Source organism: Canis lupus, chromosome 24 (genome assembly GCF_003254725.2).
Source record: "Canis lupus dingo isolate Sandy chromosome 24, ASM325472v2, whole genome shotgun sequence".
Classification (NCBI taxonomy): Eukaryota; Metazoa; Chordata; class Mammalia; order Carnivora; family Canidae; genus Canis; species Canis lupus.
The window spans coordinates 22727698-22958061 of NC_064266.1; the positions used below are offsets into that span (position 1 = coordinate 22727698).

Here is a 230364-nt window from a genome sequence, read left to right on the forward strand (position 1 = left end):
TGGGTAGAGCCTCCTTCGATTTTTTTTTTTTTTTTTTTTTTTGCCTCCTTCGATTTTAATTCTTCTTCTGGCTTCCATAGACTGTTTTGTTTCAGCAAATGTTATTAATGTCACTTAACAAACATTCACTCGGGATGCCTGGGTGGCTCCGTGGTTGAGCCTCTGACTTTGGCTCAGGTTATGATCCTGGGGTCCTGGGATAGAGTCCCACATCAGGGTCCCCACAGGGACCCTGCTTCTCCCTCTGCCTATGTCTCTGCCTCTCTCTGTGTGTCTCTCATGAATAAATAAAATCTTTAAAAACAAAACAACATTCACTCTGTGCACGCTCTGTTCCTGGACCTATCCTGGGTGCTTGAGGACACAGGATGGGCATGCCAAATGGACAGGAACCAGGAAAGCACCTCTGTGTAGGGGTAGGTCTCCACATGCTATCCCTCACCCCCTCCCAACTGGAAAGCATATAATGGGCCCCTTCTATCACCCTAGTGCAGCTCTTTCTACCCACAGGTCCTGTCCCCATGGTTTAATAAAACCACCTTTTTGCACCAAAGACATCTCAAGAATTCTCTCTTGGCCATCAACCTAGAACCCTAGTGTCTTTTCCTACATCATCCACCAAGTCTAGGGTCTGCCTATCTGGATTAAGAGCCAGGATTCCAAATTCCTGTTGCCTTGCTTGAAATTTTTCTTGTGCCACTCACTATGTGACCCTGGGCAGCTGACCCTGTTTTCTGAGCCTCAATTGCATCATCTGTAAAATGGGGATAGTTGCAGTACCTAGAGGATCCAAGTGACATTTATTCTTTTTAAAGTTTTATTTATTTAAGTAATCTCTACATCCCATGTGAGGCTTGAACTCATGACCCCAAGATCAAGAGTTGCATGTTCTTCTCATTGAGCTGACCAGGTGCCCCCAGAGTGACATTTAAAAGTGACCAAAATTTTTCCTTCCTCTGCCTGTGTCTCTGCCTCTCTCTGTGTGTCTCTCATGAATAAATAAATAAATCTTTAAAAGTGACCACCCAAAAATTTTTTTAAGATTTTATTTATTTAGGGCAGCCCCGGTGGCACAGCGGTTTAGCGCTGCCTACAGCCCAGGGCATGATCTGGAGACCCTGGATCGAGTCCCACGTCAGGCTCTCTTCATGAGAGCCTGCTTCTCCCTCTGCCTGTGTCTCTGCCTCTCTCTCTCTCTCTCTGCATCTCTATGAATAAATAAATAAAATCTTTAAAAAAAAAAGATTTTATTCATTTATTCATGAGACACACAGAGACACAGGCAGAGGGATAAGCAGGCTCCATGCAGGGAGCCCGATGCAGGACTCGATCCCAGGACTCCAGGATCACTCCCTGAGCTAAAGGCAGACACATAACCACTGAGCCACCCAGGTGTCCCTAAAGGTGACAAAAAAAAATTTTTAAATAGGGGAAACCTGAGTGGTTGGGTTGAGCCTCTGACTTTGGCTCAGGTCATGATCCCAGGGTCCTGGGATCGAGCCCCACATCAGACTCCCTGTTCATCAGGGAGCCTGCTACTCCCTCTGCCTCTGCCTGCTGCTCCTCCTCCTCGTGTTCATGCTCTTTCTCTGTTTCTCTCTCCTTCTATCTCTCAAATAAATAAAATAATAAAAAAAATTTTTAAAAGAAATATAAGTGACAATGCACAAGCAAATGCACGTAGTAAGTGCTCAATAAATTTGAAATCAAAAAAGTGCTAGCCTCCGGTAAAGTTATTTCTCATCTGAGCAGACTTTACTGCTCACTCAGGTCACCAACTACCCTCTTCAGGTATACCAAAGCAGGCTGGTATCAGAGAGGAAGCACAACCCCAGTATCTGAAGATTGGCTCTGTGGGGACTTGGACATCTAGCCTTTAGGTTCTTCAGTTTCCTATCTAAAAATACTGATTCATAGTTGTCCCTACCTGTGAGGTTCTCCAAGGTGAAATGAAGGCCATACCTAGAAAGCGCTTAGCGGTGTCCTACTAAGTGAGTACACAGCATAGATTCACTGTTTCTTATTTCTTTTTTTTTCTTTTTTTTTTTTTTACTGTTTCTAGTACCATTCTATTTTCCACATGCACTCTGTCATCATTTCTTACAGAGTCAACCTCCTAAAGCCTCTCAAAGCAGTCTTCATGCTCCATTTCCAGACCTGGTCCTGCCTATCATCCCACATCTCTACTCTGGGCTTCTTCAGACACCAGTTGCCAGGCCCCATCTCAGAGCCTGGGATCCAGCAGGTCTGTAAGCTCCTGGGCGATGAAGACGCTGTGGTGCAAGTCACACATTGACCTTCTGCTTCTTCTTCTTCTTTTTTTTTTTTTTTTTTTTTTGACACCTTCCGCTTCTAAGCTCTTCCCAGCCTCTCTCACTCAGGGGTCTTCTTCTTCTTCTTCTTTGTTTTTTTTTTTTTTTTTTAGATTTTATTTATTTTATTCATAAGAGACACAGAAAGAGAGGCAGAGACATAGGCAGAGGAGAAGCAGTCTCCATGCAGGGAAACTGATGATGCAGGACTCGATCCCAGGACCCCGGGATCATGCCTTGGGCCTAAGGCAGATGCTCAACCACTGAGCCACCCAGGTGCCCAGGGGTCTTGCGTCTTACCCTTCTCTAGGCAAGGGGCTCAGAACTGGAGTGACTGGGGCAGGAGATCACTCAGAGTCAGAGGCCACAGGTTATCTGCGAGGGTAATTTTAGGGCCTAAAAATCCCACACGCACCCCTCCCTGTACCTCTCCCAAACCCCACTTCAGCATACACACATGCACACACACACACACACACCCCAAAAGAGCAGTGCTGGGAGCTCCCCTCTACTCACTCACTACAGGAGTCCCAAGCTGTGGAGTGTGGAAGGAGCTCCCCCAGGGCCCAGAATCTACCACCCTCATGCTGCATCCAGAACAATCCTTCATCCTTTTCTCACAGATGTTTCACTCACCCCCCTCTCTGCTCTGAAATTCCCTCAAAAGCATTCACTAGTAATTTTTCCAAATCACAGTAATTACCTTATTACTTTGATATTAATAGACTTCACTTGGCATCAAGGAGCCAGTTGGAACATGCTTGGACCCATTGCGTGGGGAGGGATTCCTAGAGGCAGACTGGCATGAAGGCTGGCCTGGCTGCAACTCCATGTCTAGCCTCTGTTAACCTCCCTCCCCGTCTGCCTTCCTGCCTTCATGCCCCTGCCCAGGTAAGAGAATCCTGGAACCAGACTCCTGAGAAACAGTGGAGGTCAAATCATCCCCTCTCCAGACGCCTAGAGTCACCCAGCAAAATAGAGACAGCACCCAGAAGGGACACCCAGGGCAGCCTTTCCCCCTCCTCCCCTTTGCTGCACCCCAAGACAGATCTGAATTGGAGACCCTCCAAACCCTAGCCCTCATAAGGGAGTCAAAAATGACTCCTTGCCTCACAATAGTAACTAGTACTGATTGAGTATGGTCCATAAGTTCTCCAGGTGAAAACTGACTTAACCCTGGCAGACAGCCTCTCCTCTGTTGTCCTGCCTGTCACTCCTTTGCAGTGTACTCAATAAACATCTATCTCCTTTAAAAAAAATTTTTTTTACTTAATCCTTACAGCCCCCTATAACTGTTGTCATTTAACCCATTTTACAGATAAGGAAACAGAGTCCTGGTCAAGAAGAAGGTTACAGAGACACCTGGGTGGCTCAGTGGTTGAGTGTCTGCCTTTGGCTCAGGGCATAATCCAGAAGTCCCAGGATAGAGTCCTGCATCGGGCTCCCTGTGAAGAACCTGCTTCTCCCTCTGCCTATGTCTCTGCTTCTCTCTCTATGTGTCTCTCATGAATAAATAAATAAAATCTTAAAAAAAAAAAAAAAGGAAGAAGAAGATTATACATTGTAACTTGGAGAGTCCTCAAGGGATATCCCAGGCCTGAACTACTCAACTACTGATGCCCTAGGATCCTCCTCTCCTCATTCCGAGGCCTTTTTTGTCTCTAGCAGTGCCAGCACCCTCTTTCTGGGTCCCAGGATAATAATGAGATGTAGCTCATATGTACTGGGAGCTAACTCCATACCAGATGCTTTCCAGGAATTATCTTACTTCTCCCTCAGGACTGTTTCCTGTGATAAAGATTTAATTAGCTCCATTTCAGATGAGAGCTTAGGTGATCCCAAGAACTCACTCTCAGTAACAGATCTGGAATGAATTCAGGTGGGCCTAACTCCCAAATCTATTCTTCCAACCTCGAGACTTGGCAAGTGCCCTCTTCTGTAGGCTTCAGTTCTTCCATTATAATAATCACAGGGACCACTGATGAGGGCTCACTGAGTGCCAGGCACCAGTTTGCCACAATCCCTATCTGGCCCATTGCACTTGATCTTATTAGTACATTTGAATCTGTGACTAGTCATAACCACTGGGAAACACTGCCTTGGTCATACCTGCCCACTCTCAGGTGGATGAGTGGGGTTCCAAGTCCAAGGCTCTCCAGGGACATTGCTTGGGAAATTTCCTCCATAAATGGGATGGGGGAAGGGATCTTCTAGGCAGAAAGGCTGCCCAGGGCAAGGCAGGCCAAGGCTGAGAGTGACTGGCAGTCAGACTAGCCCAGCCACGCCAGTCAGGGTGGGGGGAGCAGTACAGAGGATCCTTTGTCAGGCCAGAAGCTGCAAGGCGGCCCCATCCCTACCATCTGGCTCCAGCTCCAGCCCAGTGATGCATGATGGGGAAACAGGGGTGAGGGTGCTGGGGGCTACCCACCTGCTCTGCCTCCTGGGATAAGCCAACCCAAGACCTCCCAGGCCCATCTGGCCAACATATCCCCAAGCCCTAACCACCCCCGGGGACTCCTTTCGACAGGCTGAAATTGGCCGGGAGTGTGGCCAGCCTGTCAGGGTCACAGGTCATCGTTAATCTGCCAGAACAAGGGAAGGCAGGCGGGTGGGCAGGCAGCCGGTGTGGGCAAAGCCCTGGCAGTTCCTGCCGTCTGTTCTGGTGGCTGTGGAGAAGGATTTTCCTCTTTTGGGAGTCAGGGAGATGGGCCGGAAAGAATACAGGACTCTAGGAAACTTGCAGATGCACACATCTTGCTACCTAACGATTGCACTTCTGTGTGGGGACCCCAGAGAAGCTCTCACAAAGTGTAATTGCAGCAATAGGTGTGATAGCAAAATACTGGCAATAATCTAAATGCCCATCAATAGGGAACTGGATAAATATAAGAACGTAGGGATGCCTGGGTGGCTCAGTGGTTGAGCATCTGCCTTCGGCTCTGGGCCTGATCCTGGTCCGGGGATGGAGTTCACCATTGGGCTCCCTGCGAGGAGCCTGTCTCTCCCTGTGTCTTTCTCTCTGCCTCTCTCTGTGTGTCTCTCATGAATAAACAAATGAATAAAATCTTTTATATATATATATAAAAGAACCTAGACAACTGTCCTCAATGTTACTCAGCTACTGGGCCTGAGAAATGAGGCCCCCCCCCATGTCAACATGACTCAACTGTCCGATCCAGGGAATTCTTGCCTGGAAAGAAAGGACTGGAAACCAATAAATAACTTCACTATTTGCCCCAGGAAATTCTTGCAAATCAATTTGAGAAGTTTGTTCACTGTGGCAAATACCTCTCTTTGACAATAAACAAATGAATTGTAGTCTATTTATACTGTGGAAAAGTCTACAGCAAGTAAAGGGAATGGACTCAAAATGGATGGATCTTGAAAATATAAGGTAAAGTGGAAAAAATCAAGTTGCAAAAATATGTGGGAAAAATATGATGACATATGTGACTTTTTTTTAAAGATTTTATTTATTTATTCATGAGAGGCACAGACAGAGACACACACACAGGCAGAGAGAGAAGCAGGCTCCACACAGGGAGCCTGATGCGGGACTCAATCCCAGCACTCCGGGATCACGCCCTGGGAGGGAGGCAGACGCTCAACCACTGAGCCACCCAGGAGTCTCCATATGTGACATTTTTTAAAACACACAAATAATGTTGTTTATGACTTTAGTGCAACAGAAGCACACTCGTATAAAAACAAGTCCAAGTATAAAAACATGTATGTGATGTATGGAAACCCAAAATCTGAAGCGTTTATGGAAACCATCAAACTTTCTGATGGGGAGGCAGATAGAGCAGTTGGGTGAAGAAGGAATAAACAAAGCTTTCAACTGAAGCTATAATGTTTTATCATTTTTGTTGAAAAAAAAAACAAAAAAGATTTGAAGTAACATGATTAAAATGGTAGTACAGTTTTTGATTATTTGGGGAAATAGGTACCCAGTTTTTTTTTAATTTCCTAAATTTTTTTAAAGATTTTTTATTTATTTATTCATGATAGACATAGAGAGAGGCAGAGACACAGGCAGAGGGAGAAGCAGGCCTCATGCTGGGAGCCTCATGCTGGGACTCCAGGATCATGCCCTGGGCCAAAGGCAGGCACTAAACCCCTGAGCCAACCAGGGATCCCCAAAATTGTTTTTTTTATTTCCTTTTTTTGTTTTTAAATAATCCCTATGCCCAACATGGGGCTCAAACTCATGACCCCAAAATCAAGAGTCACCAACTGAGTCAACTAGGCGCTCCCGTGTTCTTACCTTTAGTTCTTTTTTTTTTTTTAAGATTTTATTTATTTATTCATGAGAGACAATAAGAGAGAGAGAGACAGAGACACAGGCAGAGGGAGAAGCAGGCTCCATGCAAGGAGTCCGATGTGGGACTCGATCCCAGATCCCAGGATCACGCCCTGAGCCAAAGGCAGACACTCAACTGCTGAGCCACCCAGGAGTCCCGCTTTAGTTCTTTTGAATATAGACCCAAAAGTGAAATTGCTAGCTCATATAATTCTATATTTTTTTAAAAAATTCTATATTTAAATTTTCAAGAAATTGCCATACCATTTTCCGTAGCACCATTTTACATTCCCATTAGCAGTGCTCAAGGGTTTCAATTTCACATCCTCACCAACTCTTGTCTCTTTTTGGGGGGGTAACATCTGACCTAATGGGTGTGTGAAGAGGACTTTCAATTTTTTTTTTAATTTTATTTATTTATTCATGAAAGACAGAGAAGCAGAAACATAGGCAGAAGGAGAAGCAGGTTTTCTGCAGGGAACCTGATGTGGAACTCGATCCCAGGACCCCAGAATCACGACCTGAGCCAAAGGCCAAAGGCAGGCATTCAACTACTGAGCCACCCAGGCATCTCAATGGGCTTTAAAAGTTTTAAGATTTATTTATTTATTACACAGAGAGAGAGCTCACACATGTGCAAGTGAGGGAGGGGGTAGGGTGGACAGAGGAAGAGAGAGAATCTCAAGCAGATTCCCCTCTGAGCTTAGGGCTGGATCCCACACCCATAAGAAGACAGGCCAGAGTCAAGGACCTGCAGGAGTCAGAGGTTCAATGGCCTAACCAATGGGACTGAGCCACGCAGGTGCCCCCGGGCTTTTTTTTTTTTTTTCTTTAATGCAAATACCTTAATGTAAATAATCTTGTAGGCTTTTCTTTTCTTTTCTTTTCTTTTTTTTTTTTTAAAGATTTTATTTATTTATTGACGAGAGACACAGAGAGACAGAAAGGCAGAGACACAGGCAGAGGAGGAAGCAGGCTCCATGCAGGGAGCCCAACATGGGAGTCGATCCCAGGTCTCTAGGATCACACCCTGGGCTGAAGGCGGCACCAAACCACTGAGCCACCCAGGGATCCCCTAGGCTTTTCTTTTTTTTTTTTTTTTTTTTTTTTTTTTTCCCTAGGCTTTTCTGTATTAAAAAAGAAGAAGAAGGAAAAAAAAACAAAAAACAAAAAACAGGGATGCCCGGGTGGCTCAGCAGTTGAGTGTCTGCTTTTGGCTCAGGATGTGATCCTGGGATCCTGGGATCTAGTTCCACATCAGGCTCCTTGTATGGAGCCTGCTTCTCCCTCTGCCTATGTTTCTGCCCCTCTCTCTCTATAAAAACATTTCCAGAGCTAAAGGAAGAAGGGCAGGTCAGACTCAAGTCCACAATCCAGGAGTTAGGCCTGTGTGGCATTGGACAAGTCGCTTCATCTGTCTGAGCCCTCAGTTTCGCCACCCAAGGAAAGGAAGAGTTACCTCATTCGCAGAATTAAGGAAGTAACAATTATTCAGATGTTTGTACAAAGAAAAAAAATTGGTCAGAAGGTCAATTTGTCAGCCTACTAAGATTTGGGAAGCAGACTATGGGTGAAGAAAATTGGGAAGTCCACTAACCCTCTACTGAGGACCAGGCATTTTCAATTTTTTTTTTTTTTTTTTTTTTTGGCATTTTCAATTTTTAAAGCCCTCTCCATTATTAAAAAAAAAAAAAAAAAAGGAAGTGGAGCCTCAGAGGTTCTGGGGACCTGCTCATACTCACACCAGGCAGAGATGGGATCTGACCCCAGAGCTGAAACTCTAAGCCCCACTGCTTTGCATATGACCTTTTCCTGATCTTAATATTTCAATAGATTAGGGTTGCAGATCAGAAAGTCTGAGTAACTCGATGATAACAATAATTAATATTTAGTATCTGCCATGTGCCAGGCACCATGCTACACTCAGGGTCCTCATACCCTAGTAAGGATGTATGCTTCTTGCTCACTGATTGTGAAATGGAGTCTTAGAAAAGTCAGGAGTTTTGCCCAAAGTAATGAAGCTAATAATGCAGGCCAAATATTGGTGTTTGGTCTGTGTGGCTGCAGGGTTGGAACTCGCTATCTAAGTATAGAAGACACTATAATTTGAAACCTGAAAAAAAAAAAAAAAAAGAAACCTGAACACACTAGGACTATGCCACCAGTGCACATTCTTGGCCCCCTTTGCCTCCCAGGGAATAAAGAAATTCCTCAGACCACTTTTCTGCTGTCCCTCCTTGTGTACCTTTCTCCTCCCCAGGCATGGGCACAGCCTATGAGACTTCCCATGAAACTTTGAGGTTGGCCTGCCACAGGTCCTTGGGCACCATGGTGGGGAACCTGTAGTGATTTCACAGCATCTCTGAACTTGATCAGCAGCACCTTCTTCCCAGGCTGCAGATGCTTCTACAGCTGTGTGATCTTCATTTTGGTCTCCTGGGACCCCAAAGCCTCCTCCCAGGCCCAGTCAGCCCCAAGCCAGGTAGATCCTTGCTCAGGTACCAGGTACTTGACTCTTGCTTGTGCATCCCCAAAAGAGCCAAGTCAGCTCACACATATACACGTTACCAAGAGGTGGCCCTGGAGGAGAGTTGGTGGGGAGATGGGTGTAACTGGTGAAAAGGATTAAAAGTGCACATATCATATCATATCATGATGAGCACTGAATAATGTATAGAATTGTTGAAACAGGGGTGCTTGGGTGGCTCAGTCAGTTAGGCGTCTGCCTTTGGCTCAAGTCATGGTCCCAGGGTCCTGGGATGGAGCCCCATCTAGCCTCCCTGCCTGGCGGGGGGAACGGGGGGAACTTCTCCCTCTCCCCCCTGCTTTTGCTATCTCTCAAATAAATAAAAGTTCTTCAAAAACTTCCCTGGTGGCGCAGCAGTTTGGCGCAGCCTGCAGCCTGGGGTGTGATCCCGGGGTCCTGGGATCAAGTCCCACGTCGGGCTTCCTGCATGGAGCCTGCTTCTTCCTGTGCCTGTGTCTCTGCCTCTCTCTCTCTCTCTCTCTGAATAAATAAATAAATCTTAAAAAAAGAAAAACTATATTGTATACTTGAAACTAATATGACACTGTGTGTTAACTATACTGGATTTAAAATTAAAAAACCTTGGGACACCTGGGTGGCTCAGCAGTCGAGCGTCTGCCTTCTGCTTGGGATGTGATCCTGGATTCCCCGGATCAAGTCCTGCATCAGTCTACTGCATGGAGCCTGCTTCTCCTCCCTCTGCCTGTGTCTCTGCCTCTCTCTGTGTCTCTCATGAAAAATGAATAAACTCTTAAAAAATAAAATAAATGGGATCTCTGGGTGGCGCAGCGGTTCGGCGCCTGCCTTTGGCCCAGGGCGCGATCCTGGAGACCCGGAATCGAATCCCACGTCGGGCTCCCGGTGCATGGAGCCTGCTTCTCCCTCTGCCTGTGTTTCTGCCTCTCTCTCTCTCTCTCTCTCTGTGTGACTATCATAAATAAATAAAAATTTTAAAAATTAAAAAATAAATAAAATAAATGATAAAAATAAATAAAATTAAAAAAAAAAAAAAAAAAAGAATGGACACACCTGGCTGGCTCAGTCCATAGAAAATGTGACTCTTGATCTTGGGGTTATAAATTCAAGCTCCATGTTGAGTGTAGATGTGATTTAAAAATAAAATTTTGTTTTTAAGATTTTATTTTTATTTGAGAGAGAGAGAGGGAGGGAGTATGAACAGGGGGAGGAGAGGCAGAGGGACAAGCAGACTCCCTGCAAAGTGGGGAGCCCAACGTGTGACTCTATCCCAGGACCCTGAGATCACAATCTGGGCCAAAGTCAGATGCTTAACTGACTGAGCCACCCAGGCGCCCCTTAAATATAAAATCCTACATGTTGGCAAATCGAACTCCAATAAAAAAATATACAAAAATTTAAAAGAGGTGACCTTGGGTCATCCTCACCTCCAGATTCCCGGCACTTACTCCTGTGCTCTGCCCTTTTATCATCATCTCTTTCCAGTAATCAGCTTAGACTTCAGGCCTTCATAGAGGGGAACAGAAACCAGTTTAGGCTTTAGAATCAGGCCTCAGGCCACAGACTAGTTTTTAAAGACAGGGGAGGGGCACCTGGCTGGCTCAGTTGGTAGAACATGCAACTCGATCTCAAGAGTTGTAAATTCCATGGAACACCTGGATGGCTCAGCTTTGACTCAGGGCATGGTCCCAGTTTGGGGATCAAGTCCCACACTGGGCTTCTTGTGAGGAACCTGCTTCTCCCTCTGCCTATATCTCTGCCTCTTTCTGTGTGTCTCATGAATAAATAAAATCTTAAAAAAAAAAAAGTTGCAAGTTCCAGCCCCACATTGGGTGTGGAGCCTACTTAAAAATAAACAAATATGGGGATCCCTGGGTGGCTCAGTGGTTTAGCGCCTGCCTTTGGCTCAGGGCGTGATCCTGGAGACCCGGGATCAAGTCCCACATCAGGCTCCCGGCATGGAGCCTGCTTCTGTCTCTGCCTCTCTCTCTCTCTCTCTGTCTCTCATGAACAAATAAATAAAATCTTAAAAAAATAAAAATAAATAAATATTTTTAAAATGAAAATTAAAAGATAAAGGCAAGGAAAAGAGGCCTGGGCTAGAATAATTGTGAATAATTATTATCATCATAGTTACACTAATTACTGTACCAAAAGAGCAACAACAGCAATTGCTGACCTTGAGAGCTTATCAGTATGCTAAACACACATTTTCTCATTTAATCATTTCATTTTCTTAAGAATGCTATAAAATTGCTTTCTTTCCATTTTGAAAAAGGGAAAACCAAGCTCAGAGGGGTTAAGGAACTTGCTTGAGGTCACACAGCTGCCAAGTGGTAGAACCCAAAGAGTGAAGAGACCTGGTAACCTAGATCTTACCCTGCCTGATGCTTCCTGAGGGACTCTGGGAAAGTTAAACACTTTTAGAGCTTCAGTTTGCATAGACGCAGAGGGGAGGAAAAGACGGAGGATAGAATAAGAGCCAAGAAGCACGGAGCTGAGGTTATGAAGGCCAGGACACGAGCTATGTTTCCACAGTGTCAGCTTTATTCAATCATAAAGCAAGATTAACGTAATTATAAAGCAGGTTTAGGATTCCAAAGTCAATGACATTTCACTATGCATTTAACTTGGCCTCATACACATGACACAAAACAAAGCACAATACAAAGTCATGCAACGAATGTGATACAACAAGGTTAAGACATTAACAAATCAAACCCAAAGTCAGTCTGTGAACTTGAGATGAAGACTTGGTCCTGGGTCAGCTCTCGGCGCCTACTGCTCATTATGTTCAGGCAGTGGAGGATCTCTGTTATGTTCAGAGATCACTCAGGCCTCGGGCAGTTACCTTTCTAATGTGGTCTGACGTGGAAGAGTCAGTGTCTGGAAAGTGTGACAGTTTGCTGCAGAAATCCACCCTTTTTAAAGGAATCTGATCAGTGTTTAGCTCTTCCAGACATCTTCTGGTTCTAGTGATTATCACTTCTCGGTTCTTCCAGACTCTCTTGGCTCTGTTAGTTATCAGTTCTGTGGGCTGCCAGCATGTTCTGGTTCTAGCGATATCTATTCTCAGCTCATCGCCCTTGGCTGCCTTCCTTATTTATTACGTCACTCCGTGGTATGAGTGACTGCTTGACATGAGTGACTCCATCTTGCTTTCTGTAAGCAACACAGTTTGTTATGCAGTGAAACCAGTCTCCTAAGGACTGTAAGTAAAATCTAATTAAGCCTATGAGGTAGGAATTTAGTCTCATTTCACAGATGAGGACTGGGTGGTATAGAGAGGTTAAGTGACAGCCAGTACCACACACTTTGTGGATACAGATTTACATCCAAATCTATTAAACAAAACAAAACAAAACAAAAAAAACAAATCTATTAAACTCCAAAGCATTCACATTGTGACTGTTACCCCAGAGGTTAGTCAGTCAGGAAATTCCTGATCCAAAACCAAAGGTCTTGAGTGCTATGTGAGGTTTGGACTTTTTCCTCTCTGGATCTGCACTAACCAATACAACAGCCATCAGCCACATGTAGTTATTTATAATTGCACTTAACAGTTCAGTTCCCCTGTCATATTAACCACATTTCAACTGCTCAATAGCCACATGTAGGTAATGACTACTGTACTAGACAAGCAGATATAGAATGTCTCCATCAGGGGCACCTGGGTGGCTCAGTTTGTTAAGAGTCTGCCTTCAGCTCAGATCATGATCCTGGGGTCCTGGGATGGAGCTCTGCACTGGGCTCCCTACTCAGCAGGAGAGTCTGCTTCTCCTTCTGCCCCTGCCCCTCCCCACCGTTCATGCTCTTTCTGTCTCTTTCATTTTTAAAAAAATATTTTATTAAAAAAATAAAAATAAATAAAAAATATTTTATTTATTTATTCATGAGAGACACAGAGAGAGAGGCAGAGACATAGGCAGAGGGAGAAGCAGGCTCCCTGCAAGGAGCTTGATGTGGGATTCGATCCCAGGACCCCAGATCACACCCTGAGCCAAAGGCAGGCCCTCAATCACTGAGCCACTCAGGCATCCCTTTGTCTCTCTCTCAAAAACCAAAACCAAAAAACCCACAGCATTTCCATCATCTCAGAGACTTCTGTTGTCAAGTGCTGATGGAGATGTGGGGGAGGCAAGACACTGAAGCATCGAAGCAACAGAAATAGGAGAAGCGGGGCAGGTATTTAGGTTGGAACCATCATTCATTTGGAGTCTGGGGAGGAGAGAGGTGGGTACCTGTCGAGTTAAAGTAAACAAGTTATGGTAAAAAGACAGAACCCAGATGGCAGGTGGGGGCAGGGAAGTGGAGGCCTGAGGGAGCAGGGAGGCGTGCCCAAGAGTTCAGCCTTCTGCTTCCCACAGACCTAGAATCCCCTACTTGCCACTTGCCTTATGGCTTTGGGCCACGTGTACATGCAACTTTTCTGAGCTTCAGTTCCTTCAACCAGAAAGTGGAAATAATAAAAGTACCAGCTGCACAAGGCTTGTTGTGAGTTTTAGAGGGATAATGTGGATAAAGTGAGCTTCTCCTACCATCTGTGATAAGGGAACAGTTTACGGTTTCTTTTTTCTTCTTTTCAATTTACTGTTTCCAATCCATTGTGGGCTGATACTTTTTTTGTAAAACACATTGGAAAAAGAGTCACGTGCCTGGATGTCATAGCAATGTCAAACTATCATAAAAGTTCCTTTTTAAAAAAAATTTTATTTATTTATTTATGAGAGACACAGAGAGAGAGGCAGAGACACAGGGAGAGGGAGAAGCAGTCTCCATGCAGGGAGCCCAATGTGGGACTCAATCCTGGGACTCCAGGATCACACTCTGGGCTGAAGACTGCACTAAACTGCTGAGCCACCTGGGCTGCCCTGAAGTTCCTAAACACTCTTCATTCCTTATTAAAAAAAAAAATTTTTTTTAAAGATTTTATTTCTTTATTCATGAGAGACATAGAGAGAAAGGGAGGCAGAGACATAGGCAGAGGGAGAAGCAGTTTCCCTGTAGGGAGCCTGATGTGGGACTTGATCCCGGGACTCCAGGATAATGCCCTGAGCCAAAGGCAGACACTCAACCGCTGAGCCACCCAAGTGTCCCTCTTCATTTCTTACATATTTTGTGGTGACAGTTTTATTTTATTTTATTTTATTTTATTTTTTTTTTTTTGTTTTTTTTTTTGTTTTTTTTTTTTGTGGTGACAGTTTTAGACTAACACTATCCAGGAGCCACACTTTGAGTAGCAATCATTATAGATGACTTAGTTTCATGGCTGACACAGCCAAGGGCAGCCATTCCTATTATTAATAATGATATTGATGGGGGTGCCTGGGTGGCTCTGTCAGCTAAGCAGCTGCCTTTGGCTCAGGTCATTTTCCCAAGGTCCTGGACTCCCTGCTCAGCCTGGAGCCTGCTTCTCCCTCTCCCCATCGCGCCCCCCCCCCCCACCTCATGTTCTCTCTATCTCTCCCTCTCTCAAATAAATAAATAAAATCTTTTAAAAAATTATATTGATGGAGAAATGAATAATAAATGTGGGGGATGGGAGAAGCAGTCAGGCCATACCATATTATAGTTAATATTCATAAGGGCAAGAGGTAGGACAGGCCCAGATAGTCAGAGTCCTCTCACTCAATGCAGTAGGAAGAGAGCTATATAGGCCATAGGCCTGTTTGGAAGCAGACATGGAATTGGGGCCTGACTAGCCCAAATGTGCTTTATCATTTTTTTTTTTTTTTTTAAGATTTATTCACCTATCTGAGAGAGAGAAGCTGGGGGAGGGGGAAGGCAGAGGGAGGAGACAAGCAGAGTGCCAGATGCAGGGCTCAATCCTAGGACCCTGAGTGGAGACCAAGAATCATCAGATGCTTAACCTACTGGGCCACCATGTATATTATTTTTACCAGTTTCTCTTCTCCTGAAACTCTGGTGTCATGGCTCAAAGGTAGGGAAACAGATCCTTCTGCAACGGTTTGTCTTATCATTTGAATGGCTGGGTAGGGGGCAGGTTCCAGCTCCAAACCTCTCTACCCTCCTGCCATAGGACTCTTGTACATGCTATTTGTATTTTCCTCCTGGGCATTATTCCTGCCTTCACCTGGTTAACTCCCACTGATCACTGAGAGTTTTGCTCCGTAGCTGCTTTCACATGTTTCCTGATTTTTAAGGAAGCCTAACAGCCAATGTGGGGCTTGAACTCAGGACCTCCAGCTCATGAGTCACATTCTCTATTGACTAAGCCAGCCAGGTGCCCCAGGGAGGGTTCCTGATTGATTAGAATTTCATGGCTTCAGAGTTCTATTAGTTAGAATTTCACAACCAGAGAATACTATTGATTAGAATTTTATGGCACCAGAGAAGTATTGATTAGCATCCCATGGCCCCAGAATTCTATTACTTAGAAATTCATGACTTGAGAATGCTATTGATTCAAATTTTATGGTGTCTTAGCATTCCATCAATGCATACTTCCCTCCAGACCAATCCTCAGCTCTATGCTCAAACTGTTACCTTCTCAGGGAGGTCTTCTCTTACCTCCCTATTTCAAAAGGTCTGTCTGCCACCTGCTCCTGTTTATTTTTCTCCATACCCAATACATTATATATTGCCTCCTGTACTAGAATGTAAGAAGCTCCACCAGGGCAGCAATTTGTTTCTGTCTTGTTCACTGCTGTATTGCCAAGGCCTATAACAGTGCCTTGCACACAGTAGATGTTCAATAAATATTTGCTCAATGTTTACAAATGAATCAATTACATAATGAATAAACTGTTGGAATTACTACATAAAGGTACCATGCAATCATTTTTGAGAGTGACTGCCAACTTAACCACCTACCTTCTGTGCCTGACTCAATTCAGCTCAGGATGGAGAGGGGAGTGTCTCTCCTCTCTCTAGCTGTGCTCCTCTCCCTAAGTCAGAGGTCTTATCTGAGTCAAGATCTAGGCTCTGAAGAGAGGAAAAGGAATTGAAATGGGGAAGTGAGTCTAAAAGGGGTACCTACAATCTGGAACCCTACTAACTTTTCAGATCTCGAATGTTACCATCATCTCTTCCAGGAATTTCTCCCTGATGACCAGATTAACTTCGTTCCCTTGTCAAATGTCCTCATACACCCTGTTCACAGCACTCTGTACTTTTAGAGATTTGCTTGGTGACTGTTGACATCCGTAGATATGGACCACATCTGCTTTGTCCCTTATGCCTAGACCAGTGCCTGCCACACAACAGGTGCTCCAGAGCTGTTTGTGGAATGAACAGAAGATACCATATCACACTCCTGTTGGTAGGATGGAAAGGGATATGTGAGGGTCAATAATAGCCGGAAAAAAAAAAATAGCCGAGGGTGAGAGAATGTCAGAGGAGGAGGACCCTCAGGGGACTATGAGTTTGGGTGCCCAGCCTCCCTCTGGAGCCAGGGAGAGGGTAGGATGGGCAAACCTTTCTTGTAAAGGGACAGATAGTAAAGCATTGGCTGCCCTATTGTTAGAGCAATTGATCATAGACAATATGTAAACAATAAAGTCCGCTGCGTTAAAAAAAAACCCTTCACTGGGATCCCTGGGTGGCACAGCGGTTTGGCGCCTGCCTTTGGCCCAGGGCGGGATCCTGGAGACCCGGGATCGAATCCCACGTCGGGCTTCCGGTGCATGGAGCCTGCTTCTCTCTCTGCCTGTGTCTCTGCCCCCCTCTCTCTCTCTCTCTGTGACTATCATGAATAAATAAGTAAAAAAAAAAAAAAACCCTTCACTTACAGACATAAAATTTGAATAGTATCACACGTCACAAACAATATTCTTACTTTGGTCTTCTCAGTAGTTAAAACGTGTAAACACTTCATAAACAGTACCAGTGAGGAAGGCAAGGTCTGTAATTTGCAAAACCCCCAAATAAAACTTTAAGTAGAAAGTAAGGGTGGGGGGCGCCTGTGTGGTTCAGTGGTTGAGCATCTGTCTTTGGCTCAGGTTCTGATCCCAGGATCGAGTCCCCGCATCAGGCTCCCCACAGGAAGCCTGCTTCTCCCTCTGCCTCTGTCTCTGCCTCTCTCTGTGTCTCTCATAAATAATCAAAATATTAAAAAAAAAAAAGAAAAAAAGAAAGGGTGGGAGACTAAGAAGAAAGGATGTTTTGTAAGTCATGTTACACTAGTGTCTTTTTTTTTTTTTTTTTTAGATTTTATTTATTTATTCATGAGAGACAAAGATTGAGAGAGAGGCACAGACACAGGCAGAGGGAGAAGCAGGTTCCATGCAGGGAGCCTGACGCGGGACTCGATCCTGGGTCTCCAGGATCACACCCTGGGCTGATGGCGGCACTAAACCGCTGAGCCACCCAGGCTGCCCCCCATGTTACACTAGTGTCTTAACCACTCTGAGCTTCAGGCTCCTCCTTTAGAAAGGGAGAGAATAAAAGTCCTTGGTTCCCTAGGTGGTCCTGAGGATGAACAGAAATAACACCTTCCATTCTAGACGGGTGGGCTGAGCTACTGGGCTACTAATGTTAATAATAATTATTATTATTATCACCAAGGGATCTGTGGGAAGAGCAAGTGCAAGGATGCTTGCAAAGCCCCCAGCAAAAAGTCTGGCGCTAAAGACTTCCATGGAAGCTCCCAACTTCCTGTCCCTCCCCAACTCTAGGTCACACAAGATAGACCTCCCCAGCATCCTGCACTGGCCTCTCAGGTCTCCTGCTCCCCAGGCCTTGTCCAAGACAGGGGAAGGTGTCCATGGCAGCTGGCCAGGGCACGGGAGAGGACCGGGTGTGGAGGGAGGAGGGTTCTGACCGGTCCCCCGCCCATTGTCTGAGCCAGCCAGTCCCGCCAGCCAGCTGATGTCCTGGGTCTCCGACACCAGCTGGCTGGCCCCACCCCCACCCCAATTCCCCCTCCTTGTCACTTGGCCTCCGCCCCCACCCACCCTCAGTCTAGAAAGATGCAGGGTGTGACCAGAGGATCTGAGCTTTGTCCCCCAAATTGTAGACTGATTTGCATTCCTTCAGCAATTTGCACACTCCATTCACTTGTAAAGAGCTAGAAGTTGCAAAGCCTGCAAGGGGTCTTTGGGTGTATTTTATCTGACTTGGTTTTGAAAATGTGATTTTGGGTGTTCCCTTTCAAACTTCAGCCTTTCCCGATTCTGGAACTGGGACCGGATGATTTGGCTACTCTGATCCTCAGTTTCTTCATCTGTAAAATGGGGACAATCACACCTTTCCTACAGAGTAGCAGTGGGGAGTAAATAAGAGAACGTATGCAATGTATCTGGCACAAAGTGTGTGTACAACGTATGCAATGTACCTGGCACAAGTGTATGCAAATGTTAACTTGCTATTACTTAACCATATCATCCTAATGTCCTCCAGAGCCAACTATTAAACCTGTACTGTCCAATAAGGCAATCACAAGTGGTTATTTAAATTGAAATTGGGGACGCCTGGGTAGCTCAGTGGTTGAGCGTGATTCTGGGGTTTCGGGATCGAGTCCCACATTGGGCTCCCTGCGAGGAGCCTCCTTGCTTCCGCCTCTGCCTGTGTCTCTGCCTCTCTGTGTCGCTCATGAATAAATAAATAAAATCTTAAAAAAAAAATAAATTGAAATTAAATTAAATTGGAACTTTACATCCCCAGTCACACCAGCCACACTTTGACTGCTCTATGTTCTGGTGGCTGTCGTACCTAGCAGCGCAGATACAGAACATTCTCATTACCAAAGAAAGTTGTATTAAGCTGTGCGGGTGCAAACCCTCTAATTCCCCAGAGCTTTTCTCCTTTTCCCAAATAAGGCTCTCCCTGTCGCAGTGTTTCTCCCCACCCCCTTCAAGGTAATGACCTCGGTGAGTGGGTGGGTGTTCTTTTGTTCTCTGCACCTGGGCTAGAGGGTGGAGAACAGGTGTGGAGCTGTGCCCTGGAGCACCGAGGGGGTGGGCGCAATCATCCGCTTTGTAAAGCAAACAGCTGCACCCAATTCTACTCCAGCCACCGGCAGGAGCCTCCTTGGGCCCGGATGCGGATGAGGGAGGGGAGACACTGGGAGTTCCAGGCCCTGTCCTCACCGCCTCTCATAGGCGGTTTAAGGTCACACAACGTGTCTGAGCCTGGGATGAGCAGTTTCCAGCACAGCTGACACCTGGAGAAGGTGCACCAGATGGGAGGCCCAGAGTGGAGGGGAGGAGAGGATTAGCAACCTCTCAATGCCAAGACTCAGCTGCACCAGGGCTGAAAGGCATAAATAGGTCACATTCAGGCTATTTCCAACAACAGCGTCCGCTGTGGTACTACCTCACTTTTGGAGTTTAACAACCACGGCAAGACATGCACACCTCCACGTGGCTGAGGACTGGCATCCCAAAGTTAACATCCTGGAAACGGAATCCTTGCTTTTCCCTCCAGGATATGTCTGTTCATTCTACAGCTGTCTCTACCTCAGGGGATGGCTGCCTCATCCTTCCAGTGGTCTGACCCAGAACCTTCGGATCGTCCTTTGCCCTTCTTTTTCCCATACCCTACAAAGGAGCCATCAACAACTCCTACTGGCCTCACCTTCAAAATATATCTTGAGGGGTGCCTGGTTGGCTTAGTAGGTGGAGCATGCAACTCTTGATTTCTTGACCTCAGAATTTGAGCCCCACGTTGGGTGTAGAGATTACTTAAAAATATATTTTTTAAAATCTTAAAATCAGGGGCACCTAGGTGTAGGTACAGTTGGTTAAGCATCTGCCTTCAGCTCAGATCATGATCTCAGGGTCCTGGGATCGAGCTCTGTCAGGCTCCCAGCTCAGTAGGGAGTCTGTTTCTCTCTCTCTCTCTCACTCTTTCTCTCAAATAAATAAAATCTTTTTTAAACATCTTAAAATTAATCAATTGATCTTGAATCCAACCCCTCCTCACCATGGGCCTGCTGTCATCTTGGTCTGAGTCACCATTGTCTCCCTCTCAGATTGCTGTGGCAGCTTTCCACCATTGCCTCGTATACTCTTCATCCTGGAGGAATGAAGATCATGTCACTCCTCTGCTCCAAACTGTTTAATGGCTGTGAAATTCACAAAGTCAATTTCCTTACTGTGGCCTACTGGGCCCCATTTATCTGGCCCTGACACATACTGGTGTCCTTTCTGTGCCATGCACACACCTGCCTCAGGCCCTTTGCTCTTGCTACCCTCCACCAGGAGCCACTCTTAACTCACACAGCTGCTAGCAACTTTCTTACCTTCTTTCTTCTTCTTCTTCTTCTTCTTCTTCTTCTTCTTCTTCTTCTTCTTCTTCTTCTTCTTCTTCTTCTTCTTCTTACCTTAAGGTCTTAAGAATGGAAATACTCTTTTCAGAGAAGATTTTCTTTTTTTCTTAATTTTATTTCTTTGAGAATGAGAGAACAGGAGCAGGGGGAGTGGGAGGGGCAGAGAAAAAGAGGGAGAAGCAGGCTCCCCACTGAGCAGGGAGCCAGCCATGGGGCTCTATCCCAGGACCCTGAGATCATGACCTGAGCTGAAGGCAGACACTTAACCAACTGAGCCACCCAGGAGCCCCAGAGAAGGCTTTGTCACCTTATATAAAACCGTACTCTTTGGGCCCCCATGCCTCTGTCTTGTTTTATTTCTCCTTAGAGCACCCATCACAGTATTTATTTACTTGCTCATGGTCAGTTCATTGTCTGCGTCCCCTCGCAAGAACAGGTGGCTCCATGGGTCAGGGATTTTGGCTATCTCGTGAACTGCTATGTCCCCAGTATTCACATAGTAGGTGCTCAGTAAAGGGAGGAAGCACAAGCCCTGTGCTAGGAACCACACTTAGGACCTAATATGGTTATCTCGCCTAATCCCCAAGGCCCCTATGGCAGGCACTGTTATTATCTGACTTTTCAGATGGAGAAAAGAGGCTTAGAGGCACCAACTGGCCCCAAATTAGTAATAGACTTAAAGTGTGTCTCTTGTACCACTCCCCCACATACAATCAGAATTGACAGTCAGGGAGCTGAAGGAGACTGAATTCTGAGCGCCCAAGGGCATTCAGTTGCATAAGCATGACGTCTGAGACCCTCTGCTCTATGAGTGGGCAACTCTCAATAGAGAGTCTTTCAGACCTTCTCAGAGGAGACTCTAAATCTCTGGATTTCACTTTTCTTTTAGTGTGGCTTGTGGCCAATTGTTTAAAGGGAGGAATAAAAAAGCAAATCAGAGCCCTCCAGGGAGTACTTGAAACCTTTCATATGCGTTCCCTTGCCTCAGGCTGTGTCATCCTTTCCCAGTCTCCAAGTGGCTGCCCTGCCTCCCCACCTAGCTGAAAAGAGTAGTATGGCTGAGGGTCTGAAAAGCTCTGTGCCAGGGAACGTACTGGGAGATCTAAGGGATATAAGACTTTGTAGGCCCTGCTGGGCAGTTTGAATTTTATTCTTAGCACATTGAGAAGTCTTGGAAGTATTTGTTTTCTCTTGTTTTTGTTTCTGATTTTTTTTTTAATTTTAACTATTCATGAGAGACACAGACAGAGGCAGAGACATAAGCAGAGGGAGAAGTAGGTTCCTTGAGGGGAGCCCCAGTGTGGGACTTGATCCCAGGATCCCAGGATCACGACCTGAGCCAAAAGCAGACACTCAATCACTGAGCCACCCAGGTGTCCCTAGTTCTGATTTTTGACTGAGGAAAAACATATAGAGCATCAATCATAAGTGTGAATTTCTCAAGCTGAACACACCTATGTTAAGGTGAGCACCCAGATCAGGAAGCAGAATTATCATCAGTGCCCAGAATCCCTCCTGGAGTGCCAGCCTAGTCACCATCCTCCCATCCTACAGCTCACCACTATCCCCATTTTTTAAAAAATTTATTTATTTATTTATTTATTTATTTATTTATTTATTTATTTATTTATTTATTCATGAGACACAGAGAGGCAGAGACATAGGCAGAGGGAGAAGCAGGCTCCATGCAGGGAGCCCGATGCGGAACTCAATCCTCAGACTGGAGGATCTGAGCCAAAGGCAGATGCTCAACCACTGAGCCAGGCGTCCAAATATCCCCATTTCTAATAGCACAGATAAGTGTTATCTATTTTTGAAATTTTGTATGTAAATAGAACCTCACAGTATATATACTTTTTTTGTGTCTGGTTTTTTTTTTTTTTTTTTTTTAATTTGAGAGAGAGAACAAGCAGGTGGAGCAGCAGGAAAGGGAAAGAAGCAGGCTCCCCAAAAACCAGGGAGCCCGATGTGGGGCTTGAACCCAGGACCCTGGGATCACGACCTGAGCCGAAGGCAGACCCTTAACTGACTGAGCCACCCAAGCATCCCTGTGTCTAGCTTCTTTAACTCAACATTATGTAAGATTCATTTCTATTGTCTGTATAGCAATAATTTTTTCACTATCCTTGCTATGTAGTATTCCATTATATGACTATATCACTATTTATTCTCCTGTTGTTGTTTTTTTAATTTATTTGATAGAAGGGGGTAAAGAGAAGCAGGGGCAGGGCAGAGGGACAGGGAGAAGCAGAATCCCTGCTGAGCAGGGAGCCCCACATGGACCTGGGGCTCGATCCCAGGACCCTGGGATCACGACCCAAGCCGAAGGCAGATGCCCAACCATCTAAGCCATCCAGGCGCCCCTATTCTCCTGTTGACAAACACTTGGGAACTTTCTTGTTTGGGCTCTTGTAAACAAAGCTCCTACACTTGTGTACATGTCTTCTTCTTTTTTTTAATTAATTAATTAATTAATTAGCTTATTTGTTTATTTATTTATGTATTTATTTATTTATGATAGACAGAGAGAGAGAGAGAGGCAGACACAGGAGGAGGGAGAAGCAGGCTCCGTGCCAGGAGCCCAACGTGGGACTCGATCCCGGGACTCCAGGATCGCACCCCGGGCCAAAGGTAGGCACTAAACCGCTGCTGCGCCACCCAGGGATCCCCTGTGTACATATCTTCTCATGCACATGTATTTTCTCATTCCTCTCCTGTATCTAGCTTGGAGTGAAAAAGCTGCATGACAGGACAGGCATAGCTTTGGCCTTCATAAATATAGTTTTCCTAAGTGGTTGTACCGCTTATACTCCCACCACCAGAGTATGAGAGTTCATGACGGTTTCAGGTACGGAGTGACACAATATGCACCCTAGTCCAACATCTATGGACTAGATGGCACTGTCTATGGCACCTTCTCATCAGACATCCTGGGCCCAAGGACCAATCATTAACAAGATCCCTGCCCCTGAGGAGTTCACAGTTTATCTGGAGGGTTTAAAACTGCTCCAGGGCACCGGGGTAGCTCAGTGATAGTCTGCCTTCAGCCCAGGGCATGACCCCGGGGATCCAGTCCCGCTTCGGACTCCCTGAATGGAGCCTTGTCCCTCTGCCCCTGTCTCTCTCTCTGTGTCTTTCATGAATAAATAAATAAAATTTTTACAAAACAAAAACTGTGCTCCAGTTGGAGTTCATGGGGTCTGTGTTCAGTACAAGGGACCCTATATTGTCTGGAGAGACTATGGGACCTAGAAAAATGAATGGATGTGGAAGAACATAACAACAGTCAGAGAGGACTTTAAGATTTATTTATCTCTAGGCCTAAAGAAGATCCAGGGATCAATGTGGGCAGAGGCCTGGAGGACAGCATTTGTTATCTGGAGAAGGGCAAATGTAGTGACCTACAGGTTTTCCAATCAGTCACTTAACCAGCTGTGTGTACTGGGACAAACCACTCCATCTTCGGGGGCCTCAGTCTTCTTATCCATGAAAAAGGATAATATGATAGCACTCAACATAGCAGGACTGTGAGCTATTGATTGAACTTTGCCCCCAGTACAGGCACGGAGGAAACATTCAATCAATGTAGTTCTTGTGAAGTATTTCTTTTTACTTTTTTTTTTTTTTAAGATTTTATTTATTTATTCATGAGAGACACAGAAAGGCAGAGACATAGAGAGTCCTTCCTGCGGGGAGCCTGATGCAGGATACCTGGACTCTGGGATCAAGACATGAGGACCGGGGATCCCTGGGTGGCGCAGCGGTTTGGCGCCTGCCTTTGGCCCAGGGCGCGATCCTGGAGACCCGGGATCGAATCCCACATCGGGCTCCCGGTGCATGGAGCCTGCTTCTCCCTCGGCCTATGTCTCTGCCTCTCTCTCTCTCTCTCTCTCTGTGACTATCATAAATAAATAAAAATTGAAAAAAAAAAAAAAAAAAAAAAACACATGAGGACCTGAGCTGAAGGCAGATGTCAACCACTGAGCCACCCAGGCGTCCTCTTCTTGTGCAGTATTTCTGTCTGACTGAAGAGGAATGCAGGGCAGGCAGAAGGTGAGGGTAAGTGAAACTACAGTGCATGAATATCATGCATTTGAATAGTTCCTGTCAGGCCAGGAGGAGCCAGTTAGGATTTAAAGGAGGCTGGAGGGATCCCTGGGTGGCTCAGTGGTTTAGCGCCTACCTTTGGCCCAGGGCGTGACCCTGGAGTCCTGAGGTCAAGTCCCACATCGGGCTCCCTGCATGGAACCTGCTTCTTCCTGTGCCTGTGTCTCTGCCTCCCTCTCTTTTTCTCTCTCTCTCTCTGTGTCTCTCATGAATAAATAAATAAATAAAATCTATTTAAAAAAAAGGAGGCTGGAGAATGGGCAGGGAAGCTAAATCAGGGGTGAGCTGTGGTCAGATCCTCCAGAGGACAGGTAGAAAAGGGGCAGGAAAACCAATTTGCAGAACTCTGCAATAAGCAGTGTGCATGTCTGCAGCCATGACATATTTGTAATAAAATATCTAAAGGGAGACCAAATAAATAAATAAATAAAGAGGATGATGAGAACATCAGCCTGGACATTGAAAGTGAGCATGAGGAGAAATGGATTCTGCAAAGTCAAAGGGATGAAGAACAGTATGGTAGTTGAGAGAAGCAAGCCTCTGTATCCTTGCCTGCAGAGCATGGGGTGCACTACTTTGGGGTGGCATCCCATTCTCCTCTCAGTCACTTCTGAGTCTCATGAATTTACTGACCCATCAGGGGGCAATACTGGCCAGTAGCAGTAGATCACATTTTCATCTATAAATGCAGGAGTGTTATACAGTGATTTTATTTATTTTTTATTTTTAAAGATTTTATTTATTTATTCATGATAGTCACAGAGAGAGAGAGAGGCAGAGACACAGGCAGAGGGAGAAGCAGGCTCCATGCACCGGGAGCCCGGTGTGGGATTCGATCCCGGGTCTCCAGGATCGCGCCCTGGGCCGAAGGCAGGCACCAAACCGCTGCGCCACCCAGGGATCCTATACAGTGATTTTAATAGCCATTGTTAGGGTGTTGTGAGATGAGCATGTACAACCACTATTGATGGAAATCAGATTGGGTAAAACTATAAATGTTGTTATTCTTTGATCCAATAATTCCATTCTGGAAAAAAATCTGTTTTTAGAATCAGAAAATAGGAAAGACTGATGCACAGTGATGTTCAATAAGGCATTATTTATGATAGAAAAAAAATAAAAAAGCAGCAGCCCTAATGATTACATGTATCAGATTCTACCAAAAAGTAGACTATTATGTGACCATCCACTGAAGTGACGTTGATGAGTAATTTTTATGACACAGAGAAATGCTATTATACACAGCATTTAATGGCAAAAAAAAGGGGGGGGGCAGGATGCAGAAATGCATTAAGAGCATGATCTCAATTAGGAACAAATACTCATGAAGAGAAAGAAATTGAGGCTATTGAGGAAAATAGTGAGAGCATTTATTTCTCAGTGTTAAGGACTAAGCGTGATTTTCATTTTCTTTCTAATCTTGTCATAGAGCACACGAACTCCTCACCATGAGTATTCTCACATTCCTCTCATGATCCTAAATAATACTGAAGTTTAATATAACTCAGCTTGTTCGCATTTCCCTCTGGGGGCTCTTGGACTCTTCAGCCTTCTATGGAGGAAAAAGTCTTGCTTACTAGAAAAGCCCCGGCCATGCCAAATAGTTCTCCAGTGCACAGAGAGGCTTTCTCAAGTGCCAGGGACATTTCAGGCTCCTGTTTATCCAACAAGGATCATATATCTTTAAATCGCTTCCCTTCACTGCCTGTCATCTGGCCAGACCTTGTGTTTATCATACATTAGCAGAAGGGGCATGGCCAGTGCAGATGGCAGGCAGCATGCACTTCTCCCTGCCACCCATCTTTATCCTCTTAGTCACTAGTTAAAGAAAAACAATCACTTGGTTTGGACAAGAAACAGCCAGGGCCATGAGCAATTTCCTCAGGTCCATCAAGTCTATAATTCCTTTAAAAAGTTGTGAGAGAATGTCAGAATTCTTTTTTATATTTTAATTAATTAATTATTATTTAAACTAATCTCTACACCTAACTGGGGCTTAAACTCATAACCCAGAGATCAAGACTCACATGCTTTACCAAATGAGCAGGCTAAGGTGCCCCAGGAATGTCAGAATTCAATTTTGTCACCTCAGACTAAGCTTCTGACTCAGGCAAATTATTTTTTGGTAAGTCTCTTAACCTCTCTGAGTCTCAGCTCCTTTGGCTGGAAAATGGAGCTGTTGCAAAGGCGCCTTTTAAATTCAGTTTATAAGGCACCCAGTCCTGACTCTGCCTCTTAAACGTTAGTGTCCCTGAGCCCCTAGGCCTTAGGAAACCAATCAACCACAGGCTGATGTGCTGTGACTCTGTTTCCAGAGGGCCTCTCTTCCCCACCTTCAATACACATACAACACACATCCTACCATTTCTTAAGAATGATGAAGAAATAGAAAAGGTAATGAACCTATGGAGACCAATTTATTTTCTCTATATCAGAAACCAAACAGAATTTGAGAAAGCTATAGGTGTGAAGCCAGGCCTACCTGTTCTTCAGCAAAAAAGTTTTATTTTAAAAAACAGTAGAATGTGGTATATCCAAGAAATGGAATACTACCTGCCAATAAAAAGGAAGGTAAACTATTGATGAATATAACACAGATGAATCTCAAAATCATTGTGCCAGATGGAAGAAGCCAGAAAAGAGAGTACATGCTATATGTATTCACATGCAATTCTAGAAAATGCGAACCAATGCATAGTGATGGAAAGTAGGATTGCCTGGGTGGCTTAGTTGGTTAAATGTCCCAACTCTTGATTTCCACTCAGGTCATGATCTCAGGGTTGTGAGATCAATCCCTGAATCAGGCTCCTGGCTCAGCATGGAGTCTTCTTGAAATTCTTTCTCTCTGTCCCCTGCCCCTTCCCCCATGTTTTCTCTATCTCTCTCTAAAATAAACAAATAAAATCTTAAAAAGAAAGGAAGGAAGGAAGATTGATCAATCAGTGGTTACCTGGGTTCAGATGCAGGTAGAAGGATGATTACAAAGGAACATGAAGAATCTTACAGGGGTGGAAATGTTCCTTATCTTGATAGTGGTGGTGATTTTACAGGTATATACAACTGTCAAAATTTATCAAATTGAGCCGTTTAAATTGATGTGGTTCATTATACGTAAGTGGTACGCCTCAATAAAGTTTTTAGTTTCTTTTTCTTTTTTTAAGTAAGTTCTACAACCAACCCGGGTCTGAATTCATGACTCTGAAGGATCATGAGTCACATGCTCTATGGACTGAACCAGTCAGGCATCCCTCAACAAAGTTGTTTGTTTGTTTTAGATTATTTATTTATTTATTCATTCATTCATTCATGAGAGACACACACATAGAAAGAGAGAGAGAGAGAGAGGCAGAGACACAGGCAGAGGGAGAAACAGGCTCCATGCAGGGAGCCTGACGCAGGACTCCATCCCAGGACTCCCAGATCCTGCCCTGCGCCAAAGGCAGTCACTAAACCACTGAGCCATCCAGGGATCCCCTTTTCTAAGTTTTTAAAAAAGCAATTTCAGTGTGATGCCTGGGTGGCTCAGGGATTGAGCATCTGCCTTTGGCTCAGGTTGTGATCCCAGGGTCCTGGGATTGAGTTCCACATCAGGCTCCCCTTGGGGAGCCTGCATCTACCTCTGCCTGTGTCTCTGCCTCCTCTCCATGTCTCTCAGGAATAAATAAATAAAATCTTTAAAAAAATCATCTAGGGATGCCTGGGTGGCTCAGTGGTTGAGCGTCAGCCTTTGGCTAAGGGCGTGATCCTGGAATCCCAGGATCGAATCCTGCATGGGGTTCCCCGCAGGAAGCCTACTATTCTCTCTGTTGGTGTCTCTGCCTCTCTCTGCGTCTCTCATGAATTAATAAATAAAATCTTTAAAAAAATCACTTAAAAAAGCAATTGGGGTGTGTGTACATGTGTGTGTATGTGCATTAGTGTGAGCATGTGCATGCCAGTCTGGTTCAATAGGTAGAGTAGGACTCTTGGGGTTGTGGGTTTGAGCCCTATAATGGGTGCAGAGATTACTAAAAATTAATAAATAAATACACTTAAAAATTATAAAAGCAGGGGAAAGTAGGATGGGGAGTGACCTCCTAATGAGCATGGGGTTTCTTTTTGGGGTAATAAAAATGTTCTAAAGTTAGATTCTGGTGCTGGTTGCACAACATTGTGACTATGATAAAAACTACCAAATTATACACTTTAAATGGGCAAATGTGTAGTATATGAGTCATATGTCAATAAAACTGTTAAACAAAAACCAATCGGGATCCCTGGGTGGCGCAGCGGTTTGGCGCCTGCCTTTGGCCCAGGGCGCGATCCTGGAGACCCGGGATCGAATCCCACATCGGGCTCCCGGTGCATGGAGCCTGCTTCTCCCTCTGCCTGTGTCTCTGCCTCTCTCTCTCTCTCTGTGACTATCATAAATAAATAAAAATTGAAAAAAATATATAAAAAAAAAACCATCACATAGCTACAGTAATAGAAGTCAGTATAGTAGTGGGCAATCTTTGGATGGGATATTGACAGGAAAGTGATACTAGAAAGCCTTTTAGGGTGGTAGAAAATGATATAAGTAGTAGTTATAGGCATTAACCTGAAACAATTCATTGAACCGTATGTATGAAATTCATGCATATTTGCCATATATATTCATTATACTTCAATTTTTCAATTTTTAAAAAAATTTACTTATTTTTAAAGATTTTTATTTATTTTTTTTAAATTTTTTTTTTTAATTTTTATTTATTTATGATAGACAGAGAGAGAGGCAGAGGGAGAAGCAGGCTCCATGCACCGGGAGCCCGACGTGGGATTCCATCCCGGGTCTCCAGGATCGCGCCCCGGGCCAGAGGCAGGCGCTAAACCGCTGCGCCACCCAGGGATCCCTAAAGATTTTTATATTTTTTTTTAAACAAGCTCTTTGCTTAACATGGGGTTCAAACTTTTGACTCAGAGATGAAGAGTTGTATACTCTACTGACTATGTTAGCCAGGCACCAATTTTTCACTTTTTTTTTTTTTTTAGGATTTTATTTATTTATTCATGAGAGACACACACACACACACATAGAGAGGCAGAAACACAGGCAGAGGGAGAAGCAGGCTCCATGTAGGGAGCCCGATGTGGGACTCGATCCTGGGTATCCAGGATCACGCCCTGGGCCAAAGGCAGGCACTAAACCACTGAGTCACTCAGGGATCCCAAACTTGGAACTTGTTAAAATGTTCAGTTCTTTGAATTTTGACAAATGCATACAATCATATAATCATCATGATAAACAGATATAGAACATTTCCATCAGCCCCAGAGTTTCCCTATACTCTTTTATAGTCATATTTTACCCCTACCATAAGTAACTGATGACACAGATCAATTTTCTGTTCCTATAGTCTGCCTTTAAAAAAAAAATCCCATGGGGTGCCTGTCTGGCTCAGTTGATTAAGTGTCTGACTTTTTCTTTTTAAATATTTTTAAATTTTTTATTTTTTTAAAAGATTTTTATTTATGTATTCATGAGAGACAGAGAGAGAGAGGCAGAGGCACAGGCAGAGAGAGAAGCAGGCTCCATGCAGGGAGCCCAATGCGGGACTTGGTCCCGGAACTCCAGGACCACACCCTGGGCCGAAGGCAGGCACTAAACTGCTGAGCCACCGGGCTGCCCTAAGTGTCTGACTCTTGATTTCTTTTTTTTTTTTTTTTATACAGATTCTTTTTTTTAAATTTTTATTTATTTATGATATTCACAGAGAGAGAAAGAGAGAGATGCAGAGACATAGGCAGAGGGAGAAGCAGGCTCCATGCACCGGGAGCCCGACGTGGGATTCGATCCCGGGTCTCCAGGATCGCGCCCTGGGCCAAAGGCAGGCGCCGAACCGCTGCGCCACCCAGGGATCCCCTGACTCTTGATTTCAACTCAGGTCATGTTCTCAGATGTCCTGAGGTAGAGCCCCATGTGAGGCTGCAGTCTGCTTGAGATTCTCTCCCTCCCCCTCTGCCTCTTTCCTCACTCACACTCTCTCTCAAATAAATAAATAAAATCTTTAAAAAAAATAAACATGCATGGGGTACTTGGCTGGCAGTCTGCTTGAGATTCTCTCCCTCTGCCTCTGCCCCTCCCCTGCTCTCTGGCACTCTCTCTCTCCCCTTTGAAATAAATGAATCAATCTTTACATTCCATGAGTGAAATCATAGAATATGTAAACTTTTGAGTCTGTCTTCTTTGTTTTGTTTTATCTTATTTATTTATCTTATTTTTTTGAGTAATCTCAACACACAATATGAGGCTCAAACTCACAACCCCAAGATCAACAGTCACATGATCTTCCAACTGAGCCAACTAGCTGCCTCAGGTCTGGCTTCTTTGAAATTTATCCATATTATTATGAGTATCAGAAATTTCTCCCTTTGGGGGAGCCTGGGTGGCTCGGTTGGTTAAGTGTCCAACTCTTGATTTCGGTTTCAGTTATGATCTCAGGGTCATGAGAATGGAGCCTAAGGCCTGGATTAGCAGGAAGTCTGCTTCTCTCCTTCACCCCCTGCTCACTCACATGCTTGTGCAATCTCTCTCTCTTAAATCAATAAATCTTTTTAAAAAAATTTGTTCCTTTCTATCACTAGTGTTCATTTGTATGATGAATATACCACAGTTTGTTATCCATTCACTGGTTGAGGGACATTTAGATTATTGACAGTTTTTTGGTAATTTTGAAGAAGACTGCTATAAAAGTCAGTACAGATTTTTGTGTAAAATGTTTTTATGGGTACCTGGCTGGTTCAGTCAGTAGAGCATGCAACTCTTGATCTCAGAGTTGTAAATTCATTAAATTCATGCCCCGTGTTGGGTGTATTTTATTTTTACTTAAAAACAAAATATTTGGGACACCTGGGTGGCTCAGCGGTTGAGTGTCTGCCTTCAGCTCAGGGCATGATCCCAGGATCCGGGACCGAGTCCCGCATCAGGCTCCTTGTGAGGAGACTGTTCTCCCTCTGCCTATGTCTCTGCCTCTCTCTCTCTCTCATGAATAAATAAACAAATCTTTAAAACAATAAACAAAAAGGGCAGCCCGGGTGGCTCAGCGGTTTAGCGCCGCCTTCAGCCTAGGGCGTGGTCCTGGAGACCCAGGATCGAGTCCCATGTCAGGCTTCCTGCATGGAACCTGCTTCTCCCTCTGCCTGTGTCTCTGCCTCTCTCTCTGTCTCTCATGAATAAATAAATAAAATCTTAAAAAAAAATAAAAATAATTAAAAAAAATAAAATTTAGGGATCCCTGGGTGGCGCAGCGGTTTGGCGCCTGCCTTTGGCCCAGGGTGCGATCTTGAAGACCCGGGATCGAATCCCACGTTGGGCTCCCGGTGCATGGAGCCTGCTTCTCTCTCTGCCTGTGTCTCTGCCTCTCTCTCTCTCTCTCTGTGTGACTATCATAAATAAACATTTATTAAAAATAAAATAAAATAAAATTTAAATTGAAAATTGAAAACAAACATAAGTTTTTAAACCAGCCTTGCATTCCCACGATAATTCCAATTTGACCATGGTGCACTATCAAATTTATTTTCAAATTCAATTTGTTAATATTTTCTTTAAGATTTTTGCTTGTTGGGATCCCTGGGTGGCGCAGCGGTTTGGCGCCTGCCTTTGGCCCAGGGCGCGATCCTGGAGACCCAGGATCGAATCCCACGTCAGGCTCCCGGTGCATGGAGCCTGCTTCTCCCTCTGCCTGTGTCTCTGCCTCTCTCTCTCTCTCTCTCTCTCTGTGACTATCCTAAATAAATAAATAAAATATTAAAAAAAAAAAAAAAGATTTTTGCTTGTTTATGTCTTCATGAGACATACTGGTCTCTAGTTTTCTTTTCTGGTAATATCTTAGTGTGGTGTTGCTATCAGGGTAATCTTGGCTTCATAAAATGAGTTGGAAATGTTTCCTCTTTAATTTTCTGGAAAAGACTGTGTAAAATTGATACTATTTCTTCTTAAATATTTGGTAGAATCAGCTAGTGAAGCTGTTTGGCTCTGAGGTTCTCTTGGCTAAAAGAGTTTTTTTTTTCTTAAAGACTTCTTTATTTGAGAGAAAGAAAGAGAGTGGGAGTGGGGAGACAGAAAGAGAGGGAGAGACAGAATCTCCAGAAGACTTCCTGATGAGCTGAGCAAGGAGCCCGTCACAGGGCTCCATCTCATGAGACCATGACCTGAGCCAAAATCAAGCGTTGAAATTTAACAGACTGAGCTACCTGGGCACCCCTTAGAATATCAACATTTTGAGTGAGTTTCAATAGATTGTGTCTTTTAAGAAATTGGTGACTCTTGGGACACTCCGGTGGCTCAGTGGTTAAGCTCCGCTTTCGGCTCAGGGTGTGATCCTGGAGTCCCAGGATTGAGTCCCGCATCAGGCTCCCTGAGGGAAGTATGCTTCTCTCTCTGCCTAGGTTTCTGCCTCTGTGTGTGTGTCTCTCTCTCATGAATAAATAAATAAAATCTTAAAAAAAAAAAAAGAAAAAGAAATTGGTGAATCTTATCTGAGTTATCAAATTTATAGGCATAAAATTGTTATTACCCTTTCACTATTGATAAAATCTGTAGTAATAGATTTCATTGTTTCATTGTTTTTTCTTTGTTTCTTTGTTTCTTTCTTTTTTTAAGATTTTATCTATTTGAGAGAGAGAGAAGGAGCAGCAGGGAGAGGGAGAAGTAGATTTCCTGCTGAGCAGGGAGCCCTCTGGAAGGCTCCATCCCAGGACCCTGGGATCATGACCTGAGCCAAAGGCAGAGGCTTGTCCAACTGAGCCACCCAGGTGCCCTTCCCTTTTTCATTCTTAATATCGATATATTGTGTTCTCTCTTTTTATTGTTAGTCTTTTTTTTTTAAACCAGAACGTTTATTGTGAATAATCATTGAAATCCTTAAGATGATCAACAGCTGCCCTCTTGGGCTTAGGTGTTGTTCCTTCATGGAATCCATGCCTAAATCTACAGTAGACAATTTTTAGGTGCCTCATTCAAACGGTCCCAATGGTATTTCGTCTTTTAGCCTTGGCACTTCAGTTATACTTTCTCTTTCCTTTGGCAGAGTAGCCACATTTGCCACAGGTGGACTTCTGAAGGTGGTAGGCCTGAGAGTCACAGGGCAGCACAATATGTGGTCTTATTGTGACACTTTCCAAATGATGACTATCCCCTTTGTCATCTTGTTTCCACGGCAGACTCCCTTATTGTTAGTCTTGTTGAAGGCTTAGCAATTTTGTCAATCTTTTCAAAGAACTAGAAACTTTTGCTTTCATTTTTTTTAAGATTTTATTTATTCATGAGAGACACACACACACACACAGAGAGAGAGAGAGAGAGAGAAAGAATGAGAGGCACAGACACAGACAAAGGGATAAACACGCTCTATGCAGGGAGCCCAACGTGGGACTCGATCCTGGGTCTCCAGGATCAGGCCCTGGGCTGAAGGTGGCACTAATCCGCTGAGCCACCCAGGCTGCCCTCATTATTATTTCTTATTGCCGGGTTGCCTTGAGTTTAATTTGCTTTCCTCTTCTAGTTTTCTAAAACAAAAGGTTAGATCATTGATTTGAGACCTTTCCTCTTGTGTAATATAAGCACATAATGTTATAAATCTCTCTCCAGGGGTACCTTGGTGGCTCAGTGGTGGAGTGTCTGCCTTTGGCTCAGGTCATGATCCTGGGGTCCTGGGATCTAGTCTAGTATCAGACTCCGTGCAGGGAGCCTGCCTTTCTTTCTGTGTGTCGCTCATGTATATATAAATAAAGTCTTTTCTTTAAATTTTTATTTATTATTTATGATAGTCACAGAGAGAGAGAGAGGCAGAGACATAGGCAGAGGGAGAAGCAGACTCCATGCACCGGGAGCCCAATGTGGGACTCGATCCCGGGTCTCCAGGATCGCGCCCTGGGCCAAAGGCAGGCACCAAACCGCTGCGCCACCCAGGGATCCCTAAATAAAGTCTTTAAAAAAAATAAATTTCCCTCTAAACATAGCTTGGGTTGTATCCCATAAGTTTTTGTTTAAAGATTTATTTATTTATTTGAGAGGGAGCAAGAGAGAATGTGAGTGTGGAGAGGAGGAGAGTGGAGATAGACCAGCAGATTCTGCACTGAGCATGGAGCCAACAGGGCTTGGCTGGATTCTATGACCTTAAGACTATGACCTGAGCTGAAATCAAGAGTTACCTAACTGACTGAGCCACACAGGAGTCCCTCTCTGATTCTTTTAAAGGTTCTTGTGATTATACTGGACCTACCTGGGTAATCCAGGATTATTTTCCCATCTCAGGGTCCTTAACTCAATCACATTTGTGAAGTCCCTTTTGCTTTGTAAGGTAACATATTCACAGGTTCCAGGAATAAGAATGTCCACATGATACTGCCTGCAGACTGGAACAATGTTGTGTTTTGTTTTGTTTTTAAGATTTTATTTCTTTTTTTTTTTTAAGATTTTATTTATTTATTCATGAGAGACATAGAGAAAGGCAGAGACATAGGCAGAGGGAGAAGCAGGCTCCCCTCAGAGAGCTTGATGTGGGACTTGATCCAGGGACTCCAGGATCACACCCTGAGCCAAAGGCAGATGCTCAACCACTGAGCCAGCCAGGCATCCCAATCCTCTTCTTTCCTAAATATACTTCTATGACCCCCAAGGGTATGTGATGGGAGGGGCCAAAAGGGAGACTAGAAAGACTATTATTTGCACTCCTATAGCCCCTTTAGTCTACATCTCCTTTAATATTTCCCTTATTTATTTAACAGATATTTATGGAATACCAACTCTGTCCCAGGCACTGGAGATACAATGGTGAAAACTAGAAAGCTTTTATGGAGCTCGTGGCCTACAGAGAAAGACAGATGGTAATCCAGAAATGGGGAAAATAAATGCCAAATGACAAGTAGGTCGTGTGCCACGAGAAGAGATGCATGACATTATAGGAGTGGATGTAAGGAGTTCTGACAAGTCTGGAGGGTGGAAGAGGGCTTCCCCGAGGAAGTACCAGATAAGCTGATACCTGAAGAATATATAGGAGTGAAGTGGGGGTGGTGGGGTGCTGGAAGGAGGACCATGGTTCCCAGAGTTGAGGCCAGAGCTCTGGTGTACATTGGGACTCAAGACGCTTGTGTGGCCTGCATGAGGGTGGTGGAGATGCAACCACAGAAGTAAGCCAGGTCTGACTAGGCAAGGCAGGGTAAGTGAGTCTTCTGGAAGAAGTAGAAAGCATTTTTCTTTTCCTCCACCTCCAGAGGACAGCCCACTTACCGTTCCAGGTCTGGGATCTTCTGGATAAGCAGGGTCTGTGAGTATGTTTCTAAGTCAGTTTCTTGCTTCAAATGATCTTGAGAACCACTGAGTTAGGGGCTAGTTTCTCACGAATATTTGATGAATGAATTCGTCCTTGTTGGGCTGAACATGGTGGCTAAACATTTTTGTGCAGCCTCTGGGCAACCAATTTACAGTACATGTTCTTGGGCTTTCTACCCTGCTTCCTTCTAGACTTAATTCAGCAAGTATTTCTTTCTTTCTCTTTTTTTAGTTTTTTGGTTTTTTTTAAAAAAGATTTTATTTATTCATGAGAGAGAGAGGCAGAGACACGGGCAGAGGGAGAAGCAGGCTCCATGCAGGGAGCCTGGTGGGGGGGACTGGATCCCAGGGCCTCCAGGACCATGCCCTGGGCTGAAGGCAGTGCTAAACCACTGAACCACCTGGGCTGCCCTTTTTTAAGGTTTTTAATTTATTATTATTATTCTTTTAAAGTTTATTTTTTATTTTGAAAGATCTTATTTATTTATCTTACAGCAAAAGACCAAGCATGCTAGAGCAGGAGGAAAGGCAGAAGGAGAAAGATAATCTCTTTTTTAAAAAATATTTTATTTTTATTTATTTATTTTAGGATTTTATTTAGTTATTCATGAGAGACACAGAGGGAAGGTAGAGAGACACACGCAGAGGGAAAAGCAGGCTCCATGCAGAGAGCTCCATGTGGGACTCCATCCAGGTACGCTGGGATCACGCCCTGAGCCGAAGGCAGATGCTCAACCACTGAGCTACCCAGGGGTCCCAACATTTTAATTTTTTAAAGATTTTATTTATTTATTATGGTGCATGAGAGAGAGAGAGAGAGAGAAGAAGCAGAAGTGCAGAGGCAGAAAGAGAGAAGCAGGCTCTCTGCTGACAGGGAGCCCAACGTGGGATTCATCCCCAAGACCCTGGGATCATGACTTGAGCCAAAGGCAGATGCTTAACCAACTGAGCCACCCAGGTGTCCCAAGAATTTATTTTTAAGAAATCTCTATGTTCAACATGAGGCTTGAACTCGACCTCAAGATCAAGAGTCACATGCTCACTAAGTCGGCCAAGTGTTCCTCAGCAAGCATTTCTTAAATGTCTATATCACAAAAATATTTAAAATGTTGCAGCTGGTGTGCCCAAGTGGTTCAGTTGGTTAAGTGTCTGCCTTTGGCTCAGGTCCTGATCCCGGGGTCCTGTGATCCAGCCCCACATCCCCGCTCTCAGCTCAGCAGGAAGTCTGCTTCTCCCTCTCCCTCTGCCTCTGCTCTTCAGCTCCTTCTCTCTCTCTCTCTCTCATAAGCTCCAATAAATAAATAAAACCTTAAAAATAAAACGTTGCAGTTATTATATCCCAGATAGCCAAGTGCTAAAAGAAGGCAAAGCAACAGGATTCAAATGGTAATGGAAGGGAGCCTGGGTGGCTCAGTGGTTGAGTCCTGATCCTGGGGTGCTGGGATTGAGTCCTGCATGGAACTCCCTGCAGCGATCCTACTTCTCTCTGCCTATGTCTCTGCCTCTCTCTGTGTGTCTCTCATGAATAAGTAAAATCTTAAAAAATTAAAAAAAAATTTAAGTAGACTCCACATACACAATATGGGGCTTGAACTCAGGACCCTATGATTAAGAGTCATATGCTTTGGGACACCTGGGTGGCTCAGCGGTTGAGCCTCTGTCTTTGGCCTGGGGCCTGATCCTGGGGTCAGGGATCAAGTCCTGCATTGGTCTCCTGCAGAGAGCCTGCTTTTCCCTCTGCCTGTGTCTCTGCCTCTCTCTCCATCTCTCTCATGAATGAATAAATAAAATCTTAAAAAAAAAAAAAGTCATATGCTCTACTGAGTCAGGCACCACAAAATGGAATTTTTTTGAGCACCTACTATGTTTTAGCAACTTCCAAGCTGGAAGGGTAGAGGCTAGGGGGGATAGTGAATAGGAATAGAAATTAGAAAAAAAAGAAAAAGGGCAACCCAGGTGGCTCGGCAGTTTAGCACCGCCTTCAGCCCAGGGCCTGATCCTGAAGACCCGGGATAGAGTCCCACATCGGGCTCCCTGAATGGAGTCTGCTTCTCCCTCTGCCTCTCTCGAATAAAGAAATAAAATCTTCAAAAAAAAAAAAAAAAAAAAAAGGGAAGTGCATATACAATAATTGCAACAATTAAAAAATGTAGCAGGAGGGTGCCTGGATGACTCAGTTGGTTGAATATCTGACTCTTGGTTTTGGCTCAGGTCAAGATCTCCAGGTCCTGAGACCAAACCCAGCATTGGGCTTAGCACTCAGCAGGGAGTCTGCTGGAGATTCTTTCCCCTCCTCTTCTGCCCTCTTCCCCGCCCCCACCATGCTAGAGGGTGCATGTGCCTTTTTCTTTTTCTTTAAATCTTTTTAAAGAAAATGTAGCAGGTATTGTGTTATTTATTTAATTATTATTATTTAAAAATATTTTATTTATTTTTTCACGAGAGACACAGAGAGACGGAGGCAGAGACACAAGCAGAGGGAGAAGCAGAGCATAGATGCAGGGAGCCTGAATGTGGGATTTGATCTGGGGACTCCAGGATCATGCCCTGGGCCGAAGGCAGGCACTAAACCTGTGAGCCATTCAGGGATCCCCTGTATTGTGTTTTTTATGCAACAATCCTGTGTGCTAGGTCCTATCATGAGCCATTTGCTAAGGCTCAGAGAGATGAAATGACTTGTCGAGGCTATATAGTTAGTAAATGTGAAGCCATGATGTATACCTAGCCCCGCTGGCTCTCGTGTGTGGGCTCTTGGATTTAACACTATTTTAGAGTGTACATAGTATGTAGGTGTTGAAAAATTATCCAATTATCCAAAACTTGGAAGTAAAGCAAAAGAATAGCTTCATGGAACTCCAATTTGCTTTTCCAGTTTTCAATATGTATTGGCAACCTTTTCTTATTACCAAACTACTTTGGTAGGTAGATCTACCTACTTTTCAAATGTTGCATATTATTTTCTACAGTTTATTTTACTAGTCATCCATGTAGGGCATTCAAGCCAATTTTGATGTTTGTTCTTTCACGATTTTGATGTATATTTCCTTCCTATGCATCTTTTTGTACACATGAGCAAATATTTCTTTGGGATAGAGACCCACAAGTGGAATTTCCAATCTAATGCATGACATATGGCAACTCATTGCCTGTTTTCCTGATTATGAGAGAGAGAGGTCAAGCATCTATTTTAATGTTTATTAGCCATACGGATTTTCTTTTCTGTGTATTGTGTATTTTGTTTTTTAAAAGATTTTATTTATTTATTCATGAGAGACACAGAGAGAGAGAGAGAGAGAGAGAGAGGCAGAGACACAGGCAGAGGGAAGAGCAGGCTCCATGCAGGAAGCCCCATGTGGGACTTGATCTTGGACTCCAGGACTATGTCCTGGGCCGAAGGCAGGCGCCAAACTGCTGAGCCACCCAGGGATCCCCTGTGTATTGTCTATTTATCACCTTTGTCCATTTTTTTTTTTTAGATTTAATTTATTTATTCATGAGAGACACAGAGAGAGGCAGAGACATAGGCAGAGGGAGAAGCAGGCTCCCCTCAGAGAGCCCGATGTGGGACTTGATCCCGGGACTCCAGGATCACACCCTGAGCTAAAGGCAGAAGCTCAACTGCTGAGCCACTGAGGCATCCTCATTTTTCTTTTTAAGTAATCTCTCTCTGCACCCAAGGTGAGAGCTCAAATTCAGGACCTCAAGATCAAGAGTTGCATGCTCTATTGGCTGAGCCAGCTAGGTGTCCCCATCCATTTTGTATTAAATTACCTTTCTTTTATTGGTTTACAAGAGTTTTTAAATTTATTTTGAATATTGATCCTTTGTTGGATACGTTGCAAATATTTTATCCCCATCTTTTGCTTATAAAAGAAAGCAAATTTATTATTTTTTAAAAAGATTTAATTTATTTATTCATGACAGACACACAGAGAGAGAGGCAGAGACACAGGCAGAGAAAGAAGCAGGCTCCCAATGTGGTGATCCCTGGACTCCAGGATCACGCCCTGGGCGGAAGGCAGACGCTCAACCGCTGAGACACCCAGGCGTCCCAGAGAAAGGAAATTTATTTATTTATTTTATTTTAATTTTTTTTGAGAAAGGAAATTTTTTTTTGAGAAAGGAAATTTAATAGAACTTTGTTTATGCCGTCTTAGTACAGTAATTCATTTTTTAAAAAAGATTTTATTTATTTATTCTTGAGAGACACAGAGAAAGAGAGAGAGGCAGAGACAGGCAGAGGGAGAAGCAGGCTCCCCTCCATGCAGGGAGCCTGATGTGGGACTTGATCCCTGGTCTCTAGGATCACACCCTGGGCTGAAGGCAGCGCTAAACCACTGAGCCACCAGGGCTGCCCTATGCTGTCTTAGTACATAGACGAGTTTGGAATTTTAAAAATTATTTATTTATTTATTTATAAAATAGTTTCCATGCACAATGTGGGGCTTGGACTCATCACCCTGAGATCAAGGGTCACATGCTCTCCTGACTGAACCATCGAGATGCCCTGGAGTTTGTAATTTTTAATCTCGTTTTAATTTTAATTCCTGTTTTTGAGTTTTGGGGAGGCAGAATAGTTCAGAGTATCTGGGTTCCAATCCCATCTCTGCTTTACGCTAACAGTAAGGAGGAGGCAAGTTGGTTGCTGGGAAAGGCCCTTCTGCATGTATAGCAAAGGGAAAATAATACCCTGTCTCCCTCATTGTGAGGATTAACTGGAAGAGTGTATGGTAATTGCGCCTGAAGATGATAAAGAGCTCAGTAATAGACATGATAGCTAATGGTTATTAATATCACGATGAGGGATCCTTGGGTGGCGCAGCAGTTTGGCGCCTGCCTTTGGCCCAGGGCGCGATCCTGGAGACCCGGGATCGAATCCCACATCGGGCTTCCGGTGCATGGAGCCTGCTTCTCCCTCTGCCTGTGTCTCTGCCTCTCTCTCTTTCTCTCTCTGTGACTATCATAAATAAATAAAAATTTAATATCACGATGACATTTTATTTTTTAAAGACTTATTTATTTATTTTATGATAGATACAGAGACACAGGCAGAGGGAGAAGCAGGCTCCATGCCGGGGGCCCGACGAGGGACTCGATCCGGGCACTCCAGGATCGCGCCCTGGGCCAAAGGCAGGCGCCAAACCGCTGAGGCACCCAGGGATCCCGATGACGACATTTTTAAACATTTGGAATAGGGTTGGCCAAAAAGGGGGAAGTGACTTACCCAACAACCTGCTCCGGGCGAGCAGGCCTTAACCTGAACTCAGGTGCCGCGCGGTCCCCTCCCCCCTGAGCCCCGCCTCCGAGGGCCCCGCCTCCGCCTCAGGGCCGGGCCCCTGCCCCGGCCACAGCCGGAAGCCCAGCGCCAGACGAGTGGGCCAGGCGCGTGACGGGCGCGCATGACACAGGAGGGGCGGGCCTGAGAAGCTGGGTGCTCTGGGATAGGGCCTCAGGTTCGCGCGGAAGGGGCGGGGCGGGTCAGGGGGCGGGGCTTAGCTGGAGGGGCCTTGGGGCCGGGCTTCCGCGTGCGTTGGTCCGGCGGCCGAGGGCGCGCGGCGGGGGCGTGCCCGGCGGGCGGGGCGGAGCCAGCCGGGGGGCGGGGCGGCGCGCGGCCTAACGGCGGCTGCGGCGGCGGCGCCTGTGCTGTGGCTGGCGAGCGTCGGGGCTTCAGGTCCCGCGGCGGCGCCCGTGAGGAACCCGGGCCGCGGGTGGAAGCGGGAGCCGCGCGGTGGAGGCGCTTGGCGATGGTGGGCGTCCCTGGAGCGGCCGCCTTCCAGCGTAAGCAGGGCGGGAAGGCGGGAGGCTGAGGGGGGCGTGTGAGGGGCCTTCTGCTCCACAAGCGCGAGCTCCCGAGAGGCCCCCGGCGCGAGGCGGAGTTGGGGAAACTGAGGCTCGAGGCAGGGCGGCGGATCCAAGGTCACGCGGCGGGCCGGGCCTTCCCGGGTGCGCGAGGCCGTCCGGGCGCTTCCTGCGTCTCCCCGAGGGCTCGGGGCTCGCGATGTGAGCTAAGCTGTGGGGACCGCGGCCTCGGAGCCCAGGCCCTGCCGGAGTCTGTCCGACTTACCGGCGGACAAGGATTGTTTTGTTCTCCCGGCGCTGGGGCCACTAAGTCCGACTCTGGGTAAGTATTACACACGCCCAATTTCAAGGGGTGTGTGGCGGATGGTGGAGGAGGCGAGGATGGCCTCTGAGGGGGCCTGTTGAGTGCGGGCTCAGGGATCAGACTGCCTGGGTTCACGTCTTGGCTCCCCCGCTGAGGGGATGTGACCTTGGGTCTTTCTGAGCCTCAGTTCTTTCTTCTGCAAAATGGGGGTGTGAAGAGTATTTCCACCCCTACAACCCACGCCAGGGTTCTTGGCTTTTGTGGGGCCAGTAGAACGCTTGGCCCAGGCTGGGACATACACAAGGGTGAAAACTGTTATTATTGTAATCGCTGATAAACCTTATCCAGGGTGAACCTCTCTCGGAAAAGCCCGAAATTGCGCTCTGGTTGTTAAACAGATGTTTTAAGATTTTGTCTTAGGTTGGTCCTGCTTTATGATGATCCACTTGTTTTTCTTACCTCCATTTCTCCATTCCAGCATTTGTCTAGTGTTCCTCCTAGAAATTTTGAGATCCTGGGGGGGGAGGGGTGGTATCTCTTAATAACAGTAAAATTTTAATTGTTTCTGGTTACAGTAGCAGTGATAGCATTTTTTTTTTTTTTGGTAGCATTTTTTGATCGGGCGTTTTGCATTCTATTCATGTAATATTTATTAAATCATTAAGTAAAAAGTACCATTCTCGGCCCTGGGAATATAGCAAAAAACTGAATATACCACACATAGTCTTTTGAGTTTGATCTGGGGAGAGGGAAGACAAGGCAAAAGAGGAAACAGGTAAGTCCATTTTGCCTGTTTTCTCTTCATTTAATCCTGGTGGTAGTATAAATAAGAGTTAAATATTTGAATATGCCTATTTTGCAGCAGATGAAATTGAGGAATGGAGGGAACCCTGTGATCTAGCCTCAGAGCCTTCAGTCTTTCATATAAAAGGGAGGCTTTATGCCTCCTCTCTTTGATACTCATTAAAAGTTGGATTACAGAAATGGAAAGTAGGTATGCAACGCCTCTTCATAGTCAGGCCTGCAGTTGCTGCTTTTGATAGTTTGATCCTTTCCTCTCGAAACTTAAAATGAGAGAGAGGCAGAGGTGACCCTTTAGGGTCTAAGATGCACCATCTCATAAAGTGAAAGGGCTTTGTGAACTTAAATTTTTTATGTCCATATCTGCTTTATGCAATTTTCAGTTTAAAATATACCCTCAAGTACAATTTTTGGCTCTATTATGTAACAAAGATTGATTGATTTTAGTGTTCCTAATAGAATTCTAGTTTACATTCTTAGCATGCTTAATACACTTTTTCTTTTAATCTGGAAGCATATAATAAATTGCATTAAAATATCGAGAGGATTTTTTCAGTGAGGTTTCCATGATACAGTTGGATTCAGCATTGACCATCTGCTAAGCACTAGGGCCTGTACTAATGTAGGGCTTACAAAGATGAATAAAGCAGGCACTTGCCTCTAAGAGCTTACCTATAGTCTTGATTGGCTAATGTGTTTAACTGAAGTGCTGGGCAGAGAATGAAGGAGCTCAGAGTCCTTGGGGGAAGTAGTCTAGAGCATTGGCTTCAAATGTTTTTACTGTTCTATCAGTAGATAGGGTTCAGTATGAACACATGTGAATGTTTTAAGTTGCAATTACAGTGCTAACTGTAGTCTATTTTATGTACATTTTATAACACGTGCAAAAATAGACATTTTGCAGAGGATGAGCTAAAACAAATATAAGTAGAAGTTCCAATATCGTCTTTTTACACCCTGGTGTGAATGATAACTATGCATCTTGAGGATGGGGACCATTGGTCTTGTAGTGGGACCTTCTCAACCCCTGAGGTCTGTTGAGATTTCACTTCTGGAGTTGTGCCTAGGTTGAAATCTTAGGGTCCAATCCTATTAGCTTTGAGACTTTGGGTACATTATTTAACCTTTCCGTGCACTTGATTTTCCTCATCTCTTAAAATTGAGTTGATGGGAGTTTCTGCTTCATTTGCAGTTTTGTGATGATTGATAATATATATGGTAATTATACGGTAATATATGTAGAGTACTTACACTGTGCTTGACCCACTATTTTGGATGCCGTTTATGGGTATGAGTAAGACTTAGGATTTCACAGTCTAGTAGGGGCCTTGGCACCTCTTTGTGGATAAAGTTCTTTAAGTGCTCGAAACAAAGTCTTTTGGGAATACATGGTAGGAATAACTAATTGTTCTTTAAGGTTCCAAGTAAGGTTTAGGTGAGGAGGTGACATTTGAACCAGGCCTAAGGAGGGGTTTTTTCCGGGAGGAGGAGAGGTAGACCTCTTTTGATACTGAGCGGATACTTGGATTCTTTTGAGGGTTTAGTGAGTAGTTATCCAGATCTGGACCTGCAGGGAACCCCATTAAAGCTTGTATACCTTGTTAATAGGATAACAGTGAGTTCTGGCTGGAGTTGTTACTGGTAGGGGCCAGATGGCAAGGAAGCCTATTCCAGAACTTTTCACAGCACCACAGCTCTTTTCTCTCTGATGACACTTACCTCATTCTGCCTTCTTAGTTATCTAAGAATATAAACTCCTAAATGTAAGTTCCTTAAGAGTTTTAGTATCTGCATTTTTGTGATCTTGCTTTGCCTAACAAGGTAAGTGGAAAGTCCATAAGCATGGAGAAAGGTATAGAAGTCATTGGACCTTCAAGAAATTCTAACAGTTACAAATAAAATGGTAAATGACCATACTTACTAGTGACAACTTGATTACAAATATGGTAGAAAAACAAAACAAAACAAATATGGTAGATAGGCCCTGTGCATTACTATTTAAAAGGGGTGAGAATTGTCATGTTCAGTAACACTTTCCTTATCTGGCATTTGACCAATAACATAAAAGAAGAGATGTGAAAGTATACCAGAAAGACTTCCTGGAGATTGAATTAGGTACCTTCCATTTGGTCTTCTCTCCACTTTTTTTTTTTTTAAGATTTTATTTATTTATTCATGAGAGAGAGAGGCAGAGACACAGGCAGACAGAGAAGCAGGCTCCATGCAAGGAGCCTGACGTAGGACTTGAACCTGGGAATCCAGGATCACACCTTGAGCCAAAGGCAGGCGCTCAACCGCTGAGCCACCCAGGCTTCCCTCTTCTCTCCATTTGTTGCCTGTTTTCTGCTCTGAGAGGCCAACTTACCTATAGGAACTACATCAAGAGCTTCCTTCCTGTCTGAGGTTAGGGAATTTTCATTTCCCTGATCCCTTCCTATGGATGTTGTCTCTAGTTGTGTATTTTATTTTATTTTATTTTATTTTATTTTATTTTTTTTTAAAGATTTTATTTATTTATTCATGATAGTCACAGAGAGAGAGAGAGAGAGAGGCAGAGACACAGGCAGAGGGAGAAGCAGGCTCCATGCACCGGGAGCCCGACGTGGGATCCGATCCCGGGTCTCCAGGATCGCGCCCTGGGCCAAAGGCAGGCGCCAAACCGCTGCGCCACCCAGGGATCCCTATTTTATTTTATTTTAATTAATTAATTAATTAATTTATTTATTTATTTATGGTTGTGTACTTTGAATGAAGATTGCTATTCCTCTAAAGGAGATCCACTCTAGGACTTGCTCCTTCTGGATTTGGAAAGTTTTTTTTATGTGCTTTGTCCTCTGGCTTAGTGTTCTCTCAAGTCTCAGGATACTACAACTATCCCTTGTGATAATCTACCTTTATAATCCTGTTTTTATTTTATTTTTTTTTTTTTTATTTTTTTTTTTTTTATTGGTGTTCAATTTACTAACATACAGAATAACACCCAGTGCCCGTCACCCATTCACTCCCACCCCCTGCCCTCCTCCCCTTCTACCACCCCTAGTTCGTTTCCCAGAGTTAGCAGTCTTTACGTTCTGTCTCCCTTTCTGATATTTCCCACACATTTCTTCTCCCTTCCCTTATTTTCCCTTTCACTATTATTTATATTCCCCAAATGAATGAGAACATATAATGTTTGTCCTTCTCCGACTGACTTACTTCACTCAGCATAATACCCTCCAGATAATCCTGTTTTTAAACCCTCCTTGGAAAAAAAACAACCCCTCCTTGAATTATCCTTACTCTGGAGTATGCTATCTTTCTTGCTGGGACCATGACTATGATTGAAGCTTGTATATTTTGTTAATAGCCTAACATCTCAAACTTTCACTCAGAGCTCACTCATCCTGTACATTCTTCAAACAAAGATACTTGTCTGAGCCCAATTTATAAACAGATTTTAAAGTTTATTTATGGGCAGCCCCAGTGGCGCAGTGGTTTAGAGCCGCCTGCAGCCCAGGGTATGATCCTGGGGACCCGGGATCGAGTCCCATGTCAGGCTCCCTGCTTGGTACCTGCTTTTCCCTCTGCCTGTGCCTCTGCCTCCCCAACCCCCCCCCCCCCCCCCCCCCCCGTCTCTCTCTGTCTCTCATGAATAAATAAATAAAATCTTAAAAAATAATAAAGTTTATTTATTTAACTTCTACACCCAACATGGGCCTCAAACTCATGACTTCCACTTCCAACTGAGCTGGCTAGCCACTCCCTTGTAAGCAGATTTTCTTTTCTTTTCTTTTCTTTCTTTCTTTCTTTCTTTCTTTCTTTCTTTCTTTCTTTCTTTCTTTCTTTTCTTTCTTTCTTTCTTTCAATTTTTACTTATTTATGATAGTCACAGAGAGAGAGAGAGAGAGGCAGAGACATAGGCAGAGGGAGAAGCAGGCTCCATGCACCGGGAGCCTGACGTGGGATTTGATCCCGGGTCTTCAGGATCACGCCCTGGGCCAAAGGCAGGCGCTAAACCGCTGCGCCACCCAGGGATCCCTTCCTTCTTTATTTATTAAAGATTTTTATTTATTATTTGAGAGGAGAGTATGCCTGCATGTGTACCCCAGTACAAGCAGGAGGAGTGGCAGAAGGAGAGGGAGAAGCAGACGCCTCCACCCCCCCCCACCCCCCCCCCCCCACTGAACACGGAGCCTGAGGCATGGCTCTGAGCTCATGACCTGAGCCAAAGGCAGATGCTAAACCAACGGAGCCACACAGGCACCCCTTGTAAGCAGATTTTTAAAAGCAACAAATCAGATGGAAAGGTGGAAGGCTACCCCAGGTGAGCATACTGACAGTGAGAGGGTCTTATCCTCTCCTGTGGTCCTTATCTATTATGCCACACTGATGCATTTAGTCATTTTCCTCCAAACTGTTGGATGAGGGAAAAAAAACCCCCCACAAGTTAGAAGCACCATAATCTATGACCACACAATTAAGACCAGTTAAATTGCAATTAGGAGCCTATTCAAAAAGGCAGAGATACATGAGACAGGTTGTTAATCATAATGGAAAAAGAAGAATTTGCAGGCAAATTTGGGTTTGAGCCCCAGTTCTGGGAAGTTTTTCAAGTTTTGAGACTTTGTTTAATCTATAAATGACAATTCTTGCCTAATAATGATAATAACTAATAGTGAATGCTTATTTTTTTATTTTAAAGATTTTATTTTATTCATGAGAGACACAGAGAGAGAGAGAGGCAGAGATACAGGCAGAGGGAGAAGCAGGCCCCATGCAGGGAGCCTGATGTGGGACTCAATCCTGGGTCTCCAGGATCATGCCCTGGGCCAAAGGTGGCGCTAAACCCCTGAGCCATCCAGGGATCCCCTGAATGTTTATTTTGGGACAGATATCATGCACTTACCTTTTGCCTTTTAATCCTCCAGTCTTTTAGGTGGGTGTATATCCTGATTTTACAAATTAGGTGACTGACTCAGAAGTTACAGAACTAATAAATGACCAAGCCCAGATTAAAAGTCTAGATCTTTCGGACAGCAGAGCTTGAGCTCTTAACATTATGATAGCTCTTATTTAAAATGTGTTAAAAAATAATAATAAAATAAAATGTGTTGACTGGGACAGCCTGGGTGGCATGCTGCCTTCAGCCCAAAGCGTGATCCTGGAGACCCCGGGGTCGAGTCCCATGTCGGGCTTCCTGCATGGAGCCTGCTCCTCCCTCTGCCTATGTCTCTGCCTCTCTCTCTCTCTGTCATGAATAAATAAATAAAATCTTTAAAAAAAAATAAAATAAAAAATAAAAAAATGTGTTGACTGGGGCATCTGGTTGGCTTGGTTAGTGGAGCATGCGATTCTTGATCTCAGAGTTGTAGGCTGGAGTCCCACGTTGGGTGTAGAGATTAATTAATTAGTTAATTTATTTTAATTTTTTTAGTTAATTTATTTTGGTAGAGAGTAATTAAAACAATTTTTTTGAAAGATTTATTTATTTATTCATGAGACAGAGAAGCAGAGACACAGGCAGAGAGAGAAGCAGGCTCCCCACTGGGAACCCCATGGGAGCTCATGTAGGACTCCATCCAGGATCCCAGGATCATGCCCTGAGCCAAAGGCAGCCGCTCAATCGCCCAGTTACCCAGGTGTCCCCGAAAAGATCATTTAAAAGATAGTATACAAGAAATGAATGCAGTACTAGGATCAAAATGAGTTAATTCACTAAATTCATACCTCTTCCAGGATAAAGAAAAAAATGAGAGGAAAGAGCTGTGGAAAAAAGATTTCTCACTTGCTAGTTTTATCCTCATTCCTTAAAGTATAGTTTTGAACCTAATAGTATAGAAAACAGTCACTGAATTATAAAGATTTACTTCAAATTTATGAAAGCTTGAAGGCTTAATGAGGGACAGTATCTCCCTGGTTATTGTTTTTGCTTTGGTAAGATTACCAAGAAGAGAGGCCTTATTATTATCCCTGTACTGACTGGCCCCATGTGCAATATGAGCTAGTATATGTACAAGTGACAGGTCCTGTCTCTGGGTTTTATTATGGCTGGTTAAGTAGCTTTTTGCCTTCATCTCTGGTTTCTGTCTCTAGCTCCTTGAAGGCCTTGAGGCTATCTGAAATTATAGAGGCTGGGGTACCATAAATTAAACTTGTGAAATGAGTCCATTGCAGATATGTCAAGTGAGCTGGACTTTTAAGTCCAGTCAAATTCTTTAAAAAGAGGGTCTTTGCTAGGTTTTCTGAAGGGTGTTTTTCATATATGTCATTTTATGTAATTCTTGGAACAACCTCGGGAGGGAGTTAGCATCTCTGTTTTACAGATGAGGAAGTAAGGCTCAGAGAACTTACATAAATTGCCCAAGGTCACACAGTTAAATCAGTAGCAGATGCACTATTCAAACTTAGTTCAATCCTCGTGTTGAGTTCACTCATTTTACATTGAGACTTGAGTCTAAAACCCACTGTTTTTTACTAACCCACTGTTCCTTTTTACTGACTGGAGGTTTTTAGACACGTATTCCTTGGATCCCCGTATTCCCTGAAGATACGTGATTTCCTGTCATCTATCTTCAGCAACTGTCTTGCCCTAACATCTTCTCTTATTAAAAAAAAGTCCTAGGAATTGGAATATCATCTAGAGAACACTACTATACTAGGTCTTGATATTGTTCTGAGGTATCCTGAATTAGCCTTAGAGATGAATTTTTTAAAAAAGGCAACAGGAATTCTCAGCATCCTTTACCAATTTATCCCATATGTTTCCTGATCTTAGCAGTGAAAACAGATGACGGCAGTGAACATCAAAAGCCCCAAAAATGTCCATATTAATTTTGCATGGCCCCATGAGGAGCTGTCAAATATGGATCATCCAACATAGTATATGGACTTACACAGTGAACCTTTAGTTTGGAATGTGGCTCTTTAAGATTTGGTTCTACTCTTCTATTTTGTATTGCCATAATTCAATGCAGAAATCAAAGTATAATTTAGAATAACCCAGAGCTAGGTATCCTTCTGTCTGGATTTATAGCTTTGGAGTTGGCTAGACCTTTCAATTAAATTAGCTGATGGCGACAAATATGTAATCTGACCTCCCCAGCAGCTCAACTGCAATGTTAATACCAGGCATAGCACAGCTCCCTTGACACACTACTTTGACCTTTTCCTCTCTTACAAATGTTTACCTTATTCCTTTGTTAACTTAGCCATCTCCATGCAGAGTTCATGCCTGCTTTTAATTTTTCAAAGACACATGAGAACAGACATTGGATGGCACAGATTTATTCACTTTTACCTTATATCCCTAGAACTACACTAATCATACAGTTTTCTGTAATTCCTATGTATTTTTTATTTTTATTTATTTATTTATTTTTAAATATAGCAGACAACTTTCTGCCCTGAAATGACTTAGAGTTATCTTTTTTTTTTAATTTTTATTTATTTATGATAGTCACAGAGAGAGAGAGAGAGAGAGAGAGAGAGAGAGAGAGAGAGAGGCAGAGACATAGGCAGAGGGAGAAGCAGGCTCCATGCACCGGGAGCCCGACGTGGGATTCGATCCCAGGTCTCCAGGATCGTGCCCTGAGCCAAAGGCAGGCGCTAAACCGCTGCACCACCCAGGGATCCCCTCCTATGTTTTTTTTTTTTTTTTCCCTCCTATGTATTTTTAAAGCTAGTTTTTACACTCTTCTTACCACTACCTGCTCCGTGCCTCTCCTCTCTATAAAATCTAAAATACTAGTGACATTTTTCTTTACCAAAAATGTGGCAAGGCTTTTTGGTCCTTAATATTGAGGAAGTGATTATATCTTTGATTTTATTTCCCTCTAGAGAATTGGAGCCAACCTTGAAGGGAGTAAAGGCAGGCATAAAGCAAGTCCTCTTTATGACTGAGAGTAAAGGTAGAGGTGGTTTAGGAGAAGGAAGTTCTAAGTGGTAAGGAGGTAGGGGAAGAGGTGTGATGTTGGTTTTAGTTTCTCCAGCATTCATTCTCCAGCCGCTTAGGGTCAGCAGCTCCAGTTTTTGTATGCTTCACCTTAATTTTCCCTTGGTTGGTTGGTCTGGATAAGTGGTTTTTGTTTCTTTTCTTTTTTTTTTTTTTTTTTTTTTAGATTTTATTCATTTATTCATGAGAGACACAGAGAAAAGCAGAGACATAGGCAAAGGGAGAGGGAGAAGCAGGCTCTCCTCAGGGAGCTGGATGTGGGACTTGATCCCTGAACTTCAGGATCACCCCAGCTAGCCAGGTGCCTCTCTGGCTAAGTGGTTTTATCTATACCCTTAACCTCTTCTTAAGTTTGCTACATGATACTATAAGGTGCTTTAGAAAAACACAAACATATACAAGGATGGTGATTTGCATTATAAAAAACTTTTTGTACTCTTTTTAAGTTTGTACTTTGCCACAATTTTATTTTATTTATTTATTTATTTTATTTTTTATTTTTTAAGATTTTATTTATTTATTCATGAGACACACACACACACACACACACACACACACAGAGAGGCAGAGACACAGGCAGAGGGAGAAGCAGGTTCCATGCAGGGAGCCCGACACAGGACTCAATCCCGGATCTCCAGGATAGCACCCTGGGCTGAAGGCAGCCCTAAACCGCTGAGCCACTGGGGCTGCCCCACAATTTTAAACTTAAGAAAAAGTTGCAAAACTGGGTCGCCTGGGTGGCTCAGCGATTGAGCACCTGCTTTCGGCCCAGAGCATGATCCTGGAGTTGGGGGATCCAGTCCTACATCAAGATTCCTGCATGGAGCCTCCTTCTCTCTCTGCCTATATCTCTGCCTCTCTCTGTCTGTCTCTTGTGAATAAATAAATAAAATCTTTGGAAAAAAAAAGAAAAAGTTGCAAGACTAGTATTAAAATTCCTGTTTGTTCTTTACCTTAATTCCTCAGATGTCAACACTTTACTATTTTTCTGTTTCTGTTTTTACTGTGTATTATTACTTTTCTTAACCCTTTTAGTGTAAGTTACAGCTGTGATAACTCTTTACCCTAAATAATATAATGTATATTTACTATAAACTAGGCCATTCTCTTATATAACCACAATATACTTATCAAAATCTAGAAATACTCTTGATATAATAGTATTATCTAATAATAGTATTTGAATTTTGCCATTTATCCCAATAATGTTATTTATAGGAAAAAAAATTTTTTTTCTAGTCTAGGATCCAATCCAGGATATATATCATATTTAGTTTTCTTGTCTCTATAGTCTCCTTCAATTTGGAAGAATCCTTTGGTCTTATCTTTTGTGACCTTGAGTCTTTTTAACAATGTAGGCCTTTTTTTTTTTTTTTTTTGGTAGAATGTCCCTCAATTTGAATTTGTTTTCCTTATGAATAAATTCAGATTTTACATATTGGCAGGAGTATCACAAAGGGAAATTAGATCCTTCTCAGTGCACCATATCAGGAGGCACATGATGTTCATTTGCCCAGGACTGTTGATGTTTGATCACTTGCTTAAGACATTGTCTGCTTGGTTTCTCCACTATAGAGTTAATATTTTTTCCTTTTTAATGAGTAAGAATTAATGTGGGAAGATACTGAATTTATATAAATATCTTGTTATCAAACTTTGCTTGGTTTCTCCACTATAGAGTTAATTTCCTTTTTAATGAGTAAGAATTAATGTGGGGGGGGGGAGATACTGAGTTTATATAAATATCTTGTTATCAAACTTTTGCCTACTAGTTTTAGCATCTATTTTGATAATGCTTGCCTGAGTCAATTTTTACTATGATATTTGGACTATGATTTTCTATTTCTATTAGTTCTTTATTTACTAGTTAATATTCTATTACAGAGCATTTCCTTAACCATATTTATTTACATATATTAATGTGGGTTCTTATTTTAGTAGGTTATAGTCTGTTATTTATTGTGTATGTTATTTATTTATTTATTTATTTATTTATTTATTTTTAAAGATTTTATTTATTCATAGAGAGAGAGAGAGAGAGAGAGGCGGATACAGGCAGAGGGAGAAGCAGGCTCCATGCAGGGAGCCTGACATGGAACTCGATCCCGGGTCAGCAGGATCACGCCCTGGGCCAAAGGCAGGTGCCAAACCTTCTCAGCCACCCAGGGAATCCCAGATTTATTTATTTTTATTTTATTTTTTTTTAAGATTTATTTATTATTATTTTTTAAGATTTTATTTATTCATGAGAGACAGAGAGAGAGAGGCAGAGACACATTCAGAGGGAGAGGCAGACTCCATGCAGGGAGCCTGACTCAGAACTCGATTCCGGGACCTCAGGATCAGGCCCTGGGCTGAAGGCAGGCACCAAAACAAACCTCTGAGCCACCCAGGGATCCCCCTTATTTATTATTTTTAAAACATTATTTGAGAGCTATCAAGCAAGCTAGCATGAGCTGGGGGAGGGGCATAGAGAGAGGGAGAAGCAGACTCCTCGCTGCTCACAGGGCCCCATGTGGGGCTCAATCGCAGGACCCTGAGATCATGACCTGAACTGAAGTCAGATGCTTAACCAACTGAGCCATCCAGTGCCCCTGCCACCCCTTTTCTCATATATTCATTCATTCATTATGAGAGACAGAGACTCAAGAGACCTAGGCAGAGGGGGAAGTGGCTCTCTGTGGTGAACCCGATGTGGGGCTTGATCCCAGGACCAGGACCCGAGCCAAAGGCAGAAGCTCAACCACTGAGCTACCCAGGTGCCCCCCCTTATTTTTCTTAATATTTATTATCTTCCCTTTCTACCTGAGCCTTGAAATCAGCCATTTCTCCAAGATGTTCTCATAATTCTTGTTAATGGAGATTATTTTGAAATTTTTTTTTAAATTTTTATTTATTTATGATAGTCACAGAGAGAGAGAGAGAGAGAGAGAGAGAGAGAGGCAGAGGGAGAAGCAGGCTCCATGCACCGGGAGCCCGACGTGGGATTTGATCCCGGGTCTCCAGGATCGCGCCCTGGGCCAAAGGCAGGCGCCAAACCGCTGCACCACCCAGGGATCCCTATTTTGAAATCAATATCTAGGTGTTGTGTGTGCTCATTGCTAAATCATTGCTTCTAGATTGTTTTAATGGACAGAGCTAGGAAATGGATACATATACATATATTTACATATACACACACATCTAACTTTTTTCTACTTGTATCTGTATATAATAGATACCATGAGTATACTAATGTTTCCACCCCAAAAGTTAATTTAGCCTTTCTCCTTTTTGTTTGTAAAACCCTTCCCTTGCCAAGGGGTAGTAAGCCTGACTCATATAATGCACAAATTACTTACTTCCTAGGGTACTCAGAAAATAGCTCCAGAATTGTTAATTTCTGGGGAATAGCAACTAAGTGGAATTCAGTTGGTAAACCTGTTTGTGTCTAGGTTGTATGTTGTCTTTAGTCTGTGAGGGTATGTGGTCAATGTATTGTGTTTAAAAGTTACTTTTTGTAGCTCAATCATTTAAATGCAATTCAACTTAAGAGAATGTGATGTATACTTTAAGGAACAAATTTATCATATAAAGCCAGACATGGGTGAAAAAACAACTCCTGTATGGTTTCATTGTTTTCTTGGTGCTTCTATCTTGGTAAAATTTCAAAAGAACTTGAAATTCTTAATTTCAGGGACACCTGGGTGGTGCAGTGGTTGAGCGTCTGCCTTTGGCTCAGGGTGTGATGATGAAGTTTTGGGATGGAGTCCCACATTGGGCTCCTGCAAGGATTCTGCTTTTCCCTCTGCCTATGTCTCTGCCTTCTAGGTCTCTCATGAATAAATAAAATCTTAAAAAGAAGGGCAGACATAGTTAAAAAAAAAAAAAAAAAGAAATTCTTAATTTCAAGTACATCTCAGTATTTTTGTTCACCTTTTGAGAGGACATTTGATTGACTCTCAGCCATTGAAGTTATCTTCCTTACTCCAGAAATAGTTTTTATTTCTTTCAGATGAATAGTTTTGTTTTTTGTAAATACTTTTATTTATTTATATATGTAGGTGGTAAGGCTTTTCTTTTTTTTTTAAGAGTGAGCATGTGCAAGCAAGGTTGGTGGGGTGGAGGGAGAGGAGTGAGACATGGAGCTCGATCTGGTGACATGAGCCAAAACCAGGAGTTGGATACTTGCCTAAATGAGCCATCCAGGTGCCCTTCAGATGAATAGCTTTCAAATTCTTTCTTTCTTTCTTTCTTTCTTTCTTTCTTTCTTTCTTTCTTTCTTTCTTTCTTTCTTTCTTTCTTTCCTTCCTTCCTTCCTTCCTTCCTTCCTTCCTTCCTTCCTTCCTTCCTTCCTTCCTTCCTTCCTTCCTTCTTCCTTCCTTTCTTTCTTTCTTTCTTTCTTTCTTTCTTTCTTTCTCAGACAATTTATTAAGAAAGGTTGATTTAAGCATCTGTGATTGGGATGCCTGGATGGCTCAGCGGTTGAGCGTCTGCCTTCAGCTCAGGGTGTGATCCTGGGATTCGGGATCAAGTCCCACATCTGGCTCCCTTCGAGGAGCCTGCTTCTCCCTCTGCCTGTGTCTCTGCCTCTCTCTCTTTGTCTCTCATAATAAATCTTTTTTAAAAAGTCTTAAAAAAAAAAGCATCTGTGATGGTGACTTCAACCTCAACTCCAGACTCAATTCTGATGGAGGTAGTCTGCTTAACAATCTCAGGACTGTGCAGATCAAGGAGTCACTTGTGGGTCCTCATCTGAAAATGATCCAGTCTTAGAACCTTCACCACAAGGAGTCTTTCTTGTAGTGATTCTCAGAGTCTTAGTAGGCGTCCATACTGGTCCTTTCACTTTGAGATTCTTTTCCTTTGCACCTCTCATCAGGTTAGCGCATACCTTTTCCAAAGATTTTACATGCGCTCCTGGTTAGAGTAATTCTAATTTGGTGAATCGCCACCTCTAGTTCCATGGGTGTCTTCCTGGTCTCTTTATTGTTTTTATTTATTTATTTTTAAAGGTCTTATTTATTCATGAGAGACCCAGAGAGAGAGGCAGAGACATAGACATAGGGAGAAGCAGGCCCCCCACAGGGAGCCCCATGCTGGATTTGATTCCAGGATTCTGAGATCACAACCTGAGCCGAAGGCAGGTGCTCAACCACTGAGCCACCCAGGTGTCCCTAAATAAATACAGCTTAAAAAAAAGAAGTGTAGTAAGTGAAGACATAAGTGTTTATCCCTAGGCTTCCTTTCATCTCCAGCTCAGAAGCAGTGTAACATTGGGCTGTTCATATTTGGATTTTGAGTTTGTTTCATCTGTAAAATAAGGACAGCCTTATCTTTGTCTACCGAGAAGAGAATTGACTGAGGGACTATAAAAGCACGTATAAAACCACCATGTGTTCTTACATGCATGATTTTATAATCTCCATTTTTAGTTGGTTCCATAGCTGTTCATGAAAGCCAAGTTTGCAGGAAAAATGATTGTATAGGAATAAAGAAGAAGGAATGTAATACGAGACTGAACAGTAAAGTGGCCAGTACTACTATAATACACACAAAGACAGAGGGTCCCCCTTTATTCATATTTACTTTGTTTTATGTGAGTAATACATGAATCTAGTTTTAAAATTAAGCAGTATAGATACAGCCCTTTCCTAGTCTAGGGGAAGCCATTTATTTAACCACTATATCGTGGTGCTCTTAGATAGATGCAGGGACTGTACTAAATGCCATGGGGCTGCCAAGGAGAGAAAGATTCAGTCCCTGTCCTCAGAGATCTTCAGCTTATATTTTCTTCTGTGTCCTAACACTTTGTCCAATGAAAGCCTTGAAAACTGGGTTTTAAGTAAATATGGATGGTAATGCCATCATTTTTCCCTGAAATGTTGATTCTGTTGGAGAGAGTTGTGTTGGGAAACAGTAAAGCAAAGATTCTAGCTCAATCAGTGGAGGTAGAGAATTTTTCAGGAAGAAAGTGGAATGCCAAAACATGCCTCAGCTGCTGAGCACCTAGCTACAGCTGTGGATATAACACTTGGCTTGCTGTGAACTTTCTATGAGTCTTTAAATAGTCCATGCTAGTTTTTTTTGTTGTTGTTGTTTTGTTTTTTTTTAAAGATTTTATTTATTTGAGAATGAGAGCATGAGCTGGCAGTGGGGGAAGGTCAGGAAGAGGGAGAAGCAGACTCTCAGCAGAGAGCCTGATGCAGGGCTTGATCCTGGAGTGCGACTTGAGCTGAATGCAGACCTTTAGTTAACTGAACCACCCACATTCCCCACCCACCCCATGCTAGTTTTGTGGCTGAGGAATGATGGAATGAGGAATGATGTGATAAATCAGTCTCCCTAAAAACCATAGTTATTAAATAGTAACTTGAGATCCTAAAATCAACTCCTGATTGTCCTATTTTTGTACATTATTTTAGTTTACTTGCCAGTTTGGTCTCTTGGTTCTCTTTACTCTGATAGTTGAGTTCAATAAATCATTTATTTGAAGAGTCTAATATTTATTTTCTCCTAGAAAGACAGACACAGTTAATGATACAAGAAGGTGGACCAGGGCCACCTAAGTGGCTCAGTCAGTTGGGCATCCAACTTGAGTCAGTTCAGTTGTTGATGTCTGGGTTGTGAGTTCAAGCTCTGAGTTGGGCTCCACACTGGGTGTGGAGCCTACTTTTTAAAAAAGGAGTAAATTATTACAGTAGCTAAAGGTCATTGATTTTCTAAGATACTCTTGATTTCTTTCTTTTTTTTTTTTTTTTAAGATTTTATTTATTTATTTAGGAGAGAGGCAGAGACACAGGCAGAGGGAGAATCAGGCTCCATGCAGGAAGCCTGATGTGGGAGTCGATCCTGAGACTCTGGGATCATGCTCTGAGCCAAAGGCAGATACTCAACCACTGAGCTACCCAGGCGTCCCAGTTTTTTCTTTTCCAACATCTTTTTAGAAAATTAATTTTTGGACTGGCAATGTATTTACATAATCCATTTATTTTTATTTATTTATTTTTTAAAAATTTTATTCATGAGAGACACATAGAGAGGGGCAGAGACACAGGGAGAGGGAGAAGCAGGCTCCATGTAGGAAGCCTGATGTGGGACTTGATCTCAGGACTCTGGAATCACGTCCAGAGCCAAAGGTGGATGCAAAACTGCTGAACCACCCAGGCATCCCTGCATTGTGTTTTATTGTATGGGTGCACCATACTTTTTTTCCCCTATAGTCCATTATGGATGGACATCTAGATGCCAGTCTTTCTGTTAGAAACAAAGCTGCATAATTTTGTTAAAAATGTCATTTCATAAATCTGTGGAATTAAATTCCTAGAAGTAGAATTGCCGGGGAGGGAGAATACACTTTGTGTAATTTTTTAAAAGATTTTATTTATTTGAGCGAGAGAGGGACCACAAGCAAGTATTAGCTGGGGGGGGGGAGGGGAGAGGCAGAGGGAGAAGCAGACTACCCACTGAGCAGAGAGCCCAATGCAGAACTGGATCCCAGGATGCTGGGATCATGACCTGAGCTGAAGGCAGCTGCTTAACTGAGCCACCCAGGGGCCCCTACACTTTGTATAATTTTGATAGATGTTACTACGTTAATCTCTGGAGATAGTATATCAGTTTTGTACTCTTACCAGCAAAGCATGCAACCCAAGTAAAGAAGGGGTAGGAGATGGGGGATGTTAAGATTGGATCAGGTTTGGAGGTACTAAAAGCAGTTATGTTACTGGAGTATAATGTACGAGGGGAAGAATGGCAGGAGATAAGATTAGAGAAGCAGGCAGGGGTCAGGGATTTATTTTTATGCTTGGACTTTATTCTATAGCTAATAGAAAAAGAAAGGAAGAGGGAATGACATAGTTAAGATTGTGTTCTAGAGTTTTCTGGTGGTCAAATGAAGATGGATTTTTTTTTTTTTTTTTTTTTTTATTCATGAGAGACACAGAGAGAGAGAGTGAGAGGCAGAGACACAGGCAGAAGGAGAAGCAGGCTCCATGCAGAGAACCCGATGTGGGACTTGATCCCGGAACTCCAGGACCATGCCCTGGGCCGAAGGCAGGCACTAAACAGCTGAGCAACCCAGGGATCCCTGAAGATGGATTTGAAGGGGCAAGACAGGAAGCAGCAACATAATTAGGTAAATGCAGTAGCCTTTTTGTCAGACCTTGCATCTCTATTTTGTGTGTGTGTGTGTGTGTGTGTGTGTGTTTAAGGATTTTATTTATTTATTCACGAGAGACACAGAGAGAGAGGCAGAGGCAAGACACAGGCAGAGGGAGAAGCAGGCTCCATTCAGGGAGCCCGATGCGGGACTCCATCCTGGGTCTCTAGGATCACGCCCTGGGCTGAAGGTAGACACTTAAACGCTGAGCCACAGGTATCCCACGATTTAGTGTTTGGAAAGGGATACATTATGCAAAGGGAGGCAGAGGAGATAAATTTAGAAGAGAAAGAAGGTATATCATTGAAGGTAGCAAGAAAGGCTTTGCTAAATATTCAGCTATATTTTGATGGATGAGTAGATCTTAGATTGGTAGATAGGAGAAATGGGATAAAGGAAATAATTTGAGGTTCTGAGAAGTGGAGTAAGCCAAGAGTAGGCAAACTTTCTATGAAGGGTCTAATAAAAATGTTGGCTTTGTGGGATACATGGTCTCTGTCATATGTCTTCCTCCATTTATTTATTTGTTTGTTTGTTTATTTATTTATTTATTTATAATTAAACAAAAAAAAAGATTTATTGATTTGAGAGAGAGCCCAGTGGCAGGGTTGGGGGATAAGGGAGAGGGAGAGGCAGACTCCCCATTGAGCAGGGAGCCCAATGTGGGGCTCCATCCCAGCACCCTGGGATCATGATTGGAGCGGAAGGCAGTCACTTAACTGACTGAGCCATCCAGGCGCCCCCTCCCCTCCCTTTTTTAATGTAAAAATTGTTAGCCACAGCCTTTACAGAAGCAGACTCTGGGCAGGGTTTGAAAGGGGTGAGGTGGGAGATGACTTCAGTTGCCAACTCTTAGAATAAGCAAAGGCATCCAAAGTGGAAGGTGCAAGATAAACTTAGTAAAACCAGGAGTGAAGGCAGTTTGAGGCAGAGCTATGGAAAACTTTGAATGTTAGGCTAAAAATTTGTCCCCAAGGTAGGGGCATTGAAGAGTCACCTGTATATTGACATTGATGGTGATGACATCTTGCCTGGTACTGTAAAATTACTATATTAACAGCTATAGAAAGTCTGGCTAGAGGGTTCCTGGGTGGCTCAGTTGACTAAGCATATGCTTTTGGCTCAGGTCATTGGTTCCATCAGGGTCCGGGGATTGAGCCCCATGTCAGGCTCCCTCTTCCTCTGTATGCACTTTTTCTCAAATAAATAAAACATTTTTTTCTTTTCAAATATTTTATTTATTTATTTGAGAGAGAGAGATGGTGAGAGAGAGCATGACCAGAAGGGAGGAGCAGAGGCAGAGGGAGAAGCGGACTTCCTGCTGAACAGGGAGCCTGACATGGGGTTCAACCTCAGGACCTCAGGACCATGACCCAAGCTGAAGGCAGATGCCTAACCAACTGAGCCACCCAAGCACCCCCCAGAATAAAATCTTTAAAGAAAAAAAATCTGAAAAAAAAAAAAAAAAAAAAGAAAAAAAATCTGACTGAGAGAATTGCCTTGTGTAGATGGTCACACTGCATGTTAGTGCTGCTGACATATTGCCATTACCATGAAATACTGAGGTGTAATCTACTCACTAGGATGTTGAGTGTTTCAGTGAGTGTTTAACTCAAAGAATCAAGGAGACATGCTTGGCTAGTTCAGTCGGTAGAGCATGTGATGCTTGATCTCAGGGCTGTGGTTCAAGCCCCACATTGAGGAGTAGAGATTCCTTTAAAAAAATGAAAAGAACCAAGGGAGTAGAAGAATAGGGTAGCTTATAGGTAGTTGCTCACAATTTTTTTTTTTTAAGATTTTATTTATTTATTCATGAAAGACACAGAGAGAGGCAGAGATACAGGCAGAGAGAGAATCAGGCTACAGGCAGATAGAGAATCCGGCTCCATGCAGGGAGCCTGATGTGGGACTCGATCCTGGGACTCCAGGATCAGCCCTGGGCCAAAGGCAGGCACTCAACTGCTGAGCCACCCAGGTGTCCCTTGCTCACAATTTTTTATTCTCCTAGTTTTGAAGAATTAGAAATAAGTATACAACAGTTCAGCTGATTGTTTCATTAAATAGCTTCCCCAGCTCTTAGCTTTCTGTGTTTTAAGCCTCTGGTTCTAGATGACTGGAAAACTGGTTTTCCTCTGGGGTGAGAGGATGGGTGGATTGGTGGTGTGTGATCAGATTTACCTTGGAGAGTGGGCACCTGGGTGGCTCAGTCAGTTGAATGTCTGCCTTTGGCTCAGGTCATGATCCCAGGGTCCTGGGATCGAGTACTGCATCGGGCTCCCTGTACAGCATGGAGCTTGCTTCTCCCTCTCCCTCTGCCATTCCCTCTGCTTGTGCTCTTTCTACTTCTGTGTGTCAGATATATAAATATAATCTTTCAATTAGCAATAATCGCGCCTCGGATAAATCTCATTGGCTATAAGCGCAAAGCTTAAATAAATAAAATCTTAAAAAAAAAAAAAAAGGATGCTTGGGTGGCTCAGCGGTTGAGTGTCTGCCTTCAGCTCAGGGCGTGATCCTGGGATCCAGGATCAAGTCCCGCATTGGGCTCCCTGCATGGAGCCTGCTTCTCCCTCTGCCTATGTCTCTGCCTCCCTCTGTGTCTCTCATAAATAAATACATAAATCTTAAAAAAAAAAAAAGGAATTACCTTGGTGAGTTATTAGAATATCAATGTGCCATCCATATTGTGATAAAATTCTGTGAGAGGATGTCTCATATGTTTTTGGAAATAGCCGCCCTGGTGACTCTCTACCATATCTTCCTGGTTAACAGCCATTGTTTTTTTTGTTTTTGTTTTTGTTTTTTTAACAGCCATTGTTTAAACAATTTCTGTCCTTTCTTTACTGCCAGCACCTACCAGTGCTGCTGGTAGGATTATACTCCTAGAAGACAATTTCTTTTCTAGCATGAAGGAAAAGTTGAGATGTAACTTGGTATCCCATAAAGACTTATGACTTATAGTGCATCTTTTGACAGCAAACATATCTAACTCATATTGTCAACTTGTTTTTCCTCAGAAACTCTGGCCTTATATTATTTTCAATTGTTGATAATAAGCTTTGTGCTTGTATTAATAGAAGTCAGCTTTCTTCTCATTTTTATGAAACTACCTTTTACCAGCACAAAAACACAGTGATTGAATACTCTGCCTCTGATTGAATAGTTGCCTGTGTCCTTGAACTCATTTTGAGCACCTGTTATGTCCACCTAGTGGACACACAGATATTTTGAGAAGGAATGCTCTAAATACAGGAAAGGCAAAAGAAAAGGATCTTTGAGGTCCTTCTCATTCCACAGTCTCTGGTTCCATGAATTAAGACAATAAATCTTCAGACCAGATAACATTGTACATGGTATCTAACAACCTTTAGCAATTGCTTATTTGTTTGTTTTGGTGGTTGCAAGTGAATAAGATAACTGCAGATTATAGGACATGCAAAGTTTGGAGACAGCAATTAAGTCAAATTTAGTTTATCAGGGCAGCCCCGGTGGCGCAGCGGTTTAGCGGTTTAGTGCCGCCTGCAGCCCGGGGTGTGATCCTGGAGACCCAGGATTGAGTCCCACATCGGGCTCCTTGCATGGAGCCTGCTTCTCCCTCTGCCTGCCTCTCTCTCTCTCTCTCTGTCTCTCTCTCTCTGTGGGTGTGTGTCTCTCATGAATAAATAAATAAAATCTTTAAAAAACAATGACTGATAAACTAAATTTTTTAAATATATGTTTATATTTAGAGAGAGGGGCAGAGATGTAGGCAGAATGAGAAGCAGGCTCCCTCTAGGGAGTCCGATGCAGTACTCCATCCCGGATCCTGGGATCACACCCTTAGCTGAAGACAGATGCTCAACAGCTCAGCCACTGAGCCACCCAGGCGTCCCTATCAGTCATCTTTTCAAATTAAGGCTATTGTTTCCATTTTTTAAAAAAGATTTTATTTATTCATGAGAGACATGCAGAGAGAGAGAGAGAGAGGCAGAGATACAGGCAGAGGGAGAGGCAGTTCCATGCAGGGAGCCTGATATGGGACTCGATCCGGGGTCTCTAGGATTGTGCCCTGGGCTGAAGGCAGTGTTAAACCGCTGAGCCACCCGGGCTGGGCTGCCCGATTGTTTCCATTTTTAAAACAATTGAAATTCTCCCTTTTTTTGAGGATTTTTTTTTTTTTTTAAGTAATCTCTTAGACCCAATATAGAGCTTGAACTCACAACCCTGAGATGAAGAGTTGCACACTCTACCCACTCAGTCAGCCAGGCACCCTCCAATTCCATAATTTTTAAAGCACATGGTTATGGCAGTGAAAGCTGTAATATGCAGTAATCAAAGCTTTTTTTATATTCATAACTACCAATTTGGAAGTAAGTGTGACAGGATTATTTGGGTGGTTGATAGGGACTTATAAAACCAAGAGGGGTTTGTTTGTTTGTTTGTTTGTTTTAAGATTTTATTTATTTATTCATGAGAGAGAGAGGCAGAGACACAGACAGAGGGAGAAGCAGGTTCCATGCAGGGAGCCTGATGTGGGGCTCCATCCCAGGACTCCAGGATCATGCCCTGGGCCAAAGGCAGGCACCAAGCCACTGAGCCACCCAGGAATCCCCAAGAAGGGTTTATTTAAACTTCTATCAAAAATAAGAAATTGGTATCTCATTAGGGCTTAATTGGTTGACTTCAGCTTTTGAGCTTGGAGGCTGCTGAAGAGTTAATTTATTATGTGAGGGTTTAGCCCAGTGTAGAGCACAAACTTGCTTTAGGAAAAGAATCTCTTTGTGTATTTATTTGCCAGATTAATCCTGTTTACATGTGAACCCTTTTCTTGATTCCAGGGAAAACAGACAATCTATGCCAATTAAATATTAGAACATGACAGATTGATTTTGATTCCACAGATTAAAGAGGAAAAGAAAGCTTCAGGTTTTATTAAATTTACCCTGGATGATATTTTAAAAAAGAAACTTTTGTGGAAAGATCTGTCAGTAACAGATGAATAAATTTTTCTTATTTAAATAGGTTCTTGTATCTAGGTAGACAGTATGGTATAGTGAGAAAGCAGCTTTGGATTGGTTTTCTTAGCACCTGGATTCTAGTTTATAGGTGACTAGAAGATGTAGCTTTATAATCCACTTAATCATGGATTATATTTTAAATGAAAATATTTTTTTAATAAAAAATCATTTTTGCTATGGCTACTGATGAAGGATGTTTAAAAGATAAATGGGGTGCGTGGGTGACTCACTTGGTTGAGCCTTCAACTCTTGATATCTGCTCAGTTTATGATCTCATGTGGTGGGATAGAGCCCTGGTGGGGCTCCATCCTCAGCAGGGAGTCTGCTTCTCTCTTTCTCCCTCTGTCCCTCCTCCAGCTTGCACTGCTCTCTATCAAAAGTAAATGAATAAATCTTAAAAAAAAAAAAATCATAGGGGCGCCTGGGTGGCTCAGTCAGTGAGATGTGTGCCTTTGGCTCGGGTCATGACCCCGGGGTTCTGGGATCAAGCCCCACATTGGGCTTCTGCTCAGCAAGGAGCCTGCTTCTCCCTCTCCCTCTGCCTGCCACTCCTCCTGCTTGTACTCGCTCTCTCTGTCAAATAAATACATAAAATCTTAAAAAAAGATTAGTGAAATATTAGTTGCAATAACTGTTTAGAAGATAGCTTGACAGTGTTTCTCTTTTCCTGTAATTTTTGTCTATGCAAATTTTGTATTAAAAACCCCATAAATCATAAAGGTACAGCTCAGTGAATTTTCAATGATCATACTTATGTAACACCTATCCAGATCAAGAAATAGAATGGTTTTTTTTTTTGTTTTTTGTTTTTTTTTTAAGAAATAGAATGTTAACAGCAGCTACTTCAGACCTACCTCTCACCCACAAGTTGTTGTTCCCTTCTTCCCCAGGGTAACCAATATCCTGACCTCTTCACTCTTCATTAGGTTTGTCTTTTTTTTTTCAAGGAACATTATATGTAAAAAGTCATATACTGTGTTTTCTTCTGTATCTGGCGGCTTTTGCTCAATGATAATATCACATGTTCTTGTGTCAGTAAGTCATTCTCATTGCCATATAGACTTCCATAGTAAAAATATACCACAGTTTATCCATTCTCTTGATGATGGATATTTTGGTTGTTTCCAATTTGGGGTTTTGAGGAATAATGCTTCAGGGAACATTCTTCTATGTCTAGGTATATGTATGTCTATGTCTAGGTATATGTATGTATGTTTTTCTGTTGGGTCAGTACCGAGCAGTGGAATTAGAGGGTCATTGATTGTGTATATGTTCAGCTTTAGTAGATTCTGCTAAAGAGGTTTCCAGAGTTGTTGTATCAGTTTATATTTGCACTAGCAGTCTGTGAGAATTCCATTTATTCTACATTCTTAACAGTCTTAACTTTTGCTGAGCCTCTACTTTGTACAAGGTCTGAGGGATGCAGTAGTGAACAAAATGAAACCCTCTCACAGATCTTGAAATTTAATGTGATTAGAAACATATTTTGAGAGAGCCTGGTGGCTCAGTGGTTGAGCATCTGCCTTTGGCTCAGGGCATGATCCTGGGATCTGGAATTGAGTCCCACTTCAGGCTCCCCGCAGGGAGCCTGCTTCTCCCTCTGCCTATGTCTCTGTGTCTCTCATGAATGAATGAATGAATGAATGAATGAATGAATGAATGAATGAATAAATAAATAAATAAAATAAAACAAAACATATTTTGTACACACTTGTTTAATATAGTTAGCACTAAAGTATTAAAAAGTACATTAGATAGAAGGTGATTGGGAGTGCTGTTAGAGTGGTTGAGGAAGACTTCTGATGAAGTGACATTTGGACAAAGATCTGAAGAAAGTAAACTAGCCTCTGAGAGAGGAGGAGTTCAGGCAAAGGGAATAAATAGCAAGTGTTAAAACCCTGAGGTGGAAGCATACTTGGTACATTCACAAAGCAGCAAGGAGGCTAGTAAGATTGGAACACATTGAGTAAGGGCAACAGCTCATCTCAGGGAGGTAAATAGGGCTAGACCATGGAGCACCTTAAGAGTTATAGAAAGGATTTTGGATTTTCTGAATGAGATGGGAAAGCTAAGTGACAGGTTTGGAAGGTTTGAGCTAAGTGACATTATCCTTTACCTTTTATTTTATTTATTATTATTTTTAAAAAGATTGTATTTATTCATGAGAGACACAGAGACAGAGATACAGAGGGAAAAGTAGGCTCCTTGCAGCAAGCCTGATGTGGGACTCTAACCCTGGATTTGGGATCACCCCCTGAGCTAAAGGCAGACCTCAACTGCTGAGCCACCCAGGCATCCCATCTCCTTTGCCTGTTTTTTTTTTTTTTTAAGATTTATTTATTTATTTATTTATGATAGACACACACACAGAGAGAGAGAGAGGCAGAGACACAGGAGGGAGAAGCAGGCTCCACGCCGGGAGCCCGACACTCCAGGATCACGCCCTGGGCCAAAGGCAGGCGCTAAACCACTGAGCCACCCAGGGATCCCTCTCCTTTGCCTTTTATTTATTTATTTTTTTTAAAGATTTTATTTATTTATCCATGAGAGACACAGAGAGGCAGAGACACAGGCAGAGGGAGAAGCAGGCTCCCCGCAGGGAGCGGGACCTGGTCACACCCTGGTCTGAAGGCAGGCGCTAAACCGCTGAGCCACCCGGGCTGCCCTCCTTTGCGTTTTATTTATTTATTTATTTTTTTTTAATTTTTTTTTATTTTTATTTATTTATGATAGTCACAGAGAGAGAGAGAGAGGCAGAGACACAGGCAGAGGGAGAAGCAGGCTCCATGCACTGGGAGCCCGATGTGGGATTCGATCCCGGGTCTCCAGGATCGCGCCCTGGGCCAAAGGCAGGCGCCAAACCGCTGCGCCACCCAGGGATCCCTTTTAATTTTTTTTTTTTTTATTTATTTATGATATCCTTTGCGTTTTAAAGAGATTACTCTGCTCTTGGGGAAAACATTCTTCTTGGGGCAAGAGTAGAAGCTGGAATGTGGATTAAATTAATGCTGTAGGACAAGAGAGAGGCGTTTGGTGGTTTGGACCAGAATGTTAACAGTGGAGATGAGGAGAAATAGTTGGATTCAGGATATTTTGAAGATACAGCTGATAGGATTTGCTTCAGTGGATTTTATATGAGCTGGAGGTTGTGTGTCAAGTATGACTCCAAGATTATTGGCTTAAGTTGCTAATTTACCGATTTAAAGAAGACTGGGGAGACATTAGGAACCCCAGATAAGTTTGAGATAGGATGGTGAACCAAGAATTTGATAGAGTACCTTTTGTATGTGAGATGTCTTTTATTTTTTAATTTAATTTTTAAAAAATACTTTATTTATTCATGAGAGAAAAAAGAGAGAGAGGCAGAGAGACACAGGCAGAGGGAGAAGCAGGCTCCATGCAGGAAGCCCGACGTGGGACTCGATCCTGGGTCTCCAAGATCACTCCCTGGGCTGAAGGCAGCCCTAAGCCACTGAGCCACCTGGGGTTCCCTCATTTGAATACTTGTAAAGCTCCTTATTTAGAATTTAGATTGTATAGATTTTTCTTTTTTTTGTGAGAGCTATTTGAGAAGGAAGTAAAATATAAGAATTAATTTATTGAGAAAGTTCCTGGGTACTTCTTTGAAAGATCTGTGACTGAAATTACTAGACTTTGTATAGATTTAGTCTCGCATAGTTTGTTACTGTTTGTAAAATGATCATTGCTGTAGTGACCTTAGAGATTCATTTTGACTTGTATATAGTATTTATACATAAATCGTGTATAAAGTATATAGTGAATACCTGAAGAAAGCTTTAAGCTTTTTACATTGTATTTTAAAGCATATTTGTGATACGTACATAATTTGAAAAATAATAGTTTATTTGAGGATTTCACATATATTTTTCAGTGCTCAAAACAGTCTGTGAGTTGAGTAGCATTACCACCTACACTTTATAGTTGAGGAAACAGGGCTGCATGGGTGATGAACTGACTGATTCAGGGCCTGTCTTCTGATAAGGTAGAAGAGACAAGACCTGAACCCAAGTCCTAACTCCACAGCAATATATAGACTAACTGTGTTAGCTACCATGTTCTGTTTCTCAGCCATGTTGAATGATTGATCATTTATTTTATAAGAGTATTCTGCTTTGACAGTAAAATTTTTGACAAGTATTTTACAAAAGTAATTCAAGACATTCTTAAAAAAAATTGTGACAAATATAGTGAAAAGTTAAAATTCCCTTTCACCTCATGACTGAAAGTTTGTATTTCCAGACTTTTTTTTTGATACCTTTACATACATCTGTAATACACAAATGAACAGTGTTTTTCATAAGTGGAATCATACTATACATAATATTTTGCAGCGTATTCATAATTTTTGGTCAGATGGAAAGTCCACAAAACTTCTCTTAGACCTTTGCTTTAAACAAGACCAGACACTTAACATTTTCAGTTGTTTTAAGTACCTTGGAACAGATTTTATGAACGGCAGCAACATTTAGTATTGATTTGTTCAATGTTAGTGAGGTGCCTTTAAAAGTGATCACACCTTTCATTTCAGAGGACTTTCCAAATGCTCTATAAAAAAGGCAGATATATGTTTGACTGCCTCATGAGGTTGCCAGGCACCATTCAGATATTTTTCCCTTTCTCAGAAAGTGCAAGGTTGTCCATTTTGGAGCAGTGGGCTCTTGCAGATCCACCTATATTACCTGTGATTGTTGGTGTAGGAGATGATGTTTCTCCATCTGTCTGCTAAGTAGAAAGAGCAATTAATGAGCCTGTAACTGGACAGAGCTGTACTGGAAATGAAAACAGGTCCCTTCTGCTATTGATGACCTAGAGGAAGAAAAGATTCCGGTGGACCAAACTCTCCAGACTTAAATTGCCAGTTTTCAGTTTTCAGTTCATTAATACTACAAAGATATTTTGGTGATTCCTCCCCCCTATCTTTGTAAACCGATACATATGACAGATGATGCATTTCGCTTTTGATATCTAACTTCATGATACATTTATCAAATGATAATCAAATTCCTATGCTGTGAATATTTTTCTCAGAAGGAAAAAGAAATCAAACTGCTTTTGTGGGATAAGTTCAACATTCATACAAGACCTGCTTTGAAAAAAAAAAAAAAAAAAAGACCTGCTTTGGGCCAGTCAGGGGACCAAGGAGACAAATTGGGGAGATAATGAAGTAGACTCTTGCGAGACAAAACAGACGAAACAGGAAATAAATTTGTATGTGTTTTCAGAATTCCAGAGTAATGAAACTGAATACTGTCAAGTAACTGGTAAATGTAGGCTTATATTAAAATAATGATTAATGAGGAGAAAATTGTGCATTTGTACACTTTGGTGTGTACCTCAAGCATCTGGGAAATTTGTTAAATATAATTTCTGGGATTTCACCTCCCAGAGATTTAAATACTAGAGATTGGGGTAGGGCCCAGGAATCTGCATTTCCTCAGGCTTCCTAAGTAGTTCTCTTATTATTTTTTCAAAAGATTGTATTTATTTATTCATGAGAGACAGAGAGAGAGGCAGAGACATAGAGGGAGAAGCAGGCTCCCTACAAGGAGCCCGATGTGGGACTTGATACCAGGATCCCAGGACCATGACCTGAGCCAAAGGCTCAACCACTGAGCCACCCAGGTGCCCCCCCTTTTTTAAATTTTTATTTATTTATGATAGTCACAGAGAGAGAAAGAGAGAGAGGCAGAGACATAGGCAGAGGGAGAAGCAGGCTCCATGCACCGGGAGCCTGATGTGGGATTCGATCCCGGGTCTCCAGGATCGCACTCTTAGCCAAAGGCAGGCGCCAAACCGCTGCGACACCCAGGGATCCCCCAGGTGCCCCCTTAAGTAGTTCTCTTAAAGGGTGGTCTAAAAACAACTTTGGGAACCATTGCCTTTTTGTCTAAATCTGACAAAAAGACCATCTGAATTTTTTTTTAAGATTTTATTTATTTATTCATGAGAGACAGAGAGAGAGAGCCAGAGATAGAGACACAGGCAGAGGGAGAAGCAGGCTCTCCACGGGGAGCCTGATGTAGGACTCAATCAAAGGACCCAGGGATCACGACCTGAGCCAAAGGCAGGTGCTCAACCACTAAGCCACCCAGGTACCAAGATCTAAATCTTGCTAGAGGAAGCATTATAGGGAAGAAAAACCTAATAGGACACTTTGTGGTAAATGATAAATGGAGATGTTTGAGAAAGTATTAGGGAGAGAGGCTAGTTAATGCTGAGTGTGGTAGGGAGGAGGAGGGATTGATGTTTTTTGTTTAAAGATTTTATTTATTTATTCATGAGAGACACACAGAGGCAGAGACACAGGCTGAGGGAGAAGCAGGCTATTTATTTATTCATGAGAGACACACAGAGGCAGAGACACAGGCTGAGGGAGAAGCAGGCTCCCTGCAGGGAGCCTAATGGTGGGACTCATTTGGGGATTGGGGACTCCAGGATCAAGCCCTGGGCCTAAGGGAGGCGTTCAACCACTGAGCCACCCAGGTGCCCTGGGGCTGATGTTGGATTTTATTTCTCACCCAGGGCACATAACTTGAATTTGATTGCTTTTTATATACCAGGTAATGCTGTGTTGTCTTTTTTGGTAACTAGGCTTTCATGTCCATAGTTTACAGTATTCTTGAGATATTCCTAATTTCCAGGATTTCACATCATTTTCTCCATAAGCCATCAAATACCCTAAAAAGTGTAACTTTGCAGCATTCAGACTAACTCATGGACTATGGCATGAAATCATTTTTAACCTCATGAGTGTTTTTTTTTTTTTTTGCCTAAGAGAAATGATCGTTTTTAGTTTACCAATATTGATGAATCTTCTTCAATGGGGAGAAAATATTTTTGATAGAAGTTGATTTAAGGTAAAAAAATTTCTCATTTGTAAAGTTTCTTAAGTATAAAACTAGGAAGAAAGTCTCATTTCTGACATGATTTTTATTTAGCACTATGTTCATTCAGCACATTTATTACACTGACACTACGATTCTTAATAAGAAGTACTGGCTGCTGGTGGTTGAGCTTGTTTTACTAGGATTATCTTACTATAAATGTTCTATATTAAAGAGTTTGGGAAGTGGTTAATGACAACCAAATTTGTAATCTAGGATTGCTACACTTTATAACAATTCTTTAAGATTATTATTTATTCATTTTTTAATTCTTTGACATTATTATAGTAACTTCTTTTTTTTTTTTTTTTTTTAAATTTTATTTATTTATGATAGTCACACAGAGAGAGAGACAGAGGCAGAGACACAGGCAGAGGGAGAAGCAGGCTCCATGCACCGGGAGCCTGACGTGGGATTCGATCCTGGGTCTCCAGGATCGCGCCCTGGGCCAAAGGCAGGCGCCAAACCGCTGCGCCACCCAGGGATCCCTATAGTAACTTCTTTAACATTGTAATATTTATGTTTGGGGATGAAAGGCATATTTAGCATCCTGTAGTTGGCCTTAATCTGGGCAATAAATGAAAATGCTGACTGGGGCTTGCCTGATATGCAGCTAGCATTGTTCTAACAAACTTCATGGAATGGATGTACAGAACCAGGTGTTTTATTTAAGCTGCAGCTGTACCATCTGTGGGAGCAGGTGGACAGATTTCTGTATCATCAGGAAAACACAGCTGGTAAGACTTAGGAGAAGAGCTAATTGATTGCTTTTCTTCAGCCACAGTTCTCCAGTCACATACACCTACACACAGCTTTTTTTTTTTTTTTTAACTTGCTTACAGGTGTTGACTCTGGTCAGGATAACAACAAAGGGACAAAAAAGGTGTACATTTGGCTGTTTGTGTGTTTATTGGATTACCACTGAAGATAATTTAAAATTTTAAAAAATATTTTATTTATTTATTCATGAGAGACACAGAGGGAGAGAGAGAGAGAGGTGAAGACATAGGCAGAGGGAGAAGCAGGCTCCACACAGAGAGCCTGAAGTGGGATTTGATCCGGGACCACAGGATCACGCCCTGGGCCAAAGGCAGACTCTTAACCACTGAGCCACCCAGGCACCCCCAATTCAAAGGTTTTAAAAAATTATTTATTTAAAGTAATCTCTCTACTAAATATGGGGCTTGAACTCATGATCCCAAGTTCAAGAGTCATGCTCTTCCAATTGGGCCAGCCAGTGCCTGTTTTTTTTAGCTTTAGTTTTGATCTTTTTTTTTTTTTTTTTTTTAAGATTTTTAATTTATTCATGAGAGATACAGAGAGAGAGGCAGGCTCCCCACAGGGAGCCCGATGAGAGACTCAATCCCAGATCCTGGGATCATGCCCCACGCCAAAAGCAGACACTGAACTAGTGAGCCACCCAGGCGTGTCCCTAGTTTTGATTTTTTTACTTTAGTTACTTCAGGATATTTCCAGCTCATTATATGAACTTTTTTGAGATAATTCATTATAAGGATAAATATAGTAATGTGTATATATAGTTTATGGCAGGCTCTTCTCTCTCAAGTACTGGGAAGTAAGCAAAAGGGCTTTTCATTAGGCAAAAGAAGAACAAAATAAAGATCATATATCCCATCACTATGAAAGGAGGAGTTAGAGGGAAATAAAAACTCTAGAGTCATAGATTCTTGGAAGTGAGATGAAAAAGCAAACATGACCTTTGTCCCTAACTATTCACAGATGAAAAAACTAAGATCTAGAGAAATTACTTCTCAGTATCATGGCTTGTTTCCCTGGAGAATTGGGTTAAAATTCAAAATAACTTTAATTCTCAAATCTAGTGATATTTAACAAATAGCAAAGTGAGTAAGCTCATTTATGTAGGGGAGCAACTTTTTTTTTTTTTTTTTTAAAGATTTTATTTATTTATTCATCAGAGACACAGAGAGAAAGGTAGAGACACAGGCAGAGAGAGATGCAGGCTCCGTGCAGGGAGTCTGACACAGGATTCCATCCTGGGACTCTGGGAACCACGCCCTGAGCCAAAGGCAGACGCTCAACTTCTGAGCCACCCAGGAGTCCCGCAACTGGTTTTTGTACATAATTTCATCTCATCTAGGACTGCAAACTAAAATGAACCTGCATTACATTGTTGTTTCATTAAGTTATTATACCATTGGGCTGTGTGCAGGGAAAACTTAAGGTTTAACTTCATATTTATGTACCTCAGTTTGTTTATTTCTCAGTTTAAGAGAGAGATGTGGCCAGCATTTGAGAGGGTTCAAAGAAGATCCCCAATTATGATTAAGAAAAAAGCCAGTTGAGGGGCACCTGGGTGGTTCAGTCAATTCAGTGTTCCACTTTTGGTTTTGGCTCAGGTCATGATCTCAGGGTTGTGGGATTGAGCCTCACCTTGATATTCATGCTCAGCTCAGATAGTCTGCTTAAAATTCTTTCTCTCCCTCTGCCCCTCCCTGTCCCCCTACCCCATGCCCTCTCTCCCTCTGCCCCTCCCTGTCTCCCTACCCCATGCCCTCTTTCTAAAATAAATAGATAAATCTTTTTAAAAAAAAAAAATGGAAAGAAAAAACCAATTGAAAGGTTCAAGCAGCTATGCTTGATTAACAGAAAGCAGAGAGGAATGATGAGTCTTTAAGGGTAATTTTGCAGTGATCTACTAGATGTATACTTCTTAGAACTAGAAAGGATGGGGCAGGCAACATCAAATTTACCTTAACCAGGAGGAAAGTAGATACACATTGTATATTCTGGGGATTAGCAGCATCACCTAGGAGCTTGTTAAAAATGCAGAATCTCAGGACACCTAGCCAGTTGACTTGGTAGAGTGTGCAGCTCTTGATCACGGAGTTGTAAATTTCAACCCCATGGTGAGTATAGATTTATTAAAAATAAATAAACTTGGGATGCTTTGATGGCTCAGTGGTTGAGTGTCTGCCTTCCCCTCAGGGCGTGATCCCAGTCCCAGGATAGAGTCCCGCGCCAGTCTCTTTGCATGCAGCCTGCTTCTTCCTCTGCCTGTGTCTTATTTTTATTTTATTTTATTTATTTATTTTTTTTAAGATTTATTTATTTATTCAGAAAGAGAGAGAGGCAGAGACATAGGCAGAGGGAGAAGCAGGCTCCATGCAGGGATCCTGATGTGGGACTCGATCCTGGATCTACGGGATCACATTCCAGGCTGCAGGGGGCGCTAAACCACTGCGCCACCGGGGCTGCCCCCTCTGCCTGTGTCTTGTCTCTCTGCCTCTCTCTCTCTTACTGTCTCTCTCTCTGTGTCTCTCATGAATAAATAAATAAAATCTTAAAAAATATATAAATAAACTTTAAAAATTTGAGATATTATTGGGTTAAACCATAGACCTTGTAATGAATTAAGATTATTCTCTCTCTCTTTTTTTTAAGATTTTATTTATTCATAAGAGACAGAGAGAAAGTCAGAGACATAGGCAGAGGGAGAAGCAAAGCAGGCTCCATGCAGGGAGCCTGATGTGGGTCTTGATCCTGGGACTCTGGGATCATGCCCTGAGCTGAAGGCAGGCGCTTAACTGCTGAGCCACCTAGGTGTCCCTGAAGGATAACTTTTAAAATGATGTACAGAAGAGCAGTTCATGACTGGAGTCCTGAATTTTTTGTTTGGCTTGGTTTGTTTGGTTGGCTACCTTTCTTGAATCAAAGGCTGAGGCCTTGATCAGTTTTTGAATACTTCTGTCTCTAGTTCTTGGATGTGGAACCAAGGATATGAGTTATAAGTAGCCTCTTAAGCTATTCCACACCTTTTTGCCAGAGTGTATATATAATTATGCTTGACCTTCCTTATTATGTCCATTTTGGGGGGCAAGAATCAAGCTTCTCTGCCTAAGAACCAACTTTCAATTTGTTCCACCCAATACCAAGTCCTGGGCTCACAGTGCAGTGCCACCAGTTGGCTTGTGTGAGGAAGTGTTTTAACCTTTTCTTTTCCCCACTGGGAGTTTGCACTGCCCACAGTTGTTTTTACATTATGACATTGCTTGTTCTTTTTAATAACCTTCTATTCCTCTTTTATTCTAGTGTAAATACTATAGGAGATCTTCCCATCTCTTTCCCCTTTACTTTGTTCTTCTTGTCAGTGGTGGAAAAAAAAAAAAGGCTAAGATTACTCCCAGTATCTTTGTATTAAGAAAAAGGAAAGCAGTAATACTTTAAAAAGTTGGTTTTTTTTGTTTTTGTTTTGTTTTTTTTTTTTAAGATTTTATTTATTTATTCATGAGAGACACACATAGAGAGAGGCAGAGACACAACACAGGTAGAGGGAGAAGCAGGCTCTATGCAGGGAGCCCGACATGGGACTTGATCCCAGGACTCCAGGATCACTCCCTGGGCTGAAGACTGCACTAAACCGCTGAGCCACCCAGACTGCCCCCTCCTTTTAAATGAAAATAGAGATCACTTAGGCTACTGTTGCAGGTATAGTGGGGAGTCTTGCAAAGACTCAGTTGGGAAAGCACAAGATAGTTGATAAAATGGCAAATGCTTTCATTTAGGCCAGAATGCATTTCACTGTTACTGTATATCCTCTCATCTGTGTCTGTGGATTTTGAAAGTGCATTTTTGTTGTATTATTGTCCCACTAGAAAAAATTCTGATCTGTTGCAATTCCATATTTGAAACTGCTCCCTCTTGGATTCCATATCTTTAGATCTTCCTAATAATTTCTGTGGTTACACTGGATCTGATCTGTTCCTATGCTAAATGAAAGCTCACAATCACAAAACTGTGTAGGCATAAATGAGAGGCATATGGGAGTGGTGTAAAAGGAACTCTAGGAGTCTTCATATGCTTGGGTGGGCGAGCTAAACTAATAGCTCCCAGCAGTTCTTCTGAATCAGACATTGTGGAGCCAAGAGTCTAGCATTTGGAATTCCACTGCTTATGCAAAGGGTCTGTCTTTTATCCTCCAAACCACCATTTGTTAAATGGCTAATGACCCAGTGGACCTGTTGACAGCAAGGGAGGGGGGAGGCTGGCAAAGATCAAGTTTAAAGTAAAAAGGAAAGAGAAGTTCAAAGGTAGGAAAGTAAAAACAAAAAGTTTGATTATATCTTCACCTACCTTTTATTATTTTTTAACAATGTACATGGAGAATTTTGAATATAGACAGAATGATGTTATGAACCCTCAAGTATCCATCCTCTTAGACTCAGGAAGTTTGCAGTTTCCACACTTAAGGGAAACCGGAACTCTGATGAGCCTTGGGTTTGCTCTGGGCCTCTTTAGGTCTTGTCACCTTTGGCTTTACGCCATCAAACTCTTTGTTTTAGCACCTAATATATATAGAACACTGTTTAGGGTTTGTGATGAGTAGGACATCTATTAACCTCTAATAGCTTAAGGAGCTAAGTGCTATTGGTCAAGGGGCAGAAAAGTGTAATTAGTTCTATCAAGGAAGCACTATGAAGAGGGAACTGAGAAACCTTTATTGAGAAGGTAGCATTTGGATTTATTGCAGAAGGGTAGGGAAGTGGGTAGGGACTGGATCCTTGATCTAGACAGCAGTGTAAGAGATCTATTAGCTCTTTTCACTGGGCTATTTAGAACATGACATTTTTGTTACATTTATGACCCAAGAATACTTTGGATAAGTTTTTCCTCTTTGCTTTAAGCAACTTAGAAACATAAGTTAGTTTCAGGTATTTTCTGGTAAACTATGTGATTCTTTGAAATACTTACTATCAAGATGAATTATACAAGGTATGTTAGACTCTTTTGAGAAATACCATTTCAAGGCAAACTGAGCCAAGTTTGATTGGACAGGACCCATGAGAGAAATATGGGTTTTTTTCTGGATCTCTTATTTCAGTTGTAATTATCAGTGAAATAAGCCAGGAGAGCAATCTGACATTTGCATTTTAAAAAGCTGACTGGCCAAGGGGAATGCACCATAAGTAGTGTGTAATAGATTAATGAGGTATTGAGCTAACCTTCCTCTGCCTTATGCTCTGTCCTCTGTCTTTCTCAGGGAATGATTCCTCTTTGTGTTTCAGACCATGTTTCTCACTGCCTACAAATGATGGTTGGCTTATTTCATTATTTTCTCATATCCAGCTATTTCAATCTGCTTGGAGTCCTCAGGGATCTCTCCATTCCCTCCTGAACAGTGCTTCTTCGTGATCTATCTTCCTTCCTTCCTTCCTTCCTTCCTTCCTTCCTTCCTTCCTTCCTTCCTTCCTTCCTTCCTTCCTTCCTTCCTTCCTTTCTTTCTTTCTTTCGATTTATCTATTTATTTATGATAGACACAGAGAGCGAGAAAGAGGCAGAGACACAGGCAGAGGGAGATGCAGGCTCCATGCCGGGAGGCGGATGCGGGGCTCGATCCTGCAAATCCAGGATCGCGCTCTTGGGCCAAAGGCAGGCGCCAAACCGCTGAGCCACCTAGGGATCCCCCCCTTCCTGACTTTTCTTAAACCTTTATCACTTGTTCCCCTTATATATACTTTGTTTTGTTCTTTTACTCTTTAAGAAATTGAGATATAATGGACGGTAAATATATATATTTAAAATGTATAGTTTGATAAGTTTTGACATGGACACACCTGTGAAACCATCACTACAGTCAAGATAATGAATATGTCAGTCACTCTGAGTTTCCTCATGCCCATTGAAAATCCCTCCCTCTTATTATGCTCCCTTGCACTATCTAAACACTGATCTCCTTTTATTTTTTATCATTTATTTATTTATTTTTAAAGATTTTATTTATTCATTTGACAGAGAGCATGAACATAAGCAGGGGGAGCAGCAGGCTCCCTGCTGAGCAAGGAATACAATGTGGGGGGTTGAATCCCAGGATCCCAGGATCATGATCCAAGCTGAAGGCAGACATTTACTGACTGAGCCACCCAGGCACCCAAAACTGATCTCCTTTTAATTACTCTAGGGTTAGTTTGCAATTTCTATAGGGTTAATTACAAATATATGTATATTTTATATAAATGAAGTTATTCTGACTGTATATCCTATATCTTCCTTCATTCTCTTCCTTTCTTCTTTCTGGATTGTTTGTTTGTTTTTTTTTAATAAATTTTTTATTTATTTATGATAGTCACACAGAGAGAGAGAGAGGCAGAGACACAGGCAGAGGGAGAAGCAGGCTCCATGCACTGGGAGCCCGACATGGGATTCGATCCCGGGTCTCCAGGATCGCTCCCTGGGCCAAAGGCAGGCGCCAAACCGCTGCGCCACCCAGGGATCCCTCTGGATTGTTTTTTTCAGCATAACTCTTGAGATGGATGTATTAGTTGTTCATTTCTTTTTATTGTTGTAGTATTCCATTGTTTGGATTTGGTACGTTAGTTTATTTTTTATTCACCTGTTGATAGATTCTTAAAATTTTTCCAGTTTTTGGTTAGTACAAATAAAGTTACCTTTGTAAATACATATGAGTGACATGGCTGGATCAAAGAGGCAGAGGGAGATGCAGGCTCCCTGTGGGGAGCCTGATGTAGAATTATATCCCAGGACCCCAGGACCATGACCTGAGCCAAAGGCAGATGCTTATCTACTGAGCCACCCAGGTGCCCCTCCAAGATATTTTCAAAAGCTTATTTGCCATCCATATATCTTCCTTGGTGAAATGTCGCTTTAAATCTTTACCCATTAAAACAAATTGTTTTTTTATTAGTTAGTTTTGAGAATTCTTTATATATTCTGGGTATAGATCTTTTATTGGAACATGATTTGCCTGAGCCACTCAGGTGTCCCACAAAGATTTTCTTTTATGCTTTCTTCTAGCAGTTGTATAGTTTTGGTTTTACATTTAATGTCTATTACCATCTTAAGCTCATTTTGGCATGTGGTGTGAGGTATTCATCAAAGTTCTTTTTTTTTTTTTTTTTTTTTTGCAATGAATATACAGTTTTAGGGAAACCTGGATGGCTCAGTGGTTTAGTGCCTACCTTCGACCCAGGGCATGATCTGGAGTCCTGGGATCAAGTCCCACATCGGGCTCCCTGCATGGAGCCTGCTTCTCTATATCTCTCTGTCTCTCATGAATAGATAAATAAAATCTTAAAAAAATTACAGTTTTACCTTTTTTAAAAATAGCATTCATTCATTCATTCATTCATTCATGAAAGACACAGAATGAGAGGCACACACAAGACAGAGGGAGAGGCAGGCTCCTTGCTGATCAGGGAGCCCGATGTGAGACTTCATCCCAGGACCCTGGGATCATGACCTGAGGGGAAGGCAGATGCTTAACCAACTGAGCCACTCAGGCACCCTAGAGCTTATTTTATTTTATTTTATTTTATTTTTTTTAAGATTTTATTTATTTATTCATGAGAGACACAGAGAGAGAGAAAGAGAGAGAAAGGCAGAGACACAGGCAGAGGGAGAAGCAGGCTCCATGCAGGGAGCCTGACTCTGGACTCGATCCTGGATCTCCAGGATCACGCCCTGGGCTGAAGGCAGGTGCTAAACCACTGAGCCACCGGGGCTGCCCTAGAGCTTACTTTAAAAAAAAAAAAAAAAAGGTAACAATAAATTGGAAGAAAAGAATTTATAAAGAAAAGGTAGCTTTAAAAGAATAGTAATTAAAAGATTTTGATTTTGGCTATCAGGGTCAGTCCTGTGACAGGATGGAAGTCTGGATAACTAAATCATTTCATCTCTCTGTGCCACTTCATAAACATTTAAAAAATTACATTGTTTAAAGGGTGCCTGGGTGGCTCAGTCATTTGAGTGATTGAGCATCCAGTCCAGATTCTTGGTTTCAACTTCTGTCTTGATCTCAGGGTTATAAGATTGAGCCCCTAGTTGAGCTGTTCCCCTCCTTACCCCTTAGGCTCCATGCTCGGCTGGGAGTCTGCTCAAGGTTCTCTTTCTCTCTTGCTCCCCTTACCCTTCCTCCCACTCGTGTGCACACTCTATCTAAATAAATCTTTTAAAAAAATTTCAGGGGTTCCTGGGTGGCTCAGATAGTTAAGCATCTGCCTTGCGCTCAGGTCATGACCAGGGTCTTGGTATGGAGCCAGGTATCAGGCTCCCTGCCTACTTGTTGTCCCTCTCCCTCTCCCTCCAGTTCCCCTTGCTTGTGCTCTCTTTCTGTCAAATAACTAAATGCACTCTTTTTTTTTTTTTTTTGAGATTTATTTATTCATGAAAGACACAGAGAGAGAGAGAGAGAGAGAGGCAGAGACATAGAGGAAGAAGCAGGCTCCATGTTGGGTGCCTGATGTGGGACTCGATCCCGGTACCCTGGAATCACGCCCTGAGCCAAAGGCAGATGCTCAACCATTGAGCCATCCAGGCATCTCTGTAAATACAGTCTTTAAAAAAAAAAAATTGCAGCTGATAGGCTGTTCAGTACTCTTTGAAGGATACACATATACATGTGCAGATATACATATATACTTGTGTGTATGTATACATTAAAAATGATAGTCTGATTAATATGTATGCAGAAACAGCCCTTATAACATGCTGTTCAAAAAATAGTTTAAGACTTTCCTCTCTCTCTCTCTCTTTCTCTCTCTCTCTTTCTTTTTTTTATAGCTTAAGACTTTTCAAGTTCCATTAAGAAGTATTATGGTAAGGCCATGCTTATTAGAAAAAGATTTCCCAGGCTATTTAGCATTATAAAATAATGAGCTTTAAAACCAGAAGATGAGGGATGCTTGGGTGGCTCAGCGGTTTGGCTCCTGCCTTCGGCCCAGGTTGTGATCCTGGAGTCCCAGGATGGAGTCCCACATCGGGCTCCCTGCATGGAGCCTGTTTCTCCCTCTGCCTGTGTCTTGTCTCTGCCTCTCTCTCTGTGTGTCTCTCATGAATAAATAAATAAAATCTGGGCAGCCTGGGTGGCTCAGCAGTTTAGTGCCTACTTCAGCCTAGGGTGTGATCCTGGAGACCCGGGATCGAGTCCCACATCGGGCTCCCTGCATGGAGTCTGCTTCTCCCTCTGCCTGTGTCTCTGCCTCTGTCTCTTTGTGTCTCTCATGAATAAATAAGTAAAACCGTAAAAAAAAAAAAAAGTCTTAAAACACCAGAAGATGATACAGATTACTTTTGCTTGTCATGTTAAATATCCACAGCAGTCATTCAACACTGTTAGAACTTTCTTTAGTGGTTTGAATATAAAGTATATTAATAAAATCTTGACAACCAGGATACTTGTGAAACACCTAACTGGCATATGGCTGGCTGGCCAGTAATTGATTATACCATTCACATTGTATTCTGGATTTGTGCTCTAGGGGCCACCATTCAGGTAGAATATAATGTGAAAAGCAACCCTAGAGTTGTGCAAGCTGAGTTACTAGTTTCATGCCTTTAGCTCTAATAAGTCAGTAAAGCAATTTTCAAATTGCTCAGAGCTAGAGTTCCAGATGTCCTGTGGGACACTAGAGAGAGATACGGGTTCTGGAACTAGTCACCAGCTGACACCTAACCTTCCGCATGGTACCACAGAAGAACTGTGATTAATATCCTTTTAATGGCTAATATTTTTTAAATTCAGGTGATAGGTTGAAGTCAGGAATATGGTCCAGCACTGAGGACACTAAAGGTGACAGTCATGATGTTGTTAAGAGGTCAATGATTAGAAGCAGTTTAGGCCCAAGGTTTTTTTTTTTTTTTTTATTTTTATTTTTTTGTTATTTTGATTTTCCTTGGTTATAGTAGGTATGTTTCTCCCAACTTATCTCCCAACTCATCTGAACTCAAAACCTGTCTTCTCACCAAACTCTTTCTTTGCTTAGCTGGAAGAGACTCACCCTGTCTTTTTGATACTTTTTATTTTATATCTTAGATTATTATATCTGGTGCTATGTGTACATTTATCCCCTACTATGTTAACAATCTTTTCGAAGGCAGGGACTTTGTCCTAATTATCTTTACATCTCTTAGTGCCATAATTTCTCAGATTTTATTTTATTTTTTTAAAAAAGATTTTATTTATTTTTTCATGAGAGACAGAGAGAGAGAGAGAGAGAGAACCAGAGACACAGGCACAGGGAGAAGCAGGCTCCATGCAGGAAGTCTGACATGGGACTCGACCCCTGGTCTCCAGGATCAGGCCCTGGGCTGAAGGCAGCACTAAACCGCTGAGACCTGGGCCGCCCAATTTCTCAGATTTTAGTGTCTATATGAATTATCTGAAGAATTTGTTAAAGTTTAGGTTTTCTGGACCCCCTCCTCTGTATTCTGATTTTGTTGAGTCTGATAAGGACCCGAGAGCGTGTACTTTCAGGAGGTTCTCAGAGTTTCATCCAGTGGGCTCTGGGCCTGTATGATTTATTTATTTTATTTTTACTTATTATTATTTTAAGATTTTGTTTATTCATGAGAGAGAGGGAGGCAGAGACACGGGCAGAGGAAGAAGCAGACTTCGATGTGGAACTCGATCTGGCGACTCCAGGATCACGCCCTGAACCAAAGGCAGATGCTCAACCACTGAGCCACCCAGGCGTCCCTGGGCCTGTATGGCTTATTTATTTATTTTTATTTTTATTTTTAAAGATTTTATGTATTTATTCATGAGAGAGAGAGAGGCAGAGACACAGAGACACAGGCAGAGGGAGAAGCAGGCTCCACACAGGAGCCTGATGTGGGACTCGATCCCCCGACTCCAGGATCATGCCCTGGGCTAAAGGCAGGCGCTAAACCGCTAAGCCACCCAGGGATCTCCCCTGTGTGGTTTAAAGAGCTGTTTTTGCTATTGTTGATTGAGAGATTTATTTATTTAATTTTTAGAGAGAGAGAGAGAGAGGGAGAGAATGTAAATGAAAGCAGGGTGAGAGAGAGGTTGAGAGATATTCCCAAGCAGGCTCCACACTGAGCACAGAGCCCGACGTGGCGCTCCATCTCTTGACCCTGAGATGATGACCTGGGCTGAAATCAAGAGTCAGACATTCTACTGACTGAGCCACTCAGGTGCTCAGTAGTTTAAAGTTTAAACTGGGCCCACATAGTTTAAAGCATATAGTCGAGCATTTTGTCTTGATAAATCATTGCTGAGTCAAAACCAGTAATCTTTGGTTATTCTGCTAGGAGAAATTATCTTAAAACCTGTTGATAGGGCAGCCCCAGTGGCTCAGTGGTTTAGCGCCGCCTTCAGCTCAGGGAGTGATCCTGGAGACACGGGATGGAGTCCCACATCAGGCTCCCTGCATGGAGCCTGCTTCTCCCTCTGTCTCTCTCTCTCTCTCTCTCTCTCTCTGTGTCTCTCTCTCTTATTTTTTTTTTAATAAAATCTTTTTTTTTTTTAAGATTTTATTTATTGATTTACTCGTGAGAGAGAGGGAAAGAGAGGCCCAGACATAGGCAGAAGGAGAAGCAGGCTCCATCAGGGAGCCCAACGCGGGACTCAATACTGGGTCTCCAGGATCCTGCCCTGGGCTGAAGGCAGCGCTAAACCACTGAGCCCCCTGGGCTGCCCTCTCTCTGTGTCTCTCATGAGTAAATAAAATAATATCTTAACAACAAAAAAAAACAAAAACCAAAGCCTGTTGATAACTAGATTTACTTTGTTCCTGGCTATTTTGGGGGAGTTCTACGAACTCTTTGTACTCTCAGTTTAAGGTACCCTTTGACTTTATTTTTAAGATTTCTGATTAGTGTCAGTTATCCCAGGCAAAAAGCAAATTATGGATGTACATGCATTTGAATTTTGTCTTTAATCCAGCATGTTTTTAAAAAAATCTATAGCATGGCTGCCTTACTGACAGCTATACTTTCAGTCTTTGGAGGAATTAACAGAAGAGGTATTCCTTACTAAATCTTAATTTACCCAATATAGAAATCATTAATTTCTATTGATACAGCATTGTATTAGACATTATTAGGTGGGGAATCGAATATATATACTTGCGATTTTTCTGGTACAGTAGAGGTGATTAAGACAAACTCCTAAAACAATTAAGAGAACATTCAAGGGAACATGTGAGGTAGGACCAAACAAATGGTTTGTATATAGTAAAAGCAGATAATTATTGGAATTTAGAGATGAACAGAGACTAGAGAATCTGGGAAGTCCTCAAGGAGAAAGTAGGAGCTGAACCTGAAGCTGAATTTGATCAGAGGAGCAGGGCATTCTTAAAGGGTAGAACATATGAAGATTCATATTTAAAAAAAATTTTTTGGACTTTATGTATTTGAGAGTGAGAGAGGGTGGGTACAGGAGCCAGGGGAGGGGCGGAGGAAGAGGGAGAAGCAGACTCTACTGAGTGGGAAGCCCAAATCTAGGATTGATCCCAGGACCCTGGCCTCATGACCAGAGCTGAAGGCAGACGCTTAATCAACTGAACCACCTAGGTACCCCAGAAGATTCATTTTACATGTGAAAAAAAATGGAGGCTTAGAAAGGGAAAGTGAGTGACAGATACTAGTTCCCTGACCACTGCTCTTTGTACTTTGTGCAGAATTGGGAGGTTTCCACTGTTATCAAGTAGAACACAGTAGTGTTTTGGTGGCTATATGTTTTTTCCCTTCCCTTCCCTTCCCTTCCCTTCCCTTCCCTTCCCTTCCCTTCCCTTCCCATCCCATCCCATCCCATTCCAGTTTTAATTGTAATAATCTCAAAGTTCAGAACCAAACTTATTTTTGTGAAAGAACAATGAATTTTGGGACACCTGAGTGGCTCAGTGGTTGAGTGTCAGCCTTTGGCTCAGGGCATGATCCGGGTCCCGGGATCGAGTCCCACATCAGGCTCCTTGCAGGGAGCCTGCTTTTCCCTCTCTGCCTGTGTCTCTGCCTCTGTTTGTGTGTCTCTTATGAATAAGCAAAATCTTAAAAACAAAAAGAGAGCAATGAATTTGACAAAGTTGATCTTTTATTTGTACATATTTAGTTAACTTCACGCATTTTAGAAGTATTAAAGAGAATTTGAAATAATGATTAATTATATTTTGCTGTGTGTATTCATTGCACACATATTTAGTATGGTTAGTACTTGTCTGACCTTGATAGAAGGTGAGGATATCAGTTGTCATCTTTCTAGAGCAGTTGACCTAATGGATCAATGGATCCACTGGGATCACTTTTTATTCTTCTTCAGACACTTTCTTCATGTGGTCTAGGGTATTACTACACTGTTATTTTTCATCCTTTTTCACTTGGTGGCTATATCTTCTCAGTTTGTTTTGATGATTTCTTCTTTTCTTCCTGAACTCTTTAACATTGGGCTAGTTGTCCAGTTAGTGTCCAGTGTTCAATATAGTACTTGAATCTCTTGTCCTTATCTATACTTATTCCCTTGGTGAGCTCATGAGATCTCATGGCTCCAAATACTATGTGTAAGCTCACAATTCTCAGATATGTATCTCCAGCCTAGATCTCTTCCCTGAAATATAAATGATTTGTTCACTTGCCTACATGATACCTCCACTTGAATATCTAATAGATAACCTCAAACAGAAAAGTGTCCAACTTTGAACTTTTTTTTTTAAGATTTTATTTATTTTATTTTATTTATTCATGAGAGGCAGAGACATAGGCAGAGGGAAAAGCAGGTTTCCTGCAAGGAGCCTGATGCGGGACTTGATCCCAGGACCCTGGGATCACACCTTGAGCCAAAGACAGACGCTCAGCCACCTGGAGCCTTCCAGGTACCCCCAGCTTTGAACTTCTGATCTCCCTCAAACTTTTTTTTTTTTTTTTTTAATTTTCCCTAGCTCTGTCCTTTGCCAGAAACTTTGGAGTTAGGCTCGCCTTCCCTCCACTTTATTACTTCTAATTGGACTTTTTTTTTTTTAAACATTTTATTATTTATTCGTGAGAGAGAGAGAGAGAGATTGAGAGAGAGAGAGAGACACAGAGGCAGAGACACAGGCAGAGGGAGAAGCAGGCTCCATGCAGGGAGCCGGCCGTGGGACCTGATCCCAGGTCTCCAGGATCACGCCCTGGGCCAAAGGTAGGCGCTAAACCGCTGAGCCACTGGGGCTGCCCTAATTGGACTTTTAAAACCGATTTTATTAAAATACATGCATCATAAAATTTATCATCTTAGCCATTTTGAAGTGTGCAGTTCAGTACTTTCACATTGTGTTCACCCATCACCACCATCCATCTTATTAACCCTCTTCATCTTGTAAATGGAAACTTAACTTTTTTTCTTAATTCTATTCATTTATTCATGAGAGACACACACAGGGAGGCAGAGACATAGGCAAGAGGGAGAAGTAGGTTCCTCATGGGGATCCCGACGTGACGTGGGACTCCATCACGGGACTCTGGGATCACGCCCTGAGTCAAAGGCTGATGACATTCAACCACTGAGCCACCCAGGTATCCCAGAAACTGCTTAACTTATAAAACAATAACTCCCTATTCTCCCCACCCTACCAGCCCCTGGCAACCACTATTAAACTTCTTGTCTTTATGATTTGGGACAACTCTAAGTACCTCATGTAAGTGGAAAAGTGGGATCGAATGATGTTTTGTCATTTTGCTCCTGACTTATTTTACTTAGCAAAACGTCCTTAAGATTCATCTATGTTGTGTAGCACATTACAGAATTTCCTTACTTTTTATTTATTTTTTATTTATTTTAAATTTTATTTATTTATTCATGAGAGACAGAGAGAGAGAGGCAGAGACACAGGCAGAGGGAGGAGCAGGCTCCATGCAGGGAGCCAGAGGTGGGACTGATCCCAGGCCTCCAGAATCACACCCTGGGCTGAAGGCAGCGCTGAACTGCTGAGCCACCCGGGCTGCCCTTCCTTACTTTTTAAAGCTGAGTTATACTCCATTGTAGGTATATACCACATTTTGTTTATTCATTCATCCATCAGTGGACGCTTAGCCTGCTTCCACATTTTAGCTGTTGTAAATAATGCTACTATGAACATGGGTGTACAAATACCTTAAGATCTTGCTTTCAGTTCTTTTGCGTATATATTCAGAGGTGCAGTTAATTGCTGGGTCACATGGTAATTCTATTTTTAATTTTTTGAGGAACCTTCTCCCCTGTGGCTATACATTTTACATTCTCGTCACCAGTGCACCAGACATTTTGCATGTCTTCCTAGGAGAAATGTCTGTTTAAGTCCTTGGTCTATTTTTGAATTGGATTGTTGTTGTATTTTAGGAGTTTTCTGTATATTCTGGGTATTAATCACTTATCAGATATATGATTTGCAAATAATCCATTCTGTGGTTGCCCTTTTTACTATGTGGGTGGGGTTTTTTTTTTTCATATACAAAGTTTAAAACTTTTCATGAAGTCTAATTTCTCTTTTTCTTTTTTTTTTTTGTTACCTAGCCCCAAATCTAGGAGTTAACCTTGACACACACACACCCCACCCGTCCCCCCCCCCCCCCCCCCCCCCCCGCCATTACCAGCTTCTAATTAGGAGACACTTAAATCTGAAGAGCATTTTTTTTTTTTTTTAAGGATTTTATTGATTCATTCATGAGAGACACAGAGAGAGGCAGAGACACAGGCAGAGGGAGAAACAGGCTCCATGCAGGGAGCCCAAAGTGGGACTCCATCCCTGGGCAGAAGGCAGTGGTAAACCGCTGAGCCACCCAGGCTGCCCCTGAATAGCATCTTAATTTCACTCCTCCCATTCTGGTCCAACATCTCTGACCTGGCTTATTGGAGTTGCATGCTTGTTTTCCCTCCTTTCATTCTTGCCTCACCGTCTGTTTTGACCTTAGCAGCCAGGGTGGTTCAATTTATTTTAATTTTATTTTATTTCATTTTATTTTTATCTTTTCTCAGAGTGATCCAGTTTAGTCAGGTATTATAAATTCTTTACTTAGAACTCCATTTATGACTCCCATTTTACTTAAAACTAAAGTTTTTTCAGTGACCTTCAGGCTTTCTATGATCTCCCACCCTCCCCTAGCTCACCAGCTAATATCCTACTACTTTCCTAGCTCCAGCCACACAAATCTTGCAGTTCCTTGAATACCTTCTAGTCTTTGCTTTGTGTCGGGACTTTCACCTAGACTTCTGCTTTCTCTCCTTATTCCATCGCTTATTTCTTTTCTTCTCAGTGAGGCCAACCTGGCTATGTATGATATTTAAAATGGCATCCTGGGGTGCCTGGCTAGCTTAGTTGGAAGAGCATTGACTCTTGATTTTGGAATTGAGTTTGGGCCCCACATTGGGTATAGAGATTACTTTAAAATACTTTTAGAAATAAATAAAATGGCACCCTGCCTTCCCCATCGCCCTTTATCAGCTTATCCCCTTTTTATTAGCTCACTTTTTAACATATTATATATTTTAGTTACTTATTTTATTTTCTGTCTCCCTTTGCCGGAATGTATATTCCAAAGGGGACAGAGCTTTTCTGTTTTGTTTATTGACGTATCTCCATTGCCCAGGACATTGGCACATGGTAGATACTTAATAAATATATGTTGAATGAATGAATAAATGAATAGACTAGGAGACAGGGTAGAGACACATGGTCCCTGTTCTCATGAAGTTTACAGTTTGTGGTTTGCTTTAGACAAACAAATGAAGTTAACCATATTTTCCATATTTTTTGTTTGGTTTGAATACATATAATTCAGAATCTTTGTGAAATAATAGGCATTTAAACTTAGGGAAATATTATTAAAAAGAATGCCATCTTGAGTTGTGGCTTGAATCAAATAGAAAAACTTATAAAACATTAAAATAGAAAAGCCATGTGTTAGAAAAGGTGAACAATCTCTAAAAAATAACTCTTAGGTCACTTTGGATCTTAATTTATTGCTGTGGAACATTTAATTACAAAAATGTTCTATTTCCTTGGAATAAGAATAAATGTTTTGGCTTGTAAGTGGGATTCACAAACCAACTGATTTTTGCTCTTATTAGGGTTCTTTTATTTCTTTATTTTTTGTAATCTACCATTACAGAAATCCTAAATTTCATTTAAACCCCAAATTCTATGATAGAAATAAAATATGGAAGACTTTTGAACAAATATCCAGTGTTGAAGGAAACGTAAATAGTAGATATCATATTGATGCCAACTGAGGAAATATGATTAGACTTAGTCAATAAATAAATCTGTTAACATAATCTGCCATGTGCCAATTTAAATAATGAAAGCATTACTGTAGGAGGATGTTTTGTTAAATGTCCTACAAGGCCTGAGTCTTCTGTGCATACCTACCATGTCATAGACTTAATAATAATTAGGAAATAATAAGACTGATTTTTTTTTCTGCCTCTTAAATTGTTTATCTGAGGGAGGAGATACTAATACAAAAACTTTGATGGGAAAAAAAAACTTTGATGGGACTGCTAATATATCTGTATAGTCTATTAGTGACACTTTCTTTCCTTTTTCCTGAATATTTGCAATGGTATCATAGAACAAACATTTCTATGATTTTCATATATATATTTTAAATATTTTATTTATTTATTTGAGAGAGGGAGCGCGGGCACATGCACACACACACGCACACAGAGGGAGAAGCAGACTCCTTGTTGAGCAGGGAGCTTGATGCAGGGCTGATCCCAGGATCCTAAGACCATGACTTAAGCTGAAGGCAATTGGTTAACTGAGCCACCCAGGTGCCCCTGTGATTTTTATGTTTAAAAAATGAGGATAGGATAATTAGTGCAGGTTATAAAACCTGGCCTTAGTGTCCATGCCCTAAAAACTAAAGGAAAAGAAATTTTCATTTGATGAGATTTTGAATTTGCCTACTCCAGAGAATTACTTTAGCTCACCGAGACTTGTTTGGATGTATGTTCTTTGCAATTAAATTTTACCACTTGAAATAGCAAAGAAAAACAAGTTAATATTGCCTCTCTGTTTTAGAGTCAGAATTTGTTAAAAGTGTGACATATCAGGCCTCATTAAGAGAATTTTCAGGGAATGCGGTAAAAGTAAATTTTTCTATGAAAATGCAGAAGATGGGCTCCTGGATGTTTCAGTTGGTTAAGCATTTCTTGATTTCAGCTCAAGTCATAATGACCTCCGGATTTTGAAATAGTCCCTCTTAAGTAAGGTCTCTGTGCTGAACGTGGAGACCCCTGAAGATTCTCTTGCTCTCCTCTTCTACTCCCCTTTAAAAATAAAATTTTTTAAAAAAGAAAGAAAATGCAGAGGAATAATTACAGTGAACTGAAGAATTTATAGGGATTTTCCAGCAGGAAGTATGAATTATATTTATCTGTAAGTTGTAAAATTATTTTATAAAAGTAGAAAACTATTAACCTTAATATTTTGTGTCTCCAACAGAGATATTGATTATATGCTTAAAATATTGAATGGCTTAAATTTTCTTACATCTCATTTTTTTCTATTCTATCAAAAGACGGGAAATAAAAAGTCTGCTTGGCAGAAAGTTAATTTTAGGTGCATAAAACACTCCATATAGGTGCTCCCACTGTTTAAATGAAGGAATTCTGAAAAGCAGGTTGTAAAAACTTTCTGAAGTATTTTCCTAACTTTTGATCTAAAACCACTTAACTGAAGAGTAAAAAGAGGAAATAATCCCAACATATAAAGTGGGAAATTTATAAGGAAAATTGTATCTCTGGATTATTCTGGCTGTTGTATAAATGCTATGTCTGTTGTATGTTTTAATCTTCACCTATAGTTTTGAATTTTTAAATTTTTATTTATTTTTTAATTTTTATTTATTTATGATAGTCACACACACACACACACACACACAGAGAGAGAGAGAGAGAGAGAGAGAGAGGCAGAGACACAGGCAGAGGGAGAAGCAGGCTCCATGCACTGGGAGCCCGACGTGGGATTCGATCCCAGGTCTCCAGGATCGCGCCCCGGGCCAAAGGCAGGCGCCAAACCGCTGCGCCACCCAGAGATTCCTATAGTTTTGCTTTTACTTTGAGAACTGAAAGTTTGGGTCACTTAACTGCCTATCATGGTCTGTGGACTTCAGTTTCTTCTGGGTAATAGACTTCAGCAATAGGTAAACCTCTCAAGTTATTTTAGGTATTTAATCACAAACTTTATATATCAAATTCTATTTTGACTTCAGAATAAATTAGAAAAATTAAACCATGATAACAGTAGAAGAACATATGTAGAGTATGTTTTTATGATTTTTTAAAAAGATTTTATTTATTCATGAGAGACAAACAGAGAGAGGCAGAGACACAGGCATTGGGAGAAGCAGGCTCCTCAAGGGGAGCCTCACGTGAGACTTGATACCAGGAGCCTGGGATTGTGTCCCAAGACGAAGGCAGATGCTCAACCACTGAGCTACCCAGTCATCCCTTTTGTAATCTTCTAAACATGACCTCAGAGTCAAACTCCTGATTAAAGTAATAATCTTATCAATATATCAGGAGAAACTACCATTTAAATAAACTTGGTTAGAGTAGAGCTTCCTGAAGGGTGGAGTAAGGAGCTTGGCAAATCTTTCCCCACAGAACAGATTAAAATTAGGCAAAACTGTTTGAAACAATCATTTTAAATTTGTATTAGATTGTTTCCAGCAGTGGTTTTTTTTTTTTAATGCTTTATTTATTTATTTATTTATTTATTTATTTATTTATTTATTTCATTTTATTTATGATAGTCGCACACAGAGAGAGAGAGAGGCAGAGACATAGGCAGAGGGAGAAGCAGGCTCCATGCACCGGGAGCCTGATGTGGGACTCGATCCCAGGTCTCCAGGATCGCACCCTGGGCCAAAGGCAGGCGCTAAACCGCTGTGCCACCCAGGGATCCCTATTTTCAGCAGTGTTAACTCAGTAACCAAAAACTGGAAACAACTCAAATGTCCATCAGTCGGTGGTAAATAAACGCAATGTGCATATCCATTAATAGAATATTAGCCAGCAATAAAAAAGAAAATTGATACATGCTACAACATGGATGAACCCAGGAAACATTATACTGAATTAAATTAAATTAAAGAACTCAGGGATCCCTGGGTGGCTCTGCAGTTGAGCCTCTGTCTGCCTTCTGCTCAGGGCATGATCCTGGAGTTCCGGGATCGAGTTCCACTTCGGGCTTCCTGTGTGGAGCCTGCTTCTCCCTTTGCCTGTGTCTCTGCCCCCCTCTCTCTCTGTGCGTCTCTCGTAAATAAATAAATAAAATCTTTTTTTTTTTAAAGAAAGATTGTGGGACTCGATCCCAGGTCTCCAGGATCACACCCTGGGCTGAAGGCGGTGCTAAACCGCCGAGCCACCTGGGCTGCCCAATAAATAAAATCTTTAAGAAACTGAACTCAGAAAAGACAACATCTTTGTGTTTTGTTTGTTTGAGTAACACCTAACTCCACACCTAATGTGGGGCCTGAACTCACAGCCCTGAGATTGAGTCACATGTTCTACCCACTGAGCCAACCAGGTGTTCTGGGACAACATATTTTGATTCCATTTACATGAAATGTCCAGGAAAGGCTACTTTATAGGGACAGAGAACAGCTTAGTTGTTACCTAGTATTGTGGGTTGTAAATAGGATTTCCTATAAAGGAACATGAGGGATCTTTGGGGGAATAGAGATGTTCTAAAATGGGATTGTAGTGATGGTTGTACAATTATATAAATTTACTAAAAGTCACTTAATTTACATTTAAAACAGGTAAATTTTATGATATGTATATTATACCTAAATAAAACTATTTTTTAAAGATTTTAAATTTTTGTTATTTATTTATTTGACAGAAAGAGCACGATAGAGCATAAGTAGTGGGTAGTGGTAGAGGGAGAGGGAGAAGCAGGCTTCTCATGGACCAAGGATCCCAATGTGGGGCTCTATCCTAGGATCCTGGGATCATGACCTGAGCCAAAGGCATACGTTTAACCGACTGAGTCAACCAGGAGCCCCCCCTCAATAAAACTTACTTTAAAATGTTCCCCCCTACCCCACCCCAGAGTTGCCCCGCAGAAAGCATTCACTTAGATGGCTAATGCTTTTAGCTTATATAGTTTAGGTGTTTTGAGAACTTGGGGCCAACAGGGCATAGAAAGAACACTGTCTGTGTTAGGGTTCATGTTGTGATCTTAGGTACATCAAAGATACCAACCTTATTTCTTTGTTTGTTTTAAGATTGATTGGTGGATTGATTTGAGAGAAAATGCAGGAGCACATGGGGGGTGGGGAGGGCCAGAGGGAGAGAACCTCATGTAAACTCCCTGCCCAGTGTGGAGCCCTGTGCGGGCTCCATCTCATGACCCCTGAGAGCATGACCTGAGCTGAAGCCAAGAGTTAGACCTTTAACTAATTGAGCCACCCAGGTGCCCCACACCTTATTTGTTTTTAAGTTTGTAAAATAGAGTTCAGGAAATACCTGACTTAAAATCCTACAAGAACTTGGACATCCACTTTTACTCTTCACATAAAGCTTTCTGAAATACATGAAGAGCTGTAGCTCCTAATAACTTGACAAGTGTAATGCTCCACATAGTCCTTGCAAATAGGTATATGCCTCTTAGAATGAATGATATCTTATTTGGGACAGAGCAGGGGCAGCAAAAATTGTCACAATGTTTGGGGAAACCCGGCTCTGGGCTAGCAATTTTTTTTTTTTTAACATTTTATTTATTTGACAGAGCACAAGTAGGTAGAGTAGGAGAGAGCGCGAGAAGTAGGCTCCCCACTGAGCAGAGGGTCCGATGTGGGGCTCTATTCCAGGACCCTGGGATCATGACTTGAGCCGAAGGCAGACACTTAACTGACTGAGCAACCTAGGCACCCTAGGTAATTTTTAATTGTTATTAGTAAAATAGTCTTGAAATTATTAAAAGTTTTTGCCATTTCAAAAACAGCTACTCATAAAAATTCTTGAAGAGAACATAATTGATTTGAATACATCATATCTAATAGGAATTTTTTTAAAGATTTTATTTATTTATTCATGAGAAACACACAGAAAGGCAGAGACACAGGCAGAGGGAGAAGCAGGCTCCATGCAGTGAGCCCGACATGGGACTCAATCCCAGGATCACACCCTGGGCCGATGGCAGACGTCCAGCCGCTGAGCCACCCAGGCGTCCCTCTAATAGGAATTTTATTCAACTTTTTCAGACCTTATCCTCCCCTGCCTTATTTTAACTAAGTGAAGGAGCTAGATTCAATTCTTTTTCTTTTTTTTTAAAGATTGTATTTATTTATTTGAGAGAGAGATAGCAAGAGAGAGCACAAGTGGGGGACAGGGTGGAGGGGAGAGAGAGAAGCAGACTCCTCAATGAACAGGGAGCTTTACTTGGGGCTATGTCCCAGAACACTGAAACGATGACTATGCCCAGTGCAGAGCCCTACTGAGATCATGACCTCAGCTGTTGAGCCAGCCAGGCGTCCCAAGATACAGTTCTTTCTAAAGCTAATATTCTGTGGTTTGATCCTGTTGAATTTGTGGTTTTTTAATTAATTAATAAAAGATTTTGTTTATTTGAGAGAGAGAACATGAGCAGTAGGGGTGGGGAGGAGAAGGGGAGAGGGAGAGGGAGAAACAGACTCCTCAGCTGAGCAGGGAGTCTGACATGGGGTTCGATCTCAGGACCCTGAGATCATCGTGATCTGAGCTGAAGGCAGACAATCTGCTGAGCCACCCAGGCACCCCTGAATTTGTGTTTTAAACAAATAGGATATTTTAATTTATTTATCCAACAAATAAGCATTGAATATGTTGATCAAGGCATAGTGATGGAGAATCAGGTTAACAAATAACTGAAAATGTTAAGTACCAGTGTGGTGTAGTATATACTGTCAGGCTTCAGGATAGCACTAGATGGACCAGCTATCAACTCTGCTTGCTTGTTTTGGGAAAACCCTTGAGATAAGTCTTTAAAGATGAATCATTTCCTAGGTGTGCAGAGAAGAGTTTATTTGACAGAAGTGTTCATAGTGAAGGAAATTGGTTGGTAGTCTGATTTGGGACGTGTAACTGGATATCATCCCTTATGCCTTAGATTATAGATTATTTATTGATTGATTTTGGCAAATGAAAATTTGTTTCATTTATTTTCTGTGCTTCTGATTCATCCACTTTTAAAAATCTGCTATCACACTGAAATTGAATTCTTGATTTTAAATGATGATCCACAGCTGCTGCAGTCTGACTTGTGTCCCATAAGGGCTGATGACTCAAACAAGAGAATAGTTTTTCAGTTTTGTTTTCAAGATCACTTGTGAATTTGATTGCTTGTCTATTGTTTTAAGTTGACGCAAAATTCTTCCAAGCTTTGTAATGTTAAGTATGTAAAGCAAATAATCAGCAAATTGTGAAGTTCTTGAGAACTAATAAAACAAGAATCTATATGTTGTCATATAAATTGGAAAGTTAGAATATTTTGTTTCTGGAGAGTCATAAACTTGTTTTATTTTCAGGTTATTTAACTTAATGATATTCTTACTATGTCCACCTGGTCAGTTTAAAATAAAACAAAGAAACAAGTTTAAGCAAGAAAGAAACAAAGCTGTAGGGGACTTCTCATAACACCTAGTCCTGTCCTCTAATTTGACAGATCAGTGGTTAACGATTTAGAGAACTCATTTGTAGCTGAATCTGAACAGTTACTCCAGGCTTTTTCTATTGAATGATAGAGAAAATCAGTGTCTCTTAAACTATTTGCTATAAATGATCTAAAAATGAAGACACTCCACTTTTTTTTTTAAATTTTTTATTTATTTATGATAGTCACACAGAGAGAGAGAGAGAGAGAGAGAGAGGCAGAGACACAGGCAGAGGGAGAAGCAGGCTCCATGCACCGGGAGCCTGACATGGGATTCGATCCCGGGTCTCCAGGATCGCGCCCTGGGCCAAAGGCAGGCGCTAAACCGCTGCGCCACTCAGGGATCCCGACACTCCACTTTCTGATCAATTGTATATTTCAGACTTTTAGCATTAATTGTAAAGCCCTGTATAACTAAAAAGTGAGTGAGGCAGCCTTTGACCATGGAGGAGTTTGCAAGATTATCTGACATGTAGAAAGTGAGACAAATTGGTGTGTTGTCTGCCTATCGCCCTCAGCAGTATTCTTTTTTTTTTTATTTTATTTATTTATGTATGTATGTATGTATGTATGTATGTATGTATGTATGATAGTCGCAGAGAGAGAGAGAGAGAGGCAGAGACACAGGCAGAGGGAGAAGCAGGCTCCATGCACCGGAAGCCTGATGTGGGATTTGATCCCGGGTCTCCAGGATTGCGCCCTGGGCCAAAGGCAGGCGCTAAACCGCTGCGCCACCCAGGGATCCCGCCCTCAGCAGTATTCTGCGTGGTCTGTCCCTTTGCTTGTCCCTCCCCTCCATCTTCCTTCTACAGGCTTGATGCTGTCTAGTCATGAGGACTTTCTTCCAGTTCTTCACTGTAGCCTGTGTGGTTCCCATACCGTCGTTCCCTCTGCCTGAAATACTTTTCATCTCCTTAAAAAAAAAAAAAAAAAAAAAAGCCTAGCTCAGTTCTCCTTTAAGTTTCACTTTATCAAAATATACTCCTGTATAATATGTCCTTCACTAGCCCTCCCTCTCCCCCCTCATGTGAGGCCTATAGTTCTCTTAATCATTTTCTTGTTTTTTCTTTTCTAGCATTTACAGTTTATTATACATTTATTTTGTATGATAATTAGAATCTTTTCTCTCCAACAGACTGCAAGATACCTGTGCGCATGGACTGTATTTTTATTTATTGTTCTGTCTTCAATGCTTAGCATGACGGCTCACCCACAATAGGTGTTTGAGTCTGTCTAAAGCTACCCTGTTGGTATAAATCAGAGTTCAACACAGTTTTTTGTAAAGGACCGGAGAGTAAACATTTTTGACTTTGTGGGCTACATGATATCTGTCCTAACTGCTGTTGTCATGGGAAAGCAGCTACAGAAAACTAATCTGTAAAGCAATGGGCATAATGTTGCTCCAGTAAAACTTTATTTATCAGAACAGTAAGCAGGCTATAGTTTTTTGATCTGTGTTGTAAATAATCATCTCTTAATGCTGTAAATAATCATTTTGTTAGACTTGAAAACTCTCTCATTATGCAATCTTGTAAACTCTCCCTAGGGTTTTTTTTTTTTTTTTTAAGATGATTTCGTTTTTGTACGGTAGTTGTTAAAGAAGTGTTTGTTTATTTGTTTGTCTTTTTGAGAGGGAGAGAGAATGTTAAGCAGGCTCCATGCCCCGTGAGGGGCCCTACTGAGATCATGACCTGAGCCAAAATCAAGAGTCAGACTCTTGGGGCATCTGGGTGGCTCTATTCGGTTAAGTGTCTGTGTTTGGCTCAGTGTCCTGGGATCAAGCCCTGTGTTAGGCTCCCTGCTCAGCAGCAAGTCAGCTTCTCCCTCTTTCTCTGCCCTTCCCCCTGCTTGTGTGCATGCCCTCTTTCTCTCTTGTTCTCTCTCTCAAATAAGTAAAATCTTAAAAAAAAAAAAAAGTCAAGATGCTTAACCAATTGAGCTACCCCAGGTGCCCCTGCCCCAAGAGGTGATTTTTCAAAAGACTAATCTTAAAGTAATTTTTCATTTAAATATATTGTCTTTAAGATTGTTATTATAATCATTTTCTTTTATTTAATAATGTATATTTTTACTTTCTCTAATTTAAAGTACAATGGTATTTTTGTTAATTTTACATTTCTGTTTAAGTAAAACATAATTCTTTTTTTTTTTCATAAAGATTTTTAAGTTATCTCTACACCCAATGGACGGTTGAACTCACATCCCCTGAGATCAAGAGTCATGTACTTCACTGAGTGAGCTGGCCAGGTGCACCAAAACATAATTCTTTATAAAAATAAACAGATTGTTTTGTTTTTTGGGGGGGTAAAGTGTAGATTAAAATTTTATGATGTGTTCTGTTTTCAAAAAGACCAAGCTTTTTATGACATAATGTTTGGAATAAAAAAACTTTTTTAAAGATTTATTTATTTTAGAGAGAGAATAGAGCTTGCACATGAGTGGGGAGAGGGACAGAGAAAGAGGCAGAAGGAGAGAACCTTTCAAGCACACTCCTCACTGAGTGCAGAGCCCCATGAGGGTCTTGGTCCCATGACCCACAATATCATGACCTGAGCTGAAACTAAATGCTGGTCGCACAACTGACTGAGCCACCCAGTCCCGGTAGTGTTTGTTTGTTTTTTCTTTTAAGATTTTATTTATTTATTTGAGAGAACAAGAGAGCATGAGCAGTGGGGAGGGGGAGAAGGAGAGGGAGAAGCAGACTCCTTGCTGAGCAGGGAGCCTGATGTGGGCCCGATTCTAGGACCCTGGGATCATGACCTGAACCAAAGGCAGGCAGATGCTTAATTGACTGTACCGTGAAAAGCAAATTGACTATCAGCATTGGTGTTTTCTTTTTTCTTCTTCTTCTTCTTTTTTTTTTGATGTCATTGAAGGTCTAAAGAGGCATCTTTATGTGTTGGATAAGAGGTTTGATCTGATGAATCCAACTCAAAGGTCTGGATCTAAAGCATATTTGTAGAATAGTTTTTATTATTTAAGATTTATTTATAAGTTCTATTTAATTATGTTTTCTATATTTAAATTTCTTATGCTCCTTTTTTAGCAGTGGTTCATTATAGGTATAAAATGAACATTACACAACTAAAATAACAATGTAGAATAACTCAGTGTTTAGAACCATCATGGCAGTAGTAATTTTCAAAGAAAAAAACCAAAGGAGGGATTGTCGTGATCATCTTTATTAGAACTTCATGAATTGCTGCAAATATTCACTTGATACTCCGAGGGGAGTTTTCTAATTTTTGACGTGAATGGGGACTTTTTTCTTTTTGAGAAGTATTTATTTTATGGCTTGAACTATGTCCCATAGTTGGCCATGGCAGCTCCTTCTAATGGGCTTCAGTGTCTTTTTGACATATCCCCATCATTTCTGAGTAATCCTTTACTTTCTTGTACAAAATGTTGTATGCTTATCTTATACCTTCTCTGTCTCACCAGGTATTACCTATTTCTCTAAGGAGCCAGGGTTTTGTTTTGTTTTAAAGATTTTATTTATTTATTCACGACACACACACACACACACACACACACAGGCAGAGACACAGGCAGAGGGAGAAGCAGGCTCCGTGCAGGGAGCCCGATGTGGGACTCGGTCCTGGGTCTCCAGGATCACTCCCTGGGTTGAAGGTGACGCTAAACTGCTGAGCCACCTGGGCTGCCCGAAGCCAGGGTTTAGTAGAAAATGTAGTTTAGAAATCAAGACCTGGATGTCAGTGTGTTATAACCAATTCATATTGATGCCTGCAATTCAAATCTAACACTCTGGGTATATCCCAGTTTTCCCTTAGGAGGACATTAAAAAAAAAAAACAAAAAAAAAACTCCTTTACAAATTCTGTTGTAAAGCAACCAATTTAGCAGTTGCATTCACTATTCTAGATATATTACACTGTTGGCTTCTCATCTTTTATTTTTAAAAGTTGACAGTGTATCAGAAAAAGTTGAGTTTCAACTCAGGATGTAGACAATGAGGTAAATGAATATGTTGGTACCACATTAAACCTCATGTCAAACTTTGATTCCTTTTATCTGAGTTACTTTAAAAAAATTGTCCCTATGCAGTTGCAAACCTCACCCATAATTTGGCATACTGCTTAAAGAAATCTAGTGTTTTTATCTTTATATTGTGGAAATACCAAACAGCTCTAAAAATGGACTTAAATGCCCAGCTACAATAATCACCAACTCTGCTCCTTTTGAAGGAAATCCTAGATGGAATACAAACTTACCAGTAGGGCAGCCCCTGTGGCGCAGCGGTTTGGCGCTGCCTGCAGCCCAGGGCGTGATCCTGGAGACCCGGGATCCAGTCTCACATTGGGCTCCCTGCATGGTGCCTGCTTCTCCCTCTGCCTGTGTCTCTATGAATAAATAAATAAAGTCTTTAAAAACAAAAACAAAAACAAACTTACCAGTAAATGTTTCTGTATATACTTAAAAGATAGAAGGACTTTTCTTAAAAATAATCACAAATCGGGCAGCCTGGGTGGCTCAGCGATTTGGCGCCTTCGGCCCAGGGTGTGATCCTGGAAACCCAGGATCCAGTCCCACATTGGGCTCCCTGCGTGGAGCCTGCTTCTCCCTCTGCCTGTGTCTGTGCCTTTCTCTCTGTGTCTCTCTCATGAATAAATAAGGAAAATCTTTAAAAAAAAAATCACAAATCTATTATAGCTAAGTTTTAAATAATTCCTTCATATAATTAAATAATGAGTTTTAAAATTTTCCCAGTTATCCCAGGTTATTTTTTACAGTTGATTTGTTCAAATTGGAATCCCGAAAAAAAAAAAAAAAAAAAAAAACAAATTGGAATCCGAATAATGTTCACATGTTGCATTTAAGTCTTTTTATTTCTCTTTTCATGTATAGCTTCTATACTGGCTCCCTTTCTCCACTCCCTTTTTCCCAAACAAATCTGGGTTGTTTGCTCTATTGATTTTCTCACATTCCAGATTTTCCTAATTGCGTTCCCATGCTGTCGTTAACATGTTTTTGTGTCCCCTCAAAGTTCTGTAAACTGGTTGGTTGTTAGCTCTAGAGGCTCCTGTTTGTCAAGAGTAATTGCAAGTATATCACTTAGGCACATTGATGTTCATGTATTTCTCATCTCATATTTGTGGCGGTTGATCATTACCTAGATTAATGTTTGTCATTAGAGCTTAGCAAAATGATTTTACAAATATATATATTTTTCATTTTAGTTGGGTTATTTCAGTAGGGATTAGTTTCCACCAACTATGTATTTCCTTAAAGGTCAGTTGACATAGAACAATAGGTAAAGTGCTCAATTCACTAGTTTCAGAATAATGAATTGGTTCTCTAATATCCTTCAAAAAGTGATCAGTTAGCTTTGTATAAGTATCATTATGAACTCAAAAATTTAAACATTTTGCTGTGTTATTTTATAAGGTTTATTTATTTTAGAGAGAGAGCGTACAAGTGGGAAAGGCAGAAGGGAGAGGGAGAGAGAATCTCAAGCAGACTCCATGCTGAGTGTGGAGCCTGATGCAGGGATTGATCTCACAACCCTGAGATCACAACCTGAGCTGAAATTAAGAGTCAGATACTTATACCAACTGCACCACCCAGGTGCCCCCATTTTGCTATGTTCCGATCCATTGCAATTATTATTTTTTACTGATAATCAAATGATCCCATCTTAGGTAGTGGAACCTTTTCAGGTTGGCTCCTGAGTCCCATGGACACAAATCCAGAAGTCTTTGATAGCTCAATTTCTTTCTGGCATGACTAGTTTTCTACATTTTCTGTGTCATACCTGGAATCAGCAATTTTTCTAAAGAGCCCAGCTTCCTTGTAGTGGGAAATAGTATTTAAGGTCCATAATCTGGGTGCCAGTAGCAAAAGAACCATCTTTTCTCTTTATTTAAACAACAATAAATACTGGGACGCCTGGGTGGCTCAGTGGTTGAGCATCTGCCTTTGGCTCATGGCATGATCCCCAGAGCCCCGGGATCGTGTCCCACATCAGGCTCCCTGCAGGGACCCTGCTTCTCTCTCTGCCTGTGTCTCTCATGAATAAATAAAATAAAGTCTTTAAAAAAATAAAAATAAACAACAATAAATGCTTATTCTCATGTAGTTCCTATGGGTCAGAATTCTGAAATAATTTAGCTAGATGGTACTGGCTAGGTAGTTGAGCAAGTTAATGCTGGCATTGGCAAGAGATTTCAGTTCCTTACCTTAAGGACCTCTTCTTAGGGCTGAAGAAGTGTCTTCATGACATAGTGGCTGATTTCTTCCAGAGCCAGTAATCCAGGATAGTCAGGAACATCCTTTGCTTCATTTTCTTACTAGACCGAATATATTGCTCTGGCTTTGGATCCAGACCACCTGGTGCTAACACTTTCTTGTTTGGGGGATTAACTAATAATAATAACTATGTAATTAACTCTTAATGCCTTATTTCTGTTACTATAACATTGAGATAATGATTCTACCTACCTTAGAGACCCTTTGATATAGGGTCTTTGTGAAGATGCTGGCAATTAGAACAGTTACTGACACTTAGCAGTATTGGTAAATCCTCAGCCTACTGCTGCGGCTATTATTACCAATACCACTTGGGTGAACTAAAGACCCAAAACGTAGCCAGTAGGTTGCCCTTGACAGAAATAGTCTTTTTCCTATTTGCCAAAACTTGCCATGACAGAAAAATTGTTGACAGATTCCAGACATCCAAAGTCTGATAGAAGATTAAAGGTTAGAGAATTATAGCCCACAGCTGTTTGATTTTGTGTATGGAAGACCTTTCATTCCTAATCTGTGTTAATGGATATGTGTCCATATACTGTGACCCCAGGAATCACCCAGGTATCCCCACCCAGCCCTTTTATTTTAAAATATGGATTCCTAAGAAGTTGCAAAACAAAATTGTACATTGAGGTCCAGTGGACCCTTTACCCAGTTTATATCCTAGTGACAGCTATTGTTACAACTATAGTACAGTATCAATTTTCAGTGATCAATTTTCATTATATGCTAGGTTTTTGAAGGCATAAGTGATTAAAACTGACCTTTAGCAGTTTAGTCCTTCTCTCTGGGTCCTCATTGTTTTATTTCCAAAACTGATTTTTTAATTTTGGCTCTTCATTGTTGAAACTTGCATTAGCAGTTTCTTTAATACCATTGTTATTTCTCACATTCATATTTGCCTTGTTTTAAAACAATTTTTGCATTGTGTTCCCCATCTTTCATTTATAATCTTCACAGCATCAGAACCATGTTGCCTGCATTGTCTTATTTTAATCACGTGCCAGTTTTGCAGTGCTACCAAGTCTGGATCTGAGAGGCAGCTTGTGTGAATCATTTACATACATTTCTGTTTATATTCCCCAGATTAATTTGCAACTTTACATTTTTTATCCAATTGCACATTCAAAGCAGAGTTTTAATAATTCATTTTAAGAAGGAATTTGTCATAAGTAGGATTTAAAAATTGGCTCAAAGAGCAGAAGCTATTAAACAATAGCAGAAATCAGACAATATGTAGGACTTTAAATAGTAATTGTTAAGCATTTGAATGTTCCCAAAAACATGAGTCTGTGTATCTATGTGTGTCTCTACATGTTATTCCACTAGGGACTTGTACAGATAGGTTTTGCACAATATCCTTGCTGTTATTGTCAGCCATAAACAAATTACACGTATTTAACAAGTTAATGTCAGATTGGCCAGGAGCCACTGGGAGGTGTGTACTTAGTGACATCAGCTGGCAAAGAGCCCTAGTAACAGGGAGGGTTGGAAGGATAGTGGAGGGAGAGGGAGCAGGAGGGAGGGAGAAAGAGAGAGACAGAGAGACTGACTGTATCTGGGGATTCTGGCAAGGTGAAGAGCTGGTCTGTTTGGCAGGACCTTCCCATCTGGGATCCATCTGTGTTTCCCTGGAATGGGACAGGCAGCTCTAGTCAGTGAGAAATCGCAGATGTGAGAGAGCTGACACATGTCCAGTTAATGAAAGAAGGAGGAAGGCTGGTCTCAGATTGGGCTTTGAAGATTAAGAGGAGGAAAAGAGGAGCTTTTTTATATTTATTTTGAATAAATTTGGTATATTAAGAATCTGGATTGTTATAATCTGGGCATTTGGGGTAAGTACATTTTAATTTAGTTTTAGGGGCTAAAGTGGCAATTTTCTGCCTTTCAAAGCTTTTTACTAATTTCAGATTATGATATGAATTTTTTATATTTGGTATGAGGTTAGCCTTTAGCTACTCATTGTTGGTTCGATACTTCATTTTGTTCATATATCTGTATCATTTTTCAGTTGCCACCTTTATTTGAATGCCATGCTTTTTTGAATGGAAACTTGAATCAGATGTAACATGAATCCTGTGGCTAGGAAAGTAGTCTCACAAATATTTCTGTAAGGTATTTCCACATACAGTGTGTGATATTTTGAGGAGAATTTTTTTCTCCCTTAGTATGCATAATACAAATAGGCAGTGTGTAAAAGATGGCTTATAAGGTACTCTTCCTTATTGTCAGATTTTATTTCCGTGTATTCAGGTAAATTACAATTGAAAGAGAATTACAGTAAAACTAACATTATCTTTTAATTTTAATGTAGTTGACTCTTTTTTTCTATATTACATTTTACCCCTATGCTGTTTTCTTCTGTTTACTTCCTACATACAAAGTAAACAAGTAACATCACAAATCTGACTTGAATTGTCAGTTTGGAGTCATTTTTTTATAAAATAAATTCGCATGTACATAGCTATTGTATTATAGTCCTTCTTATTTGTGAAACATAATTTAGCTTTTTGCTATTTCTGTGCATTGTATTCATGTCTTCCAGGCCTCCAAATCCAGATACCTAAGGGGAGGGAGACTGCATGGGGTTTGGGAGTTACACATATTATACAGCCATTTTTCACTAGTTTTCTGATCTCAGGCAAGTTACTTATTCTCTTTGGGTCTCTAGTTTGTGCAATTCCTGCCTGTTGTCATTATTGGGAAAATTTGGCACATAGAAGGCATTCAAGTTAGTTTCAGAAGTTTCTAGATGTTCATTATTTTGCTGTGTTGGTTCCTAAACCCTTTGCATTTCTTTTTAAGATTTTATTTTTAAGTAATCACACCCATCGTGGGGCTTGAACTCAAAACCCTGAGATCAAAAGTTGCAGGGTCCACATACTGAGCCAGCCAGGTACCCCATACACCCTTTGCATTTTTAACTTCAAATTCTTGCTAAGAATGGATCTTGTTTAGAACTCTAGTTTTCTCGGTACCTTCCTCTTCACTGTACCTACCTCCCAGATCATTCTTATCTTTTATGAATGTCATATGCTTTCTTTGTTAAGCCTCGCTATGATTATAAATGATTTGGAAAGCATTTTAAGTATTGTAATGTAAATGAGCCTGTTAGAGCAGAACTTCTGAAAAAGTCAACAGGAGTGAGATACTGAATTATACTGTCTTGTCACAGTACTGTTTAAATTTTTTTTTATTGTTGAAAATTCTACTAGTTCTCAAATAGGAATTTAAGAAAATACATTTATTCCTTAAAGTTCTTCAACCTTCAATTATGTCAGTTGGGTGATTCTTTTAAGAGGATAGTACAATTCAGTTTTTTCTTTCAATTTTGCAGTCAGATCTCTTGAGGTGGGGGAGACTTTTTAAAGGAATCTTTTTTAGTATATGTGCTGCCGAAGCGAGCACAGGAATCTTTTTTATAAGTATTCTATTTTACCAGATTGGCCAAATGATGTAAGAATTTTCAAATTTTGGGGGTTTTATCTTGTTTTTTTTTTTTTTTTTTTCCTCTGAGTTTGTTTTGATAGGTGAACAGTTCAGCATCTTTAGGGACTTGCCTGAATATTTGAGAAGGGCATATGGAATTTACATGATACTCCTTCAGTGAGCAAGCATTAATTGCACCCTGGGAGATGTGCTCCTTGGAAGAGTGGGGAGAAGACAACTCACTGCTGAAGTGTAGCGTAGGCTGGATCTTCTGTGAAGGGCTTACAAAAGGGATCTGCATATGCTGTGTGTCCATACTAGGAATACTTTTGATGCTGGAGTTTCAAGAAGCATTAAAAAGTGGTAAATGATATATATTTTAATATGTGAAGATCCACTGACTGCAACTAAACTGAAGGTGGTTAATTAAAAGTCCTAGTAGTACCACAGAGTTCAGGAAACTAGTTGCTTGTTACTGAGATAATACCAAGATAATCTTTGAGTTGAATACTAAAGAAAATCATACTACTTTCTAAAGATTATGAAAGCATTGTGAGGGCTCCTGATGGTTCAGTGGTTGAGCCTCTGCCTTTGGCTCAGGTCATGATCCTGGGGTTCCATGATCGAGTTCCTGTAACAGACTTCCTGCAGTCTTCTTCCTCTGCCTATGTCTCTGCTTCTCTCTGTGTGTCTCTCATGAATAAATAAATAAAATCTTAAAAAAAAAATATTGTGAGAAGCTTTACTGCTATGCAAAGAAGAAGTCTCTCTCTCTTTTTTAAGTTGGCTCCATGCCCAATGTGGGGCTCAAACTGAGGATTCTGAAATCAAGACTTGCATACCCCACAGACTGAGCCAGCCAAGTGCCCCAGAAACCTAAATTGGCTTCCAGGAATGACCCAAGCAACGATTTTTTTTTTTAAATCAGGGGGTCATGTTGGACTGAAATTATATAATACAACATTGCCAATAAACTGATGATGAGGATAATGACATTTACATTGCATCTTTGGAATTTCAAGGAAGGATGCTTTTGAGTTTGAATAAACAACTTTTTTATTTTTAAAGATTTATTTATTCATGACACACACACACACACACACACACACAGAAAGGCAGAGACACAGGCAGAGGGAGAAGCAGGCTCTTCATCGGAGCCCGATGAAGGACCTGATGCCAGGATTCCAGTATCCTGCCCTGAGCCGAAGGCAGCCGCCCAACTCCTGAGCCACCCAGCCATCCCGAATAAGTATCTTTTATACACAACTGGAAGAATTCAAGTGAATCTGAAAGATTGGTTGAATCATTCATTGAAGGTTATTTGAAGTCCACTCAATGCTAGAAATGCTCCTAAGTCCCCAGGGAAAAATGTTAGGATTGAAGAGGATTTTAAGGACAGTCTAATCAAATCCATTATTTTATAGATAGAAAAACTGAGGAAAGGGTAGTGAGTGAGGCAGTAAAAAGTCATCCTGGCCTAGTGTTTAATTACCCTACTTGGTGGTTGAACTTAGATTGGAATTGTCTTGTGAATTTTCAGGATATTCATTTTGCAATCATTTTTTGATTTCCTGTTGTATGTGATGTTATATATAGTAAGGGATAAAAAAAGTCACATAGAGGAGATAAAATGTACATGAATGCACAAAAGTAGGTAAGTCCTGGAAATTACTGCCAACTCAGGCAATCAGAGAACCTTCATGAGGCACAGTATTTGATCAGAACTTAGAACAGAAGGATTTAGACTCTTTGTCCAAAGAAACATGGTGGGTGAGTGGATGGAAAGGTTCAGTTTTCATTAAACTGCAGTGCCTTAAAGACTTTGTCAGATGCATAGCTACACAGTGTTAATTTCTACTATGCTTTCTATGCTTTCGATTACGCTCAGCTGTTGTTATCTTTCCAAATCGAAGAGTAATTGTGTGCTTCTGAGATACCTATCTGTATATATACATATTCCCCCACCCCTTTTTAAAACCAGCAAGGTCTACTTTAGTATATGTGCTGCCAAAGCGAGCACTCAGCGAGGTCTAATTTAAAAGGTTTCTACTTTGCAGTGTGTAGTTAATTTTCCCTCCAAGTTCAAGTCAGTAAATACAGGAATTAGTGATGACTCTATCTTGCAGAAAAATAACCCACTATAACTGGGTTTTATATTCTCACTGGTTGATGGGATTTCCAAACAGTGTTTAAGACTTATGTGGCTTCATATTTATGCTGAGAAAGTTAAAATGCATATGTATTTACTTTCTAAAGCATGCCTAAATCTGCAAAAGCAACTCTCTGCTTTGTTTAAAGCAATAGCTAGTGGAAATCCCGTTAGCAGTCAATCCTGAGCAGCTTGTTGGAGATAGCTAGCAAGGTTGGGTACAATTCTGTAGAGAATATATATATATATATATATACACACACACACACACAAACACACACAACACACACATATATGTCTGTAGTTGCTTCTCATAGCTGGAGTTCTCAAGTAAATAGAATATTTTTTATTTAGTTGTAGTTAGGACTGATGGAAGAAAAATAGTGAAAAGATTGTGTATAGGCTTTGGCTAATATTAGTAAGCATGAACTGATTTAACCTTCACCTCTAAGTCCCAATTTGCTCACATGTAAAATAGAAGTAAAAATAGATGTTATTTGTATTTTAAAAAGTAACAAGCATGATGCTTGCATGAATACTGAATAAGATTTATCTTTCCATATGATTTTTCTTAGTCCCCCTTAAACATCAGAGTCACAGTAAACCAACAGACTTAGTTAAAATGTGCTTCTTGCGTATTTTCAGTAAGTCTCCAAACTAACAGGGAACCAGTCCTGCTTTCTTAACTAATTCTTAGTCATGGGAGAAGGGTGCGTGTAGAGAATGTAGCAGCCTTAAAAACTCAAACCTGTTGCTGTGTGGCAAGCTGTTAATGTTTAGGGACCTTGCATTACTTACCCTGTTGGAAGAGCTGGGGGATGGGCCGCTTGGAGGGTGACAGATGTGCCCTCTGCTGCCGGCGGGCGCGTGCCGGCTCTGTCCCTCTGCTCCCAGCACCAGGTGCAGCCATTGTTCTGGCTGGTCTCTCTTCATCCGGCCTCGTCTGTTACTCTGCTCTTTCTAGCTCATTGTTTCTGTAGGAAATTAGCATTAAAAACCCATCTGAAACCCCCATGTCCCTCAACTGCAGGTGACTGTTATTGGCCCCAGCTGCCACCCTTGCGCTTGATTACTTCCATATGGGTCTGTGCAAAGAAGTAGTAGCCATTTATTGATTTCCACCACAACCCCCACCTCTATTACTCAAACGATAATACCCTGAAATCTATTAGACCCCCAATAGGCTGTATAGCTCAGTTGGCACTACAACTGTGATGAACGTTTTACAAGCAAAACTAATTACACCCTCTCCCCCTTTACCACCTCCTACACCTAAATGTTAAATGTAAAAAAACTAGAGTGTCATAAGTGGAATAGTAAACCTTTCAAATGTTTGGAGATGAATCTGTTTCTGAGTGGTAAAGCTTTTTAGACTTTGGATGGGCTTTTATGGAAAATTTTAGTCATTGGTTTAAATATTTCATACCACACCCATAACATTCAAGCAAACCATTGGCCGAGTAAGCTCCTAGGGTGGGTGGGGGTGACACAGAAATTTTGGTCGTGTGTTTTTGAGTTTATTAAATTTAATTGGGATGGGCAGTACATTAGGAAAGGGGCCTAGTTTAAAATGATAATGTTTTATGGGAAAACTGCATGCAGTCAAAATTAGTTAAATCCTTTAATTTTACATTTTGTTGTTTGACTTCTGTGTTTGCACAAATGGTTTTTCCAGTTTATTTATTAGGATAAATACCACAGTGAGGAATTTGGTATCCTAGACTTCTTTCTTCCTTCATCCATAAACAAATTTAAGTGTTCTATTTTGGTTATTGGTCTAAATCAAGATTGTAATCTCAAACAGGTTACCAGGCTTAAGACCCAAATAGAAATTGTTCTTGGCTCCTGATTGTGACCTTGACAAAGTCACTACTCCTATCAAGGAAAAGAATCTGGTAGCTTTTTAAGTAAATAGCCAAGAAAATTACTAGGGAGGTAATAGACTAATATCTTTTGATTGCTCAGTGGTTTTTTAAAAATTTATTTTAATAAAGATTTTATTTATGTATTCATGAGAGACGCAGAGAGAGAGAGAGGCAGAGACATAGGCAGAAAGAGAAGCAGGCTCTGTGCAGGGAGCCTGACGTGGGACTCGATCCCGGTCCCCGGGATCAGGCCCTGTGCTGAAGGCTGCACTAAACCGCTGAGCCACCGGGGCTGCCCTGCTCAGTGTTTAGTTGTGCAGCACAGTCATAAAGTAAAATCTTGAGTTTGTAACTTTTCTTTTCTTTAAATTTTATTTATTTATTTATTCATGAGAGACAGAGAGAGAGAGAGAAAGAGAAAGGCAGAGACACAGGCAGAGGGAGAAGCAGGGTCCATGCAGGGAGCCTGATATGGAACTTGATCCCGGGTCTCCAGGATCAGGCCCTGGGCTAAAGGTGGCGGTAAGCTGCTGAGCCACCTGGGCTGCCCAGTTTGTAACTTTTCAAATTAAGATTTTTAATAATTCTGATATGTAAAGCAACAATTTCAGTGTTTTAAACATAGCTGTCTGGGGGATCCCTGGGTGGTTTAGCTCCTGCTTTCTGCCCATGGTGTGTTCCTGGAGTCCTGGGATCAAGTTCCGCATCGGGCTCCCTGCGTGGAGGAGCCTGCCCCCCCACCCTGTGTGTGTGTCTCTCATGAATAAATAAATAAAATGTTTTTAAAAAAACTTAGCTATGTGATACTTCTAAATACAGAATTTAAGACCATTTCTGTTGGGAAAATGTCTTTTTGCCTTTCTTCTTCCTTGTCTTTCTCTTCTGTAATTTTTAAAAGGTCCTAGAATTTGAAGAATTGGCAGCTAGCATTTTACCTAACAGCACCTATGAAGGCAAGTCTCCAGGTAAAGTGGTGTGATTACATTTAGAGCAGGTTATAATTTGTAGTTTTTGTAGAGTCTTTTATGAGCTTTTAAATTTGCTGCCTCATTTAAGCAGTGGAGTTAATGCAAGATTAGGTCAGGAAGGAGGAGAGTTGAGATTTGAAACAGTCTCCTGGCACTGAATTAAGTGCTTTCTTTTGAAGTTTGGAGCTGGTAAAAGTCGGAACTGATTGTAGGCATGATATTGCGTCAGATATTACTGTCTTGATCTGTACAGGTGTTCTTAAAAGTTTTTCTTTACGTTTTTCTTGAAGAATGGGGCTTTCCTTCAGTGGCCGGTCTGAAAGATAATAGTTCTTTTATTCTTTCAAAGGAAAAGAAGCCTACAGTTCAGTGCAAAACTGATTTTCTCTTCATCCCTTTTATTTTTATTTTTTAAAATTTTAAAAAGATTTTCTTTATTTATTCATGAGAGAGAGATAGAGAGAGGCAGAGGGAGACATAGGCAGAGGAAGAAGCAGGCTCCCTATAGGGAGCCCGATGTGGGACCCAGTCCAGGGACTTTAGGATCACACCCTGGGCCGAAGGCCACTCAATGCGTCCCTTCTCTTCATCCCTTTTAATAAATTGCTCATACCATTTCTGGATCTAATGCCATAATGAAGATGCCAGTAGCATTTTTTGTTTTTGAATGGGAACTATATCTTCAAAAGCAGAGTATATATCTGCTGCCCCAAATAGGGAAGCATGACAAATAGCCACATATGCTTTGATTGCCCAAAGAATATTAATAGTAGAGATTCTTCAACAGGGCTTTAACTGGAGTGAGGCCAGTGAGGTACCTCAGCAAAAAAATTGAGGCGTCACTCCCATGGTTGGCTCTGCACTTCAGTTTTGGACTGTAGGAACCTTATTTCCACCCTCCCATCCTGGCACTGCTCTTCAGTCATGTCTGAAGTAGGAGGAAGATTGCAGATTTGGTAATTGACATAGAATTGTTGTTTTCCACCTTTATTTTGGAAAGTGAAAAAAGTGTCTTATAAGCCAAGGGAACTGTCTCTTAACACCTCATCTTTGAAAAGCGTGTCTGGAGGAAGGGCAGGAGAACCATTGACTCGACTTGGGAATTCTGTTTTCTGGAGTCATTTTCAAACACTTCAATACAAGTATTTGAAAGTCCTTCAGCCTTTTGGTTTGTTTGTTTGTTTGTTTAATGTGCCACGTTAATCTACCTTCTCCTGTTTTGCCTATATAAATCAAGACATACACTTAACTGGACAAATGAAAATAGTGGATGAGTTTGAAGATAGACATTCAAAGGATATTCCATGCTCCATATTTCCTGCTCTTTTGAGAGTGATTGCTCAATACTCTTTATTCTGCAGTCTCATCTTCCTGTGGTTTATCCACATCTATATGCTGATAGCTCCTAAGTTTATATCTTTAAGTCATATTTGTCTTTTGAGCTCCAGAATTCTCTTACTGCCTACTGAATGAATACTTGGCATTTGTCAAACTTGTGTTGTTTAGATATATAGTTATAAATTTTTCAATCTTTACTGGCTTTTAAGCAAGATGTATGAAAACTTTCACTGTGATTTGTGTTATCCACTTCTCTTGGCAATTTTGTCAAAATCCTGTTTTTGAACCTATGTTGTATACATACTTAGTTTTGAATTATTGTATTTTCCTAATGAATCATTCTTTTGTCATTTGGATAAGGACCTTGTTTTTAGGGATCCCTGGGTGGTTCAGCGGTTGAGCATCTGCCTTCAGCTCAGGGTGTGATCCTGTGGTCCCAGGATCTAGTCCCACATCAGGCTCCCCTCGAGGAGCCTGCTTCTCCCTCTGCCTCTGTCTCTGCCTCTCTCTGTGTGTCTCTCATGAATAAATAAATAAAATCTTAAAAAAAAAATGACCGTTTTTGGTCCTGAATCATGGTTTTTTTGGATTAAAGCCTATTTTTTCTAATATTAACATTTGCTAATACATTTGCCTGTTTTCATCATTTTTTTAACCTTTCAGCACTGCTAGGGTTTCGACATGAGTCCTATGAATATCAAATACTTGGAACTTGTTTGTTTGAATTCAATCTAGACATATTCTTTTACGTGGTAACTGGTCTGTTTATGTTTAATGGGTTACTGCTGTATTTAGACTTATTAGTATCATTTTAGGTTTTTTTTTTTTTTAAGATTTTATTTACAACATTTCATGATTCAGAACTGGTCAATCTCAATATATTACCACTGTCAAGGATTTGATTGTCACTTTTATAACTCACCTCTAGTTAAAAGAATAATTATTTTTACTATTTTTACAGCTAATATTAATTCAAGTTTATTATCATTATCTACTCATTATTTCATATTTATTATAATTTTTCCTTCTTAATTTTCCTTCCTGCCTAACTACCTCTGTTAATAGTTCTTAGAGAAATAGTCTATGAGTGGTAAATTCTTTTTTATGTGTCTGAAAATATCTTTATTTCACTTTTATTTGAATGATGGTTAACAGAGATTAGATGGTATAAGCTGATAGTTATTTTCCATGAGCACTTGAGTGGTGATTTGTGGTGTTCTGGAGATGTGAAATCTGCTTCCAGTCACATTGGTTTTTGTTCCTTTGTTGGGTTCTATTTTCCTCTGTGGTTATTTTTAAGATTTTCTTCTTTAGGTTTGGTGTTCTGCAGTAGTACTATGGTGAAGTAAGTTGTGGATTTATTTGTACTGAGGATTTAGTATACTCCTTTAATCTGAGAATTCAGGTCTTCAGTTCTAGAAAATTTTTGTCTATGACCTCTTTGAATAGTGCCTCCTTTCCCTGCTCTCTTTTGCTCTTTTATCTCCTAGAATTCTGCTAGATGTATGTCATATTCTCTTATACTATTCTGTTTACTATCTTTTTTATTTTTTACCTTATGTCTTTGTGTACTGCATACTAGGTGATTTCCTCAGCACTATCTTCTAGTGCTCTACTTTTTAACTCCATCTGATATGCTCTTCAAAATGTTCATTGGGCATTTCCTTTCTAGAAGTTCTATTTAATTTTTTTATAAATATGCTTTAAAGAAACTCATGTCCAGTCCTCTCATTATATTCTTTATCTCTCTCTCTTTTTAAGATTTTATTTATTTAGGGGATCCCTGGGTGGCGCAGCAGTTTAGCGCCTGCCTTTGGCCCAGGGCGCAATCCTGGAGACCCGGGATCGAATCCCACGTCGGGCTCCCGGTGCACGGAGCCTGCTTCTCCCTCTGCCTGTGTCTCTGCCTCTCTCTCTCTCACTGTGTGCCTATCATAAATAAATAAAAATTAAAAAAAAAAGATTTTATTTATTTATTCATGATTGACACACAACACACACAGAGGCAGAGACCCAGGCAGAGGGAGAAGCGGGCTCCATGCTGGGAGCCGGATGTGGGACTCAAACCCTGGATTCCTGGATCACGCCCTGGGCTGAAGGCGGTGCTAAACCACTGAGCCACCCGGGCTGCCCCATGATAGTGAATTTAAGTGAATGATATCAAGGGAGTTCTTTGTACTGTTCATGAAAGTTTGAGTTTGTTTGTTTTTTTAAGGAATATCTCTAAGTTGAGATAAAGAAAATGAAGTACTGAGCAATAAATATAGTTAACAAGAAGAGTACTGGTCAATTTAGGGCTCCCTGAAGAAGTAAACTGAGCTGTTATCTGAATGACAATAAACAAGTTAACCTAGGGGATAGCATATGCAAGAATATCCCAGACAGAGAAAGGTATGCGAAAGTCTTATGGTGGGAATGAACTTGATATGTTCAATTGGTACAATAATGACGAGTGTAGTACATGAAAAGAAGAGGATAGAGAAGTTAGAGAGAGAGAGGACAGCTCTAATAGATGTTTGTAAGCCAGGGTGAGGAATTTGGATTTTATTCTAAGAGTGATTCGTACCCAGTGAAGGGGAAGTAGCATGACCTTATTTATATTTTATAAGGATCACCTTTCCTGTGGTACAGAGAAAGAATTGTATGAGGACATGGCTGACAGCAATAAAACTAGAAGTAAAAAGTTTGGATTAGGATCATGATAGTGCAAGATAAGTGATTTTTGTATGTTTTGATGGTATGTTCGGTGGTAGGTAGAATTTCCTTTTCTTTCTTTTTTAATTTTTTTAAAGATCTTATTTATTCATGAGAGAGAGAGAGAGAAGAGAGAGAGATAGGCAGAGGGAGAAGCAGACTCCCTGCAAGGAGCTTGATGTGGAACTCTATCCAGGATTGTGGGATCATACCCTGAGCCAGAGGCAGACGCCCAACTGCTGAGCTACTCAGGCATCCCAGGTAGGTAGAATTTTCAGAACTTCTTGATGAATTGACTATTGACCAAGAGAGAATACTTTCAAATAATTAGCATATCTGCCCTCGTTGTTGTTCTTTTTTTAAGAATTATTTATTTATGGTGGGGGGGTAGGTAGAGACATAGGCAGAGGGAGAAACAGGCTCTTGGCAGGAGCCGGATGTGGGACTCAATCTCGGATTCATGACCTGGGCGGGATCATGACCTGAGCGGGATCATGACCTGAGTAGAAGACAGATGCTCAACCACTGAGCCACTCAGGCGTCCCTCTGCCCTCATTGTTATTTTTCCATTTATGTAAATACTTATTAAGTGCTCACTTTGGGAGAAACAGGTAGTAGATGATTAATAAGTAATATATGTAGTCTACAAGATATATTTTTTATATATTTTAAAAATGCTTGATTGTATACAAAAATGAGAAATGCTGGGGCACCTGAGTGGCTCAGTAAGTTGGGCATTTGCCTTCTGCTTAGGCCATGATCCACGGTCCCAGGATCCAGCCCTACCCTTGGTTGCCTGCTTAGTGTAGGGGTCTACTTCTTCCTCTCCCTCTGCTCCTCCCCCTACTCCCTCTCTCTCTCTCCTTCCATCTCTCTCTTGCTCAAATAAATAAAATCTTTTTGTTTGTTTGTTTTATGTTAAATGAAAAATGCAGGACGCCTGGGTGGCTCAGGCTCAGGTCATGATCCTGAGGTCCTGGGATTGAGTCCTGTGTTGGGGTCCCTGCAGGAGCCTGCATCTCCCTCTGCCTCTTTCTCTGTGTCTCTCATGAATAAATAAATAAAATCTTTTTTAAAAACTGAGAAATGTGGGGGATCCCTGGGTGGCTCAGCGGTTTGGCGCCTGCCTTCAGCCCAGGGCGTGATCCTGGAGTCCCAGGATCAAGTCCCACATTGGGCTCCCTTCATGGAGCCTGTTTCTCCCTCTGCCTGTGTCTCTGCCTCTCTGTCTCTGTCTCTCATGAATAAAATCTTTAAAAAAAAAAAAAAAAAAAAAAAGAACTGCTAAGGAGAGAGGGAAAGGGCTTAAGAAATCCAGGTTAAGTAGAGGTAAGTATGGAAAGGGTGAGGATGGTCCCACCTGAAAAGGTGGTGATTTTGAGTATGCAAAGAGATGATGGGTATAAAAGGTTCAGCATTTTATATGACACACTGTGCCTCTCACCTTTTGAGAACATATGATGAAGGTTGAAGATGATAGTTAATTGTGGAGTACAGTCTTGACTCTACCTGTGATGTTACATATATCTTTTTGAGCATAGGCAGGAAATCACCAAATGAAAGGCTAAAGAATTTGGAGTAAGGTTTAAAGAAATATAGCTCTCAGTGAGGCATGAAATGTACATGTGAAAACATTCATAATAGTACAGGACTAATTTAATAATCCACTCGTCTTTACAAATAATTTGCAAGGTCTGTGTACTTGTTTCCAGATAGATTTTTAGGTGGTGGGAAGCCTGGATGGCTCAGTAGTTGAGTGTCCACCTTTGGCTCAGGTCATGGTCCCAGGGTCCTTGAATCAAGTCCCTCACAATCCTTCTCCCTTTTCAGATGTCTCTGCCTCTCTCTCTGTGTCTGTCATGAATAAATAAAATCTTTAAAAAGCTTAGATTTTTAGGTGGTATATGATGAAAGATTTAAAAGCCCTTAAAACCAGCAGAGGATCAAGAGCCAAGGAATTTGAAGAAGGATCCTGAGTGAATGAAGCTGTTGCCACTCAGCCCTACATTAACCTTTTAGCTAAAAACTTTGTGTTTTTACCTTGTTTTCATCATCTGGTTAGAGAACACCTATCTCAAGAGTCTTTTATCCTAGCCTGGTGAATCAGGAAAGGGTATGCTGGGAAGAGGTGATACTGAGGTCAGCTGTTCATGTATGAATAAAAGCCTGGAGAAGATTAAGAAAAGGTTCCCTGTAAAGTATCAGGTCAAAAGTAGAGGATAATAAGTCTAGAAAGGTAGTCAGTGTCTTGGTTATACAGCATATCTTCTGCTGTGTTCAGGACCATTAACAGCTTTCAGAGTTTGTTATTTCTGTTTTTGATTTAATCAAAGAAATGTGACTTGATTGGAATTTTGGTGATGGAGGCTTCTGGGCGAAAGGTGTATTTCATAGAGATAGTCTTAAAGTCAGGGAGAACATTTTGAAGTGATTAGTATATATACATAGGCAAGAGATTGTGACAGTGAGAATTTTGTCTGTTGTAGGTTGAATAGAGAGGGCCAGAGGATTTGAACCGGATTGGGGGAATGATGCAATGCAAAGTAATGATTTGTTTGTTTGTTTATAAAAGATTTTATTTATTTATTCATGGGAGAGAGAGAGAGAGAGAGAGAGGCACAGACAGGCAGAGGGAGAAACAGCCTCCATGCAGGGAGCCCCATGTGGGACTCAATCCCAGGACTCCGGCATCATGCCCTGAGCCAAAGGCAGACACCCAACCACTGAGCCACCTAGTCATCCTATGATTGGTTTTAAATACAAATGAAAACGAAAAGAGTGAGCTGATTAGTTGTTGGTTTTAATGTGGCCTGTAAAGGGTTTTTGTGCTTTCAAAGGACGTTTAGAAAGACTGAATAAGCTTGGGTGCTATATGTATTTTATTAGACATTTGGGGGTGGCAAAATAATTTCTGAAATATTTCTAGCAACTTTATTTTCATTTTTTATCTACAAGATGAAAAAGTAAATTCTGGGGTTCTTTTTGATTAAATTAGCAAACCATATGGTGTTTACACAGACTGACTGCTATGCAAGGTGGCTGTGTTATTTTTCTCTTTCAGGATATGATGTTTTACCTGATGCCAGTGTTCTCAAGCATTTATTTTCTAGGGAACAGTATGTGAAACAATTATTCTAGTCATATTCTTTTTTATTTCATTTTATGTATTTATTTATTTATTTATTTATTTTTCTTTTATTTTATTTATTCATGATAGGCACACAGTGAGAGAGAGAGAGAGGTAGAGACATAGGCAGAGGGAGAAGCAGGCTCCATGCACCGGGAGCCCGACGTGGGATTCGATCCGGGGTCTCCAGGATCGCGCCCTGGGCCAAAGGCAGGCGCCAAACCGCTGCGCCACCCAGGGATCCCCTATGTATTTATTTTTAAATTTAAATCCAGTATAGTTAATATACAGTGTTAGATTTAAGGTGTATAGTATAGTGATTCAACAATTCCATGTATTATTACTCAGTGTTGCTCAAGATAAGTGTACTCTTAATACCCTTTACCTATTTTACAACTTCACCACCTCCTCTCTGGTAACCATCTGTTTGTCCTCTATAGGTAAGAGTCTGTTTTTTAGTTTGCCTCTCTCCCCCCCACCTTTATTCATTTGTTTTGTTTCTTAAATTCTACACACGAGTGAAATCATATGGTATTTGTTTTTCTCTGACTGGCTTATTTCACTTAGCATTACACTCTGTAGATCCATCCATGTTGTTGCAAATGACAAGATCTCATTCTTTTTTTTATGGTTGAATAATATTCCACCACTCACACACATCTTTATCTGTTCATCTATTGATGGATACTTGGGCTGCTTCCATAATTTGTCTATTGTAAATAAAGCTGCAGTAAACGTAGGAGAGCATGTATCCCTTCATCCCAACATCTCCTTAGTGTTTTCATATTCTTTGGGTAAATACCCAGTAATATGATTACTGGATTATAGGGCAGTTCTATCTTTAATTTTTTTTAAAGATTTTATTTATTCATGAGAGACACACACACAGAGACAGAGACAGGAACAGGCTCCCCAGGAGGCACCTGATGTGGGACTCGACCCAGATCCCAGGATCACACCCTGAGCCAAAGGTAGATGCTGAACCGCTGAGCCATCCAGGTATCCCTATCTTTAATTTTTTGAGTAAGTTCTTTTTTTTTTTTTAATTCTTATTTATTTATGATAGTCACACAGAGAGAGAGAGAGAGAGACAGAGAGAGAGAGGCAGAGGGAGAAGCAGGCTCCATGCACCGGGAGCCCGATGTGGGATTTGATCCTGGGTCTCCAAGATCGCGCCCTGGGCCAAAGGCAGGCGCCAAACCGCTGCGACACCCAGGGATCCCTTTTTGAGTAAGTTCTATACTGTCTTCTACAGTGGTTGCACCAGTTTGCCTTTCCACCAACAGTGTGTGAGGGTTCCTATTTCACTGTATCCTCACCAACATTTATGTTTTTGATTTTAGCCATTCTGACCTAGGTGAGGTGATGTCTCATTGTGGTTTTGATTTGCATTTCCCTGATGATGAGCATCTTTTAATGTATCTGTTGGCCATTTGTATGTCTTCATGGGAGAAATGTCTGTTCATGTCTTCTGCCCACTTTTAGTTGGATTATTTGGGTGTTTTTATGTTGAGTTATATAAATTCTTTGTATATTTTTGTTTTGTTTTTAACAAAAACAATGTGAGACTTTTGAACTCACTACCTCGAGATGAAGAGTAGCATGCTCTACCACTGACTAGTGAGCATGGTGCCAGGTGCCCTATCTTACATATTTTGGATACTAACTTTTTACTGCATATGTCATCTGCAAACATCTTCTCCCATTCCATAGGTTGTATTTTAGTTTTGTTGGTTGTTTCTTTTGCCGTGCAGAAGCTTTTCATTTTGATATAGTCCCAATAGTTTCTTTTTGTTGTTGTTTCCCTTGCCTCAGGAGACATACCTAGAATAATGTTGTTATGGCCAGTGTCAGAGAAATTACTGCCTGAGACTCTTCTAGGATTTTTATGGTTTCAGGTCTCATATTTTGGTCCTTAATCAATTTTGAGTTTATTTTTGTGTATGGTGAAGAAGGTGGTCCAATTTCATCCTTTTGCATTTTGCTATCCAGTTTTCCCAACACCATTTATTTGTTGAAGAGATTCTAGTCACATTTTTTTCTTTTTTAAACGATTTATTCATGAGAGACACACAGAGGCAGAGATCTAGGCAGAGGGAGAATCAGGCTCCCCCCAGGGGACCTGGTGCAGAACTCAATCCCAAGACCCCAGGACCACAACCGGAGCTGCTCAACCAACTGAGCCACGCAGGTGCCCCTAGTCACATTCTTTCTGAATGCCTCAATATGTATAGATGTCACCATTTATATAGTGTTTAGCCCTACTTTTGTATTAGTTTAGTATTTTTTAAAAAACCTAAATCTTCACTATAGGTTTATTTGCTGCTTTCCAACCTTTTCACATTATAGCACATAGAGAAATTGGTAATTCTGATTGGTCATTCCAGGCTGAGGAAATCAATATCTCAGTACACCCAGTCATTCATACCTGTTCATTGTTTCTTGGCATACAGCTTGAGAAGTTCTGCTCTAATAGAAAAGGTATAGAAACCTGTCTATATTGCATTTTAGTTAACTGGAATTTCTAGGCTCTATGATATGCTAGGTATCAGATATGCTAGGTAGTTGCTATGGTTATAAAAACCAAGAGCTCAAGGAACTCCATGGGTTCTCTGAGAGAGACAGTCACAAACAAATGGTGGCACATTATGACAAAGGACATTGCTCAGGTTTTTGGTTTTTTTTTTTTTTAAAAGATTTTATTTATTTATTTGAGAGAGCAGAGAGAGAGAGAGCATGAGTGGGAGGAGGGACAGAGGGAGAGGGAGAAGCAGGCTTCCCACAGAGCAAGGAGCCCGATGTGGGGCTCAATTCCAGGACCCTGGGATCATGACCTGAGCCGAAGGCAGGCCCTTAACTGACTGAGCCATCTGGGCGCTCCTTTCATGCTTGTATCTATAAGGATCTGTGAGAGAGCAGATTTGGGAAAGTTTCACTCTGTCAGAGGGCAGTTGAGTCTCTGGGTGGGCTAATGAGGTGAGGTTTGGGTTGAGCCTTAAAGCAGAAGTTTCCAAAGCGACTGAATCAAGGAAGGCAGTCAAACTGTGGAGAGGGAACAATCTGTTTTATAGGCTCTGTGCCTGTTTATTTTCCTTTGGAGATCTCCTCTTAATATATAAGTAGATATCAGAACTTAGATGTGATGGCCACATGGTTATTTGCCCTGCTAAAGTGCCCATCTACCTTCCATTTACGTTTTTTCGATTTAGTCTGCACTATAGTAATAGCCTTATATTTGCATTGTACTTTTAATTTTCAAATCTGTTTATCTTTATAATACCTCCCCCCACCAAGGGATGGGGCAATAAAAACATGGTGGTAGTATTTTTACGGAGGAGAAACTGAGACATTGCCATCATATCAGCAATTTTCCCCCCAGGCTTGGTCTTTAAAAGGCAGGAATATAAAATCTTGAAGAGAAATTTCTATGATGACTAAATTTCTATGATTATCAGTTCCCAGATAATTTCTTTTTCCTTTGCTTTGATTCCAAAGGGATCTGTTTAACAGGAAGAACCTCTCACAGTTCTCTGGGCACAGCCATAGTGCTGACTTGATGGGGCAATGACCAGGAGGGAGCGAGCCAGTAACACAGACTGCACGGTTGCTGATCACAGAGCTCACAGCCTGACATCTGCAAGGTGCAGCTGTAGCCTTTTGCTGCAGCATATTCTTATTTCTGCTCCTACTTGCTGAAGAAGCACAGAGTTTGCAAGAAGAATGCAAGATAAACCATTCCAAACATAGAGTATGCTCCACCTCAAGGACTTATATTCTCTATTGGGTGAAGCTGTCTATAAGATCCCAGAGTTGGTACTTTTCCCAGTTCATTTATTGCCATGTTTATTCCATCTTCCCCCATACCAATTTTAGTTTACTGCCAAAATAAGATTGAGCTATCTTAACAGATGAATTGAGTAGGTGCTAATTGCGTCACTAAAATGTTTGCCAAAGAGATCTTATTTTCTAGCTGGTTTTGACCTGTTTCTATCCTACAGTCTCTCTTGGAAAACACAGTAGAAATGCCTGGTAATGTTTTAGGGTGTCATTGTTAAAGCAGTAGTGGTTGTTATTGTTATTGTAGTTTTTAAAAGATTTTCTTTATTTGAGAAACAGAGAACACAGAGGGAGAGAGAGAAGGGGAAGGAAAAGCAGCCTCACCCCTGAATGGAGAGCCTGACGTGGAGCTTGATCCCAGGACCTTGAGATCATACCCTGAGCCAAAAGTAGACACTTAATCCACTGAGCCACCCAGGCACCCCTAAAACAGTAATTTGAATGAGCAGTGATGGGTATTGATCCTTTATATTTGTGCCTATACATCGTATTTACCCCTTTTTCTTTTGGAAATAGGGATTTTTGGGAATACTGAAGGAAATGGCTTTTTTTTTTAATCATTAATTTTGATGATCTATACTGGGAAGATAATTAATTTTGAGAATCTATACAGGTGTGGTGCCAACATTTTCAAAATTACGGTTTTAATTTTTCTTACTCTTCAATCCATTCATTTGACAGAGCGGGCTTGCTTTGTCAGAAGCCTCTCTGATTATCAGTTGAGGACATAAATGGGTTCCTACTTAATAGCTTCTACTTTGCAGTATTCTAACTTGGGCCCATTTCAGCTATAGACTCTATGTTTAACTTCACAGATCTGTGAAGAAAGACAGAAACTGTACAGAAATATGAAGTCTCTGCTCTAAGATCAATGTTCATTTCTTTTCTCATTAAATTCTTGGTCACAATGTACAAACTTGATTGAGTGCTAGCCCTCTAATAATTTACCCTTTCAGCATCATTCAGTGTAGATTTCTTTTGCTATAGTTACAGGCTCAGAACTCAAACAGAACTGTCACATCTTAACTATATGACCTTGGACTTAATTTAACTTCCTTGAGTCTTATTTTCTGGCTGAGTAAAGCGTTAATCTTGGTGGTACCTTCCATTGTTTTGGAGATGTGTAAATACACTGTTAACAGAGTGGTTAGTACCATTCTTTGCACATAATAAATAAATGTTATGTTATTGTTTGCAAATGAATGGAATGGGAGTAATATTTATTATTCTTATTATTCTTATTGCTTCTTGACTTCTATTATCCTTCTGTGCAAGAAAGTCCCCCTACTCAAACCTTAAGTAAATTGGAAACCTGCTTTATTACCAGTATGTATTAAGAAAAGGTGTATTGTATTCATGAGTATATGAAGAAAGGCTTTTAAATCAGTTTTCCTTTGTTATCAGTTGGTCACTTTTTAGTGCTGTAAATAAATGGCTGCAAAATACAAATAACATCAAAACGTCACAACTTACATAAGAATAATACAAACGATTGCAGAAACAACGTAAGACCAAAAATTAATGGCCTCCTGCTAACACACACACACACACACACACACCTGATTTTTTTCCTTTATGGGTAACCGCTTTGGTGTTTGTATACCAATTCAAATGTTGTAAATTTTCTACATCTCTAAAATTTTGTCACTTGCCATTTTATAAATTTTAAAGGCAATTTATAGGATTGAATTGATTTATGTTGGGTGTAATTCCCTTGGTAATTAATTAATATTTAAAAATTTATTTATTTATTTGAGAGAGAGGATACAAGTAGGGGGAGGGGCAGAAGGAGAGGCAGACTTAACTGAGCAGGGAACCAGACATGGGCCTCTATCCCAGGACACCTGAACTAAAGACAAATGTTTAACCGACTGAGCTCCACCCAGGTGCCCAAGAGTGTTAGTTTTTGAAAAATAGATCCTTGAAAATTGGTGGAATTGAAAAGTCAAGGCTATATAAGTAGAGAAATGAAGCCTAAGTTGAATATGGAAATGAGATAAGCAATTCCTGTTAGTTTGGGGAAAGAATCCTAACCAAGGGAATTTTACTAAATGAACTTGTGCTTGCACCCATTTGCTGCTACTTTGCCTTCAATCAAGTCTTTTGCACTTTGTACATATTATCAGGTTGCAGAGTTGTTATGCTCTGCAGTGCCCCACGAAGCTGGTACAGCAACCCTTTGCCTGCAGTGCCTTACAGCTATCAGCCAAAGGGGACAAACACATGGCATTGTAGTGTATTTCCAGATGTCATTCTATTCAGATGACTTAGAGTTTAAGAAGGGTGTTTGCTCTAGAATAGGGGAAAAATTGTCACTTTGGCATAAGGCCCACCCTGGCACCATTCCCCTCACCTGTTACTGATTATAAGTGAATGCTGGTCAGTCAGGTTGGAAGAACATGGATCTGATTATTAAACTTAGCCTTCAAGGATGAAATATTGCAGGAAATTTGAAGGATGGCATAAGCTGGCAGTACAGAAGAGTTGAAAGAAGACTCTTTCATACCTATTGTACAGAGATCTGATGTAGAGACAGCCTGAGTGATATCTATATGCCAAAGAGATATCATACCAAGAAAAACTTCCTGTAAAGGAGGGGAGAAGAATAGCTGGTGGAATCCTTTAAGCTGATTTTTTAAAATATATATAATTCAAATAAAATACACAGATGCTGTGTTCAGTCTAATAAATTTTTTATGGTTGTCTACTTTTGTATAACCATAGTCCTAAATAAGAGTTAGAAAACTTATATTTACCAGAAAAGACCTCCTTACCTCCTGCAACCAGTATCTCATTTCTCCCCCTGTATTTCCTTTTCATGTAAGTGGAATCATATAGTATGTATTCTTTTCTGTCTGGCTTTTGTGTTTTTTGAGTTTTATACAATGTAATTATGTGAATTAGTGGCTTTTTCCTTTTTAATATTGTCATATTCCTTTGTGTGAATGTACATGAGATTATCCGTTCACCTGTTGGTAGACATTTGGGTTGGTTCCAGTTTTTTGCTATTATGAAGAAGACTGCTATAAACATACATTTGTGAACATACATTTTAATTTCTTTTGGGGTTGAATTAGTCATCGAGTAAGATGTATGTTTAACTTTATAAAAAACTGCTAAGCAGTTCTGCAACAGTCCAAAATAGTTGTACCTTTTACACTCCTGTCAGTAAGTATGAGAGTGCCATATGCTCCATATCCTATTTAACATTTTTTATTTTAGTATTTTTGTGAGTATATGATCATAGCTCATTATGGTTTTAATGTGCATTTCCTTGATGATTAGTGGTGTTGATTACCTGTATGTATTGGACATTGCTATGTCTTCCATTCTTAAGACATATTAATCTGGGAACCCTGGGTGGCGCAGCGGTTTAGCGCCTGCCTTTGGCCCAGGGCGTGATCCTGGAGGCCCGGGATCGAGTCCCACGTCGGGCTCCCGGTGCATGGAGCCTGCTTCTCCCTCTGCCTATGTCTCTGCCTCTCTCTCTCTCTCTCTCTCTGTGTAACTATCATAAATAAATAAAAAATTTAAAAAAGTTAAAAAGACATTTATCTATACAAATCTTTCAGAAATTAGGTTGTTTGTGTTTTTATTGTTGACTGTCAATTCTATATTCTAGATAAGAGTCCTTTGTTAGATATATGAGCTGTGAGTAATTTAAAAAAAAAAATCTATGGTCCATCTGTCCATTTTCTTAATGGTATCTGTGGATGAACAGAAGACTTAATTTTCATAAAGTCTGATGTATCAATTTAAGAAAATTTATGGTTTGTGCTTTTTTATGACCTGGCCAGGACTTTTTTGCTTAACGAAGTGTCATGAAGATACTCTTCTGTTCTTTTTCTAGAAATTTTCTGGGTGTTAATCTATAGTCCATGTTTAAATAGTTTTTGTAGATTGGATGGCAGGTTTGAGATTAATTTTTTTTCTACTTGACCTATCTAGCTTCAACAATATTTGTTAAAAGACTTTTCTTTCCTCATTGAATTGATTTGGCACCTTTACTAAAAATCACTTGCCATTGAGTAGTTTGTGCTCTTTATTCTTTTTTGAGATTGCTTTGACTATCCTTAACATTATCACATACATAACTTCTTGATGTGTTTATCCGTTGTCTTTTTTGCCCCCCCCCTTTAAGATTTCTATTTTACTTATTTGAGAGAGAGAGAGAGAGAGAGTGAGCCCGAGCCAGAGAACACAAGTAAGGGGAATAGCAGAAGAAGAGGGAGAAGCAGCCTCCCTGCCCCCCACCCCACCCCCCTTCCATGCAGAGCAGGGAGCCTGATGCAGGGCTCAGAACATTGGCATCATGGCCTGGGCCAAAGGCAGCTGCTCAACCAGCGAAGCCACCTAGTCATCCCTCTTTTCTTTTTAATGCAGAGATAATCTTGAATTTCTAAAACTTTTACAAAATTGAAATACACATTTTATGTAATTTCAATAAAAAGTTGCAGAGTAATATTACTGCACAGTATAATTTACCTGTTATGTTTAGAATAAAGCGTATATATGTAAAAGTATGGAACAAAGTATTAAAATAGAAGAATCCTTTTGATTATTCCCCATTAGAAACAAAGCCAGCATTTACCTTGTTTTTATTGGATTTAATTCAAGGTTGAGGGTCACTTGGGTGGGTCAGTTTGTTAATCATCTGCCTTCAGCTCAGGTCATGAACTCAGGTTTCTGGGATCAAGCTCCAAGTTGGGGTGAGCCTGCTCTTCCCATTCCCTCTCGTTCTCTCTCACTTAAATAATAAAATCTTAAAAAATATCAGGATTGAAGTTTTCATCCTAATTCCCCATCCTGATTGTTGGCTTATTTTGTCCTGATTGATTTTTTAAAAGATTTTATTTATTTATTCATGAGAGATAGAGCTAGACAGAGACATAGGCAGAGGGAGAAGCAAGCGCCTTGCAGGGAGCCTGGCAGCACTTGAACCCAGGACCCCAGGATAACGATCTGAGCCAAAGGCGGACACTTAACTGCTGAGCCACCCAGGTGCCTCTATCCTGATTGTTTTTTATTTAAAAAAAAAAATTTTTTTTTTTTTTAATGATAGAGAGAGAGAGAGAGGCAGAGACAGGCAGAGGGAGAAGCAGGCTCCATGCACCGGGAGTCCGACGTGGGATTTGATCCCGGGTCTGCAGGATCGCGCCCTGGGTCAAAGGCAGGCGCCAAACCGCTGCACCACCCAGGGATCCCCTGATTGTTTTTCAATCTAATAGCCTTATTATTAGGAAAACATGTATAGCCCACTTAGAATTGCCTAAGAGTTGACTTAAACAAGTTTTAAAAAATTAAATAAAATCAAGTGTGTATTATGTCCTGGCTACTGGACTTGGCTAGAATACAGCAGTGATCCAGACAGACATGGCTCCAAATCTCAAGGAGCTTACAATATGAGAGGCAGAGGCTGGCCTTTTCTGAAACAGAAATGAACAGATTATGCATTTGTGATCTTGTGATGTGAACAAAGGATTTTCGGTGTTCTTCATTATACAGGAGCTGATGGACATGTCAAAAATATCACCCAGTGGGGCACCTGGGTGGCTTATCACTAAACCCCTCCCTCCAACTCTTGATTTTGGCTCAAGTTATGATCTCAGGGTTGTGAGATCCAGTCCTGCATCAGACTCTGTGCTCCATGTGGAGTCTGCTTGAGATTCTCTCTCTCTCTCTCTCTCTCTTTCTCTCTCTCCCTCCCTCCCTCTCCCCTTCCCCTCCCCTTGCTCGTATTCTTTCTTGAAATAAATAAATAAAATCTTTTTTAAAAAATTACCATCTAAGAAAGTGATCTCTCTTACCATTTGAGTAGGATTCATCTGCAGCATACAGATATCACTGCCATTTGTTTTGTTTTGTTTTTTTATTTTCCTTTAAAAAAATTTTTTTTAGTGTTATTTTTGAGAGACAGAGTGAGTGAGAGAGAATGCACACAAGCAGAGGGGGAGAGAGAGACAGGTTCTCCTGCTGAGCAGGGAGCTTGATTTGGGGCTCGATACCAGGACCCGGGATCATGACCTGAACCAAAGGCAGACACTCAGCCAACTAATTGAGCCACTCAGGCACCCCTGGTTTTGTTTTTTAATGAAAATATGTCATGAATCCTTAGTATACAACAAGAACATTGTGATGAGCAAATATATATGTCTATGGTTATGTCAGTAATGTAGTTTTTTTAGTATTACCTTCTAAAATTTTCTTTGCAAAGACTTTTGTACCTATGCTCAGTATTTTAACTCAGGTTCTTTTCTTTTCTTTTCTTTTCTTTTCTTTTCTTTTCTTTTCTTTTCTTTTCTTTTCTTTTCTTTTCTTTTCTTTTCTTTTCTTTTCTTTCTTTTCTTTTTTTTAAAGGAGTGGGGGTGTTGTTTTAATCCAGAGGAACCAGAAGTGTTAGCCTATGTTTTAAAACTCACATTTGATAGTGGTACAAACAGCTGTCACACTGAATAATTGTCAAGTCATTATGAGGGTTTCCGTTGCTCACTAATCTGTAGGTATAAATCTGGATTTTTAACCACATGTGATTGGTAAAAATTAGTTCTTAGGAGAGTTTATGCTGTGTAGGCCATCTGTTCTGTTCTCAAACAGAATGAAAAGTTAGCCTCTAAATTTGTAAGCCAGTGAACTAAGATGTATGTTAAGAAGGTGGGATGAGCAAAGTCTCTAGAAGAGACATCCCTGTATTTGGTTGCAGAAGCAGTATTGTATGTGGATATAGTCTACTTTTGATGGACAAGAATGTTTTTAGCTGATTCTCCATGGTGGCCATCAACCTGTTTTATCATTTAAATACAATACGATTTGATTGTTTTTTATAAGATTCACCTTATTCTTGCCTTTTTTGTATGTCTCTACTTCCAGTCTACTTGAAGTCCCTGATTTTAATTCTTTTTTTTCCCTCCTTTTAATTCTTTTTTTTTTTTGTCCTCCTTTTAATTCTTTTTTTTTTTAATTTTTTTTTTTTTTTTTTTTTTATGATAGGCACACAGTGAGAGAGAGAGAGAGGCAGAGACACAGGCAGAGGGAGAAGCAGGCTCCATGCACCGGAAGCCCGACGTGGGATTCGATCCCGGGTCTCCAGGATCGCGCCCTGGGCCAAAGGCAGGCGCCAAACCGCTGCGCCACCCAGGGATCCCCCTCCTTTTAATTCTTAATCACCTAGCTATCCTCTGAACTCTTTGAGGGTTAGTATTATAGCTTCATGTTTGTATTCCATGCGCTTAGTACAGTGCTTGGATCATGTTAGTCTCTCAGCAATAATTGATAAAATGAATCATCATGGCAACTTCTTGCTTTAGGAATAACAGCACTCGGGGATCCCTGGGCTCAGTGGTTGAGCGTCTGCCTTTGGCCCAGGGCTTGACCCTGGAGTCCTGGGATCGATTCCCACATTGGGTTCCCTGCATGGAGCCTGCTGCTTCTCCCTCTGCTTGTGTCTCTGCCTCTCTCTTTCTGTATCTTTCATGAATAAATAAATAAAATTCTTAAAAATAAAAAAAGACTTAAAAAAAAAAAAGGAATGACAGCACTCTATTTCATTAAAACCAACTTCTTGGGGCATCAGGGTGGCTTAGTTGGTTTAAGTGTCCGACTCTTGATTTTGGTTCAAGTCTTGATCTCAGGGCCTTGAATTCAAGCCCCACGTTGGGCTCCATGCTGGGCGTGGAGCCTACTTTAAAAAATCAAGAACAAACAAAACAAAAATACCAACTTCTTAGTTTTTCCACAGTCCCTTTCAGTTTTGCCTGATTGTCTTTGCTTTTTACATGTTATTTTGGTTATTATCTCATGCTTTTTCCCTGTACATTATATCAAGGATTTTTCTATGTTGCTGTATATTTATCTGTCATTATTTCAATGGAGAAGTACACTTTGAATGTGCATGCATTGTTTTCATCCTGTAACATCTACAATTAGATTCTATTTTTTTTTATAATTTGTAATTGTAATTAGATTGCAGATTAATTAGATTGTGTTGCCATCTACCAGTCCTTTATACAGGAGCACTGTTGTATTAATTTGAGGAATCTGTTACTTTGGTTTACTCATTACTGTAAAGTTGTTCTAGCCACATGGTAATGGGCCTTTTCCCAGGGCCACAGCCCAAGCCCCTTATCCTTATCTGGTCTCATTTTCTTGGTCTGGACAGACTGACTGTATGGTTTTGTAGTTTAAAGTTCTTCAGCTGATTGGGGAGATACAATTATTCTTATGAATCAGTACTTTGAATATAATTTTTGATTAGCTTTGAGGGTGTGTCTTTATTTCTGAGTTCATTATGTTTATATGAAACGTCTCAGTATTTTATATTAAGTAAATTGTATTAGGAAATATTTTTCAATCATTTAGAAAAGGATAAAATTACACACAATTGAGAATGAATTATTGTTGAATTAACATAAGAAATCATAGAGGGATGTTGATTAATTAAATAAGTCCTAAGTCACCTTGTTTCGATTTAGGTGGTGACCTAGTCAATGCCAGCAGTGCATTTAGAAACCATTTCCTCAGATGTATTTTTTCTGTAGGGAGTGGTATTGTAGTAGGCTTTCATTTTCAGTACTTTCACTCCCAAAAGACAACTGTCTCAATGTTTGAAGCACTTTCCTGTACCTCTTCTTCTACCAACTGTACCATGCATTTAATTGTGGGCTTGCTCTCTATTTTCTTTCTTGATTGCATACTCTCATCTTTGTCATTAGGTTTAAGCGACATTTTTGGTTTACACCTTTCCCTCAGCCCATTAGGTAATCTCTAGCTAGCTTCTACACCTGGCTTCTTAGTAGGTGCAGTAATAACAATAATAATAGTGGGTGGTGGTGGTGGTGGTGGTGGTGGTGGTGGTGGTATGTTTTGTGTAGTTTGCAGTTTAGAACAGGATTATTAGGGACGCGTGGGTGGCTCAGGGGTGGGCATCTGCCTTTGCCTCAGAGCGTGATTCCAAATTCCCAGGACTGAGTCCTGCATGGGGCTCCTTGCATGGAGCCTGCTTCTCCTCCCTCTGCTTGTGTCTCTGCCTCTCTTTCTGTGTCTGTCATGAATAAATAAATAAAATCTTAAAAAAAAAAACAAACAAGATTATTAACCTGATGACAAAACAAATTGGACAGAGAGGCCAGCTTAACTGCCTATTTTACATAGTGTACCATTTTAGATGTTCTTATTTGTTTACAATGGTATCTTTTAAACTCACAATGAACTTGTGACAGGTTAACTGACATGTCGTTCATCGTACAACCAAGTTACTGGGATTGTATCTTAGGGTAGTAGGTCTAAATAAAGAGCGTGTTTTTACCTATCTATGCCTCTCAGGTGGGGTAAGACTGGGGTCTAGGGTTTCTGACCTTCAATTTTTTTTTGTCATTCATTCTATTGCAAATATTCTGTGCCATTGTTCCCTGACCTTTAACTACTTGTTAAAATTTCTGTTTCAAAAATGAGGTCACTGTAACTAGATCATACTGCTTCTGTGTGAAGAAAGACTTAACATGTTAGGAATGCTTGGCAGCCCAGTGGATGTCTTATAATTCTCCTGTAGAAAAGGAAATTGAGTGAGAGAGCAAATGAGAATATTTTATAAGCAATCTTCTAAAAGGATTTGAGGAAATTAGTATTTATCTATTATTCCCACATGTCTTCAGTTCCATTCAATTTCATTTTTGTGTTCCTTTCCATACTGTGACCATATGTATCTTTTTTATAAATAATTGTAATTATACTGTATATATCATTTTTGTAGAAGACTTCCCCCACAATCTTATACTGTATGCATTTTCCCAAGTGTTAAATGATTTTCATAATTATAATTTTTAATGCCTTTACAGTTCACATTGACATGCGGTTCCACCATTTAATTAACCATTCCTATGTGGTATAAATTGGTTTTTCCCTTGAGTTATTTTCTGAGGACAAATTCCCAGGAGTGAGGTCACACAGTCAAACTGTAGGAAACATTTTTCTGGCAGAGAAATTGTTTTTTAACCACACTAATTGAATGTCAGTACTTTAACATACATTTATTTCTGTGCCTTTTCTTCCTAGTACATTAGTAATCCAATACTGTAACTAATGGAAAGTAACAAGCATTTAGATAAAGCCCTACAGTTTGAACTGGAAATACATCATTATTTTCTCCCCAAATTCACTATCCTATTTTGTTAGGCTTTGGCAGAATGATGGAGGACTGGCTGAGGGAATGTGGAGAAATTGATATTAAAACCTTGGCCATGGCAGATTTAAAGTAAACTTTAGGAGAAAAGCTTTACTATGGAAGGAAAGCATGATTATTCTTTCATGGTGGGCTATTGAAATATGAGTTTAATCCTTTTGTCCTCCTTTGCACACCAGTCTCAATTTGATTATTGCTCCACTCCGCTAAACAGGTAGCTAATTAATGGGTATGATACTTTTTTGGGGGGGGGTGGTGGTGGTATGATACTTTATGTTGTGAGGGAGTGCCAGTACATGCTCATGTAATACTGTCAATGTTGTAATAAATTAATATCCTTTTCCCCCTTATTTTATTTTTTTAAAATTATTTATTTATTTATGATAGTCACACACAGAGAGAGAGGCAGAGACACAGGCAGAGAGAGAAGCAGGCTCCATGCACCGTGAGCCTGACGTGGGATTCGATCCCGGGTCTCCAGGATCGCGCCCTGGGCCAAAGGCAGGCGCTAAACCGCTGCGTCACCCAGGGATCCCCTCCCCCTTATTTTAAAAATAAGTAAACAGAGATTTTTGTTAAGGTTGGTTCTTTACCCAAAACAGTGGAACTTGCTCATCCTATCCTCTCTGAAGGTTTTAAGCAGAGATGGGATTCATGAAAGCCATTTATATTCTATAACAGATTCTTGCATTGAGTATGAGTTAAAAATAGATAAAATCTAAAGATCCTTCACAGTCAAGAGTTTCTAAATAATAAAAAGTGCTTTGTGGAGCATGGATGGCCAAGGGGAATTATAATAGAGAAGTAAAGATAGAAAAGCAGCTCTGAATCAGGAAAAGGTCCTGTGATCCTACAGAGGTATATGTTTTGACTGTTAATTTTTTTTCCTCAAAGATTCATAATTAGGGCGTAGAAATTCAAGATTGTCCTAGTTTGAAACTGGGAACTGGATTGCTAGCTTTTTCAGAGTATATAGGAGAGTCTCCAAGAATTGTCTTTACCTGAATCTAAACTTTGTTACTTAAATGTAATATTCTTTGTCTTTGTTGATTGAAATTCATTTTAATTATATTTCCTTTGGTAGATTTGTATGGAAAACCAATTAAATCATTTTACATATGCTTAATTTTAACTTGTTTTGGCATTTAGAGCCATTAATCTTAACTCATGATTTCTGTCCCAAGGCGAATGAGAGGCAGATGCTCACATCTGGACCATTTGTTCTAAACATTGTTTCCTTTACATAGTTTACATTGCATTAGAACTTTGATAGTGATGAAGTCAGGAATTTAGAATGAATCATTGGGTCTTCCCATTAAAATGAGAAGACTGAAACTTCAACTTAATGGAGACTTGTAGACTTGAGTATTATTTTTGTTGGTATTTTAATTTAAAATATGCATTATAATAAAGCACCTCAGTTCCATATGTATATTATATCCCTCAAAGTTTGAGGCCCATTAAACGATTAGTTAATTAAATTCTTTTTATTTTGAGCTTATACCCTGAGAAGGAAAAATCAAAACTATCCTACTCGAAGTTGCTCAGCCTTTTTTTTTTTTAAGATTTTATTTATTTATTCATAGAGATACAGAGAGAGAGAGAGAGAGGCAGAGACACAGGCAGAGGGAGAAGCAGGCTCCATGCAGAGAGCCTGAGCCTGACGTGGAACTCGATCCTGGGACTCCAGGATCATGCCCTGGGCTGCAGGCGGCGCTAAACCGCTGCGCCACCGGGGCTGCCTGAAGTTGCTCAGCATTAATTTTGTGAGGTCATCATTGTCCAGATTCTCCTTGAAATGACACAAAGATGAATTTGTTCCCATGGCTTATGGTCTGCTCTAGATTGTTCTATTTTTTTATTTGTTTTGATTGTCAGCACTAACCCAGCAGCTGGACAGTATTGACTACATATTATAAGCAAGTAACTGAGACTTTGAGGAGGAACTGTTCCTACTATCAAAGATCTAGAAAAGTAGTTAAACGATCAGGTTAAACGATCTGTGTGACTCCAGAGACCCATATTTTTTTCTATCACTATATATATTCCTCTGTAAGAGCTATCTAACTATATTCCAGCCACAAGTAGAGGCTACATATGTAAAATTTTCTAGGAGCTTTATTTAAAAAGAACAGGTGAAATTACTTTAATAATATATGTGTCTAAAATATTATTTCACGGGCACTTGGGTGGCTTATTCGGTTGGGCATCTGGCTTCTGCTCTGGTCATGATACCAGGGTCGTGGGATTGAGCCTCAAGTTGAGTTTGGCTCCGTACTCAGCAAGAAGCCTGCTACTGCCTCTCTCTGCTCCTCCCCCTGCTTGGGCTCTCTCTCTCTCTCTTTCTCAAATAAATAAATCTTTAAAAAAATAAAGTACCATTTCAACAATCATTATTAAAACTATTGAGATATTATATTCCTTTTTAAATTTATTTTTTATAATTTATTTATTTATTTATTGATTTATTGATTGATTGATTCATGAGAGATAGAGGCAGAGACATAGGCAGAGGGAGTAGCAGGCTCCATACAAGGAGCCCAATGTGAGACTCAATCCAGGAACTCCAAGATCATGCCCTGAGCCGAAGGCAGATACTCCATTGCTGAGCCACCTGGCGTCCTGTATATTCCTTGTTTTAGTACTAAATCTTGAAACTGGGATCCCTGGGTGGCTCAGTGGTTTAGCGCCTGCCTTCTGTCCAGGGCATGCATGATCCTGGAGTCCCAGGATGGAGTCGTGTGCGCCTTGGGCTCCCTGCATGGAGCCTGCTTCTCCCTCTGCCTATGTCTCTGCCCCCCCATCCCCCCCCTCTCTCATGAATAAATAAATAAAATCTTTAAAAAATATATAAATAAATAAATCTTGAAACTTGGTATTATTTTATGTAAAGCATATCTGAATCTAGACTAGCCACATTTCTGGTGCTTATTAGCTGCGTGTAGCTAATCGGTACCATATTGGATAGTGCAGCTCTATATTATGAAATCCTATACAAAAATCTATATTAGAAAATGTTAATTTGTGTAATGTTAATTTGTGTAATGTTATAGAAATAATCTTTATATTGCACATGGATTTGCCAGAAGCTTTCTCTGAATACCATAGTTTAGAGAATACTTGTTGTCATGACTCAGGAGCACATCTACTCATAAACTCAAAAAATGTCTATAATCCCATTGTCTTGTCCACAGAGAGCTTCCAGAAAGTAGTTAAACCGATCAAACCCTCAGCTAGTTTTTGATACTGCTTTAAAGTACTTGTTTCCCAGAGAGAGTTTAATAAGTAAACTCTTGGAAACCAGATTGAATTAAGCACATAGACATTTTCCCCCCTTCTTGGCATCCTACCGCTGTGAGCAGCAGGACTATGTAGTTTGGTGGGTTTATACAACCACTTGTCTTTTGATTACTCATGATAAGATAGTTTTATTCAAATATTTGACAATGTTAAGACCCCAGGAGACAGAACTATTAATGGCACCGTTTTTAAAGTTTTGCAAACTTTTGACTTGCTTAGTAGAAGATAACTGGATTCTCATTTGCTTCCACACGGAGTCTCTTACATTATCATTCATTGCGTAGTCACTGGAAAAGGCCACTGTACACTCATGAAAGCATAAGAGTAATGAAATCAGACAACCTCCTATTATGAAAATTATCCCTACACACACACACAGCCCCAGAGGTTTCTGGAATCCCTTAGAGTTCCCAGACCACAGTTTGAGAAGCCTGAATATATCATTGCATTTAAGCCAAAGTAAAGAGTTTATGTTGTAAGAGCATTTGGAAACCATTAGAGCAGTTTAAGTAGATCTATAAAAGGATCTACTTGATTTTTAAAAATTTTAAATCTTTTATTTAAAAAAATTTTTAAGTAAGCTCTGTGTGTAACATGGGGCTTGAACTTATGACCCTGAAATCAAGAATCCATGCTCTGTCAACTTAGCCAGCCAGTCACCCCTACTTGAGGTTTTTATTCAACACTTTGGCTGCTACATGCAAAATGGCTTAGAAAGGACAAAAAGCAAAAAAAAAAAAAAGCAGGATGAGTAGTTAGGAGGCAGTTGCCTCAGGTAAGAGATGACAGTGGCTTGAGTTAAAATGGAACAGTGGAGATGAGATAAGTGATATATAGTAATATATTTTATAGTTGACTTGTCAGAATTTACTGATGGATTACTCTAGAAAGTTCAGTGTTCCAGAGAAATTGTAGCACCAAGTGCATCAGTAGATGGAACCAGAGAGACCCGTGTTGAATCTTAGGAAAGCTATTAACTTGCTGTGTGAGAAATTTTTATCATTTTTCTTGTCTCCAGAAAAACTTGTAAGAAGGATTTTATTTAACCAGGACTACAGTTAACTGACCCATTGACAGTCTTTGATCTCTGAGTTATCTGACCTGAGCTGCGTGTATTTGGCCAGAACAACAATGCCACACAATATTCAGAGGCTGCTGATATTCATTAGATTTAGATTATGGTAGGAGTAACCTCCATGGGAAGGCAAGATGTTAATCAAACGCAGTTTTAAGTCATTTCTGTTCATGTGAAAAATATTAACTTGGTGGAGACTTGAAACAGATGGTGTGCAGTTGGAGTAGATAACTATATTATTCCAAATAAACATTTGCTGGAGCTGGGAAGCAAAAATCCATATTTCACTTTTCCCTATTTACATTATCAAGTCAGCTGTGTTGCTGCTGCTTTTAACTTGCATTAAGGTTATCAACAAGGTTTTGATGTTGGCAGGCAATTACAACATATCTTTAAATATTAAAGTCATTAGCATTGGAGGAGACCCGTTAGTTACTTTCAACATATAGTGGCATAATGATTATGAATACATTACTGATGGATAGCTGTCTCAAAATATCTCCTGTATCAATAGTGTAACAGCACTTTCTCACTGGGTACTTTATGACCTTTCCACATCTTGCTTTCCTTCATGTTACAGAGGAGGAAAGCAGGACTCTGGAGTGACTTGTTCAAGGTCCCACAGCACATAAATTGGTAGAACAATCAGGATGCAAAGCTGTATCTTGCAATTTTATTCCAGCCTTCTTTCCTCTCCATCTGAGGCATAATGAAGCAATTGTAATTGTGTCTAATACTGAACTCATCATCTCTCCCCTCCAATATACTTTCCTTTTAGTGGCCTCTGTCTTGGTCACTTGTTTTATCTTCCACATCTAATCAACCAACAAATCCTATTTATTATAACTCTAAATATGTTTGAAATCTGCCCCCCGCCCTTACCATTCCTGTTGCTACTGCAGTCTCAGGTCACAGTCATCTCTCACTGTAACAACCGTTTAATAAATAGTATCTTCCTGTATTATGATCTTAACATTTTTCCCATTGCAGCTAGTGATCTTTCTTTTCTTATGAAATATTTCAGGCTTACAAAATAAGAAAACACACAGCATAACAAACACTCGTGTACCCACTCTTAGCTCTATCAAAATTTAGTAGTTTGTCTTACATTTTGCTTCAGATCTTTCAAAAAAGTAAAATATTAGAACTACAATCTGTAGCTGCCTGATACTCAGTTCCTTTTCTTCTGTTTGGTGTAGTTATTGTCTTGAATTTGATATTTATTATTCCTTTGTTTTTATTTTTTAAAGATTTTATTTATTATTTATTTTATTTATTTTTTAAGATTTTATTTATTTATTCACGAGAGACACAGAGAGAAAGAGAGGCAGAGACACAGGCAGAGGGAGAAGCAGGCTCCAGGCAGGGATCAATCCTGGGACTCCAGGATCATGCCCTGGGCCAAAGGCAGGCGCTAAAGTGGTGAGCCACCCAGGGATCCCTAAAAGATTTCATTTGTTTATGTGAAAGAGCACAAGCAGGCAGAGGGGCAGAGGGAGCAGGAGAAGCAGGCTCCCCACCAAGCAGGGAGCCCAACCTGGTGCTGGATTCCAGGACCCCCCAAGACCCGGGGATCACGACCCGATGACCCGACCCGATGACCCGATGAAGGCAGATGCCTAACTTGAGCCACCCAAGCGCCCCTATTACCTTGTTTTTAAAGTTTTTTTTTTTTTTTTAAATTTATTCATGAGAGACACAGAGAGAGAGGGAGAAGCAGGCTCCATGCAGGGTGCCTGATGTGGGACTGGATCTGGGGAACTCCAGGACCACTCCTTGGGCTGTAGGTGGCACTAAACCGCTGAGCCACCGGGGCTGCCCTAGTTTTGTGTTCTTTTGTGCATTTACATTTAACATGTTAATTTTTGAACCTAAATTTTAGTATTTGTTCATCAGATTACTCTAAAAATCTTGGGTGCATTCAATTAGAATTGCTTTGAGGGCAGCCCAGACTGCTCAGCAGTTTAGCATCGGCTTCAGCCCAGGGTGTGATCCTGGAGACCTGGGATCAAGTCCCACATCCAGTTCCCTGCATGGAGCCTGTTTCTCCCTCTGCCTGTGTCTCTGCCTCTCTCTCTTTCTCTTTCTCTCTCTCTGTGTGTTTCTCATGAATAATAAATAAAATCTTAAATTTTTTTCATTGAATTTCTACATTAAAACGAAGAGAAAATGTTGGTGATAATCATAAGCATAAGCATGCTAGAGCTTTCTAACTGCTTAAATCTCTTTTTATGTCTTTTCAATTACTTACATTCATCATAAAGTTTATATATTTTGTGTCAGGCTTATTTCTAGATGGTTTATAATTTTTGTTGTAATTCATATATTTTTGAAAATAGTATTTGTTTGCCAGGATATAGGAATCCAATTCATTTTTATAATATTGAACTTCTATCTAACAGTCTTACTGAACTGCGTAATCTAATTATTGAATGGTAGATTCTCTTGGTTTTCTTTTATAGAAAGTCATCTGATATGTACAAAAGGACAGTTTCATTTCTTCCTTTCAGGTCTTCATACCCATTATTTCTTAACAGTCCTGCTGCTGTGGTTTGATTCTTGAATAAATGTTGACTGGAAGCTTTGATTTATCTCCTTTCTGAGATGAAAGGCATTGCTTGTAATAATACTTCACCAATAAGTATGATATTTTATATGGGTTTTTGGGAAATACCCTTTATCCAGTTAAGGAATTGATCTTCTCTTTCTAGTTTTCTTCATATTCATGAGTGGAAATTGGGTCTTAATGAAAGTTTTTTCTGTAATTATTTAAGTGATTTTAAGGTATTTCTTTTAATCTGTTAATATGTTGAATTATATTGGATTTTAAATATATAAAATTAACCTTGCATTCTTGGATAAACTCACCTTGATTGCAATTATAAAAAAAATACATTACTGCATTTGGTTTGCCTTTTTTTTTTTTTTTTAAGATTTTATTTATTCATGAGAGAAACAGAAAGAGAGGCAGAGAGACAGGCAGAGGGAGAAGTAGGCTCCCTAGGGGGAGCCTTATAGAGGACTTGATCCCAGGATACTGGGAACAGGACATGAGCCAAAGGCAGATGTGCTTAACCACCGAACCACCCTGGTGCCCCTGGTTTGCTTTTTTCCCTCACCTTTATTGTGGTATAATTTAGATCAGATAAAATCCATTTATTTCATGTATACAGTTTAAGTTTTAGCTATCATATCTAGTTGTGTTAGCATCATTACAATCAGGTTGTAGAATATTTCCATCACTATAGAAAGCTTTATCATGCTCTCTGACATGCCCCTTTGTAGTCCATTTCTTTCCATCAGTCTCAGATAGCTACTCATTTGCTTTTTGTCATTAATTTTGTCTCAAATTTTGTATAAATAGGATAATATGGTATGTAGTTTTGTTGTGTGTCTGGCATCTTTCACTTGGCCTAATGCTTTTGACATTTTCCCATATTGTTGGATAAATGTATCAGTAGTGTGTTCCTTTTTGTTGTGGTATTGTAATTTTTTTTAAAAGATTTAATTTGAGAGAGCATGCAAGAGGAAGGGGAGGGGCAGAGGGAGAAGCAGACCCCCTTCTGAGCAGAGAGCTCCATCCCAGGACCCCAGGCCTCAGGTCATGAGCCAAAGGCAGACAGACCCTTAACTGACTGAGCCACTCAGGCACCCCATGATTTGTATTTCTTTGGTAACTGGTATGCTGAGCATCTTTTTATGTCCTTATCAGCCATTTGTAAAGTTTCTTTTGGGAATTGTGTCTTTAAATCTCTCTTGCTCATTCTGGGGTTTTTGTTGTTATCAAGCTATTAGGGTCATTTATATACTCTGCATGTCTCTGTGTCTGGGATCAGATGGCACTGGTAGAAGATAGAGAAAAGAGGGAACCTAGGGAGGAAATTAGCATCATCGTGAAGCAAATGATCCTTCTCAGTTTGCTAGTCATCTTTGAGGTATTTTATGTCTATCTGACTTTTGGAAGAACATCAGATAAGTAGCCTCATCTTTGCAACTCCTCAGCTAGCTCCGAGTTCCTGTTTTAGTAATAATGTTTTTTTTTTTTTATTAGTTTATTTTTTTTAAATTTTTATTTATTTATGATAGGCACACAGTGAGAGAGAGAGAGGCAGAGACACAGGCAGAGGGAGAAGCAGGCTCCATTCACTGGGAGCCTGACGTGGGATTTGATCCTGGGTCTCCAGGATCGCGCCCTGGGCCAAAGGCAGGCGCTAAACCGCTGCGCCACCCAGGGATCCCAATAATGTTTTTTTAAAAAATAATTTTCTATAATTTTCCTTGAAGGTTATAAGTAAATTCTCTTTCATATCTAATCTTAAGAGAATAAAAATCTTATTCAGATGAACCAATTCAATGGATGCTGCAAAATAGACGTTAGAGGCGTGGAAATAAACTAAAAATTAAAAACTTAATTTTTCCAATATTTTAATCAGCCATTGCAGGGGTCAGTAAACTATGGCCCACTGCCTGTTTTTTTTTATTTTATTTTTTATTTGTTTAAATTCAGTTAGTTAACATGTACAGTATTACTGGTTTCAGAGGTAGAGGTCATTGATTCATCAGTCTTATATAATACCCAGTGCTCATTAATCTTGTGCCCTCCTTAATGTTCATCACCCTGTTACCCATCCTCCCCCCACACCCCAGCAGCCCTCAGTTTGTTTCCTATGATTTAGAGTCTGTTATGATTTGTGTTCCTTTCTGATTTCATCATGTTTCACTTTTTCTTTTCTTCCCCTATGATCTTCTGTTTTTTTGTTTTTGTTTTTTTTTAGTTTTTATTTATTTATTCATAGATACAGAGAGAGAGAGAGGCAGAGACACGGGCAGAGGGAGAAGCAGGCATCATACAGAGAGCCTGACGTGGGACTCGATCCAGGGTCTCCAGAATCACGCCCTGGGCTGCAGGCGGCGCTAAACCGCTGTGCCACCGGGGCTGCCCTGATCTTCTGTTTTGCTTCTTAAATTCAGTGACAGTGATAATTGTCTTTTTCTGATTGACTTATTTTGCTTAGCATAATACCCTCTAGTTTTTTCCATTGCCATTTGCAACGTCCTACTGCTTATTTTTGTAAATAAAGTTTTATTGGAACACAGCCAAGTCCATTCCTTTGTGCATTGTCTAAAGTGTGCTACAACAGCAGAGTTGAATTGTTCTGACAGAGACCATATGGTCCACAAAGCCAAAAATATTTAATATTGCCCTTTGCAGAAAAAGTTTGCTGATCCCTCAGCTGTGAGAATGTATTCGATAAATTAATTTTATTTGTTATTTATAAATGTGGAATGGGAAAATTTGTTTTTTCAATTCCTATTGTTAGTATACAGTAAAGCATTAATTTTGTTTTAATTGAGCTCTGTCTTCAAGGTCTCTTATAAAACACTTTCTGTAATTTCTTTGAGTCATTATGCTTCAATTTCTGTTGAATGATAAATTATCTGTCATCGTAAACAGTTATTCCTGGCTGTCTCTGCATGTGAAGCCTGCATGTTATTAGAAAGTTGGATGTGTTATCAGGCTTATGGCAGAGCTACACTGATGGGAAATGCTCATCCTTAAGCAGGTGCTATCCCCACAGTCAGTTTAACCAGCCTTAGAAGCCTACAAGTGCAACAGCAATTTTGATGTTCTTTCCTCTAACTTTAGCAAATTAGGATTGTCAGTTTTGGAAATGTTTCTCATCTGACAGTTAGACATTCAGAACATTTCCCTATCTTGGGAATGGTTAAAGAGAGACTGTGGGCAAGGAAATCTTTTTTCTGATTTTTTTTCCTTGGTTCTGATCCCAACTTTAGGGGCACTGTTTAAATTGTATCTTTCATGCTTTTGTCCTTGTGTGCTACCTGGCAAGTTCATGTAGCCTTCTCACTGACCTAGTTAATGCTCTATAAGGTCGTCCTTGGCCTTCATACATGGTATCTTTCTACTTCTTTATATCCTTAGTACTTTGCAAACATTTCAATATGTGTTTCCCATAACTTGGGGCCCTGACTTCTCTTATCTCTTCCCCAAAGCCTGGCAAATATAGTGAAGTATTTTGCATGAGACCTAGACAGCCGCAAAATTCAGCTACAAATGATAATAGATAATCCCATTATTTGTCAATAAGGGATTATTTAAATAAACGATGGTGTGTTCACACAGTGGAATATCATGCATCTGTTAAAGAAAAAAGGTTGTGGAATTAAGAGTTTCAGAACATGCTTTGAAATTATAAAACAAGACAAAAGAGCGACAACAAAAAACTAAGGAACAGGGGATCCCTGGGTGGCTCAGCGGTTTAGCACCTGCCTTTGGCCCAGGGTGCAGTCCTGGAGTCCCAGGATCCAGTCTCAGGTCGGGCTCCTGGCATGGGGCCTGCTTCTCCCTCCGCCTGTGTCTCTGCCTCTCTCTCTCTCTCTCTCTCTCTCTCAAATATTTAAATAAATAAATAAATAAATAAATAAATAAATAAATAAATAAATAAAGTCTTTAAAGAAAAAAAAAAAACTAAGGAACAGTACAGTGTGTGGTATAGATCCCTTACCTAGGAGTCTATTGCTGTCTAACAAACCTCATTAAAACTTAGTTGCCTAGGGCAGCCCAGGTGGCTCAGCGGTTTAATGCCACCTTCAGTCCAGGGTGTGATCCTGGAGACCGGGCATTGAATCCCACGTTGGGCTCCCTGCATTGAGTCTGCTTCTCCCTCTGCCTGTATCTCTGCTTCTCTCTCTCTCTCTCTCTCTCTCTCATGAATAAATATATAAAGTCTTAAAAAAAAAGTCACCTAAAACAATAAGGTTTTTTTTTTTTCTTATGACTGTGAGTCAGACATTTGTTCTGCTCTTGGTTCTTATTCATTCATATATGAATGTCTGCAATCAGCTAGCTGCAGACCAGACCCATTAGGTTAGGCTCTCATGTGTTTGGAGGGATCAGCTGGCCTTAGCTGGTACAACTCCTCTCTTCTCCATGTGGTCTCATCCTACTGCAGATGAGTCTGGATTTGCTTTCATCGCTGGGTGAAAGAGACGCTCAGAACTGGCACTCTGTTATTTCTATCACTTTACATTGGTCAAAGCCAGTCAGAGGCCCTGGCCAGATTCAGGGTATAGGGATAGAGATGCTACTTCTGATACGTTGCAAAGGTTGTGGCAGCAGAGAGGCCATTATTGGGGACATTCGATGTAACATCAACATATTTACACGTGTATAAATAGGGGTAGGATAGGAATTTAAAATGGTTCCCTATGAGGTGGGGTAAGTAGGGACAGGAGCAAGGAAAATTTCTTTTTATATCATACTGATTTCTGAACCATATAAATATATGCTTATACATACAGAATAGAAAGTCATCCATTTTTGCCTCTGCCCCCAAAGAAAATTATGTTTAAAACTTCACAATTGTTTCTTAGGATTCTGAGTTGTTGTTGTTTTTAAAGAAATAGATATAATGGCTTCCTTGGTCATCATGTTTGGAATGATCAGCAATCCTGTGCATCTGAAAGATCTATATTCATCTCATTTTTCTCAGTGATGATAAGGAGCAATGACCATATCTTCTTCTACTGAAAGCTTAGCGTAGATAAAGATCTGAAGGGCCAAATAATAAAATTATTAATTTTAATAGATTTTTAATTTAATTCAAGTAAACATGGAGAGTATCTACTGTGTACTGATCATTACTATATATATTATGATACCCTTCACCGTAACTTTGTGTTTGAAGTGATGAGAGAATCACTTTCATACAAAACAGGTAATGATAAAGCATTTTTCACATCAAGTTCATTTTTAAGTAATATTTATCTGGAATTTGTGTTTATGTTCAGTATTACTTCTCTTAAGGCTACAGAAAAGTTCCAGTCTTTAGTTTCGTGTCTGATTCTTCAAATTCTATGTGGGAAGGAAAAACATTGTTGTCACACAGAGAGCTGCTTATTGTGTTCTGTTTTCATGACATACATAGCATATTGCATGATGTAGAAGTAAGGTCATTTATTCAGACATACTTTTCCATGTTTGCTCCTCCTCTCTAGCTCAAATTGTTTGGCTTTACAGGGTTAGGTGTTAAAGCTATTCAGTGATCTTGGAAATGCGTGTGATCATGTGTTTGGATTTTAATTTTTAAGCCATTTATATATTCTTGTCTTCAAAATATCTAAAGCAAAAGTCATAGAGTGACTAAATTATCCATTACTTTAAATCTTAAAATCTGTGTTTAGAATCAGTTGAACCTTTATAACAAAACTAAGGGTTATTTTGAGTTTCTAGGAGTGAAGACTTTATTTCTCTTTGATAAGAGAACCACCACCAAGTAGTGGTGTTTATGACCTCAAAGTCCCACTTGAAAGGAATTTCTTCTCTTTGAAGTGTATCTACAGTTTTCCGGAGTTGAAAAGAGTTCAGGATATGTGGTTCTTTCTATGAATTCAGCTAGAATATAAAACATGAGTATGCATTCCATGAAAATTCAGAAATGAAGTCACTGTAACAGTGATGACATAAAGACATGGCACAGTCACCAAACAGAGGGTGAAAATGCCTTCTTGTAACATACCCCTTATTCACCATCTGAGCAGCTGCTGGCTTTGTCAGGTTATAAGCCACTTGGATATATATCTCACACCACCACTTGGTCTTCATGATACCCAGCCTCCAGCAAAAATACCATCTTACATTGGACTTGGTGATTTTACAGCTATTAATTCTTGAATCATTCCATGTAATGCTGCTGAAGTTAGATGGATTAACTGTTAGTAGTATACCCATTTTCTTTGGAATCAGATGTTAATATTAAGTCAGACATGGTCACATGGCTAGTTAGATGGTAAATACAGAACTTGGCACTAGGCTTCCTATTTTCTAATCATTTCTCTTTTCTGAGTGAGTACCTTCTTTAACCTAGCAACTAGTCTAAGCATCATTTCTTACCCTTACATCTTTCCTACCTGGTCAGTCTTATTCTCTCTCATTTTATATTTGTTAAAAATGACCTAAAAAGGTGAAATGACTTGATAAAAGACTTATCAGTTAAAACAGAATGAGAATTCATATTAAATTTATCAGTCTCTTGGGGGATCCCTGGGTGGCTCAGCAGTTTAGCGCCTGCCTTTGGCCCAGGGCACTATCCTGGAGTCCCGGGATCGAGTCCCGTGTCAGGCTCCTGGCATGGAGCCTGCTTCTCCCTCTGCCTGTGTCTCTGCCCCCCCCCCCCCCATGTCTATCATGAATTAAAAAAAAAAAAATTTTTTTTAAAACCTATCAGTCTCCATACACATGCCTTTTCTACTAGACGATGTTACTGAAACATGAGGAATAACACTAGTGTTGCAGGTTTGTGAGTCGTGATGTGAACAAGAGATACGGGTGGCTTTAGTCTGTAAAACAGTACTCTGAGGGCTGGGTTTTGCCAGTATCTAAGCTTTCAGTTGGTATATAACTCAGTGTTCTGCAGTTGAGCTCAGACTTTCTCCGTTTTTCATTCTGCCAAGTGCTGAATGTTAAAACACATCTTGTTGTTAAGTCTTCCTCAGGCCTTTGGCGCCCTTGCTGTAAAGGCAGGTGGTCTGAAGAAAGGCTCCCTCTAGGTTGTTGCACACTATACACAACACATTATAGTGCGAGACAACTGTCAGTTCCTTCCTTCCCTTCTCCCTCCACCCTCCAGAAAGCTAGGCCCCAGATGGAAGAGCTGGAAATGTGTCAACCATTCTCTGAAGGGCATTGAGAAAAATACTGTCAACAAGAAAAAGGCAAACGCAGTAGCTCATTAGTCCACTAATCAGACAGGACGACCATCAATTTCACAAAGAAAATGTCCTGGACTGAGAGAGGGGAAGAGCTGGCAGTGTTGCCCTCATGGCTCTCAAAAGAGAGCTGCACATTTTCGTTAGTAACTTGAGGACATTACTTTCTTGATGGGCTTTATGGATTCATTATATCATTTCCCAAAATATGCCACTTCAGACTGAAGGATAAAAATAATATTTGGTGATACTGTCCTCATTAGAACATGCTCGTGAATGTGCGAATATGTACCTTGTTGCCAGTGTCATGAATGTATTTTGTCTACAGCTATGATTTAACATTTCATTTGAACTTTTGGTACATCCATTTCTGGTGCTTTGAATTCACCATTATTGGAGAATAGATATATAATACTTCAGTGTAAAGCTTGGAGTTACTCAGAGGAACATAGTTCAATTTAAAGATGATTATGGTAACCCTGGCCCTGTTTTTTTTTTTTTTTTTTTTTAATAAATTTTTATTTATTTATGATAGTCACACACACACAGAGAGAGAGAGGCAGAGACACAGGCAGAGGGAGAAGCAGGCTCCATGCCGGGAGCCCGACGTGGGATTCGATCCCGGGTCTCCAGGATCACGCCCTGGGCCAAAGGCAGGCGCCAAACCGCTGCGCCACCCAGGGATCCCCCTGGCCCTGTTATTAACCAAGTACATAACATGTTCTCTTTAATGGGGAAAAATAACTGTGAAGATAATAGAATATTACTCCTTGTATGAAGTCCTGTTGATATTAACTCAGGTCTTTTTTTCCCTAAAGCCCAGTATGGGGGCCTGAACTCATGACCCTGAGATCAAGACCTGAGCTAGAAAAAAAAAAAAAAAAAAAAAAAAAAAAAAAAAAAGCCCTGAGCTGAGTTTAAGAGTTGGACACTTAACCAATTGAGCCACGCAGGTGCCCCAGTCCAGACATATTATTAATGTCATTAAGTTTAATTTATCAAATTTCTCTTTCTGGAATTTGTAGTCTATTGTAATCAAACAGCTACCTTAGGGAATAGCCTGTGCCTAGTTTACATTCAGCTCTACTTTTCATCTTTTGGGATATTATACATCATAAATGACATTTACATGACTGATGTCAGAGATGTTGATTCCATCTCTTTTTTCCTACTTTAGTTTTATATATAAAAAATAGTATTTCATCATTTGTAGTAATTTATGTATAACTGATTGTTTTGTTTTTGTTTCCTGCCATGCAGTTGGTGCCTACTAGTCTAGATAGTCCCACATTTGTTTTTTTCCACTTAATAATTTGATTGATTTATAAAGTTAAGTCAAAAAAGAATGCAGTTGAGATAAGCTCAATTTGTAACCTGGTTTCGTCCTTTCTCAGCCCCCATCCTCAATGTTAACTTAGAGGTCCTGTTACCCCTTGACTTTGCTGGCTTGTTTTAGTTTCCTATGATTGCCTTAACAAAGTTCCACAAATTGGGTTGCTTAAGACAGCAATGATCTCTCACTGTTCAGGAGGCCAGAAGACCAAAATCAAGGTATAAGTAGGGTCGATTCCTCCTTGGGATATCTGAGGAAGAATCTAGTCCATAGCCGTCTCCCAGCTTCTGGTGGTTGACAATAGTCCTAGGCATTGCTTGGCTTATAGCTGCATCACTCTGGTCTCTGCCATTAGCATCCTAGTGAATTCTCATTACGCAACTATGTCTTCTTCATGTAGTCTTCTCTTCTTGTGAGGGTGGGTATTCATATTGAATTTAAAACCGACCTACATAATCCAGGATGATCTTCTCTCAAGATCCTTAACTACATCTTTAAAGACCCTTTTTCCACATAAACAATTACTCACAGTTGAAGGGATTAACAAGTACAGTAGTCCCCCACCCCTACTCCTTATCTGTAGCGGATACATTCTACAACCTCTGTGGATAAGTGAAACTGCAGATAGTACCAAGCCATATATATACACATAATATTTTTTCCTGTACATACTGTAATAAAACTTAAATTATAAATTAGGTATAGTAAGAGATTAACAACAGTAATAATAGAACAGTTATAACAATATACAGTAATAAAAATTATGTGACTGGTCTCTCTCCACAGTATCTTACTGTACCATACTTACCCTTCTTTCTGTGATGATGTGAGATAATAAATGCCTTTGTGATGAGGTGAATGACATAGGCATTTTGACCTAGTGTTAGGCCACTATTGACCTTCTGACTATAGATCAGAAAGAGACTCATTTTTTTCCAGACCATAGTTGACCACAGGTAATTGAAACTGTGGAAAGTGAAGCTAGCTAAGGGGAAGTATGGTAGATATCTTTTGGGGGCCAGCGTTCAGCATGTTGAAATCGGCGTCCTCTTCGCTTTTCAGTCCTCTAGGAAAATATGTTTGTATTTCAAATTATTGTCATGATTTTTATTATCTTATAGAAGACTCTGACCTCCATTACTTTTATTCTCTATAGTTGGTCCTGAGAAAAGAGTGCCAGCAATGCCTGGGTCGCCTGTGGAAGTGAAGATACAGTCAAGATCCTCACCTCCTACCATGCCACCCCTGCCACCAATAAATCCTGGAGGACCCAGGCCAGTGTCATTTACTCCTACAGCATGTGAGACCTCTTCATTTTCTTGGGTTTGTGGTTCAGACTGACATTTAGTTATAAGCAACTGACTTGCTATTAAGTCTTTGCATATATTATTCAATTTTCAAAATAGCTGTTAAGATATTATATGTATATATATAATACAGAGATATGTACATATACATATATACACACATATATCTTACTTTTATAAATTACTTTTGCCCTCTGAGAATAGTACTTAGCTAATTTAGGCATTTGAAAATTTAGTGGTCTAAATATTTTGTTTTCATACTGTGGCTGGTAAGTAGCTATTTTAATTTCTTAGCTCTAAAATGAATTTAAATTATTATTTTGACAGGTGCCTTGGTGGCTCAGTTGGTTAAGCATCTGACTCTTGATCTTGAGGTGGTGAGTTTGGGCCCTGCATTGGGCCCAGCGTGGAGCTTTACCTTTAAAATAAAACAAATTTTAAAAAATAAATAAATAAAAATAAAATAAAATACAAAACAAATTATTATATTGATTTATAAGAGTCAAAGTAAATTTCATATAATTACCAAACTATTTCTGAAAGTATGCTAGGACTATCATGGTGTGGGTCTTTTTTTTTTTTTTTTTTTTTAAGAGAGGGGAAGAGCAGAGGGAGAGAGAGAGAATATTAAGCAGGCTCCACACCTAGCACATGGCTCAGTCTTAAGACCCTGAGATCATGACCTGAGCCGAAATCAAGAATTGGAGGTTTAACTGACTGAGCCACCCAGGCGCCCCAGTAAGGCTCTTTATGTAAGAGAATGAGTATTGTGTTAGGTTTTCTGGGGCTACCACAACTAAATACCACAGACTGAGTGGCTTAAACAACAGAAATTTATTTTTTCACAGTTTAAAGCATAGAAGTCCAAGATCAAGGTGTAAGCAGGTTTGGTTTCTTCTGAGACCTCTTTCCTTGGCTTACAGATAGCCAGCCTTCCTGCTGTGTCCTCCCATGTCCTTGCCTCTGTGGTTATGTGTACCAGCTGTCCTTTCCTTTTCTCATAAGGACAGTAGTCCTATTAGATTAGGGACCACCCACATGATCTCACTTAACCTTCAAAGGCTCTATCTCCAAATACAATCACATTCTGAGGTACCGGGGATTAGGATTACAACATAGGAATTTGTGGGGGACATAATTCAGTCCATAAGAATCACATTAGCTAGTAAGTATATAATAGATGTTCAGCCTTACTAGTTACCAAGGAAATACAAAGTAAAACCCAATGGGAATACCTTATACACCTACAAGAATGTTCAAAATGGAAAAGAATTCCAAGTTTTGGTGGGCATGTGTGGAGTTACCTGAACACTCCATACATTGTTTGAGTATGAGAAAGTTGGTAATATTTACTAAAGTTGAATTTTCAGAAACCCTCTAACTCTACAGTCAGTCGTATGTAACAGACTGACTTAAACAGACAAAAATCAGAAGAAAACCTAATGTAAAATCTAAACATACATACATACAAGTCTAGATTTTAATCTTAGTTTTTCTGCCATTCTGTGCCCATGATATACCTCCAGTACATGTTGACTCTTACAGATATTTTATCTTGTAAAGCAGAACATGCTTGCTATTTGTAGAGAGCCCACAGTGCGTCAGAGCACTGTGCTAGGTGCCATATGCATTTTCTTATTTAAATATCATTACATAAGTTTACACAACTATCTTTACTCAAACATTTGTGGTTTTCATTTTTATTATTTTAAAAGGTAAGAGAAGGGTCTAGGAAGTACAGCTTTACAGAAGGTTTGATTATTATTATATTTCCAAAACATTTGATATTGAATGAGTGGTAGCTGCAGCAGTCTGAGCCAGAGTGAATGAAATGAAGTTTTATATCCTTTTAAAAATTGTATTTCTGGGACGCCTGGGTGGCTCAGCGATTGAGTGTCTGCCTTCAGCCCAGGGCATGATCCTGGAGGCCCGGGATCAAGTTCCATGTCGGGCTCCCTTTATGGAGCCTGCTTCTCCCTCTGCCTGTGTCTCTGCCTCTCTCTCTCTCTCTCTCTCTCTCTCTCTGTGTGTGTGTGTGTCTCTCATGAATAAATACATAAAATATTTTTTTAAAAAGTGCTTCTTAATACAGGTGATATCCAAGCATAAATAGGATGAGGAAGAGTTTGCCAGATCACGTTTGCATCAGGGTTAGTCAAAAAGTAGGAACAGTATGGCTGACTGAATATGACTGGCTTGGAGGAAGAAGAGGGAAGTGAAAGATTTTTCATGGTTAATGTCTTGGCATTGAGCCCAATATAAGTAAATGTCAGTTTTCTAAGTTAAGATTAAAGAATTGCACTCTCTAAATTTGTTATAAGACCTGATTTAAACTGTTTCTGTTTTTATTTTTATTTTTAAAGATTTTATTTATTTATTCATGAAAGAGAGGCAGAGACACAGGCAGAGGGAGAAGCAGGCTTCATGCAGGGAGCCTGACATGGGATCCAATCCCGGGACCTAATCCTGGAACTCCAGGATCACGCCCTGGGCCAAATGCAGGCATTTAACTGCTGAGCCACCCAGGGATCTCCAATGTTTGTTTTTAGATATCTGTTGTAGTTTTACCTTCCTAGACTTTCTTTTTTTTTTTTTTTTTTTAAGATTTTATTTATTTATTCATGAGAGAGACACAGAGAGAAAGAGAGAGAGAGGGGGAGGGAGGCACAGACATAGGCAGAGGGAAAAGCCGGCTCCATGCAGGGAGCCCGAGGTAGGACTTGATCCCGGGACTCCAAGATCACACCCTGGGGTGAAGTCGGCGCTAAACCACTCAGCCACCCAGGGATCCCCTTCCTTCCTAGACTTTCAAGCCTGTGTATGATTGAATGAAAATCTACTGACACTTAGTACCAGCTAGTTTTATTTCACTGTTCAGTGAAAAAAGAGATTTTTACTTAATACCTCCAAGAACTTAACTTTAGGATGGTATTTCTTTTTTTTTTTTTTTTTTTTTAAAGATTTTATTTATTTATTCATGATAGTCACAGAGAGAGAGAGAGGGGCAGAGACACAGGCAGAGAGAGAAGCAGGCTCCATGCACCGGGAGCCCGACGTGGGATTCGATCCCGGGTCTCCAGGATCGCGCCCTGGGCCAAAGGCAGGCGCCAACCCGCTGCGCCACCCAGGGATCCCTAGGATGGTATTTCAAATTAATTTAAATCTAGCAACAAATAACTAAGAACAATGGGAAAATAGGAAAACTGCAGGTAACCACATGTATTATTTGAGCAGAAATAAAGAATTGGTATGTCCTGTATAGTGTCTTTATTGAGTAACCAAGAATTTGGCAGCAGTAATATAGCATTGTTGGGGCAAGGAGAAACTGATGGGCACAATTACTCTGAATGGTCCAAGAGATATATACCTTATTGCAGGAATAGGTCATTAAATCTATAGCCTAGAGAAAACATTTCTCAAAAAAAAAAAGAACGAAAGAAAAAACATTTTTCACTTTAACAGAATTGTTTTCTGATGGTCCCTTCACATGCTACATTGTAACTGACCGTTTTATTTCTTTGGACCCCTAAGATTAGGCAGAGATGGAAGACAAAAAATTTGTGCAAGATGTGTGTCCAGTCAGGAAATATGTGTTCTACCAGACTCATCTCATGCAGTACCTGTTGCAAGAAATCTTAATACTACCTATCCCTGCCCACTGCAACTGTAGTTAGATAACCCCTTCTCCTTGTTCTTATAGAACTCCATACTATTGTTTTACTTAGTCTTTGTTATTTTGTTATTTTTTACCTAGTAATGTCTCACTATGTAGTAGTCTAATTGAGAGCAGAAAGAATTTCTTATAAACTCTTTTTTTAAAGGTTTTATTTTATTTTATTTAAGATTTTATTTATTTATTGATAGACACACAGAGAGAAAGGCAGAGACACAGGCAGAGGGAGAAGCAGGCTCCATGCAGGGAGCCCGATGTGGGACTTGATCCCGGTCTCCAGGATCACACCCCAGGCTGCAGGCAGCGCCAAACCTCTGCGCCACCAGGGCTGCCTTTAAACTCTTTTTTTTTTAAAGATTTTATTTATTCATGAGAGAGACAGAGAGAGGCAGAGACATAGGCAGAGGGAGAAGCAGGCTACCTACAGGGAGCCCGATGTGGGACTCCATCCCAGGACTCCAGGATCACTCTCTGAGCCAAAGGCAAATGCTCAACCACCGAGCCACCCGGGCATCCCCTTATAAACTTTAAATATGTGTTTTACAAAATTCCAAGTGAATAAACGATAGTTAATTCAAACAAGAAGAAATTAATAAAGATCCATGTGTTTTGTACCTAAACAGAATCTTTCATTTTGGCTTTCTTTTAGTAAGCAATGGCATCAACCATTCTCCTCCTACCCTGAATGGTGCCCCATCACCGCCACAGAGATTCAGCAATGGTCCTGCCTCTTCCACATCATCTGCACTAACAAATCAACAATTGCCAGCCACTTGTGGTGCTCGGCAGCTCAGCAAATTGAAACGCTTCCTTACCACTCTGCAACAGTTCGGCAATGACATCTCACCTGAGATTGGGGAGAAGGTGCGGACTCTTGTTCTAGCACTGGTGGTAAGTACAACATCACTGTCCACAGCTACTTGAATATGTGGCTCAGAACTCAAGCCAGCAAACCTGTAACAACATGGCAAAATCTAGAGACTAATACCGTTTTTATATAACTTGTATTTCACTTATGGATAACAATGTTTATTAAAGAAACAAATATAGAATGTTTTACCTTATTGTTTCTTATGGTGTTGATATAATTCCAGTAAGCAGCTTTGAATTTCTCTAAACACTGAGGTAGTTTTTTTTTTTCCTCAGGAGTGATTCAGGGGTCAGACAGGGCTGGATTGGGACCACCCTGGGGAGCCAGGCCGCACATCAGACCATAAGAGGCTTCAGGGCTGGGCTGGGGAGCTCAGGGCTGAGATCTACAGGGCAGGAGTCCAGTCCAGCTCCTGTAAGTGAAGCAACCACTCAGGCAATAATGGCCTAGAAAGATAACACTAGTGGGGAGGAAATCTGAAGTGGAGAGCTGATGTAACAAGGGCCTAGATGAAAACAGCGTTGAAGGATAAAAGGGGGCCGATAGTATTTCATGGAGACAAAGGAATGTAACAGAGGACAAAGAAGCAAGACAAGCTGTTAAAGAATACACAGCAAGCACAGCTCTGGGTCCTTGTTGGCAACTTCTCATGTAGGCCCTACTTATTGCCCCACACAGCAATCTTTAGAAACAGAGGGCCTGGGAGGAAGCAGCTAGCAGACATCTTCTTTAAGCCCTCAAAGTGAGCCATGAAGTCCTTCAGATTTGGGAATGCCTCCAAGCACTTGGATTCGAATATATGCAGTACATCAAGGATGTTATAAACCAGGTACTCAGGGAGCACCTCCAGGTACTCAGGCTTCAGTTTCTCAAAATCAGGGCTGTAGCAGATCCTGGCAAAGTATAGGCAGGTATCCATAACCTCATTCTCCAAAATGTCCATGCAAATCTTTTCCTCTTCCATCTTCCCACATAGATTGAAGAACTGCTACTTTAAAAGACTTCTCGGGGGATCCCTGGGTGGCTCAGCGGTTTAGGACTTGCCTTTGGCCCAGGGCGTGATCCTGGAGTCCCAAGATCGAGTCTTGCGTCGGGCTCTCTCTCTCTTTCTCTCGCTATGTCTATCATGAATAAATAAATAAAATCTTAAAAAAGACTGAGAAGTCTTTTTTTCCTTAATTTTTTTTTAAAGATTTTATTTATTTATTCGTGAGAGACAGAGAGGCAGAGACACAGGCAGACGGAGAAACAGGCTCCATGCAGGGAGCCCAACATGGGACTCGATATCGGGTCTCCAGGATCATGCCTTGGTCCGAAGGCAGTTGCTAAACTGCTGAGCCACCCAGGCTGCCTGACTTCTCAGAGTTAGCGTTGAATAAAAAACTTTCATAAAAGGCAAAATATAATAAATGACTTTTCCTCATTTCAGATTCAATCCCTTTTGTATTTTAGAGTTGTCAGTTATTCATTTTCATTGCTATATAATCTTTTCTTGTAGGAATATTCCACAATTTATACTTTTTGCTCTCGATAGACTTTTGAGTCGTTTGCATTTTGAAGCAGTCAGAGCACCCCAATTCTACCCCCAGGTTTTTGAGATTTCTTAAATGAATTCATAGGACTTGGCATACAGTTGTGCTCACAAGTAAAATTTATTACAGAAGCATAAGGTTACACAGCAGGATCTTAAAGGAAAGAGATACTGTTGGAATCTAGATGAATCCATCTGCAGGCTTCCTTATGCTCTTTCTCTCATGAATGGTCACACTGAGCTCATTCTTTCACCAGCAATGAAAATTCAACAATATATGTGTGATGGTTTTGCTTAGGGAAGCGTTTGAGAGACTTAGCACCCAAGGTCTTTACTAGAGTCTGGCTACATTGGCATGTTTGCCAGCACCTACTGAAATTTCAGATTCCTAGAAGGAAAGTCAGTGTTTATTGTTTGCAAAAACAGGTTAGGCACAGTGAGATACTTTACCAGTTAGGAAAGTTTTTAATTTTTGCTTTGGTGGGAAAATGGTGTTTTTTGGTCAAATTTTGTACTATTAGATCTAGACTAATTAAATTGGCCTTTTATATGTCAAAATGAGTTTGAACATAATTGGAAGCAAAACAGACCTCAGAATGTCATACCAATTCTAGCAGGATTAAGTGAAGTCTATGTTTGAACGTAACTTAAAAGTAAAAGAAAAAAATGACAGACCTCATTTGCCAAAAAAAAGTTTATCTTTTGTAATGCCTGAGTGGCTCAAGGGCTGAGCGTCTGCCATCGACTCGGCATGATCCCGAAGTCCCGGGATTGAGTCCCATATCGGGCTCCTTGCATGGAGCCTGCTTTTCCTGTCTCTGCCTCTCTCTCTGCCTCTTTCTGTGTCTCTCATGAATAAATAAAATCTTAAAAACAAAAAAGTTAATCTTTTTTTAGTATAGAATTGTTTATATGTAGACGTACCCAATTATCCAATTATCTACTTTATTTTTTTTTAAGATTTTATTTATTTATTCATTAGAGACAGACACACACACACACACAGAGGCAGAGTCACAGGCAGAGAGAGAAGCAGGCTCTATGCAGGAAGCCTGATGCGGACTCAGTCTCAGGACCCCAGAATCAGGCCGTGGGCTGAAGGCAGGTGTTAAACTGCTGAGCCACCCAGGGATTCCCCCCAATTATCTACTTTAAATGGCCATGCTTGGGTTAAATTTTTTTTTCCAATGATGTCATTAGTAGAGGGTAAAAATACACAAAACAAAATTTACCAACTTAGGGATCCCGGGTGGCTCAGCGGTTTTGGTGCCTGCCTTCGGCCCAGGGGGTGATCCTGGGGTCCTGTGATCAAGTCCTGCATCGGGCTTCCTGCGTGGAGCCTGTTTCTCCCTTTGCCTGTGTCTCTGCCTGTCTCTCTCTCTTTCTCTCCCTGTGTGTCATTTTATTCATTTTATGAATAAATGAATAAAATCTTTAAAAAATATTTTAGAAAATGATATATTAAAAGCAGCAATGAACTCAACAGTAGAATGGAGAGGAAAAACAACAGGAAAAATGACCTATTCTGAACAACAGGGAGAAAGTGACTTAAAAAATCAACAGAACCTCAGAGACCTAAAGGAACATAACAGAAGATCTGAGTCACAATGTGACAGAAGTATGACGCTGAAATAATGATTGAATTTGCCCAAATTTGACAAAAGACCTAAATCTGCAGATTCAAAAAAGCAACATAGACCTTAAACAAGATTCCCTGCTCCCCTTAAAAAGATTTAAAAAAAAAATCTTAAAAGCCAAGAGGGAAAAACCTCTTACCTATAGAGGAAAAATTCCAGGGCCAGTGGCATTTTTTTTTTTTAAGTGCTGAAAGAAAACTGTCAACTCAGAATCTTACATTTATCAAAAATATACTTCTGGAACAATCAAAATATTCTCAGATGAAGTGAAACTAAGAGAAGTTGCCTCTAGGCAGACCTCCCCTAAAAGAGTGGCTAAAAGAAGTCCCTCTCAGAAGCAGAAAGAAAATTACAAAAGAAGAAATCTTAAAATACCATAGTAGATGAAAGAAAAATGGAAAGAGCAAAAATAAAAGCCGATACAATAGACTTTCCTTTGCTTAAGTTTTCTAAACTATGGTAGTTGAAGCAAAAGTTTTAACATTGTGTGATATCACTGTCTGTATATTTAAAGGAAGTGTTGAAGACAATTATATTCTAAACCAGAGAGCATAAAGGCAGATAAGGTTTCTATACTTTTGTATCTTTTTTTTTTTTTTTTAAGATTTTATTTATTTATTTGACAGTGAGAGTGAGTGAGTGAGTGAGAACCAGCACAGGGAGCAGCAGCGGGAGAGGGAGAAGCAGACTCCCCACTGAGCAGGGAGCCTGATGCAGGGCTCAATCCCAGGACCCTGAGACCATGACCTGAGCCGGAGGCAGATGCTTAACTGTCTGAGCCATCCAGGCGCCCCCTCTATAGTTCTGTATCTTGACTGCAGTGGTGATTACATGGAATACACATGTACACTAAAGTGATATAGAACTATACACAGTTTCATCAATGTTTATTCCCTTGTGATACTGCACTGTAGTTACAGAAAACTTAACCTATGGGAGAACCTTTCTGTACTGTTTTTACAACTTCCTATGATCATATTTATCTCTTAAAAGGTAAAAGAAATGTTAGTTGTTGGCCTATCTATACCCCTTATCTTCTAAGACCATTTTAGGTGTTGAATGTGGATGCCAAGAAAAATTAAGGCCATTGCACCTCAAGTTTAGCATTAGCACAAGTATAGTCATCTTAGGCCCCTGGGAATAAGAGCTGAACTTTACAGGAAAAACTGCAGAATATCCTAGGCAGGGAGGGAATCCCATATCGGAAAGACAATAAAGCTCAGAATGCCCTCAGTAGAGAATCCCATATCAGATCTTTAGAAACTCCCCCACCCTTTCCCCCATATTGGAATGGAAAAAATTCCTCCACCCATTCTGAAAATCCCCTAGACCAGCCCATAAAAACTGTAACCCACTTTGGGGTTCAAGCCTCTGCTCTGCTGTGTGGAGTATACTTGGACCCAAGCTCGAGCTTGTAAATAAATCCTTGTGTACTTGCATCAGTGTCGGCTCCTTGGTGGTTTCTCGGATTGGCAGTCTTGGGCACAACATTTGGGAGCTCGTCTGGGATGTTGCCCTTGTGATCCAGAGACCAGATCCCTCAACATTTTACATTCATCTCCCTGTCATCTTTAAAGCCTTCTTTGTCCTCCCAAGTTTGATTTCAGCATGTCTTCTCCGTGTCCCAGTAGTCTCCTGCTCACTTCTGTCTTGATAATACTGTAATGTTTGTTTTCCTGCTACACTATGAATTCTTACAAAAAAACAACTATGCTCTTATTTAAATAACTGAAGGAAAGGGAAAGATAATGGCACTATTCCATTAATAGTGGCTTATCATCTCTCTCAGAGGATTGCCTTGCATCTGCAGTATATGTAGTCCTGTCCTGAGTGAGTTTCTTAGCCTAAGTCACTATTTCTCTAGCTACACACACCTCATTCTTTCCCTTCTTTGTCCACAAGAAAATTTAAAAGTCATTCAGAAATATTTTTCAATATATTTACTCTATTTGTGTTTACTTTTTCAGGCCTGATTACATTCATTGTAGTAGAGAAAGCATGTTCTTTTACACTTTCTTTATATTTCTGATTAGCAGTACCTTTGGTTGCATTGTACAGATATCATATCAGGGAATCAGTTAAATTTTAAAAGGATCTTGGTGTGGGGCGGGCACCTGTGTGGCTCAGTCTGTTAAGCATCCAACTCTTGGTTTCAGCTCAGGTCAAGATCTCAGTGTGAGATCAAGCCCACGTGGTGCTCTGCACTCAGTGTGGAGTTCTGCTCTTTCTCTCTCTTACAAATAAATAAATCTTTTAAATAAAGAATTTTGGTGTGAAATGAGGTAAACTTCAAATATTTTCATTTAACATGGTTACATTTCCCTTCAGGAAAAAGTATGTATTTTTACTGAATATTAATATATTTGGAAAGTCAAACATAATTTCCTATCCAGAAATAACTGCTATTGTAATCATCTTCCCAGACACTTAAAAGACTATATAAATGTGTGTGTGTGTTGTTTCCATAAATGGCTTATAGAAAAGCCTACTGTTCTTTTTCTGGTTTTTCGTTTAACAGTATGTTATAGACACCTTTCCCTATTAATACATACAGATCTGTCCCTCCTCTGTTAATGTCCTGATGTATGACTGTACCATAATTTTTTAAAGATTTATTCATTTATTTGAGGGAGAGAGAGCGGTGAGGAGGGGCAGAAGAAAAGAGTTTTAAGCAGATTCCATGCTGAATGTGACGCAGGGCTTGATCTCATGACCCCAAGATCACGATCCAAGCCGGCCAAAAACAAGAGAATAATGTTTAACTGACTATACCATCCGGGCACCTCTGTACCATAATTTTTAAATGCAGTTTCCTGGTAGTCGATCTATATGTTTTCTATACTGTTAAGAAGCAATATTGTGCTGGTAAATCATTTGGTACTTGTTACATCTTTCAACTCTTGGTGATTTTATAAAAATAAATCCCTAGTAGTGGTAGTTGTTCTTTCGTGGAGGTAAGAATTCAAATTAATGCTTACATTTGTTTTGTTTTTTATTTACACTGTGTTTTAAGGAATTAAATAAAAATATTTTGTGAACTTTGAAGAAAATATTTTTATTTGTATATTTTCCTTAGCAATAGAGCTGAGAATCCTATTTAAAGCTAGACTTTTCGTGATCCCTGGGTGGCTCAGCAGTTTAGCGCCTGCCTTTAGCCCAGGGCCTGATTCTGGAATCCCGGGATCAAGTCCCACTTCGGGCTCTCAGCATGGAGCCTGCTTCTCCCTCCTCCTGTGTCTCTGCCTCACTCTCTCTATGTCTATCGTGAATGAATAAATAAATAAATAAATAAATAAATAAATAAATAAATAAATCTTTAAAAATATAAAAATAAATAAAGCTAGACTTTTATTGGGGCACCTGGGTGTTATAGTTGGTTAAGCGTCTGACTCTTGTTCTTTGCTTAGGTTTTGATCTCAGGGTTGTGAGTTCAAGCCCCGCATTGGGCTCCATGCTGGACATGGCCTCTACTTAAAAGGAAAAAAAAAAAAAAAAAGCTACCCTTTTGAAAAAATACAAGTGAAGTGCTAATAACTTTACTGGAAATACTAAAATCTTCCCAATGTTTGTCTATTTCCAGGTACTCTAATATATATAAGCAGACCATTCGAAGGTAGAGGGCACACATTATTCTGCTTTGTTTCTTCTTCTTCTTCTTTCTTCTTCTTTCTTCTTCTTTCTTCTTTCTTCTTCTTTCTTCTTCTTTACTTCCTGTTTATAATATTTAGGAAACTGATGTTAGGAGGAAGGCAGAGCCTATGAAGAAGTTGACATCCTAGACTCATTCAGGATTATTCCTTCTAGGAACAGTGTAGTGTTGGTTTTCTGTATCTGAGGTGACTTGCCCTCTACTCCTCAATACAAAGGACCCATGTGCCTCTCTTCATGAATAGTGTGGAAAGGAATAGCCTACTCTGCACTCCCAGCTGCTGAGTGTAGAGCAGAATTTAGATTTGGAGTACTAAAGAAAAAATTAATGAGACCAGATTTTTCATAAAGAAAATTTGGTTGACCTTTGAGAGGGATCTCAGTTTATAGTAGTGCTTTTGAAATTATCATTTTCCTTGATTTAAATGGTTTAGCACAATCTGGGCAGCCCTGGTGGCGCAGCAGTTTAGCGCCGCCTACAGCCCGAGGTGTGATCCTGGAGACCCAGGATGGAGTCCCACATCTGGTTCCCTGCGTGGGGCCTGCTTCTCCCTCTGCCTGTGTCTCTGCCTCTCTCTCTCTATTTCGCTATGAATAAATAAAATCTTTAAAAAGAATAAAAATAAATGGTTTGCACAATCAGATTTATATTAAGAAGAACAGTATCCGGTTTTAGCAGTTGACAATATTATTTATCTTTTCAGAACTCAACAGTAACAATTGAAGAATTCCATTGCAAGCTTCAAGAGGCTACAAACTTTCCTCTTCGTCCTTTTGTGATTCCATTCCTCAAGGTAATTTTATGAGATAATTCCTGGATATAATTTATGTTTCACATTTCCTCAAAATATGCTGCTGATCCCTATTCTATGATCTCAGTCAGGGTGACTTGCCACATTTTCATATCTTTATTTTACGTAGGTCTGCTAGAAAAATGTGAATGTAGTCTGCAGATAAGCCTTACTTATATACTTGGAGAGATAAGAATTGCAAAAGCCTTGAGTTGTGGTCCACATATAGATACTGCTGGTACCACACAGAAGCAGGTGGAGCACGCAAATGAATGGGCTGGAGGTGACTGTGGGACGGTGTGGAGATTGGGCTCTTAGCAGAGGAAGTAATTGAACACTAAATCTTTTGTTTGTGGCGGTGAAATGTGTGTGTTTTGAGCAGAGGCTGTCAGACAAAGGAGAAGCCTTACACTTCCCACTTATCCTTAGGACAGAAGAGCATGTGAGAAGGCAATGTTGCTGTCTCCCCAACCCTAGTTAGTCTAGCTTCTGATCATGTCCTCTGGAATTCATGTTCCCTAAAACATAGCTTTTGGGAAGCATTGATCAGAATTGCTATACCAACCTGAGAAATAAGGCCGTATTAAATTTATATCTAATATGCTCTTTTAAAAAAACTTTTATTTGAAAATAATTTCGTACTCAAAAGTTGAAAACTGGTACAGGAAAATTCCTGTATACCACACTGTATCTTCAGTCACATTCTGCAAGTGTTAATATTTTATCACATCTACATTATTATTCTCTTTGTCTTCTATTTATTTTTCCTTGGAAATATTTGAGGGGTGCCTCGCTGACTTAGTGGAGTAAGATCTCTTGATCTTAGGGTTGCAAGTTCAAGCCCCATGTTGGGTATAGAGATTACTTTAAAAACAAAATATTTTGGGGGCACCTGGGTGGCTCAGTGGTTGAGCATCTGGCTTTGGCTCAGGTCATGATCCCAGGGTCCTGGGATCAAGTTCCACATTGGGCTTCCCGTAGGGAGCCTGCTTTTCCCTCTGCCTATGTCTCTGCCTCTCTCTGTGTGTCTCTCATGAATAAATAAATGAAATCTTTAAATAAAATAAAAATATTTTATTTATTTTTGATTTTTTATTGTTTGAGAGAGAGAGCTCAGATAGGCCTTTTCATTTGCCGAGCCCTGTTGTGTAGGGCCCAACACCTGGAAAACTGCTTTCCAGCCCATACCTCTTCTTTTCAAGGCCAATCTGCCCCTGCTGCAGCGGGAACTGCTGCACTGCGCTCGAGCCGCCAAGCAGACCCCATCCCAGTACCTGGCTCAGCACGAACACCTTCTGCTCAACACAAGTATTGCATCGCCTGCTGACTCTTCAGAGCTGCTCATAGAAGTTCATGGAAATGGAAAGAGGCCCAGTCCAGAGAGGTGAGCAGAGAAGTGCTTTGTTGTCCTTTTCTGGAATTACTCTGAGCTTCCCCTTTGTGAAAGATAGAATTTGATTACTGTGGTTATATATAGGTATGGACTTAATTTCTAAGGTTAGATTTATTTTGCCCCAACATTAGGCTGCAGAATGTTTCTCAAATCTATAGGTGTAAAACAAATAAAATCTTAAAAAATAAAATCTATAGGCATACCCCCCAGGCACAAGTATTTTTCAAAAACTCTTCAGATGACTCTATATCCCTGGTGAGAGAATCCACTCTACTCCACTCTCCACATTCTGTGGGTCTACTAATCCAGAATCATAAGAAGTACAGAAGGTCCAAAGCATTTTTCCAATTTGTGAAATCTAATAATAAAATATAACAATTAATAATTGATACTTGTTAGTAAATCACCTTTTAATTTATTCTGAAAATTCCAATATGAGTGTCTGAAAGTGTTATTCAAAGAAGCAATATTTTAACACAATGGAAAATGTGTGAAAATTGAAGCTAAATGACTGGAAACTGTACCAGTTTGCAAGTGTATTCATTGTGTGAGCCTTTTTTCTCCAATATGACGAATTGTTTCTTTCCAAAAACTGTCCTCCAGAGCATCACATTTGACCTGAAACATCACTGAAGGTAGTTGAGCCCATAATCCTCTGTATCCTATCACAGAAGAAAATTCTATCATCTCTCCTTTGCTTCATGGAGTTGAGATGTTTCTGTCTGGTTTTGGATAGATTTGACCTCTAATTTCATGCTGGAATAAATCAGCAATTTCTCTTATCTGCCTGGCGCCTGGAGACATTTCAGGTCATGCCTTATGTCACACCATTGTTCCTATTTGTGAAAGTGCATATAGCACGACGTCAGTGCTTAGGACATGTTTGTGTGAACATTATTTGATGGGCTCAAATATGTACTTCTGGTTCTTCTACAGAAGGGAAGAGAACAGTTTTGAAAGAGATACAATTCCTCCTGAGCCTCCCGCCAAGAGAGTGTGCACCATCAGCCCTGCTCCCCGACATAGTCCTGCCCTCACTGTACCCCTCATGAATCCTGGGGGCCAGTTCCATCCTACTCCTCCACCTCTTCAACACTACACCTTAGAAGATATTGCAACTTCACATCTGTATCGTGAACCCAACAAGATGCTAGAACATCGTGAAGTTCGTGATAGACACCACAATCTTAGTAAGTGACATAAGCAGCATGGTAGTGGTTTAAATTCAGATTGAATTTTTATGTTTCTTTCCTATTCAGTTATAAAAAGCAAAGTGATACAATCAGTGTTTTTTTCCCCACTGATCAGATAAAACAATATACATTAAAAAAAATATTAGAGTTGTAGTGATCTCATTTCAAATTGATCTCCCTTCATAACTTGTTGCTATTCTTACATGATAGAAGTAGAATTGAATAAATTTTAGGAAATACACATTAAAATATTAAGAATAAAGAGGTATCACTTATTTTCAAATGTTACAGAAAACTAGAATATGTTAAAACAAATAAGCTAAAATATTAACATTTGGGAAATCAGCTTGAAGGATGGATGAGAAGTCTTTATACTATTCTTGTAGTGTTTCTGTAAGTGTGGATTTATTTCAGAGTAAAGTGTTTTTAAAATTAAAAAAGATGAGATATGTGGTCTTAAAAGCAGAAGGTCAAGAGGTAAGGCATATCTAAATTTAAATTTTGGCCCTGCATCCTAACTAGCTGTGTGATTTTATGCAAGTTGCTTAGGCTCTTTGAGCTTTGTTTATTCAATTTTTAAAATGGAGATGATACTACTACTTGTGCTGGGTCATTGCTACGTTTGGAATGCCTTGCACATGTATCATCAGTGACCATTAAATTTAAGAGGAAGCAAAAAGGCAAACAAACATTATCCAAGATCAGTTTTGAACAAAGCTTGTTGTGATATCCTCATACAAGTTTACTATAGGCTTCTTTGGAGTAACTGCTGAACAGAAAACAAAAGAACTGTTAATTTCCTGGTTTTTCTCTTCATTTCCATTTGTGGGGTGCCCCATGGAGTAAAAAAAAAAATTGCAGCACATTTGCTTGTCCACATTCTGACTTAGACTTAGCCCACTAGCACCTTTCAGAGGCAAGGATCATAGTAGGGCTCTGGCTTCATGCAGTGTGGTTGATGAATGGTGAGGGCCATGACAACAAACGGTGTTCTCAGCTGCCAACATTTACTTCCGGGTACTGCTTAGGTTGCAATATATGTACATCATATGTACGTTGTCTCATTCAGTCCTCACACTGGTCCTGTGCAGTTTTCACCCTCTTTTTACAGATAAGAGGTGAGGGGATTTTGGCCAAAATCAGATAGCTAGAGTGGCAGAGACAAGATTCAGACCCCAGCTATCTGATTCCCAAAGCTTGGATACATTGCCAGTATGCTGTGGCACCTCCCTTGGCAGCATTTTGTGTGGTCCAGTCCCTTTTCTCCCATATCACTCTCTTTTTACATTGAAAATGAAGCATGGGCAGCCCCGGTGGCGCAGCGGTTTGGCGCTGCCTGCAGCCTGGGGTGTGATCTTGGAGACCCAGGATCAAGTCCCACGTCGTGATCCCTGCATGGAGCCTGCTTCTCCCTCCTCCTGTGTCTCTGCCCCTCTCTCTGTGTCTATGAATAAATAAATAAAATATTAAAAAAAAAAAAGAAAATGAAGCTTGCTATTGATTTCTTTTGTATTCATACATATACTTTTAACTAGTTTGATCCATTACTTTCTGAGGAAGAAGTGTGCTAAAAACAAGCTGAGCTGTGTTGTGCTCAGATTTTCCTTTCATTTCTAACAATTTTAGAAAAAAATTTTTTTTTGTCTTGATGTGTTCTCCTTGAAAGATCTTCAGTCCTCCTCCTACATGGTTTGTTTTAGGCTTAACCATTTGTCTTCCTGGCTGGTTATAGATTCTTTAATTTTCCCTAGTCCTCTTGAAAGCATGTGCCCTAGTTCTCAGTTCTTACCAAACCACTTATTCCCTCCTCCTTTTAAACAAATATATTGCAGCCCCTCCTCTTTACTCTCCTAAAATGGAAGTTATGGATACTATAGCCTGTCTTAGACTTAGAACTTTAGGATCAATATTCTAATTCATAATATATAAGAAATTGTTAGAATATGTTAGTGCTCAGGCATGACTGCACAAGAAGATCCCATAAAATAAGCAGGTGCTTACACAGATACAGGTTTACTATCAATATTAACACTTGTAAATTTAGGTTGGTAACAGCCATGTTATATTAATGATTTCAATGCTATGAACAGTGCTGTCATATGTGGTATCATACGATTTTTCAAAATAGTAGACAGTTAATTCATTATACCTTTGATTCACACAGTCATTGCATTCCTACAAATTTAAATATAAATCAAAACCATACAAAAATATTTTGGGGGCATCTGGGTGGCTCAGTTGGTTAATCATCTGCCTTCGGCTCAGGTCATTCATGATTCCAGAGTCCTGAGATCAAGCCCCACATCAGGCTCCCTGCTTAGCAGGGAATCTGCTTTTCCCTCTCCCCCCTTGCTTGTGCTCTCTCTGGCTATCTCTCTCTCTCTCTCAAGTAAATAAATAAAATCTTAAAAAAAAAAAATTGTGCGAGGCACCTGACTCTTAAGTCAGTAGAGCATCAACTCAGTCCTCAGGGTTGAGTTCAGGTTCCATGTTGAGCATAGAGCTTACTTAAAAATGTACATATTTTTTAGTAATACTAAGTTGTTTCCAAGTGCTTGTACAGTACCCACTCTATTTGGGGTGGTTAAGTATTTGCATTGTGTTACATCCTTGCCAGTACTAAGGGTTATCTGGCAATTTAGTTTTTTCCAATATATGGATATGAAATGCTATCTTCGTAGAGATTTTTACTTGTACTCTACTTACAGTTTTACTGTCTTCATGTTTTTATGGACCATCTATGCTTTTCTGTCTGTGGCATATCTTTTTATTTCTTTTGACTGTTTTTCCTTTGGGCTGTTTGCCTTTTTAACTGATTTGTCAGAGTTTGTTATATATTCTAAATGGTGATTTGTTGTTGTTGTTGTTGGCTTTATGTCATTTTGTGTTTCCTACACTCCATTTTGAATCATTGCCCTAGCAGTGTGCTCACATTTGGTACGGATGTGTGTGTTTTTACATGATAGAATTTTGTTTATTGTATTCTTTCCTCTGTCTTCAAATTTAATCTCTCATTTCTAATAGGTCTTAATGGAGGCTATCAAGATGAGTTGGTAGACCACCGGTTGACCGAAAGGGAGTGGGCAGATGAATGGAAACATCTTGATCATGTAAGAATCTTATGGCGTATAATTTTCCTATTATATTTTACTTCTTAATATCACCAATAGTAATGGAGTACATATGCCTGATGTGAAATTAACCAGAGCCATATCATCTACAATAAAAACTGATTTATGAAGCCAACTGGTTGGCTCAGTCTGTTGAACATGTGACTCTCAATTTCAGGATTGTGAGATCAAGCACTTCAAGTCCCATTTTGGGTGTAGAGCTTACTTATGAATTAATAAAATGAAATAAAATAAACCTGATTTATCTGCTACTCCCCTAGCTAGAGAGATAAGAGTAACCCCCAAATCTTTGTAGTGGGGTAATTACTTCAGGATATAACCAAATGAAGTCATAAAGTATAATGGTTAAAAAACGGGGCTGTGGGGCAGCCTGGGTAGCTCAACAGTTTAGCGCCGCCTTCAGCCCAGGGCATGATCCCAGAGACCTGGGATTGAATCCCACATCAGGCCCCCTGCATGGAGCCTGCTTCTTCTTCTGCCTGTGTCTCTGCCTCTCTCTCTCTGTGTCTTTCATGAATAAATAAATAAAAACCTTTAATAAAAATCAATTTAAAAAAACGAGGCTGTGAGTTCAGATCTCAGCTTTGCTACTTCCTATCTTTGTGCAATGGGCAAGTTGTTTTTAATGTTTCTAGCCTTAATTTTTATATCTTAAAAAAAAGAATACTGTAATATTTGAATTCATAGCAAGGTAGGTGATAATATAATAGAAGGTGCTTATCACAGGATCTAATATATAGGAAATGCTAAATAAATGGTGCTTCTCTATAAACAAATGAGAGGGACTCCTGGTTGGCTCACTGGGTTAAGTGGCTGTCTTCTGCCTAGATCATGATCCCAGGGTCCAGGGATCGAGCCCCACATCGGGCTCCTTCCTCAGTAGGGAGCCTGCTTCTCCTTCTGCCTGCCGTTACTCTTCTTGTACTCTTTCTGTGTCAAATAAATAAATAAAAGTCTTTTAAAAAAGAGAATTGGTGTCCTAAAAATGGAAGAAAAGATGTAGTACCTACTTGAAATACACCTACATACCTTTTCCTTGTTGAGTGAAATTGTCTCTGAATGTTCTTTCTCTGATTGCATTCTTGTATAAATCTCTAGCTTTATCTAGTAACTTGATGTATTTAGGCAGAGAGATAATATGGTTTTATCAGAATATTTAAAGAATTATGGTGAGAGACTCTGGCTGCTTCAACCTGGAAGAATCCAAAAAGTGTTATTTTGAAATCCAAAAAAAACATTTTGCATTGTATATATATTTAAAAAGAACCTGTTGGGGGTACCTGAGTAGCTCAGTTGGTTAAGTGTTCCCCACTCTTGATTTTGGCTAAGGTCATGATCTCAGGATTGTGATATTCAACCCCATGTTGTGGCTGTGCTGGGCATGGAGTCTGCTTAGGATTCTGTCTCCCTCCCCACCAAATTAAATAAATAAGTAAAAAGAAGCTGTTAAGCAAGGCTTTCATATATAGGCTGATATTGCTAACCTGTAAGATACTTAAGCCTTCATTCTTTATAGTTTACCTGTCCTTAATTTTCAGTATTGGTTATTTGACAGTCCTAATCTTATATCTGCCTGACTTCCTCTCTGATTTAGGCTCTGAATTGCATTATGGAAATGGTAGAGAAGACAAGGCGCTCCATGGCGGTTCTGCGGCGCTGTCAGGAATCTGATCGTGAAGAACTCAACTACTGGAAAAGAAGATGTAACGAAAACACAGAGATGAGGAAGACAGGGAGTGATTTGGTCTCCAGGCAGCACAGTCCCGGGAGTGCAGATTCTCTCAGCAATGGTAAGGGAGGAGTCTCCCCTATGATGGCAGGGAAGACTTTGGTAGATTGTGGACTTAGAAAGACCCAGGTAAGTTTGAAGAGTAAATGATAAAATATGTCAAGGATTCAGTACATGGCAGGTTCAAGAAATACTATTTAACTTGGGGATAATGAGAATATTAATGGTTTTATTCTGTTTTTAACTCTCTCTCTGTGTGTGCTAGGTGATGATGAAAGAATCGTTGTCTCCCTGGTTGAATGTCCTAGGTATTCTCATGTACATCACATTTATTCCTCAGTAGTAGCCCTGAAAAATCTAAAAATGTTCCTGTCATCTTCCCTCCTCTCCCTCTCACTCCCCATCCAGGAAAATACCATTTATCATCCTCTGTCTGGAGGCCTTTATAAAAAATTCTATTATACCAAGCTGAGTTATCCCATCTTGCCTTTTCATAGCCTGAAGATGCAGAGGTATGAACAACTGTTCTCTCAATCCGGGATACATGCAGTGCCACAGTGTTTTCCCCCAAAATGTTCCATCACATTCATTTAGTAACTGAAAAGGTGTCCTATCCAAAGACACAGCTAAATGAGAGGCCATCTGTGATCAGCCTTTTTCCCCATCCACCTACCCACTTCAAGCTCCATCTTTTCACCAGGGAGAATGAATCGTTTATTGTGACAGACCTAGCATGTTCCACAGACAACAGCTGTTAGTCTAAAAAAGACTTCAAAATAAAAGAGGCAAAGACATTGGTAACCAAAGGATCCCACTCCCCACCCCTCCCACAGAGTTGACTCTTGAGGCAGCCATAGATGAGCAACATTGTGCAGGATATCACATTAAGACATCAAAGAACACTTGTAGCTGCAGTGTGATTCCTTTTATAAAAACTTTAGAGCTTGGGCTGCCTGGCTGGCACAGTCAGAGGAGCATGTGTTTCTTAACCTCAGGGTCATGTGTTTGAGCCCCATGTTGGGTGTAGAGATTACAATCAATCTATCCACTGATCAGTTAATCAATACATATATACAAATGTACAGATAACTTCAGAGCTCATCATATCCCTCACCATTTGAACCTTCATAAGTAGTCCCTATAACAACTTGCAGAAACATACAAAGTTCCCCAACCAAATCAACTACGTTCTAACAGTCAGTCTGCGTGTGTCGAGGTGAGTGGCATACAGTGCAGTGCAGAGTGAGCTGCAGTCCTGAGGCAGCTCTTCTCTAGCCCCGATGGCAAGTCTTGCTGGGGGAATTAAAACATTACTCTGCATTACTCTCTATTCATCTTTTTCAGTATCTTTATTTATACATAGTATACATATTTTATATTTTTATTTTACTGTTTGTTGCAGTAGAGAAAGAAAGCATCATTCGTCTCCTAAATAATCATGCTATTCAAAATGTGGACCAAAACCATTCTAAACCAGTTTGTTACTGGACTGTGATCGTATGAGAAGCTTGCCACAGCATGTATTGGGGTACACTTTTGCTTACTTTGAGAAGAGTCCTCTACATTAAACAGTGTGCTTAGAGACATAGTGGTCGGGCATTCTGGCGTAAGTTCCCGATCTCTTTATGGACCAAAGTGGTGTGCAGACTAGCATTTGGAGCAGCACTGTTCTACATTCTGCAGTATTCTTGGACATAACACACAGACATATCAATGACTTTTAAATAATTAGATAATCTGTGATTTGTGTGTATTTTTTATTTTTTTCATAATTCGTGTTTTAAATCTTTTGGGTGTACAGAAACTGCTGGTGATTTATTTACTTACATGTTTAGTATTTAAGTGTTTTGGTGATTTGGGGAGAAATTCACTAAGATACTGCATAGCATTTTTACTTTTCCCATGTAAAATAATCAAATATAGGTTCCTTCTATCTGAACATTGGTAAGTCACAATATTTTCAGGGATAAATTTGCTTCAGACAACAAGGGATGTATTTTGGTATTTTATTTAAGGAACCATAAATAAGTAGGAAAAGCATAAGGAAAAACAAGAAAATGATCATCAAAAAAAAAAAAAAGAAAATATCATCATAGAGATCAAGAGAATGGTTTTCTCTGGGGGTGTAGGATGGAGGCTATAGGTGATGGAATACAGAGTTGGGCATTCATCATCTCTATGAGCTCTTTTGACTGTAGGAGTGTAAGTCTGGCCAGCATCCTTTAAACAGGACTGTGGCTTACCACTAGCCATCTCTTGGGGATTTAGGGCTGCTGGAAGTGTCTTTTTTGACCTATAGGTTTGTGGATGTTCACTTTAATATTTTTATGAACTTGTTATTCATCCAAATCAGATGAGTTTCAGAAACTATGAATAGATAGGGAAGATAGTTACTGAAAAAAATTTTTTTTAATTATCCAGAACTGAATGTCAGTATTCCAACTTGAACCAGTCTATAAATTAGACAAGACTGGAGAAGAAACAAATATCAGCATCATTAACTTAGAAAATGGGTATCCCTGGGTGGCGCAGCAGTTTGGCGCCTGCCTTTGGCCCAGGGCGCGATCCTGGAGACCCGGAATCGAATCCCACGTCGGCCTCCCGGTGCATGAGCCTGCTTCTCCCTCTGCCTATGTCTGCCTCTCTCTCTCTGTGTGACTATCATAAAAAAAAAAAAAAAAAAATTTAAAAAAAATTAAAAAAAAAAAAAACTTAGAAAATGGGACACTTGGGTGGCTCAGCGGTTGGGCATCTGCCTTCATTCAGTTCAGGGCGTGATCCCAGGATCCAGGATTGAGTCCCACATTGGGCTCCCTGTAGAGAGCCTGCTTCTCCCTCTGCCTTTGTCTCTACCTCTCATGAATAAATAAATAAATCTTGGAAAGAAGGTAGGAAGGAAGGGAGAAGAGAAGAGAAGAAAAGAAACTTAGAAGACAACTCTGAAGAAAAGTTATTTTAACTTAGAATTCTGTACTAGACCTGGGGCACCTAGGTGGTACAGTCAGTTGAGCATCTGACTCTTGGTTTCAGGTTGGGGCCATGATCTCATGGTCATGGCATTGAGCCCTTACACTAGGTGTGAAATCTTGGGATTGATTATCTTTTCTTCTCCTTTGGCTCAAGCACACATACTTTCTCTTTCTCTCTTTAAAGTAAATCAATAAATCTTTGTAAAAAATTGGCCAAACCGGGACGCCTGGGTGGCTCAGCGGTTGAACATCTGCCTTCGGCCCAGGGCATGATCCTGGAGACCCTGGATCAACTCCCACATCGGGCTTCCTGCATGGAGCCTGCTTCTCCCTCTGCCTGTGTCTCTGCCTCTCTCTCTCTCTCTTTCTTGTGTCTCTCATGAATGAATGAATGAATAAATAAATAAATAAAATGTTTAAAAAATTTTTTGACCAAACCAAAACCATTAATTTTAATTAATCACCCACAATTTTTCAAAACATGTACCTCCTAAGGCACCTGGATGGCTTGGTTAGGGGTCAGTCTCTTGGTTTCATCTCATATCATGATCTCATGAGTCCTGAGACTGAGCCCAGCTTTGGGCTCTGCGCTCAGCAGGGAGTCTGCTTGATGGTTCTCTCCCTCTGCCCCCCTCACTGGAGCACCCTTGCTCCCACTTGATCTCCCTGTCTCTCAAATAAATAAATAAATCTTTTTTGAAAAATGTACCTCCTATCTACCCTTTATCATGGTTTACCACAACAGGGTATGATATACCTTAAAAGAGGGAAGTAAATCAGAAAGTAGAAGCCATGGAATTGATTAAACAGGACCCATCAACATAAGGGAATGCCTAGCCTGGTTAGGGAGGGTCCTAAGCAACAGAGTGTACCACGAGCATTTGAGGCTGTAATAGCCCAAAAGCTTGCTAGAAGTTTTTTCAAGAAAATGAAATTTATAATATTTATACAATAGGGACACCTGGGTGGCTCAGTGATTGAGTGTTTACCTTCAGCTCAGGTTATGATCCTGGGGTTTTGGGATCGAGTCCTGCATCACACTCCCTGTGGGATAGCCTGCTTCTCCCTCTATGTCTTTGCCTCTTTGTGTGTCTCTCACGAATAAATAAATAAATAAATCTTTTTAAAAAAGTAATTTATACAATAGGAAGAGAAGTTAAGATTGAGAAATAATTACACTAAACAAGGCAATTATTAACTCTCAAAAAAAAAAAAAAACTTGTTAAGTATATAAAAAGATTCATAGATGGCACCTGGGTGGCTCAGTTAAGGGTCTGCTTTTGGCTCAGGTCATGATCCCAAGGTCCTGGGATCCACAGGAAGCCTGCTTCTTTCTTCTTCTCCCTCTGGCTGCCCTGCTTGTCTGTGTACTCCCCCCCCCCCCCCAATCAAATAAATAAAATCTGTTAAAAAAGAAAAAAAGATTCAGGGCAGCCCCTGTGGCCCAGTGGTTTAGCCGCCCGCCTTCGGCCCAGGGCATTATCCTGGAGACCCGGGATCGAGTCCCACGTCAGGCTCCCTACATGGAGCCTGCTTCTCCCTCTGCCAGTGTCTGTGCCTCTCTCTCTCTCATATGAATGAATAAATAAAATCTTAAAAAAAAAAAAAAGATTCATAGAATCTGAACCACATGACTCAACTGGGATTAGTATTTACATTCAATACTGTAAATATTGACTACCGGTGTAACAGAATTTGAATATCTCTGGAGGAACAGAAGGGGAATAAATTGTGAATATGTCTGTGATAGAGTGAGAATGGAGGTTAAAAGAGAATGAAATGGCTGGTTAGCCAGTAATGGCCACAGTTGAAATAATCAGCATGTAGCAATACCTAAAGAAAGACACTTTAACAGTGTTACAATAGAAAATATGTAAGACCAACAGAGAGGTGGTGATCCTAGTATGGTTTGGAAGACCTTACTCACTAATGCTGGATTCTAAGTCACACACATTCTTTCAGTAGTTTAACTTTAAGTGCCCATGACATCACAAAACAAAAAGTGGATACTTTTGGAAAATTGCTGATGCCCTGGCCCCATGTCAAGATTCTGATTTAATTGGACTAAGATGGGACCTGTGATTTTTCAAACATCTTGCATTTTTGCCTTCGGATGTATTCTTAGCTATAAAATTAATACGTTGTGAATATAGGTATTTTTATTCATTTGATCTTGGTTTTTGTTTTCTCTCCCACCTCTTACCCCAACTGGTTTTTGATGGATAAGATAGCTAATATTTATGGAATCAAATCCATCACTTCCTTTTATACTTTGTTCCTTGACCTTCATCCTCATCCAATATACAACCGATTTCATCTACATTACATTCAAATCTGTATATTTGGGTATTAGCAATCTAATTTAAAACTTACTACCATCAAATAACGAATACCCACCCATCCTTTAGATACTGAAATGATATAATTACTAATACTCCATTTTGTTGAATACTTCAGTCTGTTTTCTTCATTGATCTTTCTGACCGTATTAGTATTCAAATTTAATAATCATAGTTTATCTGGATTCTTATTGTGTTCTAGCCAGTGCTAAAGTTTCACATGTGTTTTCTTTCTTTCTTTTTTTTTTTTTTTAAGATTTTATTTATTCATGAGAGACACAGAGAAAGAAAGAGTCAGAGACACACGCAGAGGGGGAAGAAGGCTCCATGCTTGGAGCCTGATGTGGGACTTGATCCTGGGACTCCAGAATCACGTGGTGGGCCGAAGGCAGGCGCTAAACCACTGACCACCCAGGGATTCCCCCTCACATGTGCTTTCAAAGCTGTCTGTTGAGATATAGGAATTGCTATTACATTCTTTGACAGACGACAACACTGAGGCTTAAATAAGTTAAAAAGTTGGCCAAAACAGTCATATTACTAGTACGGATTATAAGTATAGCATTCTAGAACCAGCACACACTCATAGCTGATCCACTGTATTTTCTTGAGTTGTTTTTTTTTTAATATTTTATTTACTTATTCATGAGAAACACAGAGAGAGAGAGAAAGAGGCAGAGACACAGGCAGAGGGAGAAGCAGGCTCCATGCAGGGAGCCTGACGTGGGGCTTGATCCCGGATTTCCAGGATCAGGCCTTGGGCTGAAGGTGGTGCTAAACCGCTGAGCCACTTGGGCTGCCCTTTCTTGAGTATTTTAATTTGGTTATTCCCTCAGTTTTTTAAATGGGTTACATTGTAAAAAGGGCGAACATTGGGATACCTGGGTGGCTCGGTGATTGAGCATCTGCCTCCGGCTCAGGGCATGGTCCCGGAGTCCCAGGATGGAGTCCTGCATTGTACTCCCCTTGAGGAGCCTGCTTCTCCCTCAGCCTGTGTCTCTGCCTCTCTCTGTGTCTCTCATGAATGAATAAATAAAATCTTTAAAAAAAAAAAAAAAACAAAGAAAGGCAAGTATTACAGAAACCTACAAATTATGAAAAACCTGCCACCACCCACTGTTTCTCTCCTGCTCCCATAGACTCATTTATTAAGAAATTTGTTTGCTCTTACAGAATTTTCTATATATATACTAAAGAACATTTTCCCCAATTTTTTATCTTGAAGTTTTTCAAACACATAAAAATGTTTTGAGTAAGACAGAGAGCACTCATGTGCCCTCTATCTGGTTTCACTTTTCACATTTTGCCATATTTGCTTTACCTCATTATAGATGAGTAGGTAGATGTAGGTTCAGTCTCCCCCAACCATCATGACACTCATCCTTAAATGTTTTGTTCTATTTCTCCTAAGAACTAGAGCATTCTCTTAAATAGCCAAAATACCATTGTGATTTATTTACGTTATCTGTCTTGCCTTTGATTACAGTAGCCTCTGAAACTCTGCTTTTCTTAGTGAACCAGTTGAAAATCCTGATTTTTGTTCCTTTCTGGGTTTAGAAGTACAGTTACTCTGACTTATGGAAATGCCATATTAAATGTATGTAGTTTCCAGCTATGTTTTGAGTAATCTGAGAAGTTCCTTTAAGGTTAGATTTCTCACCTTTTACATCTGTCAGATAAATAAAATCTTAGGAACTGGGCACATACAATGAATATGACCAAGGCATATTGATAACAGAAATGAAGTAGCTTTTCCCTTGGTTGATCAGGACTTACCTCACATCCCCACAAGTAAACAAATGTTTCTTCTATCATTTAATAACCTGTGGTAGCTTGTCTACACACTCAATCCTTTTTTCTCACTGGTTTTCCTTACTTAAGATTCCATTGAGGGAATCCCTGGGTGGTTCAGTGGTTTGGCGCCTGCTTTTGGCCCAGGGCGCAATCCTGGAGTCCCAGAATCGAGTCCCATGTCGGGCTCCCTGCATGGAGCCTGCTTCTCCCTCTGCCTGTGTCTCTGCCCCCACCCCCCTCTCTCTCTCATAAATAAATAAATAAATAAATAAACAAACCAATAAATAAATAAATCTTAATAAAAAAGATTCCATTGAATTTGATCCATTGCCTTCTTTAGCTTGTGTCACTTGATTCTTCTGATCCTAGATTTTTTCCCTATTTTTATTTCATGAGTCTCATCCTTGAGTTTCTAGGTGTTTGACAAATGGCTACATGGATCAGGAATCTCACCCGTGTTAAATAGAGCCCTTCTGTTTTCCATAGTAGCGCTTCCTAGAGAGCCCAGTGTCGCAAAAAGTATTAATTCTGTCAATATTTTAAACTTATGGGGTCTCTTTTTGGGATGATGAAAATGTTTGAGAATTAGATAGTAGGGATGGTTGTACAACATTGTGAGTGTACTAAATGGTGCCTCATTATCCCCTCCTAGCTATCTGGGGAATACAGCAGTAGGTTTTTTGTGCCGATAGCTCCTGGAATGGGAGGGAATCCGTCCCTGTCCCAGACCAGTTTACAGCCAGTTGCGAAGCATTCTCATGAGGAGTAACCATTTTATAAACCTCCCTTGGCAAACATTTCATGCCAGGCTACCCTCCCCCGCTGTACTGTTTCCCTGATTCCTTTTTGCACCATGGGTTGGTGAGTATTCAGAGCATAAAATCTGTTTTTCAGCTTAGCCTCAGTAAAGCATAAGGAAATTTGAAAGTCTGCTGGAATTGACTCATTTAAAAAAAAAAAAAAAAGCTTAATGGGCCCTCTTCTTATAAAATATTATATCTTAAAATCACAATAAACGTGTGTGTGTGTGTGTGTGTGTGTTTATACAACCCCTACCAGTGGGGTTACCACTGGGGTGCCTCTTTGGGATACATTTGAAATGCACTATTCCATATCAGAGTATTTTCTTTACTACTTGCTTTTTATTTGTTTATAAGCATTTTAAGAAACTTTAAAGGCAACCTCTTTAAATCACATGTAAAGGGGATCCCTGCATGGCTCAGCGGTTTACTGCCTGCCTTCGGCCCAGGCGTGATCCTGGAGTCCTGGGGTCAAGTCCCACATTGGGCTCCCTGCGTGGGGCGTGCTTCTCCCTCTGCCTGTGTCTCTGCCTCTCTCTCTCTTCTCTCTCTCTCTGTGTCTCTCATAAATAAGTAAAATTTTTTAAAAAATAAATAAATAAATCACCTGTAAAAATTCAAAGTTACCCTCCCCCACCCCAAATTCAGAGTTACCAAGAAACAAAAGCCATATTCTCTGACATGTCTACAGAGCAGTTAAGAGAGATCTATGCACGATGGGAATTGTTATATTGGATAGGGATATACATGCATATATTTGTATAAGTATCTATCTGTACTTATGTTTACATTTTAGGAAGTATCTTAAAAATACATCCACGGTTATAGGAAAAACAATAAGGACATATAGATAAAATAAGAAAGTGAAGATCACTTTTAATCTCACTACTTTGGGGATCCCTGGGTGGCGCAGCGGTTTAGCGCCTGCCTTTGGCCTGGGGCGCGATCCTGGAGACCCGGGATCGAATCCCACGTTGGGCTCCTGGTGCATGGAGCCTGCTTCTCCCTCTGCCTGTGTCTCTGCCTCTCTCTCTCTCTCACTGTGTGCCTATCATAAATAAATAAAAATTTAAAAAAAAAAATCTCACTACTTTGAATTGAAATACCGTTACTATTTGAGGCATGCGTGTGTGTTTTAAAACCACACATTTAGTGTACTTTTTTGTAATCTGATTTTATTCCTTGTCAGAATTTTTCATTAAAAAATTTTCATAAAAATGAAACATGTTGGTATAGATCATGTCTAACCCTGTGCTGTTTATCCTTTCTGTAGATACACAGCGAGAATTCAGCAGTAGGCCAGGAACAGGATATGTACCTGTGGAGTTTTGGAAAAAAACTGGTACGTATCTGTCTGCTTCTAGGTCACACATACTCACTAATTTGTGCGAGTATGCAACACATGTTTGGGGGAAAGGTGGTTGTCTCCTTATTTTCTCTTCAGAACTCTCAGCTCCTGCCACTCCACTTCAAGCTTTCACTTACATCCGGACTTCCTCTCACATTACTCTGCAGGTCAAGAATTTAGAATGACTTCAGACTGTCCATCGAAGCTCCTTGCATGCCTTTCTGCTAGGTCACCCCGAGGCATTAAGTAACCAACTTTTCCTTCTATATTTATAGCCTTATTTCTGAGCATATAGCTCAGTTCATTTTTGCCTGTTGGCTTCACTTGAATCTACACACACTGTGTTCGCACATAACCTGATACATTCTGGTCTTGCAACAGCCCTCCACTCTTCCTTTCACCTTTGTTATCTCCATCTTTGTCAAGACTGTTCTTGGTGGGCCTCATTTTCTAGGAGGCTAAAAGAAAAGTGGTCTGCCTATTGTGGTAAGCCACTGGGTGAAACTAGCCTCATGTCCCTGTTGCTGCCCTTGTCCAGACATGAGCTTTCTTTTTCTTCTACACTCCCTTTTCCAGGACCATTTTTTTGTAGTCCAGTACGGTTCTTGCTTTTCTTCCTAAGATAAAATTTACTTTTACAAAAGTTAATACTTGTCCTTCATAGAGACTCTTTCAGGACCATCAAGACCATTATAAACAAATGAACTAAAGATGTGAACACATTGTGAGAAATACAAATAAACATACTGCAAAATGTTTGTTCCAACTGTCAAGAAAGTACAAGATAAAGTCCCCCAGAGTCTTTATTGACATATTTGTTGACCTGTTTTTAGAGGATCTTGTTAACGACACTAAATGATTCATTAGAGTTTTACATATGAAATTATTACATGTAACCAGCCTTGAGTATGTGCAAATTTTTTTTTTAAGATCTTATTTCTAAGTACTCAACATGGGACTTGAACTTGCAGCTTTGAGGTCAAGAATTGACACTCTATTGACTGAGCTAGGCACCCCAGTACATGCAAATTCTTAAAATCATTCCTGTTTCATGCTTTTGAATTCTTCCTTTCAAAAGCATGTGATCCAAACTTAGCCACACAAATTGTTTAAAAAAAAAGACAATATGTGTAAAATTAGCATTTTTAGTATATTCTATGTGAATTTACAGTGCAATACCACAGAATGCTATTTTGTCATTAAAAATAGCTTGCACATAGGTGGCTCAGTTGGTTAAATGTCCACATCTTGGTTTTAGCTCAGGTCATGATATCAAGGATTGTAGGATCGAGCCCCACTATGGGCTCTGCCCTCAGCAGAGAGCCTGCTTGAAGATTCACTCTGTCCTCCCCCCCTACTTGTACTCTTTCTTTCTCTCCCTCTGTCTCACACACAAATATATAAGTCTTTATTTTTCTTTCTTTCTTTTTTTTAATTTGGAAAACTACACGGCAACTTGGAAACATCATTGCAGTTGGAAATGGGGAAATACGTATTACCAAGAAGTAGACTAAAATTATGGGAAATGAAGGTAGCAATTGTTAAGGTAGAGAGAAAGATTACCATGCACAAGATCTAACTTGTGCATGGTAATAGTGATTTCCTACTTGGGAGGTACATTGGTTAACTGGTTAAGAGTCAAACTTTAGTGTTAACGGCTGGATTTAAGTCTTTGCTGTGCTGTCATCTGTGACCAAGTGGGACAATCATAACTTTGGACAGGGCTTTGGAAGCCCAGGTTCCTGGCATGCCTACATTTGTATCTTCAGCTTGCCATTCTCTGCTGAGTTCAGTCTTATATACCCAGCTGCCTCCTGACTGGATGTCCCAGGGACACTTTGATCTTCTCACTTGCCTCCGCATGGCATTTTGTTTATTATTTGTTTCATTTCATAGCACTATCACTCTTCAATTTCACCTCTGCCTCTGGACCCTTAGATGCTACTGGCCTCATCTTGCTTCATACCTTCTTCTGTGCCACTTGATTATGCCTAAATTCAGTCTCTTCTATCAGGTGGATTTCTACTGCCCCCTGCCTCTCCCAGACTGTCTCTGCCTTCAGTCCTTTCTCCTTGCATAGACCTTTCAGGAATTCATGTTTTCTTTAGAAGAAGAACCAAAGGCCTTAGCATGGGATGCAGGACTTTCCAAAAATTCATTTCCACCTACCATGTCAACCAGGACACGTTTTCTTGAATTCTCCCCTGCCACTTGTAGAGCTGACCACTTTTCTCCTTGGAACTCTGTCTCCTGTACTGACATATGTCAAGCACCCCAGGCCACCTTTGTACTTGATCACAGTTAGGTGAATATGGACTATGTCGTCATCCTATAGATATCCCCAGCCCTTAGCACAGTGCCCACTTCCATCTACACACCCAACAAATGAGCACATGAACAGATGAGTGAGTATAAGAAAACTGAATGTGTATGTCATATGTTAAACCCTGTGTATTTTTGGAAAAGTTCTTTTGTTTCAGCTCCGTTCCTTCTTGCAAGTGACAGAGAATGGGAGGGAAAAGATTTCTCGGCCAGTTGATTTTACTGTCACTTTCTTCTAGAAGAAGCTGTGAATAAGGTGAAAATTCAGGCCATGTCAGAAGTACAGAAAGCTGTTGCTGAGGCAGAGCAAAAAGCCTTCGAAGTGATTGCAACAGAGAGAGCTCGGATGGAGCAAACTATAGCAGACGTCAAACGGCAGGCGGCAGAGGATGCCTTCCTCGTCATAAATGAGCAAGAAGAGTCAACAGAGGTCAGAGTTCTGTTAGCCCTGGGGGCCAGGGCTGGGGTTGGGGCAGCTTCAGTCACCGAGCCCACTGTTTTCTTCTCAAGTGCTAGGCACTAAGACACAACAGTCAGCTCTTGAACTAGATGGTTCTGATTTTTCTAATACCAGAATAATTTTGTTTCTTAATGATTCTTACATAAATCAGCTCATTGTATCAGTTTCAATTTTAAAAACTCACCCTGAAGACAAAGTTTGTTGATTATGATGACTACCTTTGACTAGTGGGCTCATCATGTGCCAGAGACCCAGAGTTAAGGGTGTGTGTTGCCTTTTTGAGCCTCACAGTGACTCTGTAAGGTAGGTATTGTTTGTTGGGTTCCAATTTTAAATGAGGAAACTGTGGCTTAAGGAATTTCACTGATAGAATCCCTCAGTGCTGAAACCAGGATACAGGGGTAAGGAGATAACAGGGCCCTAGAGCATTTGTTCTGCTTATAACGAGGATAGTTATTTTATAGGTTGAAGTGACAGGTCGGGCAGACCTGCCCATCTCTCCAAGACCCAGAACACGGTGATGCTTCTATACAGGACACTCTTGTACCACAATGAGGACAAAACAGAAAAGAAAAAAGCATAGGACAAAAACATAGTCTTTTGGGATATAAAAGTTCTTCTGTAACTTTGATTTCAGTCATTTTTCAGATTTGAGATAAACTTGAAGTCCTGAAACAAGCCTAATTGTGTAAGAGGCAGATCCATCTACCAGTTGAGACCTAAAGAACTAGGGGTTTGTCATTAGAGTGTGTACACAGAAAGAAAGAGAGGCAGAAACGCAGGCAGAGGGAAAAGCGGTGTCCATGCAGGGAGCCTGACGTGGGACTCGATCCCGGGTCCCCAGGATCAGGCCCTGGCCTAAGGTGGCGCTAAACAGCTGAGCCATCCGGGCTGCCCTGTTACTGTCTAATCCTATGTAAATGGTCCCCTTCAGTATAGTAGTGCCAGGTGTGGCCATGTGAAGAGGAACATGTCTAAGTATTATTTGGCTATCACAGTGGATGTGGGAAAATGCCTGTTGCACCCCAACAAGGACACTGAATTGTGAGAAAATACTTCCATTAGCCCTTTTCTTACCCTTTTTCTCTTCCTACTTTTTCTTTAGAATGGTTTTTGAGCAGTGACATCTCTGTTATATTTAATTCTGTATCTGTTCATATTTACCTGCTTTTATATCTATGTTTATCTTTAACTGTGTCTGCCTCCAAAAAAGTAGTGGAACATTTTGGCTAAGACCATGAATTCTGGATTTGGACTGTGTGGTTTAAATCCCAGCTTACCACTTATAGCATTGTGCTATGAAGGACCTATAATTTTAAACAGTGTACAAAGTGGCCTACAGGTGAGGCACACACCAGCATCCATGCCAGCAAACTACACCTTTGCTTTTACAAAAGGCCTATGTTAGTACCTATTTTCCCTTGCTTGAAGAAATCTGAAGAGAATTTTCACTTTAATGAGAAAGGGCAAAAGGCAAAAGCAGCATTCAGCATTTGTTATGCAGCAAGCTATTAGAGGCAGCATACACCTTGAACAGCAAGAACAGCCCTGGCAAGCTCCTTCACCTGGAACTCCACTCTCAGCATCCAGCTGCAGGAGCTTTGAACTGGGTCTGTGATCTTTATCTCAATTTATATTATGCATCATTAACAAGATGTGTCCTAAAGAAAAGCCTAAGAGAAATTATTTTTTGGGTCTGGGAACACTCAAAATTTTTCCAGATAAATTAATGCTGATAGCTTTTCCACTTTACACCATTTCTGTTTATGAAAAGTTTCATAGGAAGGATTCACTTCCAGATGTCAGGGGAACCTATAGTAGTGGCATAGACTGTTGATCTGTGCTTAAGGAAATTCTAGAATCCCCTTGGTGACTTCCCTGGTCAGTAACTCAAAAGGTTTATAACCTTCTCCCACTAGCTACAAAGGAACTGTTTGGCCGTATGTGTTGCTCTACCTTTGAGGAATGCTGATCTGAAGGGTGACTATAACAATAATACACTTTTTGCCTTATATCTTGGCAGAAAGCCTTGTGGTTGCGGGAAAAAGACACAGGAAAAGGAAACCTAAAAGAGTCTTTTTTGACACTTTCTTTGCTCTGACTGCTCTAGCTGCTCTGACACTAACCATGTTCTTAGATTTCTATGATCTACCTCTGGTGGGGGGTCTGTTTGTCTTCATTTTGTCCCATAAATTATGAAATAATCTATTTTAGATACATAATGGCAGCCAAGGTGAAAGTACTTACTAGTGGTTTGGTACTCACTCTGTCCTAGGCACACCTGGGTGGCTCAGTGGTTGGGCGTCTGCCTTCGGCCCAGGGTGTGGTCCTGGGACCAAGTCCTATGTTGGGCTCCCTACATGGAACCTGCTTCTCCCTCTGCCTGTGTCTCTGCCTCTCTGTGTGTCTTTCATGAATAAATAAATACAGTCTTTAAAAAAAAACAAAAAACCCTGTCCTGGTTTGAGATGCTCTTGCAGGCTTAAACAGAGAGGGAATAGAGGCTCTCTCATTCAGCTGGGGCTGACCATGAGGCTGACACATTGACCTGTGTTTCCACGGTAGCCCCATGGAGGCAGTAACTGGTTTCTTCCCTATAAGTGTTAATGCTCTGCCAAAACATCGTTGGGAGTCAGTCTATCAGACTTAAAAGTGTGACGTTCTCTGGAGTGTCTTTTGCTTGAGGATCTGTAAATACATCCCAAGAAAGACATCTCTGTTCCCTATTCTGGTCCTGTGGTGTTGGTGCTGGGCAAGTCTGCACAGTCCCTAGAGTGTATTTCCTGAGAAGTCTGTTGTGTTAGAAGGAAGTCTGCAATCCTTTGTAAGCTCTTCAAAACTAAACATGGATCTTGAGTTTAGCAGAGTCAGGGGGTCCAGGTTCCAGGACTTTGCATAGCCATGTAATCACTGTATATCTTTAGGCACGAACCTGCCTGCCTGGCTCTTCAGTGTCCCATCTGCACAATGCAAAAGGGGGCTAGGTGGCCTCAAGAATTTGTCTGTTGTTTTATACTTGAGCAAGTGTCCAGATTACATTTCTTCCCCAAGGGGATTATGGACTGGTCAGACCAGGCCTCAGATTGGCTTCTGCCATTCTAGAGACCCTGTGGTGGGGGTTGGTGGCCAGCTGGTTGGTGCTCAGGTCCTCCCTGAGACCTAAGAAAGCCTGGCCTCTTCCTGGTAGTTTCACCTGCCAATGCCAGAGGCATTTTGTCTTCTGAGTGGGTCCTGGGGGCATCAGGTGCAGGCTCATTGGTGGAGTCCTCAGGGGAGCTTCTGGAAAGAGACTTCCAGGGGGTATACGCTGGGCAGGTGCTAGAAGTGGCAGCCTTCTCCATGGTGCTGCTCTTCCCTTCTTAGCTAATTGGAAGAAGCATGATGCTGTCTGTTCAATGACTGTTTTTGCTGCTGCTTTCACAGGACTGCCACTCACAGCTCTACCCAAGTTTTATTGGCTCATAGCTTCTGTCAGAATTCATGCTTTCTCAGTTGATGCTCTCCCTTCCTCAGCCTGCCCACCCCCCAGTGCATTTCTGCTAAAGCCCAGCAATACCTGCCCCTCCCTTGGCACGTACAAAGAGTAGCAGGAAAATCTCCAGGGCCCTGAGCTCTGAGGTGTTGCAGGGGCTCCCTTAAACAAGCTAGTAGTCCCATGACTCCCAGCCCACCTGTGATGAGACACGCCCCTGAAAGGAGAATAGGCACAGAGGATGACTACCCACACTCCTGGCCCCCTGGCAGATGACTTTTTTAAAGCATCAGATGTTGTGGGTGCAAATAATCAAGATTATTCCTCTGTTGAGAAAAAACATCTAAACGCGTGTGCATGTGTGGTGTCAGGAACCCTGGGACAGGGTTTAGCTTGGTCACTGAGGATTAAATGTGAGTCAAAACAGTGAGTAGGTGCCTTCAGCGGGAGGCGAGAACTACCACCTGCCCTTCCCTGGCACTCTTGGCCTTGCCGTCCTGCCAACCCGTGGCAGGCAGTTTGCCTCTTATACCAATGAAATTCAGAGAGGCATGTGTATCTCCTTGCACAGTGCAGATGACAGAGGGTGCTAAGCCTGCCTCACAAGAGCCAAGTAACTAACCCTTGCCTTGTCTTGCAGAACTGCTGGAACTGTGGCCGTAAAGCCAGTGAGACCTGCAGTGGCTGCAATATTGCACGATACTGTGGGTCTTTCTGCCAGCACAAGGACTGGGAGCGGCACCACCGCCTTTGTGGCCAGAACCTGCATGGCCAGAGTCCCCATAGCCAGAGCCGGCCACTGCTTCCTGGAGGGAGGGGCTCCTCAGCCAGGTCCACCGACTGCAGTGTGCCAAGCCCGGCTCTGGACAAGACCTCCGCAACCACCTCACGCTCCTCAACACCCGCCTCTGTGACAGCCATTGACACCAACGGACTCTGAGCCCCAGACTCCCTTCTTCTGATGACCTCACAGCCCCACAAAACATGGCACAGGGGGTCTGGCTGTTTGAACCAGTGCAATTAGATGTTGGGTCATTGGCAAAAAAGTGAAGTGGAGACAGGAAGAGTGCAAGCCCAGCAAACACTGCTCCACAGCCTCTTCAGACACTTGCCCCAGTTTCCTGTCTGTGTTCTTGGGGGAGCCAGTGTGCCATTCTCTCTGCACATGGGCAGCTGGCCAGAGCTGCCACCTCCCTCCTGGGCTTCCGGGTTTGTTCCTATCCCAGCTGAAATTGGCATGGCCGGCCCCTTTTCAGTGTAGACCACCAGCTCCCATCCCTGCCTCTTAAGGCAGCAGACTGTTAGAGGTGCCCCACTAGGCTGGAGGTAGTTCGCCCCATGCACTGCCTCCTACTACACCATCCTGCAGCAGAGGCCTGGAGACTGACAGCAGGCTGCAGAGGAGATCCCCTCTGCCAGGGTGGCCTCTTTTGCCCCAGAACAGCAACTTTACCTTCATTTCTACCCTTCACAGATGCCGCTGATGAGCCCCGCCAGGACTTTGGGCAGGCAAAAGCAGCACTCAGGACTCTCCTCGACCCTGCTGTTCAGACTTGTTAAGATTATCAGAAATCACAGGAAAGAAGTCACTGTTTCACTAAAAGCACCCATAATAATGAAAATACAAATAAAACTTCCTCCAAGCATCACAGATCATTTTGGACAAGATTTTCCAACCTGGCTTGCTACTTTAGTTTGGACCCATTTTTTTCTCTTACTTGATTTTGCTTATGCAGAAAATAGTTTCCAGCGCATGGATTGGTCTGCAGGAGAATGAGACTCAATTGTGGATAGTCTGTTCTCTCTGAGCATGTTGGCCAAACTAGTATCGTCAAATCATTGAATGGATGATCTATTGGAAATGCAGAACCTTTTGTCACCGCTTGGCTGTTTGCACAGTCTTCTTGTTCTGTGTCCCTTTTATTTCAGACCACGCATGTCCAGATCACCGTGCGGATTTTCTTCTCGTGGTCTGTGTTTGGCCCCTTTTGATATGATTGTCCCATAGGATGTGATGTGTTGTGGCTAGGACTTGCCTCAGCAGTCAAGACCTGGTCACATCTCAGCAGCCTTCCTGGACCTGAAAGAATTCTTCAAACCTTGTCCATAATACATATTACATCAATTTATTATCAGGCATACAATCTCGGTTTCCCTTATGTTATCTATTTGATAGCTTCCCCTTGAGCTAAGAAATGTTCCATGAAATATGACAGCCATTTTGAGAGAGGCTTACCAATTTTTCTTCCCATCATCAGGGAGTTTTCCAGATGTGTTTACCTGGCTTTCCAAAGTTGACATCACCTATACCCCTTCTACAATGTTAGGAACAACTGCAGCATATATTCTTCCCCACCATTTGTGTTTTGTTTGGAGCCCAATGACCCTGACCTTCTCTCCGTCCACCTCCAAGCCTCCAGCACCCTCTTGACTCAAGCAATCAGTTGGGGTGATTTGGTTGGCTCTGCTCTGGCTGGCCCATGAAAGACCAGCTTTAGATGGCTATCTTCTGTGTGCTGGCCAGAGTAAAATAAAAGCTCTCAGTCTCATCAAGGAAAAAGAATCAGTATAGTAGCATTGCCCTCACATACAAGTGTAGCTTTCTATGAGAACTTTCAAGTCCCTAATTTACTTTACCTAAAGATTGTCTATCTTACAAAGAAACTCAGTGCAAGGCACCTTTAAAATACCTAGATTTCCATTGCATAACGTAAGGCATATCCAGAGAATGAATAACAGAATAATGTTAACTTTATTGTGGAATTCCTTAAACTGCAGCAACTGGTGGTACATCCTGACTTCAACAGAAATGAAATTAGGACCCTAGGCAGGACTTGCCTACATTGCCACTTGGAAAAAAAAAAGGGGGGGGGATATCTCATGAGAAGGTGATGGAGCAGAGGAAGAGGTTATCTCGTGGCACCTGTTGGGTCTGACCTCAGTTCGTGGTCATTTCGTTGGCAAGATGAACACCTGGGGAAGTTTTCAGTGGCCACCAGACTAGCCAGAGTAGCCCAGGTTTTTCCTGGGAATCTTTCTTGAAATCAAGAGCCCAAACCAACAAATACTATTCATCAGACTCCATGTTAATTTCTGTAGCTAAGGTTTCATTTTGTTATACAGGTCCTATCTGACGGTTGTGGGCTCTGGTTCTCAACAACAGCTAAGTTTGCAGAGTTATTGTGATGCTGTTCTAGACTGTTTTGTTCATGTGCTGCCCAGAGGCCAGGCTGAAAATCTGGGTAGTACTCTACACTCTAGTTCAGTTCTCAGACCACTTGCTTTTAATTTTGGTCACTTTCACATCTAGGTTGCTAGGATATCTGTTCAAGACTTCCTATTTAGATGTAAAGAATCCCTTTCTTCATCATCCTTATCTGAAATTTTCCTGCTCTTTGGCACTGTCTTGGGGTGGGGGGAGAGGGGTTGAAGGGGCCAGGGTGAGTCCAGCTTTCCCACTTGGTTTCTACTGTCTGCTCACCATCCCAGATACAAGTTTGGAGTACAAGTTCAGGCTTCTCACTTCCATGTAATTAGACTCAAATCATCTTTATATAATCAGGCTGCTTAGAGGACCAACCTTGATAGTTACTATTTGGGGGGACAAAAAAGACCAAGGGGATCAGAGTCGTGGTAAGTGGTGGTATTGAAGGTCATGTCAGGGCAGTTCCAGGCTCTTCGATACTAGTGTGGAAATGTACAGCAAATGCAACACATGCCTGCCCACCAGCAGAGCACATCTGGAGGATGGGGCCAGTGTTCAGCATCAACCACTGAGGGTCACTGATGGATATGAGACTTTGTTGTCCTCTACATGCGAGGAATGATTGCAGAACCCAGAGAAGGCCAAGTGGCCAAACTGGGAGCCATCTTTAAATGTTCTGATTGATGCTTAAGGGCTGGATCTTCATTACCTCAGTCCTCTGGGTCCCTGCCACCTGTATCACGCCTGACTCCATTTGGTGGGGCAAATGGTCTTGGGAAGAAGTTGGTTAATTATACCTGCTCAGGAATAGGGAGCCCACCCTAGGAGTTGTGAGCATGAGTGGGGCTTCGACTTTGGAGGGTCTCTGCAGCTCCAGGGGTGGGCCTCAAGCAGATGTGCTCAGGCACAGTCATGTGACCCTGAGGTTACAGAGCAAGTGGATCTTGGACACTGCTGAGTCATACTTATACTAGTGGATATAAGTCTAGAGGCCAGACACATCTACCTAGCACAGATCGGTGTGGTGTTGACTGCAGTATGGACATCATTTGCTTATCTGGGCCTGTTAGTCTACCAGGAGCTCCTCACTTGGTGTCAGCATGAGCATCTTCAGCTTCTAGCCAGAAAATCTACACTTTACTCTGTATGCATTGTTCCAAAGTCAGATTGATCCCCAGGGCTGTCACCTGCTTACAAAGGGTGTAGACCTTGTTCTGGGTAGTTCCAGATGATATTTCAGCAAGTGGAGTTGAAGGTTCAGCAACACTTTGGAATTGTATGGTAGGGAGTTCTTCAGAATGAAAGCATAATGACCAGGTAGCCATTTGTCCTGGAAACTATAGAGGGATTATGGATTGAATATATCATTGAAAATAGAATACATTTTCGAAGCTTTTGTCAGAACTGGTGTCAGAACCAGGTCAGTAGACCAAGCCAACATAGATTTGGGGGTGGGTGGCGTTTGGTTTGGTTTTGGGGGGGTTTGTCTTTTGTTTGGGATTTTTTTTTTTTTTTTAGCTCTTTGCAGAGAATTGGGTGGTGGCATGTTTGAACCAAATGTAAGAAAAGCCAGAGGGATCTGGACTGTTCCAGCATGGGCCAGTTTGTCCGGGGTGATAGCGGGCTGGGCGAGCTGCTGAATAGGGCCCTTCAGCTCTGAGTGTCTAGTTCTTATGAAACCAAAACGTTGACTACCTGCCTCTTTGCCCACGTGTGTTGACATGCTCATTTCCAAAGATGATGGTGCAGGTGACCTTTTCCATCTTGAGCCAGGAGAAGGTTAGGAGGCCTGAGGGTGGACCTTATGTCCCCCTTGCCCTCCACAACCCCAGACATGGCACTTCCCCTGCAGACCCCATCTGGTCAGGCCCACAACTGCCCAGTGTACACTCATTCATGCTTATACCAAATAGGGCATGTGCGGCTGGCAGCTGGCAAAGACAGCCCCATCCCTGCATTGGAGTTGGCAGAGAGAAGCAGCAATAAGCATTAGGTGAATGATTGAAAGTGCTGTTTGGCTCAGCAGCCTTCAGTCCACTTTCACGGCTTTCCAAGTTCCTGATGAGGCTACAAAAGCTCCATCCATAAAAGAAAGCCAATAATGTAAATAAATAGAAAACTATGCCTCCGAGTGTGGTTTTAAGGGGGGGTATGATGAATGTGAAAGCACCCACAGGATGCGGTAGTCTGGTTTCTCTGTGCTTTGTCATTTTACTCAGATAGGAATTTTTGTTACTTAACTCTGTGCATAACTTATTTAATGTACTGTATAAATGAACCAAAACTGTTAAATATGTATTTAGTTTGTTCTACCTAAAAGTAGTCAATAAAAAGGCTATATTCCTTTTCTGACTCGAGCTGGAACGGGACTGGCAGGGAAGGTGGTATACATACCACCATAAGAGGTCCTGTCGGCTAACTTCTGTGTACACTCCGCCTTCTTTTGTGGGGGGGCCTCCAGCAGTTCTTGCCATGATCTAAAGAGCACCCAGGCTAGTGGAAGGCAGAGGTACTGCTAAGGAGCTAGTTTCAGCTCTAGGCCTCTGGGAAGCCAGTGAGGGGCCCAGGCCCGGTCAGGCTGGCTGCCCATTCTGGGCCTGCAGTCAAGGGCAGCAACAGCTTACAGACACTCCCGGTTCTTCACTAGCTCTCCTCCCCATTAAGTGGTCTTTAAATACAGAAAATAGAACCACAGAAAGAAAAAGCCTCAAGCAGATGTAGTGGACTTGTAGGTACTTTTTCTAATAGCTCGTATGTATTTCCTTAGAAATTTTTAACATACCTGGACTTGTGAATATTCATTCCTGTTCCTTTACATTGATGTTAAGTCCTATGAGTTCACTGTTGCCTATACATTTATTTCCTTAGTGGTTGTATGATTTAATTGAGGCTATAATTTTCTTAACTCTTCACCTCCTCCCAGGTAATTGGACTGCTTTCAAGTTTTCCGTGTCTAACATACTGAAGTGAACATCTTCCTTCACGGGATTTATTTCTTTGGGTTAATTTTCCGAGGTGGGAGTTCTAGAACTGAACATTTCTTGGATCCCTGGAGCATGCATTCAAACTGCTTTCCCAGAACACCCACTAGCTTGCGGTGCTTCCCGCAGACCCTGTGTTGTACTTAACAAGGCTCTGAGGTGGTCTAACCAGTTGTGACATGACCCAAATTGGTGCAGACACACCCATGCACACCTGTATGTATAGGGTCAGTTTCCTAGCCAGTGACCTGAGGACTCACTTCCCAAGGCCCTGGCCCCATCCTCACTCCTGTCACCTGCCCTAGACCTTTTTTTTTCCCCTAAGATTTCACTTATTTGGAGAAAGAGAGCATGAGAGGGAAAGGGACAATGAGACTCCATGCTGAGTACGGAGGCAGATGTGGGACTTGGTCACACGACCCTGAGACCAATGCAGGCGCCCCTGCCCTAGACCTACTTCTAAGCAGCCTTGCCCTAGAGGCTTCTTGGCACCACCAGCTTCACAGGCCCTCAAAATGCAAAGGGAGTGATCTCAGGTTGGGCTGTGGCCACGGCCCCAGAAGGCAAGGTGGGGGCTCTGCTGTATGATCTTTCATGCAGATGGTGCCAACTGCCAGTCTTTTGGCAGCTGCCCAATGCTGCAGTCCACCACCTAGAACAATAACAGGATATCAGCCTTGTGACTGTCAGCCTAACAAAAGCACATTTGGTAGGAAAGTCAGCAATCCACAGTCTGCCTTAGTTCTGGAAAAAAAAAAAAAATCCTAGGGACTGAAGTGATAATACGATATACTATTAAGTTTGCTATAGAAATTGCAAGTGTGAGATGGTTGGGTGGCTGCCTTTGGCTCAAGTCGTGATCCCAGGATAGGGATAAAGTTCTGCATCAGGCTTCTGTGAAGAGCCTGCTTCACCCTCTGCCTATCTCTCTCTGTCTCTCTCTCTCCTCATGAATAGATAAATCTTTTTTTTTTTAATTTATTTATGATAGTCACACACAGAGAGCGACAGAGGCAGAGAGACAGGAGGAGGGAGAAGCAGGCTCCATGCACCGGGAGCCCGACGTGGGATTCGATCCCGGGTCTCCGGGATCGCGCCCTGGGCCAAAGGCAGGCGCTAAACCGCTGCGCCACTCAGGGATCCCCAATAGATAAATCTTTTAAAATAAACTGCAAGCCAATATATTTGCCATTACCATAAAAAACCTACAGGCTGGATAAATCCAATGAATATACTTTTAACTGAATTGCTGAGGTCACAGATGAGAAAGTATAGGAAATCCCTGAAGGCCAAGAAAAAATTAGAGGAGTATAGTAAACCAAAACCTCAGAGGTGGTTGAACACAAAAGAAGAAACCTGGGATCCCTGGGTGGCACAGCGGTTTGGCGCCTGCCTTTGGCCCAGGGCGCGATCCTGGAGACCCGGGATCGAATCCCACATCGGGCTCCCGGTGCATGGAGCCTGCTTCTCCCTCTGCCTGTGTTTCTGCGCCTCTCTCTCTCTGTCTCTCTGTGACTATCATAAATAAATAAAAAATTAAAAAAAAAAAAAGAAACCTGTACTGCCACCGGTCAGAAGAAATTTCAAGAAATTGGAGTGTGAGGGATTAACTGCCTCTGGGGCACTATAAACCTGCAAAATAGAGTATCAAATCTGAGACCTTTCCAGGAAGCCAGGTCACTCTGGCTTTGGCCTCAGCGAAAAGGCAAAGGGGGAAATCAGTCTGCAAAGGGAACTGAGCAGAAAACTCCGCCCCTCTGAAGAAGGAGAATCTGACTGAAGACTCAGGTCTGAGGTTCAGATTTTCATGCTCCTGAGGCTGAGGAATTAACATTTCTAGGCTTGCAGTACCTCCTGGTGTCTGGCAGAAGCAAAAATGCAAATCCTCTAAAGAAATATCAAAATACCAAAAATAATGATCTATCAATTATAAAGTGTCCAAAAAAATGACTAAACATCCAAGGAAATGAGCCACTATGAGCAAGAGTCAGCAGGAACGGTAAACCATTGATTTAGAACCCTGGAACTTCAGATATTCGGATCACGTATAGAATGTAACTGAAACCACTAAAGCTGGTGCTGGAAAAAAACTAAGTAAACAGACTAAAGAACCAAGCAGATTTGAGAATCCAGCTCTGCGGAGGACAATCATTGAAATTGTCCATGCACTGCTGACCAGCATCGTAGCTGCATCTGAAAATGAGTGAAGCATGGACTATATGTATAGACAAGGTGATGGAAAATAGGAAAGAACTGTTCCTTCTGTAAGGTAGGTTTCAAGTGGAGAGCCCTTTCAAATTTTATAAAGTGTGGAGTCAAGGCACCTACTGACCTGTTTTTCTCCCTATAAAGGGAAATAATTGGCCTGAGATGACACAATCTCAGAATGACCAAACACATCAACCTGAACTCTTGCTTGCCTGTTCCTTGCTGGTATTTCAGGGTCCTGAGTTGGATATATCCCCTCCTCGGCTGTGCCCCCTCCCTGGAGGGTTGGGGGAACCTACAGACCCCACTCACCCACCCTGCCGCTGGGGCCCCAGGACACCTTCATTGCCTGGTGCTGGGCGCCCTCTTGTGGAAGGAGCCAGACTTGCTCCCTCTGGTGCCTCCAGCCCGCAAGCCCGATTCCTCTCCAGGAACTTTTCCTTTCCCCTTTGCACTAACCTTTTCTGAAACTGCCTTTTTGCCCCGTGAGTTCAGCTAACATTATCTGGGTGCCTCTTAGGGAATTCCAGAAATGAAGAGGATTCACCCCACCACCACCTACCTTCTGATGGCTGGGCCCTGGATGACCCATACCATCCACCTTCCACCTCTGTGCTCGCTCCCACAGCTCTTCCTTGCTGCCCCAGCTGCCATCCTGCAGCCCCAAGGTTTGGCTTCCTTCCGTCCTTATAGCTGTCACTGTCCTCCAGCCCCTGGGCTGGCTTCCATTACTAGAGGACACCCAAGATCTTTCTCAGCATTGTTCATGCTTGACAGCAGGACGCTGTGGGTGCCAGGGAGTAGATCCAGCTGTGTGACTTGGAGCAAGAGCCTTGCTCCCTGAGCTTATTTCTTCATCTGTAAATCGGGGATCCTAGTGATGCCTACACCATTGGGTTGTTGTGAGGTGAAATGTGATCGTGTGGGACTTACCCCAGCACAGGGCCTGGCACCCAGGAGGGCTTTGTAAACAGAAGCTGTTCTCATAGCCTGCTTCTCCCTCTGCCAGTATGTGATTTCCTTGAGGATTCATCTTTGTCTCAGTATCCCGCCTGGAGCGTGGTGTCTTACGTGTTTGTTTTGGGAATAATTTCCTGGGGGCAACTCGGTAAACCATGTGACTCTTGATCCCAGGGTTACGAATTCAACCCCATTAGGTGTGTAGACCTTTTAAAAAGTATATATAATCATTTTCTAAAGGCCCACCTAATTCTCAGTCCCTCTGTTTTGACCCATCAGAGGCTGTGTATTTGTTGCCCTCCGACAGCTAGAGCCCCATGGCAGCCATTTAGACTGCGTGCACCTGGCCTGGCACTGGGCCAGACCCTAGGACAGGTTTGAATGTGTGCAGGTGAGTCAGTGGCACAGGTGGGAGGAAAGTGAGGAGGCAGGTGCAGGGAGTGGGTGAGAGGGTTGGGGGTGGTAGTTGGTGGAAGGACCTAGGGGATCTCCCAGCATCAGTACCTGCCAGCCCTTGACCTGGGAGCTGTCACCAGCACCTCCCACAGAGCAGGTGCCCAGTGGCTGCTGAAATGAGCAGAAGAGCCACCCAAAACAGGGCATGGAGGGCAAGGACTGGAAAGGTGACCCAGACCTGATGGCTTTGACCTGCTACTGCATTTCTGTGGGTGGGTGGGTGGGGAGCCTGGGGGAGGCCAGGAGGGAGTGACTGAGGCTGCACGTAGGCAAGCTCAGCTCCTGTATTTCAGGGAGAGGAGGCTCACGCACTGGCAGTGGGGCTGATTGCTAGGGGCCTTGAATACCAATTCCAGAACTCAAACTTGATCTTGATGCTGAAAGCAGTGTGGTCTGTTCCCTTATGGGGGAAGGACTGTGGGGGGTCAACTAGAGATGGGAAGCCCAATGAAGAGGCTGCTGCAGTGTCCTAGGTCAGAGGTGATGGCAGCCACAATCTGGGGGTTAGGGTGACCACAAGATGGAGATGAAGGTGGCTTTCCAGAGCTAAGCGCAACAATGTAAAAGGCCTGGCGGCCTTCTCGGTGCCCCTGCACCCCCGCTGAGAACTGCTAGCTCTGTGGCTGTAACTCCAGCCTCAGATCTGCAGTCCAGCCCCCACCCCACCCCCACCCCCACCCCCACCCCCAGGGTACCCCTGACAGCTTCCTGGCTCCCCCCTACCTGCAAGACATCATGTGAACTCCCTGGGCCTGGCCACCTGGCTGCCTCCACCCCATGGCTCCACCTCCTGCTCATTTTGTGTGCTGCACTCTCCCCACCCAGCCACCGCTCACAGCCTTCAGACACCCCTACTCATCCTTCAGCCGGATCTCCGGCCAACCCTGGCGGCTGAGCTCGCGCCCTTCCACTTGCCGCACCCTCCCCAGCACCTCCAAGCTTCAGTGAGGGAGGGTGGACACCACCCATTGTTATTAAAAAAAAAAAAGTTAGCTTTCAGCTCCCAACTCCTGGGCAGGTTGGGGCAGGCGGCAGGTTGAGGCAGGCAAGGGAACCTCAGGAGACAGTCCCTTAAGAGGTGTCAGCATCTTTGTTCAGTTACCAATGGGAAGATTATTTTAGTTTTGAGGGTTTGCTGTCGCTGTTTTTGTGGAGGAAACAGAACAGAAGCAACCAGAACACAGGGCAGGAAGCAGGATTATTTCCTCCCGGATGGGCTCCTTCTTTAACCAGGACACTGGAACCCACTCAAGCCTGCCCAGAGCTGTGTGGCACCGTGCTGGCTGCAGTTTCCAGGAACTGCCAGGAGACCGGGAAGAGGGGGGCAGGAGCACAGGCTGGCATGGGGCTGGCCAGGAAGCCACTGGGGACCCCTATGCTGGTTCTTTGGCCTGGGTGGCCCGGCCAGTGGGAGCAGCTGTGTCCCCCCTCAAGTCTGATCTCCTGCGGGGTCACTAGGGAAGACCCTGCCTAGAGTCCCAGACCAGGCCGTCCACCCTGAGCTGGTGTCGTCCTGGCACCACCAGGGCATTCAGGAACATTGGTGAACTGTCACTTAGCCCACTGGCCAGTCACCCCTGGCTTGAAACCTACCACGCTTCCTCAGCAAGGAGCGCCTCTGAGGCCGGGCCGCCTCCCCACCTCCGCCTCAGCCCTCCGACCTCTTGCCCCTGCTGGGCTTCCTTCAGTTCCTCGAGGCAAGCTCTCCTCACCACCAGCCCCCTCACGGGGCCAGAGCCTGATCACGTGTTTTCCTGCCTAAAAACTCCTGACCCCGACACCCTCCAGACCAGGTCAGAGGCCTTTGCCGTTTGTCCTTTGCCGTTGTGGTGCCATGTGCCTCCCCTTTAGAGCCTCTCTCCATGCCTCCCAATCCCTTCTCCCCAGGTGGCTCCATTCTGCATCTGGTTCTGTCAGGTGACAGGGGTGGTGACAAATCAGTCTGGAAGAGGCTGGGGGAGGAAGGTTCTGTCAGGGGACAGGACCTCCACAGGCACCCAGCCACACTATCTGGGACCCGAGAAGGCTCTGTGTCCCCAACTCCAGATCACACCCTGTTGGCAAGGAGAGTGGTGGTGAAGCTAGGATAGCCACCCGATGTTCGGGGAGCTGAGAGGAGAGACAATCCAGTCCACTCCCTTTCCCAGGCAAAGACCCCAGAACCAGAGTTTGTGGAAGTGAGAGGGCGCTGAATTGAGGAAGCTGGTGTCAGCTGTGATGAAGTTCCCACCACCTACAGGCATGAGGGCCCAAGATGGGAAATGGTTGATTTCTAAAGAAAGGTTGCCTGCCCTAAGTCACTGGTCTGAGACACAAACCAACTCCAGAGCCTGGCCGCCTTGCCAAGGGAGAGAGAGGACACAACACCAGAGGTGACCACTTCCTTTATTGCCTCTGCTGGGGTCCTGGGCTGAGGTTCAGAGGTATCAGGGAGGAGCAGGTGACACTGGGCCCAAATTATTGCTACTTGGCAAGGTCACCCTGAGGCTTCCCATAGTGCCCTGAGTATGGGTGGGCATGAGCATGCAAATGATATGCAAATGACATGCAAACCAACCCAGGATCCTGCAGAGGGCTCTGGTGCAGAGGAGGATACTGGAAGAGTTGGGAGCCTGCCAGCCCAGGAGGGTGATGAGGACACCCAGGTCCTTACCCCACACTGCAGATGGATCTGGCCCAACCTCAGGGGTCGAGGTTTGGTGGGGGGGAGGGGGGTGTCCCTGAGCATCAGCCCTGGTTCTGCTGCTGGCTGAGGAAGAGCAGAAGCCTGGCCCCAGGACAGCAGGAAGAAAGCCGGGTACCCATGAAGCAGCCAGACAGCCCGAGGCCCACCCAGAGAGGGAAGCAACCCGCTCTGTGCCACACAAAGGCTGGGATGGAAGGGACCAGAATCCAAGCCTCCTGAGCCAGGCAGAGGCCAGAGTGCCTCAGAGGCCAAAGCTACAAACAATAAAATACACTGATTGATAAACAGAAAGCAAGCAGCCCAATTCCTGATCCCTGGGCTGACAGACTCTCCACCAGCTGGTCTGGGGGGGCCTCTGAGAGCCCAGCCCCAGGTCTAAGAGAGGCAGCATCCTTGGTCTTGGTGCTGAGTTGACCAGTCCAGAAGCTCCAGAATGAGGCAGCTGGGCCCCAGGGCCTTGGCTTATGCAGGTCAGGTTCAGTTATTATTCATAATCCACCAGGAGGCTAGGGGTCAGAGGTTGAGGATCAGAGGCCATCAGGGGCCCATTGCTGCTCCACAGGGCAGTAGAGAGGGGTGGGAGCCACAGCATACCTGGGAAGAACACAGTGGTGAGGGTGTCCGGAGCCCGCAGGTGGTCAATGAGGATGCGCTGGAAGGCCTTACTACAAGCAGAATGCTGGTGCCTGGGGAGGGACCTGAGGCTGGAGCTGGTGCCCATAGGGCAAGACCACCTGGCTGAAAGCTCCCCGCTCCCAGCCCGGGCCTGCTGTCTGGATCTGGATCCCAGTCCTGCCTCATACAGGCTCTGAGCCTCAGTTCCCTCTGTGAAATGGGGAAAATAGTGCAGACTGTATCGGGTCACGGAGCAGAGTATGTGAAGTGCAGGGTGTGGCCCGGTGCTAACTGTGCTTACTGAGTGCCCACCCCCTGCCGTGTCCCTGGCATTGTGTTCAGCTCCTCATACACCATCTTGTTTGGCTCACAGGAGGGTGGACCTCTTATCTCTCTTGGAAAGGAGCCTTCTGGGGCTCAGAGGGGATGAGAAACCCTCCTGAAGTCACACAGCCAATGAGTAGAGGACAATTGGAACCCAGCCTGACTCACTCCCGGGCCCATACTCAATAAACTTTAACTTCCAGACACCATCCATACCTTCTCCAAGAGGCCTCATCCCGCCAGAACTCATACAGGGTGAAAGAGGCATTGTCCAGCATCTTCTGGGCAGACACACTGTGGGGGCCAAAGAGAGGGCCAGGCCAGGCCCAGGCTACCACCACCACCACTGCCCACCCAACCAGGGTGTCTAGTGGGAGCCCTGGCCCAGGGTGCCCAGCCCCAGCCCTTTGCCCAGCTCAGCCCCCTCTCCTGACCTTGGCCAACCCACTAGCCCGCTAGAGACTCACTGCAGGCAATGGCTCTGGGCCCCTGTGAAGTCCACATAGCAGCACAGGGCACGGTGGAAATCCTGCAGGGCTTCCTCTGCCACCTGCACCTGCCGCTGGGCCACGAGGATGTGCTGACAAGAGAGGCAGCCTGGTGAGCAAGGGTAAGGCAGGGCGGCCGAGGGACCAACGGGGCCTTCTGGGGACTCCGCCCTTCTCAACTTACACCAACCCCGGCCCACCGGGAGGTCGAGCTCCCGCCCCAACCTGGCCCCCACATCCCTGACTCCCTCGTCCTCTCCCCGTGGCCAAGGTCACTGCCTTGATCCGGCCATCGGCCCTCTCTCCTGCAGTATTGCCACTATTTCCCCTCCTACTGCCGTCCACACTGCCCAGGCCCAGCTTTCAGGAACGCAGGTAAGGGAAACTAATGGCAGTGATCTCTACAGGGTCACGGAGCAAGTGCCAGAGCCCAGCACCTGCGCGCCAGGCTTGGGGGATGAGGGCTGGGCCAAACCTGGGGAAGGGTCATCTGACATAGAGGCCCAGGGGGCAGCTGGCCCTATGAGCCCGCGCACTTCCAGAGCACCTCCTCCGGGCCCGATGCCCAGTGCCTGTCCCTCTCCTGGACTCACCGAGCCAGGCCCCTCGGTAAGCTCCTCTTCATGCAGAGGTTCCAGCCTAGGGGCCTGTGAAGGACACGGAGTGTGGGCAGGGCTCCCAGTGTGTGACTGGCTTAGGTGATTCCAGAAAAGGTCCTCCCCCCTGGGGCACCGGCCGCGTGGCTGCTCACCTTACACTCGAGCTGGTCAATGAGCTCCTGGAGACGGTTGACTTGGAGCCGCCACTGCATCTCGGCTTCTGAGCTCTGCCCTGGTGGGAGACCCACAGTGGAAGGTCAGGCCCGGGCCCCCCTACGTCGGGAAACTCTCAGGATGAACCGAGGGGCAGTGGAGGAGTGGGCCCTGAGCCAGCCCCGCACCCTCCTCCACCCGACGTCCCTTCTGCCGCAGGCGCACCTGTGTCTGAGGAGCCAGGAGACCAGTTGGGTGACCGACTGACACTCCGCAGGGCCCTGCGCCCTGCCCGCCGGCTGCCATGGGGCCTGCTCTGCACCTCCACGCTGTCTTCATCTGACCTAGGGAAGTGGGGGGGGTTAACCCACTGCTCCCAGGCCCACGGGCCAAGGACTGGGGCCCCAGAACAGGGCCAGACACAGGTGGGGCACAACAGGTTTCCTGGGACACAGAGCCAGCCTCAAAGCCAGCCACCCCCTCTCAGCCTCCCTGGCCAAGAACAAGAACGTGGGCTCTGGGATACCGGGGCTACGGGATGAGATGGAAGCTGAGGGCCCTGGAATGTGGAGACCATGACCTGCAGGGCACCTCACATACCGTGGGCCCTGGGCCTGGGCCTCCAGGGTGTCCGACGCCCCTTCCAGCGAACTCTGCAGGGCCTGTAGCTGGCTCACTGTCTCCCGCAGGAGGAAGCGGGTCACAAACTGGTCAACCTTGGAGGCCCGCTCATACTCCTGAGGGCAGAGGGTCAACATTTCCTGGCCTCAAGCACGTATTTCTGGACAGGGGACCATGGCCTTGCTCCCTCACCCCCACCCTCTACCCATCAAAGCAACGAGGCAGCATGAAGAGCAGAGAGCATGCAACCAGAGTGGGAGCAGTGCTGGGACTGGGAGCAGGGCCTGGCCTGCCTTTCTGGGAGGCAGTGACAGGGAGGCATCTGCCCCTTTCTGGGCCGCAAGGCCCCTTCCCTGCTGGGGCCACCCGCTTCCGCCAGGGTGGCCCCAGGCACAGCTAGGCTGGTAGTGGGGAGGGCAGGGCATCCAAAGGCCAGTTTTTGACACATGAAGCAAAGGATGGTGTGATGTGGCCCCATACTCACCAGCTGGCCCTACACTCATAATCTGTGCATGCATTCATTCATTCTCTCATCCATGCAACAAACATTTACCTTTTCCTAGGAGCTGCAGATACAAGACAGCCAGCCAGGTCACTGTCCTTACACACACACCAGCATTGATCCCTACATCACTAGCCTCCACTCAGCCCCTCCCAACGTGGGCAGAAAGACAAGGCCGACACGTGCCAGGCCCTATGCTGCTCATGTGGGATGCTCAGAGACTCTCCAACTACCTTCGCCTCCTTGTGCCTCAGTTTCCTCACCTAGAAAACAGGGATGATAATAGCCATCTCACCGAGCTGTTGAAAAACTTCAATGAGTTAATTCCTACAGAGGACACAGCCCAGGATGGGAGTCCTGAGGAGCCATGGTCTAGCCAGGTGCTTGCCCACCCTCCACGAGGGGCTCCAGAGGCACCGTCCATCCGGGGCTTCATCTCCTGTCTGTGACCTGCCTCAGCTCAGCCATCAGAGGAGGCCTGCTGGACCAGGCTTATGAGATGGGAGGCAGGAACAGACTGGGGGCTGGGTCCTCACACTTACACAGGCCAATGGCTTCTGACCTGTCTGTCCCAGCCTGGTCTCCACACTTCCTGGCCACGCTCTGAGCTCCCTGAAATCCAATAAGTTCCCTTTTGAGCACTTAAGATAATTGATCAGTTCTGTTACTTGCAACCAAAAAAACCCAGCTAATGTAGAAGTATCCACTCTGTGCCAGGCCCTGTTACAAGCGGAATTTCATTCAATCTTCATAACAACTTACAGGAACCATATTGACTCCATTTTGCAAATGAGAAGACTGAGGCCTAGAGCAATTGACTACCTTGGCCAAGATCATACAACCAGTTAGTGGCAGAATCAGAATTCAGAACAGGACCACAAAAAACTCCTCTCCACTCACCACTAAGCACCTTACAAGCCCTGCCTCTTTCGTGATTATCAGCCCACTTTTATAGCTGAGAAACCAAGGCCACAAGTCAAAGTCAACGGAGCCAGATTTGCGTGTGGGTTCTGGGAGGAGGAGCTTAGAGTCTGGAGCTGGTGAGGTTGACCCATGAGGTCACAATGTGGTCTCCAGGGACAGAGCAGGGGCGGGGTGCTCCCCACCCCAGCCAGAAGGCAGGGCAGAGGCAGCATGGGCTGTGGCCCCCAGTGGTGACCGGCCCTGCCATGGGAAACAACAGTTCTCACAGGAGGACCAAAGTGCCCAAGCAGGCCCGCAGGGAGAGCCCACCTGACATGGGCAAGGCTGGGCGGAAACCGTTCTTTAGCCACTTCAAGAGGAAGAAGCCAAGTGTGAGTGCCAGGGCGCTAGGGGTTGGGGGGGTCAGGGGTGTTTGAACAGGTGGCCAAGAGGGGACGCGGCGAGCCTAGGCCCTGTGGGCCTAAGTCCGAGGGGCACAGAAGGCCTTGGATAACGCCTCCTGAGCATGAGGGTCCCAGAAGCCCAGAAAGGGACAGGGATTCAAGAAACCGGGAGACTGGGGAGCCCAGGAGGGTGGGCAGGACGGGGTTCCCCCAGCTCTGACAGGTCGGTAGAGGGCCCCGCATGGGGAATCAGAGGCTATGGGCACAGGGTATTCCCTTGAGCCCCCTTTCCAGCTCCTAGCCTCAAAACGTACTGCTCTTCCGGGGCGCGTTCAAGTCCCCGCGCCAAGGCTAGGAGGGCAGGCAGAGCCCACAAACATGGGCGGCAGGCGTCGGGGTGATGGGACGGGGCGGACCCCCTCCCCCGGGCACCGAAGGAAGGTGGGGTCCTGGAACGTAGAGGGCAGAGTCCCGGGAGACAGGGCCCGGCGGGTGAGATCTCACCCACAAGGCGCCGAGCCCTCCTCGCTCACGCTGCTGCGCCCCCCCGCCCCCAGGCCAAGATCGTGCTGCTGTTCCCCGCGGACAAGCTGCAGCAGCCGGCCGAGGTGGCGGCGGGCGCGGGCGCGGGCGCGCGGCCCGGGCGGCCCCGCGAGGACGCGGCGGGCATCCCCGGGGGCTCCCCGGCGGCGGCGCCCACGCTGCGAGGAGCGGGCGACGGCGCGGCCCCGAGCGAGGGCGCACGCGCGCGCGAGATGAAGACGATCCTGGCGCTGCTGCTGCTGCTGCTGCTGCTGGACGCGCGGCTGCGGGAGGAGAGGCGCTGCGCGGCGGGGGGCGGCGCGGGCGCGGGCGCGGGGGCGGGCGCGGGGCCGAGGCCGCGCAGGGCGGGCAGTGGCTGGAGGCGCGCCCGCTGAGCGAGGGCGGCGCGGACCGCGAGGCCGACCCCGCCGGGGGGCAGCCGCGCCAGCGGGGCCGCCGAGCGCCCGGCCCGGCCCAATAAAGAGTGCATAGCAAACCCTGGCGCCAGCTAGCTCTGTCGGGGCGGCGCGGCCCTGAGCTGGGTGGGGGAAACTGAGGCCCAGAGCGAGGCAGGGATGAACCCGGTGTATTGATGGCAGAGCAACAGGCTCTGGTGCCAGAACCTGTGTGCGCCTCCCCCTTGGGAGCCACGCGTCAGAACCCCTGCCCCGAGCTGGCGAGGCGACACCCTGCCACGGTGGAGGGAAGCTATTTCCCTCCAACTCCAGGCCCTGGTCAGACCCTCCCAGGTCTACAGGTCCAAGGGAGGGGAGTTTGGGCAAACCCTGGCTTGGCCAAGCTAGGGGGCGGGGCCTGGTTCCCACAGAGGCCTAAGGGGTCCAAGCGTACCCAACACTCACAAGTCTTTCTTAGGCACGGTGGAGGGTCCCAGGCAAACAGCCACCACCCTGGAATGAACTGTGAAGGCTCCACAACCAGCAGGGCTGGGGCCTGGGACTCACATTCTGTCTGGAAGAGCACCAGGCTGGGGTGTGCGGGCCTCTGTTCCCTCACTCCTGCCCCACTTTGCTTGGGAACCCCCGAGTCACCTCAGTCACTTGTCTTCCAACCTCCTCTGTGCCATCCCTTTGCCCACACTGCAGCCAGAAACTTCTTCCAAACCACTTAGCTATCTGCAGGACAGTTCACTGATTCTCCGTGGCCCACAAGGAAATGCCCAAACTTCCTGTTGTCGTGTGCAGGGCCAGGCCCCAGCCTTAGTCTCTCCCTCTAGGGCTTCTGAGTGACTCCTAACCTCACCCCTGCTCTGGCTATATTGCCACTGTGGTCTCCAATGCAAGGTTTACCTCCCTAATTCACCCAGGAGAGGCCTGGCATGCTTTCTGTGAGAAAGATCCAGCTGTTTGCCCTCATTCTCCTGGGTCCTGAACCCAGCTTCAGACCTGAGTGCTGCCCAGCTCTACTGAACCTGTAGCCACCCTTCCACTGGTGACCACCTCAGAATGTCCCAAAGAGGGCAGATGCAGCAGGGGTGAAGATCCTATCTCATTAAAGACAGAGGCTCAACTTCTGCTGAAGACGCGCTTCCGTTACTGTCGACATCCCTTCCATATCCCCTGCATCAGGCTGGAGGTTGCATGGCCCATAGCATCTCTCCAAATGCTTGTAAGAACAGACCCTTAGCTACCATCCATGTGGTTACAATCAGGGTAACCATGTTCCTCAATGTGGCCACACATTCTGGCCATGCGTGATCGGCCCAGGCGGTCCTATCAGCCTCTGCCCTGGGACTGTAATTCCGGAGCTCGGAGAGACTGTTTGCTACATGAACATATGTGGGCTTAAGCCAGTCTTCAGAAGAATAAACAGTGCAGAGACAATACACATCCTGCAGTCAGGCTGTACTTCCAGACTGTTCATGAAACCTGATTTCATCTTTGCCCTTGGTTCCTATAAGACATATAAGCTCCTTGTAATAAAAGCCCTATTTTAGCTTAAGCTCACCTAAGTAGGTCTTCCACCTGCAACCAAAATGGTCCTAAAGAAAACACACTCTGCAGAGACAAGAAGTGGCCTTTTTCCTGTGGAAGGATTATTACTACCTTTTGGTGGAAGAAATTGAGTCCAGAGAGAGAGTAGGACTTGCTCAAGCCCAGACAGAGATTGGGACTTGCTCAGGGGCACACAATGAGTCATCTTCAGAACTGAAGTGATAAACACAGTTCCTCAAGAAAGGAAGGAAGCCCCTGAAAGTAGGGTCCCTGTGTAAGCTGCCTGGGCCCCTCAGGGCTGAGCACAGAGGTCCTCTGAGTGGCTGTAGATCTATAATTAAGAGCTTTCTCTTCAGGGACGTGTGGGTGGCTCAGCAGCTCAGCGGTTTAGCACCTGCCTTTGGCCCAGGTTGTGATCCTGGAGGCCTGGGTTCGAGTCCCACATCGGGCTCCCTGCATGGAACCTGCTTCTCCCTCTGCCTGTGTCTCTGCCTTGCTCTCTCTGTGTCTCTCATGAGTAATTTTTTTTAAAGAGCTTTCTCTTCAGCACTGGGGTGGGGAAGGGGGCGTGGCTCCACATCTGGCCAGAATACATCAGATAATCTGAAGTAGTTTTGGGAGCAAATCAGATTGGTTGTGCTGAGCAGCTGAGACCAGATCCCCCAACGCCAAAATCACCACTCTTGGCCTTGCCCTAGGAGAGAGGAATGGAGTTTTCACGGGTGGGCTGTGGAAGCACAGCAGGTACTGAGGACTGAGGTCACAATGAGTGCAATCCAAGTTCTTTTCCTTCCTTCTCTGACCACCCCCTCCCACCTCCACAACCAGGAAAGACGTAAGTCAAGGCCAGGAGAGAGGTGCCAGGAGATCTCCTGGGGCTCAAGGACTAGGCTGGACGCCTGGGCCCCCAAGGAAGGATATATGTCCGGAGGGCATTAGCACAAGGCCCCCTCCGTGTTAGAGCTCTGCGGCTCCTGTTGGCTTCTCATTATCTAGAAGGACTTGATGTGGCCCTCCCTTCATCCCTCCCTGCCGCGGCCGGGGAAGGGGGCCACGTAGCAGAGGGGAGTCCTCAGAGAGGTGGGTCTGGTGCAAGGTGAGCCTTGAGCCTGGGGCCAAAGGCGGGCGAAGAGGGCCAGAAGCGGCTGGAGCCAGGCGAGAGCGGAGGGCACTTGGAAGAGGCGGGGCCTCGGGGCCGCGGGCGGAGCCAGAAGCTGCAAAGAGCCGTCCAGGCCGGCGGAAGAGTGGAAGCTCGGGCCCAGGGGCTGCAGCCAAGAGAGCGCGCTCGTTCCGCAGCAGAGGCCGGGGCTTCGGCCGGGAGCCAGAGCCGAGAGCCGAGAGCCGAAAGGCAGGCCTCCAGCTCCAGCGGGGCCAGCGGCGGCGGAGCCTCAGGGCCGGGCCGCCGAACGCCACGGCGGCCTCGCTGGGCGGCAGCGGGCGGCTCCGACGGCCGCCGCCGGGGGGCCGCGTGGCGGTGGTGCTGGACCAGGGCTCGGGCTTCGTCAAGGCGGGCTTCGCGGGCGAGCAGCAGCCGCGCCTGGTGCTGAAGAGCTCCAGCCCGGGGCCCGGCGCACTGGGCTGCGAGCTGGGGGACGGGGGGGCGCGGGCGCACCCCATCAAGCACGGCGTGGTCGTGGACTGGCAGGCGCTGGAGGGGCTGTGGGAGCGCCTGCTGGTGGGCGGCCTGCGGGTGTGCCCGGAGCGGTGGCCCGTGCTGGTGAGTGACTCGCCGTCGGCGCCGCCCGCGGGCCGCGAGAAGGTAGCCGAGCTGCTGTTCGAGGCCCTGGCGGTGCCCGCGTGCCACATGGCCAGCTCCGCGTTGCTGGCGCTCTGCTCCGCCGGCGCGTTCAGCGGGCTGGCCGTGGAGGCAGGCGCGGGCGTGTGCCACGCCACGCCCATCTATGCGGGCCACTCGTGGCAGGAGGCCACCTTCCGGCTGGACGTGGCAGGCAGCACCCTGTCGCGCTACCTGCGGGACCTGCTGGTGGCAGCGTTCCCCGACCTACAGCTGCGGGCCCTGCCCCGCAAGGCTATCACACAGCTCAAGAAACGCTGCTGCTATGTGTCGCTGGACTTTGAGGGTGACCTTCTTAACCCTGACCGCCACCACCCGGCCACTTTCTGCTTAGGCAATGGCTGCTCTGTCTGTCTCAGCAGCGAGCGCTTCCGCTGCCCCGAACCCATCTTCCAGCCGCGTCTGCTAGGCCAGACCAAGCCAGGACTGCCTGCACTGGTCTTCCAGGCATTGCAGAAGGTTCCTGCAAGGCTACGCACTCGGCTCGCTGATACCGTGGTGCTGGCCGGTGGCTCCACACTCTTCCCCGGCTTCACTGAGCGCCTGGAAATGGAGCTGGAGGCACAGTGCCGGAGGCATGGCTATGGGGCCCTGAGGCCGCACCTGGTGGCCAAGCCTGGGCGTGGCACAGCAGTATGGACAGGCGGCTCCATGGTGGCCTCCTTGCGCTCCTTCCAATGCCACTGGATAACCCGGGCCATGTACCAGGAGTATGGCTCCAGGCTAGTGCATGAAGTGTTCAACTGAGTTATGCTGTACCGGAGGGTGGGGCCCCATGAGCAGCTGCAGAGGCAGAGGCTTGGTGGGCTGCCCTATAGCTCTATCAGAGGCACTGAGTTCCAGATAAAAGTCTCAAGTGATTGGAGCTGGCAGAGTCATCATATGCAGATGGGTCATCCCTACCCCTTACTGAGCCAGGAGGAGGTGATCCGGACCCCTAGGACCCCCACTGTGACCTACAACTTGAATCTACCTAAACAGTGCCAGTTCAGGGAATACCAGTCCAGGTGCCTACCCTCAGGGCCCTGTTTCCACGGCAATGAGGAAGGCAACAACCCCACTTGTGTCTAGGACACAGATACGGAAATTACAACACATCAACCCCTCATCATGTACCATTTGGATTCCCATCCTATGCCAAAGTTCAAGGGATGACCCTTTGAAAACCTGTAAAATCCTATGGGGAAGCAATGAGAAAAGGAAGCCCTGTCCTCAACTGCTCACTGACTCACTGAGGGCCTCAGTTTCCCCTTCTGTAAAAAGTGGGGTCAGGCACAATTCTGGGCCTCCTCACTGTTCCCTCTGGCCTCCTTATCAAGAGCTATGGGGCAATGGGAAGTGGAGACATCTCTTAAAAGGAACACATAAAGGGAGGGGTGGCTTGTATTTCTGAAGTCACTATCTTGAGAAACTAGAGCCCTGGGTGTGAGCACTGTTTGTGCTTATATGCACATGTGGCCACATATGCAAACAAAACACTTGGGTGCACACATGCCAGCCTTACACATGTCCTCAAGACAGGCCCTGCCCCACCAGGTTCCACACGCCTCATGGCCTATGGCCGTGTGTGAGCATGCCCCACCTCCCACCCCATCCCTGCTGGGTCTTGGGCTTGATACCCCACAACAGCTAGGTCTGGCCAATAACAGAAACCGAGGTGGCCACAGCTCCAGGTATTAGGTGGCTGCTGTGTGCCAGGCATAGTTCTGGGTGTTGGAAACAGAGTAGAGAACGAGAAAGACAAAAATCCCTGCCTTCCTTCTCATTTGTCACATCAAATGTATGGAAGTAAGCTCTATTATGATCCCTAGTTTACAAATGAGGAAACTGAGGCCCGGGGAGATAAAGGTGCACAGCTAGGAAGTGAGAGAGCCATGACTTGAACGCAAGCCTCTAGCTTCACAGCCCTGAGCCATGACAGTGGAGGCTCCCACAGCACAGCAGACACCCCTGCCCTCATTCCCATCAACCCCTCCACTCACCAGCTTGGTGGTGTCCATGGCAGTGAGCACTGCACAGTTCAGCGACTCCAGTGCGGCCAGCACCGGCCGGTAGACACCCAGGTGTTCTGAGAAATAGTCTGCGGGCAGAGGAGGTGCTCAAAGGTTCCCGGACCAGCCCCCACCTGTTCCGTGGCCTCACTGACCCAACCTGGAATTCCTCAGCAGCCAAGCAGGCCTCAAATCCTGAGCCAAGCCCATCCTGTTCCACTAGGAGAGAAAAGTCGTCTCTCATCATGCCCACCTGCCCAGGGGTCCCGGGAGACCAGAGCTCCCGGTGGGCCTACTCACCACACAGTCTCTCTGTTTCCAAATTGCTGTGGGGAGAAGAGAAGGCACCCCTCAGTCCCACAGACATAAGCCTGTGGCCTGGCACTTTGAAGCCATGCTCCTCCCACTGCCCTCCCAGCTCAGCCTGACGAGGCTACTTCTATCTCTACCCCAGGTGAAGCTGCTCTGTGGACCCAGAGGGGCAGCAAGGGTACTCCTGAGGGTAAAAATTCAGACCCACCCTTGGCCTCCAAGGGGATTTCAGGCCCAGTGAGAGAGATGTGGACAGAGGCCAGAGAGGAGTGGTCAGAACTGGGAACGGGAAGCCAAGTCTGGGGAAATCCTAGAAAGCACCAGATGTTACTTGGTAGGTTAGGGAGGGCTTCCAGGAGGACGCTGCTTTAGATAGGCCTTGAAGGACAGGAATTTGATTGGAGTGTCTGGTGGTGTGGGGAGGTGGCAGCCCTGAAGACCAAAGGTCCAGCTCAAGTTTCAAATAGGGAAGGGTATGGAAGCCTTGAATGCTGACCCAGAGGCTGGGATTTCTCCTAAGGAGATATTGAGGGAGAGGGAGGAACAGCTGCAGATGCATGTGCACCCAGGTGAGGAAGCATGGGGAGGGAAGCGTGCATCTCCTGCTAAGGCCTGGAGATGCGGCAGCACGCTTGGGGAGGGAGTGCGTGTTCAGGCACTTGCATCCATGGGTGGAAGCAGGCTATCCTCAGGCATCCTTTGGTCCCTGCAGGAAGTGGGAATGGGTGGGGGGACACCTGTGGGCTGAACCACGGGTGGTGACTCAGACCTGGCTATTTTGGGGTCCCAGCTAGGAGTGTGACGGACAAGGCTGGAGCCAGGGAGGGGGTGAGTGGGTGGGTAATGTTGGCGTCAGGCCCTGGCACCTCTCTCTCTATGCAACCCCCCATCCTCCATAAGGAAGCAAGGCAGCAGGGGACACAGTGGGGCTGGGACAGCCTAGCCTCACACCTACCCACGGCTCATCCACCCCCTCTCGTACTTACTCGGTGGAATGCCCATCAATGCTGTTGAACAGCTCCCGCAGCTCCCCAGGGCTGAGAACCCCATCAGCAAAGTAATTCTGGAATTCCTCAAATGAGAGCTTACCATCATCTGGGGGGCAGGGCAAAGAGCAGAGCTGGTATCCCTGAACCCCGCCACCAGATTCAGACCCCCCCCCCCAAAGACTATTCAGCCTGGTGGAATGGAATTCTGAGCATGGTAGGGGGATCTGAAGACAAAAGGGTCCTTAGAGGTGCCCACTTAAGGCAACACGGCCCACTCTGCAGTCACCCAATGGACAGAGCAGCACACACATGGCATTGCACAGTGACTCAATAAATGTTTGCCAAATGAAGAAACAAATGAACAGCCTGGGATGCGGCCAGATCACGGCAGGACCCAGACGTCACTTGGAGGACTTGGGGGCTGAGTCTCTGCCGGCCAGCCTGGCTCCAGGCTGCTCTGGACCCACGCCCTTCCCAGAGAAGCCACTGGGAGGCAGATAAGATCTTCCTAAGAGGAGCTGGAGCTCCTGCAAGAAGCAGCAGCAGGCTGGCTTAGGAGGAAATGATCTCTCTGCAGGGTCCCTGTGACAGATAGTTACACAGTCTGAGCACCACTGGGATGGCCGAAGACACTGGGGATTTGGCCTGTAAGGTCTTTAAGCAGGTGGGGTTGGGGGAGCAGAGCTGGGGAAGGACCTGAGCCTCCCAGGCAGAACACTGTTCCACACAAGGACACAAATGAAACCATGTGTCCTGATCAAGGGGTTGGGACACCATCCTGTCTCCAGGAGACTTAGACACGAAAGAGTCTGAAGACCCCAGATGGAAGTGAGGCCAAGGAGGACTGGCTGCCACAGCTCAGACCCTCACCTGGTCGATCAGGGCACAGTGGGCTGCCCCAAGTCATCAGTGGGCAGCAAGTGCTTGCGGCTCCTTTAAGGGCTCCTGCTTGAGCTTTCAAGGTTTTCCCAGACCAATATCTGAGACTGCCCAGCACCCAGGGTAGGGGAGGCTGATTGCCTGGACTCAGCACCACCCTGGGCTAGGTCCAGGTGGTTGGTCATACGAAAAGTTACTGAGCCCTGTAAAGGTCTAAGTAAAATCCTCCACAGGCCTCATCTCCACACTCCACCTTTCCAAGCCCCTGACACAGGGTGCCTGGGACCAAGCATCACTCAGACTTGGGTTCAAGGCCTACCACTTAAAGGCTATGTGACTTCAGGCAACTTGCTTCACGTCTTTGGGCTTCTGCTCCTTTGTATGTGAAATGGGGTGAAGAATTCCCACCTAGCTGGTGGTTGTGAGGACAACATGAAGTCATATAGAAGAGTTACCCATAACTGTGCCAGGGCACTGTGTGAGAGTACGCCCCCACCTCCAGCTTCTGACTAAACCACATTCCCTCCACTCTCCATCCTGCTAAGCTTAACTCCAAACGGCACTCCCTCTGGGAAGGGTGCCTGGAGTGATTCTTCTGATTTGGGTCTCCCTAAGATTGTTGTCCATTCTAGACTGTGCCCCCAAACCCAACATTGTGCTGAGCCTCCCTGATGCCTCCCACCGAACCCCCACACTGTAGACCCTGGGGAAGTCACACTCACCATTCTTGTCTGCTCTGCGGAAAACCTAGAGGACAAAGGGGCATAGATGGGAACTGTAAGTGCTGCCCGGGAGGCAAGGGCCCCCACCCAACTCATTAGGGCCTCAGCGGGCCAGGCTACCCCGACCTCGCCCTTCCTCCTGTCCAGCCTGCTCCCAACTCCCTACACAGATCAGCCCTGCAGGACGCTTTCCACTGAGTGGGGCACAGGAAGATCACACAGCAGGTCCCACAACTTGCTCACTTCTCCTGCAGGCCTGGCCTCATGGTGGGCGCTCCAGGCCAGCTGCCGGCACCCCTACCTCCCACACCTGGAGTCTATCCTGGATTCTGTATGATGCATCAGACCTTGGCACGGTCCCAGCACAAGGGAGGGAGGACGGGCTACGTTCCTGGGCCCTCGTCCTAGACCTGAACCCCTCATCTCTGCAGCATGGCCATGGCCCATCCATAGACTGCCTGCTTACGGCTGTCTCCCTGGCTGCTTAAGAGCCTGATGTGTGGGCAGTGGCTAGCCCTTCCTTTGTGGGTGCCTGGAGTTAACCCTTCCCGGTCTGGGGCTTCTTATGAGTCTGACTCAGTGTGTGAAGTCCTCTGGGCAGGCTCGCGTGTGTGTGTGTGTGTGTGTGTGTGTATGTGTGTGCATGCACGTGCACCTGTGTGCACACATGTGCAAGGGGGAGTGAGAGTGCCAGAATGCAAGGCTGGAAAGGCTGTATTTACAGAAAAGAAGAGATGAAGGGCAACAGAGGCAGACAGAGAGGAAGAGTCAAGACATGGTCAGGGACCAGAGTCCCAGATCACCCCAAGCAGCCCAGTAGATGGGAGACCAGCACACCTGGCAAGGAGAGGCAGGCCAAAGACTGAAGAGAAAACCCTTATCAGCTCCAGGTCCTGACTGCCACTCCTCTCCAGCTGTTTTCTCTGTCAGTGAAGCGTTGGCATGAATTTAACCCCTGACCAGACACCTGACTCAGAGGCGGCCTGCCACTGGCTCAGGGTCACACAGCAGCCCAATGTGGCCTGGGGGGCAGACGGAGATGGCAGGGAGGGGTGCGAAGCTGTGGACAAGGACATCTGGGGCCACACCCTAGCATGCCTCTGACTCCATGTGTGATCATGAACATATTCCGGACTCCTCTGGCCTTGGTTTTTCCATCTGGGAAGTGGGACAGATAAGTCTCTTCCATCCAGGGCTGTGGTCAAGGTGCTGAGTCACTGGGGGCAGCAGGGAGGGGACTGGAGTACAGTCTTTCCCATAGGCAGAGACCTCTGAAAGTGGGGCATTAGTGGGCCAGGATGGGGCTGAGCACCAGGGTGAAAGGGGGGAAGGGGCTCAGGGCAGTGATGGAGGCCTGGCTAGGCTGCTCCATGCTACTGCCCCCAGGGGGCTGCGGACCCACCTGCCACCCACGAGAGGGATGTACAGACCACTGTGGGCAATCCTGATCAGCTGTGGGACCCGACGGCCCCTGGGTCAGATCTCAGGGACTCTTGGGATCAGTGCTTGGGTCAGGAGTCAGGGGGTTGTTTTTTCTTTCAGGCTCCCCTGCCTGGGTCAGCCCAGCCGGGGGCTGCTATAGAGGGGGCCGCTCCTGTGATCAAGTGTTGACCGTCTCCACCGCATCAGACACACAGATGGGGTGGACTTGGGGGTGGGGGAGGCAGCAGGGGCAGTGCCGCGCAGCCAGGGCACCAGGAGAGATAAGGAGACAGAGAATGGACACGATGGAAACGAGATAAAGACGACGGAGGAGGGAGGCAGCAGGGGCAGAGAGAGACAGCGAGAAGCAGAGACCCAGAGACGGGAGCAGGGGCCCAGACAGGTCTGGAGGGAGGCACGGGCAAGGAGAGACCGGGAGAGCAGACGGACCGGGGACGGCGCCAACGCGGGGCCACAGGGCCCGCGCCCCCCCGTCCCCACTCACGTCCTGGAAGAGCGCAAGTCCGGCGGCGGGCGAGGGCGCGGGCGCGGGCGCGGGGGGCCGCCGGGGCTCGGGCGCGGGCGGCCGGAGCAGGCACACGGTGAGCAGCCCCGCGCACGCCATGGCGCCTCCAGCCACTCGGCAACGGCTCTCGGCTGGGGCTCGCTGCGGCTCCGGCTCCGGCTCCGGCTCCGGCTCGGGCTCGGGCTCCGGCTGGGGCTGGGGCTGGGGCTCTGGCCGCCGCCGCCGCGGACTCGGGGGCCTCCCGCCCGCCGCGCCGGCGCGCACGCCCGCGGCCCCGCCCCCCGCGGCTCCACCCCGCCCCTCCCGGGGGCCTCGCCGCGCCTCCGCCAGGGCCGGCCGCCCCGCCGCTCCGGGACCAGAGGCTCCGCCCGGGGGCCAGTTCTGGGGGCCAGTTCTGGCTCGGACGGGCCTGGGAGGGCTGGGAGTACTACACAGCCGGGAACAGGGCGGAGGGGCCGCATGTGCCCAAGGGCAGGTCCCCACCACCGGGCCAGAGGGACACCCGGGGGCAAGGCCTGCAAGGGACTAACTTTTCTGCAAAATGGGAGCAATCCTAGAGACCATAAAGGATTATTGCGGGGACTCACCCCACTGACTGCAGAGGGCTTAAAATAGAAACTGGCCCACAGAAAGCGCACCTAGGGGCTAAACAGGTCTGCGTGGACTGCCTCCCAGACCCCTCCAAACTCAACACTGCCCTTTCCCCTCCCCTCTGCCATTCCGGCCCCCTCTTCAATTCATCTTCTTCCAACACCAGCCAAAGGGAGCGTTTAAAATAAGAAACCGGAGATCACTGCTGAGCCTCGGCAGGTCGCTCCTGGTCCCCTGAACACAGCCCCAAACTTAATATTCTCCACTCTGGCCCTCCCCTTGGGACCCCACACTGGTGCCCTGCTCGCTCCTGCCTTTGCCCACACCACTTTTGTCTGCTAGGGGTGTTCGTATTGTCCTCCTTTAACTTTCCTACAGCTCCCAGCTCACACATCACCTCTTCTAGGAAGCCCTCTGATTTTCTCATTCATCTAAATCTCCTCCAGTCAACCCTGAAAGCCCCAGGAGGAACTTGTGGCCCCAGAACCTGAAAGAACCTGATAGAGAATCATCCTGTTGTAATTATTTGTTGCAGGTTACAAATGCCCAGAAACACCTGGAAGGAACACAGCAATCCGAGTGGCCTCTCTGGGGCTGGGGAAAGGAGGGGAGTTCACTTACGACTTCATTGGATTGTTTTTTAAGTTAGGAGAAACACGGTGACGAAGCCTACCTTTCTTTGTGGCTGTGAGGCTCAAGTGGAATGAAACCAAACAGGGGCAAGGAGAAGGGAAGCAGACAAGGGGTGTTTTCCCAGCAACTTTGACCTCTCCCATCCCGGGATTTGCTCCCAGCACAGTCCCAATACCCAGCCCAAACACCATCAAAATATTTATTAAAACCAAAGCAGGAGGGAACAGAGCGGTTAGGAAGGCAAATCAAAGTGCAGATTGGAGGGTGGGGCAGAGCAACGAGTGGGGCAGAGCAACGAGCGGGACAGAGGGCCCCCCCTCCCCGCAGTCTGGGCCAGGGGAAGCCCTTCAGCCACCCCTCCTACCCACCCGGTCAGTGAAGGTCCCCCACTCACCTCTCGCATCTCACATCCATCCTGGGGGGCAGTTGGGGCCCTGTAGTGACCCCAGGGGAGGGACCACCCCCTTGATCCACCCATGGCTGTTAGTCAGTCGGTCCGTCCGTCTGGCTCCCTCCCTCACTTTCCCAATAAATAAACCGCTCAGGCCTCAGCTCCTTCGGAGGAGGGCAAAGAATAGCTCAGGGACCCCTGCCCTGCTCAGGGCTATAGGGAGTTGGGGCAACAGCCCCACATCCCTCCTACCCTTTGCTGGTGCCCCAGGCTTGCCAAAGAGGCCTCGATAAATAAATAACGCTCCATTAAAGCTTCGATCAGAAAAACCTTTAAGACGACAGAAGTGCTCTCGCTGTCCTGCAAACAAGCAGGCCAAGGCCTCGCCACCTGGCCTGGTCAGCGCACAGGATTCTGGGGGCAGGTGGCCACCCTGGGCCTCGTGGGGCCCCTGGAGCAAGGAGACCAAAAGTGCAGTTAGAGCCCCCACCACGCGCACACATGGACTCATGCACACACACGTGGACACACTGGGGCGTGTTTTCAGTGCACGCACAGATGTGTTCACCTTCATTCCCCGGTACATGCACACACACATGCTCACACACCATTCACCCCGTGTAACACACATGTTGGGTGTTGGGTGCATGCACATACACACCACAAACAGAATCCTTCCCTTCCTGGCTTGCTTAGCCTCCTGGCAGTAGCCAGGCTCCAGAGCAAGAAAGCTTCTGGAGATAGGGGAGAGGGGTATAAATTAAATGTTTCCAATTGGGCTGGGAGGACGGCCAGGGGTAGGGGGCTCCAGGGCTGCAGAGACAGGGTGGGCATCTCAGGAGGCCCTGGTCCCCCTAAGCCCCATCAGAAATCCAGAGGGGTAAGGTCCCCAAAGTCACAGTCGAAGAGGTCTCTGATGCCCTCACCCTCCTCAAGGCCAAAGTGGTAGTCGAGAGCCTCGTGGGGTGGGGACAGGCTGATGAACTCCTCAGGGAGGAGGCCGGAAAAATCCTCCCGTGCATGTTCCAGGAGCGAGTCGGCCGCCACCAGCGGGGACAGGCGGTCCTCGTCCACGGGGGCCCGCAGGCCACCCATCCGGGAAAGCAGAGGTTCTGGGGAGATGGGGGAGCATCACAGGCCGGGGATGGCCCACAGGGAGGGCAGAGGGGGTATCCTGCCGGCCCACCCAGCTGGGAGAGGGACCCTGACCCACCCCACCCACCCTCCCTTCACCCACCTTGCTCCAGGCTGAGCAGGGACTGGCTGGGATCCGAAGCAGGGGATGAGGGGGGAGATGATGGTGGTGGCACTGTGGTGGCAGGGTCAACTGGCCTGTCTTCCTCCCCAGAAGCTGTCCCCTGGGATGGGGTCTTCCCAGGGCTGATCCCGCCTGCACTCTCCTCAGGGCACAGGAAAACGTCAATGGGGCCTTGTTTGCTCTTAAGGGAGATCTGAAAGGTCTGGGTGGAGGCAGCAAGCAGGGTAAATTGAGGCTCGGCTGACCACCAACCCCACCCAGCCTGTCCTGGTCAGGTCTGGAGTCCTGGGTCTCACCTCTGAGGAGTCTATGGCTTGGAGCTGGGTCTCAGGAGGGGCCTTGATCACCATGACCATCTGCTCTGCAGGGTCTGCGATGCTACGAAGGTCCTGGCAGGTCACGTAGGCCAGGGTTGGTAGAGTCAAGGACCACATGACCTTTGACCTCTGGGGTCACCCACCCAGAGTTCATAAGAGAGTTATGAGATTACTTAAAAATAAATTTTTTAAAAAAAAAGTGTTTTCTATTTTTTATGAATGAAAGACAAATAAGAACTTAGATCTCTAACCTTGAAGCCACTGCCATGTACCAAATCACTACCAAATAAATGTTTGCTATTGCTGGTACTAGCTTTTCTAGTTTGAATCTCTGCTGTTTGGGGATTGATTACTTTCCCCTCTTACAGATAAAGCTGATGCTCGGAGAGGTTATGTAACTTGTCCAGCCTAACACGGAATAAGTGCTCAGCCCAGAACTGGCACCAAAGCCAGAGCACCACCTCTTCCCCAAATTCAGAGCCTAGAGTAGACTTGTTAGTCCCACTTGGATGGGGCCCCACCCGCCCATCCTGTCCTCCATGGCAGCCGGCTGACAGCCCAAGGATATCGCTGGCTGTCGGAGTCCTCAGCGAGCAGCCGCAGTTGTGTGGTGCAGATATGGATCAGGTGGTCCAGCTGCCGCTCACTCTCCTGCAGCTGCCGGAGGTCCTGAGTCAGTCCTTCAAGCCGCCCACTGATCCCCACTGCTGCATGGCTGCCTCTGCAGGACGCAAAGGGAAAGTTTGCAGTTCTTGGCTCAGCCCTAACCCTCAGCACCCAATCTGCTGCTGCCTGTTCTGTGAGACCCACACAAGCCCTTGTGCTTCTCTGGGTGTAACTCCTGGGCTGGGAAACAGCAGAGGGCTGAAGCGGGCCTCCAAGTCAGGCTGGCCAGGGTCTGAAGTCGGGCCTGAAAGACCCCTCACGGAGGGCTGGGTAAGTGGGTGATGGCACAGGTGTGCCATGGAATCCTATAAGTTTGTATAAAAGGACGAGAATGTATCAGATGTACAGACACGGATGTACTTCCAGTATGTGTTGTCAAGTAAAAAGGGGGAAAAAAAAGGATGCAGAATGGAATGATGTACCAAAAGCTGAAAAGGAAAATGTGTCAGGGCAGTGGCATGGCTAAAGGAGGTGAGAGGGGAAAAATAAAAAAAGAATTAACAAGATTAGGGGTGCCTGGGTGGCTCAGTCGGTTGAGCGTCTGCCTTGGGCTCGGATCATGATCCCAGGGTCCTGAGATGGAGACCCACACCCTGCTCAGCAGGAAGCCTGCTTCTCCCTCTCCCTCTGCCTGCTGCTCCCCCTGCTTGTGCTCTGTCAAATAAAGTCTTTCCAAAAAAATTAACAAGAATTAACAATCCTACTGAGGGTGACAGAGGGCATAAGAGCCATCACCTAAGAGGTGATGAGCTAAGAGGGATGGGCAACAGCTGGGAAGGGCACAGGGAACTTTCTGTGGTGCCGGACATGTTCTTTATCCTGATCTGGATGGTGACTCCCCAGACGAAGAAATACACGAGGGTGCGTTGAGCTGCGTATGTGAAATCTGTGGAAACTTCCTCAGAGAAGCCACCTCCCCCTCCGAGCCTCAGTTTCCCCAGCTAGACGATGAGGATGCGGACAGCCACGGTGGGGATCACTATCAGCTCCTCCATGCTGGCCTGGCCCCAGGCCTTAGCCTCCGCCTGCCCTCCTGAAGGGCTGGTACCTACAGCCACTGGATGTGGTTCTTAGACTTCTTGGCAATGAGCTGGATGCCCTCGAGGACGTTGGTGATGTCATAGATGCGCCGTTTCTGCACCTTCAACACCTCAGCCGCCCAGTTCAGATCAACAACGCCATCAGCCGAGCGGCTCAGCAGCTCCAGGAAGCGTTTTGTGGTCAGATTCAGTGAGGTCTCATAGCGTGACTTCTCCCCTGGGGATTTCACACCTAGGGGTCCAGGCAAGGAGGGTTCCCTCAGTACCACCCCCACACCTAGGTGGGCTAGCCTTCCTGGCAGTGCAGGACAGGGCCGAAAGATGGGAGTGGGATGGGCAGATGGCTCCTTCCCCTTGGCAAAACCAACCATGAGGGCCTGGGGCTGCTGCCTGCCAACCACGAGACATTCCTCTTCTGGCTGGGGAACTCCCCACCCCCCAGGGCCTGGGGAAGCCATGCCAGGCAGCCACTCCAGCTGCCCCTCAGGGCCCCCAGAGGCCTGGCTCCAGTCCAGGCCTGACAGATCAGAGTTTACTCTGCAAGCATGTTTGTCCACACCCCCAACTTGGGCCCGGTCAGGGGGCCTGCCCCAGCCCCAGCTCTGTGGGTACCTTTTCCTGGGTGGCGGCCTCTGCCCCGGGCTGGCCCACTGCTCTCAGCCAGGTACTGATGGTCAGTTTCCAGGTCCAACCTCCGCTTTACCTGTGGCAGAAACAATGGGATGATATTTAATAACCAGGAGCGAGGCCACAAAGACTGGGCTCTGGGCTTGGTGCTCCTGGGTCACCCCTGCCCCACTTTCTCTATCATGTCGCCTATGTGTATGAGGGATGGGGAGATCCCAGGGGACACAGTCCTACCGCACAGGACAGATCAGTCAACCATGGGGCGCAGAAGACCTGAGTTTAAGTTCTAGCTCCACCAGTATTTCCCTGGGTGCCTATGGCAGTTTTAAAATCTGTCTGCAAATTTGATACTCTCCCTTTCAAAAAAGCAAAACAAAACAAAACAAAACAAAACAAAAAAATAGAGCCTAATTCTCCTCCCCTTAAATATGGACCAGATCTGGTAACTTGCTTCTCAAGAGCAGTAGGATGGAAGTGATGACAAGTCACTTCTCAGACTGGGTCAGAGCTGCACTGGAGCTTCCTCCTTGTTTTCTATAATGGACCACTCACTCTGGGGAGAGCCACTGCCATGTCACGCAAGCCTGAGTGGCAAGGCATTGAGGCCTTGTCCAGTAGCAACATCAGTCTTAGAAACAAGTCCTTCAACCCTGGTCACGCCTTCTGATGACTGCAGCCTCGCCCAACATTTTGGCTTACGATCTCAGCAGAGATCCTGCGCCAGAAGCACTGAGCAGTCTCCTCTGAATTCCTGCCCCACCAAAATCTGTGTGATAATAATTGTTTGTTATTGGGGTTTATTTTTTTTTTTAAGATTTTATTTTATTTACTCATGAGAGATACAGAGCGAGAGAGAGGCAGAGACACAGGCAGAGGAAGAAGCAGGCTCCATGCAGGGAGCCTGACATGAGACTCGATCCCAGGTCTCCAGGATCACGCCCTGGGCTGCAGGCGGCGCTAAACCGCTGACGCCACGGGGGCTACCCTTTTTTATTGTTTTTAATTTCAATGCCAGTATATTAACACACAGTGCTGTATTAAGGACTTGTTGTTTTAAGCCATTAGGATACAGGTCCCTTGGGCAAGTTACCTTCTCTCTCTGGATTCTGTGAACATGGTGGCAGCTAGTACTCACCACGTTTTGCACGTTAGTTCATTCCGTCCTATGGACTAGCAGCACAATAATGGCTCCACTTTATGGATAAAGTAACTGAAGCCCAGAGAGGCCCAAGTCAGACAGCCAGGAAGCAGCCAAGCCAGGATTCCTGTCCAGAACACCCTCTGACTTAGTCACACACACGGGAGGATGGAGACTGCCCCAGAATATCTCAGGCATCTCAGGCCCATCCTGACCCACCCCAGTCCTCCCCCACCCACGGGGTTTCCCAAGCTAGACCCTCACTGGGCAGCCATCTGGTAGCCTTTGAGAAACCTCTCGCCACAGCCACTATCTCCTCCCATTTGGACCACTCAGCCAACTCCCTGCCTCCACCTATCCTTCTCCACCCTAGTGCCCTCCTCTGCCACTTCTCCACGTAAACTTCTGCTCAGACGTGTTTTCTCACAAACTTGTGCCTCCAAGTGTTAGCCTGAGCCGTTTCCCTCCCATGAATGCCCCACCTGCCTTCACACCAACTCTTACACCTCTGCGGGAAGGCACCTTACTCCTTACTTAGGTCTTCTCATCCTGCAAGAGACCAGGCCAAAATGCCTCAAACCTGACCTTTCCCCACAATATCTCTTGCAACCAACTTCTGGAGATGTATTTGTCTCACCCAGAAGGCAGTGCCCCGAGGCAGGCGCTGGACCGGAATTATGGAATCATCACTGTTCGCAGGGCCTGGTGTTAACTCCCGTCTGCTGTGTGAACCTCTGCACGTGCCAACGAGCCCTCACTCTCATCGCACACTCATGGATGCCCTCAGGTGCCCCGGGGATAGAAGTGCTCACACATGTCGAGTGTCTCTTGTGTACCGAGCCCTGCTAAATAATGGCTTTACCTGCATCCAGTCATCAAACCCTCTGCCCAGACCTTGCAACAGATGCCATGATGACCTCTACTTTCCAAGAGGCCTGACAATGAGAGATAGGGCCAGGATGTGAGCCCTAATGGGCTGACCCAGAGCCCATATTCCTACCTACTACGTGTCCTGCTTCCCTGCAGCTTCGTCCAGAGACCAGCCCCCAAAAGCCATGTGTGTCTCCTCTCCGGCCTTACCCCTTAGGCCTGAACCTAGCATCCTCCTGCCAATTGCACCCCTCATCTCCCTGCTCCTCAGGCCCATGCCCACCGTGATGACAGGTCAATGCCACACCCTAAAGCAAGGGCTCAAGCAGGTCTCCATTTCAGCCACCACACTCTAGAGCTTGGCACAGGAACCTAAAAAGGCAGAGGTGAAGACACACAGAACATTGTGGTGAAAAAATGTGGACATCTCCAACATCTATGGAAGGGGAGCCACAAAAAGTGTGGCTCATCCAGTCCCTGGAATACCACGTAGCTGTCAAGGACTAATGAAGGGTGACACAGAATCCTCTTAAAGACATAATGACAAGAAAAATATCATCAGAGGGCAATGCATTTATATGATCCCTTTTTGGATTAAAAACATGAAACATTTTTCTCTGGTTCAGTGTCTAATATTCTAGAATCCATTCTAGGGGTAACCTCTGTATGGTATGTGGGTGGAGGACAACCATGGGGGGACTGTTACTATATCTATAAAATGGGGATGATCTACTGTTTGAACATAGAAACAAAGGAAAAACTACAATTTTTAAAATTTAAGGGGAAAATAAGCTGTCACAACCATCTTTTTTAAAAAAAAACAGGCTTAGGAAAAGAAAACAGGAGGAAAAATGAATGGTGTTGGCATCCTTCAACTTTTTAGCCTCTTAACTTTTTCTATAGTAAATGTTTTAATTTGCTTTTTAACAGCTATGACAACAGGATAGAGGTGGACAGGAAGTGCCAGGAGGAATGGCTGAGTTGTAGAGTCTTGCATGCTAGAGGTGCTCAATGAATGCTCACTGATGCAGAAGCTGAACCCGTAGCTTGTTTCAAAGACTGCCTCACACAAATGTCAGTGCAGAGGGTCAGAGGAGGCCACAGCTCAATCGGCCAGTGGCTGACCAGAGGTACAAGAGTGGAGAGTCTTGGAGGGGGTGTTTCTGGACTTCAGCTCTGGGGTGGTGCCAGCCCTCACCCCCACCCACCGGCAGAAAATGGATACTAGTGCTTCAAAGCTGTGAGGGCAGAGGCTCCTTCTTTGCCCATTGTCTAGTACCTTTTGGGCAGTTCACTAACTCAACAGTAGAATGGATGGAATGCTCAGGCCCACAAGGCTGCCCCTGACACTGCTGGGGGTGGGGTGGGTACATTTCCTCAGCCCAGTCTCTGGCAGCCCTCTGGGCCTGGAGCTCAGCTTCTACAGCCCCAGGTCGGCTAAGTACTTGTCAGTCAGCTAAATGCAGTTTTCAGGTCCAAGCCCCAGGCTGGCACCTGCAGAGAAAAAAGGCCCCTGGGATAGAGGTGACCCACCCTTAGTACAATCCTCCTCCCTTTACCCATCAGAAGGGTTCCTAACTTCCTTCAACCTGTATTATTAACATTTCTAGGAGGCAAGGCATCCCAGTGGCTAACTAGTTAACAGCTCAGGAAGTCTGGACTGGTCCCACCATTCCACTAGCTGAATGACCTATCATCTCTAGGTCTCAGCTTCCCTATCTGTAAAAGGGGATGGTTGTTGAGAGAGTTAACTGGGTGAAGTGCTTGGCACACAGCCTGACATATAAAACAGTCTCAAAACAATGGTGGCTCCTATTGTTATTATTATTAGCGTCTTGGTGATTCCGGAAGGAAGGCAGAGCTAGGCTGGGCGAGGGGCCAAGGGAGTTAGGGGAGACTTGCCGGGATGCCTCAGGGACCAGCTGCCACCCAGGCCCCCATAAGCAGTTGGATAGCTTCCACCTCCTTGCCCGGGCTCTGCTTCACCCCTCCTACTTGCTCCAGGCCCCCTGCTGAGACCCCCTCCTGCCTGGCTGGCCTGGCCCCTGCCCCCTGCCAGCAGCCTTCCATGCCCCACCTTCACCCACAGGCCCTGACAGTCAAGCTGGTCTCCACGCCCAGTCCTGCAGCTCACAGGTCCAAGCTCCAGGCCTCTAGGCCCTGCTCTCCAGTAATTAAGCAATCTTTTCTGGGGCCCCCAGTCCAAGTTGCTCCTGAGCCTCTTGCTGCTCAGGGAGCACTTTATCAAGGCATCTCCCTGGAATATTTACTCTCTCCTGGCACTGGGGGCCTCCACTCCAGCTCCCAGAGGCCCAGCCCACCCATTACTTCCCTGGGGGCCTAGGGGTCTGCCTGCCTGATTAATGAGGCTCCATGGCAACCAGGGCCTGTGAGGGTGGAGGGTGGCAGATGGAAGGACAGGCAGAGGGAGGGGATCAGCAGCTGGCCCAGCCACCCCGCCCCTGCAGAGAAGGCCTCCCAGCCAGGAGGCCTGTCCCCAGAGGCCCAGAGGCCCAGGCCTGCACCTGGCAGTGGAGCATCTAGGCAGGAAGGAGGGTCTCCTCAATGACTCTTTCAGCAGTCTGGCCCCAGGATAGCCCCCTCGACCTCCTCAAGGGGCCCTGTCCACTACCCTGCCACGAGTTCTGGTCTGGAGCCAGCAGGCCTCAGTTCAAATCCCAGCCCCACCACTTGCAGCCGTATGACCGGGGGCAAGTCACTTCCCCTCTCCGGGCCTCCGTTCAGATGGGCACAGTGACAACACTGAGCTCACAGCATGGTTGTGAGTTCTGGCTCGAAGTTCGCCAGAGACCTGGCATGCAGGCAACACCAGCTGAATACACGTGGGCTATTATTACCACTGAGTCTGACCCTCGAGCGGCTCGGGGAAAGCCGAGGCCCAGAGCAGAGGAGCAAACAGCGACTGGCCCGAGGTCACCCCGCATCCCGGGGCGGGGCCCGGAGGCCCAACCCAGGCTCGACCCCGCCCAGCCCGGGAGCCTCGGCCCACCCCCTCCCCCCGCCCCCGTTGCCTCCGGGCCAAAAACCGCGCCCCGACCGGGTCTGCACGGGGGTCCAGACGTGCACTCGGCCCTGTGTCCCTGGTGTCCGTACCGGCGGGCGGCCGAGCGCAGGGCGCGGCGCGCTGGGTGTGGGCCGGGGCGCCTGCGGCGTGGCGAAGAGCAGCAGGTCGGGGTCGCGGGGGCCAGCGGCCGGCGCGGCCGGGCCGGCGGGGGCCGGCGGGGCGCTGGCGTCCTGCGCCGTGGAGATGATGACGATCTGCGAGGAGTCGAGCAGCCGCAGCGCGCCGGCCCCGAGCAGGGCCTCCAGCGCCGGCGCGCATGGGCCGCCTGCGGGGGCCCCGGCCACGGCCATGGCGCTCACGGCCCGCGCGGCCCGGGTGGCAGGCGGCGGCGGCGGCGCGGGCCCATGGCGGCAGGCCGCGGCGAGGGCTCGATCCCGCTCCGCCCCCGGCCGCCGCTGCCTGCAAAGTCCCGGCCACTTTTACGCGCCAAATCCTTTTTGCCGCGAAAGAGCCACGAGCCGCCGAGCGCTCTGACCATTGGCTGTCGGGCCCGTGACGTAGGCGACGGCGACGGGGTCCATTGGCTGCAGCGTGCCGGACCGGCGGCGGTGGGCGGGACGGGGCGTCGGCGCGAGGAGGCGCGGCCAATCGCGGGGCCGGGCGCGCGCAGGCTTTGTCGGGGCGGTGCCAGGAGCTCTCGCACTCCCCGCCCCCAGCCGGGACTGTCCCTACCCCGGGCGTGGTGGCGCGGCTCGCACCCCGACGCCCCGCGGACTCCGGGTCCCGGCATGTGGAGCCCTTTGGGTCAGTGTCCGTTCTGCGCTTCACACCGTATTCGGACCTCCCGTGACCCCCTAGACTCCGCCACCTGTAGCCCCAACAACCTTAGTCTGAATCACTTAGAAACTGCCCTTCCTTTTTTCTATGGTCAGGCCTGTCTCCAAAGCCCCAGCTGCCGCTCCCATCCTCAACTTGCCCCATCTATACCATTTACTTTCAAATCCTGCACCTGCCCTGTCCCTCTCACCCGGAGCCCCAGCAGAAGCGGGCTGTTAGAAAATGAGGAGGGACATCTGGCCCAATACAGCTTGGGGCTTTCCTGTAAGCCCCTTTTAGCTGGAATCTCTTCAATAGCCGATGCACAGCTTCTGCTTGAACTCATTTATTCACCCATTTATTCAACAAACGTTTTTGAGAGCCTGCTCTGTGCCCCATTCTTAGTTCAGACCTTGAAGAGCTCGGTCTTGTGAAAAGAGAAGGAGAGGAATAGAAGTAACGAATGCTTGGAATATGAGGAGGAATTTCCACCATTAACTCCACGTTAGAGTTCACAAAGGGAGGAGGTAAGGGTGCTGAGCATGAAAATGCAGTTAATCCGGAGGCCCTGGGACCTCTCCATCAGCCATTTCTCATTGCTCAGGTCAGCTGATTTGACCAATATTGTCCTCTCCTCTGTGCCAGGCCTTGTGCCAGCTTTGAGGGCAGAGACGTGAGACTTGATCATTTCTATGAACTTGCCTGCCATCTGGTGGAGATGACCCACGGGGGGGGGGGGGGGGGGAGGGAAGCTAATACACAAACAAGGATCAAATCCCTAAGCCCAGAATATACATGACTTCCTCCAGAGTCCTAATTACTCACTTCCTCCATTGCCCAGTGCTGCCTCTGTCCCAACACTGACCACACACTCAGTTTCTCCATCTGCCTCTCCTACTAGACTGGGAGCTCCAACAGGGCCTCCTCTCAACACTGGTAAGACCCAAAGCAGGTGCTGAGAAAGGTTAGGAATGGAACAGGCTGTTGCTTGAGGCTACCCAGAGTGCAGCAAGGAGACTCAGCTCTCCGAAAGGAGTCCTTGGTCCTTTGGCACTTGACTTCAGAATCACCTGAGTACTTGTTAACTTTGGGCCAATCCCTGCCTTACCAATTTAGAATCTGTAAGTGCCCAGGAATCTGTATTTTCACCAGCAATCCCCAACCTACCCCCACCCCCACGCCAGGTGATTTTAATGCAGGTTCACATTTAAGGACAAATAGTATATCAATATAACCAAAATGTGTGGTGCAGCCTTGAATTATCAGCCCCTTGGGCAGCCCTGGTGGCTCAGTGGTTTAGCGCCACCTTCAGCTCAGGGTGTGATCCTGGAGACCCGGAATCGAGTCCCAGGTCGGGCTCTCTGCATGGAGCCTGCTTCTTCCTCTGCCTGTGTCTCTGCCTCTATCTCTCTGTGTCTCATGAATAAATAAATAAAATCTTTAAAAAAAAAAAAAAAAGAATTATCAGCCCCTTGAGGACAATTCTCAATTCCAGTTTCCTCATCTGTAAAATGGGCACATTGTCCTGGCCTCTTCCTGAGTTGCCATCAGGATAAAAAACATAAGGAATCTGCTGAAAGTTCTATAAACAATGAGGTGGTTTAGGAAAGCAGCAGGAGTTTCCTAAGCAGTTTTTGAAATAACTCATTGTAGGGGGCTGCCTAGATGGCTCAGTCAGTTAAGCATCTGACTCTTGGTTGTGGTTCAGGTCATGATCTCAGCATGGTGAGATGGAGCCCTGTGTTGGGCTCTGCACTAGGTGTGGAACCTGTTTGGTATTCTCTCTCCCCTTCTCCCTCTGCCCCTCCCTGCCCCACTCACACTCTCTCTCTAAAAAAGGAAAGAAAGGAAGAAAGGAAGGGAAGGAGAAAGAACGACTTTGTTGTAAATCCTAGACTGTGTCAGCACTAGAAGGGACCATAGAGACTGTGTCTGCTTCTTGCTGTAGAGATGGGAAAATTGAGACTCATTCAGGAGTAGGGACTTGTGGGGTCATCCAGGGATAGAATCTGGCCTACACTGGATTCCCAGCCATGGGATCAACCTGCCCCCTTCTCCCTAGAGAAGCCACCATTATTGGAATGGTAGATCTCATTTGAAATAACAAAGCCAGACTCTAACAGAGAGTAAGAGAAGCCAGCAACATTCCCCTTCCAGATGGAGTTTCCTTTCTCTGTAACTTCCCGAAGGGTCTTAATAACAGTAGTATTTGCTTTGTAAAGCACTCTCATACCCACTAGTCATTCAACAAACGGTTATTGAGCACCTGTCTTCTGCCAAGCCCTGTACTGGTTGCTGGAGAAGGAACATTGCTGTTATTGCCCCATTTCATGATGAGGAAGCTGAGGCCCAAAGGCCATGAGCTTACCTAGCAGGTGAAAAGGCTATTATTCATGCTTGGTGAGGTCCAAGCCAGGGGTTTACCAAAGCCCTGCCCTCCACAAAGTGTTCAAGTACCCAGGCTCCCACAGGTGCCCTTCTTCCCACAATCCTTCTAGTCCTACTGCAGCGGAAAGGAGCGAAGACCAGAATTCCCAGTGTGAAATCAAGAAAGAGATAAGGGAAAAAAAAAAAAAAAAGAAAGAGATAAGGGGCTTCTGTATCTATTAATACCCACTTGAAAGCAGCAAAAGCCTGAAAGATGGGGCCCCTTGGCCTCAAGCCTGGGAGATACTGATAAGGCTGTTCTCAACATCAACAGTTCTCTTTAGGCTGGTAGGCTTCCAGAAAATCCACAATTACTGGGCAGCCACTTCCAGTGATGATCTCCTTTCAACCAATAATCCCCTAAGTGAAGCTTGTTTATCCACCCAGTGCAGGAAGAAGGAGGTTCAGAGAGGGGCACTCACAGCTCAAGGTCAGAGAGCAGAAATGAGATGGGAACTTAACCTGTTGCACTGTCAAACCCTAGGGCCTGCCCTTCATACCTCATCACTCCCTGTGAATACCCCAAGAGCCAGGCTCATGGCTGGGCTGTCAAGATTATAATGTGTGGTTTCCAAAGGATATTATGGTGGATAGTCGCTTAATTAGCAAGTGTTCACCCCCATCACCATTTCCACAAACATCTAACTCTAGAGGAGTCCAAAGGGGTGGAAGCTCCTGGACCCTTCGTCCTCAGTATAGAGACATCTTTCCCTTGAAATTTTCCAAGAGGCAGGATTGTGTCGAAGTGACAGGAAGAGCTCCTAAATTAAGTGGATATAAATGGGAACCTTGGTCTGTGTGACTGTGGACAAGTCAATTCATTTTCTTTTTTTTTTTTTTTAAGGTTATTTATTTATTCACACACACACACAGAGAGAGAGAGAGAGAGAGAGAGAGAGGCAGAAACATAGGTAAAGGGAGAAGCAGGCTCCATGCAGGGAGCCCCATGCAAGACTCGATCCTAGGTCTCCAGGATCACGTCCTGGGCGGAAGGCAGATGCTCAACCACAGAGCCACCCGGGCTGCCCAATCCCCCCATTTCTATTTTTTTTTCTTTTTTTTTTTTTAAGATTTTATTTATTTATTCGTGATAGTCACACAGAGAGAGACAGAGAGGCAGAGACACAGGCAAAGGGAGAAGCAGGCTCCATGCACTGGGAGCCCGACGTGGGACTCGATCCCGAGTCTCCAGGATCGCGCCCTGGGCCAAAGGCAGGCGCCAAACCGCTGTGCCACCCAGGGATCCCCCAATCCCCTTATTTCTTAAACCTCATTCAATCCACAGATATTTACTGAGCAATGGTGTCAGACATTGTGCTAGGTGTTGGGGAGATGGCTGGAAGCAAAACACACCCATCTCTGATACCTGGAGCTCACAGTCCAGTGGGAGAGTCAGAATTATTTCCATGAACCTGCACAATATGCTCATTAAGAAGTTTGACAAACAACACAAATAATTCAAGCTTATTTATTCCACATACACCACCTCATCTAAACGCACATTCTTAGGTTTTTCAAAAAAAATTTGGGGGGATGCCTGGGTGGCGCAGCGGTTTAGCACCTTCCTTCGGCCCAGGGCATGATCCTGGAGTCCTGGGATGGAGTCCCACGTTGGGCTCCCGGCATGGAGCCTGCTTCTCCCTCTGCCTGTGTCTCTGCCTCTCTCTCTGTGTGTGTCTCTCATGAATAAATAAATAAAATCTTTTTTAGGGGCTCCCTGGGTGGCTCAGCAGTTTCGCGCCTGCCTTTGGCTCAGGGCACGATCCTGGAGTCCCGGGATCAAGTCCCGTGGCTCCCGGCATGGAGCCTGCTTCTTCCCTCTGCCTGTGTCTCTGCCTCTCTCTCTCTCTCTCTTTGTGTCTATCATAAAAAAAATAAATCTTTAAAAAAAATCTTTTAAAAAATATTTTAAAAAATTAATTTAAAAAAGTAAAAATAAAAAAAAATTTTTAAATCTCCAAACATGAACATCCCATCATTATAAAGACTGCATAATTGGGAGAGATGATTCTGTGGTGACTTAATTTTATTAAGGGGCACAGAGACATCCATTGTTGAGTTCTGGCAGAGGGAGGTGGGGAGTTTTATGTCTGCAAAATCACATTTGTCTCGAATGATCCCTTGTTGCTACACTGAATTCCCTGACTGACGGTTTGCTGTCCCTGGAGATGTTCTGTCCCTGTGCCAGTTCTGGCTGCGTCTGAACACAGGGCTCTTCCCCATCTGAGAGGCCATCAAGCATAGGAGCGAGCCTTAGGAGTGAGGCTGACCCCAACCACATGGCATGGCTGGATGACCTCTAGTAGGTGATTTACGCTCTCCAAGAGCTTTGCTTGCCCCATCTATAGAACAAGGGGCAAAGCCTCCTTACAGGATGCATGTCAGGGTTAAATGAGAAAACAAGCAGATTTGCAAACTGTCCCACAGGTATCATTTAATTTGTCTGCAGAGTTTGGCTTGTGTGTGTGTGTGTGTGTGTGTGTGTGTGTGTGTTTTCTGAATTGTGAATTAGTTTCAAATTTTCTTAAATTGTGAAATGCTGTATCGAAATTCAAATATCCCACTTTCCTTTAAGACAGGAATATCTGGCAGTACTAGCCAGGCCGTCAGAGTGCTGAGCGGTTGCTGTGCCCTGTTTAGCCAGAGTCTTGACCTTCTAGGCCACCAGAGGCCCTGCCTGGCTCGCCTCACTCCGTGACCTTGCTTGCCCTGCCATTCCAGGCACCTGAATTTGCAATCCCCAACGCCTGTGCCTGGCCAGGGGTAAGCGCCCCACAAATGGTTACTACCGGCAATATTCTTAGCGCCGAAGAACTAACCAGCACCTTCACAGCTCCTCTGCATTGCAGGTAACTAAAGACGTGGGCATGGAAAAGGAGGAAAAGTGGGCATTCGTAGTGCCATGGGAGACATGGGGCATGGTGCCAGCCAACAGCTGCCTGACTGTGTGGCCTTGGCTAAGTCCTTGGCTACCAATCAGTCCATATGTTCAGTAGGGTATGGGCCAGAGGGTCCAGTCTAGTGTAAGTGGTCTCAGGTCGATAAGCCGTCCTCCTTCCCCCAAAACCCCGTTACTCACTGAACTCATGCTCTGGGGACCTCTCTTTTCACCAAGGCTCACCTGGTGCCACTTCCATTCTCTGCATCACCCCAACCTCTGAGATGGGATTCTGCTTTTCCAAGGAAAGGAGGAAAAACAGACATAGTAGCTGTGCTTGCCCAGACTAGGGCCCCAGAGTCAGTAAAGGACCCTTAGACCAGAGGAACTCTGTTTCAGCTATAAAGGGAGAATGATAACAATGTTTACCGGATAGGGTTGTGGGGACATGAAAGTGCTTAGAACAGTGCCTGGTGCAGAGAGAGCGCTCAGTAAATGTCAGCTGCTATTAGGAATCAAAGAGAAGTTACTGAAGCAGCTTGCTCACATCTCTTCTCCAGGCGGCGAGGAAGCAAGGAAAACTGTTCTAGAGAGGCTGCAGAAAAGATGAATTTTCATGAAGCAATCCTTGCACTGTCCCCCATCCCCTGGGCACGGGTAGACACAAAGATATGAAGAAAAATATGTTCAGAGAGCAATGAAGTGTGTAGATGAAGTGACCCCATATTCCATAGATTCTAAGACCATCCCCCCATTTTAATATCTCTGAAATTGAGGTCCATCAGACTACGGCATGTCCTAAATGTAGTTGGTAGCTCTTTTCTTTCTTAGGGGCTCAAAATAATGTTGTAGCTCATCTTTGATGGTGCCTTAGAGGTAATGAGACCTAGTGTATAAAATGCACCGGGCATGGTGCCTGCTATGTCACAAGCCCTCAGATTATTCTCATGAACTTCAGCATCACCAGCACATTCGAGGTTGGCCATGACAGCTTTTTCTTCCTTTTTCTCGTTTTCTCCCTGACACCTGCTGACCTGCATTTGGTCCCGGGGTTGACAGGCACATGGCAAATGCAGTTAGGGAGAGGAGGACAGAGGGTTCAGGATAGGAAGAGAAAGGCTTTTTATAATATATTAAGATATTCAGAGAGGAGGAGCCATGGATTTTTTTGTTGTTGTTAAAAAAAAAAAAAAAATCCCTGCTGGAAGCCGGAGTTATATATATGCCAAACAGGCCAGGAAACCCAGCAGGCCTCCTGGAGCTGGCAATGAACCGAATCAGGGGCATTGTGTCCAGGCCACTGGCTGGCTGAGGGGGCATTGTTAGGGCCTGGCCCTGTCTGGGAAGAGGGGGCTGGAGGGGGCAGGGGGAGTGTGTTCCCATGACTCCCTGGGGAGTAACAACAATTGGGGCCAGCTGGGAAGCCCGCATGCCAGGGGCCCCAGGGCTATAGGGGGCTGAAGCAGCAAGGGGGGGCAAGGTCAGGGCTTCCCTTTCTCAGGTGGGGGGGCGAGGCCTAAGGAGGGGGAACACGGGGGTCATTCACTACACCCCTCTTCCTCGCCGCCCCCAGCCCTGGGCCACAGAGTCTCTCCAAATTACACCCCATATGTGCCCACTTCGCTCTACCTCATAAGCCCACTCTGGTCCAGACAGCCATGTTCTCTCACACAGACCCCCGCATGGCTCCCTTACTGGATCCTTGCTGCCAGCCTGGCTCCCTACACCCTTCTCCACTTGTAGTGAGAAGAATCCTTCCAAAATGTAAAGCACATCACATCCCTCCCATGCTTAAACCTGCCAAAGGCTGCCCAGAACACTTAGAAGAAAACCCAAACTACTTACTCGGGCCCACAAAGCCTTCCTGATAGGCCCAGCCAGCTTCTTAGCCTCCATTTCCAGCCCTCCAGCACACCCCCACCCTGCACTCTGTCCCAGCCACACAGGCCTCCTGCCAGGCCCTGGAATGCTTTCAGCTGGTTCCCTCTGCACACTTTGCAGATCCTGTGCTGGAAACACCCTTCTTCTGTATCTTTGCATGACTCTCTCCTCTTCATGGGTCTCAGGGAGGCCTTTTCTGGAAAATAGACCCTCTTGTTCTCTCCCCTTCCAAGTCATTCTATTACAGTGCCCTGTACTACTGACTTCAGAGAACCCGTTATTCTCCAAAATTATCTTATTTTTGTATTCATGTGTCAGCCTTCCCAGGCTGGACTGTAAGTCTCTGGTGGGCAGGACCCGACTCTTTCATTGCTGGGTCCTAGCACCCGATATCACTGGTTGCTTGGTACTTCATAAGGACTCAGCTAATATCAGCCAGTATTTTTATTATTCCTGTGATCAGGGCATGACAGCTGCCATGTGGTCAGGCTGGGAAGGTCAGTCTCAAGCAAGTTCTGAATCTGTGATCCATGAACCCAAGTTCCAGGAACTTAGAAAAAAAAAAATTACACCTATATATTCACCAGCTTCTGACTACAATGTAACATCTACTTGCACTTGAGGCAGGCACTAGACCAGAGGCCTATTAACAGCAACAGAAACCACAGCTACTTCCATGCCCTGTCACAGCTGTTGCAGGGTCTTGAGATATGTTTATGCCTAGGGCACCTGTGAAATCATGACACTTTTAGACCTGCCAATATTTATTTAGCATGTAAAAAAAAAGTATAATATTTATAATTATCTCAAGTCAATATAATTCTTGTCTTTGTAATCCTATGTTTGTTTGTTTGTTTGTTTGTTTAGAGATTGGGCACCCTTGAGC

General features: G+C 43.6%; 5 protein-coding genes, 4 long non-coding RNA genes and 1 pseudogene across 20 annotated transcripts; 3 read left to right on the forward strand and 7 right to left on the reverse strand.

Moving 5' to 3' along the window:
• Positions 1-11643: 11643 nt before the first annotated feature.
• LOC112673813 (uncharacterized) lies at positions 11644-41130 on the reverse strand. Its single transcript, XR_004809082.2, has 4 exons — positions 40973-41130; positions 20322-20410; positions 20003-20095; positions 11644-12280 (listed from the first exon to the last, which is right to left on the reverse strand). It is a non-coding gene; the product is annotated as an uncharacterized LOC112673813 (long non-coding RNA).
• Positions 41131-41353: 223 nt separating this feature from the next.
• On the forward strand, positions 41354-188262 carry CBFA2T2 (CBFA2/RUNX1 partner transcriptional co-repressor 2). Of its 9 annotated transcripts, XM_049100532.1 has the most exons (13): positions 41380-41526; positions 58507-58698; positions 113821-113983; positions 147454-147597; positions 151927-152168; positions 159669-159758; positions 160958-161139; positions 162085-162338; positions 165366-165451; positions 167067-167262; positions 176377-176445; positions 179013-179203; positions 183346-188262. In XM_049100532.1, exons 4-13 carry the CDS (start codon positions 147480-147482, stop codon positions 183643-183645), a joined length of 1728 nt encoding a protein of 575 aa, XP_048956489.1. In that variant the 5' UTR covers positions 41380-41526; positions 58507-58698; positions 113821-113983; positions 147454-147479; the 3' UTR covers positions 183646-188262. The 9 variants fall into 9 exon arrangements, 8 of the variants coding, with proteins under 8 accessions (XP_035561811.1, XP_048956489.1, XP_035561814.1 ...); XM_035705921.2 differs by lacking the exon at positions 113821-113983; XR_004809173.2 differs by lacking the exons at positions 41380-41526; positions 58507-58698; positions 113821-113983 and adding an exon at positions 143756-143904 and having other exon boundaries at positions 183346-183914; positions 184180-188262.
• LOC118352293 (40S ribosomal protein S20-like) lies at positions 48413-56006 on the reverse strand (annotated as a pseudogene).
• On the reverse strand, positions 97593-152579 carry LOC118352282 (uncharacterized). Its single transcript, XR_004809174.2, has 5 exons — positions 152338-152579; positions 152125-152231; positions 107656-107831; positions 99245-99373; positions 97593-97958 (listed from the first exon to the last, which is right to left on the reverse strand). It is a non-coding gene; the product is annotated as an uncharacterized LOC118352282 (long non-coding RNA).
• Positions 142493-143914, reverse strand: LOC112673816 (uncharacterized). Its single transcript, XR_003145059.3, has 2 exons — positions 143776-143914; positions 142493-142808 (listed from the first exon to the last, which is right to left on the reverse strand). It is a non-coding gene; the product is annotated as an uncharacterized LOC112673816 (long non-coding RNA).
• A 6621-nt stretch (positions 188263-194883) lies between the features above and the next one.
• NECAB3 (N-terminal EF-hand calcium binding protein 3) lies at positions 194884-211143 on the reverse strand. 3 transcript variants are annotated; one of them, XM_025469754.3, is made up of 13 exons: positions 210900-211132; positions 208973-208997; positions 207369-207477; positions 206371-206396; positions 206062-206159; positions 197981-198117; positions 197606-197724; positions 197380-197459; positions 197222-197275; positions 196608-196720; positions 196357-196434; positions 195796-195887; positions 194884-195707 (listed from the first exon to the last, which is right to left on the reverse strand). In XM_025469754.3, exons 1-13 carry the CDS (start codon positions 211017-211019, stop codon positions 195679-195681), a joined length of 1080 nt encoding a protein of 359 aa, XP_025325539.1. In that variant the 5' UTR covers positions 211020-211132; the 3' UTR covers positions 194884-195678. The 3 variants fall into 3 exon arrangements, with proteins under 3 accessions (XP_025325539.1, XP_025325540.1, XP_025325541.1); XM_025469755.3 differs by lacking the exon at positions 195796-195887 and having other exon boundaries at positions 194884-195795; positions 210900-211143; XM_025469756.3 differs by lacking the exons at positions 194884-195707; positions 195796-195887 and adding an exon at positions 195894-196026 and having other exon boundaries at positions 210900-211142.
• Positions 198698-199540, reverse strand: LOC125753539 (uncharacterized). Its single transcript, XR_007405616.1, has 3 exons — positions 199404-199540; positions 199046-199115; positions 198698-198766 (listed from the first exon to the last, which is right to left on the reverse strand). It is a non-coding gene; the product is annotated as an uncharacterized LOC125753539 (long non-coding RNA).
• C24H20orf144 (chromosome 24 C20orf144 homolog) lies at positions 199553-200828 on the forward strand. Its single transcript, XM_035706029.2, has 2 exons — positions 199553-199798; positions 200368-200828. Exons 1-2 carry the CDS (start codon positions 199568-199570, stop codon positions 200725-200727), a joined length of 591 nt encoding a protein of 196 aa, XP_035561922.2. The 5' UTR covers positions 199553-199567; the 3' UTR covers positions 200728-200828.
• On the forward strand, positions 203292-204939 carry ACTL10 (actin like 10). The gene has a single exon (XM_049100534.1). The coding sequence runs from the start codon at positions 204089-204091 to the stop codon at positions 204824-204826; it is 738 nt and encodes a 245-aa protein (XP_048956491.1). The 5' UTR covers positions 203292-204088; the 3' UTR covers positions 204827-204939.
• A 1186-nt stretch (positions 211144-212329) lies between the features above and the next one.
• Positions 212330-221967, reverse strand: E2F1 (E2F transcription factor 1). 2 transcript variants are annotated; one of them, XM_049100533.1, is made up of 8 exons: positions 221566-221967; positions 216429-216519; positions 215829-216048; positions 214679-214831; positions 214090-214204; positions 213773-213995; positions 213462-213647; positions 212330-212986 (listed from the first exon to the last, which is right to left on the reverse strand). In XM_049100533.1, exons 1-8 carry the CDS (start codon positions 221824-221826, stop codon positions 212868-212870), a joined length of 1368 nt encoding a protein of 455 aa, XP_048956490.1. In that variant the 5' UTR covers positions 221827-221967; the 3' UTR covers positions 212330-212867. The 2 variants fall into 2 exon arrangements, with proteins under 2 accessions (XP_048956490.1, XP_025325538.1); XM_025469753.3 differs by having other exon boundaries at positions 212330-213647; positions 221566-221966.
• Positions 221968-230364: the final 8397 nt, after the last annotated feature.

Bases quoted from the DNA above. Each gene is read 5' to 3' on its own strand.
- CBFA2T2 (XM_025469751.3), top strand. From the start codon at position 143,757: ATGCCTTCTTGTAACATACCCCTTATTCACCATCTGAGCAGCTGCTGG. The intron at 143,905-147,453 runs GTGATTTTACAG...TATTCTCTATAG, and splicing joins ACCATCTTACATTGGACTTG to TTGGTCCTGAGAAAAGAGTG. The intron at 162,339-165,365 runs GTAAGTGACATA...CATTTCTAATAG, and splicing joins TGATAGACACCACAATCTTA to GTCTTAATGGAGGCTATCAA.
- C24H20orf144 (XM_035706029.2), top strand. From the start codon at position 199,568: ATGTGGTCTCCAGGGACAGAGCAGGGGCGGGGTGCTCCCCACCCCAGC. The intron at 199,799-200,367 runs GTGAGTGCCAGG...CCCCGCCCCCAG, and splicing joins TCAAGAGGAAGAAGCCAAGT to GCCAAGATCGTGCTGCTGTT.
- ACTL10 (XM_049100534.1), top strand. From the start codon at position 204,089: ATGGCCAGCTCCGCGTTGCTGGCGCTCTGCTCCGCCGGCGCGTTCAGC.
- NECAB3 (XM_025469754.3), bottom strand. From the start codon at position 211,019: ATGGCGTGCGCGGGGCTGCTCACCGTGTGCCTGCTCCGGCCGCCCGCG. The intron at 197,460-197,605 runs GTGCGCCTGCGG...GTCTCCCACCAG, and splicing joins TCCTGGCTCCTCAGACACAG to GGCAGAGCTCAGAAGCCGAG. The intron at 196,435-196,607 runs GTGAGTCTCTAG...TGGCCCCCACAG, and splicing joins GCCCAGAGCCATTGCCTGCA to TGTGTCTGCCCAGAAGATGC.
- E2F1 (XM_049100533.1), bottom strand. From the start codon at position 221,826: ATGGCCGTGGCCGGGGCCCCCGCAGGCGGCCCATGCGCGCCGGCGCTG. The intron at 216,049-216,428 runs GTACCCACAGAG...CTGGACCCCTAG, and splicing joins AGGCCGCCACCCAGGAAAAG to GTGTGAAATCCCCAGGGGAG. The intron at 213,648-213,772 runs GTGGGTGAAGGG...CCATCTCCCCAG, and splicing joins CCTGCTCAGCCTGGAGCAAG to AACCTCTGCTTTCCCGGATG.